Below are 275,980 nucleotides of genomic sequence, written 5' to 3' on the forward strand. Positions count from 1 at the left end.
CACGGAACCGCAAGCGCTCCGGGGGCCTGGACTCCCCTCCCCCGCCCGCCGCTCTGGTGCGCATCCGGCACCTGCGCGCACGTGTCCTCGCGCCCCGCAGCCCCGCACACCTGCGGCCCGGGAGCCGCGCACCCCAGCCAACCGGCCGCGCGCATGGCCGAGCGCAGCCCGTCGCGCCGGGGCGGGCGGCGGCGGGCACGCGCCGCCGGGGGCGCGCACGGCGGACCCGGGAGGCGGCGGCGGAGGTGGTTCGTGTTGGCTCCGGGCGGCCCCCGCGCCGCAGCCCGCGCCGTGTCCGCGGCGGAGCCGCCCAGGTGAGTGGCCGCGCCGGGCCTGGCTACCCCTTTCCGCCTGCGCCCCGCAGCCTGCGCTCGCGGCCTCCCCCTTCCTCGCCCGGGGGGCACTCTTCCTGCGCGCCCCTTCTGGGGGCATTGCTTCTCGCCAGGCCCCCAGAGCTCCCCCTGGAAACTTTGGGGGGCTGCTGCCCATGATGTGGTCCCCCTGTCCCTCCCCTGGAGCGCCGAGGAGAGGGGAGCCAGGTGGGCGTCTCTCTGGGGCAATGAGGACGCCTGGGGGAGATGCGTCCCTCCTCCGTGGGGAGGAAGAAGGGGGTATTGGCTGGGTCTAGTGATGGGGGACGGTGGGGATGGAAGCGTCAACCCTGAGCCTTTCTCTTCTACCCGCCACCGGGGTCTGGTCCAGCCTTGGGGGTGCCGAGCTGTCAGTGAGGTGAAGGAAGCGTTTGGGGTCCACACCTGGACCTGCTGCATCCCTGGGGCCGGGGACAGCCGAGTGAGAGAGATTGGGGGTGCAGCGCTGAGCCCCCTGCACCGTGGGCCCGAGTCCAAGCAGCAACAAGGATGGCGGGGCTTCTCCCCATCCTCTGAGTCTGGGCCTGAGTGCCCCCAGGGACTTTAGGGCCTGGCCTGGGAGGCCACTGAGCCCCATTCAACAAGTTGAAGTGGGGGAGACAGCACCTTGTGCCTTGATCTGGGTGCAGGAAATGACCAGTTCCTTAATTTTAAGACTGCCTTACAACTGATTTTTTTCAGCATGTGCCCTAGGCACTAACAGCACAGGTACCCCAGCCCCCCAGCTCTGAGGAATCAGGACTTCTGGGGTTTGTGCCCGTGAGCCCACATTCTAAACAAGCAGCAGCCCCTGGGGAATCCATGTTTGTGCAGAGATGGTTGAGAACCTCTTGTTTCTGGTGGGGGCGTGGGGAGGGGGGGTGTCTGCGGCACCATGGCAGCAGACAGAGGGACCATCTGGGGCTTGATATGTGTGTGCAGCGGGGGATACTTTCAGGGAAGGCAGGGCTATGAAACCTGGAGCAACCCAGGAGGGCTCCCTGGAGGGGGTATGGAGGCTGGGAAAGGGCTTGGGGTACGAGTGCCTGAAGGTGGAGGAAAAAGAGTCTCTGGATGAGGCCGATGGAGACCCGGTGCGCGCAGGCGGGGAGAGGTCTGGGGCCGTTGGGCTGCCATGCTCCATTTCCCTCTGAGCCATCTGAGACAGGATCCAAGCTGGAGGACCCATGGGCCTACCCCGTAACCCCACCCCCACCCCCAGTGCCGCCCCTCCACTGTCCCCAGATGGCCTGGGGTGATGGGAAGAGGCCACCCAACCATGGAGTGAGGGCTCAGAAGGGCTAAAGCCAGCCTTCCTCTGTTCTCTGCTTCTCCATTCTCTGTCCCAGCTAGTGACTTCCGGCAAAGGACAGCCCCCTCTGAGCTCCAAATTGGAAAGGGACATCAACATGGGATGTCATCACTCGAGGAGCATTCGCCCCAGGCCTGGTGCTGCTTGAGATGGATGCTGGGTTGGTGTGGGGCAGGCATCAGCATCCTCACCGTTGTGACAGCAGCTTGGCCTTGCACCCCTCAGCCTCAGTGTTCATCTGTAGAATGGAGGGGGCTGCTCCCAGCCACCCCCACATTACGCCCAGGATCTGCAGGTACCTTGCTGAGTGGGAATATAAAGCCGATCTGAGGCATCAGCTTGACTTCTCTTCCCACAATGCTGTCATTCTTGGGCACCCCTGAGTCACCACCTAGTCAGCAGGTAGAGCGCCTCTCGGAAGAACTCACCAAGCAAAGCTTGCCCCAGGTGGGCTCACCCGGGCAAGCTGCCCACCACCACATGTCAATCCCAGGCCTCTGAAGAGGGCTCTCCAGCTGCCCTCCCTAGTCGGGGGCTCTGGAATTCAGCAGAAGGGAGCTGGCATTGGACCCCGGTTCAGATGTTGACTCTTAAGCTGAGTGATGCAAGGTGAGCCAGGGACCACTCTTAGACTCTTTCTCTTCAAGGGGGCTTCATTATTCCCACCCTCAGGGCTGGGCCAGGCTAGCGCCTGAGCAGCCATGGGCATTCGGAACATGGCTCTGGACCTAGAGGCCTCTCCTGCAAAGAGGACAGTCAAGGCTCCCCTGCTCAGGCTGGCAAGGAAAGTGGGTCAGGAGGCCCCCAGCCCCCAAAGGATTAAGAGGGCTAACGGCAGACGGAGGCTAATTAGGACTTAATGAATTGTCACGGATGAAAGTCCCTGGAGGGCCCAGATCTAGGACGCAGGACACACCAGTCTTGAAGGGGTCACAGTGTGTCCTCAAAAGCAGGTTCTTGTGGCTGGGCCCCACCTCAAAAGTCCGTTTAGAAGCTCGAATGGGGAGCGTTTGGGGTCCGGCCAAACCACGCTACCTGGCTCCTTCCAGACCAGCTGTGGTGGGGGATGTGGGCCCAGCTGCCAGCATCTGTTCCCCACCCTACAGCCTCCTTGTGGGTTCAGCTGCTGCACCCCCGGGGGGCCTGGCTCAGCCTTGCCCAAAGTCCCCCTGCCCTGGGAGGGGACGGGAGGCAGAGTCCCATGCGGCCTGTGAGGAAGAAAGTGTGCTCAGAATAGATGGGGGAATGGGGGGGTAGGGTTGGGGCCTGGCCAGGAGGGAAAGAGGGCCTTGCTAGCAGGCCAGGAGCCCTGGGGCTAGACCGCCTCTGCTCCAGCAAGGCGTTCCCCTCCCCCCAGCAGCCCCAGCCCCTCGGGTGAAGAACTTTATGCAAATTAGTCCAGAGCTGCCTGGGGAGAAGGGGAAGAGAGGTTTCCTTTCCCAGGTCCTGCCTGGATGGTCAGATGTTGGGCCCCTGCCCTGCATAGGTGGGTCCCTGCTCTCAGCTGATGCTGAATACAAACCCTACAGGGCGCTTGGCCCCTCTGCCTTCCAGCTCCCAGAGCAGGCAAACAGCTCTATGGAGGCCTCCGCCCACTGCTGCTTCAAGACTGCAAAGACCCTGCATGAGTCTCCACCAATGGCCACAAACCTAGTGCTTCACACCACACACCCTGATGATCTCACAGCCCTGAGGTCAGAGGCCGAATGGGGCCTCTGGGCTAAAATCCAGGTGTGGGCGGGGCTGGTCCTTCCGGAGTCAGTTCCTGCCTTTTCCAGCTTCTGGAGGCACCGCATCCCTGGCTCGCGGCCCCGTCCTCCATCCTCACAGCCAGCAGCGAGGCATCTCCCCTCTCTCTGCCTCTGACCCTCCTGCCTCCCTGTTATGAGGACCTGGTGATAACACTGGGCTCCCCGGCGAATCCAGAGTCACCTGTATCTCAGGGAGAACTGAACAACATCCTTAATTTCATCCTCCTTTGCTACATAAATTAGGTTCCAGGGATCAGGACGTGAGTATCTTTGGAGGGGCCATTGTTCTGTGGACCCCAGACCCCACCTCCCCTGTTCTTTTTCCCTTAGCATTGCCCACATACAGCCTCTGTTTTGCCTCTTTCTTCTGTTTATCATCTATAGATGAGTGGCAGAGATTCTGTCTGTATTGTTCAAAGCTATTTCTCTCAAGAACTAGAATAGCGCCTGGCACACAGAAGATGCCTGTTAAATGCTTGTTGAACGAATGAATAAATGAATGAATGGAGTTCCCATTGTGGCACAGCAGAAACAAATCCCACTAGCATCCATGCAGATGCAGGTTCGATCCCTGGCCTCCCTCAGTGGGTTAAGGACCCAGTGTTGCTGTGAGCTGTGGTGTAAGTCGCAGACGCAGCTCAGATCCCAAGTTGCTGTGGCTGTGATGTGAGCCAGCAACTGCAGCCTTATTCTACCCCTAGCCTGGGAACTTCCATATGCCACAGGTGCAGCCCTAAAAATAATAGATAATAAGTAATAAATAAATAAATAGATGAGGTGACAGCTTGGCTGAGAGCAAAATGAGGCCTGGGACTCAGGGTGCCTGACCCTAGCCAGCACCCAGTGGAGACTTTTCTGGAAGGATCCCAGCTTATAAAGTACCATTCTGCTGACTTCTCACCTGCCCCTTCGTCAGCTGGGGCTGGTTGTTAGTCATGTCAGTCTCTTTTGCAGATGAGGAAACTGAGGCTCAGGGGGTTAAAAGTCTCTTCCAAGGCAGTCGGGTGGGTTTTAATGAGGACCAGGGAGTCCTTGTCCTGGCACTGAAGTTTCCCAGATTCTCTGCCTCATTCACTGTTTTGGTTTCTTTCTTTCTTTCTTTTTTTTCTTTTTTTTTTTTTTTTTTGGCTTCACCTGCAACATGTGGAAGTTCTCAGGCCAGAGATCAAACCTGTGCCATAGCAGTGACCTGAGCCACACAGCAGTGACAATGCCAAGTCCTTAACTTCTAGGCCACCAGGGAACTCCCTCACTGGATATTCTTGGGCCCCCAGAGCACCCAGATCTGTGCTTGTTGGTGGCTGGGGGTAGAGAAAGGACTAATGTGGTCCCCGCCCTCACAACATCACTGTCCAGGCAGGAGACCCAAGTTTGCAGGCTCAGATGATGTAGGGTGACGGGGCCAGACCACACAAAACCAGACTCAGCTTCAAACTCCAACTCTGGTTCGTCATGCTCATACTCAGAATCCCCCCATGGCTCCCCATCACTCTCAGAATCAACACCCTGCTTGGTTCTGCCCTCGCCAATCCAACTCCCAGCCCCAAATGCAGGTGCACCCTGAACCCCCAGCCACTCCTCTGCCTTCCCTCCAAGCACCAGCCTACTTGCACCCCAAGGCCTTTGCCCTGGTGGGTCCTTCCACCCAAAGCACCATTTCCAGGACTTTCCCCTGGCTCGCTCCTGCCCACCTATCAGGTCTCAGCTCAGACAGGCCTTCCCACCCACGCTGGACACAGCATCAGACCACAGCAGACCCCCGCTTTCCCCAAATGATCTATTTCCTAGCTGTGTCTTGCCTGCTCACCAACCCAACTCAATGCTCAGTGAGAGAAGCAGACACAGAAGGACATACAACATGTGACTCCATGGGTGGGAAACATTCAGCACAGGCACATCCGCCGACACAGAGACACAGCCACAGATGCAGAGAGTGGGTTCCTGGTTGTCACGGGTTGGGGAGGGGATGCGAGCGGCTGCTGATGGGAATGGGACTTCTTTTTAGGGTGATGGAATGTTCTAGAATTAGATAGAAGTGATGGTTGCCCATATCTGTGGAAGTAGTAAAAAGCACTGGACATTTGAAATGGGATAGCAGTGCGCTGAGGAAGGCTGGGTGCCACTGCACCCCCAGGTCCTGAGCAGGGCCTGGCCCCCTCGAATGTAGCCGGGGAGCAGGATTCCACACACAGGTCAGCCCCCACCTCCCACCCACAGTGACCATGGCCACCCTGCTGAAGCTGCTGTGGCTGCCACTGTGGCTGTTGAGACTCTGTCTGTGGGGGTTGACACCTATTCTCCCAGACTGAGCTGGGGCAGCCCTGCCCCTGTGGGATTTGCCCCTCACAGGGAGAAGAAACAGGAAGGTTCTCAGCCACTAGCTCCCCCATCTGAAAAACGGGGGCAGGCAGCCCTGGTGCTGTAGGGGGTCTGGGGACTCTGGGGTCTGGTCTGCCCTATGCTCAGCATGGGAAAGGCTCAGTCCACGTGGGGAGGGAGTTTTCCGGCATCAGCAGCCACAGTGGGGACCCACCCCCAACATGGCTATACCTATAGCCCAGGAAGCGCCAAGCCCCCAGGCCTCGTCCATAAGCCACCTGCCTGCTAACCCTGAGGCTCTGTCAAGGGCAGATCCAGGGTCTCACAGTTCAGCCCCACTGGCCCAGGGCAGGCTCCTGGATCTGCAGAGCTGGCAGAAGCTGGGGTTCCATGAAGGACAGGCTCTCCCAACCCAACCCTGGGAGAGCCATGGAGAATAGGGGATGAGTCCTATGTTTGAGCCTTACATCTGCTTATCTCTTGCTGTGTGGCCCTGGGCAAGCCGCTTCCCTCTCTGGGCCTCTCCTGCCCCGTCCATAACACAAGCTGATAACCAGCCTGTTTCCTCCTGCTCTGTGCCCAACAACCTCAACAACAGGGCTCTTACCCAGTGATCCTGCCCCCAGAGGATTTGGGCAATGTCTGGGGACATCTGTGGTTGTCATGATGGCGCAGGGGCGGGGAGAACTTCTGGCATCAAGTGGGCGGGGCCAGGGAGGCTACTCCACCCCCCATAGCACCCAGGATAGATAGCCCTTCCCTGCCGAGAGTGCTCCAGCCCCAAAGATCAGTGGTGACAAGGGACCCTCCTACATCTCCAGATCCATTCTGCAGGTGGGAACACTGAGGCCAGCGGGATGAGGGGTGTCTGTTGAATGCCAGGGTGTGAGCAGGAGTCTGTGCTGGTGGGGGGTTGGCAGGGTTGGTGCTGGCCTGGCAGTGGCACAGATGCAGAGCGAGGTGGATCTGGGATATATTTGGAGGTGGAGCTGACAGCACCTGTGACGGATTGGCTGGGGGTGTAAGTGAGGCACTGCCAGGGGAGCGGTGAGGCTGGGACACTGCAGGGCCTCCTGCAGATGTCGGGAGATGGCTGGGCCCCCAGGGCTGGTGCTCAGGAGAGGCACAAGATCAGCAGCCAGCAGCAAACAGATGGTTTTTAGTCCTGGGCGGAGAGGACGCGAGGCCCCAGGAGGATGGCAGGTTCCTGCAGGGTGAAGAAAGGCAGGTAGGGACTTTGATGTCCCTGTGGGTGTCATCTCCCCCAAGGCCATGACCTCAAGGAAGAGGGAAGGGGCAGAGAAAGAAAGGTATAGAACCAATATCAGCCTGTCCACTGGGCCTCATTTTTTTTCTTTTTTCTTTTTGCTTTTTAGGACAGCACCGCGGCATATGGAGGTTCCCAGGCTAGGGGTTGAATCAGAGCTGCCAGCTTACACCATAGCAAGGGCCACACAGGATCCAAGCTGTGTCTGTGACCCACACCACAGCTCACAGCAATGCCAGATCCTTAACTCACTGAGTGAGGCCAGGGATCAAACCTACATCCTCATGGATACTAGTCAGATTCATTTCTGCTGAACCACAACGGGAACTCCCATTCAGCCTCATTTGATCATCCAGCCCAGCCCCAGTGCACGGCCATTGCCATGGGCCTGCCCCACGCACCACTGAGCATGACTGGTGTTCTCACTGCCTCTTGGGAAATGGACCCAATGCCCTAAAAACTTCACGACAGAAGCAGGACCAGAATCCAGACCCCTACCTTAGTCCAGACCTGGGATCCTAGCTCTAACCCCATTGCAAGGCCCAGGCCTCCAGGCCAGGAGATAGTCCCAGAGAGGGTGACCAGCTTGCTCGAGGTGCCCAGCCCACGATCATACAAGAGTGACAGAGATGGAGGGGTACTCGGGCATCTCGGCTCAGTACTGCCCCCACCCCCCAGCCCTCTACCAAGACCACCCTCCTGCAAGCTCTCCGGCTTCCCAGCCCAGCGCAGAAGAATGAGTTGAGTGATGCTTCTAGAAGCAGAGACAATTCCCCCTCTGCCCCCTCACCTGCCTGGAACCAGACCTTCCCGCCTGGGAAGCCGGAACCCTAAGCGGGAGGCTTCAGAAGCTCCAGCTGCCAGTGTGCCCAGCTGCCTCCCCACCACACAACTGCCCCCCGCAGAGGAGATGACAGGGCTGTGCTGGGAGGAGAGGTTAGAGGTCACGATCTGGGTCACAGCTGGAGCGCCCCTGCTGGGCTCCAAGGACCAGCCATACTCTCATCCCAGGAGCAATTACAGTGTGAGAGCTCCCAGGATGCCCCAGGTCTCACTCTCTTTGACAGGCAAGGTCCAGAGAGGGCGTGTCTCTCCTCCGAGGTCACACAGTGCCTCAGAGCAGAGGACTGTGCCAGTCTTTCTGTGACTGTATCACAAGTAGCTATGCCCTGGCTGTCCTGACCTCTTGTCACCTGAGTACTTTGTTCTTTTCCACCTTCTGTGACAGTTGTTTTTAAAAAATTCTTCCAGCTTATCAAGTTCCCGTTGTGGCTCAGCAGAAATGAATCTGACTAGCATCCATTAGGATGCAGGTTCGATCCCTGGCCTCGCTCAGTGGGTTAAGGATCCGGCATTGCTGTGAACTGTGGTGTGTAGGTCGCAGACGCAGCTCAGATCTGAACTGCTGTGGTGTAGGCCTGCGGCTGTAGCTCTGATTGGACCCTTAGCCTGGGAACCTCCATATGCTGTGAGTGCAGCCCTAAAAAAGCAAAAACAAAAACAAAAACAAACACCTTCCAGCTTAAAAGAAACAGTTTAAGCTTTGAAAACATCCTCTTTCCTCTGCAGTGCATACCCCGGCCTCCTTGCCTGGACTGCTCAGTCCCGCTGCCCCATCTGCTAGGCTCCCTTTCTCCCTAAGTCTCCATCCCTTCTCATTAACTAGATCATTGCAATCCTCTTGACACCTTCATCATCCTTTTCATGGATTTATTTTTCCCTGATTGTGGCCACCCGAGCTGGAAGAGAGTGTATTTACTCACCTTCTTTGTTATCTGTTGGCTCTGAGAAAGCTGACCTCTTTGTCTTGTGCACTCTGTGTCTGAAGCACATGGAAAATGCCTGGCCTCGTGTTTGTTGACTGACTGATGGAGGGAATAAACCAGTGAGGGGAAACCAGAGTTACAGGGTCTCCACATGTGATGATAAAGACAGGTCCAGCAAAAATAGCAGAATTTTGTTTTAAATTCTAGCTGGAGGAACCGCCAGAACCATCTCTGGGCTCTGTTTGAAAAAACAATAATAAAAAATGAAAGGAGATGAGCAAGTGTTACAGGGTTGTCACCCAACTTCACCCTGAGACTGTCCCCTGCTACCTCTGACGCGTCGTGTGAGCCTGAGCTTTGAGCCTCAGTGTTTCCCTCTGTAAAGTAGGGGTGACTTGGGGACACCCCCCCCCGCCATGAGGTTATGGTGGGAATTAAATGGAACTATCCAGGTGGAGCCTTAGCACAGGGCTGGCCCAGATTTGCTTGATGAGGGTGTTGTTTCCAGTCCAGGAAGAGAAACAGCTTTGAACAGGGGTTTAAATGGCCTTTCAGAGAGACTGGAGTGGGGGGACTTTAGGGAAGAGAGCCACCAGGGAAGTGACATTGGGGGTGAGACCCCCATAAAGTCGAGGAGTGAGCCATGGGGAACTAGTGGTCTGGGTGTTGCCCAGCACATGCAAAGGCCCTGGGGCAGGACCACACCTGGTGTGTTAGAGGAATGAGGAGGAAGCTGGAGGGGCTAGAGCAGAGTGGTGGGGGGAGGAGGGGATGGGGGCCTGAAGTTCTCTACCATAGGAAAAACAATTCAGGCAGCTCCCCCAACAAGGAGTCTGTCTGGGGACCTGAATGGTACCATCCATTTCCTTCTTGGGGCAGCACCAGGGAGGGCCCAGCTCCACCACAGCAGGCTGCTGAGGAGCTGTCCCCCAGCCCTGGTTATGAACAGTTACCCCTGGACCACCAGGAGCAGCCCTGGCTGGACAATGACCTGGGAGTGACTCCAAGCCAGTTTAAGGGAGAAAGTTGCTAAGGCCCAAGAGGCAGCTGGACAGGGGACTGTCGGTCTGGCTCTTCCATGGCTCCTGGGACACAGCCTCCCTGCATGTTGTCCAGGGCAACCATATGGGAGAGAATGACCTAGAAAAAGAGCCTGGAAAGGGAGTTTGCCTCAGGGAAAGATTATGTTCCCTGCTATGCCCAGGTCTGGATTAAGGACAGCTGCAGTGGGAGGGCAAAGCCAGATGCCTCTCGCTTCTGCTCTCTGCCTCCCCGATGGCCTCCCCAGCGGGGGGCAGGGAGCTAAGACATTGACCTCCTAGAGACCCAAGGTGCCTCGGCCACTCCTTTCCCACCACTCACAGTGCTGTGCCACAGGGCGTGGGAGTTCCCAGGTGTTTCTGTTTTATTTATTTGCTTTATTTGTTTTCCCCCACGAATAGGATTGTGTTGTCTGTGATTGTATGGCAAACTTGATTCCCCCTAGCCCGGCCCCCAGTCTCCCATGAAACTCAGCCATCTTTCCTTGTGGGTATACTGAAATCTCCCAGCATTCCATGATAACCAGGGATTATGGCTTCTTTGATCCCCTATTGATGGGCATTTAGGTTAGCTCCACTTTGTCCTCTGTATAACTATACCTCAGCTTTCTTTCTCTATTAAGTACCTATGAGCCTTCTTAATCCCATAACAGGCACAATGCAATTTATTTAACCAATCCCTGTTGATGGATACTTAGATTAGTTCTGGGTTTTTTCCCCCTCATATAATGGCATCTCCACTGTCTTTCTTCCTTGGTACATACAAGGTTCTCCCTGTATTCTACTATTCCACAGCAGACAAAGACCACAGTTTATTCAACTCATCCCCTCTTGATGGATATCTAGGTTAGTTCCAGTTTTTTGCTGTTCCAAACAACACTGCAGCAAACCTCCTTGTTCAGGCTGCTCTGCTCCCCTGTGTGAATTTTCCTCACAGATCTATGGATACTCATTTAGGTTTTTGTTTTTGTTTTTTTTTGGCCAGGCCCGTGGCATGCAAAATTTCCTGGGCCAGGGATGGAAACTGTATCACAGCAGTGATGCTGGATCTTTAACCCACTGAGCCACCAGGGAACTCACCATTTAGGTCTTGTATTAGTGTGTGAAGCTGCCATAACAAAATACCACAGAGTTGCTCAAAACAACAGAATTTTGGAGTTTCCTGGTGGGTCAGTAGTTAAGGATCTGTTGTTGTCACTTCTGTGGCTCTGGTTACAGCTGTGGCGTGGGTTTGAGCTCTGGTCCAGGAACATCCATGTGCCTTCGGCACAGGCAAGAAGAAAAAAAATATGTATGGATATATATAACAATAGAAATGTATTCTCTCTGTTCTGGTGGCCAGACATCTGAAATCAAGGTGTCATCAGGGCTGTGCTCCCTCCAGAGATTCAAGGGGTGGGTCCTTCTGTGCTTCCTCCAGCTCTTGGCTGTTACCGGCCGTCTTTGGCGTCCCTTAGCTCATAAACCTGTTGTCAAATGGCCACCTTCCCTGAGTATCTGCATCTGAATGTGCCCTTTTATAAGGATACCCACACTACTCCCCTGTGAACTCATCTTAACCTGATGACACCAGTAAAGTACAGATTCACCCCTCAGTTACACAGGATTCATCTCTAGCATTAAGCCGGCCTTTACTCAGGGCTCTGTGTGTGTTTGCTCTCACCTAAAACTCCCAAAAGGGCCCAGGAAGGCAGGAGCTGGGCCCACAGATGTTTAGCAAATAAAGATCTACAGTCTGGGTCCCCGCTAACCCAGACCTACGGGAACAGGGAGGAAAAAGACAGCAGGGATGTGTCCAGGGGAGTCGGGGGTTGCCTGGGGGCTTCGGCTGCTAAGATGCTGAGAATAGCTTCCTGGCCAAGGGAGCAGCACCTCCAGCTGCCATCTAGCTATTCCCTCCCCACCTCCACCCACCTCAACCCAGGATCTAGGCTGCAGCCCAGCAGAGTGTAGGGATGGAGGATGGAGAGCCAGCTGACTGCCAGGAGAAATGGAACAACTCAGAAGGCGCAGGTGCACAGGCCCAGGCATTCGGGCATCTGCTCCTCCCCGGCCACACCATCCAGCTTCTGTGACCTTCCAGTGCATCTCCCACTCCCCACCCCTACTCATTCCTCTCCCAGCCTTGCCAGCCACTCTGCCTCAGGGCCTTTGCATTGGCTCTTGCCCCTGCTTGAAACCTCTTTCACCGATATCCAATGATCAGGGAAGAGCCCTTCCCTGATCATTCTTTGGGTCTATATTAGCTTCCCATGTCCAGAAACAAAGAACCACAAACTGAGTGGCTTAAAGCAACAGAAATCTATGTTCTCACAGTTCCAGAGGCCAGAAGTCTGAAATCTAGGAGTCTCAGGGCCATGTTCCTTCTGAAGGCTTCAAGAGAGGGTCTTTCCTGACTCTCCCTCAGCTTCTGGGGTCCCCTGGGCTTGTAGACACATCATTCTACCTCTGTCTTCACATGCCTATTCCTTCTGTGTGCATCTACTTGTGAATCCAAATGTCCCTTTTGTTATAAACCCATTGGTCATTGGATTTAGGACCACTCTGATCCAATATAACTTCATCTCAACCCATCACATCTGCAAAGATGCTATTTCCAAATGAGGCCCCCTTCCCACATACTGGGGTTAGGACTTGGACATATCTTTTGGGGGAACACAATTCAACCCAGTGCAGTGTCTCAGCTCAAATGTCACCTGTCCCGGTATGAAGTCGTTTCCTCCATGGACCTGATCACCTGATCATCCATTCATGCTGCTTCCCTTCACCGTCCTTGGGCAGAGGCCCCCAGGAGAGAGATCACAGGTCCCAAGGTGGATAAACGCTTCTTGAGCACACTGCTAGAATGGGATGTGGGGGTGGGGTGGCAGGATGACGGGATGTAGTTGCTAACGCTGCCCCCTCCCCCAGGTGCCCACAAGGATGGTGGTGTGGCCCTAGGCCCAGGCTCCGCACCATGACCTGCTGGCTGTGTGTCCTGAGCCTGCAGCTCCTGCTCCTGCCTGCAGCCCCGCCCCCGGCCGGGGGCTGCCCGGCCCGCTGTGAGTGCACAGCGCAGACGCGTGCGGTGGCCTGTCCCCGGCGCCGACTGACCGCTGTGCCTGACGGCATCCCGGCCGAGACACGCCTACTGGAGCTCAGCCGCAACCGCATCCGCTGCCTGAACCCGGGCGACCTGGCCGCCCTGCCGCTGCTGGAGGAGCTGGACCTGAGCGACAACGTGATCGCGCACGTGGAACCCGGCGCCTTCGCCAACCTGCCCCGCCTGCGCGAGCTGCGCCTCCGCGGCAACCTGCTCAAGCTCATCCCGCCTGGCGTCTTCACGCGCCTGGATAACCTTACGCTGCTGGACCTGAGTGAGAACAAATTGGTCATCCTCCTGGACTACACCTTCCAGGACCTGCGCAGCCTCCGCCGGCTGGAGGTGGGCGACAACGACCTGGTGTTCATCTCGCGCCGGGCCTTCGCGGGGCTGCTGGCCCTCGAGGAGCTGACCCTGGAGCGCTGCAACCTGACTGCGCTGTCGGGCGAGTCGCTGGGCCACCTGCGGGGCTTGGGCGCCCTGCGGCTGCGGCACCTGGCTATCGCCGCCCTGGAGGACCAAAACTTCCAGAGGCTCCCAGGGCTACTGCACCTGGAGATCGACAACTGGCCACTGCTGGAGGAGGTGGCCGCCGGCAGCCTGCGGGGTCTCAACCTGACCTCGCTATCGGTCACTCACACCAACATCACCGCCGTGCCAGCTGCCGCCCTGCGCCACCAGGCCCACCTCACCTGCCTCAATCTGTCGCACAACCCCATCAGCACGGTGCCGCGCGGATCCTTCCGTGACCTGGTGCGCCTGCGCGAGCTGCACCTGGCCGGAGCTCTACTGGCGGTGGTGGAGCCGCAGGCCTTCCTGGGGCTTCGGCAGATACGCCTGCTCAACCTCTCCAACAACCTGCTGTCCACGCTAGAGGAGAGCACCTTCCACTCTGTCAACACGCTGGAGACGCTGCGTGTGGACGGGAACCCGCTGGCCTGCGACTGCCGCCTGCTCTGGATCGTACAGCGCCGCAAGACCCTCAACTTTGACGGCCGCCTGCCCGCCTGCGCCACCCCAGCCGAGGTCCGTGGCGATGCGCTGCGCAACCTGCCAGACTCAGTGCTCTTCGAGTACTTCGTGTGCCGAAAGCCCAAGATCCGCGAGCGGCGGCTGCAGCACGTCACGGCGGCCGCGGGCGACGACGTACGCTTCCAGTGCCGCGCCGAAGGCGAGCCAGCTCCCACCGTGGCCTGGGTGACGCCACGGCACCGCGCGGTGACCGCCACCAGTGCCGGCCGGGCGCGCGTGCTGCCGGGCGGCACGCTGCAGATCCGGGATGCGCAGCCCGGGGACAGCGGCACTTACACGTGTGTGGCCAGCAACGCGGGTGGCAACGACACCTACTTCGCTACGCTGAGCGTGCAACCTGAGCCGGCCACCAACCGGACCCTGGGTGAGGGCCGCAACGACACGCAGGCGGCTATGCGCTTCCCGCTGGACCTCACCACCATTCTGGTGTCCACCGCCATGGGCTGCATCACCTTCCTGGGCGTCGTCCTCTTCTGCTTCCTGCTGCTCTTCGTGTGGAGCCGTGGCCGCGGGCAGCACAAGAACAACTTCTCCGTGGAGTACTCCTTCCGTAAGGTGGACGGGCCGGCCGCGGCCGCGGGCCAGAGCGGCGCCCGCAAGTTCAACATGAAGATGATCTGAGCGGCCCCCGGACGGCTTCCCGGACCCGGGCTGCTGGGCCTGGGCTGGAGGCTGCGTCTCTGTCCACGTCCATGCCAGCCCATTGCTGGCCCGTGTGCCGACCATGACCACCTATGCATTTCCCATAGGGGGCGGCCACAAGCCGGCTCCTAGCAGAACTTCCCCTTTTTTGTAGAGACCCAACCACAGGACTGTTTTTTCATCAGGATGCATCTTTTGCAGAGTTTCTCAAGTATTTTGTAAGGGTTTCACCCTGTCTTCCTGCCCTTGGTGTGGTCTCTGAGCAGAGTGGTGGTGGGTGGGTCTCAGAGACTCAGGGGCCTCACCATAAACAGCTCACACCTGGTGGAGATGGTCTACACCTGGGATTCCAAGGAAGGCTGCCTGCCCCCAGGCCAGGGCTCGTGAAAACCTGCACCATTCACACCTGGATGCCCCCCCCCCACACACACACAGCACACACTTATGCAACTCTGGGACATACCACCAGACACACAGCCCCAGAGTGGAACACACACACACACCTCACACCCAGCTGACACTAGGAAGGTGCCCTGAGCTCCAGAGTTCACTGCAAGCACGCAAGGCTCACGGGAGAGCACAACCCACCCCTGGGATAGGCAGCTCACACCTGTGACACACCCAGCTCACACCACACAGTCAGCTCACACCAGGCCCCGCTCAGCTGGCCATCTTGGGACAGATCTCAGGGGCTGGGCTAGGGTCTCACCGAGCAGATCAGGCCCACCCTGAAGGGGTCCAGCACACAGGATGGTCCCTGACCCGCTGACCCAGGCCCCTGCTTCCAGACTCCCTCTCCCCAGGACCTGCTGGCTCACTAGGAGAAGCCATTTCCCCAGCTCCTCCCACCAGCCCTTCCAGCTGCCACTTGCTCCCCAAGCCCTCACCACACAGGAGGGACAGCTGTCCTGGCCCCTGGCCCAGGAGCATAACTTCCATGGTGTCCCTCTTCAGCAGGCAGTTGGAGTGATCTTCAGTCCTGAGTCTGACCCATCCCTGCCCAGCCCTGTGGCCCACTGCTCACCTCCAGAAGGAGACCAGAGCATGGATGGTTCTCCAGGTCCCTGTATTGTGCATGGCAGGGGCAGTGATGGGGAGCAAGGGCAGGACAGGAGGTCAAGGTACAGAGAGGCCTGGACCTGGGTCGTTGGGAGAAGGTGACAGAGACAGCTTGGTCTCTGCACCTTTGAGGCCGATCTAGGGCCAGAGAGTAGGGGATCACAGACAGATTTTACCTCAGGTGAAAGAGCTTCCACAAGATCATGGCCCTGTTGCCCTATAGATAGTGAGTACCCTGTCACTGAGGGTAGGCAAGCAGGAGCTGAGGTTTTGCAGAAGTATTCAGACACCAGATGGGACCATCCATGACCCTGCCTCCCCCAGCCTGGTCTTTGCCCCGACTCTCTACCTCGGCCAGACCACAGTTAGGGCATCACCAGGGGGGAAGGACACAAAAAATATTGTGGTGCCAGAGCTGGGCTGGAAGGGAGCTTGGTTCTGACCAGGAGATTAGACAGGATTCTCAAGGACCTCATATCATAGGAAGGCTCAAAGCCAGCTCCGCTCCTGCCCAGTCGTGTAATTTTAGTTGGCGACTAAGGATCACCTGGACCATTGATATCCATGTCTATAAAATGGGTCTGAGGGTAAAGCTTGGTGATTGACTGGGAGTCTGGGTCCCTTGAGAATTTTCTGAGATGAGCCAGAGGGAAAGCTGTCAACCCTGGAGGTTTTGAGCAAAGGAATCATACAAAATTGGAAAGGGGACACTGGCTATTCTCCCTGAGCTGGAAACATCAAGAGCCTTGGTCCTGTCCCCACAATGGGCACATGGGCCAACGGGGCTGACCGCAGTCAGCCAGGGGTGGGGACTCCCCAGCCCCATTCACAGCAGGATGTGAGTGAGGACCAAAGGGGGTGTCCAGCAGTCCTGTACTCTACCTACATCGAACAGAATGGACTAGTTTTTTCCCCTTAACATCCTCCTGACCTTGGTTGCCCTGACAACCCAGAGGGCCCCTCAAAACGACATCCAAGTGCCTTTAGCATCATCCAGATGGGAGAGAGGTCTTAGCAGTGTTAGGACTTAGAGAACATCATGAATTGGGATCTCCCAGCCCCTTCTGCTGCCCCGTCCCAAAACAAACCAAGACCCCCAAGCCCCTACCCTGCTGTGTTTGATTTGAATCCAATAAAAATGAAACCAATTTAATAACAAATGTCAGCGTTTAAAACAAAAATTCCCCTGGGAGAAGTGGGGGGAGAAGTAGGGGCTGCTGGGCTCCCTGGGGGAGCTACTTGGCTTCAGCCTCAAAGCTGAATGCCCCAAGTCATGGAGAATGACCCATGTGATAACATTAGAGGCCACACTTCAGGTACCCATGCTGTTCCCAGCGCTGTTCCCATGCTGCCTATCTTAACTCCTTTTATGCAGATGATGACACTGTGAGCTGGGTTCTGTTAGGATCCCATTTTACATATAGGCAAAGGGAGGGTTAGCGGCTGCCCAGAGTGCCCAACCAAGGAGAGGCAGGGTGTGAACTGGGCTGTCAGGGAAACTCTGGCCCCAGGCTCTTTCCAGGGACAGAGCCAGCAGCATCGAAGAAAGGAGAAACAAGGTGCAGAACCACGCTTTCCCACTGCCTCTGAAGGCCTGTGCTCTTTCTGGAAGGAGGTGGACCAAGGCAAAGCCACCAGCCATGGCCAAGGGGCAGTCCCAGGGTCACTCTCCACGCCTTGGTTTCCCTATTGAAACATGAGAGGAAGCTTCCTTCCTGCCCCACAGGAGACAGATGCAGGGTAGGGACATGTTGAGGGCTGTGGGCAACCCTTTGGAGCCTCCTTTCCCCTATTCCTCTTGCAGCAAAAGCAGGTGAAAGATTGTCTCATGTGGCTTGGTTTCGCCATCCACAGGGCTGCCTGAATCCCTGGTTCAGATCAGGTACAAGATCCAGGATTCTCTGAACCCTGTCTTATTCTTGGGATGCAGCTGAGAGGTCCTCTTTCCTCGGGTGGCCAAGGGCAGCTGAAGGGGGACCTGTCCTGTTGGTGGCCAGAAGCCCCCAAGGCGGGGCCCCTCAGAAGGGTCTGTGTCCTCCATGCTATGGGGCCTGGGGGAAGTCACTGCCCCTCTCTGTGCCCTGTGTTCATCTATAATTAGAGGATTATGGTCCTCTTTTATGCAGGGAACAACTTATGAGCTTCCTATGGCTGCTGTAACAAACTTAGTGGCTTACAACAACTGAGATTGTGGATTGTTCAGCAACTCTGGAGCTCAAAAGTCTAAAACACATCAGCAGCCAGCTCCTCTGGAGGCTCCAGGGAAGTCACTTCCTCCTTTCCCAGTTTCTGGAGGCGCTGCATCCCTGGCTCACAGCCCCTTCCTCCATCCTCACAGCTAGCAGTGAGGCATCTCCCATCTCTCTCTGCCTCTGACCCCCGCCTTCCTCTTACGAGGACCTTGTGACACCACTGGGCCCCTGGGGAATCCAGGGTCCTCCCCATCCTCATCTAATCAATCAGCACCTTACTTCCCCCCTTCCCCTGCCCCGCCGTGTAACACTCACAGGTTCTGGATGAACGTCTTTAGGTGCTGGAACTCCACGTGCCCCCCTAAGGTGGTGGGTGGCCAGGCGGGGACGATACAGGGGCCACTTTTTGGGGTGAGATGAGGTGAGCGGTCCCCATTTTGTGGCCTCAGAGAAGGGCTGTCCACTGGGGCTCTGGGGGTCGCGGAGGAGATGTCAGCTGGTAACTCTGCTCTCCTCCCCCATAGAGGGCCCCCCACCTCTCCAGGAGGGCCGTCTTGAGGCAGGCAGGAGGTCCCCACCACCGGCTGCCCCCGACCCTACCCGTCCTGGGTGGAGAAGTCCCCTGGGATGTCATCACTTGTCCCTGCCTGGCCCCTCTCCCTAGCCCCCATTCCAGCCCAGGGTGAGGTGAGTAGGCACTGACCTGGGGCACAAAATGTAAAGGGGTGCCCAGAACGCAGTCATCGAGATCAGGATTCTAGGGAGTTAACGTTTTGGCTCAGCAGTAACCTGGCTAGTAACCATGAGGTCTCCGGTTCAATCTCTGGCCTTGTTGACTGGGTTAAGGATCCAGGGTTGCCATGAGCTGTGGTGTAGGTTTCAGATGCAGCTTGGATCTGGTGTTGCTGTGGCTGTGGCATAGGTGGGCAACTGCAGCTACAGTTTGATCTCTAGCCTGGAAACTTCCATATGCCTTGAGTGTGGCCCTAAAAAAAAGGAAGGAATAAAAAGACCAATATTCTATAAATGATATCAATTCATGCTCCAAGTTCACAATGGATAAAATATCAACCTTTTTAAAATTTTTTTGGCCTCACCCATGGTATGCAGAAGCCAGGGATAGAGCCCACAGCACAGCAGTGACCCAAGCCACAGCAGTGACAACTGCTGGATCCTTAACCCAATGAGACACTAGAGAAGTCCCAAAGCCTTTTGAATAAAGACAGGATCCACCTTGCCCTGGCATGACCCTTCCTCACTCTCAACACCCTAATCCTGGCCCTGGTTCCAATAAAACTTTATTTACAAAAACAGCCAGTCAGCCCAGGGGCCATAGTTTGCAAATAAGATTTTTAAAAAACATAAAGAGTTCCCACTGTGGCTCAGCAGCTAGTGAACTTGACTAGCATTCATGAAGACGCGGGTTCAGTCGATCCCTGGCTTTGCTCAGTGGGTTAAGGATCCGGCATTGCCGTGAGCTGTGGTATAGGCCAGCGGCTTCAGCTCTGATTGGACCCCCTAGCCTGGGAACCTCCATATGCCTCGGGGTTGTGGCCCTAAGAAGACGAAATACAAAAGAAAAATATATATATATATATATATTACATTAAGGAGTTCCTTTTGTGGCTCAGTGATTAATGAACCTGGCTAGGATCCATGAGGATGAGGGTTCGATCCCTGGCCTTGCTCAGTGGGTTAAGGATCCAGCCTTGCCGTGAGCTGTGGTGTAGATGGCAGACGCGGCTGGAATCTGGCATTGTTGTGGCTGTGGTGTAGGCCAGCAGCTGCAGCTCTAATTTGACCCCTAGCCTGGAACCTCCATATGCCTCAGGTGTGGCCTTAAAGAGAAAAAATTAAAAAGAATTCATAGTTGGCAAGAGTTTGAGCAGAGGCCACTTCCTTAGCACCTCTGGTCCCTTCTCTTCCACACAGAACAGCCCAGGAATTGTGGAATCCTTGTCCGGTATAATTTGCAGACTCTTTCTCAAGCCCACCATCCTCCCATTGCATGATTTTGAAATCCACCAAAATCATAGGCAGCCTCATGGACTAAGGACAGAGAGTATAAATTCTGTGAATTACAGAAGCCAAGTGCTGGGAAAGAAAAAATATTGAATCAAGTTATGGACCCTCATTCTGGAAACGCTGGGAGTCAGCAGGTCAGTGTTGCCCAAAACGCAGGAGGACACCCACTTGGAGGACTCCATGAGGCAAGTCTGTCTCCTTTCCCACACCCAGGGTCATCCAGCAACAGCCCATGAATGCCCCCCAGCCCAGCCTGGACCTGCTGTGTGACCCTGTGTGGACTACAGCCCTCTCTGGGCTCACTGCCCTTGAGGGAAATGAGAGGGGGCCAGGGAAGAACCTGAGCGTGAAAGATCTCAAACTACAAAGCAAAAATGTCTGCATCTGCAGTGATTTCTTGGGTCGTCATTACAGTGGGGGAGGGGCTGTGTTTGCAGCTAGGTTGTCTTTCCTGACAGCAGCCCAACAGGGTGAGCCTTAGGCCCCCAAACAGTGGTTTTTTTGTTTTTTTGTTTTTGCTTTTTAGGGCCACACCTGCTACATATGGAGGTTCCCAGGCTGGGGGTCTAATCGGAGCTACAGCTGCCGGCCTATGCCACAGCCATAGCCACAGACACAGCAATGCCAGATCCGAGCCACGTCTGCAACCTACATTTCATCTCATAGCAATGCCAGATCCTTAACTTACTGAGCGAGGCCAGGGATCGAACCCACAACCTCATGTTCCTAGTCGGATTCGTTTCTGCTGTGCCACAAATGGAACTCCCCAAACAGTTTGGACACTGTGTGCTTAAGCTAGAATTTCACACTGCCTGGTTTTCCCAGGTTTTTACCATTCTTGATTTTCCATGTATGGTAATTCTTTTTGGTCACACCTGCTAACATGTGGAAGTTCCCAGGGCAGGGATCAAACCCGTGCCACTGCAGCCACCTGATCTGCTGCAGTGACAACGATGGATCCTTAACCTGCTGATCCACCAGGGAATTCTCCAGTATGGTAAATCTATCTCAAATGTTTTTTTCTTTTTTTTTTTTTTTTGGTTTTTAGGGCTCCACCTGTGGCATATGGAAGTTCCCAGGCGAGGGATCAAATTGGAGCTGCAGTTGCTGGCCTACACCACAGCCACAGCAACGGGGATCTGAGCCACATCTGCACCACAGCTCATGGCAAAGCTGGATACTTAACACACTGAGTGAGACCAGGGACCGAACCCACATCGTTATGAATGCCAGTTGGGTTCATTTCCACTGAGCCACAGCAGGAACTCCTCAAATGTCTTTCTTTCTTTTCTTTTCTTTCTTTCTTTTTCTTTTTTTTTTTTGTCTTTTTAGGGCCATTCCCGTAGCATATGGAGGTTCCCAGTCTAGGGGTCGAATTGGAGCTATAGCTGCCAGTTTACTCCAGAACCACAGCAACGTGGGATCTGAGCCTTGTCTGGGACCTACACCACAGCTCACAGCAACACCAGATCCTTAACCCACTGAATGAGGCCAGGGATCAAACCTGCATCCTCATGGATGCCAGTCGAGTTCGTTAACCCCTGAGCCACAATGGGAGCTCCTCGAATGTCTTTTTCTAAATAAATGCATTAAGGCAGTGGGGACAGGGAAGTGAGATGATTACACGTTAATGAAAAATCCAGCTAGTGTGGCTGTCAAGAGGCAGCAAGCAGGGACCACTTTTCTTTATTTGCTGGAACACAGAGAGGGGTGGTGTTTGCCCAGCGTCACACAGCAAGTCAGAGCTGAGCTGGAGCTGAGCTGGTGCTTAGGCAGCAAACTGCTCCCAGTCCAAGGGTCCTAGGATTGGCAGGAAGTGGGGTGCTTGCACTGGGGGCTTCTCAGACAGTCCTGCAGGGAGACGTGGCTCTGGAGGGGTGAAAACCTCAGAGAGAAGGGTCACCCAGTCAAACTTCTCCTTAAACAGTTGCTGCTGGAATTCCCTGCCCTCCCCAAAGGTACAGGGGTCTAAAATGTCTTGCTTCCCTCTGTCTCTCTGAGTTCCCCCCTACTGCCCACCTTGTGTAAACTTTAGGACTTCTCCCAGTCTTCTCATCTCCCCCCATCCCTTGTAGCCCTGGAACCAAGGCCAGCAGTCATGGGGAAGTAATGCATAAAGCACCCCCCCCTGCCCCAGCCTGCGGTCTAACAGTTGTCTGGGCATTTCCGGTTCACTGCCAGCAACCGGTCAGACAGTCCGGCAGGCCAGGGGCTGCAGCTATTGGGAGTTTGCACCCAAGGCCCCCCCTCCCTGCCCCAAGGTCACACCAGTCCTGAAGGTAGGCCATTCCTGGAGGGGGTGGGGTGGGGTGGAGGGGGTGGGGTGGGGAGGGGGTGGGGTGGGGCAGAAATGGCCAGTTTTCAAGGTTGGGGTGACCTGGAATCTGGGTGGGGCAGGGCTGGGGGCCGGGCTGCTGTTGGCAACTGCACAGCTGAAGGGGGCTGAGCTCTGGGGAAAAGGCCTAAGCTTGGGTCCCTGAATACTGTCACCAGCCTCAAGCTGTCCCCTCCCCCCCCACACCTCTTGCCCTCACAGCTGGATGTCCTGCCCATGTCACAAAGAGTCAGGGCACTTTCCATTGCCCTGAAAAGTTGATGGGTGACATTTGCCCAGAGAAGTCAAGCAACCCTCCCAGGGCCACACAGCAGGTGCAGGACCCCACCCACACATGCCCTGTACTCTGACCTTCCCCCAGCAGCATGAGTGACCCGGAGCCACCCACTAAGACCACCGGGGTCAACACCCCCACCTGGCCTACTCAGCCCACGTACAGCAACCTTGGTGAGCGCTGGGGTGGGGCCCTGGGTGGGATATGGGACAAGTGGCTGTCCCAGGCAGCCAGAGCATAGAGGTAAAGTCTCTCGTTACCTTCTAAAGAATGCTCTGCCCAATGATGGTTTAACTTGATTATAGCAGCTTTTAAATTATCTTTAATAAGCTCTTTGTTTAAAGAAAAAAAAAATAGCTGGCTTTCACTAGCTTGTAAAAATGAGGAAACGAGTTCAAAAAGGCTCAGTCACCTGGCCAGAGCCACACAGGGAAGTGGGGGTCGCCCATGCTGGGCCGGATGTTTCTCTGCCTCTGACCTGTCCCTCCTCTGAACCTTCGTTTCCTCATGTGTAAACTGGAGAGGGCATTCTTAACCCACAGGGTCGTTGGGCTGGCTGGTATTTTTTCCATTTTAGACATGAGGGAATCAAAGCTGAGGCTGGAGTCGTGGGCCCAGGACCACACACTCTGGGCATCCTCAAGCCCCTCCCCACTCCCCCAATAGGTGAGGTCCGTGCCCACCTGCTGCCTTCCAAGCCCTGCCGCCCCAGAACACCGGAGCCTCCCTTGGCTGACCCGCAGCCCCTGCCTCCACCCCTGCCCAAGAAGACCTTGACCAGGACCCAGTCACTGCCCACCCACAAGGCCCCCAGTCCCAGCCCTGTTCAATCAGGGCAGCATCGGAAGCCGCTTCTGGGATCCCTCAGTGTGGACGAGAGCAGGGCAGGCGACCAGAGGGTGGAGCCAGCCCGTCCGCCTGCAGAGCTGCCCTTCTGCTCGCTGGACGCAGAGCTGGGCCTCTCCCTCCACGACCTGCACCGCCCGGAGGCTGTGCACGCAGCGCTGGAGGCCAGGCAGCTGGAAGGCCTGCGTGTCGTGCACGCCCGGCTGCACGCCCGGCTCCTGGGGGGCCGCCCCGGCCCCTGCCGCCCCGGCCACGACTTCCGCCTCTTGGACAGCTCGCCCTGCTTGGAGAGCGGGGACGCCCTGTACTACCGCCTGGTGCGCGCGGATGAGGAGGCGTGGCACCTCCTGGCTGCCAAGGTGAGCCCCGCCCCGCCCCGCCTCCGCCCCAGCTCCTGGGAGGTTTCCCCAATTTCCAAGACATAACCCAGGGCACTTTCGGCCTAACAGCTTATTTTGCAAATAACACATAAATGAACACCGTCTGCCCGTGGAACCACGTTTCTAAAGTGTGGGCCACCTACATTCGAATCTCCTGGGAGTCTTGTTAAACTCTCCCCACGCCTCCCAGGGTCCTCTCCAGTGAGTTCCTGCACCAGAAAGCCACAGTCGGCTGATACTTACCACTTTCACCACCATCACCTTTGTCGACATTGTCATCATTGTCGTTTTCAACAATCACCAAAATGTACTACTGAGCACTGTTCACGTCTTGCCCTGTTGTAAGGACTTTTAGGCACTTTCATTCAGCTAATCCTCATGTGAGCACTGCCATGTTTTGTTACAAAATGCTTCCGTTTCGTGCACCTCTAAGAGAAAAGATGAGTCCCATCAAATACACCAGACCACCAAGTGTCAGATGCAGGACCATTTTGGAGGAACTTCACCAACTGGGCAGGATGTGTTACTATGGACCCATTTTATAGACAGGAGCATGGAGGATTAAGCTGTTGCTGCTGTGAGTTATTTAGCTGACAGCTCTATCACGTTCCCATCTCAGAGGCCCCTAGCAAGGTTGTTTTTTTTGTTGTTTTTTTTTTTTTGCCTTTTCTTGAGCCACTCCCACGGCATATGGAGGTTCCCAGGCTAGGGGTCTAATCGGAGCTATAGCCACTGGCCAACACCAGAGCCACAGCAATGCAGGATCCGAGCCGTGTCTGCAACCTACACCACAGCTCATGGCGACACTGGATCCTTAACCCACTGAGCAAGGCCAGGGATCGAACCCTCAACCTCATAGTTCCTAGTCGGATTCGTTAACCACTGCACCACGACGGGAACTCCTGGCAAGGTTGTTTTTGAGATACCCACACTCAGTGCCCTGCCTCAGAACCTGTAAATTTTAACACCTGCCCCAAGGTGATTCAAATATAATCCCCAGAGGTGATGTTCCTACTTCCTAGAAAGAGCTTTGCTGTCCAGTACTCCAGCTGTTAGCCACGCATGACTTCTGAGCACTTGAAATAGGGCTGGTCTCAACTGAGAAGTGCTCTGAATGTCAAATATACACCAGGCCTCCAAGACTTAGTATTATTATTATTAATAATAATAATGTAAAACATCTAATACTTTTGTCATTAATAACCTGTTGAATGATAACATTTTGGATACACTGAATTAAATAAAATAGATTATGAAAATTACTTTCAAGCTCATACAACTCAATATAAAAAAAAAAAAAAACAAAAAAAAAAACCCAGGGAGTTCCTATTGTGGGGCAGTGGAAACAAATCTGACTAGTATCCATGAGGATGCGGGTTTGATCCCTGGCCTCACTCAGTGAGTGAAGGATCCAGCATTGCCATGAGCTGTGGTATAGTTTGCAGATTCGGCTCAGATCTGGCATTGCTGTGGCTGTGGAGTAGGTTGGCAGCTACAGCACCTATTCGGCCCCTAGCCTGAGAACCTCCATATGCCGTGGGTACAGCCTCAAGAAAAGACAAAAAATAAAAAAAGAAGAAAGTTTCTTTCATCTGCTTCTTTTCACTTTTTCAAATGTGGCTACTGGAAATTTTTGTTTTTTTTTTTTTTTTTTTTGGTCTTTTTGCTATTTCTTGGGCTGCTCCCGCGGCATATGGAGATTCCCAGGCTAGGGGTCCAATTGGAGCTGTAGCCACCGGCCTACGCCAGAGCCACAGCAACGCGGGATCCGAGCCGCGTCTGCAACCTACACCACAGCTCACGGCAACGCCGGATCCTTAACCCACTGAGCAAGGGCAGGGATCGAACCCGCAACTTCATGGTTCCTAGTCGGATTCGTTAACCACTGCACCACGACGGGAACTCCGAAAATTTGAATTAGAGCATGGCCTGAACTGTATTTCTACTGGATGGACAGCCCAGCTCTGGTAACTTAGTTCTCACCTCCCTCTTTACCAAAGCACCAGCCCCTTTGGCAGGCTGGAAAGTTTGACCCCTAAACACCATCCTCCTCCCTGATGCAGTTTTCCTTAAGATCATGCTGGCAACTAACATCTGAATTGACATGCACCCCTGCTTCTGGAGGGGTGCAGCGATGGTGCAGCAGGTTGGAGTGGGTGTGAAAGCTTCAGGAAAGGTAGAGCTGCTAGGCATCCTGTGCTGGCTTGCGGAGGGCGGGGGGTACACTATGGTCAGGTTCTTAAGGTCCCCTCTACTCTGCAGGTGCCCAAGCCGGGAGCAGAGGAGCCCCACCCATGGGGCCTGGAGCTGCAGGCCTTGCTGGCCCCACATTTCAACCTCCAGGGGCTGTGTGGGCTGGTGCCTGAGGGTACACTGCCCGAGATGCCCTGGAGGGGCCCCGTGGCCCTGGCGACGGAGGTGCCAGAGCTCACGGTGGCCCAGTGGCTGGTGGAGGCGGGCACACAGCCGCCCATGAAGTTCACAAGGGCCGTGGCTCTGCTGCTGCTGCAGCTGAGCATGGCCCTGGAGCACCTGGAGGCGCAGGGTGCAGCCCTGGCTGAACTTCGGCCTGAGAACCTGCTGCTAATGTCCCCACGGGGCTGTGGGGCCACTGGACCCCCACGCCTGCTGCTGGCAGACTTTGGCCGCGTCCACCCGTGTCCCCAGGGCCCACTGGGCGCCCATGCGCGGCAGCTGAGCAGCCTGCTCCAAAAGCTGCTTGGTCCCCGAAAACCCTTGGCCACGCCCTTGGCTGTCGGCCTCGAGCACCTGGCGGTTCAGCTGGCCCGCGTGAGGCCCTCTGCAGCCCGGACGCGCTGTGCACTGCAGGTGCTGCTCTGGGGACCTGAACAGGAGCTGCGTGGCCGCAGAGCCCAGCTGGGGCCCTGGCTGCTGGTGCGGCGTGCGCTGCTGGTCCTGCACCTGGCAGAGCGGGCTGTGGGTGGGGAGGTGCCCCACCTGGAGGACTGGCTGTGCTGTGAATATCTGGCCCAGGCCACTGAGGCCTCACTAGACCTTGCCCTAGAGCTGCTGTGGGACTGACCTTTCCTATGAGTGATACACCAGTTCCAAGCCTCTCCAAGAGGCAGGCTCCCCTTCCCAGGGTGGGGTGGTGGCCCGTGTCTCCACCATAGTGAGGACACCCCCTTCCAGAAGGGGCCAGAAGGCCAGCAGAGAAACTGAGGGCCCAAGTCCTCCGCAGGAATGCAGGTCCCCTGCTTCCAGGGCTAAGGGCTATTGGCTGGTGCCTGCAGAGGCATTCTGATGTCAGTGCTGCCCACCCCACTTCAGGTGGGGAACCCCCTGCCAATCAATGTCTCTCAGTGTGTGGAACCCTCCCCCCACCGCCCCCCACTCTCCAGCAGAAGCCAGAGTGCCCTCCTGGTACCGGAGTCTGATGGTCACCGTCTCCATGACAGTGTGGACACTCCTCCATATGGAGGCACTGGAGGGATTTCCAGTCCTGGAGCAAACCCTTGTGCTGAGGACATCAAGTGTGAACATCCTTGTCAAGAGCTGCTTGGGGCCTCCAGGGAAGGGATGCTCCCCAGAACCTGAGCCAGCCAGCCCACCCCAGCACAGCCCACCCAAGTGGAGTCTCTCCAAAGGTTCCCATGGTTTCCATGCCTGCCCCCACAGCAGCTGCCTAGCTGCTCCTCTGTGAACTAAATTCTGTCCAGCCACCAAGTCTTTGCATGAGCTGTTCTCTCTGCCAAGCTCTGAATCCTACCTATTCTAAGCAAATAAAGTTGTACCTCCTGGGCCCTTTTTAGCTCCTCATCCTGCTTCTCTCCACAGCACACTTGTCACCATCTAGAACTACTTATTCATCTCTTTGCCTGCCACCCATTCACCTCACCCACCAGGCTTTGGGTTCCCTGAGGGCAGGGCCCAGGCTAACACACAGTTGTAGTTTAGGAGAATGGAATAAACAAACGACTCATCAGGGGCCCTGAGGGAGAGAATGAGGTCTGCTTACTCACTTGAAAAGTAGACAGGGTCCCCGATGGTCCCACCGCCCTTGCCTGCACACTTCACTTACTCACTTACCCCACCATGGCAATTCTGGGGAGGACTTTTTTCCTTTTTTTTTTTTTTTTTTTTCTATTTTTAGGGCCACACCTGTGGCATGTGGAAGTTCCCAGGCTAGGGGTGGAACCAGAGCTACAGCTGCTGCCCTAAGCCACAGCAACCCAACATCCAAGCTGCGTCTGCCACCTACACCACGGCTCATGGCAATGCTAGATCTTAATGTACTGAGCAAGGCCAGAGATTGAACTCACGTCCTCATGGGTCCCTAGTCAAGTTCGTTACTATTGAGCCACAACAGGAACTTCCCCACTTGAAGAACTTTCTAACCCCAGACGTGACCAGGTCTTTCTCCTACTCAGACATCTCTGTGGTTCCCTAGTACCTTCAGAACACAATGGGACACCTCTACAGGCTCTGCACACTCTCTGGCCAAGCCCTCCAGATACATGGCCAACCCTTGGAGGTGTTTTCTGGCCTTCAAGCCTTACCCATTGTTCCTCTCACCGGAAACACACTTCCCTCTAGTCTCTGCTTCACTACCATTCCTCCTCCAACACTCCAACTCCAATGCCCTTTCTCTGCCCTTGCCCTACCCACATGGACTAGGAGCGTCTAGCTGTCTTCTCAGACCTTTGAGGACCAACTGTGTCATTACAAGTAGCTGAATATCCCACCCAACCCCAGCTTTGCTCAAATTCTTCCAAGCTCCTTTCCCCTCAGCAATGATGGCCCCTTTACAGCTAATTTGTCAACCACCGGGTGATGCACCCAGAAGCTGGCAGATGGCGCTGCAGCCCTGTTGCTCTTCAGTCCCCACCTCGCCTGCTGCAGCACTATCTCTGGCTGCCTCAGACCACCCCACCTCTGCTCTGGGGCAACACGTGCCAGCAGTACTCCTGCCCAGCACAACGCCATACAAGGGCTAGAGGAGTGCCCAGGACACAGACATATACACTCTACCACCCAGCTGGGAAAGTCCCGCCAGCCCCTGCCCTGCCCCTGGCCACTTCCCAGAGCCCAGTTAACTGCAGCAGGTGTGGGGTTCCCACTATTGGCTCAGCTGAAATGAATCTTAACACCTATGAGGACACAGGTTCAATCCTCGGGTCTTGCTCAGTGGGTTAAGGATCTGGCATTTCCATGAACTGTGATGTAGGCCAGCGGCTACAGCTGATTTGACCCCTAGCCTGGGAACCTCCATATACGATGGGTGTAAAAAAAACCAGCAGCAGCAGGTGAGGCCAGCAAGAGAAGCAGACACCCTCTGACCTTGGCCACCCCAGGATATGGTCCTGGGAAAGGCAGCAGTAGGCCCAAGGGGTGGGGCAGGGCACCCGTGGAGGGGCCAGAAAGGTGACGGTTGGAAGCAGACAGGGTGGAAGCCCAGGGCTGAGCCCCTCAAAGGAACTCAAAGGCTGGCTGGGGCCAGAGGTGAGACCAGGCCCTTGGCTTCCCCACCCTGCGGCAGAAGGCTCAGGAGGCTGGCACAGCCCCCGCTCCCCTTGGCCCACCACGACCTGCCCTTCAGTCTCTCGGGGAGACAGCCACCGGCTGAAAGTCAAAACCACTGAGCCCACACAGGTCTTGGAGGAATAATCACTTTTATTCAGATTTTTGAGAGCAATAGAAGAGTAGATTATTATCTTTCCAAGTTAAGAGACCTAAGACTGTTTCCAAAAAACTTCAAAATAAGAAACTCCTCCTCCAAGAACAAGGATAATCTGAATCATCTTAAACCAGCAATAAAAAAGTAAAATATAAATTTTTATTTAGAATTAAAGCAAATACTTCAGTATCACAAACACAATATTAAACTTCCAAGAAATACACGGCTAATTTGGAGTGAGCGTTTATTTGCACAATTACAACATGCGGACAAACCCAGCAGGTGAAGCAGGCTGACATGGGTCAGCACGCAGTTAATCACACCACCCGCAGAGGCGCAGCACAAAGCGCACACAAGGGACTGCGATCGAGGCCAAGGGCCCAGGCATCACACTACTCCTCCTCACCAGAGGACTCTCTCTCAAACGTGTAGGCCATGAAGCAAGCGTCGGGTCTCTTGGGGACAAGGGGATGCCCCGGTCTCACAATCTCAAAGCCCAAAAAGCTGAAGGTACGGAGCAAGGCGGCTGCGGAGAGAGGAAAAGCCAATAGATGAGAACCACCTGTTCCCCAGAGTGGGGCCCCACTCCCCTCACCCCTGCAGAGGATGGTGATGGTGCCACCTACCTCTGTCCTCGCGGTTCTTGTGGAAGCAAATGAAGACATGGTCAGCGTGGAGCTGCTCCTCAGCAAATTCGAGAAGAACTGCAAAGCTGAAGTTCCAGCATGAGGACCCACCCACCTGCAACCCCTCAGGGACCCCAGGCCGAGACCTCCAAGTATCTTTGGGGCCTGATCTACATGGAGCGCCAGTTCCTTCTGGGTCCAGGGTCGCCCTCAGCACTGCTGACACTGGAGCCAGGTGCTCCTGAGGGGCCATTCTGGACACTGTAGGGTGCTGGAGCAGTGTTCTCGGCCCCACCTACTAGATGCCCTCAAACATGAAAACACCAAGGTCCCTGGATGTCCCCCTGAATCCCTTGGGTGATAACTGCTGAGACAGCTTTAAAGGGGAATCCCAAAATAATCATGGCTTGACTGATTCCTGACTTTGGTTTCCCTCCTCTGCCCTCCAGGCACACAGAGGCAGCTCCCTGCCCTCACCTGTCCTTGCTCCCCTCGGGCAGAGCGCCGCCTGGGATCTCGATGTAGAGGCAGCTATTGCTCAGCACCGCTCTCCAGTTAATGTGTTTGGCATCTGTGAGCCTGGATTGGACGTTTAAAATTCTCGTCTTGTTATTAGACGTTAGTTCCTCTGTTACATTCAGCCGATTATCCTGTGGAAGAAAAAAAGCCAACCTTGGACACCAACCTTCACAGGGTGGAAATCTTCACCCTTCCTACTGATGACAATTTAAAAACGCAGAAAAGCACTAGTCCCTTGCAATACTAATGTTTGGCTGTGGGGTGGTGGCTTGGCCCGGGGCCAGAGCAGGTGCCCCAGGGTGAGGGGCAAAGGCTACATAAGGCAAGGCCCAGGCTGTTGTTTGCACCTTTGTTCCTTGAACCCTGGATTTAGAGAATTTGATAAAGTGGTGTACAGTTCCTGGCACACGACAGGTGCACGAAACATTTCTGCCTGCTAAGTAACAGATGCTGTGGGTCTGGCTGCTCTCCCCCCACCTCAGGTACCCAGGAAATCCAAGGAACCAGAATACTTACAGAGTAAAATAAATTAGCTGAAAGATTGTGATCCCTCTGACTATTCCCTCGCCCACCTGGGATCTTCAGGGGTGGGTGAGGGACATCAGGAGCACCACCGAGGCCCTGGACCCAGGTTACTACAGCAGTTGATGGAGACCCTGGAACTGAAGGAAATGGGCTGGTGAGCAGCACTGGCAATAGACCCACTGGCCTTTGGTGAGGGACTCAAGTCCCAGCAAGGCTAGATTGATAGCCAAATCCACCTAGGACCCTGCCCCTTACCCCTCCAAGTGCAAAAATCAACACCTGCTGGCCACCAGTTAAGATAGTTATGCAATCACAGAACAAGCAGCCTCTCAAATCCAACTTCTGGAGTGGCGGTGGGGGGTAATGCTGGCTAAGGGCCCAATTCATCCCCTGGGTGGCTGTCTCACCCTTTATCTTAAGACCACCACAAACTGTCTCAAGCCAAGCCTGCATCAGGTTCTACTTCCCACTTCTAAGTCGAGCGGCTTCAGCTTCCCCTTTTCCACTTTTCAGGCTGCAGTGGAGACCTCGAAATCCAGCAGCCTTTTCCTAGTGATCCAGGAACCTGTCTTTTCACAGAAGCAGCCCAGGCCTCGACCCTTTCATCGTCCACACCTGCTGGGAAGCGAGGGGCCCGTTCGGACCCACGCGAGCGCTGCGGGGACAGGCCCGCAGAGACGCCCTCCCGCGCACTCCCAGCGGCCTCGGGTTGCGTCATCTCAGCAGAGAGGCCCTCGGCCCCGGGGGAGATTTTCACAATCGCGCAACCGGCAGCGCCAGCAGCCATTTGCTGCGCAGTGTAAACAGGGCCCAAAGTCGCCTCCATTTTGCTCAGCTCCCATCCGGGGCGCCCCGACACGCCGACGTCTGCATCACGGCTCGGGGTCTGGCCGCGGAAATCTCCCGGGGCAGTCGTCAAGTAGCTCGCGAACCGCAGCTCACCTGGACCCCCGCCCTCCACCGCCCAACGGGGGAGGGGGCGGTCCGGCCACCACCCTGAGAAGGGCCCCGGGCGCCGTCTACGTGGCGCCCAGGACCGCCGCGTCCCGGGGCCACGTCCGGGGGCGGGGGTGGCTCGGCCGAATTCGTCCAGCCGCAGAACGATCAAACCCTCCGCATCGGCAAATCACAGATTCTCGGGACCCGACTCCACTTCGGGTCCCGCTGCCCCAAACCTGGCCACGGAATCTCACGTCCCCAGCCCGTGACCTCCCGTGCCCCCCCGCAACCCGAGCAGATACCTGAAGCCCCCAACCCAGAGACTCCCGTGCTCCCCTAAACCCGACCAGGTACCTGAAGTCCCCAATCCAAAGACTCCAGTGTCCCTCAAACTCAACGGGATACACCATCCGTCGGGCAACCGAACCTGAGACACAACCCACGCTCCCAGTCCCGCCCCCGGGCCCCGCCCCCATCCCGCCAAGAACCCGCCCCCCGCGCGACTGTGGCATCGACAAAGGGGCGGACCTCGCGCTCCCGGGACTTCCGTGGCGCCCCGCCGCCTGCCCCCTGCGGGCCTGCGCGGAGCCGCTTCTGGAAGCTTCGGGCGGGGGCGGGGCGCTCACCTCTCGCTGCTGCGGCCTCCGCGGCTGTGCAGGCTGAGGAGCGGCATGGTGCGGGTGGCGTGGACGGTGGCGCTGGGTTTATCCCCCTCCTTCTCTCTGGCGAAGCAGTGGCTGTTGAGGATCCGCTGCAGGGAGGATTTCACCATCCGGCCGCTGGGGTCCGAAACCAGGAAAACCTCCGCTGCGCCTCTCCGCGCCGCCGCCGCTGCTCGCCGTTCGCAAAATGGCGCCGCCACCGCCGCCCGCTTTTATAGGCATCACGCGTAGGCCACGCCCACGCTCCGCGGGAACGCGGCCGCACGAGGGGGCGGTGCCGCCAGGAAATCCAGGTGTGCCCGCCCCTCTCGGCATCTGATTGGTGAAACGCGACGGACTCGCGTGGAGCCGCCCCTTGGATTGGGCAAAAGGCTTCGGGCCCCGCCCCCCCGCCGCTGTCGTAATTCTGCGGGCGCGCGGAAAGGGCGGGGCTCCCGTCGTGACGGGAGTGCGCGGCGCGCGCCCCGCCCCGGCCTCCCCCCCACAGCCGGGCCTGGGGCGGGGGCGCCTGGTTGGGCCTGCTTGAGGGGTGTCTCGTTGTGGCCACGTCTCCACCATGGTCCCCGGCTCCCTCGCTGGGGTCCCTTCCCCCTGAGGGACTCCCTCCCCCAGGCGGCTCTGACGACAAAGGTCCTGGGTATTTGGAGGAAAGGGTCCCAGCCCTCTCATCGCAGCATAAGACAGAATTATTTTCTGTAGTAACCTAGTAATGATCTTTCCCAAAGATGATTTTCTGGATTTGCTCCTTCACATATTGAAACAATTTACAGTTTAAAAAGAGAAGTTTCAGTGTTAAAGGTATTACTCAAATTTAGTAAAATATTTCTTGTCACATTTGGACTGAAGCAGAAATGCTTCTCCTTGAAGATGAACTCACAAAGCTATTCCATGGGTGAACTAAATTTTGCCCCAAGCAAAAAAAATATTCTTTGCAGGTCTCTTTTCTTTCACGCTTTTAGGGTTTAGGCACAGAGTCTGCAAAGTGTTACAAGGAACTGAAGCTACTCCTACTTTTTTCTTTGTCTTTTCAGTCCCTGCCTCTCACTTTCGTCTCTTTTATTTCCAATCTACTGTGCCCATTGGGGTTGGAGACACAAACTTTCCACAAAAGGACCTTGAATTATTACAAAACTTATAGAAATATACTCTCCAAAACATGTGGCTGAATCCGCATGTGTCCCCAAATTCCCTTCCATGTGGAATGCAAAATTCATTGTTTACTTACATGGTATTTATAAGTAATGTAAGTGTCTAATTTAGTACTTCCCTATAAACATTATTAAAACTCAACAGAGGCAGAGGGAAGGATTGGGAGTTTGGGAGTGCAAACTAGTGTGTATAGGATGGATAAACAACAGAGACCTACTGTATAGCACAGGTAACGCTATTCAATATCCTGTGATAAACCAGAATATAAAAAGGAATGTGGGAATTCCTGCTATGGCACAGTGGGTTAAGAATCAGACTGCAGGAGTTCCTGTCATGGCTCAGTGGTTAAGGAACCTAACCAATATTCATGAGGACGAGGGTTCTGGCCTTGCTCAGTGGGTTAAGGATCAGGCATTGCTGTGACCTGTGGTGTAGGTCGCAGACATGGCTCGGATCCCATGCTGCTGTGCTTGTGGTGTAGGCCAGCAGCTACAGCTCAGATTCAACCCTTAGCCTGGGAAACTCCATATGCCGCAGGTGTGGCCCTAAAAAGAAAAAAGCCAAAAAAAAAGACTGCAATGGCTCAGGTTGCTGGCGAGGCTCAGGTTTGCTCCCTGCCCAGGAACTTCCATGTGCTGCAGGTGTGGCCATAAAAAAAAAAATAACAATATATATGAATAACTGAATCACTTTGTTGTACAGCAGAAATTAACACCGGTATACTTCAACTAAAAAGACAGGGAGTTCCCATCTTGGCTCAGCAGTTAGCAAACTTGACTAGTATCCATGAGGACACAGGTTTGATCCCTGGCATCCTTCAGTGAGTTAAGGATCTCGTGTTACTGTGAGCTGTGGTGTAGGTCATAGACGAGACTCAAATCTGGCATTGCTATGGCTGTGGTGCAGGCCAGCAGCTGCAACTCTGATTCAACCCCTAGCCTGGAAACTTCCATATGCCGCAGGTGTGGCCCTAAAAAGACAAGACAAAAAAAAAAAAGACAAAAAAGTCTCAGCAGAGACTGGAATAACTGCAAATTTGAAGCCAACCAAAGAAATTTCCCAGGGAAAGAATATTTAATCAATGACCGAAAAGAATGAAAGCAAAAAATAAATAAATAAAAATAAAAAATAAAATTTGGAGTTCCCTGGTGGCCTAGCAGTTAAGAATCCAGCGTTGTCACTGTGGTGGCTTGGGTCACTGCTGTGGTGTGGATTCGATCTCTGGCCTGGGAACCTCCACATGCAAAAAAAAAAAAAAAAAGTTATATATATATATATATGACATTGCTTAGAATTCCTGCTCATGGTGAAAACAAAAAGCAGGTGAGGAGTTCCCATTGTGGCTCAGCAGTAACAAACCTGACTAGGATCCATGAGGATGTGGGTTTGGTCCCTGACCTCCCTCAGTGGCTTAAGGATCCGGCATTGCAGACACAGCTCGGATCCCATGTTGCTGTGTCTGTGGTGTAGTCAGGTAGCTATAGCTCTGATTTGACCCCTAGCCTGGGAACTTCCATATGCCATGGGTGCAGCCCTAAAAAGTCCAAAAAAAAAAAAAAAAAAGCAATTGAATTTTTGGTTAACGTTATAATTGTTTTCAATGTTCCTCTTATTTTGAGAATTCACTCCCCTCCCCCACCTGAAGGGGCTACTTAAGTGTCCTTACTATTTGTACGCCGTTGTTTAAGCTCTGTTTTCTTTAGGCTGGAAGAGGATTTCGAAATCTGGGTCTTTGCCTCATGGCTGCCCTTCAGTATCTTACACAGATGGGCAATTCTGGAATGTCTCCAATATCTGGAACTGCCCATGGACGGCCACTGGTTGCTGGGTCACACCATGTGTACCCTCCACAGCTTCGGCCAGGCCATGATCAGGCCCCCCAGTGATGCCTGGCAGGGCAGCTCAAGCCTTTGTCCTTGTGGCCACGCAGAACCTCTGATCAGCCCCGATCAGTCTCTGGGGGGCTGATATTTAGGCCACATCCAGGCCTCTTTAGTCCACAGGGAGCCAGCAGGAGCCTCTGGACCCAAGACTCAGGGTAGGAGGTCCCTTCCTCATCAGCAGGCCCTGCAACTTTGCTGGCCAAATTATGCTTCAATTTGGAATCCCCATGGGTGGAAAGGAGAAAAAAGTGTAGCCTCTTGGTTAAAAAAAATTCAGCAGCTTGGGAAAAAGCACAGGTGAAGGAGAAAATGGGTGCAAGTGGGGTCAGGAGTCAGGGGTCAGGGTGGGTTGTATTTGGGAAGGGTGCAAGTAGGGGCTCAGAGCATCTCGGGGGCGGGGTGAGGGGCCAGCTCCCAGCAGGGATGTGGGGAGCTGTGGGCTCTGGTTCTGGGGAGTGACCCCAGAGAGGATGTACAGGATGGGGACCTTCCTCCTCTGCTTTACTCCCGCATGTGCATGCCGGGGGCACCAAGGCACCTGCCTCTGAGATTTTAAACACTGATCAAGACAAAGTCTCCTTCCACATTTCGTCCCACAGCAGGGTCTTGCTCACTGTCAGGTCTCAGTTATGAGCTGGCAGTAAGGGTTGGGTTCCTGAGGCAGAAGCGAGTTCCCCCAGGGAGTTGCCTGCATGGGTCAGAGTTAATCAACCTGACCAGGATCCATGAGGATGCGGGTTGGACCCCTGGCCTCCTGGCCTCATTGGGTCTGGGATAGGGGATCCGGTGTTGCCATGAGCTGTGGTGTAGGTGCAAACATGGCTCGGATTTCGAGTTGCTATGGCTGTGGCGTAGGCCAGCAGCTACACCTCCAATTGGACTCCTAGCCTGGGAACTTCTACATGCCTCAGGGGCAGCCCTAAAAAAAGAAAAAGAAAAAAGAAAAGAAGAAGAAGTGAATTCCCCCATCCACACTCAGCGCACCCAGGGGAACTGTGGGGGATGGAGCAGCCCTCCTGGCCCCACCCACTGGGTGTCAAGAGCGCCCTCACCTCCCACAGTGTAATGACCACAGCCATCCCCAGGCATAATCCAGTCTCCCCTCAGCATCACTGTCTCCTTCTTTCTCCATCTAATCTACGGTCACTATGTGCTGACAAGGAGGAACCAGTGGGGAAGGCTCAGGATGTGCACATGGCAACCCACCCTGGCTGGGCTGGCTGGGGACAGAGGGAGAAATCAAATGAAGGGGAGGGGCCTTGCTGGGAGCAGCAAGTCCGAGAGGTGAGGGTGCCTGGCCTGCATGGAGGGAGAGAGAGGCATCAAGGAGGGCTTCCTGGAGGTGGTGAGAGCTGAGCTGCTGCGAACGGATAGTAGAAGACATTGGACAGGATGTCAAGGATGGAGGGTCCATACCTGGTATCCTGCTAAATTCAGTATGGCGAGGCAGGGTTTGCACAAGATCTCACTCTGATTTTTAAAAAGATTCATGGGGTACGATTCATTGAGTAACAGCTCCAGAGACATCCCTGTCCTGGTCTGGGACCTGTAGGCATGTCACCTCACGTGACAAAAGGGACTTTGCAGGCATTGGTTGCTAAGTGAAGGCCCCTAAGATGAAGATGATCCTGGATTAGGGAGGCAGGCAGTGTTTTTACAGCATCCTCATAAAAGGAAAGCAGGAGAGTCAGAATAGAGAGAACAGATGATGTTGTACTGCTGGCTACGAGGATGGAGGAAGGGGCCGTGAGCCAGGGATGTGGTGCCTCCAGAAACTGGAAAAGGAGGAACTAACTCTCCTCTGGAGCCTCCAGAAGAACCAGCCCTGCCTGCATGTGGGTGATGCCTGAGTCAGACTTCCTACCTCCAGGGCTTTGAGTGGATGAAACTGTGTTTTTGTTTTTTGTTTTTTGGCCGCACCTGTGGTGTGCAGATGTTCGCAGACCAGAGATTGAATCTCGCACCACCACAGTCACAAAACTGCATCCTTAACCCGTTGAGCCGGCTGGGAACCCCAAATCTGTGTTGTTTTAAGACGCTATGTTGATGATTTTCTGCAGCTGCCCGAGGGAACTCATCCATGGCTGAGGGGAATGTTTAGGATCTCGAGGGGCTGTGGGTGACATTAAGTGAGTTTGGCAGAGCCCATCAGTCAGTGCAGTGGGGACATGTACATTTCACTCAAACGAATTTCATCCAAATATCAAAGACACTTTTATTGATGATCCTCAGTAAACAGTGTGCCTAAGGAAGGGATTCAATGTCTACAGTAGACTTTGAAATGAAGTTTTCAAAGTGGTAGACAGAGATGGGACCGAGCAGACATAGCAAAATATAACTTGCAGGAAATTCTCTTGTGGCTCATTGGATTAAGGATCCAGTCTTGTCACTGCTGTGGCTTGGGTCAAGGTTGTGGCTCACATTTGATCCCTGGCTTGGGAACTTCTGCTTGCTAAGGGCATGGGGGTGGGGAAAAGTGCTATCAAGTAAACATAAAAGGGGCTCAGTCTCCTTTCAGCGTGGTCAGCATCGTTTGTTTTCAAGCCCAGCTCTTTTTTTGAACATTGCTCGCCAAGTAGAAAGTCAGAAGGCCTCCGGACCCTTGAATAGATAGCAAGAAAAGGGAAGTAAACCCAAAACGATCACTTGGTGAGAAAGAGGCCTGAGGATGGCCTCAGAAGTCTGGATTGGGCCACAAATCCCCACACAGGTCTGCTGCCGCGCGATAAACTCTTGGTGTTGTGACAGCTTTGCAAAAACACCCTCACCAAGGACTGGGGGTGGTGATGGCAGAAATGGGCAGGCTTATCTCAAACTGTGGTCTGCTTTTTGTCTTGTTTATATATATATATATATATATATATATATATATATTTATTTTGTCTTTTTGCCTTTTCTAGGGCCGCTCCCGCGGCATATGGAGGTTCCCAGGCTAGGGGTCTAATCGGAGCCATAGCCACCGGCCTACGCCAGAGCCACAGCAACACGGGATCCGAACTGCGTCTGTGACCTACACCACAGCTCACGGCAATGCCAGATCCTTAACCCACTGAGCAAGGCCAGGGATCAAACCTGCAACCTCATGGTTCCTAGTCGGACTTAACCACTGCACCATAACGGGAACTCCTATATATATTTTTTTAATTGAAGTATACTTAATTTCCAATGTTGTGTTAGTTTCAGGTGTACAGCAAAGTGATTCAGTTATACACGTATGTATATTATGACATATTCTTTTTCAAATTCTCTTCCCTTATAGGTTATTACAAGATATTTAGCATAGTTCTTCCCTGTGTTATACAGTAGGTCCTTGTTGTTTATCTTTTTTTTTATTTTTTATTTTTTTTTGTCTTTTCGCTATTTCTTTGGGCCACTCCCGTGGCATATGGAGGTTCCCAGGCTAGGGGTCCAATCGGAGCTGTAGCTGCTGGCCTACGCCAGAGCCACAGCAACGCGGGATCCGAGCCGCGTCTGCAACCTACACCACAGCTCACGGCAACGCCGGATCGTTAACCCACTGAGCAAGGGCAGGGACCGAACCCGCAACCTCATGGTTACTAGTCGGATTTGTTAACCACTGCACCACGACGGGAACTCCTATCTATTTTATTTTATTTTATTTTATTTTATTATTACTCTTTTATGGCCACACCTGCAGCATATGGAAGTTCTTGGGCCAGGGATTGAATCCGAGCCACGGCTGTCACTGCTGCTAGATCCTTTAATCCACTTCACCAGGCCAGTGGTTGAACCCAAACCTTTGCATTATCCCAAGCTGCTGTAGTTGGATTCTCAACCCACTGTGCTACAGTGAGGACTCCATTTACCTATTTTATATATAGTAATTTGTATCTGCTATTCCCAAACCCCTAAATTTTTTCTTTTTAATCTTTCTAGAGCCACACTTGTGGCTTAAGGAGGTTCCCAGGCTAGGGGTGCAATCGGAGCTATAGCCACTGGCCTATACAACAGCCATAGCAACGCAGGATCTGAGCCACACCTGCGACCTACACCGCAGCTCACTGCAATGCCGGATCCTTAACCCACTGAGCGAGGCCAGGGATCAAACCCGCATCCTCATGGATACTAGTCAGATTCAGTTCCACAGATCCACAACGGAAACTCCCTCAAACTCCTAATTTATCTCTCCTGTGTCCTCCCCACTATTCCAGTTGGTAACCATATGTTTTTCTCCTTCTGTGAGTCTACTTCTGTTTTGTGAATAAGCTCATTTGCATCATTTGTTTAGATTCCATATATAAGTGATATCATCTGAAATTTGTCTTTCTTTGTCTGACTTCACTTAGTATGATCATCTGTAGGTCTATCCATATTGCTGCAAATGGCATTATTTCATTCTTTTTTAAGGCTGAATATTATTCCACTGTGTATATGTACCACATCTTCTTTATCCATTTCTCTGTATTTAAAATTTAATTTAATTATTTATTTATTTATTTTAGGGCCACACCCGTGGCATATGGAAGCACTCAGGCCAGGGGTCGAATGGGAACCGCAGCTTCTGACCTACACCACAGCCACAGCAATGTCAAATCCTTAAGCCAGTGAGCAAGGCCAGGGATTGAACTCACATCCCCACAGATGCTAGTCAGGTTCATTTCTGCCAAGGCACAACAGGAACTCCAATCCATTTCTCAGTTGATGGACACTTAGGCTGTTTACATGTCTTGACTATTGTAAATTGTGCTGCTATGAACACTGGGGTACACATATCTTGTTTATACATTTTTACATTTTTTTATATTTATATTTATATTTGTTACTTTCTTTAATATGCTTTTTAGTATTTTACTTTGTGATATTGCTAATGTTTTTACAAAGGTGTTGTTATGTGGAAAACAGAAGAATGATTCACAGGTGACAGCCGAACACAAGTGCTCTGTACTCTTGGTCCTACCCTCCCTTACCCACCCCTCTCTCCCCATCACATTTTTCCTTTGCTTTTACAGAGTGTTTGTGGCTAAATTATAAGAGCAACAATGCTCATTCAAGGAAGCTAAATGCATGCTGGCATATTTCTTACTGAATCTTTTTCTCTGTATTATATATTTTTAAACAATACATTATAAATTACATTATATATTTTAAACACATAAATATTATATTATGGACAATATAATTTATTTTTATATCATATTAATAGAATATAAAATTTAAAGTAACACAAATCAATTTTATAATATAAAATATGTATTGTAAATTTACATTAATATAATGTAGACCTTTGTATTAGTCTATATTACATGATATACAAATATACATTATATTCTATAATATTTTATATATAATATATTATATATATATATATATATATATTTTTTTTTTTTGGCCGCACTCACGGTCTAAGGAAGTTCCTAGGCCAGGGATCAAACCTGTTCCACAGCAGTGACGCAATCCACAACAGTAAGGAAACAGATCCTTAAACCGCTAAGCTACCAGGCAACTCTGTATATCACAACATTTATTCTGTATACCTGCATCTTTTTTTTTTTTTGGAACTCCAAATATATTTGAACAGCTTTATTCAGATAAATTCACATACTATATACCTCACCCATTTAAATGGTACCATTTGGAGTTCTCTTATGGTGCAGCAGGTTAAGAATCCAGCATTAGGAGTTCCCATCACAGCTCAGTGCAAACAGATATATACAACCATCACCATGGCCAATTTTAGAACATTCCATCACCCCCCTTCCCTCCCCAGTCCCTGACAACCAGAAGCCCACTCTCTGTGTCTGTGGATGTGCCTGTTCTGGACGTTTCCCATCCATGGAGTCACACACACACTGTGTCCTGTGTCTGCTTCTCTGACTGAGGATCATGGTCTCAAGGTCCGTCCATGTGAGAGGGGTGTCGGTGCTTCTCTCCTTTGCAGGATGAGTGATGCTCCCGTGTGTGGAGGGATCACATTTTTTATCCATCATCTGTGGTCGGAGGTTTGGATTGCTTCTGCTTTTCGTCGGTTAGGTACAGTGCATCTTAACAGTCACTTATACTGCCTATAGAATATTCCCCTTTCCACTCTATTTATTTAGAATACCGGAGTTTCCGCCATAGCTCAGCAGAAACGAATCCAACTAGGAACCATGAAGTTATGGGTTCAATCCCTGGCCTCGCTCAGTGGGTTAAGCTTCTGGCTTTGCCGTGAGCTGTGGTGTAGGTCACAAACACTGCTCGGATCTGGAGTTTCTGTGGCTGTGGCTGTGGCTGGCTGCTACAGCTCCAATTAGACCCCTAGCCTGGGAACCTCCTTATGCCGCAAGTACGGCCCTCGAAAGACAAAAAATTAAAAAATGAAAATTTTAAAAATACCTAGAATACCTTAATTTACCACAGCGGGAGGCAATCCCCACTGTGGGACATTTCAAAGTTTCCAATTTTGTAGTTATTACCCAGAGGATGTGTTGGCTCTCTTGGTGTATTCTAGATAATTTTCTTAAAATCAGTTCCTAGAAGTGGAATTTCTAGGTCAAAGAAATAGCTATTACTTAAGACCTTCTGGAAATGTAAGAATTTACTCTCCCACAAGGAGTAGAGGTGAAAGCTGGTTTTGCCCCGGCCTCTGGAAGTTTCTTTATGAAAAAAACTCTTTGGGAACTCTTTGTCTTGATCTGCATGTGAATGGTCGCTTGTTAGAGTTTCCACTTGCTGAGGTGGCTTCAGCAGTGTTTATATTAGTCAGAGAAGCTGGGATCTGCTGCAGGAAAAAAAGCCTCCGACTCACTGGCTTAAAACAGGAGAGGTTAACTACAGTGAGAGGCCAATTCACACCCGCTTAGATGGCTAACAGCAAAAAGAAGGAGGAGTTCTCACTGTGGCATAGCAGGTTAAGGATACCACCTTTGTGTCTGCGTTGGCTCAGGTTCAATCCCTGCCCCTGGAACTTTCAAATGCCATGTGCCACAGGTTGGAGTTCCATTGTGGTTCAGTGGTAATGAACCCAGCTAGTATCCCATGAGGACGAGGGTTTGATCCCTGGTGTTGCCTCAGTGGGTTAAGGATCTGGTGTTGCCATGAGCTGTGGTGTAGGTCGCAGACGCAGCTTGGATCTGGAGTTGCTGTGGCGTAGGCCAGCGGCTACAGCTCTGATTTCGACCCTAGCCTGGGAACTTCCCCATGGCACTGATGTGCCCCCACCCCCAAAAGCCACGAGTGTGGTCAAAAAAAAAAGATGGAAAATGACAAGTGTTGGTAAGGATATGGAGAAATTGTTGGAACCCTTGCTGCTCCCAAAGGATGTGAAATGGTGCAGCTGCTGTGGGGAAGTCTGGTAGTTCCTTAAAAGGTAAAACATAGACTCACAGTATGATCCCACAATTCCACTCCTGGGTGCATCCCCAGAAGAACAGAAAGCAAGGTCTTGAAGACATATTTGCACAGCTATGTTCACAGGAGCATGATTCACAGTAGCCAAAAGATACAAGAAACCCAAGTGTCCATGGACAGATGACAGATAGACACAATGTGGCCCATCCATACAGAGGAATATGACTCAGCCTTACAAAGGAAGGAGGCTCCAACACCTGCTCCAGCGTGGATGAACCTTGGGGACAAGATGCTCAGTGAGAGAAGCCAGACACAGAAGGACATGACTGTCTGATTCCACTCCCAGGAGGTCCCTAGAGGAGTCAGATCCACAGAGACAGGAAGTAGATGGTGGGGCAGGGGCTGGAGGAGGGGAGGGGGAGTCACTGTTTCATGGGGACAGGGTTTCAGTTTGGAAAGAAGGGAAAGTTCTGGAGATGATGGTGGAGATGGTTGTACAACAGTGTGAATGTGCTTAATGCCACTGAGCTGTGCTCTTAAAAACAGTTAAGAAGGGGAGTTCCCAATGCGGCTCAGTGGTAATGAACCCGACTAGTATCCATGAGGATGCAGGTTGGATCCCCAGCCTCTCTCAGTGGGTTAAGGATCCCAAGTTGCTATGGCTGTGAAGTAGGCCGGCAGCTGCAGCTCCAATTTGACCCCTAGTCTGGGAACTTACATATGCCGCAAGTGTGGCCCTAAAAAGCAAGGAAAAAAAAAGAGGAGTTCCTGGTATGGCTCAGCAGGTGTGAATCCAACTGGTATCCATAAGGATTCGGGTTCAATCTCTGGCTTTCCTCAGTGGGTCGGGGATCCTGCGTTGCTGTGAGCTCTGATGTGGGTCACACACAGGGCTCAGATCCTGTGTTGCTGTGGCTGTAGCAAATGCCAGCTGCAGCTGTGGCTCTGATTTGACCCCTAGCCTGGGAACCTCCCTATGCCAAGAGCATGCCCCGCCCCCCCAAAAAGAAAAAAAGAGGTAAGATGGTAATTTTTATGTCGTATGTATTTTTTACCACAAAAACCAGGTAAACAGCACCCTACCCCTACAAGCCAGGTTTATTTCTTCCTCTTGCCCAATGACCCCACTGTCCTGAATTTCACTGTGGCCTTGGAAGGAATCACACCAGCAGTTCTATGCTCCAGCTTGGACATGACCACAGGAATGGGCACAATGGTAAATTTCACGAGGTCCTCATGGATGCTAGTTGGGTTCTTTAACCACTGAGCCACAATGGGAACTCTGATTTTTCCACAATAAAATGTTTCAAAGGAATGTTTGGGAACTCACAGTGAAGGTATATAGCAATGCTGGGAACTATTTTTGCATTCTTTTGCAAGCCTCAAATTATTTAAAAATAAAAAGTTAAAAAAATCAGAGTTCCCATTGTGGCTCAGTGGTTAAAGAACCCAACTAGCATCCATGAGGACGCCGGTTGGATCTCTGGCCTCGCTCAGTGGGTTAAGAGTTCGGCGTTGCTATAAACTGTGGTATAGGTCGCAGACACAGCTCGGATCCTGCGTTGCTGGGGCTGTGGTGTAGGCTGGCAGTTGTAGCTTTGTTTCAACCCCTAGCTTGGGAACCTCCATATGCCGCAGGTGTGGCCCTCAAAAAACCAAAAAAAAAAAAAAAAAAAAAAAAAAGATGTCAACCTCACCCAAAGGCTCTCCTGGGGCTGAAAGATTCACTCACAAAGTTGTTATGGTAAAATGCATATAACATAAAAATTGCCAGTTTTAGGAATTCGCTTGTGGCTCAGCAGGTTAAGGATCTGGGTTGTCTCTGCAGTGGATCAAGGCACTGCTGCTGAGGTGTGGGTTCAATCCCTGGCCCAGGAACTTTCATATGGCTCGGAGGCAGACAAAAGAAAAAATTTTTTTAATTGGAATATAGTTGGCTTTACAGTGTTGTTAGTTTCAGGAGTACAGTAAAGCTATTCAGTTATACATATACATATATTCATTCTTTTTCAGATTCTTTTCCCATATAGGTTATTATAGAACCTTGAGTAGAAAAGAAAACACGCTTTTTTTTTTTTTTTTTGGCTTTATCATGATGATTGTTGTGTAGTCATCACTATTTCCAGAATTTTGTCCTATCACAAACAGAATTGCCTTTCCATTAAACAATAACTGTTTGTTGACCCTCCCATTGGCAGCCCTTAACAACCAGGAACCCACCTCTGTCTGTGGATGTGCATCTGTTCTGGACTTTTCCCATCCATGGAGTCCCACACTGTGTGTCCTTCTGTGTCTGCTTCTCTCACTGAGCCTCGTGGTCGCCAGGTCCATCCACGTGGTAGGAGTGTTGGTGCTTCTCCTTTGCAGGATGAGTGATGCTCCCACATGCGGACAGTCACGTGTGTTAATCCCTTCAGAGGATATTTGGGTTGTTTGCACCCTTTGGCTTTTGTGAGTCACGCTGCTTTGTATGTGTGTGTACAAATATCTATTCTTTTTGTTTGTTTGTTTGTTTGTTTGGTCTTTTTAGGGCTGCACCCGTAGCATATGGAGGTTCCCAGGCTAGGGGTCTAATCGGAGCTGTTACCACCAGCCTACGCCAGAGCCACAGCAACGAGGCATCCGAACCACATCTGCGACCTACACCACAGCTCATGGCCACGCCGGATCCTTAACCCACTGAGCGAGGCCAGGAATCAAACCCAAAACCTCACGGTTTCTAGTCAGATTTGCTTCTGCTGCACCACGATGGGAACTCTGACAAATATCTATTCTTGTACCCACTTTCATCTCCTTTGGATGCATTCATAGGAGTTCTGTCATGTGGTGATTCCATGTTTAGCTTTTTGAGCAACTGCCAAACCATAATACACCCTTAAGAGAAAAAAAATGCAGGTTACAAAACAAGATGTTCAGACGTTCACTAATGATTCCAGTCCTGTAAAAATAAATATGTAAATACTATTGAAATACAAGGTTACAAAAACATCCAAGCAAAGAACCCTCAAATATTAAACAGCATCTGTTTTTGGATGGGAGCTGGTGGGTGTTTTGAAAACTGTCCTCTTTGAGCTTGTCTACATTTCTAAATGTGCCTGTTTCTCCTGCGTCACAGGGAAGGGCGGGAGAGTTGTTTTTGAGTGCGGCTGGGAGAGAGCAGGAAGCTGCCATTTGTTTGTCAGGCCTCCTAGTGCCTCCAGGGGGAACTTGTGTGTTCAGGGTTTTTACTGGTGATAAGTCACCGAAAAAATCCACTTCCCTCTTCTCCTCTGGGGTCCCAAAGTGGCCTACAATTTCTAGCTGCAAACACGTGGTTGCAGGTCTTAGAATGTCCCTTTGAAGGTTGAGCCCCTTCTGAGCTGTGTCTCTCGGTACCACCACATGGGGCGGGATGAAGATTCAGGGTGTATGTGTTTCCTGCAGCTGCTGTAACAGGTGACTGCAAACTAGGGGGCTTAAATCAACAGGAATTCCTTCTCACACATTCTGAGGCCAGAGTCTGAATCTTGAAATTGCAGGGTGGGAGTCCCCTGGTAGCTCAGAAGGTTAAGGACCCAGTGTTATCACTGCTGTGGCTCAGGTCACTGCTGTGAGGCTCAATTCCTGGCCCTAGAGCTTCCGCATGTTGCCACTTGGTCAAGGAAGAAAGAAGGAAGGAAGGAAGGAAGGAAGGAAGGAAGGAAGGAAGGAAGGAAGGAAGGAAAAGAGAAATTGCCACAGCAGTGACAAGGCTGGATCCTTAAGCTGCTGTACAAGGAAACTCCAATACTGTGACTTTTAGCTCAGCCAGTTCAGGATAGCTTCTTTGTCAGCTGAGGTTTGTACAGGCACCTCCTGTAGAAGGGGGTTAAATTATTTTCGGTCACTTTGTACACCATTTTGGTAATGACCAATGGATATTTTAGTAATTACCAGGTGAAGTGTTATTTTAAGATTCTAAATAAGCTCACAAGGGCTATTCGTTCAACATTACTAAATCAAATCCATCCAGAGTTACCTGGTGGCTCAGCGGGTTAAGGATCCAGCTTTGTCACTGCCATATCATGGGTTCGATCCCCGGCCTGGGAACTTCTGCGTGCTGTGGGCACAGCCAAGAAAAAAATGTAATCGGAGTTGCCATCATGGCTCAATGGTTAAGGAATCCAACTAGGAACCATGAGGTTGCGGGTTCAATCCCTGGCCTTGCTCAGTGGGTTAAGGATCTGGCATTGCCGTGAGCTGTGGTGTAGGTCACAGAAGCAGCTTGGATCCCGAGTTGCTGTGGCTCTGGCATAGGCCGGCAGCTACAGCTCCGATTAGACCCCTAGCCTGAGAACCTCCATATGCCGTGGGAGCAGCCCAAGAAAAGGCAAAAAGACAAAAAAAAAAAAAAAATGTAATCCATCGATATGTAACCCTTGTGGGTTGTCTTTATATATTTCAATACTACTAACCATATACTTTTTATGGGTGAATAGTAAAGTATGTAAATTATATCTCATAAAGCTGGTATAAAAAAAAGAAAGCAGGGGGAGTTCCTGTCATGGCTCAGTGGTTAACGAGCCCAACTAGTATTCATGGGGGCACAGGTTCAATCCCTGGCTTTGCTCAGTGGATTAAGGACTCCAGCATTGTGAGGCTTGGATCCAGTGTTGCTGTGGTGTAGGCAAGCGGACACAGCTTGGATTCAACCCCTACCCTGGGAACCTCCATATGCCATGGGTATGGCCCTAAAAAAAAAAGACCAAAAAAAAAAAAAAAAAAAGAAAGAAAGGAGGATCTCAATCAAATATTTGCACACCCATGTCCGCAGCAGCATATTCACAATGAACAAAGGTAGAAGCAGCCCAAGTGTCCATTGAGGGATGATGCGTAAATGTAATGTGTTCCATCCCTATAATGAGGAGAGAGAGCCCTAAGGAGGAGAGAGACTCTGACACCTGTTCCAACATAGATGAACCTTGGGGACATGATGCTCAGTGAGAGAAGCCAGACACAGAAGGATGTGACTGTCTGGTTCCACCTCTTGGAGGTCCCTAGAGGAGTCACATCTAAAGAGACAGGAAGTAGATGGGGGGTTGGGGAGGCGGAAGGGAATGGGGGCTCAGTGTTTCATGGGGACAGTTTCCATTTGGGAAGGTAAAAAAGTTCTGGAGATCATGGTGGGGATGGTTGTACAACAGTGTGAATGTGCTTAATGCCACCGAGATATGTGCTTAGAAATAGTTGAAATGATAGGTTTAATGTTAGGTATATTTTACTACAATAAAAAATTGGATATGGTGGCTAGTGAATGCTGTGTTGGAGAGCACAGATTTAGAGAATGGTGAAATGAGGAGGAGTGAGGTGGAGTGAGGGGTCTGCAGACCTCGGGTATGCCCCCAATTCTGTTGGGTACTCAGGCAGGTCATTATTGGAGCCTCAGTTTTCTCATCTGTTTTGGGATCACAGTTAAACCAAAGTCCTTGTTCATTGTGCTTAAGGAGGATCAACCCAGCATTTCTCACGTGGGGGTGACCCTGGCCCCCAGGAGACACTGGGCCATGCCTGGGATGTCTGTGGTTGTCATAGCTGGGAGGCTTCTGGTATTAAGGGGGCCAGGCAGGCTGCTCCACACCTGAAGTGCCCAGGACACCCCCTTCAGAGTGTCACTCAGTCCCAAATGTCTCATTTGGAACTTAGGAGCTGCGGGAGTGACTGTCCCCTTCTCAGGATCTGGTTTCTTTTCTTTTCTTTTTTTTTTTTTTTGGCTTTTTGCTATTTCTTTGGGCCGCTCCCTCGGCATATGGAGGTTCCTAGGATAGGGGTCTAATTGGAGCTATAGCTGCCAGCCTACACCAGAGCCACAGCAACGCGGGATCCGAGCCGCATCTGCAACCTACACCACAGCTCACGGCAACGCCAGATCCTTAACCCACTGAGCAAGGGCAGGGACTGAACCCGCAACCTCATGGTTCCTAGTTGGATTCGTTAACCACTGTGCCACGACGGGAACTCCAGGATCTGGTTTCTTAAATTGGATTCACCTTTTCAGCCCCAATGTCTGCAGGGCTAAGATGGAGAAATTCTGCCCTCTGGGAGTTCCCTGGTGGCCTAGAGGGTTAAAGATCTGGCATTGTCACTGAAGCAGCCCAGGTTGCTGCTGTGGTACAGGTTCAACCCTGGCCTGGGAATTTCCACATGCCATGGGTACGGCCAAAACAACAACAAAAACGTTTATCAGATTCTGCAATTTAAGTATGTGCATTTTAATGTTTGTCAGCTATGCCTAAATAAAGCTGGTTTTTAACAAAATGAAGCCCACGTGATATCTCCTCCCTTGCCAGCTGAATTTTTCTCCGTAAAATGTTTCTTCTCCCAACACCAAGTTTTTGACCTAATCTCTCTGTTCATGATCAGTATCCACCAGCTTTCTCATCCTGAACTCAAATTCTATGATGCAGGGGTCTTTGTCTTTTTGTTTTATGTATGGATATGTGCTTAATACGTGTTCGTTAAGTTGATGAAGACTAAAGAATGATTTTGGGGAGTTCCCGTGGTGGCTCAGTGGTTAATGAATCCGACTAGGAACCATGAGGTTGTGGGTTCGATCCCTGGCCTTGCTCGGTGGGTTAAGGATCCGGCGTTGCCATGAGCTGTGGTGTAGGTTGCAGACAAGGCTCAGATCCTGTGTTGCTGTGGCTGTGGCGTAGGCCGGCAGCTACAACTCCGATTAGACCCCTATCCTAGGAACCTCCATATGCCGTGGGAACGGCCCTAGAAAAGGCAGAAAGACCAAAAAAAGAGAATGATTTTGACAAGAGCCTATTTCTATATTACTGGGAGCTGGCGGGCTACCTGCAAATTCCAGAACAGCCAGCAGAGAGCAGTGCTAGTCAGGCCCAGAGAAGGTACAGCTCTTCCTGAAATGATCTTGGCTTGGAGCCTGGTGCACAGGGACCTAGCCAGAGGTTTGGACATCTGTAATCAGTCTCAATTCCAGATCTGAATCAGTTCCTCATCCACAAATTACCCATCCATGCATCCATCTACCCACCCAGCCACCATCCATCAATTTGTCTATCCATATCTCCATCAGCCATCAACTATTCATCCATCCATCCACCCTTCCATTCATCCATCCTCCCATCCATACATTCATCTCCATCTGTCCATATTCATCTCTCCATCCTTATCTATCCATTTCCCTTCTGTCCGCCCATATAGGCCAATCATCCATCCACCCTACCATTCATTCATCCACCCATCCACCCACCAATTTATTCATTCATTCATTTGATAACAATATATTAAGTGTCTATTTTGTGGTGACTTTGGCAATGAGCAGAGGCGAAAGACACATTCATAGCCAAGAGCAGTTTTTGGGTAAATGGTCCAAGAAGACGACAGGACAAAGGGAAGAGTTAGAATGAACTTATGGTTCTTGTATGGTGGAGGAACATAGAGGAGACTAGTGTGGTGGGAACAGAGTGAGCAAGAAGGGGAGTGAAGGAAGGTGACCTTGGCAAGGTCATCTGGGACCAGATCAGCCATCACCTTATGGAAGAATTCATTGAGTGCCTAGGGTATACCCCTGTGTTCTTTTTTTTTTTTTTTTTTTTTTTTTTTAGCCAAACCCATAGCATGTGGAAGATTCTGGACCATGGGTTGAACCCATGCCACAGAAGCAACAATACCAGATCTTTAACTTGCTGAACCACCAGGGAACTCCTGTGTTCTACTTTGATCTTCAAGTCAATGAATGAATGGGGTCATTTCCATTTGCCCTTGACAGTAAGATGCTCAGAGAAGTGAGGTCAATTAACTAAAACCCCACAGCTATTAACCTGCCAGATTCAAACCCAGGTCCCATGTTTGCTTGTGTTCCCAGCTACCTTTGGGATCCAACATGCTATCCTTAACATATTCTCACATCTACACTGCGCTTCACTGCTCTGGCACTCTCTTGGTCCAATATGATGGACACTTGGTATATCAGCAAGTGTGATAAAGTCATGTAACAAAATATATAAAAGCTCAATGGCTTAGGCCATCATCATTCCTTCTTATCTGCTCATCAGCTAGGCTCAGCTGATCTTGGTTCCAAAGTTTGAATTGGCCCAATGTTCCATGCAATGTGTGTTAGTAAATGTTTAACCACTGGCTCCTTCCTGGGAGTGGGGGTTGGAGGGACATTTATTTGTTAGCTTTGCCAATTTCTGTGTTGTAAATATTCCCACTGATTTCAAGTTACTATTGTGCCATCACTGAGTGCAAAGTTGGGAAGAGATATACAGTGGCAGGCTGTAACACACTGTTTGAGCTGTTGTGACAGAATACCACAGCAGATATTTATTTCTCAGTTACGGAGGCCAGGAAGTCCAAGGTCAAGGTGTCGGCAGATTTGGTGTCTGCTGAGGCTGATTCCTGGTTCGTAGGTGACCATCTCCTCACTGTGTCTTCACATGGTGTGAGGGGTAAGGGAACTCACTGGGGTCTCTCTCTCTCTTTCTCTCTCTCTCTCCCTTTTTGTTTTTTTTGGTTCTTTTTGTTTTATTTGGCCATGCCTGCAGCATGTACCCAGGCTAGGGACTGAACCTGTGCCACAGCTGTAACCAAAGCCTTAGCAGTGACAACACTGGATCTTTAACCCACTGAGCCACAGGGAACTCCACTGGGGTCTCTTACAAGGAATTCATCCCATTCATGCAGACTCCACCTTTATGACCTAATCATCTTCCAAAGGCCCACCTCCTAATATCACCATTTTTGGGAGTTAGGTTACAGGATATGAAGGCTAGAGTTGGCCTTTAGCAGATAGGATTTCCGCAATACTCACACAATAGGCATAACTAACGATGGTAAAACAGTGAAACAAAGGAACAGAGTTTTTTAGTATGGATTACCTTTGCTTCAAATCCAATTTATTTAATTGAATGTTGCCATAGCTTAATGTTATAGAAACTTAATGTTTGATACTGACTATATTTAAAACTCCAGCAACAAAATTCCCAAATATTCAACAATCAGCCCTTATGAGCCAGTGTGAGCCGGCTTCAGCACAACTCTAGTTCCATGAGTTTGTGCTTACCCTCCAGGGCCAGCCAGCTGCCAGGGGCCCTGAGCCTCACAGGGTAAGTTGTTTTGTTTTTTTGTTTTTGTTTTTTGCTTTTTTTAGGGCTGCACTAGAGGTGTATAGAGGTTCCCAGGCTAGGGGTCGAGTTGGAGCTGCAGCTGCCAGCCTACACCACAGCCACAGCAATGCAGGATCTAAGCTGCATCTGAAACCTACACAACAGCTCATGGCAATGCCAGACCCTTGACCCACTGAGTGAGGCTAGGGATTGGTCCTGCATCCTCATGCATACTAGTCAGATTTGTTTCCACTGAGCCATTATGGGAACTCCCTCATGGGGTTAGTTTTAAGTACCTGCTGTCGTCCTATTGCACAGAACGAGCCAGAGCCATGCCCACTGCTGTGAGGCAGAGACAGACCCTTCCTAGAATAGGAAGAACTTTATCCTCGCCTAACAAGTATGACACAGGGAGGGCTTATGAATATGGAAGAATAAAAAAAGAAGCCATATCTATACATAGACACATGCCTACACATGCAAAATGGAATACTACTCAGCCATAAAAAAGAATGGAATAATGCCATTTGCAGCAAGATGGATGGACATAGGTATTATCATACTAAGTTGTCAGACAGAGAAAGATAAATATCATATGCTGTCACTTATATCTGGAATCTAAACTATGACACATGGAGTTCCCTGGTGGTGCAGTGGGTTAAGCAACTGGTGTTGTCGCTGCTGTGGCTCAGGTTTGATCCCTGGTCTGGGAACTCCTCTATGCCATGGTCTCAGCCAAAAAAATTAAAAATTTTTAAATGAAATAAAATACAACATAAATGAACTTATCTATGGAAAAAATACAGACTCAAAGACATAGAGAAAAGACTGTGGGAGTTCTCGGCGTGGCTCAGCGGAAACACATCTGACTAGGAACCATGAAGATGCAAGTTTGATCCCCGACCTGGCTCAGTGGGTTAAGGATCTGGCATTGCCGTGAGCTGTGGTGTAGGTCGAAGACACGGCTCAGATCTGGTGTTGCTGTGGCTGTGGAGTAGGCCAGTGGCTGCAGCTCCGATTTGACCCCTAGCCTGGGAACCTCCATATGCCACAGGTGGGGCTCTAAAAACAAAGAAAATAAAGCAACCATGAGAAAAGACTGTGGTTGCCAAGCGGGAGGGTGTTGGAGGTGGGAAGGATTGGGAGTTTGGGATTAGCAGAGACAAATTATTATATATAGAATGGATAAACAGCAAGGTCCTAATGCATAGTACAGAGAACTATATTTACTATCGTGTGATAAATCATACTGGAAAAGAATATAAACAATATATATGTATAACTGAATCACTGCTGTACAGCAGAAATTAACACATTGTAAATCAACTATATTTCAATATAATATTTTTTAAAAATTTAAAAATAAAATAAAATAGGAAACCAGATCTGCTATTGCTTCTGCCCCCCTTTTTTTATAATAACTACTGAGATACTTTTAGAAAAAAGTCCTAGCATTGTAATTCAACTATACTTTAATAAAAAAAAATTTTTAGGAGTTCCCGTCATGGCTCAGCAGTAACAAACCTGACTAGTGTCCATGAGGATTTGGGTTTGATCCCTGGCCTCACCCACTGGGTTAAGGATCCAGCATTGCCATGAGCTGTGGTGTAGCTTGCAGACGTAGCTCGGATCTAGCGTTGCTGTGGCTATAGCATAGCTCTGATTCCACCCCTAGTCTGGGAACAGCTCTGATTCCACCCTAGTCTGGGAACTTCCATATGCCACAGGTGCAGCCCTAAAAAGACAAAAAAAAATTTTTAGGAGTTCCTGTTGCGGCTCAGTGGTAACAAACCCGACGAGTATCCATGAAGATGCAGATTCTATCCCTGGCCTCGCTCAGTGGGTTAAGGATCCCTAATTGCTGCCAGCTGTGGCACAGGTCCTCTGCTGCAGCTCCATTTGACCCCTAGCCTGGGAATTTCCATATGCCGCACCTGTGGCCCTAAAAAAAAAATTTTTTTTAAAGTCCTTTCTACTCCTGAGTTTCTCCTTTATTCTCACGTTAATGCACACTCACAATTCTGACACCAGATATGTGGGGTTTTCCTGCCACAGCAAGCAGTTCTCTGGGACTTCAGCTGGGAGATATACAACTCAATTCTGACCCTGTCTACCTGGAGATGGCGTCCAACCCCACAGGTAAGGGCTCAGTCCCACAAGACAACCCCTGCCCCCCCCCACATAAACACACACACACACACACACACACACACACACACATGCACACGCGTGCCAGATGCTGATTGCAAGTCCAGGTTGTCACCTGTGCTTCTGACCAACTGGCTAGATATTGGAGGGTCCTATGACCCCCTCTGGATAATTTGCTAGAACAAATCACAGAACTCAGGGAAACAGTGTCCTTACTGTTTATTGGTTTATTCTAAAAGGATGCAATAAAGGATACAAATGAACATCCAGGTGGAAGAGATGCTGAGGATGAGGTGTGCGGGAGGGCACACAAAGCTTCCACGCTCTTTCTTCAGAATACCCAAGTCTTCACCAACCAAGAACTTCCCTGAGCCCCACGGTTTAGGGATTTTTAATGGTACCTTCATTACATAGACACGATCCATTCTCACCTCTGTCTCCAGCCCTCTCCCTCCCTGGAGAATGGTGTTGAAGCTGAGAGTTCCAAGTATCTAATCCTGGCTTGGTCTTCTTGGTCGCAGCCAGGAGCCCAGGCAGACCTATCTCATTAGAACAAAAGACGCTCTGCTCAACAAGGAAATGAAGAGGGATTTAGGAGCTCTGGCCAGGGAATGGGGGTCAGAGACCAATGTGTGTATTTTTTTTTCTACTATTTCACAAATTATTTATTCTTTTATTTTATTTTATTTTGGTCTTTTCCTAAGGGCCGCTTCCTGCAGGGTAGGTTCCCAGGCTAGGGGTCTAATCAGAGCTGTAGCCAATGGCCTACGCCAGAGCCACAGCAACGCGGGATCTGAGCCGCGTCTGGGACCTACACCACAGCTCATGGCAATGCCGGATCCTTAACCCATGAGAAAGGCCAGGAATCGAATCTGCAACCTCATGGTTCCTAGTCGGATTCGTTAACCACTGCGCCATGACGGGAACTCCTTTATTTATTCTTTTTAGGGCCACACCCTCGACATATGGAAGTTTTCAGGCTAGAGGTTGAATTAGAGCTGCAGTTGCCAGCTTACAGGGGATCCGAGCCGTGTCTACAACCTACACCACAGCTCACAGCAATGCCAGATCCTTAACCCACTGAGCAGGGCCAGGGATCAAACCCGAATCCTAGATACTAGGATACTAGATGGGTTGATTTCCACTGAGCCACAATTGGAACTCCGATATTACCTGTCTTTGTGATTCTAGCCTTCCTAGTGAGTATAGAGCCATATCTCATGATTTTGATTTGCATTTCCCTGATGGGTAATGACATTGACCATCTTTTTATGAGGTCATTGACTGTATATATATTTTAGAGAATTATCTATTCAGAAACTTTGCCTATTTATTTATTTGTTTTTTGTTTGCACCCATGGCGTATGGAAGTTCCTGGGCCAGTGATTTAATTCAAGCCACAGCTGTGAACTGCTTCGCAGCTATGGTAATGCAAGATCATTAACCCACTGCTGCCAGATTGAACCTACAACTCAGCAGCAACCCAAGCTACTGCAGAGACAACACTGGAGCCTTAACTCACTGCACCACAGCAGGAACCCCTAACTCTTTTTTAACTGAGTTTTTTTTTCCTGGCTGTGCCCATGGCATGTAGAAGTTCCTAGGCCAGAGACTGAACCCATGCCACAACAGTGACTACACTGGGCCCTTAATCCACTGATCCACCAGGGAACTCCCACTGATACTTGGTTTTGTCAACAATGTTTGCTCAATAATACATGCACATAAAGTGATACAATGCCCACTTGGCAGGTGAGGAAGCTTGGATCCGAAAGATGGAGGTAGCTTGCCCTGGTCACTCAGAAGGTCAGTGGCAGAGCACCAGCCATTTGACTCAGAGTCAGAAATCACTTCTGCTTCTGCCTTTGAAGGGTGGAGTCTGTAGAAGCTATGTCTAGCTGGTGTCTGGGTGAGCAGCTAGGCACCTCCATCCCCCAGAGACACCAGTTAGGCTGCCTTAGGCCTCTGGTGGCTGGGAGGAGATCTCAACAAAGAATCCATCATCTTACATCACCTATAGTACTGGTAACCACAGGCACCAGGTCTGCTGGGAGGGTATGGAGTAGCTGGCAACTGCTGTCACAGCTGCAGTGTGAGTTGGGCCACCAGGAAGGTGGCTAAGGTGTCTGGAGGGGCTTCCTCATAGCCAAGACTCCACCAGGAACTCAGCAATGTGGTCCTGGGCCATGGCTTCACCAATTGTAAAGTGGGATTATTGTTTTCCCTGTTGGCCTAATCTCCTGGGAAGAAGGAAGGGCAGCACTGACATGAAAAAGAAAGAAGGGCAGAGTTCCCATTGTGGCTCAGAGGGTTAAGAACCCAACTAGTATCCATCAGGATGAAGGTTTGATCCTCAGCCTTGTTCAGCTGGTCAAGGATCTGGCATTGCCATGAGCTGTAGATCGCAGAGCTGTAGATGGTGTTGCCGTGAGTGTGGCATAAGCTCAGATTCAACTCCTAGCCTGGGAACTTCCACAGGCTGCACCTGTAGCCCTAAAAAAAAAAGAAAGAAAAAAAGAAGGGCAAAGGTGTTAATAATGATAACAACAGGCAGATTTATTGAGTACTTAGTATAGGCTTTGCTTATGGTGCTTTCACTTAATGCCAGTGTGAGGTTCATACAGAAAATCTGATGCTGAGGACTCTCCAAAGCACAAACTAAGGGGCAGAAGTAGGATTTGAACACACTTCTCTTTCTACCTGGGAAACCCACCTTCTGTTCTCCTATAGAGGAAGGCTCTAATTGGGTCAATAAGTCATCGCCCATATCCCTATTGGCTGGAGCTCCAAGCCACCTCATAGGCTGGCTGCTTTGGGAGAGACCCAATCCCTGCCAAGGAACTATGGTCACATGACAGGATCTCATTATAACAAACATGGCTTGTTACACAAACAGAGGTACTTGGAGCCATTTTTCTAAAAAGGCTGCGTGTTTCTGAGTTGGAATGCCATGTAGAATACAGGACCGCCCAATTACATTTGAATTTCACATAAATAGTGAGTTTTGTTTAGTACACCATGTCCTCTTCGATATTTGGGACATACAACAAAAATTATTGTTTATCTGAAACTCAACTTTGACTAGAAATCCTGTATATTTATTTGCTAAATCTGCAATCCTAATTCCGGGAAGCCCTGACTGCAAATGATTCACAGGGAGGAAAGTGGAAAAGGGATTAAATCTCTGGATTGTTAATTCTGGCCCTCTCTGCGCCCACCCACTTTGCAGCCACCCCCTCCCCCAAACCTTTACCTTCTTTCCTCCCGTGAAGTGGACATTTGAAATGTGTCTCATTTCTTTTTTTTTTTTTTTTTTTTTTTTTTTGTCTTTTGTCTCTCTCTTTTTTGTTGTTGTTGTTGTTGTTGCTATTTCTTGGGCCGCTCCCGCGGCATATGGAGGTTCCCAGGCTAGGGGCTGAATCGGAGCTGTAGCCACCGGCCTACACCAGAGCCACAGCAACGCGGGATCCGAGCCGAGTCTGCAACCTACACCACAGCTCACGCCAACGCCGGATCGTTAACCCACTGAGCAAGGGCAGGGACCGAACCCGCAACCTCATGGTTCCTAGTCGGATTCGTTAACCACTGCGCCACGACGGGAACTCCATGAAATGTGTCTCATTTCTTTCTCTTCTTTGATTCTCACAACATCCATGGAAGTTCTTTGGAACAAATTTACTGACCCCATTACGCTAATGAAGAGACTGGCTGAGAGCAACTGAGTGTCCTTTTTTTTTTTTCCTGTTTTTTCAGGGTCAAACCTGCAGCACATAGAAGTTCCCACGCTAGGGGTCAAATTAGACCTACAGCTGCTGGCCTACACCACAGCCACAGCAACTCGGGATCCAAGCCACATCTGCACCCTACACCACAGCTCATGGCAATGCCAGATCCTTAACCCACTGAGCAAGGCCAGGAATTGAACCCAAATCCTTATGGTACTAGTTGGGTTATTTCCACTGAGCCACAGTGGGAACTCTGCAACTGAATGTCTTGTCCAAAATTACACAGAAAATATGAGCCTAAAGACCTGGGATTAGCAACGGTGCTAATCTCCACTTCTTTCTCTGAGTTTTAGTAATAGCCCTTCCCCCACCCCGGACCCACTTCACTGGTGAAGGCCATCTGATAAAGACCTCCAGGAACACAACAGTGGTTTCAGAAAGTTAGGCCTAGTAAGTCCCCAAAATATCAGACACCTCCTAGCAGAGAAAGCGTGGAGCATCTCACAAACAAACAAACAAAAAAATAGACTTATTATAGGATTTGGGAGAAATGTAGAGTTTTGGTTATACTTACATGAAGTTCAGTTTGCTAGGCTAAATTTTTTTTTTTTTGTCTTTTTAGGGCCACACCTGCAGCATATGGAGGTTCCCAGGCTAGGGGTGGAATTGGAGCTATAGCTGTTGGCCTATGCCACAGCCACAGCAACCCAGGATCTGAGCTGCGTCTGCGACCTACACCACAGCTCATGGTAACGCCAGATCCTTAACCCATTGAGCAAGGCCAGGGATCGAACCTGCGTCTTCATGGATGCTAGTCAGGTTTGTTAACCACTAAGCCACGACAGGAACTCCTGTTTGGCTCAAATTTACGCAGAGCCATGAGTAAACAGATTGCCATTAAACTTGGGCTAAAATGAGGATGCAGGGTCCTGTTTCCTTGGAAACTACCAAGTGTAATGTTGTGTCTAGACATCCTTTGCTTGAAGCTTCCCACCTGAGCTGGAAATCCAGGCCACTTCTCCCAGTCAAAGTCACCTACAGGGTTCACACCCTTCAGGCAAGAGGAAGATGTTGCTTTCTCACCAGTGGTACTGAAAACAGCAAGAACAGCCTATGATTTTATAGAACAATGTTGTCTAGCACTATCCTTAAAGTGATTATCAAAAGCCATTTATACGGACTCATATCACATAGGAACATTTAATAGTCCATGACACCCAGCACCCAGATCTTGGTTTCTAATGCCATTCTCCAACGAATGGAACCAGAGCTTTTTGGAGAAGTGGATGATTCTAGATTGGGCAGGAAATACACATGATAAGCCTGGAACATCTTATGGTACAGAAACTAATTGTTAAAAAATCTACCAGAGTGATGGGAAGACATTGTAGAAACACAGAAACCAAATGAAGGATTTCCTAATGCCCAAACCTGGAACCACAAGATAAAGCAATAGCAATAGCATAAATATCAATATTTATGCTATATTTTTGGATTATAACCAAAAAATATAGCATAAATATCATGACTCCATACTGATATAAATAAATTATTAAATAAATAAATGGGAGCCTGGACAGAACTCCCAGGCAGAAGAATTCAACATAGTTTACAGAAATAGTCAGTTATCAGAGAGGGAACATAATTCCCCACCTCTTGTGTGCATTGTGACTTCCTTCAAGAGTACAAGTAGAAAGAGTGGAGAAGAGTAAATTTACAGTAGAGAAACCTGACAAACACACCTCAGCCAGGTGATCAGGACCAAAATTCACAGTGATAAGTCATGTTGATAGCACAGACCCTTGATAATATGATAATATACCTCTTCAACCTTCCTTCCTAAAACCCACCACTCGAGCCTAATCATAAGAAAAACACCAGAAAAGGAGTTCCACTGTGGCTCAGTGGTAATGAACCTGACTACTATCCTTGAGGATGAGGGTTCAATCCCTGGCCTCGCTCAGTGGGTTAAGGATCTGTAATTGTCATGAGCTGTGGTATATGTTGAAGATGTGGGTGGAATCTGGGGTGGCTATGGCTGCGACATGGCTGTTGCTGTGGCTGCAGCTCTGATTCAACCCCTCGCCTGGGAACTTCCATGTGTCACATGTGTGGCTCTAAAAAGCAAAAGAAAAAAAAAAAAAGAAAAACACCAGACAAGTCACAATTGAGGGTTATTTTAGAAAATTTCCAACCAGTGCTCCTCAAAACCATAAAGGTCATCAAAAATAAGAATTTATGGGAGTTCCCATTGTGGCTTAGCAGAAATGAAACTGACTAACATCCGTGAGGACACAGGTTTGATCCCTGGCCTTTCTCAGTGGGTTAAGGATCTGGTGTTGCCATGAGCTGTGGTGTAGGTTGCAGATGCAGCTTGGATCCAGCGTTGCTGTGGCTCTGGCATATGCCAGCCTAGCCTGGGAAGCTCCATATGCTGTGGGTGCAGCCCTAAAAGACAAAAAAAAAAAATTGTGACACTGTGTGTCACCCAAAAGGCACTTGAGAGGGTGTATGTGACATCTGAGTTTCATGTGTACCCTGGAAAAGATCCTGGAACAGAAAAAAAGACAGAATTGGCAAATCCATACAGACAGAGACTAGAACATAGAATGGGGGTACCAAGGGCTGGGGGAGTGACAGTTTAGTGAGGATAGGATTTTAATCTGGGAAGATGAGAAAATTCAGGAGATGATGGTGGGATGGTTGCATAACATTGTGAATGTACTTAAATGCCACTGAATTGTCATTATAAAAATGGTTAAAATGGGGAGTTCCCTCCTGGTGCAGAAGGTTTAGGATCCAACATTGTCACTGCTATGGCTCAGATCACTGCCATGGTGAAGGTTTGATCCCTGACTCAGGAACTTCCATATGGTGTGGGTGTAGCAAAAAAGAAATGGTTAAAATGGTACATTTTATGTTATGTGTATTTTACCACATTTTAAAAAAGCATATCTGGAGATTCTAGGAATCCTATGTGGTTGACCAGATGGCTTCTGGAGGCTGCTATGAGGTCAAAATAGCAGAATAGAATTTGGTTTTGTTTATTTTTACTTCGTTTTTATTTTTTATTTTTTTGTCTTTTTGCCTTTTTCTAGAGCTGCTTCCCTCAGCATATGGAAGTTCCCCGGCTAGGGATCTCATCGGAACTGTAGCCGGTGGCCTATGCCAGAGAGGCAGCAACACAGGATCCAAGCTGCCTCTGCAACCTACACCACAGCTCACGGCAACACCAGATCCTTAACCCACTAAGCAAGGCCAGGGATCGAACCCACAACCTCATAGTTCCTAGTCAGGTTAGTTAACCACTGCGCCATGACGGAAACTCCTATTTTTCCTTTGTTTTTATTTATTTTTATTTTTATTTTTTGTCTTTTTGCCATTTCTTGGGCTGCTCCTGCAGCATGTGGAGGTTCCTAGGCTAGGGGTGGAATTGGAGCCATAGCCGCCGGCCTACGCCAGAGCCACAGCAACACAGGATCTGAGCTGCGTCTGCAACCTACACCACAGCTCATAGTAACGCCAGATCCTTAACCCATTGATCGAGGCCAGGGATCGAACCTGCAGTCTTCATGGATGCTAGTCAGGTTTGTTAACCACTGAGCCACGACGGGAACTCCTTTTTTTTTCATCAGCATGCTCAAACTGGTATAACTTAAAGCCAAAACTTGGACATTTTGAGTTCCAGTGTGTTAATGATCTAGTGTTATCAGTGCTGTGGCAGGGGTTTGATCCCTGGCCTGAGAACCTCCCCAAGCTCTGGGCATGGCCAAAAAAACCCAACAAAAAAACAAACAAACAAACAAACATTGGACACTTGACCTTGACTAATTCCTAAGAGACATGGCAGTTAAGGGAGGGCTTTCTTCAATCACGGACTCACTACTGCACATCCACTGAGAGTCTCTAAGTGTGAAAATGTTCAGAGGTTGTAAAACTGAAACACCTCTAACTTGAACCCAATAGAAATGCAGATTGGAACTTGAACCCACAGGGGTTTTGCTTTTTGTCTCTTTTAGGGGCACACCCGCGGCTTATGGGGGTTCCCAAGCTAGAGGTGGAATCAGGGTTACAGCTGCTGGCCTACGCCACAGCCACAGCAACACCAGATCCGAGCTGATTCTGCGAAATATACCGCATCTCACGGCAATGCCAGATCCTTAACCCACTGCGCGAGTCCAGGGATGGAACCTGTGTCCTCATGGATACTAGTCACATTTGTTTCCTCTGAGCCATGGGGAATTCCAACCCACAGTTTTTAATTAGAATAACTCACCTGTATCTGGACTTATTGAGGCTCAGGTTCTTTGTGTCTCAGCACAGAAGGAATTCAGAAAGAGAAAAAGTGACAGGCAAGAAATAGGTTTATTAAGATAGGATGCTTGAGGAGTTCCTATCGCGGCTCAGCAGAAATGAACCTGACTAGTATCCATGAGGAGGCAGGTTTGATCCCTGGTCCAGCTCAGTGGGTTAAGGATCTGGCATTTCCGAGAGCTCTGGCATAGGTTGCAAACGAAACTTGGACCTAGCGTTGTTGTGGCTGTGGCATAGGCCAGCAGCTGTAGCTCTGGTTTGACCCCTAGCCTGGGAACTTCCATATGCAGAACTGGTGGCCCTTTAAAAAAAAAAAAAAAAAAACATAGGATGCTTGTGAGGGATACTGGTGGGCAGGCGAGAAAGCTCTTCCCCAAGGATCAGGTGGGCTACATTTTAATAACCCAAGGAAAGTGGAGAGGTGTGTGGGAAGTTGCCTCCTTCATTCTTTGAATAGACATCAGGTTTACATCACTAGCTCCTCATTCGTATCAGATAAGAGATTACTTGACCCTATGAGGTCAAATTAGGGCTGTCATGGTGCTCTTATTTATGGTTTTATAGTTAAGTGAGCCTGCTTCATTCCACAGCATTGCAATAGCTTTCTTGAGCGATTATAAACTTACAGTGGTCTCTCAAAGTTCCCTAGGTTTCCCTCTCTATTTACGGTCCCCTACTGGGATTTCTCCAACTATCTGTGTAACTATCCTACTCTATCCCTATCAGTTTTGGGAAAGATCCAAGTTCTTGGGCTGCCCTAGAATTCAAGGATGACCCCCATCTTGAGAGCAAGTAAGGGCCTAGAAATAAGGAGGCCTCGGATATAGTTAGCAAGATGAAGCAGGAGCTAGAACCTCAGAGACCCATACCTCTGGCCAAGAGACAAGGTGGGGAGGCATTTCAGGACCACGGAGAGCGCTGAGCTGCCCAGAAAGACACAGGAGGCCAGATCCTGGTGAGGTGGGGAGAACGCAGCAGCCCAGACTAAGGGGTAGAGGAAGTGCAACTTCAGACCCCAGGGGCTTTATGTGGGGTGTGGAGGGCTCTAAAATAACTTCCCTTAAGAGTTCCCTGGTGGCCTAACGGTGAAGAATCCGGCATTGTCACTGCTGTGGCGGAGATTTCCATCTCTGGGCCAGGAACTTCTGCTACGAGGGTGTGGCAAAACAAAACAAAACAAAACTCCACCTCCTGTATTTCATGAGAGACCCAGTTTCCTCTTTTCCTAACCCCACATTCAGCCTTCCTCCTACCCACAAGTGTTTGGGGCCCTGCCCATCACAGCCCTGGTGAATAGCTTGGACTTTGACCAACCCAGTGCAACCACTGACAATCCCTTGTGACTCAAGTGAGTCACCAAACCCAGAAAGTCTCCATTTTCTAATCTGCAAAATGGGATGTTTATAAAGTATGGAAGGCAGGTGTATGTCCCTCCTCCACATCCCAGTCCTCGAAATCTGTGGACGTGTTAGCCTAAAAGGGAATTCAGGTTATAGATGGAATTGCAGTTGTGATTTAGCTAACCTAATTGGGAGACCAATTGGGGATTTTACCCTAAACGAGGAGTTTATACTGGATTATCCTTTTGGTAGACTCAAGGGAATCACAAGGCTATTTATTTATTTATTTATTTATTTATTTTTTTTGTCTTTGTCTTTTTGTTGTTGTTGTTGCTATCTCTCGGGCCGCTTCCGCGGCATATGGAGGTTCCCAGACTAGGGGTTGAATCGGAGCTGTAGCCACTGGCCTACGCCAGAGCCACTGCAACGCGGGATCCGAGCCAAGTCTGCAACCTACACCACAGCTCACGGCAACGCCGGATCGTTAACCCACTAAGCAAGGGCAGGAACCGAACCCGCGACCTCATGGTTCCTAGTCGGATTCGTTAACCACTGTGCCACGACGGGAACTCCTATTTATTTATTTATTTGGCTGTACCTGCAGCACGCAGAAGTTCCCAGGCCCGGGATGGAACACCAGCCACAGCAGTGACTTGAGCTACAGCAGTGACAACACCGGATCCTTAACTGCTAGGCCACCAGGGAACTCCTCACGAGGCTTTAGAAGTGAGGAGTTTAGAAGGGGAGTTCCCATTGCAGCACAGAGGAAACTAATCCGACAAGAAACCATGAGGTTGCAGGTTCAATCCCTGGCCTCGCCCAGTGGGTTAAGGATCTGGCATTGCCGTGAGCTGTGGTATAGGTCGAAGACACGGCTCAGATCTGGCATTGCTGTGGCTCTGACGTAAGCCAACTGCTGTAGCTCTGATTCAGCCCCTAGCCTGGGAACCTCCACCTGCTGTGGGTGTGGCCCTAAAAAGACAAAAATAAATAAATAAATAAATAAATAAATAAATAAATAAATAAATAAAAATGAGGAAAGGTCAGAGAGATGGCAGCATGCCAAGGATTCAGCCCAGTGCTGCTGGCCTTGAAGGTGCAGAAAATGGCCACAGGCCAAGGAATGTAGGCAACCCCCAGAAGCTGAAAAGGGGAAGGGAATGGCTCCTTCCTAACCCTTTAGAAAGGAATTCAGCCCTGCTGACACCTTGATTTTATTTTTAAAAATTTTCCTTTTGGAGTTCCCGTCGTGGTGCAGCAGAAACGAATCCGACTAGGAACCGTGAGGTTGCTGGTTCGATCCCTGCCCCCCCCCCAGTGGGTTAAGCATCCAGCGCTGGCATGAGCTGTGGTGTAGGTCACAGACTCAGCTCAGATCTGGCGTTGCTGTGGCTGTGGCTGTGGCATAGGCCGGCAGCTGTAGCTCTGATTCAACCCCTAGCCTGGGAACCTCCATATGCTGCAGGTGAGGCCCTAAAAAGACAAAAAAGACCCCCCAAAATTTTTCTTTCCTTCTTTTTTCATTTGTTAAAGTTTTGTTGAAGTATAGTTGATTCACAATGTTGTGATAATCCTGCTGTACAATAAAGTGAATGCTATACATATATACATACCCATTCTTTTTCATATTCTTTTGTCATATAGGTTATCACTGCATTGAGTAGAGTTCCCTGTGCTATACAGCACGTTGACACTTTGATTTTTTTTTTTTTCTTTCTTTTTAGGCCACTCCCGAGGCATATAGAAGTTCCCAAGCTAGGGGTGAACTCTGTCTGGTCACTTGTGATGGAGCATGATAATGTGAGAAAAAAGAATGTATACACGTATGTGTGACTGGGTCACCTTGCTGTGCAGTAGAAAATTGAAAGAACACTGTAAATCAGCTATAATGGAAAAAACAAAAATCATTATTAAAGAAATCAGGAGTTCCCGTCGTGGCGCAGTGGTTAATGAATCCGACTAGGAACCATGAGGTTGCGGGTTCGGTTCCTGCCCTTGCTCAGTGGGTTAACGATCCGGCGTTGCCGTGAGCTGTGGTGTAGGTTGCAGACGCGGCTCGGATCCCGTGTTGCTGTGGCTCTGGTGTAGGCCAGTGGCTACAGCTCCGATTCAACCCCTAGTCTGGGAACCTCCATATGCCGCGGGAGCGGCCCAAGAAATAGCAACAACAACAACAACAAAAGACAGAAAAGACAAAAAGACAAAAAAAAAAAAAAAAAAAAAAGAAATCAGCCATTTGAAAAAAAAAAAAAGAAATTCCCAGGCTAGGGGTCCAATTGGAGCTTCAGCTGCTGCCTGCACCACAGCCACAGCAATGCCAGATTCGCGCTTTGTCTGCAACCAACACCACAGCTCATGGCAACACTGGATCCTTAACCTACTGAGCGAGGCCAGGGATCAAACCCGTGACCTCATGGATACTAGCCGCATTCGTTACCACTGAGCCACAACCAGAACTCCCAATACTTTGATTTCAGCCCAGTGTTCTAGTCAGAGTTCTCCAGGGGAACAATATACACATGATAATGATTTTTTTTTTTTTTATCTTATGGCTGTACCCTCAGCATATGGAAGTTTCTGAGCCAGGGATTGAATCTTTGTCACAGCTGCAACCTACACCACCACTGTGGCAACGCCATATCCTTTAACCAGGGATCAAATGGCACCACTGCTGCGACTCCAGCCACTGTAGTCGGATTCTTAACCCTCTGTGAAATAGCAGAAACTCCCATGATAATGAATTTGTGTTGTTTTAGGCCACTAACTTTGTGGTGCTTTGCTACAGCAGAAGTAAGAACTAGATGCAAAAAGAATGTCTTCCATGGGGGTCTTTGAAGAATGGAGTAAGATTGTGGGTAGTCCAGCCCAGGCATGGAATGGGTGCTCAAGTCAGAGGTGGGTTAATTGCCAAAGCTGCCATTGACAGGGAACTCAGAGGCCCTGGGCTCCGGAGGTGGTTAGCAGGCTGGACGTTGGCAGTAGCAGGAGTTTTCAGTGAGTTTTCTGTTCTCTGCAGTCCTTGCCACCCCTCTAGAGATTTTAAAAGGGGGCCTTGAAAAGCTGTTAGCTCCTCCATTTCCCTGTGAGGGAATGTGGTGAATTCACTGAAATTTCTCAGAGCACCTTGTGACAAGACTGCATCCTCTGCCTAGGGGTCTTCACCATGAAAAAAAAATGCAGTTTGTGGGCCTTGTCAGGGGACATTGTAAATGCCATCAGTACAGTCAAAGTGTTTACAGGCTACATTTCTACTGGAAGAAAGTGCCTGTGTAATGGAGGTGTTAGGCCAGGGAGCTAAACTAGTGGGGATTCTGTAAGGTATGAAAGAGGACAGATAAATAACCCACTGCTGCTTGTGCCTTGAGCCCCAGTAATCAGGGCTCAGCAAACGACAGCCCCTGGGGGCCAAATCCAGCAAGAAAGCCCAGGTTTAAGCCATGACTGGGACACAGGGAGGCTTTCTCCCAGCCAACCCCCAGCCCCCCACCCCTCACAATCTTGGCAGGCACAGCTCAGCAACTGATTTCAAAAGGGGAGAGTTCTGAGGCCTTATGGCAGGGCTGGCAAACTGCCTGCAAAGGACCAGGGAGTAAATATTATTGACTTTCCAGCCCAGTGGTCTCTGTTTCCATGGCTCAACTGTGCTGTTGTAGTGGGAATGCAGTCCTAGATGATGTGTAAACAAATGTGTGTGTGTTTCAATAAAACTTTATTTACAAAAACAAGAGGTGAGCAGGATGAGGAGCCTGTCTTTATTTTTTTATTTTTTATTTTTTAGGCCTGCACCTGCAGCATATGGAAGTTCCCAGGCTAGGGGTCAAATCAGAGCTGCAACTTCAGGCATACACAACAGCCACAGCAACGCCAGATCCGAGCAAGCCTGTGACCTACATCACAGCTCATGACAACACCAGATCCTTAACCCACTGAGTGAGGCCAAGGATTGAACCTGCATCCTCATGGATACTAGTTAGGTTCTTAGCCTGATGAGCCACAATGGGAAATCCTATGAAGAGCCTGTCTTTAAATCACTCCTTCTTAGTGGAGAAAGCTTGGCCCTTAAATGCCCTCAAGAGGTTTGGAAGCTTCCATTCTCATCCTCTTAGAGCCATTGGAACATCAGGATGTACTGAAGTCTGGTTCGCCTACTGGAGGACAGAGATCAGAGAGGAGCCAGCCCACCTGAAGCCCTCTAGAGCAACCAGCCTGCCTTCCACCTGCTAAATGGGCACTAGAAGTGAGTGACCCTGCTAAGACCAGCAGAGGGGTGTTCCTCTTGTGGCTCATTGGATTAAGAACCCAACTAGTATCCATGAGGATGCAAGTTTCTTCCCTGGCCTCACTCAGTGGGTTAAGGATCCAGCATTGCTGCAGATTTGGCTTGGATCTGGTGTTGCTGTGGCTGTGGCGTAGGCTGGAAGCTGTAGCTCCAATTTGCCCCCTAGCCTGGGAACCTCCATGTGCAGCGGGTGCAGCCCAAAAAGAAAAAAAAAAAAACCAAAAAAACCAAAACCCTGTATGGATTGGATGTTGAAGCCATGATAAAAGGAAATTCAAGTTCTTCTCTATGTCTTTCTATAATAGAATGGGGTAAGGGAGTTCCCTTCGTGGCGCAGTGGTTAACAAATCTGACTAGGAACCATGAGGTTGCGGGTTCGATCCCTGGCCTTGCTCAGTGGGTTAAAGGATCCGGCGTTGCCCTGAGCTGTGGTGTAGGCTGCAGACATGGCTCAGATCCTACGTTGCTGTGGCTCTGGTGTAGGCCGGTGGCTACAGCTCCGATTCGACCTCTAGCCTGGGAACCTCCACATGCCGTGGGAATGGCCCTAGATAAAGCAAAGCAAAACAAAACAAAACAAAAAACAAACAAACAAAAAAAATAAAGTCTCCAAAAAAAAAAAAATAGAATGGGGTAGGGCCTGCCATAAGAAATTCTGAGAGCTGCGGTGTAGTTCGCAGATGCAGCTCAGATCTGGTATTGCTGTGGCTCTGGCATAGGCCGGCAGCTATAGCTCTGATTAGACCCCTAGACTGGGAACCTCCATACACCGCGAGTGTGGCCCTAAAAAGACAAAAGACAAAACAAAATTCTGAAAAAATCCCTCATTACTAGGATTGTATTTGCTACCACTGTTTTCCTTCCTTTTTAAATTTAATTTAATTTTATTTTATTTTTGCTTTTTAGGGTGCACCTGTGGCATGTGGAGGTTTCCCGGCTAAGGGCTAAATAGGAGCTGTAGCCTCCAGCCACAGCCACAGCAACACCAGATCTGAGCTGCGTCTGCAACCTATACCACAGCTCATGGCAACACTGGATCCTTAACCCACCAAGCGAGGCCAGGGATCAAACCTGCATCCTCATGGATACTAGTCAGATTCATCTGCTGAGCCATGACGGGAACTCCCCCACTGTTTTTCTTTTAATTGCGGTAAGATACACATAATATTACACTTTACCATCTCCACCATTTCTAAGTGCACAGCTCAGTGGCATTAAACACATTCACATTATTGTGCAACCAACCCCACCATCATTTCTAGGACTTTCTCATCTTCCCAAATTTAAACTCTGGCCCCATGAAACACTGACTCCCTATCCCTTCTCCCAGCTCTTGCCCTACCACCCACTTCCTGTCTCTGTGGATCTGACTCCTCTAGGGACCTTCTGGGAGTGGAATCAGACTGTATTCGTCCTCCTATATTCAAATTCTGTCACTAAGCATCATGTTCTCAAGGTTCATCCATGGTGTAGCAGATGTCAGACTCTCCTTCCTTTTTAAGGCTGAGTAATATCCATTGTAAGGAGGAACCACATTTTATTTGCCCACTCATCTACTGATGGAAATTTGAAGTGTTTCTGCCTTTTAAAAATTGTAAATAGTGCTGCTACAAACATGGGTGTGCAAATATCCGTTTGAGTTTGTTTTTTATTCTTTTCGCTCTCTACCTAAGAGTAGAATTAGTGGATCACATAGCGATTCTATGTTTAACTTTTTAGGAACCACCAAACTGTTTTCCACAGTGTTAGCACCATTTTACATTCCCATCATCCCAAATCTGGTTTTATTTTATTCTCTCTCTCTTTTTTTTTTTTTTTTTTTTTTGACCATGCCCATGGCATGCAGAAGTTCCCGGCCAGCCTGAGCTGTAGCAGCGATCTGAGCCATGGTAGTGACAACGTCAGATCCCTAACGCTCTGTGCCACCAGAGAACTCCCATCTTTTGTTTTATTTGAGGTATAACATACAACCAAAAAGCACACAGATTAGTTACCAAGTGACTAGTTTAATAGACTTCTTTCTAAACAAACAAAACAAATTGAAGGACAAAATACCTGACCAGTTCCTCCTCAAAACTTTCAAGGTATTAAAACCCAGGAAAGTCTGAGAAATTGTCACTGCCCAGAGGAGACTGGAACAGAAAAAGGATGCTAGGGAATTCTAATAAAGAATGGACTTCAGTTGATAATACTGTATCCATCTTGGTTTCTTAGCTGGGGCAAACATATCACAGTAATGTAACGTGCTGAAAATAGGGGCACCAGGCACAGGGTCTGCAGGGTCTCTGTACATTCTGTACCAACCTTTGCAACTTTTTTTTGTAAATCTAAGCTGTTCTAAAATTAAACCTGTAGTTAATGGAGATAAGAAGGTATTTCTTTGATTTGAGCATGCCTGAGTTTCTTTTCATGGTCACATTTTTTTGGTGGCGGGGGCCTTGCCTGCCGCACACAGAAGATTGAACACCTGCCAGGGACTGAACACCTGCTACAGTGGTGACAATGCCGAATCCTTAACTGCTAGGGAAATTCCAGTCATGGCTACATTTTTGATATCTGAATGTCTTGCGATCAGCAGCAAGGGAGAACTGCCAGCCTTGGGAAGGTGTGGCTGGTCTGCAGGTGGCTTGCTCTGGAGTTGAAGACCATGGTTACAGCAGGAAGTTTGTGGCCTAGGGCAACACAATAGGGGTGGATGGACCAGGTCAGTTATGGATTGAATCTGCCTCTGCCGGTATTGCGGTCTTTTCTACCAGACATGACCATTTCGAGATTCCAACAGCCAGTGTCTGCATGTTGTCCCTGAGCACTAGTCCAGGGCGGTGGCAGGCTAGATGCCTAGAAAGTCATAGCTGCAGTGCCCACCACACTCCTAACTCATGATGGGGCTGGTGTGTGAGTACTCCAGCTCCTTCGCCCTCAGTGGGCCAATTCCAGCGTGTGCGTGTGCCGGTGGCCCAGAGTCTCTCTGACAGAGAAGCTCTAGTCACCCTCTGGGCACCTGCTCTTCCCTGCTTTACTGACCCCCCAGCCACCCGTGCTGTTCTCTGCACCTTTCCAACCAACAGCCTGCGCTCCAGTCCTTGCTCTCAGTGTCACCTCCAGGGAACCCACCCTGCAACAGGGACCTTGATGGTAATGAGAGGAAATGACTCAAGGAAGCGCTCACTTGCACAGGGACACATCACTCCTGGGGTGCTGGGGGGAGGGTGGGCGTCCACATCCCGATGCTCCACTCTAGGCCACCTCAGGCTGTAGAGGTGACCCAGGATGAGTCCCTGCCTGTGAGGGATTCTGGTGGCACAAACAGATCAGAATGATGTTAGTGCAGGGTCTCCCCCAGCACTGCAGGCATTGGGAGGTGGGGTGGGGAACATCCTCTGGGGCATCCTGGGCACTGTGGGGGTTGAGCAGCATCCCTGGCTCCACCCATTTGATTCTAGGAGAACTTCCCTTCCAATTGTGACAACTACAGATTTTCCCTAGAAGTCACCAAAGTCCTGGGGGTGGGATGGTGGCAGGATGACCCGGTGAGAACAGCTATGTTGCAGCAGCCAGCCTGGCCCTGGGTGAGGTCTGGCCCTATCCTTTCGGCACCTGCATTTGGAGCTGCCCCTTCCCTCCAGGGCCTCCCTTCCTTCAACGGTCCCTGAGATATTACATCCCCAAATAATAAATCACACCTTTTCAATTTATTGTTTGCTGCTCTGTGAGGACAGGGGCCCTGTCCCATTCCCAGCACCTGGAAGAGTGTCTGTTATGTAGTAGGATGCTTCACTTGCTGAATGGAGTTTCCTCGTGGCTCAGTGGGGTGAGGATCCGGTGTTGTCACTGCAGTGGCTCTGGTTATTGCAGTGACCAGGGTTCAATTCCTGGACCAGAAACTTCTGCATGTGGCCAAACAATAACAACAAAAATCTGCAGAATAGGATTTCCCCTCATGATGCAGTGGAAACAAATCTGACTAGGAAGCATGAGGTTGCGGGTTTGATCCCTGGTCTTACTTAGTGGGTTAAGGATCTGGCGTTGCCGTTAGCTGTAGCGTAGGTCGCAGACGCAGCTCGGATCTGGGTGTTGCTGTGACTCTGGCGTAGGCCAGCGGCTACAGCTCTGGTTGAACCTCTAGCCTGGGAACCTCCATATGCCACAGGTGCAGCTCTAAAAAAATCAAAAAAACAAAAAAAACAAAAAAATTTTTTAAAAATCTGCAGAATAAAGGAGTTGAACAAAAGGAGTGTGAATGGATGGAATGAAGGCTATAATGAAGGAAGGAAGGGGGAGGTTCCCTTTCTTTCGCAAACCACTAGGGTTGGGAGATTAAGTGAAAGGTCCATCCTAAATAGGCTGATTGGCCCTTCCAGGTTCCCCAGTACTGAGGTTTCCCTCAGATTTCCAGCCCTAAAAACCTGGGCAGTCCTGAACAAACTGGGAAGGGGGTGTTGGTAACCTATCTAACCTAAGTAACAATTCCAACAGCAATAGTGATGGCCCATGACCTCTAAGGTCCTAGAGACCAGGCAGAGTTCTCCCGGTGGGGAGGGCTAGGTCAGGACTGGAATTCCTGTGAGTCAGGGCGGGGTGAAGGCACACCCTGGGCCTGGCCTTGTCTGGGGGAGTCTGGGAAGGTTCTGGAGGAAATGAGAGACAGTGACACCAGAGGGAGGGAGGAGTCTAAGGAAGCAGGTGCCCTTGGCCTTGGGCCCAGGGTACCACCTGACCAGGGCTTACTCTGACATCCCTCCAATGTGGGGGGGTGGGCACAGGGAGAAGTGGGATAGGGAGCAGCTGTCTGTGAATCTGTCTCTGGTTGGCTGCCTGAGTCAGGGTTGGAGAATACCCTGGGGGTCTCTGCAGAAAGGGGGAGGTGAACAGAGAGAGAAAAAGGGAGAGAATGAGGGGAGGGGACAAGGTGGTAGAGGCAGGGAGGGAGGGAGGGGGAGAGACAGGCAGAGCATTTCCTGAGACAATAGCTCTGGCTGCGCCCTATGGGATGAAAGCTTAAAATAGCTTAAAATAGCTCCTAGTGCTGGATCCTGGGAGCTGAGGCCATTGGCTCTCCTCCCTGGTTGGGGACGGGGGAGGGGCTCTGGACTTCACAGGCTGGGAAGGGTCGCTGAGCACTGAGCAGGGAGGAGCAGGGACCCTTCTCTCTGAGACCTTGAAGGCTGTGCTTAGCTGAGTCCCTCCTGGCCCTGTGAGTTGGGGCTTATCTTCTGAGCCCCCTGCCCTCCCCGCTAGACCAGAACCCCTGCAACTCCCCAACATGTTCTCCCCACAACCAGGGGTATCTGTTTTTAAAAGCTTTGTGGGGCAAACATGCACATAAGTGCAGCATGGATGCTTTTTCAGAAAGAGATCGGCTCTGAGGAAGCCCCGCACCCAGGGTAAGCATAGTCCTGCCTTCAGCACCCTTAGGGAGCCAGCCTAGGTTGGGACTTCAGACCTATGAGTGCTACCCCATCTCCTCTTTCAGCTCTGGTCCCTCCCTGCTCAGTCCTTGTGAGCAGCCACCAGGAGGACTTGGGGACTGCTAGGCTGTACAGCTGTTAAAACTCCACCTGGGCTCCAAATAGCCTCCTGCCCCTTAGGTCTGCTCCTCTCTGACCTAGAGGCACTCACCTGGGAAGAGTGGCATCACCCACCCCTCTCCCCAAGAGGTTGTGACACTTAAGTGAGACACTGAAAGGACAAGCCTTTGGCTTTCTGGCTGGCACAGAGCAGGGGCTCAACTGTCATTAGTGTCTGCATCAGTGAGGGTGCTCCAGACAAACAGAATCCATAGCATGTGTGTATACATTACACAATGCACATGCATAAATGTACACGTATACACACATAGAAAAATATACAAGTTTTGGAGTTCTCTTGTGGTGCTGTGGGTTAAGGATCCGGTGTTGTCACCGTTGTAGCTCAGGTTTGATCCCTGGCCCAGGAACTTCTGCATGGCTCAGGCTGGCCAAAAAAATCAAAACCAAAACAAAACAAAATACAGGTGTGTATATATAGAGTATATATACAATACACACACACAAATATACATTATATATACACATACAAAACTAGTTTGTATCTATACATATACACATATAAACATATATAATATATACAACATACACAATACATACATATATAGACACATACACACACAAAAACGGTACCTAGGTATATATACATAGTATATATAATATACATATTTACATATATAATATACATATTTACATATATAATATACACATACATATATACACAGATATACACCTACATATAGAAATCTATACACATTTTATGTACTGTATATATATATACAGTCTATATTTCTATTATATATAATATATACACACATACATATGTACAATGTATATACACAATACACACCTGGGTGTAAATATATGTATTTGTATATATCTATAAATACTTATACAGGTGTCTCTATATATAGCATATACACATATATACATATAATACCTATGCAACATATATAATACAGGTATACAACAATATATACATCTATGTATAAATTATACTGTATATATACACACCTATATTAAATGTATAAATATATAGGTATGTATATATACAGTATATTAAATTTATAATATATACTATAAATACACATACATAAAATTTAGAATGTATACACCCACAGCATGTGAAAGTTCCCAGGCCAGGGACTGAACACATGCTGCAGCAGTGACCCAAGCTGCTTAGTGACAACGCTGAGTCTTTAACCTACTGTGCCACAAGGGAACTCTCTATTCAGTATTTATACATAAAATAAAAGACAGGAGGTTTTTGTTTGCTTGTTTTCTTTTCAGAGCCACTCCAGTGGCATATGGAAATTCCTGGGCTAGGGGTCAAATGGTAGCTACAGCTGCTGGCGTATGCCATAGCCAGGTGTGAGCTACATCGGTGACCTACACCTAAGCTTGTCTCAAGGCCAAATCCTTAACTCACTGAGTGAGGCCAGGGATCAAACTGCATCCTTGTGGATACTAATATGGGTTTTAACCCACTTAGCCACAACAGGAATTCCAAAAAACTGTTGACTCATGTGACTCTGAGGCAGGCAAGTCAGAAATCTCCAGGGCAGGACTCCAGGCTGGAGACAAAGGAAGAGCTGGTGTTGCAGCTAGAGTCCAAAGGCCTTTGGAGGAAGAGTTCCCTCTTTCTAGGGGACCCTATTTTTTCCCCTTTGAATCCTTCAACTGATTACACGAGACCCACCGACACCATGAGGTTGGCAGTCTCCTTCACACAAAAAAGACTGATTTAAATACTGATCTCTTCTGAAAAATACGTCCCTCGTCACACTTGGAATAACGTGTTTGCCGAGTCCCAGAGGAGCCACACATAATATTAACTATCCCAGTGGCACTGACAATACTTCACTTTCATACTTTACTTTCCCCCTTGACTGTCGTCACTGCTATTCCAATTAAAATGGCAGCTTCATGCGGGCAGGGCATTTACTTATTGCCAGTACTGCGTGCCCAGGGTCTGGCGCCTAGTACAGACTCAACAAATGGCATCCTTGTGAGCAGAACTCAAGACTCTGGCTGTACCATTTAATGAGGAATTATAGTTTAATCACTGCGGGGAGGGGGCTGGTTCCCCACCCCTCCACCCTCAGGCCCCACAGGGTCTCCCCCCCGCCCCACTTCGGGCTGGTGGGGGCGACCGAGGGCAGCCGAGGACGTGCGTGCGTGCGTGCGTGCGAGCGGGCGAGCCCAAGGGGCGGGGCGGCGGGGGGGGCGCGCGGCGTTGCGGGCGGGGCAGCGGGCGCGCGCCGCCGTCTCGCGCAGGGACCCCCCCCGCGCGCGCTCGGCGAGTGGTTCAGTCCTGCCCCCGGCTCATTGTGCTCGCTTCACGCCGGCCCAAGATGGCGGCGGCGCTGGAGGCCCCGGGCCTGTGATCACAAAGAGGGAGCCGGGGGCCGGACGGGAGCGCGGCGGCGGCGGCGGCTGAGGCCCAGGCCAGGCCCCCTCCCCTCAGCCTCCCGCCAGCCCGCCCTCCTCCGCCCGTCCGCCCCGCCCCCGCCGGCGGCGCCCCGCCCCTCCCCCAACCGCCCGACTAGCATGGTGCGGCGGCCGCGCGCGCCGACATGGGGGAGAAGCTGGAGCTGAGGCTCAAGTCGCCCGTGGGGGCCGAGCCCGCCGTCTACCCGTGGCCGCTGCCGGTCTACGTGAGTGCCGCCCCTCCCCTCCCCTGCCGCCCCTCCCCCTGGACCCTCGGACCCCCGCCCCCCGCGGTGCTCACTGGGCCCACCGAGAAACTGAGCGACTCTAGTCCCCATACCCTCTTTGGGACCCCTCTTCCCGCCCCGCCGGGGTCCCCGCGGCCGTTTCCAGCCCTCGCGCGCAGGGCGGGCAGCGGGGAGCCCGGGCCAGCCGGGGGCGCAGACGCAGCCGCGGGAACCCCGCGCCTCCCAGGAGCGCCCGAGCCGGGCTGCCGTTGCCTCTGTAGGGCCGGGCACCCCCGTCGCTCTCGGGGCCTGGACCGCCAGCCCGCTTGCCTTCTCGTACTTTAGGATTTGACATGTAGGGTTTCTCTTTTCTGGTAGTTTATTTTTGGCGCTGTCATCGTGCTCATCTTTTTTATTTTTGAGGACACCCTTTTTTCTTTCCTCTCTCCAGGTTTGTTTGTTTGTTTGTTTTAATTAGACATTTTGTTTCTCTAATCTTGAGTGGCAGGACTGGCCGGCTGGACCTTTGGAAAGGAGGCATTCTGTTCCCCGATCTTGAGTGGGTGGGCTGGCCAGACCCCTGGAGAAGAGGCATTTTGTCCCATAATTTGAGTGGGAGGGTTGGCCAGACCCTTGGAAAGGAGGCATTCTGTCGCCTGTTCTTGAGTGGGCTTTGGAAAATGACAGGCTGAGCGGAAATTTACAAAGGCGTCCCCCGGTGATTCCGGAGATGCAGGGCGCGGGGTGGGTGCTTGGGCCTCTCGTCCCTAGTGGCGGCGTGTTGTGCGTGTCCGTGGCCCAGGGTCCACGCTTGGGCTGGGCAGCGCGCCTTCGGGAGGGAAAAGCGCAGGAGGCGCCGTGGGCGGGCGCCTTTGGGGCGCCCTTTCGCGCGCGCGGCTTGCGGGGAAACCGGCCTCCAGGGGACCCAGCGGGGAAGCCCGCGCGCCCCGCCCCCCGCGCGCGCTCTGAGTGTGTCAGTTTTTGGAAACGTCGCGGCGAGGGGCGGGTTCGAGACGCTGGGACCGCCCGGGAGCCGATGTTGGCTGCTGGCCCCGGTTCTCCGCGGTTCTCCGAGGTCGGAGGTTTCCAGCCTGCTGCGCGCACCGGCGCATTCTATTTTTGTGCTTCCTGCGCCCGGAGGCGCGGCTGTGCCCGGGCTCTGGCTTTTCCGGTTGGGCAGCTCCCAGTCGCCCAGGCGGGTGGCCTGAGCGATGGGCAGGGCAGGGAGGTGTCCCAGGGAACGGAAACTGAAAGTGGGGGAGAGCCTTCAAAACTCCAGCTGATCCACCTGCCTGCCCTGTTCCTGCACAAGTCGGGTGCTGGTTGGCTGGCCGGTGCGTTTTTCAAAATATAATTGTTTCTTTATCCTCAGTAGACATGAAGTAGAGTTCACATAGCACACAGTTCTAGGAGTTTTGACAGATCATCACCATCAGACAGCAGAACAATTCCATTATCCCACCTGCTACTGGCCACTAGCCTCCTAGCCACTCATCTCTCTTTTTGGCATTTCCAGAAAGCCAGGTAAATAGAAGTAACAGCATGTAGCTTTTTGATTCTGGCTGCTTTTACTCAGCAAAACGTATCTCAGATTCAACTGTATTGTTGCTAATATCAGAAGTCACTTCTTTATCTTGCTGTGTTTCCATTTTTCATTTGTCCATTCATTCATCTGTGGGTAGCAGGACTTGTGGGGTGATTGCAGTTTTGAAGGGATGGGGGAAAGCTGCTATAAATATCCTGGGGCAGGTTTCCATGTGAACTTGGATATTCACCTCACTTGGGAAAACACTCGGGAGTGGGACTGGGGTCTTGGCTCTTCGTATGTTTAATAAAAACACTTGGGCATCTTAGAAATTGCTATGTTTGGGAGTTCCCGTCGTGGCTCAGTGGTTAATGAATCCGACTAGGAACCAAGAGGTTGTGGGTTCGATCCCTGGCCTTGCTCAGTGGGTTAAGGATCTGACGTTGCCGTGAGCTGTGGCGTAGGTTGCAGACGCAGCTCAGATCCTGCATTGCTGTGGCTCTGGTGTAGGCTGGTGGCTACAGCTCTGGTTCAACCCCTAGCCTGGGAACCTCCATATGCCGCGGGACCGGCCCAAGAAATGGCAAAAAGACAAAAAAAAAAAAAAAATTGCTACATTGAGTATTGGAAGCGTTTAGAAAGCCACAATGGCGCAGCACTCAGGCACTTGAAACTAAGATGAAGTTCATCTGGAGGTGGTCGTGTTGTCCCCATCACCAACTTTTATTTGGGGCAGAGCAAAGCCACAGAGATTTGTAACTCTTGTAAATAAGGCCTCGTGTATCCAGGCCCTGGTTGGGACCTGGCTTTCTGGTGGCAGGTGGTTCTGAAGTGGAGAGTGTCTTTCCACTGTTGGCCGGGGCCTTTCTTGGCAGGGTGTGGGTGTGCGCTGCTTGCCTGATGCTCCACCTGATGTCAGCAGCCATTCCTGCTGTGGCTGTTTCACTACCAGGCCGGTGGTCACAAGGACCCCGTGAAGTGCTTAGTGAGCCACAACCTTCCTCAGGCTTTATGGTGACATCTGCTACCCTTCTATGTCCCCCCTGAGGAATCTTGCTTTCTCACGGGAAATGAGATGGCAGTGCTTTTTAAGAGTTCCTATTTTATGATGACTTGGTGATGAATACGTTAAGAAAATGGGCTACTTTCAGAAGCTCGACTTTTCAGAAGGTCAGATTACTCATGTGACCACACTTTTGAAATGACTGAGCTTGTTTGTTCATTGATTCATTCATTCTCCAAGTACCTCCCGAATAATTCACTGTGTTCCAGGGGACACAGAGGGTAGTAGACAATATTCTTAATCTCAAGAAACACAAACAAAGGATGGCTGGGAGGTAATCTATAAACATAGACGTCCAGTAGAGGTGTATTGTCAGGCATATATCTGCTGAGGTCCCAGAGGGAGGGGCTGGAGGAGGTGTGGGTGGCTTCTCTGAGGAGGGGACATCCACAGGGGGAAGTACAAGCAACCACAACCGTCCACACATGGAAATGTCCAGCCTTGAAAACGGGCTTAAGCTCAGTTGACAAATAGGAGGGCGGGGGTATAGAGCGGGACTTGTTCCATCTGTGGCCGCGGGTTCCCTAATATCGACTTATAGCTCATGGTGGCATTTCTAAAGCAGGACGGCCCTTCTTTTGGTGCAAAAACGGAGTCTCAGCTCAGAGGGAGCAGGTGGTCTGGGCGAGAGCCTGCTAGGGTGTGCAGTGGTCCTTCCCTCTGTGACTCACCCAGGCTGTGGGTGTGGAACAGCCCAGGGTGACTGTCCCCGCCCCCGGCTTCCTCCTGAGAGCCCACGAGTCTCTGATGAATGCCCGCTGAGCAGTCATGCCCTTAACTCGGCTGTGAGTAGTAGCTGAAGTGGGCGGCTGGCCGAGTGAGCCATCCCTCCCTGTGACTCACGGAGTATTTTCTGATCTTACCTCTGCTGTGAGTCCTGCCTAATCCATCTAAGGTACAAGGCAGATTAACCCTTTGATGGCTTTCTTTGGGTGAAGTAGCCACCTTAAAAGAGGAAAGGATAGTCAGAAAAGTCCGGTGTGTGTGGCTCTTAGCTTTGGTCCCCCAAGAGCCAACTGCCAGTACTCAGGAACTGTGTACTGTTCCTGGTGGGGGGAGCCTGAGGCAGCCAGAACTTTGGATGTGTATTAGGGGAGGAGGTGACAGAGCTACAGGGGGCCTGCCCCCACCAGTCTCTCTTTTTTTTTCTTTCTTTTCTTTTTTTGTCTTTTTCTCTTTTTAGGGTCGCATCCACAGCACATGGAGGTTCCCAAGCTAGGGGTCTAATCAGAGCTACAGCTGCCAACCTACACCACAGCCACAGCAACGACAGATCCTTAACCCACTGAGCAAGGTCAGGGATCGAACCCACAACCTTATGGTTCCTAGTCGGATTTGTTTCCACTATGCCATGATGGGAACTCCTCTTTTATTTCTTAATTAAACTTTTAATTTTGAGGTAATCATAGATTCTTGCTCAGCTATAAGAAATAACAGAGACATCCTGTGTTCTCTTTACTCAGCTTCTCCCAGTGGTGGTACCTTACAAAACTACATGATGATATAATTGGTTTTGGCATAGTCGAGATAGAGTGTTTTGGGGTCCACTTTTTGTGTGCGTGTGTGCCCTTGGCATGCGGAAGTTCCTGAGCCAAGGATTGAACCTGCACCACAGCAGTGACCCATGCTGCTGCAGTGACAATGCCAGATCCTTAACCACTGAGCCACCAGGGAACTCCAGGGGTCCATCTTTGGATGCAGGGACCCACATGAGACACCAGCACGGCCTCAATGAACACTCGGGGTATTGCTCAATGCCACAGGCCTGAGAGACCTGGCTGGTGGGAACAGGAGGAACAGCTTGGAGAGACAGAGACGGTGCCAAAGAGGCTTCCAGGCATCACCCTGAGGTGGAAAAAGGAACATGACTGTCATCCTATAGCCAAGGAGACAAGGCACAGGCACTGGGGAATACCGAGCAACAGGACCCCTAGGAGACAGAAAACAAGAAGGGGGGAGAGGGGTTTCCTGTGTGGCCCCTCAGTGCCTCCCTCATCACCCGCCTTTGCTCCATCCTATAAACCCGTGAGAGGGAAACTTCTGGATGAAATATAAGGTTGTTATTAAAATAGCAAACTGGGGAGTTCCCGCCGTGGCTCAGCGGTTTATGAATCTGACTAGCATCCATGAGGATGAGGGTTCGATCCCTGGCCTCGCTCAGTGGGTTAAGGATCCGGCGTTGCTGTGAACTGTGATGTAGGTCGCAGATGCAGCTCAGATCTGGCACACTGGCAGCTACAGCTCCACCTGGACCCCTAGCCTAGGAACCTCCATATGCTGCGTGTGTGGCACTAAAAAGACAAAAAAAAATTTAGCAAACTGGGAGTTTCCTGGTGGTGCAGCAGCTTAAGGATCCAGTGTTGTCGCTGCTGTGGCAAGGGTTCAATATGTGGCCTGGGAACTTCCACATGCCACAAGTACGGCCAAAAAAAAAGCAAACTTACTCTACTGAGTTTTGAGATGTTTAAGTAGATTCAGACTGTGATGTTACATCCCTTAATGGAGGTTCACGTTACACATTTCCTCTCCTCAGAGCTGAGGCATGTGTGATCGTGGGGGAAAGGCGCTGTGTATTGAGCAGCCCTGAGCAGCTGTGTTGGTCTTCGGAGTGTGCCTCAGGCAGCAGGAAAGCTTTCCATCCAGGTCTGGGGGTGGGCACGGGGCTGGCAGGGCAGGGCTGTATGAGGGATACCAACCCTGCCAGAGCTGTTCTGTGTCTGAACTTGCAAGTCAGCATTTAAAACTTTAAGAGGATTTTAGACTTTCTGCAAAAACAGCGTGGTGTCCCTCCACACCCTCTGTCAGCCTCCAAGGGTGCCCTAATCAAAGCTGGGCAGTCACCCTGGAATAGTATCAGGGATTCAGCCACTCCATGTCCCTGTCTGCTCTGGGACCCAGTCTGGGGTCCCCCATGGGCTCCCCTCATCTGCACAGTCCCTCTGTCTCTCAGGCAGCAGGCGTCTTTCATGACCTGGATGCTCTGAAGGGAACTGTCCAGTCATCTGTAGAGGCCCTAGTGTGGGTTTGTCCAGGCCCCAGGTTGAGATGTGTTTGCGTTCTCGACCAGAGTCCCCCAGACATGGGGCCGTGTCCATGGCATGTCGTCTCTGGGGCCCTAGTGCTGGTGGGCCTCATTGTTGATGGGGTTGATCTTGGCCCCTGGGAGGATTATGTCCCTCTACTGTGAAATCCCTACTCATCCCTCTTACCTGGGAGAGGTAGGTGGAGGCCCACAGGTGACCTGTCCTTGGATGTTGGCCTGCTGACCTCCACATCCCTCAGCAGATTCCCCACCTCACAGCACTTTCTTCATCCTCCGCCTCACTCCGCTTGTATTTGCTAGAGCACTTCTGGGAAAGACCTGCCCCTTCTCTCCATTTACTTACATGTTTACAGGGTCAGTAGGGACCCACAGGTTGCAGTTCAGCCTGATGTGACTGTCAGCCTCGGAGAGTGCCTTAAGGGTGTTCCTGGGTCCCGGGCATGCCTGTGTCCGTCTGTGGGGCCCCTCCTTCCTTTCAGTACCTGGGGTGTTCCAGGCCCGTCTGGGATCTCTGGCCCAGCCCTGGGGTCAGCGTTTCTTCAAGGAGCCTGGATCCTTTCAAAGCATTGTAGAGGAGAAATGAGTGCTGGCTCGAAGTTTCTGGAACCAGGATTTGAAACAAACATACTGTAAATCATAATTAAAAAATAAAAAAGTGACTCAAAAAAAAATAAAAATAAAAATAAAAAATAAATAAAACAGACATGCACGGGAGGTCCTTCTGCCCAGCCCTTCCAGCACACCAGGACCAGTGGCCACCCTGGGGTCCGCTTGGGGGTGTTCTGGCACCTGAGTTCAGAGCCTGCGGGTCCCGCCCTGGGTTCCTGGGCCAGCCTGGGAAAGTGCATTTTGTAACTGTTGAGCCATGGCTTGCTGGCACTGGGTAAAACTCCACATTCCTAGCTGCCACCTTTGGTTGGACTTTGTTTTTCCACCTGTGCCTTCCTCCCTCCTCTCAGCAGGATCATGTCACCTGCCTCCCCTCTTAGTCACTGTATGAACCCAGGCTCCTGCCTGCATCCTGGGGGTCTTTGTCTTATTCTGCTTGGACTGCAGCGTGTGTGGCTTAAACTGCAGACTTTGCTTTCCCACCATCCTACAAGCTGGAGTCTGAGGTCAGGGTCCTGGTGGCATGGTAAGTTCCTGGTGAGGCCGCCTTCCTGCTGCGTCACTTTCTCTCTTTACCAGGACACTAATCCCAGCAGGGGGCCTACCCTCATGATCTCATCTAACCTTAATCCCTCTCAAAGTTCCCTCCCCCTGGGGTTAGGGCTTCCTTGGATTTTGGGGACAAACATTCTGCCTCCTTGTCTTACCATCTGGCCCTCCAGCAGCATGGGGTGCTTCTGTGTTGCATCTTTGATCAGTTTCCTTTTTCTCCAAGTTTTTGCCTGAGACCTGGCTCTCTTGGCCTCCTGCTCCCCACTGGTAGCGCCCCAGTGTAGGCGCTGATTTAGTGTTCTCTTCTTTGCATCACCCTACAAGGCCGGTTCCCATCCCACAGACTTGGGCCGTGGTCTGGCCTGTCCTCAGGTGCAGCCTATGGGGCTGGCTTCTACCACCTTCCTGGGGCTTGCAGGGGCCTGCAGACATCTTGGGCTGACCGTGGATGTGGCTCATGTGCTGCTTTCTGACACTCTGGGCCCCCACCCCATGCCCCGCCCATGTTTCTATTTTTCTATGAAAACCTCTCCCCTCCATCTTCAGCTCCTGCTCATTCTCCCTAGTGAGTGGGTGCTCCCCAGTGGGGCCCAGGCCGCGGGACCCTCCGCTGATCGATCACCCACTAGGCTTCTCAGCCGCAGACCGGGAGCTCTCTGCACCATATCCCTTTACACTCCTCCAGCCAAACCTCTGCTCTCTAAGCCTTGCCAATGAGGCAGGCAGACAGACAGACCTCCTGCCACGTTGCCTCTCCCCCTGCCTTTGCCTTTTCCCATGTGCTTCTCCATCTTGCAAAACCTGGTTCCTGTGTCAGTTTGCTGTGGGCCCAGCGCAGTGCTGCTGGAGGGGCCATGGAGGCTGCCCTGGGTCTGCACTCGGCCCCAGGAGCCCTTTGTCCTACTTGCTGTGGCCTTCAGGACCATGTGAGGAGCGCTGGGGACCCCACCCCAGGGCCTCCAGGGAAGAGGCCAGCACCCCCACTGCAGGGAGTACCCTCTGCAGCTGCTTGGGAGTGGGGATGGCAGACAAGGGTCCCTTTGCCCCCCTTGCACCTCCTGGGTGCTTCCCCCCTCCCCTCCACCACCCCCTCCAGCAGGCAGTGATAAGAGTGTGGTCCCTGCTTTCTTCAGGCCGTGGTTCTCAGAGCAGGACCCTGGGCCAGCAGCCTCCACAGCAGCTAGGACTTAGGAATGCAGGTTCCTGGGGCCCAGACCTGCCAACTCTGAACCTTTGTGTTTTGGCGGCCCAGGACTCTCATGGGCCTCCAGGGGTTCTGATGCTTGTCCCACTGTGAAGACCCTGCCTCAGAGGAACCCTGGGTTCTGTGGTTTTCCTCAGTGACTGTGGGAAAAGGAGGATGGAGTGGGTGGGTCTGAGAGTGCCTGCCTACCCAGCCCACCTCCTCCTTCCTGGTCTCTGTCCTCTGCTTCTCATTGTGCCCTCTGGGGACAGAGATCTCTAGACAGCCTGCAACTCTTAGCATGAACTGGTGGGGATTGGTACCTGGCAGAGGGTACTAGGAGGCCATCCGGTCCAGACTCCTCACGTGAGACTAGGGCCCATAGGCATGAGCCAGGACAGAGCCAGACTGCGTCCCGATCTGCAGGCATCTGGGTGGAGTCCTATTCCCAAGTCTGTCCTCATGGTGAGGGACGAAGCTGGGCAGATGCTTAGAGGGACACCTGGACCCCCACCCCCATCCCTCCCCTCTGCATGGAAGTCTGTGCTGGGCGGACTTGAACTGGGGAGGGGATGGATTTAGTGTCATCTCTCAGGCCTGATAACAGTCTCTGTACAGGATTATTTTTTGGTAGGATTGGTTGTGTTTATTACAGTCGTTTTCCCATCACCCCAGCTCTCCTGGTTAGCAGCTTTCTGCTAAACAGAGTTCTGTGTGAAAGAACCCCTGAGCTGCTTTTTGTGGATGCTATGATGTGGTCAGTAGAAGAGCATGGTTATTCATTGACTCAGCGAGCAGCCAGTACTGGCTGGGAATGTGGGCCGTGAAGGGGGAGGCGTGGAGTATCCTCTGTAAGGAGACGAGGGCTGGGCCTTAAACCTGGGTTCCAGGGCTCCCCCAGGGAGAAGCCCTGGGGTGCTCATAAATTCAGGCTTCCTTGTGCTGTTCTCCATCAGATCTTCCTGGGTCTGCTTCTGGCATCTCTGTTCCAAAGGTCTGTGAAACAGTAAGAAGAGGCCCAGCCAAGAAGTTGTGAGAGCTTCTGAATCATTGATGGTGATGGAGCATCTTAAATTATACATCTCAGGACAGTTGATGGAAGCATTGTAAACTTTCTTCTCACTTTCTGGTTCTAAAGCCGGGAAGACTGGGGTTCATCTCATAGCTGAGACCAAATTCCAGGCTTCACTCTTCCCCGGTCTGCATGATTTAGTCTAAGATGCAGTAACTCAGCAAGGCTTCGACCTGCCGGCTATGGGACCCCTTCAGCCCGAGCAAGAGGAATGTGGCTTCCCATAGGGACCGAATGAGGACTGTGGCCTGGAGCGGGCACAGGCCTGCCAGGCAGCGACTGCTCCAGCTGACTGGGCTTGTGCCTGCACCCAGTGTATGCACATGGGCCTTTTTACGGAGCCTGTGCCATTTGTGACTTCATGGTGCTGACTGGAATCAGACTTCTTGAATCCAACTTTTCTGGTTACTGTCACGTCTTCCTGCTACTCTAAAACTTGTTCTTATGGGGAGTTCCCATGTGGCTCAGTGGTAACAACCTGGACTGGTATCCTGAGGATGTGGGTTCAATCCCTGGTCTCACTCAGTGGGTTAAGGATCCGACATTGCCATGAGCTATGGTGTAGGTCGCAGACATGGCTCAGATCCCAAGTTGCTGTGACTGTGGCTTGGGGCTGCAGCTATAGGTCTGTTTCAACCCCTAGCCTGGGAACTTCATATGCCACAGGTGCGGCCCTAAAAAACAAGCAAAAAACAAAAAAAGCTTGTTCTTGTGGGCTCTGCTCTTGGAGTAGTTTATTAGCCTTAACACAGAGCATGTATTGTTTTTTCTATTGCTGCATAACAAACTAACCCCAGATTTAGCAACTTAAAGCAACACACATTTATTGTCTCTCCCAGTTAAGAACAGATGAGCGGTGGTTCTGGCTCGGACTTGATCATGAGGTTGCAGTAGAGGCACTAGCCTCATCTGAAGGCCGGGCAGGGCTGGCGTTGCCTCTTCCAGGACGGCCCCTCACGCGGCCGCTCTCCCTGCACACCTCCCATGGCACTGCATGAGCCTCCTCACTCCATGGCAGCCGGCTTCCCTCGGAATGAGTGTGATTCAGAGTTCCTGTCGTGGTTCAGAGGTGGAAACAAACCCAGCTAGTATCCATGAGGACTCAGGATCAATCCCTGGCCTCGCTCAGTGGGTTAAGGATCCGGCGTTGCCGTGAGCTGTGGTGTAGGTCGCAATTGAGCCTTTGATCCTGAATTGCTGTGGTGTAGGCCAGCAGCTGCAGCTCTCATTTGACCCCTAGCCTGGGAACTTCCATATGCTGCAGGTGCAGCCCTTTAAAAAAAAAAAAAAAAGTGTGATTTGAGAGCGAGTCGGTGGACAGTTCTAGACTGACTATCCTCGTCACCCTGTAACCACTTCATCACGTAGTTATGCTTTGCTGTGTGAGTTTGTCTCCTCAATAGACCTTGCAACATGGCATCTTCTCTGCTTTGTTGGGTCAGTGGTATGGGAACCATACCAAATTTCTTCTAGGACTGTGCATCTAGACTCACTAAATGTTTCTTTTTCTGCCTTGCCTTTTTTTTGTTGTTGTTGTTGTTCCTTTTTTTTCAATAACCCCAAAACTTTTTTATTTTATATCTGAGTTCATGATATCACAGTCTAATTACAGAAATATAGACTTCTGCTTCCTCAAACACCACATCTAGTCAGCATTCATTACAACTAACTTTTTTTTTATTGCTAAGTGAATTTTATTACTAGAGTCACTGAATGTTTCTGACCAGCGACACAGTAGATTAGCCATGGGAGTGTCTTATATACTCAGTATTTTTTTACTGGGGGGGGTGTGCTTTTAATGATAGTTGACATTTAATCCGATAGACTTTATTGGTGTTGTGAATAGCTTTTTTTTTTTTTTTTTTTTTTTTTTTTTTGTCTTTTGTCTTTTGTCTTGTTGTTCTTGTTGTTCTTGTTGTTGTTGTTGCTATTTCTTGGGCCGCTCCCGCGGCATATGGAGGTTCCCAGGCTAGGGGTCGAATCGGAGCTGTAGCCACCGGCCTACGCCAGAGCCACAGCAACGCGGGATCCGAGCCGCGTCTGCAACCTACACCACAGCTCACGGCAACGCCGGATCGTTAACCCACTGAGCAAGGGCAGGGATCGAACCCGCAACCTCATGGTTCCTAGTCGGATTCGTTAACCACTGCGCCACGACGGGAACTCCGTTAATAGCTTTTTTGAGGTTCAGTAACCATACCGTACAACTCATTCACCTGAGTGTGCAGTTCACTGACTTGTGGTGTATTCACTGGGTCAATCATCACTGCTACCAAATTTAGAACATTCCATCATCCCAAGAGGAAACCTCTTCCCTATCAGCAGTCACCCCATCCTCTCCGCAGCCCCTGACACCCAGGAGTCCATTCTGTCTCTGTGGATGTGCCTGTTCTGGACGTTTCCCATCCATGGAGTCACACACTGTGTGTCCTTCTGTGTCTGCTTCTCTCAGCATCATGGTCTCAAAAGTCCATCCATGTGGTAGGCTTGTCAATTCTTCTCTCCTTTTCAGACTGAATGATCCTCCCATTTGAGGAGGGACCACATTTGTTTATTCTTTCATATGTTGATGAGTATGGGTGGTTTCCACCTTTTGGCTGTTAAGATCCAAAGCCAACACATTAGTCTTCGGGGTTTTGTATGGATGTATATTCTTAATTCTCTTGGGCAGACATCTGGGAGAGGAGTTGCTCAGTCATATGGTAACTCTCTTTTCAACCTTTGAGGAGCTCCCAGACTGTTTTCCAAACCCAGCTGGGCCCAGTGTCTTCTGACATCTGCCACAAGGTGTCAGGGCTGATTGTGTCCCTCAGTGATTTCTGGGTCAGCAGTGGTGCTGATGCTGTGGGTTGGGTGGCCTACCTTGGGAACCTCTGGTCTATATGGCTCCATCTCCCACACTGGACTTGTCTGAGTAATAAGAGTTCAATTAATATTTACTGCTCGATCCTTAGTAAGTTGGAGGATATTATTAAGAACAATAGAAGATTAGTTTTTTTCTTTGTCCTAAAAAAAAAAAAATAAGATTTTTGGGGAGTTACTGCTGTGGCACAATGGGCTAAAAATCTGACTGCAGGAGTTCGGTTGTGGCTCAGTGGGTTAAGAACCCAACGAGTATATATGAGGATATGGGTTTGATCCCTGGCCCCACTCTGGGTTAAGGATCCGGCATTGCCATGTGCTGTGGTGTAGGTTTCAGATGCAGCTTGGATCTGGCATTGCTGTAACTGTGGCATAGTCCAGCAACTGCAGCTCAAATTGGACCCCTAGCCTGGCAATTTCCATGTGCCGCAGGTGTGGCCCTAAAGAAAAAAAGAATCTGACTGCAGTGTCTTGGATCGCTATAGAGGTTCATGTTTAATCCCTGGCCTGTCACAGTGGTTTAAAGGATTGGTGTTGCTGCAGCTGCAATGTAGGTCGCAGGTGTGGCTCAGATTCAATTCCTGGCCCAGGAACTTCCATATGCTAAGGATATAGCCATAAAATTAAAAAAATAAAAAGATTTTGGGCAAAAGGTCACATATTGTAATTCTACTTATGTGAAACATCCAGAACAGACAATTCCGCAGAGACAGAGAGTGGGTTAGTGTTGTCAGAGTCTGGGGAGAGGATTGGAGCATGTCTGCTAAAGGAGATGGGGCTTCTTTTGGGGTGATGGAATGTTCCAGAATTAGATAGAGGTATAATTATACAACCCTGAATGTATTAAAAAAAAAAAAAAAAAACCCACCGAATTGTAGACTTCTTTTGTGGCACAGCAGGTTAAGGATCTGGCATTGTCACTGGCACAGCCGGGATCACTGCTATGGTGCGGGTTTGATTCCTGGCCAGGGAACTTCCACATGCCATGGGTGTGGCAAAAAAAAACAAAAGCAAAAAAACAAAACTGAATTGTATACCTGAAACAAGGGCGTCCGTTCTGTGTGAATTATATCTCACTAGACCTGTTGAGGCTTAGGATGCAAAAGGTGTTTCATGATTGTTTTGACCTTAGGAAACGCTGGACTATGTGGGGCACTGTCCTAGGCCCTTCCTGGCACCTGTGCAATGGCCCCAGGGGGTCTCTGCCTGAGTTGCTGTTCCTCTGTTGTGAAGCGTGGAGATGGCCTGGGCTGAGAGGTGTAGGTCACTGTCCTGGTGCAGAGCTGGTAGCTCTGGGCTTATCAGCTCACTTCCAGCCACTGCTCATCTTCACGGCCCCCTCCTCTCACTGTAGGAGGAACCTTCACTTTACCAAGTGGAGGGAAGGTGCAGTCTAGAGTTAGGCACCTCCAAGCCAAGCATCCTAACCTAGTTTCTGCAAGGTCTTGGGTGAAGTGGCTGAGGAGACCCCAGTGAAAGGCCAGAATGACCTCTAGGCATCCTCCTTGGGGAAAGAGGCCAGGCCAGCCCCCTCACCATGGAGCCCAGTGAGGCCTGGCAAGGGCAGCCTTGTAGCTGGGTGGCAGGACTGCCAGAGGCACACTCCTAGTGGTTGCAGTTGGTGTTTCTCCACTTTACAGATGCGAAACTGAGGCCTCAGAGCCACTCCTGGAGCCTCGGAGCTGCAGAAGTGCCCAGAAGTCCTAGCAGGCACTCGGGAGGCAATAGGGCACAGGATGGGGAAGGAGACTCGGCTTAGACTGCATCCTGGCCCTTTCCGCACTGCCTGCTGGGTGGCAGTGTGCCACAGGAATAGGCGCTCCCAAGTCTAGAGTATCCCATGTAGCAGGGGTCCCAGGACAGCACCCCAGTGCTGTGGGTAGGGGCTGTAGCGCCCACCTCCTCTGGTCACCACCATCACCGGAGGGTGGAGGGACGGCTCTCAACCCTGTCCCATTGTCTTTCAGGATAAACACCACGATGCTGCTCACGAAATCATCGAGACTATCCGGTGAGTGTGGCACCTTCTGGGGTGGGGCCCTGGAGGGCGGGGCCTGGGGAGGGCGGGCCCTAGGGGCTGCTGGCCCTGAGTTTCCAGCAGAACCCCCCAACCCGCACTCTCTAACACCATCTCAGGCTTATGGCTCTTGCTTTCAACCCGCTTAGCCCTCTGTCCTGACACACATCAGCATCCTCAAGATGACTTGGGAGGCAGGTGACTGTGGTCAGAGGGATCGGGTCATCAGGATATAGTCCTGGACTCAGGCCTTGGTGCTTCAAGAGCTGGCTTCCTGTGGAAAGGAATGGAAATCCTGAGCAGCCAGGTTCCCAAGGGACCCTCCCCTCTTCCCTCATCACCTTGTTCTACTCTCCTCCCCAAGGGATTTGGGCTGCTCTTCCTTCTGCCAGCCCACCCCGAGGGCGAGGCATGCAGAGAGGAGTGTGGGTACCCAGGAGGCTAACCCAGGCAGGAGCTGGGAAGAAGGCCTCCTGCCGCATTTCTAGTGGGCTTTCTCCCTGTGCTGAATCCGAGGTCTGCGGTGGCCTCCACATTGCCCACAGTGGCACATGCATGAAATTCTGTGACCACTCCTGTGTGTGTGATTGTAACTCTGGAGTCTTGCTGCCTTGTTCCTTAAAATCCTTAACCATGTAGCCACCACCTGGGCCACACACCATTAAGTCCACATGAACCTGCAGTAACCAGGCTGGCAGTACCCTGAGCTGTGATGCGAGGCCTTGTCCTGCCACCAGGTAGCTGGGCAGCTTCAGCCTCCCTGAGCTTGTTTGCTTTGTTCTCAGGGCCAAGCAGGGCCTCTATGCAGGATTGTGTGGAAGACTAAGTGAAATGGTTTTTATGAATCTCACAGGATGATTGTTGTTGAGAATTTGAGATCACATTTTCCCTTTATGGTGTAATCCATAGGTCGGTGGAATAGTGTTAGGATTGGCTTAGTTTGGGTCACTTAAAGAAGGCTGCGGGTTAGGAAGTAGAGCTGTGTGGTTAGGTGACGGGCTTAGTTGGCCAGCCTGGTTCTCACCTGCTCTCTGGAGCAGAGCAGGCTCCAGGGTGGGCCAGTCTCCCCACTTGCTTCCCTTCTGCAGGGAGGGGTTGTCCCTGCCATTCGGGACATCGGGACTGGGTTGGCAGCTGTCCAGCCAGGCCTGGTTCTCTCCCAGGCTGCCAGTGCCTGCCAGTCCCAGGCCTGCTCTGCATCCTCTGGGTCTCATGGTGACTTCACCTTCTTCCCTTTTGTCCCTGCAGACAGCTTTTGTTCATTGACAAAGATGGTAGTTACCTTATCTTGTTCTTCTCTTACTTTACCTTTGATCCTGGAGGATTTTTTTTGCCCTCCTCTGGCATGTGGAGTTCCCGGGCCAGGGCTCACATCTGAGCCACAGTTGTGACCTACACCACAGCTGTGGCAATGCTGGATCTTTAACCCACTTTGTTGGGCCATGGATCAAACCTGTGTCCTGGTGCTGCTGATCCTATTGCGCCACAGTGGAAACTCCAATCCTGAAGAATTTCTGACATGCCACAGAGGTGGACAGTGAGTGTGATGAGCCCAGTCTAATGCTTGGCAGCTCTCAGCTGCTTTTGTTTCTTCGTCTCCATCCACTTTCCTCTTCTCCATGTTCACATTTGTTAAGACACAGCTGAGGTGGGATTTTTTTTTTTTTTTTTGTCTTTTAGGGCCACACCTGCAGCATATGGAGGTTCCCAGGCTAGGGGTCCAATTAGAGATGTAGCTGCCAGCCTACACCATAGCCACAGCAAAGCAGGATCTGAGGCGTGCCTGCAACCTACACCACAGCTCACGGCAGTGCTGGATCCTCAACCCACTGAGTGAGGCCAGGGAATGAACTCGCATCCTCATGGGTGCTGGTCAGGTTTGCTAACCACAGAGCCACAGCGGGAGCTCCTGAGGTGGGATTTAAGTGCAGGAAGCTCTGTGTGTGTGTGTGTGTGTGCAGGAAGCTCTGTGTGTGTGTGTGTGTGTGTGTGTGTGTGTGTGTGTGTGTGTAGAGCTTGCAGTCTGGCCCTGTGGCTGTGACTGTGTCTCCCCGCGCCTTCTGTCGGCCACCTCTCTCTCCATTCCTGTCCTTGGGTAGCCTGGCCAGCTTTCTGCCACTGTGGATCACTTTGCATTTTTCTAGAATTTTACACACATGGAATGGTACTGTGTACTCCTTTTTTTTTGCCTGTCAGCAGGTGATTTTGAGATTCTTCCTGTTTGTATCAGTAGTTTTTCCTTTTCATTCCTGGGGAGCCCACCATTGCAGGAAGGACTACATTTCATTTCTCAGGTCACCAGATGACTGATATGTTTGGGTGGTTTTTGATTTTTGGCAAGTACTTAAAAAGCTGTTGTAAGAGTTCCCATTGTAGCTCAGTGGTAACAAACCTAACTAGTATCCATGAGGATGCGGGTTCGGTCCCTGGCCTTGCTCAGTGGGTTAAGGATCGGTGTTGCTGTGACCTGTGATGTAGGTTGCTGATGCAGGTTGAATCCAGCATTGCTGTGGCTGTGGCATAGGCTGGAAACTGCAGCTCCAGTTTTACCTCTAGCATGGGAACTTCAATATGCTGCAGGTGCAGCCCTAAAAATAAATAAATAAATGAACGAATAAATAAACAAAAATTAAAAAATTAGAAAATGTTGTAAACATTCCTGTGGAGGTATTTGTGTAGCCACTTCTTCCTTTCTTCTGGGTAAATACCCAGGAGTGGGATTGGTATGAAGAGAGGTGGCCAAGGTGTTTTCTGAAGGAGGGGCCCGTCCTACCTTGGTGCAGGAAAGCTTCCCTGGCTCTCGTTGCAGACTGCTGATGTGAATGGGGTTTTGCTGGACTAGTTTTGAGTCGTGTGGAGCTATTGCGGTATTAATGAGAATTTTCCTAGTAACTGATGACATTAATCATCTTTTGCCTGTTTTAAAAAACTGGTTGTTTCTTTCTTTTCTTTTTTTTTTTTTTTTGTCTTTTTTAGGGCCACACCCATAGCATATGGAAATTCCCAGGCTAGGGGTCTAATCGGAGCTATAGCTGCTGGCCTACACCACAGCCACAGCAACGTGGGATCCAAGCCACGTCTGCAGCCTACACCACAGCTCATGGCAACACCAGATCTTTAACCCACTGAGAGAGGCCAGGGATCGAACCCACAACCTCATGGTTCCTAGTCAGATTTATTAACCACTGAGCCACAATGGGAACTCCAAAACTGCCTGTTTCTTAATTATTAAATTTTGAGCATTCTTTATTTTTCTGGTTTATTCTTTATCAGGTATGTGTTTTGCTGATATTTTCTTCCAGTCTTTGGCTTGTCTCTTAATGTACCTAACAGTGTCTTTTAAAGAGCAGCTGTCTTAAATTTTGATAGGAGTTCCCGTCATGGCTTAATGGTAACAAACCCAGCTAGTATCCATGAGGACTTGGGTTCGATCCCTGGCCTAGCTCAATGGGTTAAGGACCCAGTGCTGGTGTGAGCTATGGTGTAGGTCATAGTCGAGGCTTAGATCCCGAGTTGCTGTGGCTGAGGTGTAGGCCAGCAGCTACAGCTCCTATTCGATCCCTAGCCTGGGAACGTCTATAAGCCACTGGTGCGGTCCTAAAAAGACAAATAATGATGATAATAATTTTTTTAAAAATTAAATTTTGAAAACAGTTCAATTTATCAACTCTTTTCTATTTTATACTTTATAGGGTTTTTATTGCATGGTTAGTAATGTTTGCCTAACCCAGGGTCACGAAAATTTTCTCCTATGTTTTCTGGAAGTTTTATGGTTTAGGTTTTACATTTACATCTTTTCATCCATTTTGAATAAATTTTTAACATGCGGTTGCAAAGTATGGGTTGAAGTTTTATTTTTTTTTTAATTTTATTTTTTTTTGTCTTTTTGCCTTTTCTTGGGCCGCTCCTGTGGCATATGGAGGTTCCCAGGCTAGGGGTCGAATCGGAGCTGTAGCCACCAGCCTACGCCAGAGCCACAGCAATGCAGGATCCGAGCCATGTCTGCGACCTACACCACAGCTCATGGCAACACCGGATCGTTAACCCACTGAGCAAGGGCAGGGATCGAACCCGCAACCTCATGGTTCCTAGTCGGATTCGTTAACCACTGCACCACGATGGGAACTCCTGAAGTTTTATTTTTTTCAGGGCTGCACCCACAGCACATGGAAGCTCCTGGGCTTGGGGTCCAATCAGAGCCACAGCAACACCAGATCCTTAACCCACTGATTGGGGCCAGGGATTGAACCCGAGTCCTCATGGATACTAGTTACCACTGAGCCACAATGGAAATTCCAGGGGTAAAATTTATTGTTTTGCATATGGATGTTCTAGCACCGCTTGATAAAACTGTCCTTTCTTTGTGGAATTTCCTTGTCACTTTTGTGAAAAATCAATTGACAGTGTATGAGTTGGTTTATTTCTTTTTTTTTTCAGGGCCGTGCCTGCAGCATATGGAAGTTCTCAGGCTAGGGGTCCAATTGGAGCTGTAGTCTACACCACAGCCACAGTCCACATCAGATCCAAGCTGCATCAGTGATCTGCACCAGTTTCCATCATTGTGGGATCTTTAATCCACTGAGTGAGGCCAGGGATCGAACCCACATCCTCATGGATACTAGTCGGGTTCTTAACCCACTGAGACACAATGGGAACTCCTGAGTTGGTTTATTTCTAGACTCTGTTTTGTGCCGCTGGTCCATGGCTCAGTCCTTCGGGAGATACAGAAGCTTGGTTAGCGTAGCTTTGTGGTAAGCTTTGGAATCAGAGGATCAGAGTAATCCCTACATCTTTGTTCTTCTTTTTAAATATCACTTTGGTTATTCCACATCCTTTGCATTTCCATGTAAATTTTAGAATCAGCTTTTTTTTTTCCTTAGGAATTGCATTGAATCTGTAGGTCATTTTGGAAAGCTTTGCTGTCACTGTTGAGTCTTCCAATCCATGAACATGGTTTATCTTTCTACCTACCTAGGCCTTTCAGCATTTCTCTTGGCATTGCTCTGGTGTTGTAGTGTGGAGGTCTTGGATAACCTTTTGTTAAGATTTATTCCTATCTCATTTGTGCTGTTGGATTGTGTGTTAAATTGTATATTCTGTTTGCCTGCTCCTCAGGAGTAAAAACAATTGATTTTTGTTTATTAACCATGACCTTGTACTCAGTTCATCGGTCTTAGGTTTCCTGGGATTTTCTGGGGAAATAATTATGTCACTTGCAAGTGGGGAGAGTGTTACTTCTTCCTTTCTAGGCTTCATGATTTTACTTCTTTCTTTTTTTTAACCTTACTGAATTAGGTGGGACCTTCAAGATAATTTTACAGGGAAATGGTGAAAGCTGGAATTCTTGCCTTTTTTTTCCATCTCAGGGGGAAAATTTAGTCTTTTACCATTGAGATGATGTTAGCTGTAGGTTCTTCACAGATGCCCAGTGTGAGTTTGAGGAAATTCACTACTGTTCCTTGTGTTATTTTCCCTAGGTATGACAGTGGCATTATAGTTATGTTTGGGGGCGGAAAAAAGGCCATAACTTTTACTGGGAAAGGTGTTCCTGTCGTGGCACAGCGGAATCAAATCTGACTAGAAACCATGAGGTCTCGGGTTTGATCCCTGGCCTCGCTCAGTGGGTAAAGGAACTGGCGTTGCTGTGAGCTGTGGTGTAGGCCACAGACTCGGCTTGGATCTGATATTCCTGTGGCTCTTGCGTAGGCTGGCAGCTGTAGTTCCGATTAGTCCCCTAGCCTGGGAACCTCCTTGTGCCATGGGTGCAGCCTTAAAAAGACAAAAGACAAACAAACAAAAGAAACCAAAAAACTTTTACCGGAAATACTGAAATATTTATGAATGAAAATGTAATGTCTGTGGTCTGCTTTCAAATGGTATAGAATGGATGCAGAAGAAACATTTGTCAGAGTTTCTACTGTGGCTCAATGGGATTAGCAGTGTCTTGGAAGGCCCAGGACACAGATTCGATTCCTGGCCTGGCACAGTGGGTTAAGGACCTGGTGTTGCCATACCGTAGGTCGCAATTGTGACTCGGATCTGATCCCTGGCCTGGGAACTTTAAGTCCCAGGTCACCATGGGTGTGACCAAAAAAGAAAAAAAAAAAAATCTTGGGGGGAATACTTGGAGACTATGCAACTATCCTGTTTCTTCTTGGACTTTTGCCACTGATTTTGGCATCCAGAGGTGGGTCTCACCTACAAACTAGTTTCCGAAGCATTCGAAAGGGGGCTTTCCCTGCCCCTTGCTTTCCCCCGACTTTCTAATTGGAACTCTTCTGTGAGGAAGATCTGTTCCCTTGTAGGCATTTACTTCATTTTGTGGGTCACAGCCCACTCCTGCTGAGATTGTTCCCATACTGGCCTTGAAGGTCTTTTCCGTTTGTCCCCAGTCCCTTCAACTTGGGCCTGTCTGTTCTGAGCACATTCTCACTTTCTGGAACCACAAGATGCTCCAGTCATCTTGAATCCTCCCTGTCCCAGCCCGAGAGTTGGCCACTTGTCTGGGGAGCTCTGACTTCTTACATTGGAGAAGAGTTTTCGCTGGGTTTTGAGATTGGATTGTTTGTCTTCTCCCGAGTTATAGGAATCTTAACATATTTTGGCTGTGAGCACCTAGTGAGTGCGCTGTGCTAGCACAGCTGATGGCAGCTTTAATGGCGTCTTGATGAGGGCAGGTGTTTCACTTACCCGGTTCATTCTTTTTTTTTCTTTAATTACTTAATGAATTTTATTACATTTATAGGTGTACAACAATCATCATAACCAAATTTTATAGCATTTCCATCCCAAACCCTCAGTGCATCCCCCCACCCCCGATCTGTCTCATTTGGAAACCATAAGTTTTTCAAAGTCTGTGAGTCAGTATCTGTTCTGCAAAGAAGTTCACTGTGTCCTGTTTTATTTTTTATTTTTTATTTTTTTTTGTCTTTTTGCCATTTCTTGGGCCACTCCCTCGGCATATGGAGGTTCCCAGGCTAGGGGTCTAATCAGAGCTGTAGTCGCTGGCCTACGCCACAGCCACAGCAATGTCGGATCCCAGCCGTGTCTGCAGCCTACACCACAGCTCACGGCAGGACCGGATCCTTAACCCACTGAGCAAGGGCAGGGATTGAACCTGCAACCTCATGGTTCCTAGTTGGATTTGTTAACCACTGAGCCACGACAGGAACTCCCACTGTGTCCTTTTTTAGATTCCGCATGTAAGTGATATCATTTGATGTTAGTGTCTCATTGTCTGACTGACTTCACATAGCATGATAATGTCTAGGTCCATCCATGTTGCTGCAAATGCCGTTATTTCTTTTCTTTTAATGGCTGAGTAATATTCCATTATGTATATGTACCACATCTTCCTTATCCACTCTTCTGTCGATGGACATTCAGGTTGTTTCCATGTCTTGGTATTGTATAGAGTGCAATGAACATTGGAGTACATGTGTCTGACCAGTTCATTCTTTGATGGCTAATCAGGTCAGGTCCAGGAAAACTTTGCCTGTAGGACTCATTCAGTTTTTCTCATGTTTTCTTCAAGAAACTTTGTGGTTTTAGCTTTTGCGTCCTGATTTAAGATCGCTTGTGAATTAATCTTTGTGTCTGATGTGGGTTTATGTTTATGGGCAGTTAGAATCCTACCCCCCGTTCAGTAGTCAGTTGTTCCAGCTTCATTTGTTGAAAAGACATTCCTTTCCCTATCAAATTGCCTTGGTGTATTTGTGAAAAATCAGTTGTTAAAGTGTAGTCTTTCTTTGGATTTCCATGTCCTGTACCATTGATCTATTCATTTATCTCTCTGCCAATACTCACACTTTCAAATTAAGGTAGCCTGAGTCTTGCAACATTGATGTTATTTTTAAAGACTATTTTGTCAATTCTTTTTTTTTTTTTCCTTTTTATGGCCACACACGAGGCATATGAAGTTCTTGGGCTAGGGGTCTGCAGCTGCCAGCCCACGCTACAGCCACGGCAACACCGGATATGAGCCATGTCTTCAGCCTACACCACAGCTTATGGCAATGCCGTATCCTTAATCCGCTGAGCGAGGCCAGGTATCACACCTGCATTTTTATGGATACTGGTTGGCTTCTTAACCTGCTGAGCCACAGTGGGAACTCCTATTTTGTCAATTCTAGATTCTCTACCTCTGTCAATTTGAGAATCAGCCTGTTTCTCAAAAAAAGCCCACTGGGCTCTTTTTTTTTTTCTTTTCTTTGTCTTTTGAAGGCCGTACCCGCAGCATATGGAGGTTCCCAGGCCAGAGGTCCAATCGGAGCTGCAGCCACTTGCCTACACCACAGCCGCAGCAACGCCAGATCTGAGCTGCGTCTGTGACCTACACCACAGCTCATGGCAATGCCAGATCCTTAACCTACTGAGCGAGGTCAGGGATGGAACTAGTTAGATTTGTTAACTGCTGAGCCATAATGAGAACTCCCCCACTGGGCTTTTTATAGGAATTATTTTGCAGTTCAACTTGAGGAGGAGGTTTAACCATATTTAGCCTTGTATTCCATGAGCATTGTTTGTTTATATATTTATTTATGTTGCCTTTAATTTTTATCAGCAATGTTTTATAGTTTTCAATGTAGAAGCCTTGCAAATCTTTTATTAAAATTTCCCTAAGAATTTACAGCTTTTAAATTTATATTTGCTTTATTTTGAAATTTTTTCTGTTGAAGTATAGTTGATTTATGGAGTTCCCGTCGTAGCACAGTGGTTAACAATCCAACTAGGAACCATGAGGTTGTGGGTTCGATCCCTGGCCTTACTCAGTGGGTTAACGATCCGGCGTTGCCATGAGCTGTGGCGTGGGTCGCAGACATGGCTCGGATCCTGCATTGCTGTGGCTCTGGCATAGGCCGGCGGCTATAGCTCCGATTAGACCCCCAGACTGGGAACCTCCATATGCTGTGGGAGGGGCTCAAGAAAAGGCAAAAAGACAAAGTAAATAAATAAAATATAGTTGATTTACAATGTTATGTCAATTTCTGCTGTACAACAAAGTGACCCAGTCGTACATATATATATATATATATATATATATATATATATACATTCTGTTTCTCATGTTATCTTCCATCATGTTCTGTCACAAGAGATTGGATATAGTTTTCTGTGCTGTACAGTAAGAAGGATTTATGGTTTTGGTTTTTTTTTTGTCTTTTTTTGTTGTTGTTGTTGTTGTTGTTGCTATTTCTTGGCCCGCTCCTGCGGCATATGGAGGTTCCCAGGCTAGGGGTCAAATCAGAGCTGTAGCCACCGGCCTACGCCAGAGCCACAGCAACGCAGGATCCGAGCCGCGTCTGCAACCTACACCACAGCTCACGGCAACGCTGGATCATTAACCCACTGAGCAAGGGCAGGGACCGCACCCGCAACCTCATGGTTCCTAGTCGGATTCGTTAACCACTGCGCCACGACGGGAACTCCAGATTTATGTTTTAATGTTATTTTCAGTAACATAACATTTTCCTTCCTTCCTTCCCTTCCTTTCCTTCCTTCCTTCTTTGTTTGGCCATGCCTGTGGCATGTGGAAGTTTCCCAGCCAGGAATCGAACCCACACCGCAGCAGTGACAACACCAGATCCTTAACAACCAGGCAACCAGGGAACTCCAACATTTTTCTTTTTTTAAAAGTCTTTGTTGCTGGTATTTATAAACACAGTTGACCTCGTGTCCTGTGACCTTGCTAAAGTCCACATGAGTTCTGGTAGCTTTTCTGTAAATTCCTTAGGACAGTCTGTGTGTTGAATCATGTGTCTGTGCGTAGAGACAGTTTTGCTTCTTCCTTCCCGGTCTTCATTGCTGTCTGTTCATTTTCCATGTGCGGTGCTATACAGGACCTGTGATAGAATGCCGAAGGCCCCTTCCCGTCCCAACCTTGGCCTGCCAGGGCTCACACAGCCACTTTGGTGTGGGCCACCGGGCCTCCTGGCAGAAAGCATGTGTGCTAGACAGAGACTTCACCAGGAGAAGTGATCAGCAGCAGTAAAGCCTCACTCTGCTGCATCATGGGGACAGTGACAACAGGGGTCTGAGGGAGCAAAGGGGGTGATGGGAGGTAGGCACTGTGACTGTGAGTTTGGGAGTTCCCGAAGGGAGGGGAGCCAGACCCCTGAGGTGGAAATGCCAGCCGATCAGTGGCTAGGCCAGTGCATGTTTTTGGCAGGGCAGGGGTGGGCAGAAGGGGGAAAGCTGCCCTCTGCTTTCTACATTCTACAACTAATCATAGTAATTCACCTCACTAAGAAATAAAGGAGGAAAAAAAATCATACAGTCGATAGTCTCCACAGATGTAGAAAGTGCATGTGACAAGATTCAACTCCTATTCATGATAAACTCTCAGGAAACTAGAAGTGTCAGGAGCCGCCCTCCACTTGATGAAAGGCCTGGGCTCAGTGGCTGAGCTACTGCCTCAGCAGCAAGCTTTCCTCCCTCTGCTCTGCCTGCTGCTGCCTGGGCTGTGCAGGGAGCGGGCACAGAGAGGAAGGAGGAGGTGGCACTCTGCTGCCCTCTTTGTCCCCAGGTCCCCATGTCATCAAGTGACACTGCCTCACCCAACAGAAGGCTGCTTTCATTCCTAGGATAAACTCCACTCGAGTAAGATGTTTACTAATAAGTCACTAATATTTCTAATGGATTTACTAATGTTTCTAATATATCTAAAGGATTTTAGTATTTGTGTTTCTGAGGGATACCTGTCTCTAGATTTCCGTCGTTGTAATGACTTTATGAGTCTTATCTTCCTCTGATTTTGGTACCACAGTAACATTGGCCTCATAAAGTTGAAAAGGATTAGTGTTATCTCTTCTCCACTGATTGATAAAATTTACCAGTGAAGGGAGTTCCCTGGTGGCTCAGGGGGTTAAGGGTCTAGTGTTGTCCCTGCTGTGACACAGGTTCAGTCCCTGGCCTGAGAACTTCTGCCTGCTGTGGGTGTGGCCAAAAAAGAATTCACCAGTAAAGCCATCTGGGCTTAAAGTCCTTGTGGAGGGCATTTGGTTAGGAAGCCAAATTCTGTAATAGGTATAGGACTAATCAGATATCTGTTTCTTCTGGTGTCAATTTTGGTAATGTGTCTTTCAGGGAGTTTGTTCTTTTTTTTTTTTTTTTTACACAGTATCCCTTATTTTCCTTTTATTCTCCGTGAGTGATGATTCCTCTTTCACGATTTTTCTCAAGATTGTATGGGCATCCAGTCATGGTTACACCTTGGGATTGGTGGACACAGTTTTTTGTCTTATAATCTTCAGATTCCTCCTCCGTCTTTTTTTTTTTTTTTCTCCTTGCAGCGTGTTTGTTGAAGCCCCATTGTCTGTCACAGGATTAGTTAATTCTTAATTCTTCAAATAGTAGTTCACTTTTGGTTTCTGGTCAGTGTGTTGTTTCTCAAACTCTCTGATTTGAGCTCATTGGTTTCCTAGACCCTGTAATACGTAAGTTCATTTAACTCCTAATAGCCAACATTGTTTGAACTTGAAGCTTCATAAAAACTTGTGTAATTCATAACAGCATTGGAAACTTTTTTTTTAAGGGCCGCACCTGCAGCATGTGGAAGTTTCCAGGCTAGAAAGTACGGCTCACATTGCCACAGCAGCAATGCAGGATCTGAGCCACGTCTATGACCTACACCGCAGCTCACAGCAACGCCGGATCCTCAACCCACTGAGCAAGGCCAGGCACCAAACCTCCAACCTTGTGGTTACTGGTCAAGTTCATTACTGCTGAGCCACAGTGGGAACTCCAGCATCAGAAACTTTACAGCACTTGTTTCAAAGTAACGCTTCCCCTCTCTCTTTCACATTTGGAGCTAAGTGATGAGGATGTTTTGTTTTTATATTTTGGGAGTAAATTGTGTTTAAGAACAGTGTTAAGAATAAACAAAAATAGAGCACTAATAGTAATTTTCTTTGTATTTCAGATGGGTCTGTGAAGAAATCCCAGATCTCAAGCTTGCTATGGAGAATTATGTTTTAATCGACTACGATACCAAAAGGTAAGCAGGGTTCTGCCTGATCTGCTTCTGTACTGGGGACAAGCTCAGCACATGTGGGGACACAGCCTATAATTAGATCTTCTTCGATGGTGCAGCCTGATGGGAAATTTCCTTTTAGAGTTGGCTGTGGCCTGTGTGGAGTTATTTTAGTAGGAAATGTTTATCAAATATTGGCAGAGGCTGTCAGAGTGAGGACATAATTGGAAAGAGCACACTGCCGAAACTGGGATTGGTATGTGTGAAATTACCCCGAGTTAGGAGTCACTGTTTTCATAGCCGGCAGCTGCCAACACCCAGCATTCCTGCCGGGGAGCACCGCCCCCCTGGCCCAGCCTGTGAGTCTTGGTCCTGCCCAGCTCTAGTCTGGGTCTCACTTGGGTTTGGCCACTTCTGGCCATTTCCTGCAGGCGCATCCTGGATCTCTGCTGAAAGTCCTGTGGGTGGGGAAGGGTGAGGCGTGACTGGAATGCCTGCCTGGAATTTTTTTGTTTTTCTTTGAGAAAGAAGGATGACATTCCAGCTCCCGCCTATTTTAGCCCTTGGCAGGCTTACAGTTGCAGGCAGGCTGTGGGCTTAGGTAGCTGCCTGAGGCACCCTCGGGCCCTGCACAGACTCCGAAGCCAGGCCTGCTCCCTTGGTCTCACTTCTGCTTGTGGAGCATTTGCCAGGTCCCCTGGTCCTGTTCTCCTCGCCTCCCCTCCCCATCCATCCTGTGGACCAGAGTAAGTGTGAACAGGCTCAGGGCCAGGTGCATCTGTGGCTCTGACGCCTACTGAGGATGCCTGCCTCCAGCCTCAGGGCTCTGTGGGTGCTGACATTGCTTGTCAGTCTCTTGCTCAGTGCAGTGCACCTCCTGCCTCCTGATGGTTGAGTGCTGTGTGCTCGGGCGAAAGCAGCCAGGGTCTTTAAAGGCACTTTTGCTTGCAGGTGGTTGTTTAATGTTGTTCCCTCTGTGCTCAGTCAGCTGAGGAAGGACTGGAAGGACGCGGGGCTTGGGGAGGGCAGGGGTGGTCTGATGGTGTCCACCCAAGGGACCCCTGCATCAGAGCAAGGTCCGTGATGCAGGGCCAGACTAAAGAGCCGAGCTCAGCTGGTCAGGTAGACCCCATTGGGGCCAGGATGCCCAGGTTCCTCTGAGCTTCACATTTGCTCATCCTCCCAGGAAAATGTCCCTTCCAGGTGTGTCAGAAGTTTTGAGGGCCTAGCTATAAGGTTTGAGGGAGATGGGCGGTAGCACATTGTGTTCTCCCTGAGGACTGCAGGACACTGGAGCTGGGGCTCTGGGCTCCATCACTGAGTCCATCCTTATGCTTTGCAGAGAGGGCAGCTGGGAGTGTCACTCGCAGACCCTGGGCTGGGGAGGTGGGGACCCCCCCCGCCTGGCCGCTGACAGCCGGCTGTACTCCTTGGGATCCTGCCTGGCCTGGCTCAGCGGTGGCCGTGGGCTGGACCCTGCTGCCTCCTCACCATCTCCTCCTGTGCACATGGTCAGTGCCCCTCGAACCTGGGTTTCCAGTTCATGGTGTCTGCCTCCTCTGAGCTGGTCGGGCTGCGCGTGTCTGCCTGGCATCTGTCTTTGTGAGGATTCCTAGGCTCTGACCAGGCCTGCTCTTTCCTGCTCTCCCATTCCTTTGTTTTTCAGCTGCAGCTGCCGTCCTAGGAAACTGGACTGGCCGTGTGGGTATGGGTCCCAGTGTTGCATGTTGCAAAGGAACACGCACTTAAATTGTCAGAGTCCATCCAGGCCAAGATGAAGGGGTGGGGGTCGCAAAGATGAAGGTGGGGAGGGGCATCAGGTTGGGTGCTCCCCGTGTCACCACGTACAGGAGATTCCATTTCTTGTCAGCATCCCCAGGCTCCTAGTGTTTCACTGGGAGGCTGCCATCTGGCTGCTCTGTGTCCGTGGCCTTGGACAGCATCCCCCACCACCACCCTGAGTGACAGCCTCTTCCATGCAGCACAGCACCTGATGCAGGGCCATCCTGGGCAAGGTGGTTGGAGCAGCCTCACCCTCCTACCACTCAGTGCATCGTGACGACCACAAGTGCCCCAGATGTCGCTCTCTGGGGCCCTCTGGGTTAGGGGATTACACGGAATACCTGCTCCATTGGTGTTTGGGAGAACCCAGTCTCATTAAATGCTCCTGACAACTCCCTCATTCCATACCTAACATGTGCTACTTCTGTCTGAAAGTGCCAGAAACTTAGAAAGTCTCAGTAAACAGAAGTGATGCCAGCATGAAGTGGGAGGTGCTCACCCCCTTTCTGCAGAGTCAGGGTGTCGGCCATCGTCCCCTTCTGCCTGTTCATTGGAGCCAGGAGCCTTTGTGCCTGCGGGTGACCCTTGGCGCCCTGGCTATGCCCCCACCCATGGGAGTTTGTGAAGGGCTGTGCAAAGCCTGACCCTCTGAGATGCTCTCAAGGCTGCACAGTGCCCCTGTGGCCTGTGCCCCACACCTTGTCCTCCTGCAGACCCTCCTGCCAGGCCTGTGGCTGGTTCAGAGCTTGGTGGTAACCACCACCTTTCCCCTGCCTTTTTCAGCTTTGAAAGCATGCAGAGGCTCTGTGACAAGTACAACCGGGCCATCGACAGCATCCACCAGCTGGTAGGTGGCCTTTGCCCTCCCCGAGGCTGTCTCGTATGGGATCCCTGCACTGTAGTTCAGGATACCATTGCCCGTCATGTCACCCGGGTGGTTTAGCAATGGTCCTGGACCCTGACCACCTGGGAGCATAGGCCCATAGTGCCCCCAGGGCACTGGAGTGTGTGTGGGGAGGGGTGAGGACCCCTGCTGAATGAGCTGGCCTGCTTTACCTCCAAAGTGGTCCCTTTGGGCCTTCCCAGCGCCCCTCCTGTCCTTTCCCCAGCACTGCAGGTGCCTGTAACAAGAGTGCCCGCCAGGATGCCCAGCTGAGAAAGCTGTGCCAGAGCTCGCACCTCCCTGTCCCATGGGGGCACACCCACCCTGCCCACACCACGCATGTGTGCATGCTTACAGGTCCACACACACTTGCACACATGCACATGGTCACTGCTTTGGGCGGGCAGCAATGGGGTGAGGGCCCCAGGTGGACTGTCTTGCACCTCCTGTGTTGCAGTGGAAGGGCACCACGCAGCCCATGAAGCTGAACACGCGGCCATCCACTGGACTCCTGCGCCACATCCTGCAGCAGGTCTACAACCACTCGGTGACTGACCCCGAGAAGCTTAACAACTATGAGCCCTTCTCCCCGGAGGTGTATGGGGAGACCTCCTTCGACCTGGTCGCCCAGATGATCGATGAAATCAAGATGACCGAGGATGACCTGTTTGTGGACCTGGGCAGCGGTGAGTGTGGAGCCTGTGCACTGGGCAGGTGCCCCCAGACCTCCTGTCAGCCCTGCTCCTTTCCCCGCCCATCTTGCCTATGCCTGAAACCTGCCTCTTCTGTCCTGCTTAGCTGGCCATCAGGGGTGCCATGGGCTCCACCTGGAGCTCATTCCCAGTACCTGCCACCAGCGCTGAGCCACGGGCCTGCCTCCCCTGCCACAAGAGGAGCTGCCCAGCCTCTTTGCCCCCCCCCCCGACTCCCCCCGCCTTGCCGCACCCCTTCTGGGCCCATAGGTGGCCCCAGGGACCACTGCAGACCAGCCCCACATCTTGCTGGTACTCCCTTGCCCCTGTTTGCTCACGGGACATTCTCCTGCACAGAGTAGGGGTTCAGGGGCCTGCCCTTAGCTGACACTAGGGCCGGGCAGGTGCACCATGGTTCCCTCCATGTGTGAGTCCTGCTGGGACCTGTGAAAGTGACAGGGCTGAGAGTGGGCTGTCTGGCATGTCTTGAGACTGCTTCATTAGGAACCCCAAGCACAGCCCTTGGGGGCATCACTGACACCCCACTGTGACCTTGTGTTCCATGAGAGAACCTTACAGACTTGAAAGTCCCATCTCACACAGGCACGGCCTTGACGCTCAGCCTGGGCCCTCTGCATATGGGGTCAAAGGTGGCTTCTTTGGCAGTGTCTTCATTGATTTAAGCTGGCTTTTTTTGTTTGGTTTGATTTGGTTTGGTCTTTTTTGTCTTTTCCAAGGCCATACCCGTGGCATGTGGAGGTTCCCAGGCTAGGGATCCAATCGGAGCTGTTGTTGCTGGCCTACACTACAGCCACAGCAACACCAGATCTGAGCCGCGTCTGCAACCCACATCACAGCACATGGCAATGCCAGATCCTCAACCCACTGAGTAAGGCCAGGGATCGAACCCGCAACCTCATGGTTCCCAGTCAGATTCATTAATCACTGAGCCACAAAGGGAACTCCTTTCTTTAAGCCGTTTTTAAAAAGCGTATATAGGTCGTGGGGAGTTCCCATCATGGTGCAGTGGAAATGAATCCAACTAGGAACCATGAGATTGCAGGTTCGATCCCTATTGAGGGCTCAGCCACAGCCTGGGCACATGGACATATTCTGTGACCCTTGGGCTCCCAGCTGAGAGGCGTCCTATGTCTGGTGACCTTGCAGCCACCTCCAGGCAGCTTGGGTGTGGCCTCTCCTCCACACCTGTCACAGTACACGACTGACACTTGCCTTCCTCTCTCTTAGGAGTGGGCCAGGTCGTGCTGCAGGTCGCCGCAGCCACCAACTGCAAACATCACTATGGTGTCGAGAAAGCCGACATCCCAGCCAAGTACGCGGAGGTGAGCCGTTCTGGCACTCGGGTGTGGTTGCATCTGTGTCCTGTGACCTGCGGGGCTCAGGGGGAGGGCGGCTCCCCCCTTGCCTGTGTCCAGAAGACCTGGTTGTGTCCCCTTGCTGCCCCACCAAAGGCTCCAGCCATTACCCCCGCATACCACCAGGTCAGCTGGCTCCATTTGGGGGCCAGCATCTGCCTAGGGGGTGCAGGGTCTGAGGAGGGCATGAGTCCAAGTGCATTACCCCACAGAAACACACTGGGTCCCAGGAACCCTGGGGTCACGTGAGGCTGCTGCTTCAAGAGCACCCTGAGCACGGTGGGGGCAGTCAGGGAGGGAACACAGGGAGCCACAGGCACCTTCCTGGTTGCCCAAGGTTGTGACTGTCTGGTTTTCTTCCCTGGCAGACCATGGACCGAGAGTTCAGGAAGTGGATGAAATGGTATGGAAAAAAGCATGCAGAATACACAGTGAGTGCATCGCTCCGTGCCCCCTTGCCCCCATGCCCCCATGGCTAATGGCACAGCCCCGCCAGTCCTCTGTGCCTTCCCCTGACCCGCCACCACTCTCCTCGTGCCACCCGGAGCTCCCCCTGTCCCTTCCCAGCTCTCTGTACACTTTCTCAGCCAGACTTGGCGTCCTTTCTCTGGGGGCCCTTTGCAGGGCATCCAGCTCCTGCCCTCTTCCTGTGCTCATGGCCCCGCCCATCCTGTGTTCCCCGCACCTCACAAGGCCTTGGGAGCTCCAGCTTGTGGGCCGTGGGGTGTGGGTGAAGCAGCATCTGCCCTGGCTGAGGGCCACTGAGTGACATGTTTCTCCTGCTGCCCTCCTGGCAGCATGGGGCCCTCCTTATGCTGCTGCCTCTCTGCTCCTTTTCCCCTCACTCTCCATCGCTCAGCCTGGCCTTTGGACACCCAAGCTCCTCGGGGCTCATGTCTGGACCCCTGATGCTCCGGCCTTCTCACTCTGCTCCCCTGCCCAGGGCATCCACATCTGCATCACAGCTCCCATGTGACTCTGTGCTCAAGGCTCCATCAGTCTCTCTCCCAGGGTTTCTGTGGCCTGTGGACTGCCGTGCAGTCATCCCCTTGGTCACCACTGGGGCATCGTGGGCGGAGGTCCGAAACGGACCTTTAACATGCCCTCTCTTCTCACGCCACATCCCCCAGGTTGTGAGACCCAGCTGTCCCATTGCTGCCCCCTCCCTCTGGAAGCTTCCCTACAACACTTCTCTCCCTCTCTGCCATCCTGTGCAACAGTGGCTGTGGGCCATTCAGGGTTCCTTGTTGCCTTAGGAAAATCAAACAAATCAGATGGATGGGGTGGCAGGAACAGGAGGTTCCATATTCTTAGAACAGCTTCACCGTTTCTCCTCTGGTGGACTGTGTGTTTTTTTTTTGTTTTTTTTTTGGTGTTGTATAAAAGTCAAGCCTGGAGTTTCCTGGTGGCCTAGCAGTTAAGGACTCAGGGTTGTCACTGCCATGGGACTGATTCAGTCCCTGGCCCGGGAACTTTCATATGCTATAGGCGGGGACCAAAAAAAAAAGTAGCCTAAGCTCACCTAGATTGCTCTTAAAAATTTTTTTTGTAGGAGTTGCCCGGTTTTGCATTTTTACGTTCAGGTCGGTGGCCTGGTTTGAATTAATTCTTGTGAAGGTTTGAGGTCTGGGTCTAAAGTCATCCATCCGTGTGTGGATGTCACTTGTCCCTTACCCGCCTGCTGCAAAGACTGCCTTTCTCCACTGGCCTCCTTGGTCAGAGGCCAGTGCTGCATTTGGGTGGGTGCTGTGCCCTGCCAGCCGCATCCTACCCTGATGGTGGAGCCTCAAGCCTCCAGCTTCATTCTTCCCTGCAGTGACGGTGATGCACTGGCCACACCAGGACATCTGCCCCTCCGCTAACCTTCAGCATCAGTCTGTCATTGCCCATAAACTGCCTTGCTGGGATTTCAGTTGGGTTTGCATTGGCTCTGTTTGTCCAACTGGGAGGGGCTGACCTCTCAACAGTGTTGAGTCTTCCTCTTCATGAACATGGAATAACTGTCCATTGATTTAGTTCTTTTCCGTGTTTGCATGTGTCTGTGTGTATATATATACTTTTTTTTTTTTTTTTTTTTTTTTTGCCTTGCCACAGTATATAGAAGCTGCCAGGCCAGGGATTGAACTGGCCTCACAGTAGTAACAACCCAAATTCTTTTTTTTTTTTTTTTAAGGGCCAAAGCTGCAGCATATGGAGGTTCCCAGGCTAGGGGTCTAATCAAAGCTGCAGCTGCTGGTCTGCGCCACAGCCACAGCAATGCAGGATCTGAGCCGCATCTGTGACCTACACCACAGCTCACAACAATGCTGGATGCCTAACCCACTGAGTGAAGCCAGGGATCGAACCCAGAACCTCATGGTTCCTAGTTGGATTTGCCTCCGCTGCGCCACAACGGGAACTCCAACCCCAAATTCTTAATCACTAGACCATCAGGACACTCCCATTTGTCTAGTTCTTCTTTGATTTCATTCGTCTGAGTTTTGTAGTTTTCCTTATGTATGTTTTCTACATATTTTGTACCTATTTCTTTCTTTCTTTCTTTCTTTCTTTTTTTTTTTTTTTTTTTTTGGTGCTGATAAAAATGGTATTATCTTCTTAATGTCAAATTCCACTTGTTTATTGCTGATTTGTAGGAAAGCAGTTGACCTCTGTATCCGGTATAGTAACTTACAGTGATACCTTTATCCTGCAACCTTGCTATAGTTGTTATATTAGTTCCAGGGGTTTTTTTGTTGTTGTTGTTGATTCTTTGGATTCTCTTCATAGACAATCCTGTCACTCACCCTTTCTTTCTTTCTCTCTCCCTCCCTTTCTTTCTTTTTCTTTCTTTCTTTCCCTTTTTATGGCCACACCTGTGACATATGGAAGTTCCTAGGCTAGGGGTTGAATCAGAGCTGTAGCTGCTGGCCTTTAGCATAGCCACAGCAATGCAGGATCCAAGCCACATCTGTGACCTATGCTGCAGCTTGTGCTAATACCGGATCCTTAGCCACTGAGAGAGGCCATGGATTGAACCCACATCCTAATGGATTCTAGTCAGGTTCTTAGCCTCCTGAGCCACATCAGAAACTCTGATCCTGTTGCCTTTGAACATGTCTTCCCATTCTCCACCCTTTCCTTTCTTGTCTTACTGTGTTAGCTGGAGTGTGGACAAGCGTGGCAAGAGGGCAAGGCCTAGAGTTTCTTGCCATGAATGTGATGTTAGCTTTGGGTATTTTTGTGGATGTTCTCTTTCACATTGACAGAGTGCTTCTCTATTCTTGTTTTTCTGGAAATTTTTATCTTGTGTTCATGCTGTTTGTGTATTTGTCAACATGATGGTGCAATTTTATTCTTTGGCCTTTTGATGTGAGGAGCACGGAGGTTGAGCCAGCCCTCTGCTTCTGGGATCAATCCTACTTAGTCCTATGGTATATAGTTCCTTCATGCATTGTCGAGTTTGGGGTTTGATCCTATTTTGTCGAGGGGATTTGCACCCCTGAGGGGACCAGTTTTTGGTTTTCCTTTCTTTCGATGTCTCGATCTTGTGCCAGGGTGGTGCTGGTGCATAACTTCTCCTCTGCTTTTTTTGCAGCAGGACTTGCACATCCACAGCACAAACCCAGAACCCCTTCCTTGCTGCTCGTGGAATTTCTTGAAGATTCTCTACCCTCCATGGAAAGTGAAGGGGTGTATCCTCTGGCCCCCACATGTCCCTCCCACATCTGAAGACCTCTGGCATTCCTTGTTCAGGCTGAGGGCAGTCAGTCCCATTGGTTTGTTTCCAGGAACCTTCCTTCTTGCACCAGATCCACCAGTATGCTGCTGAGAGTTCCTGGGCAGCATACCATATTCCTGAGACCTCATGACCTAAGACATAGGCTTTTTTTTTTTTTTTCTTTTTTCCTTTTTAGTGTCACACCTGTGGCATATGAAAGTTCCCAGGCTAGGGGTCAAATTGGAGCTGCAGCTGCCAGCCTACACCACAGCCACAGCAATGCCAGATCCAAGTTGCATCTGTGACCTTTGCCACAGCTTGTGGCAACCCTGGGTCCTTAACCCACTGAGCGAGGCCAGAGATCAAACTCTTGTCCTCATGGATACTAGTCAGGTTCATTACTGCTGAGCCACAATGGGAATTCCAGACATGGGCTTTTACATTGAGAAAGTACCCCTGCCTCTGGTGAGAGGGCCAAGGGTTCGAGCATGTATTGCAAAGTCTGCGTTGGTGCAGGCCCCAGGGATGCCCCCGTCCACCTGCTGCAGCCTCTGCCACTTTCCTTGGAGTGTGTTTTCGGCTGCTGGTGCCTACCCCATGGCTGGAGGGAGAGGTGGCTGCTTGCCCTGGAAGGTTGCCTCTCACTTCTTCCTCCCCTTGGCACTGCCAGGCAGCAACGCCTGGCCCGGTGGTGTCTCCAGGGGTCAGTGGCACATCAGTTGGAGCACTGGCAGGGCTCCCTGCATGGAAACCTTGCTCATCAGCTGCACCGTGGCCCCTACAAAGTGGCTGGAGCAGAGCTCAGCTCAGAGGACACTTGGTTGCGGCCTTGGTGGCCATGTCTGGAGCAGCTGGCTCCAGGCGGCCCTGCTCCAGGCGGGCATAGTGACAGTCCCTGCCGAACACTCAGATTTGGCAGGAGCTTGTGTGCTGGGTCTGGAGGGCCCTCCCTGCGGCTCTGTGTGGCTTGGATCAGGCGCCTGGGCTGGCAGGCGGAGTCCTGTCTCCGTCACTGAGTAACTGAAAAGGGAACGAGGCCAATGGAGCCTAAGAATAGCCCAGCATGCTTTTCCCAGTATCAGAGCTTGTCCCCTCCCTACGCTGGCTTCTGCCGGCATCTGTCACACCTCGGGGCACCCCCTCTGGCTGGAAATACCCGGGTAACCATGTGCTGCTGGCACTTGGTGGTGACCCTGGCACAACAGCAGGTGCCTGTGTCCAGGAAATGCCTCAGGGGAAGGGCCCCGGCCAGGCATCTGGCCAGGGGGTGGCGTGGGCTCCCTCTGGGTGAGGCTGCCCCTCCCAGGAGGCTCGTCCATGGTCGGGTGGTCTGGTACTGCACTGTGTCTGTGTCCCTGAGCTGCTCCTGGGTCAGTAGCACAGTTACAGCCCAGGGCCACCCGTCAGCAGCTCTGGCCCCCCCGTCTCTGGGGTAAGCCACCCTGGTCTCCCTGTAGGAATGGGTGCTTCCTGGAGGCCATGCTCTTTCCCTTGAGATTGGAGTATGTGTTCCGTACAGTGGTGGGTGGTGGCTCAGGAGGACGTCTGTGGTGATGCTGAATGTCCTGGGTGGGGATGTCCCTGTCCTGCTTGTGTCTCCCCGTGGCAAGGACGGCCATGCAGATAGCAGCCCTCTTGCCTGTGCAGGCTGGGGGCGCTCCTTGTCTGTGCTCCCATAGCATTCCTCCTTAGCTGGGGGTCTTGGTTACCTTGAGGTCGGTCACGAGCCCCTGCTGAGGGTTATAGGAAAGCCATGCACATTTTTCTGCTGCTGCTGACTCGGGCACTTTGGCCTCAGTGACTCGGAGCCATCTCAGCCAGTCACCATCATCAGCCAGTACAGGGCTGGCAGGTGAGGATGGGACAGTGGCTGTGTTCTTGCCTTGCTGAACAGTAGCTCTGTGGCTTGACATGGTGTGGCTTGAATGGGGAGCAATAGCAGGCCCAGGAGGGGAGGATCCAGAGACCCTGGAGAGAGAAGTCCCAGGGGAAGAGCCTGACAGGCCCAGGACGCAGCAGGGACAGGACAGCAGAATCAGCAGAGGGAGGAGGCATGGGGTGGGTCCACGGCACCAGACACAGCTTTCAGAGTCCACGGGTGCGCCTAATCTCCCTCAAACGTGACACCACAGCAGAGGTGCAGCCCCCAGGGGGCTCACAGAACCCAGCCCGGGTTCTCACTGGGGCTGGTCATGAAGAGACCCCAGATACTGAGAGGACAGCAGGAGCCTATGTTTGCCAGACGCCCAGGGGCCTTCCAGGGATGCAGCCTCAGGCCTGCAGTGCAAGCTTTTCCCCGTGCAGCGCCTTAAGGATTTGGGACTTGGGTCTGCACCCCAAGCCTGGCTGGGCCATGTACAGGGAGCGATGGCAGGCCCAGGAGGGCAGGATCCAAGAACCCCAGGATGGACCCCGACCAGGGCAGCTCCTGCACACCTTAGGATAGGGTGGTTTCCCTATGCTCTGGAGGGTGACCAACCTGTAGCCATTCCTCCCGGGTGAGGCCTGCTGGGCAGTGCCACCCCATCTTACAGAGGAGGGCCTCTCGGGCACCTCGCAGCACTAGTGGTGGTGTGCAGATGGGGGCAGGTTAAAAGCTGTCTCCAGCGCTCACCCAGAGACGTTCTGTGTCTGGATATGCCTGTTCTGGACGTTTCCCATCCATGGCATCCCACACTGTGTGTCCTTCTGTGTCTGCTTCTCTCACTGAGCATCGTGTCTCAGGGTCCATCCAGGTGGTAGCCGGTGTTTGTCTCCTTTTGATGGCTGAGTGATGTTCCCATGTGTGGAGCACATGGTTCATCCACTGATGGACACGGGAATTGTTCCCACCTTTTGCTGCTGTGGACCAGGGGGTACATTACAGGCTTTCCTATGGAGGTCTGTTTTCACTTCTTCTGGGAGGGCACCCAGGAGTTCGATGATAGTCTCTTCTAAAGCATTATAAAACCACATTTCTTAGAGTTCCCCTCATGGTGCAGCAGAAGTGAATCCGACTCGGAACCATGAGATTGCAGTTTCGATCCTTGGCCTCGCTCGGTGGGTTAAGGATCTGGTGTGGCTGTGGTTGTGGCATAGGCCGGCAGCTGCAGCTCTGATTTGACCCCTAGCCTGGGAACCTCCATATGCCACGGGTGCGGCCCTAAAAAGCAAACAAACAAAAAAATCAAGATTTCTTCGTTTACTAAATGTTACAGCTCTGGACAATTAGGTTAACGAGACCTGTTCTCTTGGACAGACTATGGCCTTGAGGCACAAGGAGATTAGTCTGCTAGCAAAAATAGTGATGGGAGCAGGTATTGAAGGGGTGAGGATGGCCCTGCTCTCAGACAGACAGGTCAGCAGCCACAACAAAGGTGTGGCTTCCCTTTCCCCCAAGCAGCCAGCACTGCACTGCCAGTGCTGGGCTGCAACTCTGTCCCCAACAGCTGCCTGGGGTGCCCCCTGTTGGCCTTGTGTGGACATTGCAGGGGGACTTTACCCAGTGCCCTGGGAGCCAGGACCTCCTGTGTGGCTAGCCTGCAGATGTGATCTCGGTTCTTCCCCAGCACCCCCTCCCGGGAGCCCCACACTGCCATGTCCTTCTCACTTCAGGGCCTCTGCTCATACCATTTCTTTTGGGGGGGCAGGTGGGGTGGGGCACAGAGGGGAGCATGACCCCTGAGTAATAGGCTGTTCCTGTTTTCTCCTTTCAGCTGGAAAGGGGAGATTTCCTCTCGGAGGAGTGGAGGGAGCGGATTGCCAACACGAGGTACGGCCGGGGCCTAGAGGTGAGGCCACAGGGACCAGCTGGCAGGGTCGAGATGGGTGGCAGGGGCAGCTTAGCTCCCTAGAACCCTGGGGGTCACACCAGCAGAGCGGGGCTGACAAGCATGGCCCTTGGGCTCTGCTCCCCAGGAGTAGCCAGCAGCACTGTGGCATGCAGAAGCCTGAGCGTGCCAGCATCTCTGCTTCCGTACCCCTCGTGCAGGGACCTGACAGGCATCCTTGCTGCCCGCCGCTCCTTTCCCCCGCTCTGCCTCATCAGCTTCCCTTGTCTTTCCCTGGCCTTGGGTCTGGAGAGCAAGACAGGACTGCTGTGCTTTCGCATCTGGCGATGGCTGTGCCCTGAAGTGCCAGGTGCTTGTATAGATCAGCAGAGTTGGCCTGGCCCTCCCTCAATGACCTTGAGGTGGCATGTCACACTTTTTCAGCACTCCGTGAACTGAAGTCTTCCTCCCCGCTCCTCCCATGTGTGCCGCACTTGGCCCCATGGCCTCCACTATCTGATTCTTGGGACAAGTAGAAGACAGGCATTCCCCTTTCAGAAAGCCTGTCCTTTTGTGCTCTCCAGCCAGGCACAGCCCCTTTCCTGAGAGAACCACACCGACCCTGTTGGTGTCCCCATGGCAAGGGGTCTGGGGACTCTGTTGAGGTTGTCTTGGGCCAAGCTGGACTAAAGGTGCCATGGGGACCCCTCCTGTGGGGAGTGCAGACAGGCAGCATCTGGAGCATTGTACTGTTCAAGGGTGGAAGAGCTCCCTGAGAGCCCCCCTGCCTGGTGCCCGCCTGCTTCCTGTGCAGGGTGTCCCCTCGCTGCCAGCTCCTTTGTCGTCAGGGGCCTTCATCTTGGCTCTGGGGCCTCCTCATTTCCTCACAGAGGAATCCCGCCAGAGCAACCCCAGGGCTTTTCTACTCACACCCTGTCCCCACTTAGTCACCTTGAGACTCCGGCGTCCAGCCTTCCAGTGCTCTATCCTCAAGTGAGGACCTGGCCAGGCCAGTCCTGCTCCCTGTGGGACCCCCCCGGCCTGTCAGCCCCAGGGACGCCTCCATCTTTTCGAGTGATTCGGCAGGGAGAAAGCCTTCATTACACCTCAGTGTTTCTCCTGCTGCTCTACTCCTCAGTCTGTCCCTACCCTGGTCTTCTTGTCCTCGTACAAAGATTCAAAACGCATAGCGCGGGGCTGGTAGGCAGCTTACTGTTCTCTGCCACACACAGATGAGGAAGGAAACCTTGTCTGCAGTGCTGCTGCTGCGGCCCAGCCTTAGGCAAGGCTGTTTTAATCAGAACGGTCTGCCTTCCCTGGGAGTCTTCAAATGTACCAATGGTATGGCTGTTCCTTGAGTCCAGCCATTCAGAGAGTTCCTCTCCGTGGGCCAGAGCGAGTGGGGACAGGGTGGGGGGGTGTGTATGTCTTCAGGCCAGCTGGTGCCAGGAACCCTTGAGAAGTGGGAAGGGCTGGGCCATGCCCTCCCCTGGGAGAACTTCGCTCTGGTCCCTTGGGCCTTTGGGTGGGTGCAGCTTGCCCGGCCTGTGCTGCATTACTGCCCAGGTATCCTCACAACTGTGTGCCCAGGTGATGTTTGTGCTGGCCACGTTCCAACCTCGGGTGTATGGGGGGCAGGGGGGCAGGGGGGCAGGTTGCCCTGGGCTTGTGTCCACGTCTGCTTGTCATTGGACCTTTCTAAGCATCCGTCCCACCTGTGGGCCCAGGAGCCCGTCCCCAGCCCGAGTGGAGGCAGTGCAGCAGGGCCAGGGTGGCCCCAAGTGAGCTGCAGTGGAGGCACTAGGCATAGGCTCTGCAGCTCTGTACACGTGTGCAAGTAGAACCTGCGTTTCACTCAACTGGAATATTATTTTGCAGTGTTATATTTGTGAATAACTTTGCCTTTGGTCCTGAGGTGGATCACCAGCTGAAGGAGCGGTTTGCAAACATGAAGGAAGGTAACGTACTCCCCTCCCTCACCCTGTCCGCCATGCGTGTGCTTGACCGACCTACTCATAACCATGAGGTGTGGCCCTGATCATGAGCTTGGGGTCCTTACTGGTATCATTCCATTTGGGCCCAGTGGAAAGGCTGTGGGTGGGGCACCTCCCAGCTCAGCCAAAGTAGTGAAATAGACCTGATCCCGTCCCAGGCAAGCTGGGCTGGCAGCGGCCCAGTGGCCAGATTAGCAGGCGGGCCGTGGGCAGCCTGTAGCCAGCAAGTAACTTCCTAGCACAAGGACATACATCCTGGCTTCTCCTAAAAGAGAATTAATCATATGTGTGGAATTGATTTGACTGGGTGTCCCGTGTGATCTGGCAGCCCCAGCAGGGGGCACTGAGGGCACGGCCCAGGTAGCCCCTTTGGCTTGCTTGCTGGGCCTTTCCTGTATTTGGACCATCCTGCCCCTACAGACTCCCACTTCTCCCTTGCCTGCTGCCCACAGGCCAGACCCGGGTGCAGGAGGGGAGGTCACTGCTTGTCTGAATCTCCGAATTGCTGCCCAGACAGCAGCACAGCTGCAGTGAGGTCACAGCATGAAGCTTGAAAGTCAAATTTTTACTCTCGGATTACAATATCTTCCTAAGAATCCGTTTCACAGTTAGGTAGGGTATGTTTTCCCTGTGCTTGTGATAGCTTTTAGATTTGGGATTATGTTGGTGGTTTTATGGAGTGAGTTCTCTGGGTATCTGGCCAGAACCTTCTGGGGGAAGCGTTCCGTTCTTCAAGTTTTGACCATCCATGGACAGGCTGGGTGGAAGGTGCTGAGACCAGTTGTTCAGGATGGAGCTCCTGGCGCCCGACCTCCCCATCCTTGCCTGGCTCACTTCTCGGAAATGTGGGGGGCTTCTGTCTTGTGTTCTGATCTCCTACCCCAGCCCAGAGGTGAAGCTGAGAAGGGCTGTCTCCAAGTGGGTGGTCTCTGAAGGGACCAGGATAGGGAGCTGCTCTGAGGTCTTTTTTTGGCTGCCTACAGTGAAGCGGCGCCCTGCCCAGGTACAGGCAGCAGGTGTCAGGGGTCCCTCTGCTGGGCCTGAGGTGGCCTCGTGTGGGTGGAGTGGCAATAGGTAATGCCCAGTCGGTGGAGTGGCTAATAGGTAATGCCCAGTCAGGAGCCTTCTAAACGGGTAGGAGCTGGCTGGTTTTGTCTGAACGACAGTTCATGTTCTTGTGACTGCTGCTGGGTCTCCCAGATCATGAGACTCTTAACACCGAGAAGGGAGCAGGTTCAGCCTGTTCAGGAAGGGGGCACAGGACACCCGGCCTCCCCAGCCCCTCTCTCCAGACCACATCATTTAGTCACAGCACTGTCAGTGGTCCCAACAAGCAGTGCAGGGTTCCCAGCCTGTGCATTGTCTGTCCCCAGGGAGAGCTGTGTGCCTTCCCCATCCTTTGCTCTCACGCCTGCTTCTCATAGCCTCACTGAGAGGAGAGCCGAGGCCTTGCTGCTTTTTTTCTCCCTGCAGGGAAGTCGGTGGCTTCCTGGGTGCAGGAGGCCAAGGTCTGGGGCCCTCTCTGTTTCAGGAGCGAGAACTGACTCCACTGCTGTGGGTTCAAGTACTCAGACCTGTGGCCCACAGGCTCCTTTCCCCTGGCGCCCAGGTGCACACCAGCTAGGATATATTCTCCTTGGAGCTCTGACCTCCCTCGGGGTGCCGGTCCTTGAGTCCTCCTGGCAGGACATGACAGTATCCCGGGTGCCCCAGGGGGCTGTGACCTGGCGTGAGGTTGGATATGCAGCTTGCATGCCAACAGCCCAGCAGGCTCTGCAGTCAGCAGCTCCCCTTCGGGGCCCAGGCCCTGGCTATCGTAGGGTGGAGCTGTGTGGCCCTGATGAGGTGCCCCTCTCCCAGCACTGGGCCCCCAGCCCTGTATCCCCCTCCTGCCCCCGCCCCAGGGGAGGAGCAGTGACGCCCAGGGCACCAGCTTTGCACCATCCCCCACTCTCCAGCAGCCTGAGGGCACCACTTGGGGCTCTGTTGTTCTGATGCTCTGGACTCGGGCTGTGGGCCATGGCCCCTCCATCTTTTTGCACATGCCCATGGGCATGTGGGCTCATTGTCTCATGGGACATTGCCCATTCTGCACTCACCCCATGGCTGGCTTGGGACACCTGGTGGGCCTAGACTGCCTGCCACCCCCTTCTGTCCCTTGGGGTCTGTCACCCTGCAGTGACTTGCCCATCGAAGTCCCCTGGAGTACCCATGGTCCTGTAGGCCCTGAAGGGGGAAGATTCCTAATTAGAGCCTCTGGGCTCTTGGGCTGTTTCTTTGCAGTCCACACTTTGGGCACTCTGTGATGCCCAGCACCCCTGAGAGCACTTCGGTCTCTGGCTGTGTCTCTGGTGGACCCCAGGGCTGCTGAGCTTTCTTTCACTTGTTTCCTGGCACAGCCAGCCCGCTGCCTAAGCTGGCATCCAGGCAGCAAGGGGCCTGTCACAGCCTCCTTCAAGGTGGGGGCTCCAGAGACCAGGCTGAACTGGGGTGCTGCCTTTGCCTCGGGCCCTGTGGGTGTGGGTGTAGATCCTGAATGCTCCAGTTTTTGATGTTTTTCTTTTTAAGGGTCCACCCTGCAGCGTATGGAAGTTCCCAGGCTAGGGATCAAATCAGAGCTGCAGCTGCCAGCCTACACTACAGCTATAGCAATGCTGGATCTGAGCCCCATCTGTGATCTACTCCATAGTTCACAGCAATGCCAGATCCTCAACCGACTGAGCAAGGCCAGGGATCGAAACCTCATCTTCATGGATACTAGTCCGGTTCTTAACCCTCTGAGCCACAACAGGAATTCCCCTGTTAGAGTTTTGGGGGTTTTTTTGGCCGCACCTGAGGTATGTGGATGTTCCTGGGCCAGAGATTGAACCTGTAGCACAGCAGTGGCCTGAGCCGCTGCTGTGGCAGTGCTGGATCCACTGCTACAGTTGATATGTAACAAATGTGTTTTCTTTTCTTTGACTTTTCTCTTTGGCCCTGTTTGTTATATTGGGATGTCTTGGGAGCAGCAGCGTATCTCTGACAGTGTCTGTTACAGTGCATGCAGCGCTCTGTGCTGGGACAAGATACCACACGGTGATTCTGCCCAGATGCTCTTCCCGAGACGGAGCACACAGGACTGAGCACTTAACCAGAAAACTGTTTTCATGCGGCCACTGCCGCCTGAGCCAATAGCTTATGTGTGTCTGTCCATGTGGGCTCTGGGCCCAGTTCCAGTTCAGATCTACTGGGAGTGTGGAGGCATCTGCACAGGCCAGAGATGGCGCAGGGGGTGCCCGGCCAGCTACACCCGAGAGCCCGTCTTGCAGGAAAGGATTCAGGGGATGGGTTGGGGCTTGGACGATGCTGCTTGGTTTGCTTTGACCTTAAGATTAGGACAGGCCACAGCCCCTGTGCTGCCGCGTCAGAGCTCCTGTCTGTCCTGAAGCTGCTGTGCTGCTGCTCTCCCCTTCATCAGGCTGTTTGTCCCTGATGGTCCCCTGCCTGGCAGTGACCACTCTCTGTGTTTCAGGTGGCAGAATCGTGTCCTCAAAGCCCTTCGCACCTCTCAACTTCAGGATAAACAGTCGAAACTTGAGTGGTAAGAGCTCCTCTATTGTTGAATCATTGACATGTACGATTTAAGCAGTTTGACTGCATTCAGGCAACCTCACCACTCCTGCACTGTGACAAGGGGGCATCCTGGGCACTATGGGGAGTGGAGCAGCCTCCCTGCCCCTCCCTACCAGTGTAGGAGCCCCACAGTTGTGATGAGCACAGACTTCTGATGTGGCCCCATGGCCCTTGAGCAGCCATGCCCTGTGAGACCCACAGGCTGAGCAGAGGCTGAGGGATGGTGCATAGCTGACAGGGCCACAGTTGGGCCCTGTGTGCACAGCCTCTGCCTTTGGGCCATGGATGCTGGATTCTGGGCACTGGGTATCCTTGCATCTGTGTGGTTTCTAAATCGCCCTCTGAGTGCTTCATGCCCACCCTGTGGGTTTGTCACCCTCATCCTTGGCTGCACACCTTAGATGGGACAGCGCTGTGGACACCGCCCTGATGGGCTTGGGTCCTTCCTCCCTGGTTGGGCTGGGCTACAGAGTGAGGGGCATGCAGAGCCCTGCGGCGTCGTTTCCCGAGCACTTCACAGACTCTCACATGTGGCCTGCCGTGTGCAGACATTGGTACCATCATGCGTGTGGTGGAGCTCTCGCCGCTGAAGGGCTCAGTGTCATGGACGGGGAAGCCAGTCTCCTACTACCTGCATACCATCGACCGCACCATAGTGAGTGTCCCACAGCCCCACCCGCAACGCCCCTTCCTGCCCTGGGACACTGGAGGGTGACTGGGGTAGACACTGTCCCAAGTGACACCCTGTAGTAGTGGCCTTGGCCTGGACTCAGCCCACAGTGCTGCTTGCCTACAGAGATGGCACCCAAGGGCTACAGGGCAGGCCTGGGGCAGAGATGCTCCCCTGACACTTCTGCCCCTGAACCCTCTATTGCTTTCGTCCTGGCAGGGTTTTGGACTAACTGCTAATGAGACCTTTTCTTTTTCCGTTTCTAGCTTGAAAACTATTTTTCTAGTCTGAAAAACCCAAAACTCAGGGTAAGTTTGTGTATCTATCCTGGACCTAACACTGGGCTTGCTGCCGAGCAGAACCTGTGGCTTCCAAAGGGCCAGCTGGAGGCGAGGGCCTGGGTGCTGGGGCCTCTCCCTTCTGTGTGTGCCTCATCACGAGCAGCTTCAGCAGGGCCACATTTTGAGAACAGCGGGTTACATCAAATGAGCTAAGGCCTGTGAAGAGCATCTTGGTGATCTGGTGGCTTCTGCCGCCCCACCCTCCCTAGTGCTGCTTGTAGGCTCGTGCTCGCCGGTCATTTGGCATATGAACCTCATAGGATGTGTGTCCACATCTTTTTCTTTGGAGATTCAAACAGGCACATGGGTCTGAATGGGCCCATTGATAGCAGTTGGCAGCAACTGCCCCAGGGTCCCAGGTCCTTCCTTCCTGCCCTGTTAGGGTCCCCGGGGTTTATGTACTTGCCATGGCTTGGGGCAGAAGGTGCTGTGACAGTGTTATGGGCCGCAGGGCCCGTGTCAATGCCTGAGAGCCTTGTTCGGCCCCCTGGGGGCGTTCTCCAGGCATGGCCTCGCTTTCCTCCATGTGCACGGGCAGGGGCTTGAGATGGGCAGAGCAAGGGTTCCAGATGCCCACTGGTGCCAGGCCAGCTTCAAGGGCCATGGGCCACGCTTGCTCCCCAGGAGGAACAGGAGGCAGCTCGGCGCCGGCAGCAGCGAGAAAATAAGAGCAACACGACCACCCCGACCAAGGTGCCCGAGAGCAAGGCGGCCGTTCCCGCAGACACCCCCGTGGTGAGCTTCTGCCTGACCCTGGGCCCTCAAGGGGGTGGGTGCCCCTGGTCCATGCAGCTTCCTCACCTGGGCCTCTGCTAGGACTCTGGTGCTGAGGAAGAGAAAGCTGGGGCGACCACCATCAAGAAGCCATCTCCCTCCAAAGCCCGGAAGAAGAAGCTGAACAAGAAGGGCCGGAAGATGGCCGGCCGGAAGCGCGGGCGCCCCAAGAAGATGAGCTCCACGAACCCCGAGCGCAAGCCCAAGAAGACCCAGAGCGCACTGGACCTGCTGCATGCCCAGACCGTGTCGCGGGCGGCATCACCCTCGCCGCAGGGTGAGCTGCCCCAGGAGCGCCCCCATGCTGTGCCGTGCCATGGGGGTCCTTGCCCACTAGACACAGCCCCTGTCCTGCTACCACAGCCTGCTGGGCTTGGGCCAGAAGGTGTTGTGTGGTGCCAACGCCCTAGACCCCCGTGAGAGCTCCTGGGGGCTTTCTTGGGAGAGTGTGTCCTCAAGTGATGCCGGCCTAGGCAGAAGCCTGGCTTGGGGAGCTTCCAAAGCCATGCGGGCGTGGGCTGACTGCCAGGAGTGCTGAGACTTAGGGGCTGGTGCTGTCTGGACTTTGTTAGAAAGCTGTAGAGTCCTGTAGTGGCGTCCAGGACCCCGGATGTGCCGTTTATAGAAATGTGACCACGGCTGTCTCCCTGCAGATGCGCACAGGCCACCTCACAGCCCATTCTACCAGCTACCTCCCAGCGTGCAGCGGCACCCCCCTGAGCAGCTGCTGCTGGCACCTACCCCGCCCGCACTGCAGAAGCTGCTAGGTGAGCCACCCAAATGAGGGTCCTGATGCTGGGGGTTGAGAGGGTGGGGACGAGAGCTGAGGTCTGCCCCAGGGGATATGGAGCATGTCTAGGGGCATCTGTGGTCGTCACCATGTGGGGCTCCTGGAGTCGAGTGGGGCTGAGGGTGCTGCTCCCCCCACCACACAAACACACAGGGTGCTGGCCCCTGTGTCTGCACTGGGGGATCTATCCTTGCAGGAACAGGGCCCTGACCGCTTTAGTTGAGCACATGCTCACATTATTGGGCTAGTTTGAGATGCTTCTTGTCTCTTTAGAAACTAGATGAAGGAAACCCCTGTGAAATTTTGGAAGTTATCAGTTTCCTCAGTTCCACATCAGTAGCATGTGTTTACCAAGAAAATTGCCAGATAAGGGAACTGAAACCCACATGTTCTTGGGAGAAAGGAAAGGTGGGCTGGTGACAGCAGAAGCTGTAAGGGACACACAGGAAGTCTTCCTACTGAGGGACCCCAGGTAGGGCCAAGGCACAGGTGTGGCTATCAGATAGATGCCCATGGGACAAAGGCCTGGATGGCGGCCATATTGTGTGAGCTCCGTGGAGCCTGCACATCGCTCCTGAACCCCCGCGTTGAACCTCAGCCTGGCTGTTTCTGTGTCAAAAGCATGTCACTTGGCTCTCCTAGAATCCTTCAAGATTCAGTACTTACAGTTCCTGGCGTACACAAAGACTCCTCAGTACAAAGCCAACCTGCAGCAGCTGCTGGACCAGGAGAAGGTGAGCCTGCCTGTGGCCTTGGCCGGGCTGGGATCTGTCCGTGCCTGAGCGACCGCACCCCCAGTGCTTCCAGGGTGAGCACTCTGGACAGGTGAGAGGGTGGGCCTGAGGGGCCCTGGTCCCCTCACCTACAGGGCCCAATGGCCCCTGGCAGAGCTGGCCCTGGCCTGCTATGACAGCATTCCCGTGCTGAGAAGCGTCCCCAGGTGACACGGAGAGTATCCCCTACAGCCTGGGTGGTAGTGCTGGGGGCCGCAGGGTAGGCACCCAGGCTTTTTTGAGGGAGGGAAGCATAGGTTCTGTGGCTCCTCATAGACTGATAACTCAAGACAGCCACCGTGTGACACCATGTGCCCTCTGCAGGCTGGCTCTGTGCCTTGTGCATGTTTGTCCACCACCCTGGCTGTGTTGTTCTGAATCAGCCAGGTGGGCCTGCTGGGGGGAGGGGACAGGGCATGTGCAGGGCGCCCTTCACTCGGGGCCTCATGCCCATGGCCCTCCACCCCTGCAGGAGAAGAACGCCCGGTTGCTGGGCGTCGCACAGCAACTGTTCGGCCACTGCCAAGCTCAGAAAGAGGAGATCAAGAGGCTCTTCCAGCAGAAACTGGACGAGGTAGAGATGCGCCACCCTGGTTCACGGCAAGCCAAGCATGTGACCTCAAGTGCAGACTAGGGACATGTGGGATCGGGGGCCGAGGTCCAGAAGGACCATTGCCTTTCTGGTGCCTTTGACTCTGGCAGTATGGAGGGTGGGCGAGGGCCACTCCCCAGCAGCTCCATGGGCCTGGGAGGGTGAGCCAGCACTGTGCCTTCCCGCCACCTCTGCTGTTTGTGTCCTCAGCTGGGCGTGAAGGCGCTGACCTACAATGACCTGATCCAAGCACAGAAGGAGATCTCGGCTCATAACCAGCAGCTGCGGGAGCAGACAGAGCAGCTGGAGAAGGGCAACAGGGAGCTGCGAAGCCGGAGCCTGCAGCTGGTATGTTGTGGGGGTGGCAGGTGGGGCGCCCTTGGGCAGGCCGCTTCTCAAACTTCTGTCAGGTGGCACAGGCTCTCAGGACATCCAGGCCTCACTGTTCCTCTGCCTCCTCTGGACTGGGCACCTCCACGAGCCCACTCTCCGGGGACCCTAGGCTCACGCCAGTAGACATGCAGGAGGCTGGCTTGTCACGGGCATCCCGTCCCACCCTTTGGTGCCCTTCCCTTGCTCCCTGCTGGGGAACTGTCTGCCCTGGGCTGCCCCTCAGCCCGGCCTTCCAGAGCAGGCCCTATGCTTCAAGCACACAGGCCCTCAGGGACACCTGCCCAGATGCCCGCCCACCTCCCCCCAGAGCCCAATGAGCAGGAAGCAGACCTCTCTGCCGGGAAGGCAGGCAGTCAGTGCAGGCTCCTCCCATCTCCCTACGGCTGCACAGCCTTGGGGTGGGGGCCGGTCTGGCTGGGGCTCATGGCCGTGATGCCCTGTCCCCGCAGCTCAAGGCTCGCTGCGAGGAACTGAAGTTGGACTGGTCCACACTGTCCCTAGAGAACCTGCTGAAAGAGAAGCAGGCCCTGAAGAGCCAGATCTCGGAGAAGCAGAGGCACTGCCTGGAGTTGCAGGTAGGAGGCTTGTCAAGGGGTCTCTGGGCTCCAGCTGCCCTGGGGAACGCTGGCGCCCTGGAGCCGCCTCCTCCTGGACTTCTGTCCTCATCAGCTCCTGGGTGGGCAGTCAGGGCACCTAGATGGGAGGCCTGTGCTTGTGTCTCAGGTTAGTGAGGAGAAGTGCGGGAGGGACAAAGCACACTGTGTAGGTTCCCTTCATCCTGCTGCCTCAGTGCCTGCGTAACTTGACCAGAGAGCACAGCAAGACACGGCCTTGGCTCTGGTTCTCGGGAGCCCGTGTGCGGGCCGAGGCCTTGTGTCTTGTTCCGTGTCTCCCCACTGAGCTCTGACGGTTCACGTGAGCTCTCCCTGTCGCTGGACCCTCAGGGTTCTTTCAGAGGATTTATCACTGCGAGATTGTACCATGGTGAATTTCTGTGCCCCGGAGCCTCCTCATGGGGACATTTCCTTAGACTGCCCTCCCGAAGCAGGTGTGGGAGCAGGGGGAGGTCCTGTCACGGTTCCTGCCCAGCTGCTTCCTGAGGGTCCCAGCCCTGTGTGTCGCAGGAGAGCTTTGCTGCCCTTTCCCCACAGTAGGTCCTCTCTCGGGCTGTGCCCACGGGAGCAATCTCCTTGTGTATAATCAAGAGGAGCCAGTTTGTTGTAGGGAAAAGCTAAAGAGGAGTTCCTCTCTGGTGCGTTGTCACTACAGCAGATTGGGTTGGGTTGCTGCTGTGGTGCAGGTTCAGTCCCTAGCCCGGGAATTTCCACATGCCACAGGTGTTGCCAAAAACAAAAAAACACCTCCTGCCACATAGCGTCCCGATCTCTCCTACTCACAGCCGCCAGCCACCATAGCAGACACTGTGCCCGGTGCTTCGCTTTCTCACACCCACCTGGACACTCAGCGCATTAGAACACACTGCTGGGCTTCGTCAGGCGCCAGCCTGCTCCAGCCTCTCGCTGTCCCAGGGCTGTCCCTGCCGGCCTCCCTGACATGTGTGCCTCTTCACAGATCAGCATCGTGGAGCTGGAGAAGAGCCAGCGGCAGCAGGAGCTCCTGCAGCTCAAGTCCTGTGTGCCACCCGATGACACCCTGTCTGCGCACCTGCGGGGGAGGGGTGGCCTGGCCCGGGAGCCAGAGGCTGAGCCTGGCCGGCTGCGCCTGGAGCTGGACTGTGCCAAGTTCTCCCTGCCCCACTTCAGCAGCACAAGCCCGGAACTCTCCATGAATGGCCATGCGGCCAGCTACGAGCTCTGCAGCGCGCTCAGCCGACCCTCGCCCAAGCAGAACACTCCCCAGTACCTGACCTCCCCCCTGGACCAGGAGGTCGTGCCCTGCACCCCCAGCCATGGCGGCCGGCCAAGGCTCGAGAAGTTGTCTGGCCTGGCCCTGCCTGACTACACTAGGCTCTCCCCTGCCAAGCTGGTGCTGAGGCGTCACCTGAGCCAGGATCACGTGGCTGGCAACAAGGCAGCCACCAGCGATCTGCACCCACGGTGAGTTTGGCCCAGCTGGACTGGTGCCCTTGGGCCCTGTGGGGGTCTTTTGAGAGGGACGAGATTCAGAGATTTGTTGGGCCTGGGCCACCATCTCTGAATGCAAAGCCATGGCTGTGGGGCTCCCCAGAAAATGAGCAAAGACGGTCTTGTTGCAGAGTGGAGCCCACCAAGGAGAATGGCCTCCCATACCACAGCCCCGGCATCACCAACGGCATCAAGCTGAGCCCCCAAGATCCTCGGCCCTCGTCCCCCACAGGCTTACAGATGACGGGAGAGAAGGGCAGCGAGAAGGTAAGGCCTCTCTTCTCCCACACAGCACCCTGCAGGGCCAGGCTGGGCTGGTGGAGACGTCATTGGGCTAGAGGCCAGGCCTGGCCAGCAGAGAGCCAGTGGATGAGGGCAGGTGTGGTGACCATGGAACGAGGCTAGGGGAGCAGACGGGAGAGGGCGAGTATGGGTGTATGGGGAAGGTAAAGGCCTGAGGGCCCAATGAGTGGATGGACATTGGGGTGACCAGTGGGGCCCTGGAAGGGCAGGAGCGGGAGCAATGCCAAGGGCCCTAGCCCTGTGGTTGGAGGGCTTCCGTGTTCCTTGGGGGGTGCTGGTGGCCTGGGCTTCCTGGGCCCAGAAGCAGGCGGTCTGGCGGTGTGTCCGCAGGGTGTGAGGGAGCGCGCCTACGCCAGCAGTGGGGAGGCCATCACCAGCCTGCCTGTCAGCATCCCGCTCAGCACCGTGCAGCCCAGCAAGCTGCCTGTCAGCATCCCTCTGGCCAGCGTGGTGCTGCCCAGCCGCGCTGAAAAAGTGGTGAGTGCAGGCCCTGGGCCGGAAGCAGGGTGCCCAGAGGGCACCACATGTGGAAACAGGGAGAGGCCTTTGTTTATGTTATTTCTCCTCGTGGCCTCGAGGCTTAGTCCCTTTCTGTTAAATTTTGTGTGGTTAAAAATCAGTCTGACTGCGATGCTCAAGAGAAATAGGACCTGCGATTTCCAGATTCGGTTACAATAATATTTTCTGTCTTTGTTGTAGACCTTTTTTAGTAAAAGGTGGTGTGTTCTGGTGGAGAGAGAGTAAAATTTCCAGATTCTATAGAAACTTCTCCTTTCCTTCTGGTCCTCATTTGCATTCTGCCTCATACCTGTGGACTTGGAGATGGCACTGCTGAATAGCCTGGGCTGTTTTTTGTGTTTATAGAGACATCATTCACATACCGCTCACCCCTCTGAAGTATACGGTGCAGTGCAGTTCTTTTTAGAATGTTCAACAGAGTTGTGGAGCCAACTCTAATTCCAGAATGTTCTATCACCCCAGAAAAAGCCCCTTTTCCGTGAGGAGTCACCCCCACCTTCCCCAGCCCCTGACAACCAGGACCCCTTCTCTGTGTCTGGGGATTTGCCTGTTCTGGACGTTTCCCATCCAGGGAATCCCACACTATATGTCCTTCTGTGTCTGCTTCTCTCACTGAGCATCATGGTCTCCAGGTCCGTCCACGTGGTAGCAAGTGTTCGGTGCTTCTCTCCTTTTCAGTATGTGACACTCTGTATGCGGAGGACATGGTGTGTGTGTGTCCCTTCACCTTTTGCTCCCACATTGGGCTGTTGTGAATCATGCTGCTGTGGACATGCATGTGCAGGCTTTGTGTGGCTGCTTGTTTTCATCTGGCTCCATGCAGGAGTGGAATTGCAGGCACTGGTCATCGCTGCAGCCCCTCATGTCCCCCTGCCTGTTCCTCCCTGGCCTGCCCCCAGTCAGCTTACTAGCCTGAGTGAGCCTTTAGAACTGAAGTCAGATAGCTATCCCTCATCTGGTCAGAACCTTCTGGTGGCTGCCACCGTGCTCGCTCCCTGAACAGTCACTTCCCCAACTCTTCTTGCTGAGGCGTGTGCCCAGGCCTGCTCCCAACCTGCTCTGCTGCTCCGACCCCGCTGACAGCCTGCACTTTCTGTCCACAGAGAAGCACCCCCAGCCCAGGCCCACAGGCCCGAGAGACCTCCACCACTCTTGAGAAGCAGATGGGTGCTAATGCCCATGGCGCCGGGGGCAGTGCTGCCGGGGGCAAAGGTCTTGCCCTGCCTCCCACAGGTGAGAAGCTCTTGGCCCAGCCGCGTGAGGCGTGGTCTCAGAGTGAGAGCTCAGCCAGCCTGATTCCCCCTGCCCCAGGTCTGAGCTGCACCAGGGCCTTGGTGGTCAGCAGCCACATGGCATGCCTTGGGGTCAGGAAGTGGGAAGCAACACACAAGTGACAGCCCAGGGCCCCTACCTGTCCTCACCTGGACCAGGGAAGGGGGGGTCTGTCGTGCCATGATGCAAAGAGCCTAGCTTCCTCACGCTCCCCCAGAGCATCCCCTGAGAAACTGTGTCCTTCTCACAGGCTTCACCTACGCTGGCTCAATGGCCATCAGTGGGACCCTGGCTGGCAGCCCGGTGCCACTTGCCCCTGGAGCTGAGCCCCCCGCCTTGGATGAGTCCTCCAGCTCCGGAAGTCTCTTTGCCACCATGGGGTCCCGCAGCTCCACCCCGCAGCACCCGCCCCTGCTGACACAGCCTCGCAGTTGTGGCTCTGCCTCACCCGCCCCTCAGCTCTGCACCAGCCCCCGGCTGGCCACCCAGGGCCCGCTCCCTGACGCCAGCAAAGGGGACCTCCCCGCTGAGGCTGGCTTCTCAGACCCAGAGAGCGAAGCCAAGAGGAGGGTCGTGTTCACCATCGCAGCCGGTGCTGGCAGTGCCAAGCAGTCGCCATCCAGCAAGCACAGCCCCCTGCCATCGGGCACTCGCGGGGACAGTGGCCAGAGCCATGGACAGGACAGCCGCAAGCGGGGCAGAAGAAAGCGGGCATCGGCAGGGACCCCCAGCCTGAGCTCGGGCGTGTCCCCCAAGCGCCGGGCCCTACCATCTGTCGCTGGCCTCTTCACTCAGTCTTCAGGGTCCCCCCTGAATCTCAACTCCATGGTGAGGCCCTGAGTGGCGTGGGGAAGGGCAAGGGGTGCTGAGGGGCCCACTGACGGTCTCCTGTGTCTGACTGACCCCTCAGGTTAACAACATCAACCAGCCTTTGGAGATCACGGCCATCTCATCCCCTGAGAGCTCTCTGAAGAGTTCCCCTGTCCCCTACCAGGACAATGACCAGCCCCCCGTGCTCAAGAAGGAAAAGCCCCTGAGCCAGACCAACGGGGCCCACTACTCCCCACTGACCTCGGACGAGGAGCAGGGCTCGGAGGATGAGCCCGGCAGTGCCAGGCAAGGGTGGGGGCAGGGCATGGTCAGGATGCAAGGCAGGCAGCTTCCACCTGCCGCTGGGTGGGGGGCCAGGGGTCACGACCTTGGGTGCTTCACACCGACCCATGGGCCATGGTCCCTCATGTGGGGCATGTCCTGGAGCAGACAGGCTACTTCCTGGATTGTTTCCCTTTAAGAAACGGGACCTCCCAGAGCCTCTTGCCACCTGGTGCTTAGTGTCTCCCTATGCCCAGAGTAGGGCTGACCTGCTGAGCCTGTAGGTCCTGGGTCAGTGGCCCATCATGGGGTGGCCCAGGGGTGCAGATGTCACTTGTTGGCAGAGAGGAGGGGAGGCCAGCTGACCACAGTGGGGAAAGAACCGAGAAGCGTGCCCTGAGGCTCTCAGAAACACTTTGTGTCTCTTCATCTGATGGTGGAGGGTCTTCTTCCTTCTTTTTCTTTGACCCCAGCTTTATTAGGTATAATTCACATATTCTACTACTCATTTAGAATGAGCAATCCAGTGATTTCTGATTTATTTATGGGGTTGTGCAGATATCACCACTATGGATTTTAGTACCTTTTTATCACCTTAGAAAGAAACCCCATACCCCTTAATAATCACTCTCCAACCCCTCCCCAGCCCCTGCCACACCATCTCCTTCCTGTCTCTATGAATCTGACTCCTAGGGATCTCCTGGGAGTGGACTCAGATAGTCTTTGTCCTTCTATGTCTGCTTCTCTCACTGAGCATCACGTCCTCAAGGTCCATCCATGTTGCAGCAGGTGTCAGAATATCCTTCCGGGGAGTTCCCGTCGTGGCGCAGTGGTTAACGAGTCCGACTAGGAACCATGAGGTTGCGGGTTCGATCCCTGCCCTTGCTCAGTGGGTTAACGATCCGGTGTTGCCGTGAGCTGTGGTATAGGTTGCAGACACGGCTCGGATCCAGCGTTGCTGTGGCTCTGGCGTAGGCCGGTGGCTACAGCTCCGATTCAACCCCTAGCCTGGGAACCTCCATATGCTGCGGGAGCGGCCCAAGAAATAGCAACAATAACAACAACAACAACAACAAAAAGAAAAGACAAAAGACAAAAAAAAAAAAAAAAAAAAAATCTCCTTCCTTTTTAAGGCTGAGTCGTATTTCACTGTGTGGATGGACAACCTTGTACATAATTATCCATCTTCCGTGCATGGACACTTGGCTTGCTTCCAGTTTTAAGCTCTTGTGAATCCTGCTGCTGCCATTTGTATATGTGTTTTTGTTTGAAAACCTGTTTTCAGTTTGCTCAGTACCTAGGAGTGGAATTGCTAGATTATGTGATACATCCATGTTTTAACTTTCTGAGGAACCAGCAGACTGCTGTGCACAGTTGCCCAGTCTTATATTCCTGCCAGCCATGCATGAGGGGGCCAGTCTTCCCACGCTGTCGCCAGCATTTGTTATTTTCTGTGTTTTTGTTTTTGCTTTCTAGATCCACACCCACAGCATATGGAGGTTCCCAAACTAGGTGTCATATCAGAGGTGTAGCTGCTGTCCTACACCACAGCCACAGCAACCCAGGATCCGAGCTGCGTCTGTGACCTACACCACAGCTCACAGCAATGCCAGATCCTTAACCTCCTGAGCAAGGCCAGGGATCCAACCTGCGTCCTCATGGATGCTAGTCAGATTTGTTAACTGCTGAGCCACGGCAGGAACTCCTCTGGGTTTGTTTTTGATATAGTAGCTATTCCCCTGGGTGTGGGGTATCTCCTGGTTCTGACAGTGTCTCCCTAACAGCTGTTGACACTCAGTATCTTCTCTTTCTCAGAGAGATGTCTCTTTAGGTCCTGGGCCCACACTTGAGGTGGGTTGTCTTGTGTTGTTAAATCTTAAGAGTTCTTGTGTGTTCTGGTCCATGACCCCCCTCCAGGTACACCATCCGCACTGTGCACTCTGCCCTCTGGTCATGTTCTCAGTTTGCTGCCCGTGTCCTGTGTCCTTCTCTCCTACAAGGCGCAGAAGTGTTACATCTCCTCGGGACTGGTTTCTATGTTGTCTTTGCTTGCCTGAGTTTCCAGGGTCTTGTTTGGGTTATTTTACCACAGATAGAAATTATGTTCTCAAAGCTCTGGATTTTTTTTAGGAGTTCTGTGTCCCTGGAGGTCAGGGTTCTTTTAGATGGTCCATAAAAATCCCGACACGTGAAACACACACCGTTTTGTAATTTGGTTCACCTACGGACACATACTAGATGGCAGTGTCCACTGTCTGTGGGTGACACGGTTCATAGAGCTGGGAGAACACTGAACATGGAGACAGCTCTTTCTGGCATTGGGGTTTGTCTCTGTGTATTGGGAAACAGCCTCCCTCCTCCTATGCTGGGGCTCAGCTCTCAGCCAAGCCACCATAGGCAGCATCTCGCCAGCATGGGGGCCGTTGCACAAGCTCGTGGGTGCCTGGCCTCCTTTAGGCAGGGCTCGCCTCCTTGGCAGTTTAGTGTAAATCTGCAGCTCTCTGACATGCACAAGGATGACAAACATTCATATCTCTTTTTTTTTGTTGTTCTTGATAGAATCGAGAGAAAAATTGCAACAATCTCCTTAGAAAGCAAATCTCCTCCGAAAACCTTGGAAAATGGTGAGTATCAGTGCTCACTGAAGCCTGAGTCCCTGGCACCATGATGTGACCCAGGCTGTGTCCCTGCTGCTCGGGCTGGACCTGCCTGGCCTGTGAGGAGCCCCACCGGGCATCCAGAGCTGTGCCTGCGTGGTGTCAGTTGTCACCTGGCCCCCTCAGTCCTTTCTCTGCAGGCAGCCACACCTACAACAGGTGCCCTCAGTGCTGGCTGGGCTAAATTGGGCCCATCTGGTCCTCTGAGCCACACACCTGCCCTCCTGCAGGGGCTGGCCTGTGCCTCCACCGAACCCAGGGCCTGTCCTGTCTTCCCAAAAGAGGCTTCTCTTGGGTGGAAGTCCTTCTGAGCTGGGAGTGGTCTGGTCCCCCACAACCTCCGCTTGGGCCTCATGGCCACTGCCTCTTCCATCAGGTGGCGGCCTGGCGGGAAGGAAGGTGCCGCCGGCCAGCGAGCCAGTCAACAGCAGCAAGTGGAAGTCCACGTTCTCGCCCATCTCCGACCTTGGCCTGTCCAGGGCGGCTGATAGCCCGTTGCAGGCCAGCTCCACTCTGAGCCACAGCTCCCTGTTTGCTTTCCGGCCCAGCCTGGAGGAGCCCAGCTCAGCCGACACCAAGCTGGCCGCCCACTCCAGGAAGAGCTTCTCGGGCACCCTGCCAGCGGCAGGCGGGTTGAGTCCCAGCAGCCACCCTGCCAGCGGCTTTGCCCTTGGCGGGGGCCTGGCAACCGACCTCAGTTTACACAGCTTCAGTGATGGTGCTTCTCTCTCCCACAAGGCCCCCGAGGCGGCTGGCTTGGGTGCGCCCTTGAGCTTCCCTGCCCCACGGGGCAAGGAGGGCGGCGCCTCAGAACCTGGCCCCTTCTCGAACAAGAGGCAGCTGGATGGACTGGGCCCAAAGGGCGAGGGGGGCCTGCCCACCTGCGGGCCCACGGACAAGGCCTCTCTGGTGCACAGCAAGGCGGGCAAGGGCCGTGACCGTGAGCCCGACGTGAAGAATGGCCACAACCTCTTCATGGCCGCCGCCACCGCACCCCCTGGGGGCCTCCTCAGTGGCCCAGGCCTCACCCCGGCAGTGTCCTCAGCAGGCAGCACGGCCCCGGCCACCCAGACACACCGGCCCTTCCTGGGCGCCTTTGCCCCCAGCCCGCAGTTCACACTGGGCCCCATGTCCCTGCAGGCCAACCTGGGCCCATCCGTGCTGCAGTCCCTGTTCAGTTCCGTGCCCGCCGCCGGCCTGGTGCATGGCTCGTCCGCCGCCACCAGACTGACCAACTCGCACGCCATGGGCAGCTTCTCCTCCGGGGTCGCTGGCGGCGCAGTTGGAGGTAGGCAGCGCCGTCCTGTCTGGTTAGGTCCCATGGGACCCACTTGGGGACGAGATGCGGGCCGCAGGATTTAACCACCACTGTTTGCAGGTTCCCTTCCAGGGCCCCCTAAAGGGGGAGAGGCTGTGTCCACGTCTCCCTCCCGGTCCACTTTGCGCCCGCCACCTCGTTTCCTTTCAGGAAGCGCAGACGTGACTGTCGTGTGGGCAGAGCACTCACGCGTGAGTCGGCCTGTGCCAGGCTCTCTGGTTTGACGGCATCCCTCTTACTCTCAGAGGAGCCGGCGCCACGACTCAGCTCTCCTCCTCCCTGTGGAGGGGGAGGACACCGGCAAGCCTGATGCCGTGGGGGCTCCAGGCGGCCTTGGGGGCTGGCGCTCGCTGTGCATACCAGGCTCATGCAGGGTGGAGAGGAGCCCCGAGCTCACAGCTGGGGCCCCGGGGTGGGGAGAGGGGTGGCCTGGAGCTGTCCTGCAGGTAAGCCCCACTTGCCCGCGCTTTGCACCCGCACCTGTGATGCACGCGGAGCCGCAGCTGCCGTTTGCTCCCCCCTTTCCGCGTGCTTCTCTTGGCTTAACGAGATGCCCGCCTGTTGAAGCTGAGTTTTTCTCTCCTGTTTGCAGGTGTCTTTAACCACGCGGTGCCTCCCGCCTCCGCTCATCCGTTTGGAGCCAGTTTCGGCAGTGGGGCTGCATGTCGCAGCGCCACGCTGAGCTTAACCCCGCTGCAGGCGGTGGCCAGCACCCCGGCCTCTTCCTTTCAGGCCCCGTCCTCTGCGGAGCCGAGGCCGCCCCCACCCCCTCCCCACCTGGGCCGGCCCCCTCCAGGGCAGCCCGCCCTTCACGCACCGCCCCCCCCTAACGCTGCCTTGCCTCCTCCCCCCGCGCTGCTCCCGGCTAACTCTGAGCCCGTGCTTCTGCAGAACCTTGCGTCCCTCCCGGCTAACCAAGCTTTCTTACCTGCCTCCTCTGCCGCCTCTCTGCCGCCTGCTAACGCCTCTGTGTCCATCAAGCTGGCCTCCCTCCCGCACAAGGTGTCCCGCCCCTCCTTCACGGTGCACCACCAGCCCCTGCCTGGGCTGGCCCTGGCCCAGGCCACACCCATGATCCCGCAGGCCAGCTCCACGGGGCCGCCCGCCGTGTGGGTTTCCCTTGGCATGCCGCCTCCATATGCCGCGCGCCTTGCGGGGGTTAAGCCGCGATAAAGACCTTGCTTAGCTAGCAGTCCGTATTCTGTAAGGTAAGGCGAGAGCCTGAGCAGGCGGCCCATACCAGACACTGAACTGTCCTTCCTTTTGCAGAGAGCAGGCGGGCCCGCACGGCTCCGCAGAGGGGCCAGGGAGGCAAGGGACCTGGGGTGGCCTGAGCTTGCCACCGAGAGCAAGGGAGGGCGTGGCTAGCCCCGCCGCTGACTGGACCCTCTCACCAGGTCCCCCACGGAGGGGCCCAGAGGAGCTGGACAAGGCTGGAGTTCTGGCTTATCAGGCCCAGCTCAAGCTTGCTGCCACCCCAGGCTTGCTGTCTGCCGGCCAGGGTCCCAGCCAGCTCAGGATCCAGCTTTGCCTTCTGTGCGCTCTTGGGCCTTAGCCCATTTCCTTAAAGTAGGATTTAAGGCCCCTGGTACAGAGCAGACCTTCAGAGAACAGTGGTCACTGTTGGGTCATGTGTTGGGCTTAATTAGCTAAAGGCCTCTGCCTCTAGGGGCTGGTAGGTAAGGGTGGGCATGGCCCTGGCCACACAGGAAGGCAGGCCAGGCCGGTGGGCAGTGCCTTGTAGTCAGGACCACAGCACAGCTCCTCCTCTCAGCCTGTGAGTCTCAGACTGGCTGTGTGGGGTCTGCAAGGGACAGCATAGGAAGGGCCCGCCTTTGGGAGCTGGACAGGGCAGGTGTCTGTTAGGAGGGGCAGGCAGTTAGCTGGGCACGGTGCTCCTGGCCCGGCCACAGCTGGTGCTACATCCACTTCCCCTGGGACAGGGGCCTTCCTGGGCGAGCCCACAGCCCAGGGGGCAAGTACTCAAATGGAAACTGGGCACCAGGGCCAAGCTCAGGGCCTGCCTGCTGTCCTTGGCTGGCTGTCTTGTGTTTAAATGGAAACAGATGGGAGGCCGCTGGAGTCTGGTTAGGGTGCAGGTCAGCAGACAGCCTTGTCCGAGGCCTGGCGATGGACTATGCCTCAGTCCTGTTGCAGAAGCCTAGGAGGTAGGACAGCTTAGTGCACAGTGGCCTCGCTCCGTCATAGAAGATGTTGACTTGGAGAGGATAGATGTGCACATGGAGGTCGGGTGTCAGGCCCACGGTGGACACTGCCTTCCGTCCCCTGCCCCAGGCCCATCACAGGCAGCCCCAGCTGAACAGTACCCACCTCACACCCAGAGTGGTGACCAGGGAGGGACTCAGTTCCAAGGTTTCGGGGGGGAGGTGGGGAGAGGAGGCCAGAACCCAGGCAGCACCCCACGCACACTGCAAAGGCTTGGGATGGGGACATCCCGCCTCTGACGGGCCAGGGGCGCAGCACAGGGGTCCTTGAAGCCACCACCTTGGTCCGTCTGTTGGTCTGTCTGTAGGCGGCTTTGGTCCCCTGGCCCAGAGGAGCGCCTAGGCTCGTGGAAGACACTAACACTGTGCTGCCTTTCCTCCCGTGCCGTCTCCGCAGGTAACTAGGATTTCTACCTCAACCGCGAGACTATGCAAGGACAGGGCGGGCCGGCGGTGCCGCGCCCACCACAGGACGGCAAGGACGGACAGAAGCCAGAGGACAGGCTCTACTGTGAATCAGCGCTGCGCAGAACTGCGGAGACGGCTCCTGGGGCCTGGCTCCAGCCTGTACTGTCGATAGTTTTAGATAAAGTATTTATCGTTTTTTAAAAAGTATAAACAATTTTGACTTATTTTATTCCACTGAAGTCGTAAAGGCAACCTATTGAGAAGTGTAAATACTATATATGAGAGGATCTATATAAAGACATCTACCGAAGGACTGGCCCGCCCGGAGACGCCGCCAGCCGGGCCGGTGCTATCTTGTCGCCAGGCTCGCGCCTCCATGTCCTCTTGGTGCTGACTCTCGAGGTTGACCAACGCCAAACCAGTCCTTTGAAGCGCCTGCCCAGTGTGTCCCCACCACTCTTCCTATACCAAAGGCAGCGTCTCCAGGTGGAGGCGGTTCCTCAGAGAAGGCCCGCCCACTCAGCACTGTGAACGGACGCAGCCCGGTCCGGGATCCGCCTTTGGCATAGGAAGGGCCGGGTCCACCAGCGGCAAGGCTGCAGTGGCGGAGCCTCAAGGAGGGGACCCGCTCTGAGTGGTGCTGTGAGGAGGGTCTGGTACCCGACTCTTGCCTGGCTGGCTCGTGTGACAAGTGCATTTACTTTTGTACGTCTCTGCTCATCCTGCTCGCGCCGCAGGCCACCCATGCAGGGTTGGCTCCCATAGTGGTGGTTGGAAATGCGGGCAGGTTAGTTGTGGGTGCCTGGTGTGTCTACAGGAGAGTCACGCTGACGGGTGACAGTATTTTATAGAGATGTGATGAAAATTTATAAATTTCATAGACTTGACTTCATTTATTTTTAGATTTTATGACGAATGCACAGTAAACTAAAGAGAAAAGTGAGGGGAAACCTTCCTATTAAAGTGCACGGTGGCGCTGGCCCAGGGTCTGCCCACCAACCCCACAGCTGGGGATGACACCTGCCCCATGTGGAGGGGCCATGGTGGTGCTTGGGAACAGGAGCATTGGGGGTGGCCGGGCAGCAGGCATCCCCTGAGGCCCCCAGGTAGCCGGAAGGGCTCTCACCCCTCTTGCATAGTTTTTGTGACCGGTCCTGGGTTCCTGGTGGGGCAGTGTTGTCTGTGCCTCCTGAGCACTTCTCAGTCCCCTGAAAGGGCGGACATTGGCCAAAGGTGCTGGCAGGGAGCCCAGACTCTTGAGATGGGTGCCCTGGCCAAGGCTGGGTGCAAGGGGTCAGAGCCCCGTCCTTAGGTGCTTGCTCCAGAGATGGCACTAGCCAAGGAGTGTGGGAGGTGGGCCTTCCATGGGGATCTGATTTGAGCCTCCCCCAGTCTGGCCCACACAACCCCACCCCTGAGGTGGATGCCCAGAGCCCTCTGCTTGCCCGAAAGGGTCTGTCTGGTGGCCAGAGCCTGGGCCTGCTTCCTGATCTCTGGGGAGGTCTAGAGCCAGCCTTGCGGGCAGGTGGGCGGAGGCCCTGTGGGACAGGACACAGGCCATGAGGGCAGAGCAGGACAGCCCTGTGCAGGCAGCAGTTGGGGCTGGAGATAGTGCCCCTCCTGTGACCAGCCACCCTGCCCCTGCCCTCCAGGGCAGCGCTTCCCAGGCACGATGGTGCTGGCCTGGCCCTGACCCCCAGGCCCCTCTCCAAAAGGCCCCTCCCTGTGTCAGGAGTACAAGGCTCCCTGAAAAGCTGCAGGGCCAACAGGAGTGCCCGTCTGGAACAAAGCAACACTGTACACAAACACTGCGTCACTCGTTGGGGGGGTGGGCTTGAGACCGCCACACCTAGTTGTCCTCTGCACACCCTCATGGGCCCAGGGCCTGCCGCACAGGGTGCCCAGCTCAGCCTCTTCTCCAGTCCCAGACCCTCGGCCTGAGCTCAGCCACTGACCACAGGAAGGACCTGCCGCTGCTGTTGACGCGGGCACTTCAGGTCTGATGGCTACAGTTTTTGCTCAGGAAAACCTAACAACTAAGGCGACCCTCCCTTCCTCTAGGAATCGTGACCTATTTAAAAACTCACCGCTGTTATTTATCCTGCTCGAGGTCCGACCGTTGGTTCTCTTTCGCTCGTCCAACCACGCTTTCTCACATCTCCACCTCAGTTTGTAAGGCTTTGCTTTGTTGTTCTGGTAGCCTGTGTTTCAGATGGGGCGCTGGCTCCCCTCTTCCCAAGGGAACCCCACTACACTCTGCGTTTCCACTTCTAGACGCTGTAATAAAATACCTGTTTTCACTTGAACCTGGTCTGGTGGCAGTGTTTCTTCCTAGTTGTGACATGTCAAATCCTAGAAAGCGGAGGGGGTCCGGGGCTGCTCTCCCATCCACCAAGCAGGGAACACCACCAGCTCCTGAAGGTGGACAGCAGGGCCCACCTCTGGGAGGCCCAGCCCCTCAAGAGCGTACACCTGATTAGGTCAGGCCCACCCAGGGCAACCTCCTTTTTGATGAACTAAATAAAATCAACTGCTTGGGGACCTGAACACCGGCAAAACCCGTCACAAGATCCTGCTCACACACAGAAGGCCTGTGAGCACCAGGGTCCCAGCCTCCCTGGCTTTACTAGCTCTGGGTTCTGGACCTCCTCTCCTCTTGTTCAGGTGGCCTAGCCCCTTCCTCCCAGGCACATGAACTTTGAACCTGGACAGGGCCTCACTTCCCTCAGGAGCCAGCTTTGACAGAGTGGGACCACTAGCCTACAAAAGACACATTGTTCTCCACATTCACTGTACCACTGCCCCATGTGGAAAAGAGGTACCTTTATTTAAACAGAACAAACTGGCCATCCCAAGGGCAAATCTTCCAGCTCTGCCCACAGGCGTCCGGCTAAGGCCTGCCTTTTCAGCAAGAGAATTCACAGTGGCCCCAATGCAGCCCCATGCCCTTCACAGCACAATCTAATTTTATACATTCAGCCTGCATAGCGCAGGAGAGCACGCCAGCCTTGGGTGCCCAGGCACAGCTCCTGGGAGTGGACACTCGTCCCCTGGAAGCAGCACGTGGCACTAGGGTGCCAAATCAGTCCAGTAGGTCCCAGTGCACCCCAAGGAGGCTTGCTGGATTGTTTCTCCAAAAAGGCAGCCCCTACCTGCCCTGACCAGCTTTGGGCTTTTGAAGTCTTTAAGTCAAGACACCTCCCACAGCAAACTGGAGCCTGGCTAGGAAACCCATGGCCCAGCAGGGTGGGGGCACTTGTTCAGGCCCCAGGAGAAAAGGTGACGATCCCCAGCCGGGACTCAAGCCTTCAGGCCGCTCAACTGGAACCTGGCCTCCTCCGATATGCCGAACTGCTCCAGGGGGTCCTGTGGGGGAATGATGGGTGGTAGGGGGTGGTGGGAGGGGTTTGGGAGCCTGGGCCCAGGAGGCCCACCGCTCCTGCCCATCCCCACGCGCACCTTGCCAGTCACCTTCTGGATCTCGTTCCTGTAGAAGACGAGGCTCCTTCGCATGAATTCGTAACTGAGGAAGACAGTGGTGTGAGCCCACAGCAACCTGCTCTGCCCCAAACCCCCAGGACCAGCCCACATCCCACCTGGCTCGGCGCAGGGCGGCCATCCACTCCTGACACTGCTCCTCGCTGCAGCACTCAAAGTGGTACTTCCTCTCTGGGTCCTCTAGAAAGCCTGCAAAGGGAGCAGCCCCCTTCTGCCCCAACTTACTCCCACCTCTGCCCAACCCAGAACTGTCCTCTCCTCCAGCCCCAGCCTGGGCTCACTGCCTCCCACTAGCTGGCTTTGAGTTGAACTGTATCCCCCTCAAAATATATGTTCAAGTCTTAAAACGTTTAAGACGTTCTCTGGGACCGTGACTCTGTCTGGTTGTGGGGTCGCTGCGGTCCTAAGTAGCTAAGGTGAGGTCACACTGCAGAAGGGTGAGCCTCTAACCCACAGGTCTAGTGTTGTTATGGAAAGTGAAATCTGGACACAACCACCCTGAGAACAGTATCCTGTGAAAACGGAGACGAAGATGGGGTGACGCTTCTACAAGATAAGAAATGCCAAGGGTTGGAGTTTCCGTCACGACCCAGTGGAAAGGAATCCGACTAGGAACCATGAGGTTGTGGGTTCAATTCCTGGCCTCGCTCAGCAGGTTAAGGACCCGGCATTGCGGTGAATTGTGGTGTAGGTCACAGAGGCTTCTCAGATCTGTGGCGTAACCCAGCAGCTGTAGCTCCCATTCGATCCCTAGCCTGGGAACCTCCACATACCTGAGGTGCGGCCCTAAAAAGACAAAAAAAAAAAAAAAAAAAAAAACCAAAGCCAAAGACGCCCCAGAAGCTGAGAGAAGAGGCGTGAGACAGAGATGATTCTTCAGAAATACACAACTCTGCGCCCACTCTGATGTCAGACTTCTTGCCTCCCGCCCTCCTCGCTGCAAGCTCTGCCTGGGCCCCACGGGGAGGAGCCAGGGCGAGTGGGGCTGCTCGGGACAATGGACTTTGTCGGTAGAGATGCAAGAGGGGCCGGGGCGGGGCCGGGCAGCTTGGCCGCAGTTCGCACTCACTGATGGAGAAGCCGCTGGGCTCTTCCTGGGTGACTCTGCAGTGTTCCAGCAGCAGGGCTCCGACGGGCTGAGGGCAGATGGACGCGTAAGGGGCGGTGCGGGGAACCCTCCAGCCACCCAAGCCCGTCCCACCCCTCAGACCCCGGCCCCGCCCCCTGGCTCCGGTCCCCCCCCACGCCCTCGCCCCGACCCCCTACCCCCAACCCCGCCCTCCCCAGCGCCTAACCTCTGCCTCGTCCGTCCGGAAGTAGAAGAGGAAGTTGACCACCAGCTTCACCAGTCTCCGCTTCACCACTACGGGAACAAGGAAGGCTCGCGCGAGTTCGGTGGCTGCCCAGCCCCGCCTGCCGCCCGCTTGGGCGCCCCGGGCCGCTCACCGCTTCCTTTTTTCGGGCCCCTCATGCCCAGCTCAGCCGCCATCTCGGCCGGCTGCCGGGAGAGCGCCTGCAGCTCCTTCTCGTTAAAGCGCATGGCGCCGCCGGGACCCGGAACGCGGAACGAAAACCGCGCCTTACCGGCCGCCGTCCCCACTCGCGCCGTTGCCGGCGCCAAAAGAGTCCCACCGCACCGTTCCGGAAGCGCAGCCCGGGCAACTACGCCTGCGCGTTCTGCGGCCGCTCAGCCTGTCAATCACTGGTGCGTGTCAGTACAGTGCTGGGAGCCGCCTGGATAGAACGTGAACCCTCACGGGGCGCACGGGATAGTGAGCAAGGTGGACGGTTGCCATATACAACCATGCAATAAGGTGGCCCGCCACGACCCATGGCGCCCTTAACTGAAGCGACCTGGAGCATGCGAAGTGGAGGTGGGGCGAGACGCAACTCGCTATCCCGCGAGAGGTGGCCCCGCGAATTAGGCCCACCGAGAGAGGGTGGGGGCCGACGCGCACGCGCACTTCGGCTTCCGGCCCACACTCCCGGCTCGCCACTCACCTCCAGCATCCGGAACGTCTGCCCCGCGCCGCTAGGCGGGCTGGGCATGCGCACACGGAAGGCCCCGCCTCGCCTGCCCTCGGAAGTGCTTCCTTAGCCCTTGGCGCGCGTGCGCCTGTCGAAATTGTCGCGGCGGCTGTGGCGGCAGAATAGGCGGTTACGGTGGAGTCTGAATAGACTACGGCAGTGAGGCCGCGCAGGCGAGTCAGGAGCGGCGAGGGGCTAGGGCGGAGACCCCCGGGAGTTCCCTGGAGGGGAGAGGGCGAGGGGCGGTCGGCGGGGGCGCAGGCTGAGGGTGGGTGCCCGCTCCCCGCCCTCTCGGAGCTCGGGCCATAAATGCCGGTCCGGTAGGGCGGCAGCTCCCGAGGCGCTTTCCGTGTGCCCCGGCAGTCGCCCGTTGGTATGCTGGCCATGTGGTCTGGGAGTCACCTGGTTTCTGTAACGGGTGGGGGTGACGGCGAAACTCCTGGCACCGCACCCGAGGCCACCAGGGCCCGTTAGCCAGGCCCGTTTGGCAAGCGGTGCCACAAAGTTAAATGATTTCCCCACCTGTCACACTAGGTGCCCGATCGCTTCTTTTTTCTGTTCTTTTGTCAGCTCAGAACTACCAAGAGCAGCTTTGTAAATAACGTTATTCTTTTTGGCTGCGCCGGGTTTGAGGTTTCATTTCTATCTGCCACCCACCCTCTCCAACCTCGCCCTCCATATTCTGAATGTGGATATCGTGAGTTTTGTCAGATCGTGTTTTATTTTTTAGGGCTGAAAATAGTATTCGCTGTTCAGGCAAGCAATGTATTCAGCTGTATTGTTTTTCTTACGCTGTTTTTCCTATCGTCCTCCAAAGCTAATTAATTTCTTCTTTTCCTGTTAGCCTGATTTTCTTTGCCTGTTTTTTTTGTTTGTTTGTTTTGTTTTGCTTGTTTCTTTCTCAACGTGTCATTACTTCACACACTGATTAGTTGTGTTTTCCCACAGATTTAAACAAATGGATGGCTTTTTCTTTCTTTTTTTCTTTTTTTTTATGGCCGCACCTGCAGCACGTGGAAATTCCTGGGCCGGGGTCGAGTGGCAGCTGCAGCTGCAGCCTGTATGGCAGCTTGATGCAATGCCGGATCCTTAACCCATTGATTGAGGCCAGGGAGTGAACACAACCATCTTCACAGAGACAATGTTGGTCCTTAACACAATGGGAACTCCCACAGATGGATTTCTTTTTTCCTTTCTCCCATGGAAATTTCCCTCTTAAAGCTGGCCTAATCCTGCTTTTGGGACTGGAGCCCCCACTTTGCTTCTGAGTGGTTGTCCTAGAACCTTCTGTCCAGGTTACCCTGGTCTGGCTTTAGTTTTCAGTCTGACCATCTTTTTCGTTCCTTTTATCAGAGCATAAGGAGTAGTTTTTGAAGAGGTCAGCTCATTTATTTATTGTGAGTTCTCAGTTAACTGAAAATGGCTTTAATTTACCCCCACAGTCAGAAGTTTGGAAGTAGGAGTTCCCATCATGTCTCAGCTGAAACAAACCTGACTAGCATCCATGAGGATGCAGGTTCGATCCCTGGCCTCGCTCAGTGGGTTAAGTGTCTGGTGCTGTTGTGAGCTGTGGCATAGGTAGCAGATGTAGCTCAGATCTGGTGGTGCCCTGGCTGTGGTGTAGGCCAGCGGCCTCAGCTCCAATTCAACCCCTAGCCTGGGACCCTCCATATGCTGTAGGTTCGACCCTTAAAAAACAAAAATAAAAAAGTTGGGAGTAAAATTCTGGATTAAAAATCCACAGTAGGGAAGTCCCCATTGTGGCACAGAGGGTTAACCCGCCTAATATCTATGAAGTGGGTTAATGATCTAGCAATGCCGCTAGCTACTGCGTAGGTCAGAGATGCAGCTCAGATCCCCCTTTGCTGTGATGTAGGCTGGCAGCTGCAGTTCCACCTCGACTCCTTGGCCTCTGAACTTCCATATGCAGGTGCAGCCCCACCCCCCCCAAAAAAAGAAACCCTCAGTGGGAACTGTGGAATTATAGCATGTTTTCTACATTAAGTGCTGTTCTGAGGGATCTGATCCTGTCCTGATTTCTCATTTCAGTTCTCATTTTTTTCCTGTCTAGTAGAAATTTAAAGTTTTTTTTAGTGTTGTAAAATTTCGTGATCTTGAGAGTCTTTTTGTTTGTGTCTGTGTTAGGACCTTTTTTAACTTTGGAGTTCTTATGTCATTCCTTTGATAATATTCTCCACATTTGGTTCTGTTTTTGGTCCAGGGTTTCTTGCTTTGCCTCCTTTTGTTTTGTTGTTGGTTGTTTTTCATTTTTCTGTTTTGTGTGAAAGCTTTATTTGGCTGACCTTAGAGCACTTGTGTTCAATTTTTTGTTTGGATTATCATGTCTTTTCTTTTAAAGGGTCTGCGTGGTTTTGATTCACCAAACTCACTCTTGGCATGCTATTCAGGTTTCATGGTGCAGTAACATCTCCCATGATCTTGAAGAATATTATTCTCCTCCATTGAGGTTCCACTGGTTTTTGTTGTTGTTTTCTGATACTTGCAATTCCTTGAGTCTCTTTATATTGTTAGCAGTTCTGCATCAAGAGTAGTGCTTTTCGGGAGTTCCCGTCATGGCGCAGTGGTTAACGGATCCGACTAGGAACCATGAGGTTGTGGGTTCGATCCCTGCTCTTGCTCAGCAGGTTAACAATCCGGCGTTGCCATGAGCTGTGGTGTAGGTCGCAGATGCGGCTCGGATCTGCGTTGCTGTGGCTCTGGCGTAGGCTGGCAGCTACAGCTCTGATTAGACCCCTAACCTGGGAACCTCCATATGCCATGGGAGCGGCCCAAGAAATGGCAAAAAGACAAAAAAAAAAAAAGAAGTAGTGCTTTTCAACTAGTGAACTCAGTGGGCCTGGCAAGGTGCTAGGTTTTGGAGCTGGTGCAGGCCCCCAACCGTCAGTCTAAGAATACTTTCTCTGGCACTCTTTTCCCAGAAAAGACTCCTGATCTCCTCTGGACCAGGGGCTCCTGCCTTCTGGTCACAGTGGGGTGGGGGCTGCCTGTTGTTCAGTAGGTAGGTTTGAATGGACTTGCCATCTGTTCAGCCTGGCTTCACCGCAGCTTCCCTAGGGCCACTGTACCTGCCTCATTGCCAAGAGGCCCTTCATCCCAGTTTCTGAGAGAGTGAAGCGCTGACTTGCCAGGGAGTTGGTGCTGAAGCTGGGCCCAGGGCCACTCGGATGCAGGGCCTCCCCTCGGGTGTGATCAGTCCCTGGCTGGAGGCCGCCTGGGTGTGCTCTTCCCTGAGTGTCGCCCTGAGCGTGGTGGGCAGTACAGGCTTGTGGTCACTGTTTTATGAGATGATGGTGATGGTTGATGGCTGTTGTCTTTCATACCTTGCTTTACAGGATTCACAAGTTAGAGGCCCTGGCTGGACTTGTATGAATAAAAAGTCTAGCCCTGTTAATTCTGCAGCCAACTGAAAGATCACCCCACTGGTCACCAGATGTGAGGTTTCTGTTAATTCATCAGTTGCACTGCAGGGAGATGGTACAGCTGGCCTGTGCCCGGAGCACTAGTCTCCTGTGGCCGATGCAGTGAGCCACCACAGACTTGGTGGCTTAAACGACAGGACTTAAAAATGTAGCTCTGGAGACCACAAGTTTAGCAGAAGTCGCACTGAGCTTTATGCCTTCCAGAGGCTCCAGGAGAGAGTTGGTTCCTCCTTTTCCAGCTTCCAGAAGCACTGCATCCCTGCCCCTTCCTCCATCCTCAGTCATCAGCATGGCATCTCCCATCTTTCTCTGCCTCTGACCCTCCCACCTCCCTCTTATGAAGACCCTGTAACAACACTGGGTCCCCCGGGGAATCCAAGATCACCACCAAATCAGGGGCCTTAACCCCATCTGCACTGTCTCCCTTGCCACATGAGGTGGCTCATCCAGGCACCCTGGGGTTGGGATGGGGATGTCTCTGGAGGGTTTTATTCACTCCTGGGCCTCATCCCTGGGAACCTACCCCAACAGAGACATGATAGCACCAGTTTAAATCAGGGGGCCCTGGAGTTCCCGTCGTGGCTCAGTGGTTAACGAATCCGACTAGGAACCATGAGGTTGCGGGTTCGGTCCCTGCCCTGCCCAGGGGGTTAACGATCCGGTGTTGCCATGAGCTGTGGTGTAGGTTGCAGACTCGGCTCGGATCCCGCGTTGCTGTGGCTCTGGCGTAGGCCGGTGGCTACAGCTCCAATTCAGCCCCTAGCCTGGGAACCTCCATATGCCGTGGGAGCGGCCCAAGAAATAACAAAAAGACAAAAAAAATAAAAAATAAAAAAATTTAAAAAAATAAATAAATCAGGGGGCCCTGAGGCCAGCACTGGCCAGCGAAGGACAGTGTAAGATGAGAGAAAGAGAGGTTGGGTCTGAGCCTGAAAGTGTGGAAAATGGGCAGTGGGCCTGGCTGACGAGGATGTGGAGGAGAAACTCAGTATTTTTCTCCAGAAAGCCCTCCTCAGGTGCGAACAAATCTTAAACATCTCTTGTGCATTAGGCAGTGGGGGGAGGGGGCAGGTAAGTAGACTTGTTCCTTCTCTCCAACAAATGCACAGCTGAGCCAGAGAAGTAGAATTTAGGGAGTTTCCATCGTGGCTCAGTGGAAACAAATCTGACTAGTATCCACGAGGACACAGGTTCGATCCAGGCCTCACTCAGTGGGTTAAGGATCCAGCATTGCTGTGAGCTGTGGTGTAGGTAACAGACATGGCTCAGAGCCCATGTTGCTGTGGCTATGGCCTAGGCCGGCAGCTACAACTCCCAGTTCATCCCCTAGCCTGAGAACCTCCACATGCCACAGATGCGGCCCTAAAGAAAATAAAATAAGAATTTAGGTTGTGGAAATTGAGTGTAGCCGTTCCCACTGTGTTTCAGCAGGTTAAGGACTTGACTAGTATCCATGAGGATGTCGGTGTGAGCTGTGGTGTGGGTCGCAGATGCAGCTTGGATCCTGTGTTGCTCTGGCTGTGGCGTCATAGGCTGGCAGCTGGCAGCTCTGATTTGACCCCTTGGCCTGGGAATCTCCATATGCTGCAGGTGTGGCCCTGAGAAGCAAAAAGCCAAAAAAAAAAAAAAAAAAAGTGTAGATAAGCAGAAAGGGAGCCACGAGGAGGGAGTGAACACTATGGGCTAGGGCAGTCTGGGAAGGCTTCTTGGAAAAGGTGAGACCAGTAAGAACTTGGCTTCACCTTCCCCGTTAACACTTCGGGTCTCTGGGCCTTTGCATTCCTCAGGCATCCTTATTCCTCATTTCTGTGCACATGGCTCATCGTGGGCCCTCAGCCCAGTCTTCTGGTGGCCCAGGGGCTGGCAGGGCAGAGAGAGTGCAGAGTGGGGGTGAGTCTGAACCCAGGAGGGCGAGGTCTCACATGCAGCAGCCTCATGGCTGCCTTGGCCTTGGCCTCGGCAGGTTTCTCCCCTGGTCTGGTAAACCCCCAGGGCCCTCGCCATGGACTTCCAACATCGCCCCGGCGGCAAGACCGGGAGCGGGGGTGTGGCCTCCTCCTCTGAGAGCAACCGGGATCGCAGGGAGCGCCTGCGGCAGCTGGCCCTGGAAACCATCGACATCAACAAGGTACTCCCTGGCCCCGTAGCCCTGCCCACCATTTTCTCTGGCCTCAAGGTCCTGCTCTGAACCAGGGCACTTGACCTAGAACAGCAGCTCTCGCTATCCCCCATAGACCATTTTCTGTTGGTAGCCCCATGTTTGAAGGGTTTTTACCACAGGAAGCTTTACTTAGGCAGAGGCCTGTGGGATTGCCAGTGGTGAAGCCTCAGAGGCCCAATGTGAGTTAATAACGTTGCAACCACAGGCAGCGAAGACCAACAGTTATCTGTTGGTGGACAGGTCCCCCCCACACACAGCACTGTGGACATGTAGGGCCAACCTAGGCACCACGGCATTTAGAGTAGCCCAGGAGCCCCCAACACTGGATGCCCGGAGCTGGCCCAGTGTCCCCTAAGAGCGGAACCACCCAAGTGAGACCCCAAGGTGAGGGATTCCGTGGACCCCAGGAGGCTGTGCTCCACAACCATCTGACCCCTGAGGTCCTGAGATGCTGCAGCACGTTTAAATACACACCTGAGTGGGAGGGAGGGGGTTGCTCACAGGTGCTGGCGGCCACCCAGGTCTATACCATCTCACCATTGGGAGTTTATTCTGCTGTGCAAGCCAGGGATCAAACTCAGGATTTTCTGAGATAATCAACTAAGGGTTCTTCAGGCTCAGCGTTGAGACATTCCTGAAAGGGTTCAGTGCCCTCTCAGTGCCAACCGCAGGAGAGCCAGGATTCAGGAACAGAGGCAGGCCTTGTACCTCAGCCCAGCCACTGGCAGCATGCTGCCCACCATCTGACAACTGTGCTTCCCCCTCAGGACCCTTACTTCATGAAGAACCACCTGGGCTCCTACGAGTGCAAGCTGTGCCTGACACTGCACAACAATGAGGTGCGGCCCATCCCGCCCCAACCCCCATCCTGCCCCAACCCCCATCCTGCCCCACTAGGCACCACAGCCTTGAGTGGATCTCCATGAGGAGATCCCAAGGGGTGTTGGGTTGTGAGGTCTGGCTAGTGTGGCTCTAGTTTGCTGCTCACGCTGGGCTCCTTCCCTCCATGACGAGGAGGTTCCCTCTGTCCTTCACCATCTAGCACTGGGTTTGTTTCCAGTTGGTTCACAGCTCCAGGCTTCAGTGCAGCACTGAACAGTCTCATATGAGAGGGTCTCCCCCACGGCCTTGGGGCTGGTTTTCTGTGGGGGACCATCGTGGGCATGGTGTCCTGGGGTGGGGGGTCAGAAAGCCCCCAATGGAGACCACCTGACATGTGGGGGTCATCAAGGTAGAATCTCGGGGCCCCATAGCACATCCATGCCAGGATTTACCCACAGGCCACCAGGCCTCACCTGCACCCTGGCCTGCCAGTGCCAGCCTGGAGATAGAGGCTGGCCTGGGCCGGTCAGAGGCACCCGGGCACTTCCCACTCAGAGTCCTGAACTGTGTGACCCTCTCACATTTTAGGGGAGCTACCTTGCGCACACCCAAGGGAAGAAGCATCAGACCAACCTGTGAGTGCCTCACCCCGCCCCTCCTGCACTCACCCTACTTGACCCCACCCCCTCACCTCCAAGACCAGCCTCAAGGTCGGGCAGGGGGTGGGGTGCTCCCGGCACCTGGGTCCATGGCCTTGGCGGCCTGTGTAGAGGGGCCACAGCACTGCATCTCTCCTCCCGGCAGGGCCCGGCGAGCAGCCAAGGAGGCCAAGGAGGCCCCCGCCCAGCCGGCGCCAGAGAAGGTCAAGGTGGAGGTGAAGAAGTTTGTGAAGATTGGCCGCCCAGGCTACAAAGGTAAGGGGGCCCCAGCCCCGAGTCATGCAGACTACTGTTCCCCACAGTCCTCACTTGCCCACACCCACAGCAGCACCCTTCTGGGGCGGCTCTGTTCCCTTCCCATCAGAAAGGTTCCCCTGGGGACCAGAGGAGCAGCAGACCCTGGTGAGGCCCTCATCTCTAACCTCGGAGCTGCAATTCCTCCACCTGAGGAAAAGGGGGGGCGGGAAGGGTGAGGGTCTGCATGGGCAGCAGCGTCTGGACCACCTGCTCCAGGAAGCCAGTTAAGGGGCTGCTGGAGCCTCAGGGATCATGTTTCTGGGAGTGACAAGGAAGGCAGGACATGATGGCAGAGGTTCTGGGGCAGGCCTACTTCGTGAACCCAGGCTAGGCTGGCAGGCAGAGGCCCTAAAGAGGCCACCAAAGGCCTTTCAGCTGAGCTGGCCCTTCAGGCCCCTTCCTAGATGTGGGGGAAGTGGTGGAGAGCCTGGGAGCTGTGTGGAGAGCAACCCAAAGCTCTAAAGTGAGGCTTCTCCACCCACAAGGTGCTCCCCAGGTCTTGTGGGAGCAGTGGGGAACCAACTCCAGCCCCTGGCCCTGGGCGGTGCCCATCTGGCTACAGGCGACTCCACTGTTCACCAGCCAGGCAACCACCCTGCAGACCACTCTCCTGGTGGTGGGTGGTATGAGGCCAGCCCCGGGGCCCCTTAGCTTCAGGCCAGCCTGGCCCTGAGACCCTCCTCTGTTTCAGTGACCAAGCAGAGGGACACAGAGATGGGCCAGCAGAGCCTCCTGTTCCAGGTGAGCAAAGCCCTGGGGTCCCTGTCCTGAGGGGAAGGTCTCCTCGTTCCTCTCCGGCCCCATGGGGGCCCCCAAAAGATGGTGCTGCCACCTGGTCATGTCCCCACAGATTGATTACCCTGAGGTCGCTGAGGGCATCACACCCCGCCACCGCTTCATGTCAGCCTACGAGCAGCGGATTGAACCCCCAGACCGGCGCTGGCAGTACTTGCTCATGGCCGCTGAGCCCTATGAGACCATTGCCTTCAAGGTAGCATGCCAGCCCCTGTGGGGTGGGGGACTGGGTGTCCTGATGTGGGTGTCTGCCAGGAAGCAGAGACCCTTATGTGTCCCCAGCAGTGATATGTCCCCTTGCCGGGCTGTTGAGGGGTTCCTTGATCACATCCGGTTTCCAGGTTCATGATGTTAATGAGATGGCGTAAGACCTGACTTATAGGGTTGTTGGGCTGCTAAGCAGTGGAGCAAGAATGTCAGCCAGCCCTACTGCCCCAGAACCGAACTCTGCTCCCACCCCCCGCCCCATGCAGGTTCCCAGCAGGGAGATCGACAAGGCTGAAGGCAAGTTTTGGACTCACTGGAACCGGGAAACCAAGCAGGTGAGTCACTCCAGGCCAGGGTAGTTCCAGAAGGAGTTCAAGGTCCCAAGGGGCCCCACTCAGCTTCTCCTTTCTCTCCAGTTTTTCCTCCAGTTCCACTTTAAGATGGAAAAGCCACCAGCCCCACCAAGCCTCCCTGCCGGGCCTCCCGGGGTGAAGCGGCCCCCACCCCCGCTGATGAATGGTTTGCCTCCTAGGCCTCCACTGCCAGAGTCTTTGCCCCCGCCTCCACCTGGAGGCCTGCCTCTGCCACCTATGCCGCCCAGTGGGCCTGCACCCTCGGGGCCCCCCGGCCCTCCTCAGCTACCCCCACCAGCTCCTGGTGTCCACCCCCCAGCCCCAGTGGTCCATCCTCCAGCATCTGGAGTGCACCCTCCTGCTCCTGGGGTGCATCCCCCAGCTCCTGGGGTCCACCCCCCAGCACCAGTGGTCCACCCCCCAACATCTGGGGTCCATCCCCCTGCTCCTGGGGTCCACCCTCCAGCCCCAGGGGTCCATCCTCCCCCATCTGCTGGGGTTCACCCCCAGGCCCCAGGGGTGCACCCACCAGCTCCAGCAGTTCACCCCCAGGCCCCAGGGGTGCACCCACCAGCTCCAGCAGTTCACCCCCAGGCCCCAGGAGTCCATCCACCAGCTCCTGGGGTCCATCCACCAGCCCCAGGGATCCACCCCCAGCCTCCTGGGGTTCACCCTCCACCTCCTGGGGTCCATCCTCCAGCTCCTGGAGTCCACCCCCAGCCTCCTGGAGTTCACCCCTCAAATCCCGGGGTGCATCCCCCAACTCCCATGCCTCCGATGTTGAGGCCCCCACTGCCCTCCGAAGGCCCTGGGAACATGCCTCCCCCTCCCCCCACCAACTGAAAAGCTACCCCTGTGCCAGCAAGTATGCTTTTGTTTTCCTGTGTTCCACCCTTGGAATAAAATGGGGTGTTTTTATACAGGGCTGGGCCGTGTGCCCAGAGCCTATTAAAAAGCCTCTGCTAAACTTGGAGTGGACTGCTATGTGGACTTGGGTGGGCAGCACCCACTCCCTGAAGGTGGACATGCATGGCTGCCCCCTACCACTTTCAGGGGTGGCTCAGGGATGGGGTACCACCAGGACCCCAAGTGGTGGCTCTTGGTGACACTGTGCTCTGGAGTTCACTGGGTAAGGAGAGATCCTGCCAGCCAGCCGCAGGTCTGCGTTCATCTTCTGGGAGGAGAGCAGAGCCAAGGCTGCTGACTCTCCTTGGGGAGTCCCAGGCGAGGTGTCAGGCCTGTGGGGTTGGGAGCAACCAGCAGTCTGAACACTGCAACACATCCCTTTGGGGCAGGGACTCCACCTCTGCCTTCCTCCAGCCACCCCTACCCCCACCACAAGCTGTTGACAGTCTGGCCATTCACTCCCTGCTCACATTCCCACTCCCGGCTCTAAAAGGGGAAAACTTGTCAAGGACAGTCTTGACAAATGGGTCACAGGCCACCCTTCTATCACTAGTAAGGAGATAGGCAGTCAGGTTGGAACAGAAGAGGTTTTGAGAAGCCTGCTGGCTTGCCCAGGCTCACAGCAGGCACCGGCCTCCAAGGTCACATCCCAGAAGGAGATAGGGGCTGGCCTCCCACACCCACATTCCTGCTCCCCCATATAAGCCAGGGCAGCCCAGCCCCTCAAAGTGCCAGGATGCAGGGTCCTTCTCTCTCTCAGCTGGTCCTGGTGCTGGCAGCAATGGGGGCCCTGCTGGAGGCTGGGACCCCCAGAGAAGAGGTCTCCAGCACCCCAGCTTTGCCCAGGGAGCCAGCCACAGGCACCGAGGGGCTCATCTTCCACTGGGACTGGAACTGGCCGCCCCCTGGTGCCTGGCCCCTGGGTGGCCCTCAGGACCCCCTGTGCCTAGTGACCCTGAATGGAGACCCTGGCAATGGGAGCAGTCCTTTTCTGTGGGTGGTGGGGACTCTAAGCAGCTATGAGCAGGCCTTCCTGGAGGCTGTGCGGCATGCCCGCTGGGGTCCCCAAGACCTGGCCAACTTTGGGCTCTGCCCTCCCAGCCTCAGGCAGGCTGCCCTGCCCCTTTTGCAGCAGCTGCAGGCATGGCTGGGGGAGCCCAGGGGGCAGCGACTGGTGGTCCTGCACCTGGAGGAAGGTACGTGGGGGCTGCAGCGGGACCTGGTGGGTGGGCAGAGGACTGGGCTCTAGTCTCAGGATGGGAGACGACTGTTTCTTGCCTAGAGCCGCACCCAGCCTCCTCAGGAAGTTGAGGCTGATGGCCAGACAGGTGGGTGACCTTATTTTGCCCTGTCTGGGAGTGCCTCCTCCAGTACCTGGGAAGGTCCAGCAACAGACAAATACACACGGCCATGGACCTCAGGGACCCACTGCAGGGAATGGCTTCCCTCCAGGAGAGCTTCAGACCAAGAGACCCCAAGGGCTTGGGTAACCCACAGCAGTGGGGGCAGTGCTCCACCACCCACCCTATGCATCCCTCCTCCCAGGTTGCCTGTCCCAGGCAGGTTTGGCACCTGGAGCCCAAGGGTATCAAGTGTCTCCAGCCAGAGCCGTCCCCCCACTGAGGCTCCCCCTCCTGCACAGGCGACAGGCTTTGGGGGAGGGTCTTGGGCTTCTGTGGTTCAGGCAACTCTGTCCACTTCCCCCTTTGTCCTGGCCACAGTGTCGTGGGAGCCAACACCCTTGCTGAAGTTCCAGGAGCCCCTACCTGGAGAAGCCAGCCCCCTGGAGCTGGCGCTGTTGGTGTTGTATCCAGGGCCCGGCCCAGAGGTCACTGTCACCGGGGCTGGGCTGCCCGGCGCCCAGGTACCAGAGAGGTGAATGAGGCTGTCCCTGGGCCACCAGGAGCCCTCATTCAAGGCAAGGGCGGGATTATTGAGGGGGGGGGTTAACTGCACCTAACAGAAAGGCTGTGACTGTCCAAGTTGGAATTTTGCAGGGATGTTTAGGGCAGCAGGCAAGCAGGGCTGGTGTCCCAAGGCCCCAGCAAGCCTGGCTGAGTCCCCATCTCCACAGAGCCTCTGCCCGACTAGGGACTCTGGCTTCCTGGCGTTGGCGGTCGACCACCCAGAGAGGGCCTGGCGTGGCTCTGGGCTTGCTCTGACCCTGCGACGCCGCGGAAATGGTAGCCCCCTCCCCCAGACTGGAGCCGGGCTGGGGCGGCTGCCCTCGGAAACACCCCCCCCCCTTCCAGTCGCTGAGCCAGCTCCTGCCTCCATCCTCAGGTGCCTCCCTGAGCACCGCCCAGCTGCAGGCGCTGCTGTTTGGCGCCGACTCTCGCTGCTTCACACGGATGACCCCGGCCCTGCTCCTGTTGCCGCCGCAGGGGCCGGTGCCGATGCCCGCACACGGCCGGGTGGACTCAATGCCATTCCCGCAGCCCAGGTGCGCATGAGTCAGAACTTGGGGGCGCAGGGACGTGGGGGCAGCGCAGGCTTGTGCCCTCACGTCCCCGCGCTCCGCCGTCCAGGCTGTCCCCAGAGCCCGAGGAGCCTCTGCCCAGCACCGACCCCTTCCTGGAAACGCTCACGCGCCTTGTGCGTGCGCTGCGGGGACCCCCAGCCAGAATCCCGCCGCCGAGTCTGGCCCTGGACCCGGGCGCGCTGGCCGGGTTGCCGCAGGGCCAGGTCAACTTGTCGGACCCTGCGGCGCTGGAGCGCCTGCTCGACGGCGAGGAGCCACTGCTGCTGCTGCTGCCGCCGCCCACCGCGGCCACCGCTGGCGTCCCCGCGCCGCTGCAGGGTCCGGTAACCGCGATGTGGGCCTCAAGCCTAGCGCGCCGAGTGGCCACCGAACTTCAGTCGGCAGCAGCCGAGCTGCGCGGCCTCCCCGGGCTGCCGCCCACCGCCACCCCGTTGCTGGCACGCCTATTGGCACTGTGCCCAGGGGACAGAGGGGACCCCGGCGGCCCGCTGCGCGCAGTGTTGCTGCTCAAGGCGCTTCAGGGCCTGCGCACCGAGTGGCGCTGGAGGGAACGGAGCGGGCCGGCACGGGCGCAGCGCAGCGCTGGGACCGCGGTCTCCAATGGGCCCTGTGCGCTGCGCGAGCTTAGCGTGGACCTGCGCGCCGAGCGCTCGGTGCTCATCCCCGAGACATATCAAGCCAACAACTGCCAAGGCACCTGCGGCTGGCCGCAATCGGACCGCAACCCGCGGTATGGCAACCACGTGGTGCTTCTGCTTAAGATGCAGGCCCGCGGCGCCGCCCTGGCCCGCCCGCCCTGCTGCGTGCCCACAGCCTACGCAGGCAAGCTCCTCATCAGCCTGTCTGAGGAGCGCATCAGTGCCCACCACGTGCCCAACATGGTGGCCACCGAGTGCGGCTGCCGGTGACCCCGCGCCATGCCCCGAGTGGCTCCCCGGCCCATATTTATTCAAACCCGATCGCCCCAATAAAGACCAGAAAGCACGTGGCTGGAGTGTCCATGCGTGTTTGGGGATAGGCGAGGGCCTCCTTCTGTGGGCACTTTACTGGTGAGCAGGGCCGGGTCATCCCTGTCCTGTCGGCATCTATTGCCTCCCTGCCCCCAATCCACCTGAAGCTCCCCACTCCTGCCACTCAGGCCTGGGCAGGTCCTGGGGTCTGAGCAAAAAGGAGCAGGCGATGAAGGGGGCCGCAGCACTCGCTTTATTTCTCTGAAACCATGGAACCCTCCAGCAGAGGTCCAGAGATTCCCGCACTGGACCAGGTCTTGTTCAGTCCCGTCCTTTGCCTGTGCGTTGCTTCTGGCGGCCTCGGCCTCGAGGCCGGTCTTCCTCGGCCCGGTGCAGCAGGGAGGCCCACGCTTGCCTCTTCCTGTACTCGGAGTCACCGGGATCTTGTGCCCACGGTCGATGGCCCCCTTCACGTGCCTCCCAGCGCCGTAGTAGGGCTTCCCGGGTCTCCCTGGCAGCCCGAGGCCTCTCCTCTTTCTGTGACTTCTTCTTCCGGGGCCTCTCCTTTCTGGGCCTCTCCTCTTTCCGCAGCTGCTCCTTCCTAAGCCTCTCCTCCTTCTTTGGCCTCTCCTTGGGCTCTTCGCCAGCGGCCTCCTCAGACTCCCCTTCGTCCTTCCCTGCAGCCTCCCTGCTCCCAGGAACCTCGGGGACCTTGGCCCTTTCCTCTTCCTTCGCCTGAGGCTGGGGCTGTCCCAATGGGGGGGCCCAGGCCACAGACTTTGGCTGCAACGCGGACAGTGTGGGGTGGTGGGTCTGCTGAGAATTCCTCCACAACCCAGGCCCCTTCCCCTAATGGGGTCACTTGAAGGAAGCCCTTACCAGGGGCGAAGCTGACTCCTTTGGGGCCGAGCTTGGTGTGACCCACGGCACAGGGACAGGTACACGGGCTTCCGCCTCCCCAGCCACGGCCTCTGAGCAGGATCAGGAGGGAATGCCTGTCAGCCTGGCCAAGGGACCAACCACACCACACTGTCCTGCCCAGCCTCTAGAGCCCCTCTCCTAGAGATAGGCAAACCAGCCCAGCTGGACTCCTGCAAGTACACTGAGGCTGGGCTGGGTCCCTCCGTGCTCTGGGAAAGGTTCCTGGGTCTCTCCTGCAGTGGTGAACTTCCCTTCAAACCTACCTCTTTCAGGTGACAAAAGGATGCTGCCAGAGCACCCTTGGGCCCAGGTAAAGCAGCACACTACCAAAAAAGAACCGGGCATGCAAAGCATGTCCTGGGCCCATAGTGGGGGCTCTGCGGGGCCTATTTACAGGGTGGAGGGAGTTGCACCATGGGCCTTCCCCCAGGGGAAGTTCGGGGAGGTGGGGAATGGCTCAAAGCAGGTCCAGGATAGAAGGGAGGCGTGGCCATGGGGCACACAAGGTCTGTCCCAGAGCAGGAAGTGCAAAGGGCAGTGAGGACCCCTTCACACTCAGAGGAAGGGGGCGTGCCCCACCCTGGAGGGGAGGAGCACAGACTCCCTGCCTGGGGCCGACGCTCTTCCGGGAAGAGCTGCCACGTTTGGGGGGCAAGCTCACCACGGCACAGTTGGCAGGCGGAGCCCAGCAGCGCCACAAGTGAGGCGAGCACCAGGCACTTGTTGAGCGTCAGATCTCCCCAGGGCAGCTCCTCGCTCAGGGCTGGGGGTGTTGGCGGCGGCCTTGGGGGCGGTGAGGCCTGTGCTTTCTTCCGTGCTGGGCTCCGAGGGGCTGTGGGAACAAGGACCGGCTGGGCGCTGGCAGCCCCGAGGGACAGACCTGCAACTAAACTCAGCTCTGCCCTGCCGGGCTGCACGGCCCTAGAAGGAGGAACTTAGCCCTGTGAGCTTAGTAGCAGCTAAGATATTGTCATGAATTAGCAGAGGCTCGTAGCCCATTTAGTTACTGCCTATACCCCACCTGGACACCAGTCAGGCCCAGGCACCCTCTTGCCCCTTCCCCCCAGCCAGGACTCTCCCGCCTCATGCTGATCCAAACCCACCCCCCACCTCACCGCTGCCTCCTGGAAACCCACTTGCTCCTGCTTTCAGCTTCTCCTTCCCGGGGCCTGAGGCCACTTTTGCCACAGGCTCCTTTTCTGTCTTCTTGGGTCTGGCATCCAGGTCCACACTGCCTATGGGGCCGCCTTCAGGAGCCCGTTCCTGAGAATCCTGTGGGGAGTCACTTGTCGACCTGGGTGTTTCTTTCTCCTTTTCCTCTAAGGGAGACCAAGCCCTTTCTCATGGGCTGCAGAAGCCCCCCCTCTTGACCAGTATGTCCCCCTTACCAGGCACACAATAGGCTGAAACCCCAGGGCCCTGGCTACTCACATGGGGCCAGCTGCTGGAGTCAGCCAGCCTGGATGTTGCTGTTGGTGGGGAAAGAAGGAGAGTCACGGTCGTGGAGACCCCCAGGCTAGTCCCACCCTCCGCTGGATTGTGCTGGGTGAAGGGTGGTTGGCTGCTCTCATTTCACAGAATAGAAAGCAAACACACTCAGTGGCAGCCTTGCACAGAGGCACACAACACTTCCTTGGCGAGCTGGAATTCGAACCCTCACCCATGTGGTCTAACACCTGCATTCTTTAGGCTCCTTACAATCCTCCCGAGAGATAGTAATGGGTACAGAGCTTGGGAAGGGGGGGGGCACTGTTTAAGCCAGTCAAAGCTGGGAGTCCTAGTCCTGGTCTCTGAGGGTGAGCCATCCAGCTCAGCAGGAGGGTGGGGCATGGGCTTCATTGGGGGGGCTCTCTACCTCGGGCCCTGTCCTCCCGGGGCTGGCCTGGGCAGGGGTCAGCCAGTGCAGAGAGGTCCTCATCCACTGGGCAGCTGCCCAGGCCTCCATCCAGCTCTTCCAAGGCCCTGGTTGTCATGGAGACGTCTGAGAAGCAGCAGGTCCAGGGTAGGGCTGGGGAGAGTGGGGAAGAAGCAGCCTACACTTGCTGAGCCCCTGCTAGGGGTCTGGGCCTGACCTGAAGAGAAAAGGGGTCCCTCCTCTCCCATCCCCACAACAAGCCCTGGCTTTTCTCTCTGCCTGGAGCCCTCTTCACTTGGTAAATTCACACTCAGCAGGATATGGCCCAGCAGCCAGGAACTCTTCCTGACCCCTTAGGCCGGCATTGGGACCCCTCCCGATAGGCCAGCATCTCTGAGGCCCCAGCATTGCTGAGTACAGGGGCTCCTGGGCCCCCAGAGTGGGCTGAGTCCTGCCCTTGGTCACACAGAGGTGAGCAAGGAGCCCAAACCGGAACCCTTGGCCCCAGGGTCGGCTCATGTTCTCTGAGACCAGGGACTATTTTTATCCGGTGGCCAAGGCCAGTGGGACCAGTCAACATGCGGCCCATCCCCTCCCAGGCCTTTGCCCCCCTGGGGTCTTCCTTTGGACCATCCTCACCCACAATTCCTGGCACCCAGCCTCCCCTGGACCCTCTAAGTCTGGGAGCTGAAGGCCCAGCAGCAAGGACTAGCCTTGCTCTGGCCATGACAGGAAGGCCAGGGGCGGGAGGTCCCAGGGCTCCTGACCTCAACGCTGGGGGTCCCACCTCCTCTGGCTGCCTTTGCTCCCGTAGGGCAGGTGAAGAAACTGAGGCTGGAGACAGAGGCATGGGCCTGAGGTTGTGCAGAGCTGGAGTCAAACTTGCCTGTTGGCCTCCCATCCCTGCTTTTTGGGGTTCCCAGTGCCTCTGGCTTAAGCATTAATGTGACTCATATCTGGACTGAGAGGGAACCCCTCCCTGGGGCAAGAGCAGATGGTGGGGGAGGGGCCTGATGGGGGAGGGGAGTGTGCCCCTAGGCGGTATGAGGGCAGCCACAGGATTTGGGGACCCCTATGGACCTTGGATGCCTTCCTAGATCCTGGGGTGGAGGGCCCACCTCTGCCCAGGCCTCCCTCTGCCCCTCTTACCCCACAGCCGCCACGCTGGGCCTGGTGGTCAGGATGGAACACAGGCAGGGTGGCCGGAGACAGGCAGTAACAGGTGGTTGGAGGCCATGGGGTGGGCCAATCAGCTCTCGGCCACAGTGGGAGGGGGAGGAAGTCTGGCTTGAGGTCCCTGCTGGGGTGCACCCCCTCCTTGGAGCAGGACCAGGCATTTGCCAAGGGGTGGCCCCGCCCCCACTGGCACAGAGCCACAGCCAGGCTGGCCCCAGTGACCCTGGGAGCACTGCTTCCTGTCTAGCAGCCTCAGAAAAGAGGGTCCCAAAGGTAAGACCACCCACAAAGTGTGGTCATCTTGCTTTTATGATCACCGACTGTGTCTCAGGAGCCCAAGGGCCATCAGGGGAGGGCTTCCTGGAGGAGGACAACACCACTGAGGGGAATCCGGGCTCTGCTGGCTGAACTTGGCTAGGCACAGCTCAGAGGCCTTGGTTTCCTCATCTGGAAAGTGGAGTCACTTCCTCCCAGGGGACAGTGAGGTCAAAATGAGTTAATTTGGGTTAAACAACCACTGGATGACTCTGGGCTGTTTTTGTATCATCCCACCAAGTCATACACACATCCACACCTTGGTTCAGTCAATCATCAAACACACAGCACTCAGCGCTTTTGTTTGGTTTGGTTTGGTTTGGCCATGTACTGGGCATGCAAAGGTTTCCACCCAGGGTTCAAACTCATGCCACAGCAGTGACCAGAGCCACAGCAGTGACAATGCCATGTCCCTAACCTAGTAGGCCAACAAGGAACTCCCCATTTTTCTTTTTTATTAAACACTCTCTCTTGCCCACCACTTTGTCATTTTCTTAAAATAACAGTCTTTTTTTTTTTTTTTTCTTTTTTTTGTCTTTTTGCCTTTTCTAGGGCCGATCCTACAGCACATGGAGGTTCCCAGGCTAGGGGTCTAATCGGAGCTGTAGCCGCCGGCCTACACCACAGCAACGTGGGATCCGAACCGCATCTGCGACCTACACCACAGCTCACGGCAATGCCAGATTCTTAACCCACTCAGCAAGGCCAGGGATCAAACCCACAACCTCATGGGTCCTAATCAGATTGTTAACCACTGAGCCACAACGGGAACTCCCTACAATAGCAGTCTTATCGGAACACAGTTCATTACCATACAGTTCACTCTGTAAAGTATACAATTCAGTGGTATTTAGTACCTTCCCACGGTTGTACCATTATCATCTCTATCCAATTCCATAACATTCCATCACCCAAAAAAGAAGCCCCATCCCCATCAGCAGTCACCTTCATCCACATCCCAGCCCTTGACAGCACTAACCCACTCTCTGCGTCTGTGGATGTGCCTGTTCTGGACATTTCCCATCCATGGAATCACACACTGCGTCCTTCTGTATCTGCTTCTCTCACTGAGCATCCTGATCTCCAGGTCCATCCACGTGGTAGGCAGTGAGTGTCAGGGCTTCTCTCCTTTTCAGGATGAGTGATGCTCCCACGTGTGGAGGGCACATGGTATGTGTCCTTTCACCAGGATCTGACAGGGTTGAGATTGGGGGAGGAGGTAGGTGATTTGGTCAAGTGCAGGATCAGATCCTCTCTTCATGTAAAATGCTGATATTTTCTTCATTGTGGGTTTTTATGCTTTTTTTTTTTTTTTTTTTTGGCTGTGCCCACAGCATACAGAATTTCCAGGCCAGGGGGTGGAACACTTTCCCCAGCTGCTACCCAAGCCACAGCAGTGACAACACCAGATTCTTAACCCACTACGCTAAAAGAGAACTCCCCAAAATATTTTTCTTTTTTGGTATTTTTTTTTTCTTTTTTGCTACACAGGTAGTATGTAGGAATTCCTGGGCCAGGGATTGAACCTACACTGCACAGCAGCAACCAGAGCCATGGCTATGAGAATACAACTAGGCCATCAGAGAACTCCCCCTTTTTTTTTTCCCTTGCTTTTCAGGACTGCAGGTGCGGCATATGGATGTTCCCAGGCTAGTGGTTGAATCAGAACTACAATTGTTGGTCTACACCCCAGCCACAGCAATGCAGGATCCAAGCTAGGTCTGCAAACTACACCACAGGTCCAGGCAATGCTGAATCCCTAATCCATTGAGTGAGGCCAGGGATCAAACCCACATCCTCATGGATCCTAGTCAGGTTCATTACTGCTGAGTCACAATGGGAACTCCCCAAAACATTTCTTTTATTGTAGGTCTACTGGCCACAAAATCACTCAGCATTAATTTGTCTGAAAACACATATTGGTTCCACATTTGACAGATATTGTTGCCAGGTTCTTGTTATTTTTTTCACCCTTTTTTTAGGGCTACACCCAAGGCATATGGAAGTTTCCAGGCTAGGAGTCAAAAATAAATAAATAAATAAATAAATAATGAAATAAAGAACATCCATAAATATATATACATTCTCTTTTTTTCTTTCTTTTTTTTTTCTTTTTTTGACAACTTCCACTTGCAGCATGTGGAAGTTCCCAGGCTAGGGGTCAAATCAGAACTACAACTGCTGGCCTACGCCACAGCCTCAGCAATGCCACACCTGAGTGGCATCTGTGACCTACACCACAGCTCACGGCAACACTGGATCCTTAACTCACTGAGCAAGGCCAGGGATCAAACCAGCATCCTCATGGATACTAGTCAGATTATTAACCCACTGAGCTACAATGGGATCTCCAAACTTCCCTTTCTTTTATTTTTTTATAACGATTTTTATTTTTTCCTTTATAGCTTGTTGTACAGTGTCCTGTCAATTTTCTACTGTAAGCAAGGTGACCCAGTCACACATACGTGTATACATTCTTTTTTCTCACATTATCATGTTCCATCATAAGTGATTAGATACAGTTCCCAGAAATCTTCCCTTTCTTATATTATCTTCCATCATGGTCTTTTTTTTTTCCTTATCTCTGGTTTCCGTACTTTAATTTATAATGTGCCTGGTTGTGCTTTCTCTGTGTTTATCTCCCCTGGAGTCTACTGAGCTTTCTTTTTCTTTTTTTTTTTTACAGTAATACCGGAAATATATATCACTACTACGATGTAAATATTTTTCCATATAAACAAAATTTGTGTGAAACAGATATTTTCTCTACAAAAGAACCTGATTCTCAGAAGTGCATAAATATACCTCTGATATCATTTTTTTAATTACTCAATGAATTTTACTACATTTATAATTGTACTGAGCTTTTTTTTTCCCCCTGATTTTTTAGGGCCTCACCTGTGGCATGTGGAAGTTTCCAGGCTAGGGGTCAAATCAGAGCTATAGCTGCCGGCCTACGCCATAGCCACAGCAACCTGGGATCCGAGCCATGTCTGTGACCTACATCACAGCTCATGGCAATGCTGGATCCTTAACCCACTGAGCAAGGCTAGGAATTGAACCTGTATTCTCATGGATACTAGTTGGGCTTGTTATTGCTGAGCCACAATAGGAATTCCTCCACTGAGGTTTTTAGATAGTTTTGAAATATATATATATATATTTCAAATATTATATATATATATATATAATTTGGAAAATTTTTGGCCATTAATTCATTTGTTTCCACAGAACCACACCAGGAGCTCATCATTTTAGATACTTTTCATTTTAGGGCCGCACCTAAGGCATATTGAAGTTCCCAAACTAGGTGTTGACCTTGCACCACAGCAGTAATCAGAACCACAGCAGTGACCATGCCAAATCCTTAACCCACTGAGTCACCAGGGAACTCCCTGTGTATATTCTTTTGTGTTTGGCTTATTATGTTCATATTGTATCTGTGTAATTCATCTATTTTGTTCTGTGTATTAGTAATTTTTCATTTTCATTGTTGCACAGTATTCCACAGTTTGACTATACCACAAGTTATATATCCATTTTTTCTTTTTTTTTTTTTTTTTTTTTTTTTTTTTTTGTTTTGTTTTGTTTTGTTTTTTGTCTTTTTGCCATTTCTTGGGCCGCTCCTACGGCATATGGAGGTTCCCAGGCTAGGGGTCGAATCGCAGCTATAGCCGCTGGCCTACGCCAGAGCCACAGCAGCGCGGGATCCAAGCCGAGTCTGCGACCTACACCACAGCTCATGGCAACGCTGGATCGTTAACCCACTGAGCAAGGGCAGGGATCGAACCCGCAACCTCATGGTTCCTAGTCGGATTCGTTAACCACTGCGCCACCACAGGAACTCCTCCATTTTTTCTTGATGGACATTTGGATCATTTTGAGTTTTTGGCTAATATAAATACAGTTACTTTGACTATCCTTGATCAGGTCCTTTGGTGGATGTGTTTATGCATTCTTTTGGGAACAGTAGTAGAATTTCTGTGTCAGAGGGAACAGGTATATTAGCTTTAAAAGATACAGCCAGACAGGCTTCTGTTGTAACTGTATAGTTTTACATTTCTACCTCAAGTGTAAGACAGGAGAGTTCCAGTAGCTCCACTTCCCTGCAACACTTAATATCCTCAGTCTTTTTTGTTTTGTTTTGTTTTGTTTTTTTTGTATTTTGTCTTTTTAGGGCGGTACCTGCGGCATAGGGAGGTTCCCAGGCTAGGTAGGGGTTGAATCGGAGTTGTACCTGCCCACCTATACCACAGCCAAAGCAATGCAGGATCCAAGCCTCATCTCTGACCTACGCCACAGCTCACGGCAACACTGGATCCTTAACCTACTGAGTGAGGCCAGGGATCGAACCTGCGTCCTCATGGATACTAGTTAGTTTCCTTAACCACTGAGCCACTACTGGAACTCTTCAGTCTTTCTAAATTTAGCTATTCTTCCAGAGTCCAGAACTATATCAGTGTGGTTTAAATTTACACTTTCTTGATGATTGAGGTAGATGGCCACTTGGATGTCTTCTTTTGCGATATGCTTTATTCATAAATTTTTGCTGTGTGTGCCATATTTTTATTTATTTATTTATTTACTTATTTATTTATTTTATTTTTTTGTCTTTTTGTTGTTGTTGTTGTTGCTATTTCTTGGGCCTCTCCCACGGCATATAGAGGTTCCCAGGCTAGGGGTTGAATCGGAGCTGTAGCCACCGGCCTACGCCAGAGCCACAGCAACGCGGGATCTGAGCCGCGTCTGCAACCTACACACAGCTCACGGCAACGCCGGATCGTTAACCCACTGAGCAAGGGCAGGGACTGAACCCGTAACCTCATGGTTCCTAGTCGGATTCGTTAACCACTGCGCCACGACGGGAACTCCCCATATTTTAACTGAATTGTCTTTTTATTTTTGGTGTTTTTTTTGTTTTGTTTTTTGTTTTTGCTTTTTAGGGCTGCACCCATGGCATATGGAAGTTCCCAGGCTATGGGTTAAATCAGAGCTCTGTCTGCCCACCTATACCACAGCCACAACAATGTGGGATCTGAGCTGTGTCTGTGATCTTCACTGCATCTCATGGCAGTGCCAGGTCCTTAAGCCACTGACCAAGGCCAGGGATTGAACCTACATCCTCATGATTACTAATCAGATTCGTTTCCACTGTGCCACAATGAGAACACCTCTTTTCGTTTTGTAGGAATTTTTTGTTTGGTTCTGCTTTATTTTCTGTTCAGGTATATTGTGGATATAAATCCTTTGGCAGATACATGTGTTGCTAATATCTCATTACAGTTTGTGGCTCGCTTTTACTCTCTTAGTGGTGGATCCTGGTGGGCAGGAACCACTTGTATCTCATTCACTTGGGAGGGAGGCCTGGCATAAAGTAGGTGCTCAATAAGTTTTCCTTGAATGGGGGAGTTCTCCCTGTGGTGCAGTGGGTTAAAAATCCCCCATTGTCTGAGGCAGCGCGGGTTAGATCCCTGCCCGTAGCAGTAGGTTAAGAATTCAGTGTTTATCACAAGGCTGTAAATCAACTATATTTCAATAAAACTTTTTAAAATGAAGGAAAACAAAAAAACCGAGTTGTTGCAGCTGCAGCTCAGATTGGATTCCTGGCCAGGGAACTTCCATATGCCCTTGGTGCTGCGGGAAAAAGAAAAAAAACTTCTTGAGTGAATAACTGGATTGAAGTCCTAGCTCTGGTCCTCAGCTTCTCCAGGTGGGCATGTTAATCCCTGTCTGCCCATATGATAGGATTTTGTGAGACGTTCTGGAGACAGAGTCGAATTTGGAGGTTCTCAGTGTCAGCTTTTACAATCAGAAAGGGCGGAGCTGGATCCTTCTCCAGGAACCTGCCTGGGAAACTCCACGTGGGCGCCCCGCCCATAGCAGGCTCCACCCACAGCTGGGCTCTCTTACGCCTGTCACTTAGCTGAGGGGCGGGGCAGAGAGGGCACGCCAAGGGGGCGTGGTTACAACCTTGAACGGGGAAGTAGGTGGAGCTAATGATGTCACTGACCAATGAGAGGGAAGAGTCTTGAGCCGTAGAGAGCAAGGCCGAAGGGCCCTGTGATCGTTGTCTGCGTTTCCATTGGGCGGCTTGGCGTTGTTATGGAAACGCAGTAAGTTGAAGGGGAGGGGTTTCTAGGGAGGCAGGGCTCCCGGGGGCGGGCCGCCGGGACTCTGCTAGGGCCGTCAGCTGACCGGCCGCCATCTTGTCCGCCATTTGCAAGCGGCTCGGCGCGGAGCCGGAGGGAAAGGGAGCGCGGCCTGCCCAGCGGGTCGTCGCCGCCGCCGCCCCCGCCTCCGCCCCCGCCCCCGCCACCCCGCCGACCGCCGCCGACCTGGCCTGGGAACCCGCCCCACCGCGGCGGCCGGCAGCGCAGCGCTCCACGGGCGGCAGGCGAGGCCCCCTTGCCCCCTCAGGGCACCCGGCCGCGCGTCTCCCAAGTCTCGAGCCCGGCGGTGGCCGCCGCCGCGATGGCTCTCAAGATGGTCAAGGGCAGCATCGACCGTATGTTCGACAAGAATCTGCAGGACCTGGTGCGCGGCATCCGGAACCATAAGGAGGACGAGGTGAGCCCGGCGCGCTGAACCTGGCCGGGCTTCTTGCCCTGACCCCAACCCCGTTCGATCCCGAATCGGTCCTACCCGGCAGGACCCAGACAGAGGCCCCGCTCCTGGCTTGAGCCCCGCCTGCCTATCCGCCCTGGATTTACGCACGCTCCGTCCGCGAGCCTCAGTTTACCCGCTCGGCGGTGGGGGCCCGCCTCCTCCTCCCCGAGGGTAGCCCCGGAAGAGGCTTGGCAGTGTCGTCACACACACCCAGTGCCACTGGCCCAGCGGCGGCTCTCCCGTCTTGAGCATGTTTCTGGATTTCTTGTTCAAAGTGCAGGACCCCCACCCCACCCCAGGTCTTGGGCTCCTGTTTAGGGGACCTTGTCCGTAGGTCGCCCCCAGAGGGAACCCCTTATGGGATTAACGCAAGTCCAGATCCTCCCTGGTGCCCGGCTTGGAACTGGGCCTAGCCTCCTGGGCCGGTATTCCCACCCCGCCCCTGGAAGATGGCCAGGCCGCCACTCTTGGGGGCAACGATGGGGGGACAGCGGAAGCCCTAGGCCAAAATAAGGAAACCCCTCAGGGGTCCTGCAAGGGAGAAGCCGACTTCAAGTAGAAACTCCACAGCCAGGAAGGAAAACGCTTTCCAGAAATCATAGTACAATCGTGGGCACCATTTTCATCTCTCCCCCATCCCCCCAACCTGTGACCTAGATTTAGGAGGAATTGGGCGAGTTAGTGACCACCGGGCTGCTGGCTTCCAAGGAAGAAGGCCCAAGCCTACAGTTACGCAGTGGGACAGGGAAGAAAGTCCCCCTTTCCCCGCTGGAGGGAGAGGCTGCCCTAAGGAGAGCAGCTGTTTGATCTTGTGCCGATCCTAGTGCCAGAGGCCGCCTAGCCCTCCTCACAATGGCGCCGGGCAAGCCCAGCATTACAGAGAGGAAGGTGCAGAGAAGTTAAGGAATTTGCCAGGAGGCACCAAGGGCCCTAGGCTCCAGCTCTGTTCTTCTGCTAGGAGCCTGAGTTCCTGCCTCTTTGTTACACTTTTTCAGAACGGGTGTGACCTCGCTGACATGTAACTAGGTTTTTTTAGCTCATTTCCGGCACCCCTTCTCTTCTCTGGGTTCGTTTGGGATTAGCAGCATGTTGGAAGCTGTGGTCAGCTGTGCTGGTAACAAGTGTATTTGACCCTGGTCTGATTTCAGTTTCGTTGTGAGTTGAGAGAGTGGCTGGTTGGGCTGCATTTCAGGTGCTGAGCATGGCTAAGCTAATTTGGAAGGTGCTTGTACCCCTAGGTTCCTTTCCGCACTGAGTGCCCTCCAGCCTCTCCCCTCCTTTGGTGGAGATTTTGAAGCAGTCGTTTCCCTGGGTTCTGAGGCTCAGGGGCCTTTCTGATGGAGGAGTTCACACTCCAGTTAGGATGTCTGGATTTAGGGGTGTGTGCCCATCATCAGTGGCAGCATCCTCGCTATGCTTTCTTCATTTGGAACTGATGAAAATTGATGACTGTTGGCCTGTTAGTGATTCCCAGCAGGATGTGGTTTCAGGGACCAAGGTTTCCTTATTAGAAGGAAGTTGGTATGGATTCCAGGTATTAGGAAGGACTCTTCTAGCTGCCCAATCTCTTTAAGATGGATGCTTCCCTTTGGCCCTGCTATGCCCCCCCAGGGAAGACTTCTGGTAGTAGTACAGTTTTCTCTCAAAGTTAATTGTATTTATTTTTTTGGCCATACCCACGGCATGCACAGGTTCCTGGGCCAGGGATCAAACCCATGCCACAGCTATAGCATGGCCTGATCCTTAACCTGCTGCACAGGGAACTTCCCAGGGGTTTTGTGGTTTTCTTTTTTTTTCTTTATTTTATTTTTAGCACTACGCTGTGGCATATGGAAGTTCCCAGGATAGGGGTCTAATTGGAGCTGCAGCTGCTGGCCTACACCACAGCCACAGCCACGCCAGATCCGAGCTGCAGCTGCTACCTACACTACAGCTCATGGCAATGCCAATCCTTAACCCACTGATCAAGGCCAGGGATCAAACCTGCATCCTTATGGATCCTAGTCAGGATCCTTAACAGCTGAGCCACGAAGGGAACTCCCCCAGAGGTTTTTGTTGTTGGTGTTGTCTTTTTAGGGCCACACCCGCAGCATATGGAGGTTCCCAGGCTAGGGGTCCAATCAGAGCTGTTACTGCCGGCCTACACCAGAGCCACAGCAACGCCAGATCTGAGCTCTGTCTGCAACCTACACCACAGCTCATGGCAACACCATGTCCTTAACCCACTGAGTGCTGCCAGGGATCGAGCCTGCAACCTCATGGTTCCTAGTCGGATTCCTTTCTGCTGTGCCACAATGGGAACTACCCCCAGAGTTTATTTTTATGATAGATTTTAGCTTTAAATTTAAAAGCCACGTGGAAAGGCAATGTGGTGTAGTGCATGACATTTGAGAGACCTAAGTCCGGGTTCTTGGGCCTATTTGGGTCACCTGAGGAGAGCCCCTTGATGTAAAGTGGGGGCAGTGGCCACTTTCCCACCTTGCTGAGTGCTTATGGGAGTGCAGGGAGAGATGTAATGCTGGCCCAAAAGAAGAAACTAGAAAATCTGGGATTACAGACAGCGTAATTGTTTTTTGAAAACTGTTTCAGTTTCTGATACTGAGTGTGTGTGTGTGTGTGTGTGATGTGTGCATGTGCCCTGGTGTGAGTTGGGCTACCATGGAAAATGTACTTTTTACAATGAGTCAAAGAAGTTTGAAAAATTGTGGGCTAATTTAAATGTTTCTGGGTGCTTGATTTTAATCCTTAAGATATAGCACAGATAATGTTGGCAAGTGGGGGGGAATTTCACTTGTGAATGTCTTTGCTCCTAAAACTTGGATATGGCTGGGAAAAAAAATAAGTGAGTTTTGGAGTTCCCGTCGCGGCGCAGTGGTTAATGAATCCGACTAGGAACCATGAGGTTGCGGGTTCGGTCCCTGCCCTTGCTCAGTGGGTTAACGATCTGGAGTTGCTGTGAGCTGTGGTGTAGGTCGCAGACACGGCTTGGATCCTGCTTTGCTGTGGCTCTGGCTGGTGGCTACAGCTCCAATTAGACCCCTAGCCTGGGAACCTCCATATGCCGCTGGAGCGGCCCAAGAAATGGCAAAAAAACCAAAAAAAAAAAAAATGAGTTTCAACATTTTATTCTTATGAGTACTCTTCATATTTGAAGGGAAGCTTTTTCTTTTTTTTTTTTTTGTTCTTTGTCTTTTTGCAATTTCTTGGGCTGCTCCTGCGACATGTGGAGGTTCCCATTCCCAGGCTAGGGGTCAAATCAGAGCTGTAGCCGCCAGCCTATGCCAGAGCCACAGTAACACGGGATCTGAGCCTGTCTGCAACCTACACCACAGCTCACGGCAACACCGGATCTTTAACCCACTGAGCAAGGCCAGGGATTGAACCTTCAACCTCATGGTTCCTAGTCGGATTCATTAACCACTGAGCCATGACGGGAACTCCAGGGAAGCTTTTCCCCTCAGTCTTTTTTTTTTTTTTTTTTGGTCTTTTCTAGGGCCACACCTGCAGCATATGGAGGTTCCCAGGCTAGGGGTCTAATCAGAGTGGTGTCTGCGACTTACACCACAGCTCACAGCAATGCCAGACCCTTAACCCACTGAGTGAGGCCAGGGATCGAACCCGCAACCTCATGGTTCCTGGTTGGATTTGTTAACCACTGAGCCACAACGAGAACTCCTCTTTCAGTCTTTTTTTTTTTTTTTTACTTTTTTTCTTTTTGACTGCAACTTGCAGAAGTTCCAGGGCCTGGGATCAAACCCACGCCACAGCAGTGACAACACCATCTCCTTAACCTGCTGAGCTACCAGGGAATTCCTTGATATTTTTATTTATTTGTTTTTGTGTTTATTATTATAGTTTGTTTTTTTGTTTTTTGTTTTTTGGTTTTTTTTGCTTTTGCTTTTTAGGGTTGCAGGTGCAGCATATGGATGTTCCCAAGCTAGGGGCAGAATTGGAGCTATACCTGCTGGCCTGCACCACAGCCACAGCAAGATGGGATCTGAGCCGTGTCTGCACCACAGCTCATGGCAATTCTGGATCCTTAACCCACTGAGTAAGGCCAGGGATCAAACCCGAATCCTCTTGGATACTACTCGGGTTTGTTTCCACTGAGCCACAACAGGAACTCCCTCTCAATCTTTTTATTTTTTATTATTGATTTATTTATTTTTGTCTTTTTGCCATTTCTTAGGCCGCTCCGGCTGCATATGGAGGTTCCCAGGCTAGGGGTAGAATTGGAGCCATAGCCACTGGCCTACGCCAGAGCCACAGCAACACGGGATCCGAGCTGCTTTTGTAACCTACACCACAGCTCACGGCAATGTCGGATCCTTAACTCACTGAGCAAGGCCAGGGATCGAACCCGCAACCTCATGGTTCCTAGTCGGATTCATTAACCACAAACCACGTTGGGAACTCCCCCCTCAATCTTTTTAAATTATAAAATTATACCCATAACATACCTCTCTCCAGAAGTTAATTTGAGAATTTTTTCTGCACATAGAAATCCAGGGTTATAAGATTCTGTTGTGCGTTTTGCCTGTTATCGAAGAAGCAGCCCTTCGTGGGCGTGGAATGCTGTCCATGCCCATGGAGTGCTGTCCATGCCCACGAAGTGCTCCTGAGGCCTCAGCCCTCCTGGGTGTGAATGCACGTGGGACCTCCTACCCCAGGGGCATTGAAGCGGCTCCCAGTTTTTCTGTCCCAAGCTCAAGGCATTGGGCACTCTTCTGCATCCAAGTGTTTTTGCTTGGGTCTAAGAATTTCCAATCCATTTAACCAGTGTCTGAACTGTGAAAAAATGCAGTTTTAGTCATGTACAATCAGCTTTGGGGATCCATTGGTTCTTCATTTGCCAGCCATGGATTGAAAGTACTTTAAAAAAAAAAATCCCAGAATATTCCAATAGTCAGGACTTGAATTTACCGCACACAGGCAGCCATTGACACAGCGCTGACTTACCTTGTGTCTAGAGATGATCTAGATGTATCTAGACACTAATCTAGAGATTATTTCAAGTATGAGGGAGGATGTGTGTGCATTGTATGGAAATCTGTGCCGTTTTATTTAATTTTATTTATTTTTTGCTTTTTAGGACTACGTCTATGGCATATGAAAATTCCCAGGCTAAGAGTCAAATCAGAGCTGTAGCTGCTGATGCCGCAGCAACTCAGGATGCAAGCAGCATCTGTGACCTACACCACAGCTCATGGCAACGCCAGATCCCCAACCCACTGATCGAGGCCAGGGATTGAACTTGCATCCTCATGGATACTAGTCAGATTTGTTTCTGTTGTGCTCCAAAGGGGACTCATTTTATTCAAAGTGCTTGAGTGTCTGAAGATTACAGTATCTTTGGGGTCTTGGAACATCCCTTGGGAATACCAAGAGAAGGAATAATATTTTGAAATTGAGCATAATCTGGGACTAAGATTGAACTATCTGAAATGCTAATATTGTAAAGCTTCTGACCTCAAAAATGGTATTTTCCTGGAGTTCAACCCAGTGCTGAGGTGTGTTGGGCCCCTGGGGCTGTGAGGTGTGTGGGATAGGCATCTGCTCTGGGGATGGTTACTGAAGCACGTGTTACATCTTCATGGGTAAGCACTTGGTACTTTTTGGCTATTTGTGTAAGATCCATTTTATTTAATTTTGGGGGGGAGGGTTTTGTTTTTGTTTTTGTTTTTTTTTGCCTTTCTAGGGCCTCACGGCATATGAGGGTTCCCAGGCTAGGGGTCCAATTGGAGCTATAACTGCTGACCTACGCCACAGCAACACCAGTTCTGAACCACCTCTTCGACCTACGCCACAGCTCACAGCAATGCCTGGTCCTTAACCCACTGAGTGAGGCCAGGAATTGAACCCACAACCTCATGGTTCCTAGTCAGATTCGTTTCCGCTGTGCCACGACGGGAACTCCTGGCTTTTTTTTTTTTTTTCTTTTCTATTTTTTAGGGCCCCATCTGCGGCATATGAAGTTCCCAGACTAGGGGTCGAATCAGAGCTATAGCTGCTGGCCTACACCACAGCCACAGCAGCATGGAATCCGAGCCACATCTGTGAGCTACACCACAGATCATGGCAACACCAGGTCCTTAACCCATAATCAAGGCCAAGGATCAAACCCGAGTCCTTGTGGATACTAGCAGGTTCTTTTTTGTTGTTGTTGTTGTTGTTGTTGTTGTTGTTGTTGCTATTTCTTGGGCCGCTCCCGCGGCATATGGAGGTTCCCAGGCTAGGGGTCTAATCGGAGCTGTAGCCACCGGCCTACGCCAGAGCCACAGCAACGCGGGATCCGAGCCGCGTCTGCGACCTACACCACAGCTCACGGCAACGCCGGATCGTTAACCCACTGAGCAAGGGCAGGGACCGAACCCGCAACCTCATGGTTCCTAGTCGGATTCGTTAACCACTGCGCCACGACGGGAACCCCACTAGCAGGTTCTTAATCCACTGAATCACAGTGGGAACTCCCTGTTTTATTTTTATTTATTTTTTTACTTTTTGTTTACGTATTTATTTATTTTTTGCTTTTTAGGGCCACACCTGCAGCATATGGAGGTTCCCAGGCTAGGGGTCTAATGGGAGCTGTTGCTGCCAGCCTATGCCAGAGCCACAACAACGCTGGATCCGACCGGCATCTGCAACCTACACCACAGTGAACAGCAACGCCAGATCCTTAACCCACTGAGCAAGGCCAGGGATCAAACCTGCAACCTCATGGTTCCTAATCGGATTTGTTTCCATTGTGCCACCATGGGGACTCCTACCTATTTTATTTAAAAAAATTTTTCTTTTTTGGCTGCCCAGCAGGATTTGGGTTCCCTGGGCCAGGGATCAAATCCAAGCTGCATTTGCAGCCTGTACCACAGCTGCAGCAACACTGGATCCTTTAACCCACTGTGCTGGTCCAGGAATCAAACCTGTGTCCTGGTGCTCCAGACACACCACTCTCCTGTTGCGTCACAGTGGGAACACCAGACTCCTTTTATTTTAACAACTTCTGAGGAGACTAAAGATAGGAGGAAGTTAAACAGATTGTTTCTCTGAGTCAGGTCTCTCTTCCTCCTTTGGCACTGCTGACATCAGGGCTGGGCCATTCTCTGTGGGGCCGTCCTGGACACCCCGTGGGAGTTAGGGTGTGGAGTGGCATCTCTGGCCCCACCCATTTGATGCTGGGTCTCCCCCTGTGTGACACCCAGACATCAGGATGGGCCAGGTGAGAACCCTGACCTAAATTGATAAGAAAAATTTCCCAGAATTCCCTAATGCTTTCCTCTACATCTGGGCAGCCCTTGTTCCCTAGGTTGTCTCTGTATTGTTGGATGTTACAATACTGTGAAATAAGGTTTCTGTCCTGGCTTCTGTCACAGAGCTCCTGGAACCTCTGTGGTTTCAACAAAAGTAGTCAGAGCATCTTGTTGGGATATTTGGTCCCTGCTCCCTGGGTTCCTGACACTCAGTTTCTAAATCCCTTGGGGTTTCCTGGGTGATTGGAGCGTCTTTTGTTCTAATGCGATAACTTTTTGTGGGCTTCTGGATGGGGCTGGTCACCAGAAAGACCGGGTCCCTATTTGAAGCTTGGAACTTTTGGTCTGTCCCTGCTACTTTGCAGAGGGGTGAGTTATGATCCATTGTGCCTATGTGGTGTTGCCTCTGTGAGAATCTCCATACACTGTGGGCTTCAGGGAGATTCTTGGTGAAAGCATCCGTGTGCCACAGGGACAAATGCGGTGCCTCTGGACCCACCCTTTTCCCTCTCCATCCACTATTCATCTGTGTCCTGTGTCCTGTTGTGTATTGCACTGGAAAACAGGAGTAAGAGCTGCCCTGAGGAGAAAGGGAGTCCTGGGAATTCTGATGTGTAGCTGGTCAGTCAGAAGCTCTGGGGTTGACCTGGACCTGTGATTGGCATGTGAGGTGGGGGCAGTCCTGTGGGGCGAGCCCTTAACCTCCTAGCAGAGGCTCAGAATTGAGCTGAGTTGTAGCACAAGCCCCAAGCTGGTTGTGAATGTGAAAGAGAGCAGTGAGGCTTTCCTAAAAAGCCCCAAGGGTGTGTTTTCTAGATTTGGGTTTTTTTTTTCTAATTCTTACTGGTTGCAAAGCATACCTGCACATGTACTGAGTTAAATGTTGTACAGTTACAGCGTCATAGTATTTAATATCCTGAGTTCTCCGAATGTAATTTCCTAGCTTTGCTTGTGGTTAAACATGTGTCCCTAAACTGTCTAGCTGGCTTTGCTGATGGTGTGGTTCTCTGTTGCCTGCTGCTTTCACTCACTGCTGTGGGGAGGGGTCCTGTGGCTTGTAGTCTGCTGTCTATACCATACTGCCTTTGTCTTTTGGGCTGTGGCCGGACGTCTGGGTTGATTCCCCTCTGGGCCATTCGATGCACCACTCCGTGCAGCCTCAGCCCTTCACAGCAGTGTTGCAGCTGTCAGAAAGGCTTCTGTGGCTCCTGTCCCCACAGCAGGCTGTGAGGGCCCCGCCCACATTCACTCCTTTCTTGATCTGGCGCAGTCTTGGTGAAACTGTCTCTTTCTCTGTCTGCTTCACTGACATGTCAGAGCTTTTCAGAGGGCACGCTCCAGGCCCCAGTCAGCATGTGACCAAGCTTTGGGGGGTGGCAGCCATGGGGACCAGTCTGGGGTGGGGTCCCTGTGATGAGCTGTGCCTGTGCTGGTCACCAGCTCCAGGGATGCCCTGTTGCTTGGCAGTTCCAGGAGGTTGGAAGAAAGGAAGGAATGGTGACCTGGGTGAGCTCAAGGCTGGGGCCCCCCTGGGCGCTGTGGACACTGGCGGCTGGTCATCCTCTGTGTGGGCACTGTAGGGGGGAAGCAGTGTCTCTGGCCCTCATTGCCAGGTGCACTGTCAGTGGTGACCACAGGTGTCCCAAGCATGGCCCCGTGTGTTGTATGTTCCCACCACACAGTTGCCCCACTGAGGATCTCCTCTGGGGAAGCCGTGAAGGTGGGGAAGTCTTAGGCTTGGCTGTGGCCCTTTCACTGCTTCATGACCAAGTCTTCCCCCACCCTTGTCCCCAGGGCTTGCAGTGGGCACAGACCTCACAGAGCTCCCTCCCCACTGTCCCCCTCAAGCTGCTGCCATGGGCCACTGTCAGGCCATGAATTGTTGGTTCTGTTCTTGTTGGGTGGCCAGTATCACCGTCCACTACCAGGGGCCCTGGCACTCAGGGTCGCCTCCTTCCTCCACTGCCAGGCAGGGTTTCCAGGTGGCTGTTGTCCAGGGGAAGGGGCCATCACCCCAATGTAGACCAAAGTGCAAGCGTTTGCAGAACCAGAGACTGCAGCCCGTCTGGGTCACCTGTTGGATAACATAACATCTTGGGGTTCTGGTTGTACTCAGGTGGTTTTTTTCTTTACGTGATTTTATTGAGAAATAATTTAATATGTTTTAGTATCTATCTGCTTTAAGCTTAAAATTTAATTTTTTTATAATGTATTTCCAAATTGTGCAGCCAGTAGCACAGTCTAACTCGAGAATATTTTTGTCACCCCACCAAAAGAAACCCACTTTACCGTCGATCCCTCCCTCCCCTGGCCCGCACTGACCCAATTCTGGATTGTCTCTGGATTCAAGGCAAAGTGCGCTCATTTCAACCCTGACTTGCCTGTGTCTTTGGGTTAAAGTGTATTTTCTTGTTGAGTGATGGTCATAGATCGCAGCTGGGTTGTTCCTGGCAAGGTGGATGGAGTAACTGTGCCTGCCACCTACCCCCACCTCCACCCCCCAGCTCCCTTCTGAAATTTCTCTGCTTTGAGAGATTGAAGTGCCTTGAAAGTGCTGCTTTAGTTAGAGCTTGTTCCTGGTGGTGGAGGTGGTCTTAACCACGTCCATGCCCCTAAAGGTCTGAGGACTGCTGGGCTCTGGGTTCCCGGCAGCTGTGACCATTGGCAGGCCTTGCATGTTTGAGACAATTTGGAGAGGATCTCTTGGAAATATCAAGGGGTGAAGCACCCCAGGTGATGTCCTCCAATAGGTGGGTGGGTGTTACTCATTGCCGAGAAGAAAGAAACCATCAGGCTGCGGAAAGAAGGAAGAGCCTTAGATGCGCATTGACTGAGGGAAAGAAGCTGGTCCGAAACAGCCACCATACACTACGGCCTGGCTGCAGGGCGCCCTGGAAAAGGCAGAGCTCTGGAGAATCGGAAGGATTGGTGGTGTGGGGCTCAGGGGAGGCGGATAAAGAGGCAGAGCACAGAGGGTTTAGGGCAGTGAAACAGTGGGCATGTGGCAGTGTACTTTTGTTCAAACCCACTAGTGAACCCTAGTGTCAACTGTGGATCCTGGGTGGTAATGTTGTGTCACTGTAGATTCATCGATTGTAGCACATCCCACTGGTGGGTGACATTGATGGTGGGGAGGTTGTGCATGGCAGGCGGGCAGGGATAGATTGGAAATCTTTTCCTCTCAGGTTTGCTGTGAACCTAAAACTGCTCTTAAAAAGAAGTCCAGGGCCTAGTTCCATGGTTTTTAAGCTTGCCAGCACCTCAGAATCAACTTCAGAATTTCTGGGCCTCACCCCTAGAGATCTGACTCCCCTCGTCAGGGCAGGGCTCTGGGACCTTGGGGTCTAAAGTGTCCCAGGGAACTCTGCTGAGCAGACAGAATTGAAATGATGATTTTATGATTGCCTGCAAGGTGCATACATGAAGGAAATTTGTCTCCTTTGTTCTCAGTTACATTCTGAATCACACGTCCATTTCACTGTTGTTTGCTCTGTGGTGCCATGTGCATCTGCCTGGAACAGGCTAAGGTGTTTGAAATTTCATCATGCTTGCATCTCTAACTTCTTTTTTTGAAAAAGGTGAGTTTAAGTGTTGAACCCAGACAGACCTCACTGTGCTGTGTTCCCCTTTATCGTGCTTCACAGACACTGCATCTCACAAAGGGAAGGCCTGTGGCACCCCATATGGAGCATGTGCTCACTTCGTGTCTCTGTGTCACATTTTGGTAATTCTCACATTTTCAAACTTTTTCATTATTAATATATCTGTTATGGTGATCTGTGGTCAGTGATCTCTTTGTAGTTTTTTTTGGCTGCAACATGTGTAAGTTCCCAAGCCACAGAAGGATAACACCAGATCCTTAACCTGATAGGCTACCAGGGAACTCCTGTCTTGTTTTATTTTCTTTTTAGGGCCGCACCTGCGGCATACAGGAGTTCCCAGGCTAGGGGTTGAATTGGAGCTGCAGTTGCCAGCCTACACCACAGCCACACCAGATCTTTAACCCACTTAGTGAGGCCAGGGATCAAACCCACATACTCATGGATACTGGTCAGGTTCTTAACCTGCTGAACCGCGATGGGAACTCTCATCGTTTTTTTTTGTTGTTGTTTTTTTTGTTTTTGTTTTTGTCTTTTTGCTATTTCTTGGGCCGCTCCCACGGCATATGAAGGTTCCCAGGCTAGGGGTCGAATCGGAGCTGTAGCCACCGGCTTATGCCAGAGCCACAGCAACGTGGGATCCGAGCTGCGTCTGCAACCTACACCACAGCTCACGGCAACGCCGAATCGTCAACCCACCGAGCAAGGGCAGGGACTGAACCCGCAACCTCATGGTTCCTAGTTGGATTCGTTAACCACTGCGCCGCGACGGTAACTCCCATTTTTGTCTTTTTAGGGCCATACCCATGGCATATGGAGGTTCCCAGGCTAGGGGTCAAATCAGAGCTGTAGCTGCAAGCCTGTGCCACAGCCACAACAACACAGGATCTGATCCTCATCTGCGACCTACACCATACATAGCTCACAGCAATGCCACATTCTTAACCCACTGAGTGATGCCAGGAATCAAACCTGTGTCCTCATGAATACTCATTGGATTTGTTACTGCTTAGCCACGATCAGGACTCCTCATTCTTTTTTATGGCTGAGTAGTATCCTATGTATGTGCGCGCACGCATGTTCACACGCATGCTCGCCCCAACATGTGTTCAGTGATCTTTGATTTTTTTTTTTTTAGTTCACTGAATTTTATTTATTGTTATACAGCCATCATCACAACCTAATTTTAGAACATCTCCTGGGTCACCATGCTGTACAGTAGAAAAATATATATATATAAATAAATGATAAAAAAGAACACCTCCATCCCAGAGTTCCCATCGTGGCTCAGCAGTTAACGAAGCTGACTAGTATCCAGAGGACTCGGGTTTGATCCCTGGCTTTGCTCAGTGGGTTAAGGATCCAGCGTTGCAGTGAGCTGTGGTGTCGGTCCCAGACGAGGATCAGATCCTGCATTGTTGTGGCTGTGGCATAGGCTGGCAGCTACAGCTCCGATTTGACCCCTAGCCTGGGAAGCTCCTTATGCTGCGAGTGCAGCCCTAAGAAAAGAAGAAGAAGAAACTGCCACGGGCTCCCCATTAACAACATCGAGGCAGCACCCTCCACGAGCAAAAAGATTACAACTCGCCGAAGGCTCAGATATTGGTGGTTAGTGTTTTTTAGGCAGTAAAGTCTTTTTAATTAAGGTGTCTGCCTTATTTTTATGGCCATAGTGCTATTGCACACTTAACAGACTCCAGTGTAGTATATGCACGATTCATGTGACTTGCTTTATTGCCATATATGTTGTGTTGTAGCAGTCTGGAAACTATCCTGCAAAATTTCAGAGATCTACCTGTATCATTTTCTAGATCTAGAGCGTGGTCTATACCCTGACCATTTTTTTTCTCTTTGTAAAGAAGAATAAATACTTCTTCATTAGTGATGCTGTGTGTAAATAAGTCTACAAAGGCTAATATAATCATGTCTCCAACATTCCTTACTTTAACTTCATATGTATGACTTTTTGACTGGTTGTTTTCTTTCATTTTTGGCTCCCCCAAGGCATATGGAGATTCCAGGCCAGGGATCAGATCTCAGCTGCAGTTGTGACCTACGCCTCAGCTGAGACCACACTGGGCCAAGGATAGAACCCAGCTGCAAGCTGATCCTCTTGCGCCACAGTGGGAGCTCCATGATTCTGTTTTTAAGCACTCCCAAGCGAGTATGAAACAGATCATCTCACTGTTTTAGGGCCCTTCCCTCCCTTTTCCTGTCTGTAGGAATCGAGAGTCTGCACACCTGTTTTGAAGCTGAAGAGTAATGTTGACGCAGGGTCTTCCTGCAGGTCAGCCGCATCCTGTGGGCTCATTTGTCCCCCAGTGAATGCCCTGAGGTACAGGGACCGTGTCCTGCAGCTGTTCCTCTGCCTGCCTTCCTGCGGGCTGTGTTCTGGCTACAGAGCCTGAGACCCACGGTTCTTCCCACTCCTTTGGCCTCCATGTTTTCTCATGACAAGGCATGTCCTTTTCCTCTGGCTTCTGTTAAAGTTTCTCCTTATTTTCACTTTTCAGCAGTGTGTTTATGATATATCTGAGTGTGATTTTCTTTTATATTTGGGGGAGTGCTAGGCGGCTTGAACTTGTAAATTTATGTCTCTCACCAAATTTTGGTAAGTGTCAGCCGGTGGTTTTTCAAACATTCTGTCCACCCCTTCCTCTTCTGGGCCTGCAGTGGTGCACCGCAGTCCCGAGGTCTGGTCCTCCTTTTTCACACTTCTCCCCTTTAGACTGCCTGCTTTCTGTTGCACCTTCACACTGGCTGACTTCTCAGCTCCGATTTCCTGTATAGTCCATGCAGTGTCTATTCATGTCTAGAATTTCCATTGTGTTGTTTCATGTCACTTTGCTTTCTCTGCTGGAATTTCCTCTTTTTATTCATTAAGAGCATGTTTTCTTCTGGGTCAAGAGAGCTCTGTTACAGTTGCTGAATTGATATCTTCATGTGTTAATTCGTTAGCCAGGGGTACCTTGGGGGCTCATCTTCATTGGCTTCTTCTTGGGTATAGGTTATGTTGTCTTGTTTCTTGTTTGAATAACTTGGGATTGTATCCTGGGCTTTGGGGTTAGTATGGCATAGAGACTCTGGATTCACTTGTGTTCTCTCCGGGTGTTGATTTTTTCAGGGGGCAGCTGTTTTAGGGGTGGTGAGCTTGTCTGGGCTGGAGCCCCGGGCCAGGGCCTGCAGAGTCCTGGGGTCAGTGGTGTGGAATAGATGGGAGAAAGCACCCACCACCCCAGCTCCCCTCACTCCCCAGCAGCTGTGTTCACCAGGCCCAGCTCTCTGCCCTGCATGGCACTCAGGACCAAAACCAGGATAGGACCCAGCAGTCTTCATTTGTTGTGTGCTGCCTCTGAGAGTTGGCCTTTGTGGGTTTTTTTGTTTGTTTGTTTGTTTGTTTGTTTGTTTTTGTCTTTTTGCTATTTCTTTGGGCCGCTCCTGCGGCATATGGAGGTTCCCAGGCTAGGGGTCGAATCGGAGCTGTAGCTGCCAGCCAATCGGAGCTGTAGCTGCCAGCCTACGCCGGAGCCACAGCAACGCGGGATCCGAGTCACATCTGCAACCTACACCACAGCTCACGGCAACGCTGAATCGTTAACCCACTGAGCAAGGGCAGGGATCGAACCCACAACCTCATGGTTCCTAGTCGGACTCTTTAACCACTGCGCCACGACGGGAACTCATGAGAGTTGCCTTTGGACAGTGATGGCAGCAGCACAGACTTTACTGAAAGTGGGCTCTCCTCAGCTTCCCAAAAGCCAAGGGGTCTCTGGGCCACCTGTAAACTGGTGCACAGGAGCACGTCGTATTGGCCCTTGGCTAACCGACAGGCGTCTCTCTGCCAAGGTGCCGGTGTCTCTGTGTGAGCCCTATGCACCGAGGAGCTGCCAGACTGGCTCCCACCATGGCTGTGTCTTGCACTTGCAACTGTCTCTCTCTTCCTTCCTCTTAAATCATTAACTGCCAATCTAGGGTGCACAAAGGGGTCATCGTGCACAGGGACTGGAACTTAGAAACCCAGGGGTCAGTAATTGAAAGCCGGTTGGAAGGATCTGGTGACAGGTGTTCCATTGTAGCCTTCTGGTCATAGAATATTCATCAGATGCTTCTTTGGTGGCACCCGCCCTGAGAGCCTCTGCTGGGGCAATGGGGGTCTCCAGGGTGATGTGTGCAAGGGGTGTGGGCACTTGGGCAGAGGTCCCTGCTCGCCACCCTGCGCAGCACCGGGGTGGGGGTGGGGAACCATTCGATCCTGCAGCTGCTCCTGGTCAGATGGTGGCAGCTGGGCTCCTTGTGCTCTGTGGATGGGATGGGGGTGCCGCTAGGTGGCGCCCCACCCGCTCCCACCGTGGTGGTGGCGACTTGCTTGGGGGGCAGGTTGTCTTCTCTCAGGGCTGCCATGGCAACGTCTGTGCCATCTCAGGTTGCGGTGGGAGCCTTGCACCACATGGGGTCATGTTAGTCAGTACTGGCCTTTTGTTTGGCATTTTGGTGGAAGTGCTGAATTAATAAGGAAACCCAAGAGACTTGAAAACATAAGTCCACACAAATGTCCATAGCCGCGTGGGTCATCGGAGCAAAAAAGTGGAAAGGGTCCAGGCCTGTCTGCTGTTGGGTGTGTGAACACAGCGGTGGCCGCAGTGGCTGTGCCTTGCAGTCTGTTACTGAGCGGCAGGTTCGGAGCCCGCCCTAGCGCCTGCCGTCTGCCCTGCCTGACGAAGTTGTTGGATGGCCCCAGAGCCAGGGAGAAACATGAGTGGGGCCCTCCTAGGGGACCCTTGGGTACTCCTGACCATGGTAGGCAGTGTTGCATGTGGGCAGTGAGCACAACTCCATGTGCGTTTTAGTACTCTGTGTTGAAATAATTATTCTTTTTAACTTTTAGAACTTTTCAGTAAAGAAAAAATCAGATATCTGTGCAAGCAGAAAAAGTTCACACAGCCCTTACTGCTCCTATTCTCCCGTGGCCCCCTGCCCCTCAGGAGGGAGACTGGAGGGATCCCACGCAGCTTGTCCCATTGGCAGGGTTTTTCAAGATAACAGCCTTGTTAGGTGTAATTCACATACCATGCAGCTCTCCCTTTTGATGTGTGTAATTCGGTGCTTTTTAGAACATTCACAGAGGAGTTCCTATCATGGCGCATCAGAAATGAATCCGACTAGGAACCATGAGGTGGCAGGTTCCGATTCCTGGCCTAGCTCAGTGGGTTAAGGATCTGGTGTTGCCATGAGCTGTGATGTAGGTCGCAGAGGAGGCTTGGATCTGGCGTTGCTGTGTATGGCATAGGCCAGCAGCTGTAGCTCCGATTAGACCCCTAGCCTGGGAACCTCCATGTGCTGTGATGTGGCCCTAAAAAGGAAAAAAAGAAAAAATAGAACACTTACAGAAGTTGTTCCACCTAGTTCCAGAACATTTCATCACCCCCCAAAAAAGCCCTACACCAGTCACCCCTACACCCTACCCTCCCCAGCCCCCGATAGCCAGGAACCCACTCTCTCACCTTGAATGTGCCTGTTCTGGAGAGTTCATGTAAATGGAATTGCACGCTGTGGGTCCTTCTGTGTCTGCTTCTTTAGGTTTTAGCTGTCTCTTTTCCTTTTAGGCAAAATATATCTCTCAGTGCATTGATGAAATCAAGCAAGAACTGAAGCAGGACAACATTGCGGTGAAAGCAAATGCGGTCTGCAAGCTGACCTACGTGAGTGCCTGGTCTGATGCCACCATCTCTACCTCGGTCTGTCCATCTGTTCTACCACCATAGATGGGCTCTGTCTACTTCAGGCACTGGGCTGAGGAGAGGCTGGTGCAGGGAGAGGCATGCCGTGATGATCACGTGACACAGGGCACCTCAGAGCCCCGAGCCAGTGGCCCTTTCCAGTGGTGCAGAGGCAGGAGTGCCCCCTGTAGTCATAACTCCCCTGCGGGCAGCACCCCGAAGCCTGGTGCTGGAGCTCTGCAGTCCCTGGTCAGAGTGTGGGCTTGGGCTGTGTACTGGTCAGAGGAGGGAGAAGAATGGGTAACCTGATAATACATCCTTTGGGGATTTTAACCAGTGCATGTAACTCTGGTATTTCAACCGCAGATCTTTATTCATCAGACGTTATTTAATATCTGCTACTAACCTCTCCATGTGTTTTTTTTTTTTTTTTTTTGGTCTTTGTTCTTTTTAGGGCTGCACCCACAGCACATGGAGGTTCCCAGGCTAGGGGTCTAATCGGAACTGTAGTCACTGGCCTACGCCAGATCAGAGCTGTGTCTGCAACCTACACCACAGCTCACCGCAATGCCGGATCCTTAACCTGCTGAGCGAGGCCAGGGATCGAACCCGCCACCTCATGGTTCCTAGTCGGATTTGTTTCCACTGTACCACAATGGAATCTCCTCCCTGTGTTTTTAAACATGAGGACTCACTTAGCAGAAGAAATGACCTCCTCCTCCCCTGTGTGTGTGTGTGTGTGTGTGTGTGTGTGTGTGTGTGTATCTGTTTGTATAGCCCATGTCTACCGCCTCCTGAGGGCTGGGAGCTAGATGCAGCTGAGCTGGGCAGGTGCGTGAGAACCCACCTCTGCCTCTTTCCTCCACAGCTGCAGATGTTAGGGTATGACATCAGCTGGGCTGCCTTCAACATCATAGAAGTGATGAGTGCCTCCAAGTTCACATTCAAGGTGAGGGGAACATGCTGCTTTGGAGCTTGAGCCCTGTGTGGTGGGGATCCTGGGGGAGGAGGGCATCCTTCTTATGGCACATGGCACGCTGGGAGGGGATACAGTGACAGAAATACCAGCAACCCATTGTCGTCAGACTGAGCCATACAGTATCACCTCTTTTGTCACATTAGGTGTTACCGCCACTTGCATCATGTTTTTCTTTCCATTGTAAGTAATACCAGTGAGATTAGGGTTCATAGGGTTGGCTTGTTTCCCTCTCCCCCAGCTACACGTGGCATTTGCAAGTTCCTGAGCCAGGGATTGAACTCATGCCATAGCAGATCCTTAGTGCCAAATCCTTAACTCACTGAGCCACCAGGGAGCTCTGGATATGTGTTTCTTAATACAAATTAAAATTTGTAACTCCGCAGAACAAAACAAAAACAACCAGCAGACACTGATCATCTGCCCCAGAGGCCACCACTTACTACCTTGCCCAGTGCCTCATAGTACCTGCTGAGCATTTTTTCTCAGGGTTGCAGGGCTCCTAGCCATGAACAGTTTTAGTACTCTTGGCAGAGAAACACAGTGCTGTATTTGCCAAAATTGGGCCTGTGCACTGCACGCGTGTTAACATGTCATAGACACATACAAGCGTGGCTTTGGGAGCCTACATTTAACTGGCACTCGTGAAGACTTGCTCCATTGGGTCCTAAAAGCAGGCCTGGCTGCCAAGAAGGCAGTGAGGACGTGCATGTTGGTCACACAGACGTGTTGCAGAGACCACAGGCTGGGACCAGGGCTGCCCTCCTCCCGGTTCCCTATGGGCGCTCCCCTGAGGGCCTCTGACACTTCTGTTTGTCCCTTCACAGCGAATCGGCTACCTTGCTGCCTCCCAGTGCTTTCATGAGGGGACCGACGTCATCATGCTGACCACCAACCAGATCCGCAAGGTGGGCCTCCCACAGGGATGTGGCGGGCTGCCTACAGCACTTCTCCTTTCAACTCCTCCTCTCTCAGTCCCGTGCAGTTTTTCAAGCTCTGTAGTGGCTTTGGAGGGTCACTGAGGGACCTGCTCCTCCTCTGGCCCCAGTACCTGGCGCACATCTTTTGTTTCCTGCTTCCTTGTCAGTGGTCATGGGGTCAGAGATTCCCATCCCAGCCCAGGCTACACACAGCAGGGGACCATGGTGTGGGCACTGCAAAGTGGGTGGGCTGCCTGGCGGCCATCTGGGTGTTCCTCCACACCTCTGTTTCTTTTTTTTTTTTTTTTTTTTTTTGTCTTTTTAGGACCTTACCCATGGCATATGAGGTTCCCAGGCTAGGGGTCCACTTGGAGCTGTAGCTACCAGCCACAGCAACACAGAATCTGAGCATCTGTGACCTCTACCACAGCTCACGGCAATGCTGGATCCTCAACCCGCTGAGTGAGGCCAGGGATCGAACCCAAGTCCCCATGGATGTCATTCGGATTTGTTAACCGCTGAGCCACATGGGGAACTCCTCCACACCTCTGTTTTTGAAAGCCCTGTGGCAGCTCCCAGGGCATCCGCTGCTCTTCTCTGGCTTTTTGTGAATCACATCGAACTGGAGGGACTGTTCTGTGCCTCAGCTCTACTAGAATGAGTCTTAAAAGTCTGTGTTTTTGGAGTTCCTGTCGTGGCACAGTGGTTAACGAATCTGACTGGGAACCGTGAGGTTACAGGTTCGATCCCTGGCCTTGCTCAATGGGTTAAGGATCTGGCGTTGCCGTGAGCTGTGGTGTAGGCTGCAGACACGGCTTGGATCCTGAATTGCTGTGGCTCTGGTGTAGGCCGGTGGCTACAGCTCCGATTAGACCCATAGCCTGGGAACCTCCATATGCCGCGGGAACAGCCCTAGAAAAGGCAAAAAGACAAAAAAAAAAAAAAAAAAAAAAAAAAAACGTGTTTTCCTGGGAGGTTAACTCTTAAATAGGCCACTTGGTGTGTTTTACCACATGTAAAGGAGGGATTGCTTGAGGCGATTCCTTAGTGTGGGGTCCATAGGGCTCCTCTCAGTGCCAAGATGGGGTTAGTGGGAGCACAGGTAAGTGCTGTCAGAGGTCAGGGCAGGTGGGCACTTCTCGTCTGCTTTTCCTGCTCCCTTGAGAGGTAGAGCTCAAGGTGAAGCTTCTTCCGCTTTGGGGAGGGGCCCAGAGCAGTTGTCTCTGGCTGCCCTAGGGAAGCCCCTCAGTGGAACAGAGGTTCTGGGGGTCCTGTCCTGCTGCCTGCAGTTGGGTGGTCGTGACTGGCTGCACCTTGGGCCCGGGGCCCTCCGGCATGGGTGGTCCTTGATCTGCTCTGTCCCAACCCTGGGATGCTGGGCTATGCGTGGAGCAAGGGGCAGTCCTCAGCTCCCTGTGTCTCCTGCAAAACTGAGACAAACCTTCCCCACAGTTGTCCCAGCTCCTCCTCAGTGAAAGAGCGAGAGACTGGCTGTTCCCCTTGAGTTCTTGTTCAAGCTCGTCTCCAGACCCCGGAATGGGGCTGGTGGGCACTCCTGGGACCCAGTGAGGCACAGTCAGCACCTATCTCTAATCCCTCTCTCTCCCTTTCCAGGACCTGAGCAGCCCCAGCCAGTACGACACTGGCGTTGCACTGACTGGCCTGTCCTGTTTTGTTACCCCAGATCTTGCCAGAGATTTGGCCAATGACATCATGACACTGGTGAGTCTGTGAGCATGGCTGCCTCTTTGCTCCCTGCCGTGATTGGGACCACATAGGTGACTGGGAAACGGAGGTTATAACGAACGTCACACCAAGAACACTCAGGCATGCGGAAATGGCCTGGGTCCCTGGGATGGGCTGGGATACCGAGTCACTGTTTCCCCCTCGATCAGTGGGGGCCTGGGACACTTCGCTCCCCTGAAGTCCTACAGGGAAGGGGCAGGGTCTGGCTGGGGGCGATGGCAGTGGTGATCCTGTAACCCGCCAGCTGGGTTCCTACTGAAGCCTGGGTGGCTGTAAGCAGTGGTCTCAGCAGGCAGTGCCCGTGAGGTGGTCCTGGCTGCCCTCTTTGGCCAGGAAGCCTTTTATTTTCTGGACACAATTTTTTTTTTTTTTTTTTTTTTTTGTCTTTTTACCGTTTCTTGGGCCGATCCCTCGGCACATGGAGGTTCCCAGGCTAGGGGTCCAATCGGAGCCGTAGCCGCCAGCCTATGCCAGAGCCACAGCAACACAAGATCCAAGCCGAGTCTGCAACCTACACCACAGCTCACAGCAACGCCGGATTCTTAACCCACTGAGCGAGGCCAGGGATCGAACCCGCAACCTCATGGTTCCTAGTCAGATTCATTAACCACTGAGCCACGACGGGAACTCCTTCTGGGCACAATTTGACTTCTCGTGGCTCAGTCCATCCAAAAGGCAGAAACCCCAGCCAACCCTGGCCCTGAAAGGGCCGCCCACACAAAGCCCAATTCTCCTGGTGATGGTGGTCTTCCCCATCCGGCCACGCAGGGCAGCGTGGAACGGTACATTCCTCCCAGAGGGTTCTCTCCAGACATGACTTGTTCACTGTGTGGATGGCCAGGCTTGCTCTTGGTCTCAGAGGCTCTCAGTACATTTGGCTTCTCGATCCGGGGTCAGCACGATGCAGCCCGGGCTGCATCCATTCACCACCTGTTGTAAATGGTTTGTCCAGACACGGCCCCATCCCTTTGTCCATGCTGTTTCCCTGGGCTTCCCAGCAGCAAAGGTAGAGTCAGACAGACTGGCCAGCAGAGCTGACTGTGCTGGCCATCAAGCCCTCCTCAGGGAGTGTGTGGACCCCGTCTGGTAGAAGCGGTCCTAAACATACTAGGGGCGGGCGTTAGTGCATTGTTCACCATGAGTGTTGCCTGGTCATGGGGTGGGGGTGGCTTTTTCAGGGCAAGGCTCCCTGGGGCCTTGACAGGTGAGGAGTGTGCCCATCTAGGTACAGAGGCCCTCCTGGCCAGAGCACAGTCCTGAGGAAGGACAGGAGCTCCAGCGATCTGGTGTGGAGATGCAGACAGGCAGGGGGTTCTGAGGCCAATGTTGACAAGTGGAGGTTCTATGCAGTGCGACTTTATATCTGGGGCCTCCCTCCCTCCTCCTGTCCCTCAGCGGGTCCCATTGAATCCAGGAGATGGATTTCAGCCTCTCAAGGGCAGGCTGTAGTCATGGACAGAAGGAGGGGTTTCAATTCTGTCTAAGACACTGTTGCGTGGTCCCTGGGCTTGGTGGGGCAGTGGCGTAAGTGTGCAGGCCAGGCTCAGAGGCCAGAAGCCAGATGAGCTGGAGAGAGGGTTTCCTCTGGGTGATGGAGGTGAGATGGTGGGCAGTGTGGGAAGTGAGCAGGGCAGGTGGGGGGAGGTGAGTGGAGCAGAGTGTGGGGCACAAAGGCATCAGCAGGGAGACTGACACCCTCTGCCCCTGCAGATGTCGCACACCAAGCCATACATCCGGAAGAAGGCCGTGCTGATTATGTACAAGGTGTTCCTGAAGTACCCTGAGTCTCTGCGCCCTGCCTTCCCCCGCCTGAAGGAGAAGCTGGAGGACCCTGATCCTGGTTTGTTGATTTAAGAAGGGGACCAGGCGGAGCTGTGGCATTCTACCAGCGTCAGTGAGGGCCTGGGGGAGGGACACTAGGTCTGGGACCCTGTCCTAGGCCTTCCCCCCCCATAGGGTACCTCCTTACTTTCTGTCATCGTGAGATGCCAAGCTCGCCCTTGCCTTTCCTGACAGCCCTGGAATCTGCCAATTCTCTGAGCAGCCCTGGTTTGGTTAGTTGGTGTAGGATTTAGAAACCAAGACCTGGGCACTGGGTGTGCTCGTCTCTGTGACTGGGTGTCATTGCTTCTAGGCCCTGAGCAGACCCCACCCTCCATCCTATGGAGGTCTGTCTTTCTCTCTGTCTGTCAGCTGCCTCACATTTATCCCAATGCCTTGACTGCAGTCCCACACCACAGGGCTGGTTTCTTCCTTCCGCCTCTCCTTTTCTATACCTCCCTCTGGTGGGGAGACCCTGGGCTGCACAGATGTAGATAGCTTCTCCAAACCCACGCTTGTCCTGGGACAGCCTGCTGTGCATCACGGTGGATCAGGGGTGTTCAGTGTGGTCGGGAAGCAGGAGCTGAGGCGGCAGAAGCAGTGGGCAGGGGCATGATGGTGGCAGCCACTGGTGGAGGTGGACTCAGCTGTTTTGCAGGGTGGGTGTCCAGCACCTGGAGTCACTTTGATCTTGCTGGGGACATACCCTGAGGTGCTCCGTCATGGGCTGACAGAGGCCCTGCATATGAGGGCCAGCTGAGGAGGATGCCCACTTAATGATAGGGGCCTTACTTCACAGGTGTCCAGTCGGCAGCTGTCAATGTCATCTGCGAGTTGGCCAGGCGCAACCCCAAGAACTACCTTTCCCTCGCCCCACTCTTCTTCAAGCTCATGACCTCCTCCACCAACAACTGGGTCCTCATCAAGATTATCAAACTGGCAAGTGTCCCTTCCGGTCTGTGCTCTTCTGTCACCTGGAGAGGCACACTTGGGCGCCCAGAACACTGGGCTGCTGTCCTGTCCCTGCTGCGGGTGACCAGTGGCCTCTCTCCCCTAGTTTGGTGCTCTGACCCCCTTGGAACCAAGGCTGGGCAAGAAGCTGATTGAGCCTCTCACCAACCTCATCCACAGGTAGGCCTCAGGCAGGCATTGGGGGTGGGGGGACATGGAGGGTGCACAGGCCTGGGTTTTGGCCAGGTCTCTGGGCTCTTTCTGCAGCATCAAAGTTAAAACAAGATGGAGAAAGCTGCCCCACTCAGCCCCCGATTCATAGGTAGACCTCTGTGGTGTAATTGAAGAGCTGTAGGTGACAGTGGCACCACCCGGTTCTGGAATGTTCTAGAACCTTCCATGCTGTTTTGGGTGCCTTCAGTTGAATTGTGGGGGCCAAGTGTTAAGTACCAGGAGATCCTGCTCCTGGGGTCCCCAGGGATGTGGCCAGGTGTGGCAGGAGGAACTGAGGGCCTCTAGCCCAAGTCAGACATCAGAGCTGCCATGTGCCAGTCCTGGGCTGCCGGCAGGTCACCTCCATTTCTGGGGTTCAGTTCCCAGGTTCATGTGCCAGTCATGTGTTAAAAGGTGATTAGGGAATTCCTTCTGTGGCACAGAGGGTTAAGAATCCGACTGCAGTTGCTTAGCTCAGGTCATGTGAAGGCTCAGCTTTGACCCTTGGCCTGGGAACTTTCATGTGCCTCAGGTGTGTGGGAATTCCCTTTGTAGCTCAGTGGTAGCAAACCCGACTAGGATCCATAAAGATTTGGGTTTGATCCCTGGCCTTGCTCAGTGGAATAAGGATCCAGCATGGCCATGAGCTGTGGTATAGGTTGCAGACGTGGCTCCAATCTGGCATTGTTGTGACTATGATGCAGGCTGGCAGCTGTAGCTCTTATTTGAGCCCTGGCCTGGGAACTTCCATGTGTCGTGGGTGTGGACCTGAAAAAGAAAAAAAAAAGGCATGTGCCTCAGATGTGGACATTAAAAAAAAGATGATTAGGTGCAGCAGGTGTTGGGGCTAAGGATGTTGTTGGTTTTATTTTATTTATTTATTTATTTATTTATTTTTGTCTTTTTGCTATTTCTTGGGCCGCTCCAGCGGCATATGGAGGTTCCCAGGCTAGGGGTCGAATCGGAGCTGCAGCCACCAGCCTACGCCAGAGCACAGCAACGCAGGATCCAAGCCGCGTCTGCAACCTACACCACAGCTCACGGCAATGCCAGATCTGAGCTGCATTTGCAATCTACACCACAGCTCACGGCAATGCCAGATCTGAGCTGCATTTGCAATCTACACCACAGCTCACGGCAACGCCGGATCGTTAACCCACTGAGCAAGGGCAGGGACCGAACCCGCAACCTCATGGTTCCTAGTCGGATTCGTTAACCACCATGGGAACTCCATGTTATTGGTTTTAAATAAGTAACTGGTCACCATGTTTATGGTGAAGCCATGGAATCAGTGACAGTTCACATGGGCTGGCTTTAGTGGCTCTGCTCTTGGATTTGGGGTATTTGGGCTCCAGGGCATCATGGTGAGGGTGTCAGAGTGGTTGCTGCTCCTCGTGCCCACCTTCGCTCGTCCTGGGCTGCGTTCACCCCGGTCTCTAGGTGCCCCTGGCGGGGTGGCACCGAGCATGAGCTCTGTGTTCTTCCTGCCTACGCATGGTGCCCAAGGGTCTTCCCATGTCCTCTTTCCTCCGCCAGCACGTCCGCCATGTCCCTCCTCTACGAGTGTGTGAACACCGTCATTGCAGGTGAGCTCCTGGTGATCTTGCTGCAGCAGGGGCTGTCATCAGCTGCTGAGGTGAGCGTGCTCACTCCCAGCTGGCTGATCGCGGGCTCCAGTGTAAACCCAGTGCCCTGGCGTCTGCCAGGCTTCCAGCAAGACCAACTTTCCTGAGCATTTTAAAGCATGTCTCACACATCACGCCACTTCCCTGGGGTGGGGGTGGGGTCTTCAGCGTAGCACCTACAACCAGCAGAATTAGTGAGAACAAACACACACTCCCAGTTCACTATCTGGAGTGGTGTGTCCCTGTGGCCAGGTTTCCTATAGACATCAGTGGGAGTTGGTCTGAGGGGTTTAGCTTCTCACTGCCTGCCTGTCCCTTCCCGGAACTGTTGGGACACTCCTCGCAGACCCATGGGCGGTCTTAAGTTCAGTAAAGCAGAGGAAGCTGGTCCAGGATGCACGCTGGTGACTGCTGTGTGAGCCGTGAGGGTCAGTGACATTGACAGGGAGGGGAAGGGTGGACATGGGATTTGGGAGCAGGGCAGGCTGGCCTGGAGAGCAGCCCTAGCGTCTGGAGAAACCTGGGTAAGGACAGGGTTGAAGCAGGATCACACATGGCCCTGGTGATGGGCAAAGTGAGTGGGCTCAGAGAGGCTGCAGGCCTGGTCCATCGCACATGGCAGGGCGGTGGCTGTCAGGTGGGGTGCACCCCTGGACTAGGACCTCTGGTGCCCAGCCTGGCTTCTCTCTAGGGCCAGTCATGCAGGTGCCTCTGCCCAGCATGGCCAAGACCCCAGACCCCAGGAGAAGAGCAGGTGCCTGTGGAGATCCTGTGTTTGCACAGTGTAGGGGCAGGGGGACCCCAGAGTCCAGTTCCAGACATCCTTGTCAGAGACCGGCCTTTCCAGGAGCACAGTTGGGCCTGCCATATTAACCTGTCCTCGCCAAGCAGCTCCTGATACGGTGGTGTCTGTCTCATGTCCCTCCTCACCCCATCGCCCTGGGCAGAGGCGATGCTCCTGGTGGGCACTGGAGCCAAGCTGCCCTCTGCACACATGCTCTTCACCCAGGTTTGTCTCTTGCAGTGCTCATCTCCTTGTCCTCCGGCATGCCCAACCACAGCGCCAGCATCCAGGTAGGCCCCAGGAGCTGGGCAGCATAGGCAGACTGGGTGTGGGCCCCCCCCAGAGCCTCTGCTTCCCTCTGCCCCACACTCCGACCAGTTTAAGCTGCTCCAGGGGCGCCTCCCTCTGAGCTGAATGCTGGGCCCTTGGGACCCAGGGTGGGTGGGGGCGTGAGGTAGGCCCAGGGTGGCCGACCCCACTGTTGGTTTAGAAGATATGTCTGGTTTGATCTCCCCCTTTGCAGCTCTGTGTTCAGAAACTAAGGATATTGATAGAAGACTCTGACCAGAACTGTGAGTTGCCCCTCCCTCCAGGTTCTGTAGGCTCTGTTCTTCTCTTCACGGGAGGAGAGCAGGTGCTGGGCTATGGAAGCCATTCCCTGTGTCTGCACAGTGGGCTCCTTTGACCGGTGTCTCAACGTGTGGTTTGGCTGTGTCTACCAGGAAGGTCTTTAAACCCTGGGCTCCGTGCCCACATGGACAAGGAGGTGGGACCCCCATGAGGTCCTTGAAAAGACCTGGTAGCAGGGAGCAGCCAGGGGAGGAGCCATGGAAGCACAGTGGGGAGTTGGTCATACCTCCCTGGGGGCAGGACTGCAGTGGCAAGGGCTCCTGAGCGCCCAGGTGTGCTGACTGCTTATGTTCAATCTAGATCTGCTTGTTTGGAGCAGGGTTCGCAGAAAGGGCCACAGAGGTATCCTCATCCTTGCAGCCTGTGCAGCCTCTGCCATTTGTAGTGCAGAAGCTGCCTGGCAGGTGCAGGTGACAAGCCTGTCCCATGCCAATAACACTCTGTTACGGAGATGGACTGCAGCTGGACCTGGCCTGCCACCCAGTTGGCTGCCTCTGGTTTAGATGACCCTGTGTTTGGGCTGGTTGAGGTGAGCCGTGGTGCCTTGTATTCATGAGACACCAGCCGATGGTACCCAGGTGGTTAGGGCTGAGCAGCGGGCTGGGGCTGTGGGCCGGCCACATCCTTTCTGTACTACAGCCATGTTCGATGGTACCTCGCTGTCTCTGCAGTAAAGTATCTGGGGCTCCTGGCCATGTCCAAGATCCTGAGGACGCACCCCAAGTCTGTGCAAGCACACAAGGACCTCGTCCTGCAGTGCCTGGACGACAAGGATGAGTCCATCCGGCTACGGGCCCTTGATCTCCTGTATGGAATGGTGTGTGCCCTTGCCCCCAGCCACCCCACCCCTCCCTCACTGGCCCTGCCCCAGCTATCCCCCCTTCCCTCACTGGCCCTGCCCCCAGGTGTCTAAGAAGAACCTGATGGAGATTGTTAAGAAACTGATGACCCATGTGGACAAGGCCGAGGGTACCACCTACCGCGACGAGCTGCTCACAAAGATCATTGACATCTGCAGCCAGTCCAACTATCAGCACATCACCAACTTTGAGTGGTGAGTGCCCATGACTAGTAGTGTGGGCAGGGTAGGGCAGCCAGGTAGGTTCCCTCACAGGCTCTGTCCCGCAGGTACATCAGCATCCTTGTGGAGCTGACCCGGCTGGAAGGTACCCGCCATGGCCACCTCATCGCCGCACAGATGCTAGATGTGGCCATCCGCGTGAAGGCCATCCGCAGGTTTGCCGTGTCACAGATGTCTGCGCTGCTTGACAGTGCCCACCTAGTGGCCAGTAGCACCCAGCGCAACGGCATCTGCGAGGTGCTCTACGCGGCTGCCTGGATTTGCGGAGAGTTTTCTGAGTGAGTGAGCACGAGGGGTCCTCCTGGTCCCAAAGGGAAGGGTGCGCCTGGCAGACCCATCCCCTGGAGCCTTGTGGCTCCTCTGCTTCCCCAGCCTCTGCCACACCCACCTGTCCATCTGCTGCACTCTGCACAGGGACAGAAGGAAAGTCAGTAAGTGGTGCTACTCAGACACTTGCCCTTGCCCATTGTAGTCACAGATCATAGCCAGATTGACACTGTGGATACAGTGTTCTTTCCCTTTTCTCAGCTTTTTTTGTCCAGTTACCCTGTAACTACTACGTTGTTGCTGAGGTGGTTTCCTCCAAATTCCCTTCTTCCACCCCTGGTGCTGGGCAGGGACTTACCAGCCCTCCTTGTCCACAGGCACCTGCAGGATCCCCAGCAGACCCTGGAGGCCATGCTGCGGCCCAAAGTCACCACCCTGCCGGGCCACATCCAGGCAGTGTATGTGCAGAATGTGGTCAAGTTGTATGCGGCCATCCTGCAGCAGAAGGAGCAGGCTGCGGACGCGCAGGCAGCCCAGGAGGTCACCCAGCTCCTGGTGGAACGGCTGCCCCAGTTTGTGCAGAGCGCAGACCTGGAGGTCCAGGAGCGGGTGGGTGGTGGCTCTTCCTTTCCCAGAAAACAACTCCACCTTGGCCAGGCGATGCGCAGTTGTGGGACCACCCTGTGGGAGTCCTGGACGGTCACCCACAGGGGGACTCTAGTGAGAGCTGGGGTGGCAGGAGATGGTGAGAGATGACGTCAGAGTATGTGGTCGGCTAGAGTCGGTGGTCCATTGGCCCCAGAGGGAAGTGTCAGAGGCAACAATGGATTTCTGGTGGCTGGTGGCCAGGTGGGTAGAAGAAGCTGGTCTGTAGAGAACTTTAGGTGGTGACGTGGTCATCAGCGACCTGGTAGTCTCCTCCTCGCACCCTGGTGACACAGGCTTCTCAGTTACCGAGAGCCCCTGGGTCAAGTGCATCTTGGTACCTCCTGGAGGCGAGTCTTCAGGCTGATGGCCGTGTGTGGCAGACCTTTCTCCACCCCTGGACCCTCGGCTTGCTTGTTTTATGCCTCCTAAAGAAGACAGTAGCCAAGCTGGCCTCTCCTGGTGGGGCCCCATGGCCAGTGGCTTCTCACAGAGACTTCAGGACCTTGGTGGGGCTCCAGCAACAGCTGGGCGTCTGTGTGGTCTGAGTGATGCCCCATGGCAGCTGAGTCAGGCCTCCCTGACTCCTGTCTTCTCTCCGTGGCCCCCACAGGCATCCTGCATCTTGCAGCTGGTCAAGCACGTGCAGAAGCTTCAGGCCAAGGACATGCCGGTGGCAGAAGAAGTGAGTGCTCTCTTTGCTGGGGAGCTGAACCCAGTGGCTCCGAAGGCACAGAAGAAGGTCCCGGTCCCCGAAGGGTGAGCCATGTGGCCCGTCAGGGGACACAGAGCGGGCAGCAAGAGGGCCAATGGAACCAGAACTACACCCTGGACCTGCTCTCCAGCCAGGAGAGGTGCGGGAGGGTTGAGGACGGCCCCAGAGGCCTGAGCCCCTGTGGGCAGGACACAGGCCGTGTGGGGTCCTCGCCAGCTCCCCTGGAACCTGTTGTCCCCATCTCTGGTGTCATCCCTAGGAAGCAGGTCTGCTGGCGACCCTCAGGGGGTGCAGGGTCTCTGATTGGCTTGGCCTACTCTGGTCTTGGGCAGCTGCCCAGCCTCCCTGTCCTTTCTCCAAGGGGACGGCAGTATCCGGGGCCAGGCGTGCAGGCCGGAGCCACCGTGTGACCTCACTGTGTCCTGCAGCCTGGACCTGGATGCCTGGATCAACGAGCCACTCTCGGACAGTGAGTCTGAGGATGAGAAGCCCAAGGCCATCTTTCAGGACGAGGAGCAGCGGCATGCGAAGCAGCGGCCGCCTGAGGCAGATGAGCAGGAACTGGCCCGGGTGAGCGCCCAGTCACGTCTGGGCTATGTCCCGCTGTCCTGTGCCAGCACTGAGCCCACCTTTGACATGGGACTGGATTTTGTTGAAGTGAGGGTGGTTTCTCAAGCCAGGCCTTCCCCAGGGAGAGTTGTGGGGCCTGACCTCACTCAGGACCTGTGGTGCCCAGGGATGCTGCCCCACCAGGCCTCCTCCCTGCTCCTGCCCCTACCCCAGGCTCTGTCCCTGAGTGGGTAGCCTCAGGCAGCTCTGCCAGCCTCTCTGACCCCAGTCTTGAACCCTCTGGGTTGTTGTGCTTTCCACCCGTCTCCATACCTGCTCCTGCCCACCGCCGGCCTCGGTCTCCTCTGGGTCAAAGGCCAACAGTGAAAGGAACTGGGGATCCTGGGTCTGGTGTGAGGAGGTGGCCTGCGCCTGGGAGGACACGAGGGCTTCACACACCCACTGATGTACATGCTGGACCCTGTCCCCACAGCGCCGGGAGGCCCGGAAGCAGGAGCAGGCCAACAACCCCTTTTACATCAAGAGCTCCCCGTCCCCCCAAAAGGTGAGGCATGCCTGTCCTTAAGGGATGGTCCCCTGGTGTGCTGGGCTGTTGGCAGGTCCCCAGACAGGACTGGAAGGGGCTCTTGATCCCGAGCCCCACAAGTGGATCTTTGGCTAGGCTTCTCAGCTGGGTGTGCAGGGCTGCAGATGTGGTGCCTCAGCGGGAGGGAGTGGACACCAGAGGACATGGGTCCTGCCTGGTGCCTCTGTCTTCATTCATACCCCACCTAGCAGAGCCCCAGGGAGACAGGCTCCACATGGCGGCTGCTGGGCTGTTTCCCTGCTTTTGGGATTTTGGGATCACTGGATGACTCTGCTCACTTCTCTGAGGGGCTCCAGCCTGTCCCCCCCGAACCTGCCTGTGGGCCCTGCTGATTCCAGCCATCCTGGGGGCAGGAGGTACCACATTATCCTGGTTCCAAGCCTGCACTACTTTGCTTTTCTCTTCTCTTCTCTCCTCTCCTCTCCTCTCCACTCCCTCTCCTCTCCCTCTCCTCTCCCTCTCCTCTCCCTCTCCTCGTCATTTCTTGGGCCGCTCCAGCGGCATATGGAGGTTTCCAGTCTAGGGGTCGAATCGGAGCTGTAGCTGCCAGCCTACGCCGGAGCCACAGCAACGCGGGATCCGAGCCACGTCTGCAACCTACACCACAGCTCACGGCAACGCTGAATCGTTAAGCCACTGAGCAAGGGCAGGGATCGAACCCGCAACCTCATGGTGCCTAGTCGGATTCGTTAACCACTGCGCCGTGACGGGAACTCCTGCACTACTTTTCTAATTTGGGAGGAAAAGATTCTAATGAACAAAATTACTGAGTGTTGGATTCTACGCTGTACATTATGTTTATGCCAACTCCCCACCCCCATCTCTGTGACTCTGTTGCTTTGGGCCGCTGCCCTGCCCAGTGACGGGTGCCTTGCTATCTCCTCTCCAGCGATACCAGGATGCACCGGGTGTGGACCACATTCCTGTGGTGCAAATTGACCTCTCAGTGCCCTTGAAAGTGCCAGGCAAGTATCTATAGGGACCTGCACTCCCACTGTCTCAGCACCTGGCCTCCACCTTATCCCAATAGAGAGAGGCCATGTGCCGTGCTAACCTCTGTTCATGTCCCAGCAGCTAGAGGGCAGTGCCCATGCATCCTCTTGCAACCCTAGGCATGGTGCTCAGGGTGGCCGTGGCCTGGGCCCAGGACCGAGCACTGAGTATGCACTGTTTGCAGGGATGCCCATGTCGGACCAGTACGTGAAGCTGGAGGAGGAGCGGCGCCATCAGCAGCGGCTGGAGAAGGACAAGAGGAAGAAGAAGAGGAGGGAGCGGGAGAGGCGGGGCACACGGCGCCATAGCTCATTGCACACAGAGAGCGATGAGGACATCGCACCTGCCCAGCGCGTGGACATCGTCACTGAGGAGATGCCTGAGGTCAGTGGCCCTCCCCGTGGGGGCCCACCCGTTGCTGTTGTCCCTGTCGTGGGGAGGGCCTCAACCAGCTCTGTCCAGTGAGCTCTGAGCAGGCGGCCCCCAGGCTTCTGCTTAATGACAGGTTTCTCGGCCTGAGTGCCAGGCCCAGGTCAGACGCCCTTGCGAGTGTGGACCTGGTGGTCTCTTTCCTAGAAGAGTGTGGGGGTGCTTCCTTAGACCCTTAAGGCTCGGCAGGGTCGGGGGGATAGGGCGAGGCAAACCTGACCCAGCATTCCCGTCCTCCCTCAGAACGCCCTGCCCAGCGACGAGGATGACAAAGACCCAAACGACCCCTACAGGGCCCTAGACATCGACTTGGACAAGTGAGTGCTGGACATAACTCAGACTCTCCTTGTCCCATGGGAGCAGAGGGGTGGCTAGGGTACCCCTCCCCCAGCCTCATCCCAGGCCAAGTCTCCTGTGACCATCCAGGCCCCTAGCTGACAGCGAGAAGCTGCCTGTGCAGAAACACAGAAATGCTGAGACCCCCAAGTCCCCTGAGAAAGAGGACATCCCCGTCATAGAAAAAAAGAGCAAGAAACCCAAAAAGAAGGAGAAGAAGCACAAGGAGAAGGAGCGAGAGAAGAAGAAGAAGAGAAAGGAAGCAGAGAAGGTGAGGCCCTGGTGCAATGGGCAGTCCCAAGGACCCAGCTCCCTCCCATCAGTGGGCCGTGGGGTCGGGTGCTTTCATAGAAGCATCAAATGTAGGTCATGTTGCTTGGCTCCAGGCCTGACCGGGTTGTCCTGTGCTCTGGCCAAAGGCCACCTTCCTTTGGTTTCAGGGTGAGGACTTGGACTTCTGGTTGTCCACCACTCCACCTGTTGCAGCCCCAGCCCCGGTAAGAGCCTGATGGCGACCTGTACCAAGGTGCTCCTTGGCCAGACACGTGTGCTCTTCGGCCTTGGAGGCTGCCTCTTAGAAACATTGGGGTGCTCCCTGCTCCCTTGGTGCCCTGCCTGGCCCTTCCCCTTCATCACCCACAGCCCTTCTGGCCTCTTGCACCCCGGCTACAAAGGGATACGTGGGGACCCTAAGGCACACAGACAACTTTGGGCCAGCTCGGTCCTGTTCCCGGCGTCTTACCCTGACAGTGGCTGTGTGACACTGCTCGGTGTAGAGCCCGGACCCCCAGAGCCAGGCAGCAGCTCTGAACAGCTGCATTATGTTGCCGGCTGGAGCCTGGTGCCTCTGGGGTCTCATGCAGGGTTGCTGGCCAGTGCCAGCGAGCCTCAAGCCAGGCGTCCTCTCCCCTCAGCTGGCCACTGGCTCAGATCAAGGCCCCACACCTGCGTCCTTACAACACACCTAGCCTGCCAAGGGAGGCTCCTCATGGCCGGGTGTCCCTGGAAGGCGGGTGGGTCAGGGCAGAGGGAGCTGCCTTTTGAGCCTCTCACTTGGCTTCCTACAGGAAGAGCCCAGGGTGAATGCTGCAGCCACTGCCCCTGAGGAGGGGCTTGAGGAGCCCAGGGAAGAGGTGCAGGATGCTGACGAGGACGAGCACCAGGAGCCTGAAAAGGTACGAGAGCCAGGCAAGAGGTGCTCACTGCTGCCCACATCCCACCAGTGGTTTCTCATTGCCGTGGCTATGGGGCTCTGACCCACAACAGCACTATTGAGCTGTAACTCGTCCACAGTGAACTATTCATGGTTCTGCTGCCACCGCCTCTAATTCCAGAACGTCCCATCACTGCTAAAGGGAATCCATTTCTGTCATCAGCCCTACCCCCATTCCTCTTTTCTGACAACCACTAACCCCCCCTTTGTCTCTGTGGATGTGCCTGTTCTGGATGTTTCACATCTATGGAATCCCACACTGTGTGTCCTTCTGTGTCTGCTGCTCTGACTGAGCATCGTGGTCTCTGGGTCCGTCCATGTGGTAGCAAGTATCGGGGCTTCTTTCCTTTTCATGGCTGAGTGATGCTCCATGTGTGGAGGGACTGCACGGTGTTTGTCACCTTTTGGTGGACACTGGGTGGTGCCCAGCTTTTGGCTGCTGTGAGTCATGCTGATGTGAGTGTCTGAGTGTGTGTGGGGGGGGGGGTGGTGGGGGAGACACTGAGGAGTTCTGTGGTTGCTGGGCCATCACGTCTGCACTCTCCCTGGTTTTCCTCATGCATTTTACCCAGCAGCAACGACTATCCAGCCCAGCAGTGAGTTCCCGGGTCCTCGTGGTGGCCCTTCCCTGCAGCCCTGGGGATTGCTGGCCTGCTCACCCTGATGTGTGGGCCCTTTACCTTAGCATGCTTGGTCCCCACAATATGAGATTCGATCACCACTGTGGTACCCACGTGAGTGTGGGATTGACCTGAACTATTTCTGTTTAGAAAACTTCCAAGGAGAAGAAGAAGAAACACAAGAAGGACAAGGAGGAGAGGCCCAAAGACAAGAAGAAATCCAAAAAGAAGACACCTCCAAGGGAAGGAGTGGCTGAGCCCGTGGAGAACGGCGCACTAGATGAGGAGCCCCTCCCGGTGAGGGTGCCACCGGCGCCTGCCTGGTCCTCCCCAGACAGCCCTGACAGTGTCAGGAGCCCCAAGGTGTGGGCTCATGCTGTCCAGGACCCGCTCCATTGGGCCTAGCATTTCCTGCGGGAGCACCTGGAAGCTTACACCTGGCCCCACCCTCAGCAGACATCACGCTCAGGTTCTTGGCACCCAAAGCTGACACGTTTTTCTCTTATTCCCAGCCCATGTCTAGCTACTGCCTCTTGGCTGAAAATTCGTACATCAAAATGGTGAGTGAGAAGTGTGTTTCAGAGAGCATGGTCCACGGAAGGCTCGGGGGGGTCCTTTCTCTGTGAGGGTGTGTGGAGGCAGAGCCGTGCATCGGGAATAGCTAAAATCTGTGTACATATCTGAAACTCAGTGTCCTTGAGTGAGGGTCCAGAACGTTCCTTCCTTTGCATACTTGTGCTCACACTTTTGGGCCTTCATCCAGGCCCGGAGGGGCCCCTGGTGGGCTCCCTGCACTGCTGACCTTGCCTTGCTCTGTGCAGACATACGATGTGCAGGGCAGCCTGCAGAAGGACAGCCAGGTCACCGTGTCCGTGGTCCTGGAGAACCAGAGCAGCAGCTTCCTCAAGAGTATGGAACTCAACGTGCTGGACTCACTCAACGCCCGGCTGGCCCGGCCAGAGGGCTCCTCAGTCCATGATGGTGTCCCTGTGCCTTTCCAGCTGCCCCCTGGTGAGTGGCCCCAGGACTGGCCATCACTGAGGGCAGACCCTGGGTTGTGGGGTACCTGCCACCTGCTGGGATAGCCACACACACGCTCCCAGGCTGCACCCTGCGCTGCTTTTCAGGCCCCTCTCACCCTCACTAGGCATCTCCAACGAAGCCCAGTTTGTGTTCACCATTCAGAGCATCGTCATGGCGCAGAAGCTCAAGGGGACACTATCCTTCATTGCCAAGGTACGGGGAAGCAAGGCAGCAGTGGGGCCGCCAGCTGAGAGAACCCCTACTCTGGAGCCATGCCCACACTCACCCTGCATCCCTACTCCAACAGAATGACGAAGGCTCCACCCATGAGAAGCTCGACTTCAAGCTGCACTTCACCTGCACCTCCTACTTGGTCACCACACCTTGCTACAGGTATGCCCCCTTCCATGCTGTGCCAGGCTCTGGGTGCAATCACCTCAGCCATGCTCTCTGATTTAAGGTGTGAGAGTGCACGGACTGTCGGGTGACCGGTTTATGGTGAGCACAAAAAGCCCAGCATATCTGCTGTGCCGGCCAGCTCAGCTGCATAACACTGAGCGCAGGTCCTGTGGTCCAAGCACAGGTATTGGTTTCCTCCCAGTGCTGCAGGCTGAGACCAGTGATGGCAGAAGTGGGTCATCCTGAGGCCATCCTGTTTGGAGTGCAGACGGTCACGTGTCTTGTTCTCACAGGGACCCCAGTCTCAAATGCAGTTGCATTCTGACGTCCTGGGGGTCTGGGCTTCAACATAGGAGTTTCGGGGACATAGTCCAGCTCTTGATTTCTCACAGCACCCTTGGAGACCCTAAGCCACAGGCACACACCAAGGCCCCCTGTTTTTACTGTCCCGTTCCGTCCCTTTCCCACAGTGATGCCTTTGCCAAGTTGTTGGAGTCTGGGGACCTGAGCATGAGCTCAATCAAGGTTGATGGCATTAGTATGTCCTTCCAGAACCTTCTGGCAAAGATCTGTTTTCATCACCGTTTTTCCGGTAAGGGATTGGACATGGCTGATAGATGGCTCTGCTTTTCTACACATGTGACTCCTCCCCACCCCAGGGCTGGCCCAGCCTCACCCCTTGCCCTCTGTTGTAGTTGTGGAACGAGTGGATTCCTGCGCCTCCATGTACAGCCGCTCCATCCAGGGACACCACGTCTGCCTCCTGGTGAAGAAGGTGAGCCCTCAGGAAGGTCCCACCCAGCCTTTCCACTCCTCAGCACTGTGCCTTTGCAGCTTTGAGCCCTGTTCAGGAGGATGTTGGCCTATCCTGCGCTCCTCTGGCCTTGGCACTGGGACCTCACCAACTAAGTGGGGAGGCATTCCTTCCTCTAGCCTTTTGTAGAAGAGGTGGCGTGTAGTCAGTGTACATCTTCTTGCATGTTATGTAGAATTCACCAAGGAAATCAGGTCAGGGGCCTTCTTTTTTGAAAGGTTTTTATCTACAACTTCAACTTCTTAAAACTGCAGGAATTCTTTTTTTTTTTTTCTTTTGTCCTTTTGTCTTTTTGCCACTTCTTGGGCCACTCCTGCCGCATATGGAGGTTCCCAGGCTAGGGGTCGAATTGGAGCTGCAGCCACCAACCTATACCAGAGCCACAGCAATGCAGGATCCAAGCTGCGTCTGCAACTTATACCACAGCTCACGGCAACGCCAGATCCTTAACCCACTGAGCAAGGCCAGGGATCGAACCCGCAACCTCATGGTTCCTAGTCAGATTCATTAACCACTGAGCCACGACGGGAACTCCAAAATTGTAGGAATTCTTAATTTATCTGTTTTTTCTTGTATGAGTCGTGGTAGTTTGTGGTTTTCAAGATGTGGTCCATTTCATCCTAGTTACAGAGTTGATCATGGGTTGAGTGTTCTTGTCCTTTTAGTCTCTGAGGGATCAGTGAAAACCTTCCCTCATTGCTGATGTTGGTAATTTGTGTCTTCTCCCATTTTTCTTGGCTAGAAGACTTACCCATTTTGTCGATCCTTTTTTTTTGTGACCCTGCCAGCGCCATGCAGAAGTTCATGGGCCAGGGATCAAACCAGAAACATAGCTTTAACGCCAACTCCTTAACCCACTGAGCCACCAGGAAATTTCTTGTTGCTCTTTTGAAAAATCAACTTCAGAAATAACTTTTTTAGGGCGACACCTACAGCATACAGAAGTTCCCAGTCTTGGGCTCGAATCAGCTGCAGCTGCCAGCCTGCACCACAGCCACAGCAGGGCCAGATCTGAGTTGCATCTGCGACCTATACCACAGCTTACAGCAACACTGGATACTTAACCCACTAAGTGAGGCCAGGAATCGAACCCGCATTCTCATACTAGTTGGGTTCATTACTGCTGAGTCACAGTGGGAACTCCCAGAACCAACTTTTAAAATAAAGTTACTGTGTGAGGTTTTTTTGTGGCCCAGTGGGTTAAGGATCCACCATTGTCAAGCTTGCGTTGCTACTATGGTATAGGTTTAATCCCTGGCCCAGGAATTTCCACATGTAGTGGGTAGGCGCCAAAAAAAAAAAAGTTACCATGTTTTTAAACAGTAAGTAAATTTTATGGAGTTATGCTGCCTAGCTCCTTACTTCTATTTGGGGTTTATTTTGCTCCTTTGTGAGGTTGTTAAGGTGGAAACTTGGACCTTTCCAAAAGACCTGTTTATTCTAAGAAAATGTTTAGTGCCATAAATTTTTCTCTAAGCATTGCCCTTTAGCTGAACCCTGCAAATTTTAATGATTTATTTTCATTTCTGTACAGTTTAAAACATTTTCTAATTTCTATCAAGACTTCCTCTATGTCCCATGGATCAGAGTTTCCTGTTGCTTTTGTGTTACTGACAAGCCATTGAACTGTGGTCTTTGTGGACAGGAGTTCCGTAGGTGCCTGGAATTGTTCAGTACTTGTCACCTAGGTCCCCTTGGTTGATGGTGCTTTTGATTCTTCTGGGTCCTTGAAGATTTCCTCTCTGCTGGCCCTTGATGATATGAGCAAGGAATGTGAGACCAGTGTCTCCAGCTGGTCCGTTCCTCCATTTGGTCAGGCTTTGCTCCTTGTGTGGGCGCTCTATTGTTGGCATATGGTATAGACTGTTAGAATCGTGGGATCTTGGCAAATGGACCCTCTCATCAGTAGGTGTGTTCCTCCATCCTGGGCAACATTCTTTGCTCCAAAGGCCGCTGTGTTTGATAGCAGTGCGGCCATTCCTGCTTTCATTTGATTGGTGTTTAGGTGTTATGTCTTTTACTGTGAACCTGCCTTTATCCTTACATTAGAAAGAATTCCTAGAATTTCTGTCGTGGCTCAGTGGTTAACAAATCCAACTAGGAACCATGAGGTTGCGGGTTCAATGGGCCTTGCTCAGTGGGTTAAGGATCCGGTGTTGCTGTGAGCTGTGGTATAAGTTGCAGACGCAGCTTGGATCCTGCATTGCTGTGGCTCTGGTGTAGGCTGGTAGCTGCAGCTCCAATTCGACCCCTAGCCTGGGAACCTCCATATGCTGTGGGAGCAGCCCAATAAATGATAAAAAGACAAAAAAAGAAAAAAAAAAGGAAGAATTTCTTCTGGACACCATAGAGCTTGGATTATCCTGTCACTATCTGTTTTTCAATTGTGTTCGGATCGTTTGTGCTTAAAGTACAGTTGGTTTACAGAGTTGTGCCAATTTATGCTATGCAGCAAAGTATCCAGTTATACATATATACACATCCCCTTTCTCAAATTATCTTCTATCATGGTCTGTCCCAGGAGACTGGATATAGTTCCCTGTGCTGTACAGTAGGACCTCATTGCTTATACATTCTAAATGTAATAGTTTGTATCTACTAACCCCAAATTCCCTGTCCATCCCACTTCTTCCCCCTCCCCCTTGGCAGCCAAGTCTGTTTTCCATGTCTGTCAGTCTGTTTCTGTTCTATAGATTGGTTCATTTGTGTTATATTTTAGATTCCCCATCTAAGTGTTACCATATGGTATTTGTCTTTTTTTTTTTTTCCAACTTTGCTTAGTATGAACATCTCTAGTTGCAGCCATGTTGCTGCAAATGGCATTCTTTCCCCCCACAACCCCTTTTTTGGCTTCCCCATGGCGTGTGGCATTCCTAGGCCAGAGATCAGATCTGAGCCACAGTTGCAACCTATACCTCGTCTGTGACAACACGTGATTCTTTAGCCAACTGTGCCAGGAGTTGTAGAGATGCCATGGATCCTGTTGTGCCACACAGTGGGAACTCCTATTTCATTATTTTTTTACTGCTGAGTAGTATTCCATTGCATACATGTACCACATCTTCTTAATCCATTCACCTGTCAACAGACATTTAGGTTGTTTCCATGTCTTGGCTGTTGTGAATAGTGATGCAGTAAACATAGAGGTGCATGTATCTCTTTGTGGTTTTGTCTGGACAGATGCCCAGGAGTGGGATTGCTGGATCATATGGTAGTTCTTTAGTTTTCTGAGGAACCTCCATACTGTTTTCCATAGTGGCTGCACCAGTATACATTTCCACCAACAGTGTAGGGGAGGGTTCCCTTTTCTCTACACCCTCTCCAGCATTTGTTCTTTGTAGACTTATTAATGATGGCCATTCTGACTGGTAAGGTTGTACCTCATTGCAGTTTTGAGTTGCATTTCTCTAGTAATTAGTGATGTGGAGTATTTTCTCATATGCACTCTTGGCATGTGGAAGTTCCTGGGCCAGAGACTGAATCCAAGCCACAACCACAGCAACGCCAGATCCTTTAACACACTGCGCCAGGCTGGATATCAAACCCATGCCTCCACAGTCACCCAAGCTGCTGCAGTCCATGTAATTATTCTATATTTCACTTTCCCTCAAGGCTGCTTTTGCTGGGTATAGAATTCTGGTTTTGCAAGTCTTTTCACTCAATTCTTCAAAAATAAGCTGTTTTCTTTTGGTGTCTGTGCTTTCTGACAAGGAACCATTTTCCTTTTTGAGGGAGTGCATTGTTTTTCTCGGGCTGTTTCAGATTTTTCTTTGTTTTTTTCAGCAGTTTGTGAACTGTCTGTGCTTGGAGTTACTTAAGCTCATCCTAACTCTTGGGAGTCTGCTGAACTTAGGTTTATGTTTTTTGCAAAACTTGAAAGTTTTCAACTATTAAATACCTTTTCAGGGAGTTACCGTTGTGGCTCAGTGGAAACGAATCTGACTAGCCTCCATGAGGATGTAGGTTCAATCCGTGGCCTCGCTCAGTGGGTTAAGGATCTAGCATTGCCATGAGCTGTGATATAGGTTGCAGGCGTGGCTCTGATCTGGCTTTGCTATGGCTGTGACATAGGCCAGCAGCTACAGCTCTGATTTAACCCCTAGCCTGGGAACTTCCATATGCTATGAGTGCGGCCCTAAAGAGACCAAATAAATAAATAAATAAATACCTTTTCAGCACTGCTTTTATTTATTTATTTATTTTGTTGTTCCCAAAATGTGAAAGTTCTCAGTGCAGGGATCACATCCTTGCCACAGTTGCAACCTCTGCCACACTGGATCCTTAACCTATGGTGCCACTCAGGAACTTCCAGCGCTGCATTCTTTATCTTCTCCTTCTGGGGTCCCAGTGATGCGAATCTCAGACTTTTCATTTCTGGGTCTCTGAGGCTCGGCCCACCCCCACCACCTCCAACTCCTTTTTTGCTGTCTGTTCCAGTTGGATTCATTCCATTGACTTCTTATCAGGGTCCATGACCTTCCATTATGTCTTTTCTGCTGGTGGGCACATCTTTTATTTTTATTTATTTATTTTAAGCTGATAAATACAAGGATCATGAAATCCAAAAATATATCTTTACTAAATAACTGTCTGACCCACATTGTTAGAATCTTTCTTATTAGGACCTTGCAAAGGACTTGGGTAAGGGAAGAACCCTGAGACTTCACTGAGGCCAGTTTCCCAGCAAATCTACCCCAGGATGTGGTGTTTTCCACTGTAGGGAAAGGCTGCAGTTTGTCTCTGTCCTACTTGGATTCCTGGACCAGGGATCAGATCTGAGCCATAGCTGCTGGTCCAGGGATTGAATCCACATCCCAGTGCTCATAAGACACCACTGATCCCCTTGCGCCTCAACAGGAAACCCCTCCCTCCAGATGTTTTGAATAGGATTAGACCCTAGGCCTTCTTTAAACCCCATGGGGAATGTCAGTTCCCAGGTTCTGGCTGCAAGACCTCTGCTCAAGTGTCTGTCGGTTTCACAGCCTTTGTCTCTGTCCTCAGAGCTGCCTCCCACTGTGTGTTCCTGAATGTTTGGTGCCTATTCAGGGGGCACGCCTTGCAGGCTTAGCTCCAGGTGAGCCCAGCAGTCCCCAGGCTTCCCTTTGGCACGCAGAGCCTGGGCCACAGGCCACAGCCCTCTGCCCAGTTCTTCCAGAGTGCCTCTCCAGGGTCTCTCCAGTTCTGGCCTTTGTCCAGGCCCTGTAGTTCCTCCCATAGGAGACATGGGCCACAGTGCACCTGCTCCATCTCCCCAGAAGTGCGTGGGAAGGGGCCAGCCTCCTCCGCAGCCTCTCACGGCGCCGTCTTCCCTGCAGGGTGAAAAGTCGGTGTCGGTGGATGGGAAGTGCAGTGATCCAACGCTGCTGAGCAACTTGCTGGAGGAGATGAAGGAGACCCTGGCCAAGTGCTGAACGCACCTCAGGCCACTGTGGAGGGGACTTGCAGGGAGGGCAGCCCCAAGGGCTGGGGCTCTCCTCTCGCTGGCTTTGGGTCTAGCCCAGGAGATAACATAAGGCCACTGTCGTCCACTGTGTAGACAGAGAGGTTTATGTTGCGTTCATTTATCCGTCATTTTTGACTCTCCACGGTCTTTGGTGAGAAGCCCCGCTTCAGTGCCCAGACCAGAAGGGGCTCCTATAGCTGGAGCGGACTGTCCACATGGCTGCAGGGGCTGCCCAAGGATGATCGGGACCTGGCAAGATTTGGACAGGCCAGTGCATCCACGTCTGTTCAGTCATCTGAGTCCTTGAGTCCCCAGGTACCCTGCCCAGTGGCAGCTGGGGATGAAGAAAGAGCCTGCCAGCTGTTCAGCCAGGATACACTCCTCTTCATCCTCATGCCGAGGGGCACGTTATCCCCCAGGACACGGTGGGGGAGGGTCTTGCAGGCTGTTGCCTGTCCAATTCCATTGATGTCTTCATGACACCTGGTGGGCATCCCAGTTGCAGCAGAGACTAGGCTGTGTTGGCTTCCATGCCCTGGTCGGGGTATTGTGAGTTGGGGGTGCTGCAGTTCCAGTCCCCTCCTCATCATTGGACACCTGCAGGCTTTCCCCAGTCCTGGAGGGCCCAATTCTGGGCCCCTCGGCTGTCCTAGGGCAGCTAGGCCCTTGAGTTGTGCATCACGCACAGAGAGGGGGTCCTGGCCCACCCCCATGAGACTCAACTTTCCTCAGAGATGATGGTCCTCAATGACGTTGAACTTTCCTTTTGATGAAAACTGTCACTTTAGCATGTAGAGTAATCTATTACAGAATCCTGTGCAGTGATTCTAGAACCTCGAAATTGTATGATGTGTTATATAAGAACTTCTTTGCTATTGACATTCCCGTATAAAGGACAGAGAGACATATCACGCTGCTGTAATGATTGTGTCAAGATGATCAATAAACTTGCAAAACAGACGTTTACTTGCTGGGTCTCTCACCTGTGGCCATGTGTGCCCCTGACCAGGGGTTCTCAGTTTGGGGCTTCTGGGGTTGTCAGTTTGGGGCTTCTCGTCAGGGCGGAGCTGCAGGGCACCCTCTCAGGGGCCACAGCATGCTGGGCTCTGGTGAAAACACCAAGGAACCACCTGACCCTCCACAGGGCTGTGCAGGAACCCCGCTGGCCATGGGGTGTGTGGGCTGAGTGACAGGAAGATGTGCTGGAAGACAGGCCTGCTGCTCTTTTTCTTCTTCACATTGCCAATGGCCTCACTGACACACATGGACAGAGGGATGTGTCAGCAGACAGGGCCCATTATCAACTCCAACCTGAATCCCAAGACATGGGCAGGTAGGGAGAGAGGCCTCGGACCACCCCTGCCTGGTTACCAACCAACCCTCTCTAGCTCATGGGCTGCAGCAGGGGCCTGGGGTGTCCATCTCCCACTCATTGTTGTGCTTCCACCAAGCCATCACCCAGACCCAAATTGGCAAGCAGAGGGCAGTGTTCCTGGAGTTGGGAGGTGGTTGGCAGCCACCCAGAAGGGAAGCCCAGAGCCAGAGAACCGCCGGGTTTGTGAAGCTATTTTCAGGCAGGAGGGCACTTCTGGCAGCACTTTTCCCCCTAGCCTTCCAACTACTCACTGTTCAGTCCTGGGCAGAGGCAGATTGAGTTCATCTCCCTCACGGCCCCCATAGTGAGCTTCAGAAAGAGGCTCAGCCATGTGGATAGCAGTTCCTGTGCCTGGGCTGGGGCAGCCTGATGTAACAGGAACCCCAGGGTGCACCCAAGCTGGCCTCCCTTTGAGTCATCGCTCTAAAGGCTGGTTTCCCTGTGCACCTGCCTGTTACTAACGCAAATCTGTGCAGGGGGAATCCCTGCCCGGCACCCAGAACACACTTTACCTGAGACCCCAGCCCATCTTGCTAACAAGGACTGTTCCACGATGAGAAAATGTCAGGGATATTTAATCATTCCATCAGATTGCTGTGATTCCCCACGTCAACACTATACTCTGTACAAACCCACGTTATCTCCCTTACCCTCCTCCCGCCCCAGCCCGGCCTGGGCTCCAAGGAGGGTGGGGCACCCAGGCAGCAGCAGGCCTGCTCCATCAGTCAGGCCCAAACGGTCCAACGGAGTCCTGGCCCCACACCATGGCCTCAGACAGGTCTGGCCAGCCGGCTCCCCTCAGTGCTGCATCAGGCACTCAGAAGCGTTTTCCAGAGTCAGGTTGGCCAGATGTGGGGGCTCCAGACAGGTGAAGCTTGGTGATATCAGGCTGCAGGGAGATAGGGGTGCCCTGCCCTGTGGGCCTTTGCTGGGAGCTAGGCCCCTCCTCCCAGGTGGGGCACCTGAGAGAGCTGCAGGCAGACTCCCAAAGCTCAACTCAGACAGCCCTGGGGTCATGCCCAACACCCCCACAACCAGGGCTCCAAAGAAGTGGGGGAGCCCCTGCCCCTGGAGTCCGCCCAGTCCCTGCAGCCTCCCTCCTCTGGGTCACTCACAAGGCTGGAGTGGTTCTGTGAGTCCAGACCAGGAGGAGGAGGAGCTCATGTTTATTCATGAAGTGTTGCACTTGCGTGGTTGCGGAGGTGACTTCCACATGTCCCAGATGCAGAGAGAGCTGCCCAGCTATGCCTACTGCACTTAACACCCCTGTCCACCCCCAATGACCTGGACAACCCCACCCCTCCCGTCCCCTCCTTGCCCAGAGGATGGACCTTGGAGACCTCACCTCGTGCTGGTGCTCTGTCTGAAAGAAATGACGCAGCCTCAGTTAGCTCTAAGCATTGGGGATAAGGCTGTGCCTGTGGTCCTTAGGCTCTTCACTAGGGCCCACATCCACCATGGGGGGCCCTCCCTGCCTCTGACCACAGCATTCCCACTTCTTGGGGCATGGGTGGGACCAGATTCTGTGGAGACTCTAACCAGGATATACCGCTTGTGCCAGCTGAGCTCCAAGACCCTGGGAGAAAGAATCTGGGTCCCTGGCATCAGGTGTGGCCTCAGCCAGGCACATACTCACCGGAGAGGGCACACGTGCCCCACTGCCTGTGATCAAACTCAGGTTTGGAAAGGGGAAACTTACTTGTGCCACTTATTTCTGCAACAACAGCAGGTTTGGAGTCAGGGGCCAAGTGGCCTTGACTGGGGTCCCCACCCTAAGCCCAGCTCCCCTGACTCACATGTACTGGAGGAGGCCCTGCACTGCTGTCTCCCACTGCACCGACGACCTGCCGGCACATAGGACATGGAGGGGCCAGCTGGGGGGAGCTTCCATTCCCCCCACCCAGGTGATGGAGGGGCCCACTCCAGGGAGACCCTTGGACCCTGTGGCTGGGGCGGGGGCGGTGGGCACACAGGCAGGTGTGTGATTCTGAGCCTTACTCGCAGTTGTAGCCAAAGCAGACAACATGTGAGTCTGTGCAGTTGGTGCAGGAGATGGTCTCGTACTGGAAGATGCCTGCAATAGACCAGAGGCAGCCGAAGGTCCCCTCACCCTCAGCCTCTGGGGCCCCATGCTGCTGCTGCTGCACCCCACAACCTGGACAGAGGCTCACCACAGTGACGCTGACAGTCGATGCGGCCTGTGAAAGGGTGAGAGCACAGATGGTATCTTCTTAGCAGGCCTAGACTGTCCTCCCCATCCAGCCCACCTTCCCAGGCTGCCCAAGGCTCAGGAGTGTCCATGGCCCCAGCCTGGGGTGAAGCAAACCATGGGGAAGGGCAGTAGCAATACTCAGGCCTCCAGGGACTGGCTGGGGGAGATGATAGGGACAGGTCAAAATTTATCCTTCCAGGTGTCCTATTGGTGTCCACTAGATGAGAGTGTCCCCCCTCAGAGAGGAAACTTTTTTGGTTTTTGGTTTTTGTGTTTTTGGGGGGTTTTTTTAGGGCAGCATATGGAGGTTCCCAGGCCAGGGGTCGAATTGGAGCTGTAGCCACTGGCCTAAGCCACAGCAATGCAGGATCCTAGCCGAGTCTGCAACCTACGTCACAGCTCACAGCAACGCCGGATCCTTAACCCACTGAGCGAGGCCAGGGATCAAACCCGCAACCTCATGGTTCCTAGTCGGGTTCCTTTCCGCTGCACCACGACGGGAACTCCCAGGGAGCAGACTTTCTCCCCACTTTCTGTCCTTTCTGAGTTCCAACACCCAGCTGCATCATGCCAGATCCCTATTCACATGGCTCTAGTCTCAGCCAGGCCCTGGCTGGAACCTGGGCCTAGGCCTAGAAAGAGGCAAACACTCCTGTGGTCCTGGGTCCTCAGGCTCTGGGCAGCATCCTCCATCCCCGAAGCCCTTATTTGCTCACTTTCGATGATGGCATTCTGGATGAGGTGCACCTGCTCCCGGAAGATAGCTCGCAGCTCGTTGGGGAAATACCCTAATGGGGGGAGGCAGGAGGGAGAAGGTCAGGGGCAGGTGGATGGGTCAGCGTGAGATGCCCTGGGGCCGCGGGGTTGTTCCTCGGTTTCCCACTGTGGCGGCCGCCCCCTTACCCGGGAAATACATCTTTCCCTGGTACAGTTGATCCATTCTCTTGTACACGGCGTTTGCCACTTGGTTCAGTTTCTCCCGGGCTGGGGGTGAGAGGAGAGTTGTGAGAGAGGCCTGGCCCAGGGTCTGGTTGGGCGTGGAGCGCGTGCAGGCAGGGCCGGGGTACTCACTGATTTCCGCGGGGATGGCCAGATGCAGCTCCTTCATCGTGTCCTGGCTCCAGTCGGTGAGCAGCGAACCCGACACAGGGATGTCGCCCACCCACCAGGACTTGAGGTTCACGTGATGGCGGTAGAAGGAGAACTTCTCTGAGAAGTTGCCGTGGCAGTGCAAGCAGCCTCGGGCCAGCGCAGCTGTCAGGCCCAGGCACAGCAGCAGGGCCATGGCCCGCCCCCACCGCCCACCGCCCACCACCCGCCGCCCGCCGCCGGCCAACCGACGGCGCCCCTCGAGCCACGCCCCTCTGCCGCGCACCAACAAACGGCGCCCTCGTGCCCCGCCCCCATCGCTCACCAACCAACCGCTCTCTTGTGACATAGCCTCGCCCTCTCCCGCCCCCTCGGCGTAGGCCCGCCCTCGCAACTGACTAGCGACTTCCCACCGCCTACTCCTCTTTCAAGCCACGCCCACCAACCTCAGCTCCCAAAGAGGGCTCCACCCCTCTATTGGCCCCGCCCCTGACCGCGCTCCACGCAGGCGTTCTCGGCCCGCTCAAGCTCCTCCTTCCACGGCGGCCCCACCTCGAGGCCCGGTCCAGCGCTCCGGGCACTCAGCTGCTCCGCCCGCGGGCAGTCTCCGCTCCACTTCCGGGAAGGCCTTGGACAGGAGCGGAAGTATATCCGGGGCGGGGCAGTGGTGCGCGGAGTTTTTCCGCGGCGGACGGCGAGGCAAGGCTGATTGGAGCCCCGGGGGCGGAGTCTGGCGACGAGAGTGGCCAGATCCTTCGGACAGCAGGCGGCAGGTGGGTCCTCGGAGGTATGACCGCGGGCGGTGTGAAGGCTGGGTCCCTCAGAGGGGTGAACGGTGGTAGAGGCGAGGGAGGCCGGGTCCTTCAGAGAGGGCGACCGCGGGCAGGGCGACCTCAGGAGGTACGACCGCGGGCGGCGGGGAGGCCGGGCCCTTAGGGGCGGGGGGACAACCGCGGAGGACCAGACAACCGGGCCCCTCAGGGGGGTGAACAGTGGTGGAGGGGCAGGAGCCGTGGCGGCCCTTGGTCCAATTAGCGGTTACAAATGTTACTTTAGGTCACCCCTGGTTGTATCGCTGATCAGGACCCCACCTCCTGATGGATGGAAAGCCCACAGAATTTTAGGGCCCCCAGCCCACTGGGACACCTGCCCTCTGCAAGCAGGCTTCCTTGTCCCAAGAGTCCCTGAGCAGCGGGCAAGGGCTGGTCGGCAGGTGTCGGCACTGACTACCTGGTGACTCCACAGCTCTGTCTCTGAACTGGCTATAGGGCTTGTATTTGCTTTCAATGGCCGAGTATTTTACAAAACGTCGCTGAAAAGGGAAGGAGAGGTGATTGAAAGATACGCAGAGTCACAGGCTCTTTGTAAATAAATGACCAGTGATGCTCCCACTGAGAGAGCCACTGCTCATTTGGGGGTAAGAGTCTCCCAGAATTTATTCACAGGAGCTTTCTGCCCCTTGGATTTCTTTCTTTTTTTTTTTTTTAAACCTTTTTATAGAGGCTCAGTAGACTTGCAGTGAACTGCACACATTCAAAGCATACAGTTGGATAAATTGTGGCATGGGATTTGTATCTCATACCCCACTGCCTGCCTGCACTTTGTGATTTTGGATTTGCTTCTGTTACACTTGGCCTCTGTCAGCCGCTTCTTCATCCCACTCTCCACCCAGCATAAAGTTCAGGGGCTCTTTTTAGCCCATTTCACGGACTCAGCACTGACTGATGCCATGGATGGACAATGTCAGAACAGAGCACTGCCGCCTCCGGAAGCCCTGAGTGCCTGGGGGCATACTCCCCCACCCCAAGTTATGGTAGCCTGTCGGTGTCTGTGGTACTGATCATGAAGTGAAGCAAGGGGAAGTCTTTGCTGCCCCACCCCTGCCCACACCCTAGGGCACCCAGTTTCTCACCAGAGTCTGAATTTGGTGCCTGCCTCAAACAGCACCTGCCCTGTTGCTCCTGTCCTCCAGCAGATGGGTTCCACCCCACCTTTTTTTTTCTTTTTAGGGCCACACTCGCGGCATATGGAGGTTCCCAGGCTAGGGGTCCAAATGGAGCTGCAGCTGTTGGCCTACACCACAGCCACAGCAACACAAAATCTGAGCTGCGTCTGTGACTTACACCACAGCTCACAGCAATGCTGGATCCTTAACCACCTGGGCAAGGCCAGGGATCGAACCTGCGTCTTCATGAATACTAGTTGAGTTCCTTAACCTCTGAGCCATGACGGGAACTCCGGGTTTTCCCCTTTTAAGACCCTCTGGAGCTGAGCTCTCCAGTGTTGCATGACTGGTGAGTCCCCAGAATGTGCCAAAATGAGATGTGCCATCCATGTAGAGTACACACCAGATTTCTGAGACCCAGTGTGTTAAGATGGCGTGTGTGTGTGCAAAATATTTCCTTAGTGTTTTCTCTATTTGTTAGATGTTGGAATGCTATTTTGGTGTCCTAGGTTTAAATAGTATATCTTATCAATGTTAAAAGTCACTTGTTTATTTTTTACTTTTCATTATGGCTACCCAGAAGTTAGAAATTACACATGAGGCATATATCATATTTTGGTGCCTTCCACAGTGCTTATTCTTTGTGCAAATATATGTCCAACTCCTGCTTTCATAGAATTTGTCATTATCTGCTTCCTATTTGTGGCTGTAGTTATTTCTTAAATGGGATGAGCAACTCAAAAGATTTGGCCAAGTGCTTGGTGTGTGGTAATTGGTGAATGTGTTAAATATATGTATGTGTGTGTATATATACATATATATATATTTAATAGACTTCTTTTTTTAGAGAAGTTTTAAGCTCACAGCATAATTGAGTGGAAGTTTCAGGGAATTCCCAGGTACTCCCTGCCCCCATATATGCACCTCCTTCCCCATTGTCAACTCCCCCCACCAGAGCAGAACCCACACTGAGACATCATTGTCAGCCAGCATCTGTAGTACACTAGGGTTTATTCTTAGTGGTATATGTTCTCTGGGTTTAAGCAAATGTAAACTGACAGGAATCTATCATTTTAGCACACAGAGTAGTTTCATATCCCTAAAAATCACCTGTGCTCCACCTGTTTGTTCAATCCTCCTCACCCCTCCACCCTCACCACCCCTGGCGACCACAGATCCTTTTGCTGTCCCCATAGTTTTGCTCTGCCTTTCCCAGACCATCATAGAGTTGGAATCACAGCATCACCTTCTCCAATGGACTTCTTTGACTTAGTGATGTGCGTTTAGGGTCCCTCACATCTTTCCATGGCCTGAGAGTTTACTTTTTATTTGAACCTCCCTGTAGGAGTGTCTCTATCATCTTTAAAATCTTGAGCATGGTGTTCACATACCAAGCGCCACAGATGCTGTGATAAGCTGAGTTCTAAGTCGCCTCTCTCAGAAAAAGCAGAAGTGGTCATTTTGGTCCCTGTGGGGTTTCGTGGAAGTGCTGTTTCAGTTCCAGGACCCTTCAGATGATGTCTTCCTAACATGGTTAAGGCAGTCTTTTGCACATGCCACGACCCTCCCAAGCCAGCCAGGTTCAGGAAAAAGCCACTAACCATCATTCCGGGAGCTGCTCTCTCATCTCCAGGGCTTCTTTTTTTTTTTGGTCTTTTTGCCTTTTCTAGGGCCACTTCCCACAGCGTATGGAGGTTCCCAGGCTAGGGGTCAAATCGGAGCTGTAGTCACCAGCCTACACCAGAGCCACAGCAATGTGGGATCTGAGCTGCATCTGCAACCTACACCACAGCTCACGGCAACGCCAGATCGTTAACCCACTGAGCAAGGGCAGGGATCGAACCCCCAACCTCATGGTTCCTAGTCAGATTCGTTAACCACTGTGCCACGACGGGAACTCTTCCAGGGCTTCTTAAAATGGAGACTTAACAAAAATTCCCCAGGCAGCATGCTTGGAACTTGGGTTTTTACTCTGGGAAATTTTGGACATGCCCCAGCTGGTGAGCTCTGTTCCTGACTTCCTAGAATTTCGAGGTTCAGATTGCTTAAGCCAAAAAGGCAAATCTGACTTTAGAAACTGGATTCTGGGAAGGAGATGGTCATTCCTGTAGCTCCCAAGTCCCAGATAAGACATGTGGGGCTGGGTCCTTCTCCATGGAGGTGTCCTGGGCATGGGACATCCTGGAGCAGCCTCGTGGCCCCACCTATTCAGTGCCAGGAACTCCCTAGTCATGACAGCCATGAACATCTGGGGCAGAGTCACCATCCCTGGAAAGAGTGCGCCACTTGATGGATGGCCCTCCTCACAGACTGGAGGTGGTCACAGGCGAGTTTCGATCCCGAGGACCTTGGTGTGGAAAGGAGGCTTGGATAGCCAGCAGAGGGGAGTTGGTGTTTGGACAAGAGTTTGTGGGTGCTGTTTCCTGTGTGTTACCCTTTCTGACATGCAGGTCTGGGATCAGTTAAACATGCCATGGCAGCTCTTGCGTCCTTGGTCTGAGGTCCTCAGAAGGAAGAGGTGTGGCTTCTAAGCGGACACACCATCCACAACTCTCCTTTCTGTCCCCCCACCCCCACCCCTCATTATACCATTTTGTTGAACATTCAGTCTGTCTGCCCCTGTGGGGAGCTAAGACAGGAACGAGGTTTGGAGGAGTTGTGTGTTCAGCTGTGTACATGCAGAACCCCTTCTTTTTTTTATTTTTGGCCACACCCATGTCATGTGGAAGTTCCCGGGCCAGGGATTGAACCTGCGCCACAGCAGCAATCTGAGCCACTATAATGACAACACCTGATCCTTAACCCACTGAGCCACCAGGTAGCTCCCCAGCACCCTCTCTTCATCTTGGTGGAGTGAAGGCTGTAGACATGGGGAGAGCCAGCTTGAGATCGCCAGCCACCTCTTATCTGCTGTGGGTTCAGGACTCTCAGAGGCCCTGAGAGGGTCTTTCCTGCCTCTCCCAGCTTCTGGTGTGCCTGGCAATCCTGGTCTGCCCTTGGGTCACAGACGGATCCCTATCTCTCCGCCTCCATCACATGGCTGTCTCCTTTCATCTGTGTCCAGGTCTCCCTCTTCTTAGAAGGATGGCAGTCAATGGCTGAGGGCCCAGCCTCTTCCAGCGTGACCTCATCCTAATTATATCAGCAAGGACCCCATTTCCCAGCACGGTCCATTCACAGGTGTCAGGGGTGAAGACTTGAACATGTCTTTTTAGGGAATGTGAAGTGGCCCTTTTATAAAAGGGGGATAGGAAATAACTGCTTCTGGGCACAGGGTTTCTTTGTGCAGTGCTGAGGTTGTTCTGGACTTAGTGGTGACGGCTGCATGCTCTATGAGTTTACTGAAAACCATTGAATTGTATACTTTAAAAGGGTGGACTTTGGAGTTCCCGCTGTGTCAAGCAGGGTAATGATCCAGCTTGTCTTTCTGGAAGTGCTGATTCAATCCCCAGCCCAGCGCATCATAGTGGGTTAGGGAGCCAACATGGTTGCAGCTGTGTCGCAGGTCACAGCTCTGGCTTGAATTTAGTTCCTGGCCCGAGAACTCCCATATGCCATGGGTGTGGCAAAAAGAAGGAAAAAAGTATGTTATTATATCTGAATTGACTTTTATTTATAAAAAAAAAAAAAAAAAAAAAAAAAACCACAGGAGTTCTTATAATGGCACAGTGGAAATGAATCCGACCAGGAACCATGAGGTTGTGGGTTCGATCCCTGGCCTCACTTAGTGGTTTAAGGATCCAGCGTTGCCGTAGGTCGCAGATGTGGCTCAGATCCCACGTTGCTGTGGCTGTGGTGGAGGCCGGCAGCTACAGCTCAGAGTAGTTCCCTAGCCTGAGAATCTCCATATGCCGTGAGTGCGGCCCTAAAAAGACAAAAAAAAAAACCCAAAACATGTAGATGGTGGAAGATAGCTCGGGGCGCAAAGGGCTTTGACAGGACAGATCCAGGGCTCCGAGCTTCCCACAGCCAGACACTCTGGCTGCCAGGCCAGGGGCCAGGGTTCACTCGGCCATCCAGAGCATGCGGGACTGACGTCTGGGGTTGGGGCCCATCCCTGCAGCAGCAATGGCAATGTCAGTGGCCCAGGCAGGATGTGGAGGCACCGGAAGGAAGTGGCAACTGGGCTGAGGTGCAGCAGCTCACTCAAGGCGGTTGCTCACAGGAACTGTGTTTTGTTATGTTTTCAGCAAAATGCAGGGGCGGGGTGGGGGGTGGCAGTGAGTGCATGCTGAGGCAGGGGAATTTTGTCATCTTAACTTTTGTCACTCTAGGAGTTTCTCAGTACTACACGCATCTCTCTTCAGGAAGAAGCAGGGGAGCCCTTAGTGCTGAATTCCGAGAAGCCTGTCCTGGTTTTCCCCACGCGGTCCTTAGAGGTGTTCTAAGAAGGGCAGAGAAAAAGGTACCTGGGACGGCGGTGGGGTGTGTGTGTGTGTGTGTGCACGCGAGTGTATCCCAGGGGCCCTGGCCTCCTGTAGCGCTTCTCAAGGAAGAGGCACCTTCCGGTAGCTGTGGGAGTCTGTGTTTCTGCTAGAAAGCTGTTTGCTTTTGGCGGGAACTCTGCCCACCCAGGAAGTTTTTCAGAAAATCATTGCTCCTACTTAAAAAAAAAAATTCTGGGAGTTCCCGTCGTGGCGCAGTGGTTAATGAATCCGACTAGGAACTATGAGGTTGTGGGTTCGGTCCCTGCCCCTGCTCAGTGGGTTAATGATCCGGTGTTGCCGTGAGCTGTGGTGTAGGTTGCAGATGCGGCTTGGATCCCGCGTTGCTGTGGCTCTGGCGTAGGCCAGTGGCTACAGCTCCAATTTGACCCCTAGCCTGGGTCCATATGCCGCGGGAGCGGCCCAAAGAAATAGCAAAAAGACAAAAAAAAAAAATTTCTCCCACTTTCTGAGGAGACAGAAAGGCAGGCAGGAACCTTACACACTCCTTCCACAGTCCCACCCTATCTTCCAGAACTGTCCAGGCCTGGGTCTGCTCCATGGCAGGAAGGGCTGGAGACAGACACGGGGTCAGCCGGGCCAGTGGGCCTTGTGTCCTCTCCCTGAGGCCCTCCCCGCCACTCCGCTCCTGTCTGGCAGGTCTCAGGTCCCCAGGTGACATCGTCAGCTATTAGAGTCCCACCCCTGGGGAAGACTCAAATAAGTAGAAGGCAGTGTTTTCTTGGTGTTGTGATTCCCCTGAGGTTAGGAGACTGGCTGCAGGGTGGACAAGGAACTTGGATGGGCGGGATACGCAGAAGCAGCTTTGGGGGCTCCATGGCCGGCCCTGCCCCACGTTGGCTGGACAGGAGTGTGACACCCACTTCGTCATCTCCTTGCCAGAGTATGGTTGTGCCGCCAGGTGGTGGGCGCAGGAGAGGTTGGCTGGCTTCTCCAACTGGTCCCCACAGGGTGACTGTCCCCTGATCTGCACCTGGAGTGGCCTGAGAGCCACTATGTCTGCAGATTCATCACATGGGCAGGTCACGACCCCTTGGGCATTTGGCAGCCATGGGCGGGGCCACAGGGTTCCCACCTGGCGTGAGAAGCACACATGCCCTGGTACAAGGGTCCTGGCTGCCTAGCCCAGGGGACACGGCTGGTCCCTTCTGAGAGAGGGGTGGGGCAGGTGGTCTCTTTTAACCAGTGTCTCCTGGGGGTTCCGAGGCTGAGCTCACCTGGTCTTCCACGTCAGGGCCTTGGTGGCTGCATCCTGTACTCTGCTGCTTTCCCTTCTCGGAGGTACCAGCTTCCTGCCCCCCAGGACTTGGGCACCCAGAGCCATGTCTGCGCCCCCCTAAAACCAGGGAGGGTCTGAACCGGAAGCACCTGTACTGGCTCCATAGGCATCTGGTTCTGGCTTTGGGATCAGACTCATGGAAGCCCAAAGAACAGAGAGGTGGGGCTGTGGAGGCTGGTGACACAGCAGAAATAACCAAGGCTTTGCCCCCATAGTCTGGGTGTAAACTCTTGCTATTCCTGTGGCCACATGCGAGGCTGAACAGTGACTTACTAATCACTAGCTAGTTAGTAGTGAGTCATGCATGATCTTATAACCCAATGGTTCTTCCCTGGGGAAGTCCTGCCCCTAGGGGATGCTGGAAAATATCTGGGGATATCTGTGCTTGTCATCACCACTGGGGGTGCCAGTGGCATCAAGGGGGTGGGGGTTGGGGCTGCTGCTCCACACTCGACAGCACCCCAGACAACCCCCATGTCAGCAGTGCTGGGTCTGGGCCTCAGTCTTCCCATCTGTGAAGTGGGGGTTCCGTTTTTCCTCAAGGGTTACTAAGTGCCGTGCTGGGTATTAACTACCGTGGCAGGAAGTGATGACGGGGCTGGGGCTCCAGGGCCGGCTTTGGGGAAGGAAGAGAAGGCACTCCTGGTCTGTGGACAGAGCACAGATTGCCTCAAGCTGCATCACCAAGCAGTCCTTACGTCGCCAAGCCTTCACTGGGATGTCAATGACTGCACATTTCCTTCGGTGCAGTTTTTGGTGCTAATGTTACCATTTATAGTGATCAGGTTTACAGGCAGTACTGGCCTCATTTTGAACTGAGAGAGAAATGTCTTTAGTTCTTTGAGTGCCTGGGGCAGAGGCCCAGCCTTGACTGGCTCTCGTCCCCTGCACCCCACGTTACAAAGTAACTGCTTTGGGGTTTCCACTGTGGCTCAATGGGTTAAGGACCTGACAGTGTCCATAAGGGTGCAGGTTCGATCCCTGGCTTCTCTAAGTGGGTTAAGGATCCAGTGTTGCCACAGGCTGTGGCATAGGTCACAGATGTGTCTCGGATCCCATATAACTGTGGCTGTGGTGTAGGCTGGCAGCTGCAGCTCCAATTGGACCCCGAGCCTGGGAATCTCCATATGCCACAGGTGTGGCCCTAAAAAGAAAACAAACAAACAAAAAAACCCTGACTGGGTCACTTTGCTGTACAGCGGAAATTGACAGAATGTGTAAATCAACAATAATGGAAAAAATTAAAATCTTAAAAAATAAACAAAAAACGCTGTCGTAATTGGATGTCATACACATATTGTACTCTTCCCTCTACTTAACGTGTATATTCCGTTGTTTTCAGTATATTCGCTATTTGCAACCATCACTTCTATCCATTCCAGAACATTCTAACTCCAGGAAAGAAATCCCATTCCCATGAGCAGTCACCCTACCCTCTCCCCAGGCCCTGATAACCAGGAACCCAACCTATCTATCTGTGGCTGTGCTTGTTCTGGACATTTCTTTTTTTTTTTTTTTTTTTTGTCTTTTGTCTTTGTTGTTGTTGTTGTTATTGTTGCTATTTCTTGGGCCGCTCCCGCGGCATATGGAGGTTCCCAGGCTAGGGGTTGAATCGGAGCTGTAGCCACTGGCCTACACCAGAGCCACAGCAACGCGGGATCCGAGCCGCGTCTGCAGCCTACACCACAGCTCACGGCAATGCCGGATCGTTAACCCACTGAGCAAGGGCAGGGATCGAACCTGCAACCTCATGGTTCCTAGTCGGATTCGTTAACCACTGCGCCACGACGGGAACTCCTGGACATTTCTCATCCATGGAATCCCACACCATGTGTCCTTCTGCATCTGCTTCTCTCACTGAGCATCACGGTCTCAGGGTCCGGTCCGTCCACATGGTAGTGAGTGTCAGTGCTTCTCTCCTTTTCATGGCTGAGTGATGCTCCCATGTGTAGTTGAGTTCACCTGTTACTGGGTATTTGGGTGACCCCACCTCTTGGATGCTGTGAACCATGCTGCCAGGCATGCACACTTACAGATGTTTGTGTGGATGTGTGTTGTCACTTCTTTTGGGTGGGCGCCAGGAGTGCATTGCTGTGTGAGATGGTAATGCTGTGTTTTTGTAACCACCAGACGGTCTTCCACAGTGGCTGCCCCATTTGACATTCCTACTGGCAGTGCTGGAGGAGGGTTCCAACTGCTCCCCATCATCTGCAGCCCTAGTGATTGTCCTTTTTGATCAGAGCCATCCTCTGGGGGCGGAGGTGGGTCCCTCTCCTCCTCACTGGGGCTCTTCCCATCCCTCTGGCTCTGACCCCAGATGCCCAGCTTCCAGCAACCCACAGTGTCCAGTGGGGAGGACAGAAGGTCCAGGCCCAGATGTAACTAGGGCTTGAGCGACCCAGTGATGTCAACTGTAGGTTATTCTGCCCGGCGCTCTAGGATTATCTGTGTAGCCTCTCTCTGGGTTTCCCGGGGGTGCTGTAACAAGTCCCTATAGACTTTGTAGCTGAAAACCACACACATTGACTGTCTCATGGTTCTAGAGGTCGGGGTCTGACTTGGGCCTCACAGGGTTAAACCCAGGTCTGGGCAGGGCTAGTCCTTCCAGAGGCTCCAGGAGAGAATCCATTTCTCCTTTTCCAGCTTCTAGAGGCACCGTATCCCTGGCTCGCAGCCCCTTCCTCCATCCTCACAGCTAATAGCGCGGCATCTCCCATCTCTGCCTCTGACCCTTCCGCCTCCCTCTTATGAGGCCCTGTGATGACACTGGGCCCCCGGGGAATCCAGGACCACCTCCATCTCAGGGCCTTCATTTAACCCCGCCTGCAAAGTCCCCTCTGCCACATGAGGGGACACGTCCACAGGCCCCAGTACCAGGACAGGGCATCTCTGGGGCCGCCATTCTGCCAACCACGCTCTCCCCGCTCACCAGGACAGGAAGGGCTCTTCCCTGCTCTCACATCAGAGGCTTCTGAGCCCTTTGTGAGCAGGCCCTGTGTGCACGCTAAGGACGCAGAAGGAGGATGGAGTTAGGGTCACCCTCTCCCTGAGGGGAGAAACATTGCCCCCCAACACACACACATTCCATCTCTTGGCTGGATGGAGCTCCATCTCCCTTTAGGCCAGGCAGCCTTTTCTTGAATTCTTAGATCAGAGTCTGCATCACTTGCCAGGCTCCCTGCCCCGGGGCAGGACCACTGGAACACTGGCATAAGCGCTTTACCATCTGTCCAGCCTCTGGAATTAACCCCAAGGCTTATGGAAGGTGGCCCCAAAGGTTCCAGTTCTACAGCCTGGACACTTTGCTTTCCAGACCCACCAGGGTGGAAGGGCTGTGAGCCTGGAGGCTCCAGGATGTGGTGGTGGTGGTGACTCTACTCTTACAAAATGTCTACTGAGGTCCTTCCCTCTCCTGGTCACTCCCACCTGATCCTGCAGACAAGGGTGTGCTGGGGACACCAGACTTGCCGGCCTGGGCCCTGCCCTCCAGGAACTGCTTCTCTGTCACTGAGGTCAGCCTGGTGGCACTGACATCCATTCTCTGCATGGCCGCCTCGGGTCTGGGGGGGTGAGGGGACCCCTGAGAAGGACACACAAGGCCCATTTCAGACATGGGATATCCAGAACTTTCTGGTAACAAAGGTGAGTGGTTCAAAGCCCCTTGGTGTGTGGCAGCTTGCTACACAGCATGCTGGTCTGGAGGGGCTGCCGGACAAGGCTGCTGGTCCCAGGGCAAAGGAAGGGGGGTGTATGATAACATTACTCACAAGTGATTATGTATTGTACAGGCGGTGCGTGTGGCACAGCCAGATGAGTTCCAGAGACACAGACCCAACCCCACCCTTGCCCCCAGAGACACAGACCCAACCCCACCCCAGCCAGGCCCACACAGACAGAGAGCTGTAACCACAGCAGTGATGGCAGTGGAGCTGGTACATGATGTCCCAAGTATGAGCCTCTCCCACCCTCTGAGGGGTTTGTCACTCTCCCCATGCAACAGATGACGGTGCAGAAAGAAGGCTCAGGAGGAGCTGGAGGGACACTGGGTTTCCGTCATCCTATAGCCCCTTCCCGGTTATCTGTCTTGTGTTACAAGGACCCCCGTCATCAGATGAGGGCCACCAGGGTGATCTAGGAAGAGCGCCTGCTAGGACCCTCAACTCAATCATATCTGCAGACTTTTTCCAAATAAGGGCCTAGCCCGGGAACAAGTGCCCACACTTCCCCTTTGTGTGTTCCAGGTCTGGGGAAAACCCGGGGCCCAGTGACCGCCCTGTCTCGAGTATCCTGCCCGCCCTGCCCTGTGGAGGCCCCGCCAAGATGTCCAACCCCTTCCTGCTGAAACAGGTCTTCAACAAGGACAAGACCTTCCGGCCCAAGCGCAAGTTTGAGCCGGGCACCCAGCGCTTTGAGCTGCACAAGAAGGCACAGGCATCGCTGAACGCAGGGCTAGACCTGAAGCTGGCCGTGCAGCTGCCTGCTGGCGAGGAGCTCAACGACTGGGTGGCCGTGCACGTGGTGGACTTCTTCAACCGCATCAACCTCATCTACGGCACCATCAGTGACGGCTGCACCGAGCGCTCCTGCCCCATCATGTCAGGCGGCCCCAAGTACGAGTACCGCTGGCAGGATGAGAACAAGTTCCGGCGGCCCACGGCGCTCTCAGCCCCCCGCTACATGGACCTGCTCATGGACTGGGTTGAGGTACAGATCAACAACGAGGACGTCTTCCCCACCAACGTCGGTGAGTCTCTGCTGCTCTCGTGTTCTTGTTTTTTTTTGTTTGTTTGTTTGTTTTTTGCTTTTTGCTTTTTGGTACCGCACCTGCGGCATATGGAGGTTCCCAGGCTAGGGGTCCAATTGGAGCTACAGCTGCCAACCTACACTGCAGCCACAGCAACACCAGATCCGAGCCACGTCTGTGACCTACACCACACCACAGCTCACAGCAACGCTGGATCCATAACCCACTGAGCGAGGCCAGGGATCGAATTCGCAACCTCATGGTTCCTAGTCAGATTCGTTTCCACTGTGCCACGATGGGAATGCCTCTTGTGTTCTTTTAGTAACAGTTTTACTGCATGGAGTCCCCGTGCCCTCAGTACCACCTCCCAAAGCTCACGGTTCAGGGGCCTTGAAGTACATGCACAGCGGTGTGCAGCCCTCAGCTTTGATCCCACCACCCCCGGCCCATCCCTATCAGTCTTCTTCTCCCCTTGGTCTGGTTCGACCCCCCAAGCTAGGCAGGCCGACTGAAATGCTGTTCTTTGCTTGTTTGTGGTTCTGCTCAGAACCAGAGCTTGCCACGCCTCTCGGGGTTAGATTTGTGGCTGAGTCAAGGAAAGACCTGTCCAAATTTCACTTTCGTATGCTGGCACCACACATGCCTCTGCATCCATTTAGGCACCAAAGCCACCTGCCCACACTCTCCAGGTTAGACCCAGGGTCCACAGACTCTCCCAGAAAGGGCTGGATAGTAACTCTTCCTGGTTTTGTGGTGTATATGGTCTGTCTAGGCTCCTTGGACCTGCCATGTAGCCTGAAAGCTATCATGGACGATACGTAAACAGACACACGTGCATAAAGAGTGGGCCTGTGTTCTAATAAAACTATTTACAGAACCAGGCGGTGCACCACATTTGCAACCCCCATGCGAGAGCATCGTTGCAAGCATAGGCAATGTAGTCCTGAAAGATGGCATTTCTAGGCCCTTCTCCTGCAGGGCTGCCTCTCCTTCTCCACCCAGGATGACCTCAGTGACTCCCAGCAACACTCCTCAGGAGGGGGGCAGAGCAGGCCGGGACCCATGTAGCTGGTGCCAGGCCATGCTCCCGTCTTTCCTCCTTCTCACTTGGTAACACATCTGCCGCACACTTTCTAGGCCACTTCCCACCTAGGTCTTTGCGGAGGACATGTGCACCTTAGATGCCCCATGGACGTGGTCATCTCACGAGCATTCCTTCTGTTCAGCCTTTTTCTCCCCTCAGGGAGAACACCCAGAAGCCAAATGAACAGTCCCCAGAATTCGGCCCCCAGCTGCTGAGGCCTGTCCACCTGTAACAGACGTTCACAAACGCGTCGGGCCAGCAGAATATGGGTCCCATCAGTTCCGTGGGCCCCCAGACATGCAGGAGGGGAGCTGGGGAGGCGCAGGTCGTCAGGGCGGGGGGGTCTCTTTCCCATCTGCCTTCCTTCTCCACATGCCTGGGGCCTTTCCCACTGTGAGCAGCCTCAGGGCTGGTCTTCCGCCCCCAACTCGGTCTGGCTGCTCTCGGTCTGGCTGCGCCATGAACCTCCCTGCACACGCGTCTCTCCGGAAGTTACTTGCGTGTCCTTAGGGCCTTTCCTCGCCCTGAGGGAAGCACAGCGCCATTTGGCCATTTGGTGCTGCTGTTGATTCCATCCTCAGGAACTGTGGACCTGGCACACCTTGGTTTCCCACGCTTGGTGGCACCTCTCTACTCCTTCCCCTACGTGTTAGCTTGGGAGCCCCCTCTTGAAGGTCAGGGGCTGGTCCCCTTTGTTGCCCCTCTCCCCAGCACTGGTTGGATGGAATGACCACTAGGATTCTGTCCTGGAGGAGGAAGAGGACATGAGGTCAGGGAGGGGGAGGAGCACATAGGGGCGCTTAGCCCCCTGAAGGAGCCTGTTGGCAGAGGATGGCTGGTCAGCGATTCTCAGAGCAGGTGTGTTTTACCACAATTTAAAAATGCTGGAAGGGTAGTTCCCATATTCGTGGCTCAGTGGAAATGAACCTGACTAGTATCCATGAGGACGCAGGTTTGATCCTTGGCCTCACTCAGTGGGTTAAGGATCCAGTGTTGCCATGAGCTGTGGTATAGATCACAGACATGGCTTGGATTTGGCATTGCTGTGGCTGCAGCTCCCATTCAACCCCTAGCCTGGGAACCTCCATATGCCATGGATGCGGCCCTAAAAAAAAATACTGTTGTGGCTCAGCAGTAACAAACCCAACTAGGATCCCTGAGGACACGGGTTTGATCCCTGGCCCCATTCAGTGAGTTAAAAGATCCAGCATTGCTGTGAGCTATGGTATAGGTCACAGACTCGGCTCAGATCCCAAATTGCTGTGTGTAGTGTGGGCTGCTAGCTACAGCTCCGATTTGACCCCAAGCCTGGTAACCTCCATATGCCATGGGTGCAGCCCTAAAAAGACAAAAGATAAAAAAATAAAAATAAAGGAGTTCCTGTCATGGTGAAGTGGAATCAAATCCGACTAGGAGCCATGAATTTGTGGGTTTGATCCCTGGCCTCTCTCAGTGGGTTAAGGATCTGGCATTGCCATGAGCTGTGGTGTAGGTCGCAGACACGGCTCGGATCTGGCATTGCTATGGCTGTGGCTGTGGCTGTGGCCAGCAGCTGTAGCTCCAATTAGACCCCTAGCCTGGGAACTTCCATATGCTGCAGGTGCAGCCCCAAAAAGCAAAAAAAAAATAAAAATAAAAATACTGGAGTTTCCCAGTGGCCTAGTGGTTAAGGACTTGGCCTTGTCACTATTGTGGTTGGGTTGCTGCTGTGGCACGGGTTCAGTCCCTGATCTGGGAACATTTGCATGCTGTGGGCACAGACAAAAAAAAATTTTTTTTAAATAAAAATAGAGGAGTTACCGTTGTGAATCAGTGGTAACAAACCTAACTAGTATCCATGAGGAAGCAGGTTGGATCCCTGCCCTCACTTAGTGGGTCAAGTATCCAGCATTGCCATGAGCTGTAGTGTAGGTTGCAGACACGGCTCGGATCTGGCATTGCTGTGGCTGTGGTTTAGCCGGGCAGCTACAGCTCTGATTCTACACCTGGCTTGGGAGCTTCCATATGCCTCTGGTGCGGACCTAAAAAAGGGGGGGAAATAGCAATAAAAATAGAAATAAAGAAGTCCCTGTGTGGAGCAGCAGAAGGGAATCTAACTAGGAACCATAAGGTTACAGGTTCGATCCCTGGCCTCACTCAGTTGGTTAAGGATCTGGCATAACTGTGAGCTGTGGTGTAGGTCGCAGATGCGGCTCAGATCCTGCGTTGCTGTGGCTGTGGTGTAGGCCTGCAGCTGTAGCTCCGATTTGACCCCTAGCCTAGGAACTTCCATATGCTGCAGTGTGGCCCTACAAAGCAAAAACAAAAAACAAACCAAAAAAAATAGAAATAAAATGTATTAAATTCAGTAATAGAAGAAGGAGCGATAAAGTGTGTGTGCAATTAAGGCATGTACATTCCAGTGTAAAGTAGTATCATGAAATTTGCTTAGGATGGCGAGAGAGAAATATATTAAGTGCAAAAGGTGAAAGGCCAAAACGTGGTTTTCTGATTTGTCTTGTGCTCTTTCGAAAAAGAGAACTAGAAACCGTCAAGGAAGCCGGTGCACCTCCCCTCCGCCAGGAGGGCAGGGAGCTCTGGCTCTGGGGTGTGAGAAGGCGCAGCGAGGGCAGAGGCAACAGGCGGGAGTGGTGGGGGGCATGCCTGCCACATGGGCAGAGGGAGAGGCCAGGATGGGTCTGGGAGGAAGGCGCTCGCCCATGACCCAGCCACGCTGCGCCCTGTCGCCCGTGCAGGCACGCCGTTCCCCAAGAACTTCCTGCAGGTGGTGAAGAAGATCCTGTCGCGGCTCTTCCGCGTTTTCGTGCACGTCTACATCCACCACTTTGACCGCATCGCGCAGCTGGGCTCCGAGGCGCACGTCAACACCTGCTACAAGCACTTCTACTACTTCGTCACGGAATTCGGCCTCATCGACACCAAGGAGCTGGAGCCGCTGGTGAGTGGCCGGGAGCCAGCAGGCCTTGGTGGGGGCTGCGGGTGCGAGGGCTGCGCCCGTGGAGAGCGAGGAAGACTGCTTGTTGGTTTTCATTGAGGTTAAGTTTACACATCGTACAATTGGCCCTTGTGAAGTGAACACCTCAGTATTTAGTACATGCACAGAGTTGTGCAGTCACCACCTCTCTCCAGTTCTAGAACCTTCCAGCACCCCTGAAGAAGCCTTATCCCCATCAGCATCATCTCCATTCCCCTCCGCAGTCCCTGCAACCATTCACTCTCTCCCTCCAGGGATTGGCCACATGGGTCAGTAATGACCCCACCCTAGAGTTGGGACTCTTTGGGTGGCCAGATCCAGGTCACCCCATTGGGCACAGCATTAACCAAATGTCTTTGAGCAGGACCTGTGAGGTCAAAGGGCACAGGTGGCTGCTCTCCCAGTGCCCATCAGTTGCTGCCACTCTTCCAGGGTGAACATCCCCAGGGTCATTACAGAGTGGGATGCACCTCCGTTCCCCTCTCTGGGTTTCTCCCCAAGCTCGGAAATGCTGGGATGATCCAGGGCTAGGCGGGATCTGGGTGTATGGCTCTACCCCTGGGGAGACTAGGTCATCACTTTCAGTCCCCATTCACAGTTTCCTCCTGGGTCCCCAGGTGAGCCTGCTTTTTGGTATTTGTTTTAAATGAAGTATAGTTGATTTATAGTCTTGTATTAGTTTCAGACATGCAAAAAAGTGATTCAGTTATACACTCATATATGTCTCTTTTTCATAATCTTTTTCACTTATAGGTTATTACAAAATATTGATATAGTTCCCTGTGCTATACAGATCCTTGTTGTTTATTTTATACATAGTAGTGTGTTTCTGTTAATCCTCCACTCCCTTTTTTTTTTTTTTTGTCTTTTTTAGGGCCACACCCTTGGCATATGGAGGTTCCTAGGCTAGGAGTTGAATCGGAGCCGTAGCTGCCAGCCTACACCACAGCCACAGCAGCATAGGATCCAAGATGCATCTGCAACCTACACTACAGCTCACGGCAAGGCCAGATCATTAACCCACTGAGCGGGGCCAGGGATCAAACCTGTGTCCTCATACATACTAGTTGGGTGTGTTAACCACTGAGCCACAATGGAAATTCCTAATCCTACACTCCTAATTTATCCCTCCATCCCCTTTCCCCCTTAATAATCATAAGTTTGCTTTCTATGTCTGCGGATCTGTTTTATAAATACATTCTTTTGTTTCATTTTTTTATTTTTTATTTTTTATTTTATTTTTGTCTTTTTTAGGGCCACAGCCACAGCACATGGAAGTTCCCAGGCTAGGGGTCAAATCGGAGCTGCACCTGCTGGCTTGTGCCACAACCACAGCAACACTGGAACTTAAACACATCTAAGACCTATACCACAGCTCACAGCCACACTAGATCCCCTGCCCACTGAGAGAGGCCAGGAATCAAACCCTCATCCTCATGGATACTAGTCAGATTCATTTCCACTGCACCACAACAGGAACTCCCAGTTTCATTTTTTTTAGATTCCGCATATAAGTGGTATCATATGGCATTTATCTTTCTCTTTCTGACTTACTTCAGTTAGTATGATAATCTTTAGTTGCATCCATATTGCTTCAGATGGCATTATTTCGTTATTTTTTATGGCTGAGTAATATTCCATTACACACACACACACACACACACACACTCACCCCACATCTTTATCCATTCATCCGTCAATGGACATTTAAGTTGCTTCCATGTCTTGGCTGTTGTGAATAGTGCTGCTGTGAACATTGGGGTGCATGTACCTTTTTGAATTAGACTTTTCTACCACTCCAGGAGTGGGATTGTAGGATCACGTGGTAACTCTGTTTTTGGTTTTTTAAGGAACTGCCAGACTGTTCTCCATAGTGACTGCACCAGGTTACATTCCATGTGGGGCTGTTTTTCCTGGATTTGTCTGTTACTTTGGGTCCTTGCAAAAGTCTATTCTTTTCCAACTTCGAAAAATCTCTAAAAAATGTCTTCACATAACTGTCATATTCCCTTGCAGGCTCTGCCTGTCAGCAAAGGTTTTTGCAGAGTTAAAGTCATGGTACACATGCTTCGTGGTGCAGTGGGGTGTTTTGGAGCCAGGGGCAGGGTGACACCGTGGTGGAGGTGGATGCTGCTCTACCACGGTTCATTTTATGTGAATCTCACCAACTACTAGAGACCATGGTGTACAGTTTTGTGATGGGTTCACTGTTTTTGAGCTTAGTGTCATATCCCATGGCCATTTCTCCCACAACGATGCTCAGAGTTCATTCTAAAGACAGACTGGTCTTTAACAGGAAGGGTCTGTGTTGCTGTCTGTTTGTATTTTGTAAGGTTTGCCCCTTGAGCCTGCGCCCCCGCAATTTCCCTTGCATGCAATTTCCTGATGTCCATACCTGATGTTCTGCTTCTTCCTAACAGAAAGAAATGACTGCACGGATGTGCCACTGAGAGGCCCTCAGCCCCATGTCACTGAGGCCACTACTGGAGAGCCACGTCTCCAGAACAGGGACCAGTGTCTCCTAGCCCAGAGCTCTATGCCACAGGGTGGCTTCCTCTGTTTGATCGAGAGGTACAGCAACTGTGGGCCTGCACAGACCCCAGTCTCCTGGCCCTGCTGGGGAGATTGAACTTGAATTCCATAGTTCTGTGTGCTGTGAGCAGCCAGGAAAACCCACTTTGTTTGTAAACCACTTGCATTTTCCAGGACACGACCCCACCCAGCCCTGTCTCCTTTGGGCTGGGCCTGGGGGATGCTTGGCCTAGGGGGTTGCTCGACCTAAGCCGGTGCTCAGCCTGTGGGGTGCTGGGCCCAGTGAGGCCAAGGCTGGAATCTGATCCCGCAGTGAGCACCCTACCCGCTTGCATCCTCCCCAGACCACTTCTGTCCCTAGTTCCTCCGGGATTCGTCCCAAGCCCACGCACACATCCCAGGTTTCCTGTGGCCCCTTTGCATTGCATAAAAGATTGAGTTCTTACACTTTCATTTACCACTGCCATGAGATGTTATGGGAAGAAAGTTTCTTACATACAGATAAGTGAGCTCCCCACCCCCTGCCCCCAAGAGAAACATCCCCTGTCAAGAATAACAGGCTGCTGCTCTCTGGGTTTGGGGCCTTTGAATTTCCCTGAATGTTTGGAGTCACCTCTCGTCAGACACCTGCCAGCATCCCATCAAAACCCTGTGCGTGTGACCCTCTGTAGCTCCGGAACCAAACCTCCCCATTGCACCTGAGGGCGTGGGGCCGCATCTGGTATCCGGGCACTTGCAGGGGAGAAGGGCGCCAACGCCAATACCGCACAAGTGCAATTACCACGACCTGGCCTTGGTCCTTCCAGAAGCCACCAGGTCCGACTCCTCAGGAGACAGCCTGAATGTAGCTCCTTTTCAGTGCAGAACTGCGACCAAATGCCATAACCACTGTGCCCCCCAGGCCACTGGCCAGGTCGGAAAGGCGGCGGGGCTGTGGGCAGGGGTCCCATGTACCCGCCCCCACGCCCGTGGATGTTCCCACACGAACATCGGAATAAATCATACCGTCTCCTCCCCTGCGGCTGCTGGGTGTCATTTCTGTTTTCCTGGCAGGGGGGCCCGGCTTAGGGGCATGTCACCATCTTTGTCACCAGGAGTCCTCGCAAGGGTTTGTGACCCGTCAAAGTGCCCCAGATAGGGGAGCAGACGCGGACAGGATATTGGTACGATTAGACCTCACGGGTGCAGGGCAGGCATGGAGCACAAGTGTCTGGAAGGCAGGTTGAGAAGGTGCCCACTTCCCTCTCATTTCTGCTTTGTCTGCGATGCTTTCAGCACTTACCAAGCATGATATTAACCACCGCCTCTTTGCTACACAGAGATTCCAAAAAACTTTGAACAGAGTGCAGAAAAATAGATTTGAGAGAAAATAGACAGAGGGGTGTTTTCTGTCTCTGCCAAGTCCTAGGGAACCTGTGACCTTGGACACAGGGCGAGTGTGAAAACTTACTCTCAGGAGTCCCTTGGAGGCAGCTTAGGGCCTGTGCTCGCTCGAGGCGGGTATGGAGCTTCCCGCCCCTAGAGGGCGCGCCGTCTCTGTTGGAGGGAAAGAGAGTCTTGGAGCGAAGATCCTTGGAGACAACCTTCTAAACTAACCGCTGTTTCCTGACCCCTTGATTTTGCAAACACACCGCAGAGACTTCCAGGACCAGATTAAAGTTTGGAGAGATGTTGTTATTTGAAACAACAGCCTTAAAGATGTCCCAGTTCTGGACCTGGGACCTCTGGTTGTGTCGCCTCACATAGCAGAAGGGACTTTGCAGGTGGGGTTAAGTGAAGGCCCCTGAGATGGCGATGACCTTGAATTCCCTGGGGGCCCAGTGTCATCACAAGGTCCTCATAAAGAGGGAGGCGGGAGATGCCACCTGCTGTCTGTAAGGATGGAGGAAGGGGCCAGGGATGTGGTGCCTCCAGAAGCTGGAAAAGGAGGAACTGATTCTCCCCTAGAGCCTCTGGAAGGACCAGACCTGCCTGCACCTAGTTTTAGCCCCACAGGCCTATTTTGGACTTATCTCCAGAACTTAGAATAAATTTGTATTATTTAATTACTTGAGTTTGTGGTGACCTGTTAGAGCTGCCACAGGGAATTCATACACCGTGTATAAGGAAATAACTCGCACACAGAACGCCTAGGCCCACTAGCGGGCTGCCCAGAAGGCAAGAATTTGGGGACGGCCTCCAGGCATCTCCTCCTGCCACGGGCCTGAGAACCACTTGTCCCAACAGGACAGTTCACCATAAAAGTTGTTCGACCAGGAGAGGTAGCCAGGGGCAAGCGCTTGTGTTGGGAAGTCTGGTCAGACAGGCAGAGGTGGAAGGAACCCACTTGGCCCTGTTCCCTCCTGGCCAACACAGGAGGGGCTGCTGTTGAGAAACAGCTGTGGATTCCATCATTCCAGTGGATGCGACAAAGATGGCAGCCACTGGTGAACTGGGACGTTCCCAAGAAGTCAGGACCTGCTCAGGAGGGCTGTCTTGGAAGGTCAGGAGCCCCTGTTACTGGAAGTTTCCAATGTCCTAGACTCACGCTGTTCAGTGTGGCAGCCACCAACCAGCTGTGGCTGTTTAAATTCTAATTAAAGATAAGGATCCAGCATTGCCGTGAGCTGTGGTGTAGGTCGCAGACAAGGCTCGGATCCCATGGTGCTGTGGCTCTGGTGTAGGCTGGTGGCTGCAGCTCCGCTTAGACCCCTAGCCTGGGAACCTCCATATGCTGCAGGTGCGGCCCTAGAAAAGGCAAAAAGACAAAAAATAAAAATAAATTCTAATTGAAGATTAAAATGATAAAGTCCTCATTCCCTGGGTCGCACTAGCACTTGTCAGTGGTGTCTCTACAGCCACCCATTTCTACCATGTCAGTCAGCACTGCTGCTTCTAGAAGCAGTTTGTAAGTTGGCACGAAGATCACGGTGAAGATGAATTTGAATCCTTTCCAGTTCATAAAAATAGTGGAATCTGGAAATTGATAACTGGTTCTCATCTTGACCCCCAAAAGTAGAGGCCATGTGGGGGTCACAGAAAGGGGGAGTTGGCCCTGGGGAAAAATGGGGGATTTGAAAAAGCCCAAAGAGACCTGTCTCTGTGTTGAGAAGCATGCATTTTATGATTGCCCCCTAACTTAATGAAGCCCCTCTTTGTTGCCATTATTTTATAGCCACGACACCCTGTTTGCATGAGCAGTCTTCCCCATCTCCCCTCAGCCCCTGACAACCACGAACCGCCTCTGTCTCTGGATATATCTGTTTTGGATGATTCCTATCTGCACATTTCAAGTTAATCTTCATTATTTTTGGTCGTTCCCATGAGGGAGATGATTTTCCTTTTTTTTTTTCTTTTTTTGTCTTTTGTCTTTTTGGGGCCACACCTATGGTACACAGAGGTTCCCAGGCTAGGGGTCTAATCGGAGCTACAGCTACCAGCCTACACCAGAGCCACAGCAACACCAGATCCGAGCCATGTCTGCGACATACACCACAGCTCGTGGCAACGCCAGATCCTTAACCCACTGAAAGAGACCAGGGATCAAACCCACAACCTCATGGTTCCTGGTCGTATTCGTGTCCACTGCACCACAACGGGAACTCCTCCATTGTACTTTCTTTTTGTTTGTTTGTTTTTATAATGGGACATATGAAAATTTCCAGGCGAGGAGTCAAATCAGAGCTACAGCTGCCAGCCTACACCACAGCCACAGCAACACCAGATCCGAGCCACATCTGTGACCAACACCACAGCTCACAGCAATGCCAGATCCTTAACCCACTGAGCAAGCCCAGGGATTGAACCCACATCCTCATGGATATGAGTTGGGTTCTTAACCTGCTGAGTCACAACAAGAACTCCTCTGTTCTACTTTCTTAATGGTTGTGTCTGAAACATATAGGAAATCTCTTCATTTTGGAGCTGATTTCATAACTGGTTGCTTTCAGAATGGGAAGTTGATTCTCCTGCATTTTCTAGGCCAAGAGTCACATTTGCTGGAGATGTTAAATGAATATATTCATCTCTTTCTTTGATCAAAAGCAAGATACTGTTTCATAGATGTTGATAAAATTAAGTTCACTATGTTTATATATATAGTTAACCACTAGTAAAATGTAAAACAATAGGCATCCTTTTACCTTGACTGGTGGGACAAAGATCAGACAAACAGAAGTTACAAAAGATAGAAAATAGAGAAAACAGCAAGGATGATTTTATTTATTTATTTATTTATTTTTGGCAGCATCTGCAGCATATGGAAGTTCCCAGGCTAGGGACTGAAACTGAGCCACAGCAGTGACCCGAGCCACAGTAGTGACAAGGTGGATCCTTAACCCATTGAGCCACAAGAGAACTCTTGAATTTTTTTTTAATTGAAGTATAGTGGTTTATAATGTTGTGAATTTTTGCTGTACAGAAAAGCGATTCAGTTATATAAATACATACATTCTTTTTAAAAATATTGTTTGGGAGTTCCCGTCGTGGCTCAGTGGTTAACGAATCCAACTAGGAACCATGAGGTTTCAGGTTTGATCCCTGGCCTTGCTCAGTGGGTTAAGGATCCGGCGTTGCCATGAGCTGTGGCGTAGGTTGCAGACGCGGCTCGGATCCCGAGTTGCTGTGGCTCTGGTGTAGGCTGGCAGCTACAGCTCCGATTCAACCCCTAGCCTGGGAACCTCCATATGCCACAGAAGCAGCCCTAGCAAAGGCAAAAAGACAAAAAAAAAAAAAATTGTTTTCCCTTATGGTTTATTACAGGATGTTGAGTATAGTTCCCTGTGCTAAACAGTAAGACCTTGTTATTGGTCCATCCTATACAGAATAACTTACAAGGAAGAGTTCCTGGTGGTTTAATGGTTAGGCCCAGATTCAATCCCTGGTCTGGGAACTGAGATCTCACATCAAGCTGCTGTATGCCTCAGCCAAAAAAAAAAAGGTATTCCTGCTGTGGCGCAGTGGGTTAAAAATCTGACTACAGTGGCTCAGGTCACTGTGGAGGCACAGGTTCAATCTGTGCAGTGGGTTAAAGGACCCGGTGTTTCTGCAGCTGCAGTGTAGGTCATAGCTATGGCTTGTATTCAGTCCCTGGCCCTGAGAACTTCCACATGCTGGAGGTTCAGCCATAAAATTTATAAAAAGAGACAGAGAGAGGAAGGAAGGAGGGTGGGAAGGAAGGAAGGGGAGAGGAAGGAGGGAGGGAAGGAAGGAGATCCTATCATGGCGCAGTGGTCACGAACCCGACTAGTATCCATGAAGACATGGGTTCGATTCCTGGTCTCACTCAGCAGGTTAAGGATCTGGTGTTGCCTTGAGCTGTGGTGTAGGCCAAAGACGAGGCTCAGATCCTGCGTTGCTGTAGCTGTGGCTGTCATGTAGGCTGTAGGCTACGGCTCTCATTCGATCCCTAGCATGGGAACTTCCATATGCTGCTGGTGCAGCTGTAAAAGGCAAAAAAAAAAAAAAAAAAAAATGGGGATTGCAATATTTATTGCAGGAAAGACAATACTTATTTTGATCAACTTTTCTGATGAATATATAAGGAAAATAGTCAGAAAAATTTGCATACTGAAATACAGTAAATGAAATCGAAATTCAAAGAAAACATGTCAAAATCATTTTTTTTTCAGCTGTGCCTGAAACATGCAGAAAATCCAAGGCCAGGGATTGAACCCACCCCACACCAGTGAAAATGCTGGATCCTTAACTGCTAGGCCACAAGGGAACTCCTCAAAATCATTTAATAAACATTTCAAGTTACTTCTCTTGGAGTTCCCATTGTGGCTCAGTGGAAAGGAATCTGACTAGTCTCCATGAGGATGCAGATTCGATCCCTGTCCTTGCTCAGTAGGTTAAGGATCTGACGTTGCGGTGAGCTGTGATGTAGGTCACAGAAACAGCTCAGATCCCTTGCTGTGGCTGTGGTATAGGCCAGCAGCTGCAGCTCCGATTCAACCCCTAGCCTGGGAACCTCCATATGCATCAGGTGGGGCCCTAAAAAGACAAAAAACAAATAAAAAATAAAGTTCCTGGAGTTCTCGTCGTGGCGCAGTGGTTAACGAATCCGACTAAGAACCATGAGGTTGCGGGTTCGGTCCCTGCCCTTGCTCAGTGGCTTAACGATTCAGCGTTGCCGTGAGCTGTGGTGTAGGTTGCAGACGCGGCTCGGATCCCGCGTTGCTGTGGCTCTGGCGTAGGCCGGTGGCTGCGGCTCCGATTCGACCCCTAGCCTGGGAACCTCCATATGCCGCGGGAGTGGCCCAAGAAATAGCAACAATAACAACAACAACAACAACAAGACAAAAAAGACAAAAAAAATAAATAAATAAATAAAAAAATAAAGTTCCTTCTCTTGCCAGCTAAGAAAATGAATTAATATACTGATATATATCAATTTATAAATTTATTCATAGGTTAATTATAAAATGATATAAAATTTTATTAACATATGACTTTATATCATATAATTCCTTTACAAATTAATATTTAATTTAGTATAATTAAAAGTAGGAGTTCCCATCTCAGGTCAGCGGAAACGAATCTGACTATATCCATGAGAACATAGGTTTGATCCCTGGTCTCATTCAGTGGATTAAGGATCTGGCATTGCCATGAGCTGTGGTATAAGCCAGCAACTACAGCAAGGATTTGACCCCTAGCCCAGGAACCTCCATATGCCATGGGTGCAGTCCTAAAAAATAAATAAATAAATAAATAAATATATATAGTTAAAAGTAAAATAATTTGAAGTTCCCAGGTGGCAGAAAGGGATTGGTGGCATTTCTACAGCACTAGGACATAAATTTGATCCCTGGCCCAGCACATTGGGTCAAGTATTCAGTGTTGCCACACCTGTGGTATAGGTCACAATTGTGGCTTGGATCTGATCCTCCACCTGGGAACTTCCATATGCTGCAGGGTGGCCAAAAATAAAGGAAACCCTAGCTCTCGCCCTGCCATCCCCGCCACCCTCGATGACCACATATGCACTCTCCGTGGATTTGCCTCTTCTCAATAATTCATCCTTCCCACTGTGGTCCTCGCATCCTTGAATGATAATTCTGCTACCGAAGGCCACCCGGGATACAGATGAGGGGAGGCTGGTCCACACACTTGAGGCCATCAGGGTCCCCCTCACTGCCCAGCACTGGGGGTCCGCCTGAGTGTCTAGCTAATGTCGGGGTTGACCTCAATTATCCAGTAGGGACACTTGGCCCACTCACCACTCTGCTGGAAAGTGGAGATGGAGTCAGCCCAGCCCAGGACCCCCAGCCTTGACTTACCAAATTTCTGGCAACTTCTCTCTCAGGTTGGGCACTGCGCCCTGGTCCTCAGCAAGCAAGGTCCCTGGTTGGTCATGACGCAGGGAGGCAGCCTTGAGACGCCTCGCATCTGCTGGCCGGCCATCTACTGCCATCCGGACCGTTTCCTCGCTTTGTGTGAGCCAATTCCTCCCACTCAGCTCGAAGGCCACCATGAGTTCCTCCAGGAAAGACCCAGAATGGGGGGACTCTCCCACCCTCTCTGTCAAGTGAATATACTTGTCCAGGCTCCCAGAGCACCCAGAAGCCCTGCCCATCTGTCAGAGCAGCAGTAGACAGCCTGCACTCTCAGACCTTAGGATGAGCCTGGGATGAGGGCATGTTGGTTTCACCAACACTTGGTGGCTTAAAACCACACATACTTAGGGAGTTCCTGTTGTGGCCCAGCAGAAATGAATCTGACTAGGATCCAGGAGGATGTGGGTTCAACCCCTGGTCTCACTCAGTGGGTTAAGGATCTGGCATTGCCGAAAGCTGTGGTGTAGTTTGCAGACATGGCTTGGATCCTGCGTTGCTGTGGCTGTGGCATAGTCCGGCAGCTGTAGCTCTGATTCAACCCCTAGCCTGGGAACTTCCTTATGCCACAAGTGTGGCCCTAAAAAAAAAAAAAAGAAAGAAAAACCCACACATATTTATCATCACACAGTCCTGGGGGTCAGGAGTCCTATATGGTCCCATGGGGCTAAACCCAGATGTGGGCAGCACTGATCCTTCTGGAGATTTCAGGGGAGAATTGGTTCCCGCCTTTCCCAGCCTCTGGAAACACCTGCATCTTGGGCTAGAGGCCTCTTCCTCCATTCTCAGAACCAGTAGCACAGTATGCTGGCCCACAGGAGACAGATAGCTCACCCCAGTGGTACCCCCATAAGCCCCAAAGAATCCTGGACCTGTGGCCAAGCCTCCCACTGGCTGGAGACCATGGACAGCCAAATGGGAGGGCCTCAGGGGCTGAGTGCCCTTGGCCCCCCCAGACCAAAGCTGGCCATCTGAAAGTATAATCCCCTTGGAAGCAGGAAAGTCTGCCTTTTTTTTTTTTTTTGGTCTTTTCTAGGGCCGCACCTGTGGCATATGGAGGTTCCCAGGCTAGGGGTCTAATCAGAGCTGTAGCCGCCAGCCTGGATCCAAGCTGCCTCTGCAACCTTCACCACAGCTCACGGCAACGCCAGATCCTTAACCCACTGAGCGAGGCCAGGAATCAAACCCGCAACCTCATGGTTACTAATTGGATTCGTTAACCACTGAGCTATGATGGGAAATCCAAGGCTGCTTATTTTAACAGCTGGAGGCTGTGACACTTCTGGGATATCTCCAGCTTCACACCTTAGAGGGCCATGCTGCACCCACAGGTCATTCTTTTACAGAGGAGACAATAATGTTCTTGTCATGGCTCAGTGGTTAGTGAACCTGACCAGTATCCATGAGGACGCAGGTTCAATCCCTGGCCTTGATCAGTGGGTTAAGGATCCAGCATTGCCATGAGCTGTGGTGTAGGTCTCAGACACGGCTCAGATCTAGCATTGCTGTGGCTGTGGTGTAGGCCAGCGGCTACCACTCCAATTGGACCCCTAGCCTGGGAATCTCCATATGTCACGGGTGCAGCCCTGAAAAGACAAAAAAAAAAAAAAAAAAAAAAAAAAAAAAAAAATGCTTAATACTAGTGGTGTGCTTTATCATTTTACTTTATTTTGAACTAGTTTTGGACTTACAGAAAAGTTGCACAAATTGTACTGTGAGGTCCTGGATGCCCTCCGCCCAGTTTCCCCTAAAGCTAACATCTTAAGTCGCCCCAGGAAACAAGGGTCAAACAGGACACCCCAAGTTAGTGGTGTCTCTGCGTGCTGGGGCTGGAAGTGATGGAGGAACAGGAAAGAGGGACACCAGGAAGTAGCTGGGTCCATATCACAAAGCCTAACATGGACTAGGGACCCCACCTAGCTAATTGTCCCCCTCCTCCCCAGATCTCTGGGCCCAGCCTCCCCTCCAGATGCCAGCCTATTGTTTGACACCAACTGTGGCAGAGACTGGGCAGGACCCCAGGCATCTCCACACCTCATAGACCACCCCTGGGGGCACTCCAGGCTTGAGACCCGCAGGGTGCAAGTCAGTAGTTTGGGCAGGGGCTTGCCTGTGTGTGTGTCTGTGTGTGTATTTGTGTGACTTTTGCTGCTGTCTACTCCCAGGATCAGCCACTGTGACTTCTTACCCCTGATTACTGTTTCATTGACCTGGGCCACCTGATAGCAGAGAAGAGGGCCCATTTAGAGTGGGTACATTACGGCTGTGGCCATTGCCGCCCAGAGTCCACAGGAAACAGTCCCTCACCACCAATCGCCTTTGCTTTCTGCTATCGGAACCGAGGGCTATTGGGGACAGTGCCAGGACACTGGGACTTGAGGACAGGAACCAACCTCCTGGACCTACAGACGGAGATAGAGTCCTCCTAAGGGATGTTCCCTGGACCCTGGGGAGTAGTGATTCCAGGGGCCCAGGCCTGGGGACAAATCCGGCCCCCCGGTGCCTAACGGTCTTTTGAGGGGCGCGCTCGCCCTAAAGCTGCAGGGTGTGGGTCATCCTCAGAGGTGGGGCGAGGGGGTGGCTGCGGGGCCCTTTCCTAAGAACTGAGAGCTCTGAATGCGACGCCCCCGTGCCCCTGGGTAAACTGAGGCTCAGGGAGACCTGCGGACCCCTTACCGCTTGGTTGTGCGCCAATACGGTGAGACGCTCGTGGTTCCTTTAAAGGGGCGTGATCCTCCTAGTGTGGCCTCGACTACAACAACCTCATTGGCAGGAGAGCAGCCCCCCCCCCAGGTCACGCCCCACACATTCAGTCTCTGGAATTCTATTGGCCCAGGGCCAAGGCCCCACCTCCCACTCCCTGAGAGCCGGGGCGCTGTGCCTAGTTCGGCGACGCAAACGCGTTGCTCTGGTAACTCTTCCCGCCTCGGGGCCTAGGGGCCCAGCGCGTGAACCAGGGCGCAGGCGCGGCCACCCGGATACCCAGGGCACCCGGCCCAGGACCTGCAGTCCACCGTGTCCCCGCCACCGACCCCCGCCGACCGCCAGCACAGAGCAATGGGCGAAAGTCTCCCTGGGCAGCCCCGCTACGCGGTTGAGGAAGAAGCACCCAGGGAAGGCATGCCTGGCGGGGGTCACGGCGTGGGAACTGGGCTGGGCGCCTCTGGCGTCCCGCTGCAGAGGGCGGGGAGGGTTCAAAGGCGCCAGGTCACACGCCCGGCAGCAGATCGGCTGGAGCGTTTAGCAGCACAAGCAAATCCAACCCCGGGGGAGGACATTCCTGGAGCCTGGTCCCTGCGCCAGCCCCGTAGTCAGACAGAACACCGCCGCCCCCTTCCCGCCTCCCGCCGCAGTGGCCTCTGGGGCCTCCAGCAGGTCAGCAGAACTGGGCCCAGGAGTCCAGGCTGCGAGGTCTATGGGCCCCCTGAACACATCGATCCTGACCCCAGACCCATCAGAATCCCTGGTCAGGAAGCAGGAGTCAGTTGGCCTCCCCCCCGCCCCGCCCTGATTGGACTTGCCTCATTTTGCTCATCTGCTAAATGGGAACTCTAGGTTACTGCGGATATTAGTGCCTGTAATGAGCCTCCTAGGGACACCATAAAAAGTTACCATAGATTTAGGTGTTCAAAATGATAGAACTTTATTCTCTGACAGTCCTAGAGGTCAAAAGTTTCAGAGGGCAAACCCAGATGTGGTCAGGGCTGGTCCTTCTGTAGACTCCAGGGGAGAGTCAGTTCCTACATCTTCTGCTTCTAGAGGCACTTCATCCCTGGCCTGAGGCCCCTTCCTCCATCCTCACAGTCAGCAGCCTGGCATTTCCCTTCTTTGCCTTTGACACCCCACCCCCCGCCTTCCTCTTATAAGGACCCTGTGGTGACACTGCCCACCTCCCTAATCCAGATCATCCCCATCTCACAGCCCTTAATCTCATTTGCAAAGAAGGCTGCCTCATAAGATTTTATATCCACAGTTTCTGGGGAAAGCCCTTCCAACTCTCCTCAAAACTAAGGGCTCACGTTTGTGATGCCTGGGTCACTGCTGGGGAGTAGGTCAGCTGGGAGTGGGCGACCTGGCTCCCCAGAGAGCCACCTTGGTGTCCACTGCCTTGGACCACGGGGCAGAAAGAAAATGGGACAAAAAGCAAGTGCCCTGTCCCCGATCACTGGGGCAGAGTGGTGGCCTTTGGCCATCTGTTGGGCCAGCACTGCTCAGCCTGCAACCACGCCCCCAACCCTCCCTTGGGGACTTTCACTGATTGACCCCTGGGAGGCTCCACAGCACCCCCACTCCCCTCCAGGCTGCCATCACAGCAGGACGGGCCCCACAGCTGCCAAAACACCCACATCCAGGAAGGCAGGCCAGCTCTCAGAGCTGCTGGCCACACCCGCCCCTGCTTTCCTTTCTCCCTGCCCTCTCCCCACCCCCAAAGAGGACAGCGGGCCTGGCTCTGTCCCCAGGACTGCTGAGCCATTGGAATGGAGCAGGCTGTGAGTCAGCCAGTAGGAAGGGACACTTACAGCCACTTGCATCAGATGTTCCTGCTGCCGGGCCCCACGTCCAGAGGCCCCAGCCCAGCAGTGATGATCCTGCCTGTCACCCTCCCTTATCTGGGGGATGGATAAGACCTGGGGCTTGTGGTTCCTGTCCCTGGGGATCCAGACAGGTGGGAACATGCAGAGGGGGTATAGGCCAGGCTGTGTGCCAGCCCAGGAGTCTAAATCCACCTGCTTATGCCCAGAGTCACCCCAACCCCAAGTGCCTGATCCCAGCACCAGCTCCACAGGGCCAGCCCCAAGCATGGGATTTCAGATAAACAACAGAATTTCAGATAAGCAATGAATAATTGTTTGGCATATGTTTGTGCCTGAGATATGCTTATACATGGGAATTATACTGAAAAGTTTTTTATTCCTTAGCTGAAATTCAAATTTGACTTCGAGAATTCCTGTTGTTGTTCAACGGTTAACAAATTTGACTTGGCATCCTATATTTGTATTCGCTAAATCTGGGGGCTCTACCTGTGGGGTTTGGAGGCCCTGGGCTGTCCTGGGGTCCCCTGGATGCTGTCAAGGAGATAAACTGCACAACTGAGCCCTCCAGGATCTCAGGGCTCCAACAGCCTGGTCAAGCCCAGGAGGAGGTGGTCAGAGTGGACACCACACAGCCAGCCAACCTGCCACCTCCTGGCTCATAAGAGGCAGGGGGAAGCAGAGGCCTAGGGCTCAGGGGCAGGACACACTTCATCTCCCCTGGGGTACCCATGTACCCCAAACACAACATCAGCAGGGCATCCCTGTAGGAGGGAGGGGCTTCTCAGAGCTGGTGGTGCTGCACTGAGAGAGCTGGCTCCCCGCCTCTTTAGCCTCAAGCTTGCCAAACCCTCTCCATGATGGGTGGGAGAGGGGTCCAACACCCCTGTCCTCCTGGCCCCCTAAGGTGCCACAGGGGAAGCTGGGTCAGAACTGCTGCAGGGGAGAGGAGGGGAAGGGAATTGGTCCAACTGATACAGGAAGCTGGCCAGTGCCTTCGGATATCAGGCCCACCAAGGCAATCCTGAGGCCTCTTCCCCAGCTGGCTGCCTCCCCTGGCATCCTTGGGTGGGGAAAGTACCCTGGTCCTGGACCCTGCCTGTCCTGGCTCTGTGTTGTCTTTTGCCTTCCTGGACCTGCCCCCGACTGAGTGTCACTGCCCCAGCCCCAACTGTGTTCCTGGGGGATGGAGGAAACAGGCCAGCTTTTTCCTGGCGGTGTTTCTCTTCCACTCCTGGGGGCACAGGGTCAAGTGAGAAGGGTGGCCAGGCCCCCAGGCACCTCCCAGCACCTGGGCGCCCAGTACCTCTGAGAGCTCAGCCTTTAAATAGGGCCGTCCTCGAGGAAGATGTCAGGAATTGGCAGTCTGGGGCTGGCAGCCGGCCTGTGGCAGGACAGGGCTGTGTCCTGAGAGCCAGCAGGCAAGGCACAGGGGCCCCTTCCCATCACCCATTCTCACTGGCAACAGCCCTGTGACCCTCAGCGCAGGTGGGGCACACCCAGGGGCCTGCACCCAGGCCAATCACATTCCTCAGCCCTGGGGGCTCAGAGGCATCTGGGGAGTCTCCAGCCTGTCCTGATGCAGGGATGGCAGTGACTGTGTGTGCGCGCGCGCGCAGACACACACACACACACACACACACGTGCAAAGGAATGGCAGCAAATGTGTGTACATGACTGTATGCACGCATGGACACACACACAGACACACACATGCAAGCACTCACTTTTCCAGCACTGAAGTCCACATGTGTGTGCACACATGTATGTCCCTTACCCATGTTAGAGGGCCTCTGTGTGCACAGGGAGCCCCTCCCAGCACTCATACCACTGCTCCCTTGGCAGCCGCCCTCATGTACCCAGCAGGCAGAAGCAGTGGTTCTCATACAGGAGTTGAGAAGCTTCTCCCTACAGACACTGGGTGGTTGCTGAAGGCATATGTGGTCCTCATGACTGGGGGGCTCCTGGCATGAAGAGGGTGGGGACAAGGGATGCTGCTTAACAGCCCATAGTGCCCAGGATGCCTCCCCACACCATGATCTGGCCCCGAAGTCAGCAGGGCTGAAAGGCAGACCTCAGTGGAAGGACCCCAGAGGCAGGAGCCATTTTTCCATCTCTGAGCTTCCTGTTTCCTCACCCTGGGGGTACTGGACCCATGAAGGGACCACTTGTCGCAGGTGGGCAAGGGTAAGACAGCTCCTCTGAGCATTGCCCAGTGGAGGACCTGGCTTTTGGCTTTGAGAACAAACCCGCCTCCACCAGCTGGGATCCCAAAGAAGGCTGCCCAGGACCTGAGCTTGGCTGGACCTAGGAGGATGGCCCTGGGCAAGACTCCACTGCCTTTCTGCTCCCTGAGGTCACTGTGACTAGCAACTCCACTCAGATCCACACACAGGGACAGATACAGCTAACTACCTGCCACAGGAGACAGAAGCATCACAGCCACATGCCCGGAAAAGGTTCCTGCCCCTTACAGTCTGGGTTGAATTGTGTCCCTTAGAAAGATAGGTCTGTGTTCCAACTCCTGGAACCTGTGAACGTGACCTTAGGAAACGGGGTCTTTGCAGGTGTGATCCAATTAAGATGAAGTGATAGTGGAATAGGGTGACCTTAAGGCAATGACTGATGTCTTTCCAAGAGAGGAGAGTCACAGAGATGGCACCACATGAAAATGAGGCAGAGACAGGGTGATGCAGCTCTAAGCCAAGGAGCCCAGGCGTGGCTGGCACCCACTAAAGCTGGAAGAGGCAGGAAGGATATTCCCCTAGAGCCTTTGCGGAGGGTGTGGCCTTGCCGACAATGCCTTGATTTCAGTCTTTGGGCTCTGGAAGCAGCCTCTGGAAGCTCACACACTGACACAACCCCTGTATGCGTGCATGCAGACACGCAGGCACGCCTGGCTAACTATGGCCTTTCTCTTCAGCAGCACTGAGTGAGCACTTCCTGTGTGGGTGCTGGGCCCTGTGCTGGGTGCTGGACCAGCAGTGAGAGGATCGGGGCTCTGACAGAGCTGGTCTTCTGGGGAGGGGTAGGGACCCAGCTGTACCCACCAGCCATCCCAAAGCACAGGTGACTGTACACACAGAGAGGATCCTGGCTCCCGGGCATGAGTGGGAAGGGACAGCCAGGTGAGGAGAGGGGTGGGATGGTGTGGGGGGAGACTGAGGCCTCCTGGGCAGGCCGGTCTAGCAGCCCCACCCCAAACACCTGGAGCCAAGGTCACACACACACACACACACACACACACACAACACCCATGCGTGCATGGGTCAGGTGAGGGCTGGGGGCTGGCTGGGGAGTTCCCTGCAGGTCCCACCAAACATTCCAGAGGACTGAGGTCAGCCCTCACAGCTCCTGTGCCTTGAGCTGTAGCCTTGGGGGGCAGCATGTAACTTGAGGCAGCCTCAAAGGGAAGGTGATCACCCAGTTCAGGCCTGGTTGGGGGATAGCTGGGGCAGGGTGAGAAGCCCCTGGAAGGATAGACTGGGGCCTGGAGGAGAGGGAGGACAGTCCAGACCTGTGCCCCCACGTGGCCAGGCCCAGGTCTAAGGACCATGCACCACAGGGCTGTGGGGACAGAGACAGGGAGCTGGCCCGGCTCAGGATGAACTGAAGCTCTCAGATCTGGGTCAGGGCCTCAGCTGAAACGGGGTTGTGTTTTGCTTTTTGTTCTGTGGCCCCCACCCCTTGGCCTTTTTCTCCATCAGTCAGGGGAAACACTTCTTTGCAGGACTGAAGGACAGTCCTTCATAGAGCTCAGTCCCCATGCCTGACTGCAGTCCCCTATTCTTTACTTCTTCTTTTATTTTGGCTGCGAATGGTCCAGGGATCAAACCCACGCCACAGCAGCGACCAAAGCCAGAGCAGGACAACGCCCTATCTTTAATCTGCTGTGCCACAAGGGAACTCCAGTGGTCCCCTTTTCAAGCCAATAATAGGGTGAACTTTGGGGGAGCAATCTGGGGAGGCGGCTAAGCCTCTAAGCCAGTTGGGGTGCTCCTGCACGATAGCTGGGGCCAGGATCAAGAAGCTGAAAAGGAGACACACCAGGTTCTCAAGCAAAGATGCAAGAGGGAGCCATGGCAGGTTCTGGAGCAGGAGAGTGGCTAAAAGGAGTCAGTGTATCTTAGCCCCGGCCAATAGACTAATGTTGTTGCCAGAGGGCAGGGCCGGGCTTTGGCTCAGTGCCAGGGTCCCGCGGGCTTCCTCGAGTCTCCGGCTGCGTCAGGATCTTGCCCGGTCCCGCGCCAGAAACCCGGAGCACTGCAAGGCGCACGCGCGCAGACACGCCCCACGGCTAGAGCGGCCTTTCAGCCCCGCCCCCGTCGTGCGCACAAGGGCGGGTCATGAGGGGCGGGGTCTGCGTCGGGGCGGGGCCGAACTTGGCTATAAAGGTGGTGGCGACGCGGCGCGCCCGGCTCCTCTCGGCGGTGGCGGCCCTGACGGAGGAGTCCGCGGTGGCGGCAGCGGCGGTGGCGGCGCTGTTCCCCGCGCGGTCCGCGCAGCGGGGTCCGGGCTGCGGCGCGTCTCGGGCGGCGGCATTGCGGCCCCGGCCCGAGCCCGACCCCGGTGAGTGCGGCCCGGTGACCCCAGCCTGGCTCCAACCCAGGCGCGGGGATCGGGCCCCACGGAGCCTCGCCGCCCTGGCCTGGGCTCCCGGCGCGCTGGCCGCGGCCACTCAACGCCCTCCTTTGTCTGCTCCCGCCCACAGGGTCCCCTTCTCGGCCGCCCCCCCGCCCACGGGCCGCCCCCCGGGCCCCTCGTCCCCTCCCCCGCTGGCGGGGCCCGGACAGAAGATGGTGCAGAAGAAAACAGCCGAACTTCAGGGCTTCCACCGTTCGTTCAAGGTGAGGGCCGGATCGGTTTGGGGGCGCCTCGGCCGTACCACTGGAGTGGCCGGTGGCAGGGCGCGGGAGCCCGACCCCAGGATCCCTCGGGAGCTCGGGGCAGCACCCCACCCCGCTCCTGGGGCTGCTTCAGCTGTGCACTGGTAGGGGTGTTCAATTGGCCGCAGTCCCGTCTCTGATATCCTGGGGCCTGTGGGTCTTTCTTCTAGGAGTCTGGCCTATGGGGATCCTTCCTATGTGTTCCCCGCAAACCCCAGCCAGGGGTATACTGGGGGGGAGGGCGTTCAGTAGGCCACACAGTTCAGTCCCTAGCGCCCTGGGGCCAGTAAGGTCTTTCCTCTGCTGCCCCCCCTCCCCCGCCTGTGGGGGCCCCTGGATTTGTGTCTCCTGAAGACCCCTGCTGAGTGTGCACTGGGGCATCTGCAGGCCACAGTCCTGACCCCAGCGTCATGGGGCCTGTGGGGTCTGTGGAGTCCTTCCTCCAGAAACCCCAGGCAGGGCTGCAGGCACCCCCACGCCCTCCTAGGTGGTCTGCAGAATGGGGCAGTGGATTGAATGCTCTCCCAGTCCTCCACCTTCCAGACACCCTAGGCCAGAGTGCTATTTCCTGTCAGAGCGGGAAGTTTCTGCTGGGGCCCCCTGGCTGTGGCCGCCAAGTCCTGGTCTCAGATGAACGAGTCTGGGGCAGGGGGAAGGGGGGCACAGGCAGGTGCTAGGCAGTGGCCCATAGGGCCCGGCCCAGGGGACGCAGTGATGTCAGCGCAGCGGCCACCCCACCTTGCTAGCTGTGTTACGTAATGGCTTCCCTGGGCAGGGACCTGTTGCCCTGTAGAGAAGGCAGGACCTAGGTGTGTGTGTTCACGCGTGCATGCATGTCCATTTGTGTGTATGTGTGCACGCGCGAATATACCTACAGGCAAACTGCACACCACGGTGGGAGGAGCAAGCCGAGACTGGGTTAAAATTCCCAGGCCTGTCCAGCCAGCGTCCTGGGCCAGCGCCCCACCCCTGCCCACACTCCTGTCATCCTCGCTTCTACCCCCGGGGCAGACACAGCCTTGGCATGTCCAAATGTTCAGGGCTGGGCAAGAGGAGCAGGATGGACTTGAGATGTCACTGGCGGTGGTCTGAGCCCTCCCAGGGCTGGGCTTGAGCCTAGATGGGGTCAGCGTGTGGGGCCAGCACAGTGGCCAAAGCAAAGTCGAACTCTCTGGATGGTTCCAGCCACCTCCTGCCAAGGCCTGCTGACTAGAAACCCGCAGCCAGCTCTAGGCCTGGCCTGTCCACACTGCCTTGTACTACAGCTGGCTGGCATCTGCAGGGTGCCAGATAGCCCTGCTTTGAGGTGGCACTGTGGGAGTCCTGAGGGAGTTGGGGGGATACTGGATAGGAGCCCTGGCTCTGAGGTGGCCCTCTGAGTGGCCATGCTAGGAGGCTTCTTCTATTGCACTAGACTGTTTCCTTGGGCTGGGGCACCTCCCTCAGCCTGGCAGCAGGGCAGCAGATAGACAAATCTGCTAGGTGTCTCTGACACATTTTCCCCATTTTAAGATGAGGAAGTGGGAGTTCCCTGGTGGTTCAGCAGGTTAAGGATCCGGCATTGTCACTGCTGTAGTGTAGGTTCAGTCCCTGGCCCGGGAACTTCCACCTGCTGAGGGTGCCCCCCTCCCCCGCAAAAAATGGGAAAGTGGAGGCTTAGAAATAGTGGGGATTTGTCTTTGGTTCCCCTTGCACTTGGTGACAGGGACACAGGAACTGGCCATGCCTGGTGTCTCTTCACCTTGGTGGCTCAGCCACGCTTCCTCTCCAGGGTCCAGCTCTTTGAGTTGGAGGCAGTGACAGGACCTGGAGCCCCTGTTAGGCCCTTGTGCTCGTACATGGTCCCACAAGTTGGGGGTGGCTTCCTCCCGAGTCACCTGTGGGTGCTTCAGGCCCAGGCTGATGTCACTAGGCTGAGGTGAGAAGCTGGTGAGTGCTACCGCTTGCCTGAGCAGCACGTCCAGCCTCCCTCCTAGTCACCCCCATGTTGGCTTCCTGTGGCTGCACCTCTCAGTGGAAGGACCTGTGTGCCTGACTCCCTGTGGGTGCCAACCCCTGGGTGCCGACCCCCTTGCAGTCAGGCAGGGCCAGCTGCTGGAGCCCTTGCAGGGACTGGCTGGAGCCCCTCCTCCCTCCCCTCCCCTCCAGCCAGGCCTCCTAGCAACTATCTGCAGGGCGGGTGGGGAGGCTGGAGGGCCCACGCCTGTTTTCCAGCCGCTCCCTCTGACCTCTGCCTGCCCCTCTGCTGCTGGACTGGCTTCCGGGCCTCCCATCTACAGGAATTTGGCCAGGCCCCTTCTGCCGGTGGGCCCCTGGGTGTCTCTTGTGGCTCTCCTGGAACTCCTTTTCTGCCAGATGACTCCCCTGCCAGAGCCCTGGTTCCAGTTGTCCCAAGGCACAGAGAGGGTCAGGGGCTGGGTCCACATCATCCAGCATCAGCACTGGCACCACTTGCTACATGGAGAGGCCCCGCACACACGCTTGAAGCCCTGGCACCTGGTCTGCCAGAATGGGGGAACCTGGTAGGGTCTCAGAGTTCCAGCCTTAAGGCCTCATTCTCATGCCCTGCTGGGGCTGCCAGTCCTCATGTGTTTATCAGGTTGTGTTATGTTCAGAGGAACCCCGGCTGCCTTTATTCACTCCCCCGGGCACTCCCCCAGTCTTGGGGCCCCTCCCCAACATTGCTCTTTTCTTAGCTGGGCACTGGGGCCTGTGAGGGGCTCCCTCCTGGGGTGTGTGGGGTGGATGGGGCAGGGCAGGGAGTGGCCCAGTGTGGGCCAGGAGAGGAGGCAGTTGCTTCAGGATGCACAGAGCTGGGGGGCTGGGGCCATCGCAGGCAGTGTCAGGAGCAGAGGTGGGGTGGTGAGAATCGTCCCGTGCAAAAGGTGCAGTGGGGACAAGGGAACAACGTGAAGTAAAGAGGGCAGTGGTGCCCCCTTTCACAGAGGGGAAACTGAGGCCAGGGGCTGTGGGAGAGCAGGCAGGGCTGCCTAGTTGGGAGCCCTGCCTGGGTAGCTAGTGACTCACTCGCTCGCCCTAACTCCCTGATGCCTTTGATCCCTGCGCCCGCACAGGATCGCCAGGCTGTGGGGCTGGCCCCATCCTGCAGGTGAGCAAACTGAGCTTCAAGGCATGGCTTGGGCCCCACGGTGACTCAGCCCTGTTCTAGGAGGCAAGCATCCCCTGGCCGCCTGCATCTGGCTTCTTCCCACCCCACATCCACTCTCAGAGGCCCCAAGGGCCCTGGGCTGAAGGTGAAAGGTCCATTTCCTTGTGGTCACGCTGAGCCAGGCTTTCTGGCCTGCAGCATGTGGACATGGGGTCGGGTCAGGGGCATGCTTGGGCCAGGGCCGGGGCCTGAGCTCTCTCTGGTCCTCTTCTGTAGGGGCAGAATCCTTTCGAGCTGGCTTTCTCCCTAGACCAGGCCCACCACGGGGAGACGGACTTGAGCCTGGAGTGCCCAGCCCGCCCTGGTAAGGGGTTGGAAGGGAGGGTGCGCCTCCTGCAGTAAGTGGGGGCAGGGGCCACCTCCTGTGCCAGGTCAGCCTCACCCCCAGGTCTCCCTACACAGATATGCCCTCGAGCCAGCCCATCGACATCCCTGATGCCAAGAAGAGGGGCAAGAAGAAGAAGAGGTGCCGAGCCACTGACAGTTTTTCTGGCAGGTTTGAAGGTGAGTGTGGCCAATGGGGGCAAGGTGTGGGGCAGATGGTGGCCAGGACGGCTCTCACTGCCCCCTGCCCCTGCTTTGGCAGATGTCTACCAGCTGCAGGAGGACGTTCTTGGGGAGGGTGCCCACGCCCGCGTGCAGACCTGTGTCAACCTCATCACCAATCAGGAGTATGCCGTCAAGGTGAGCTGGCCCCCGGCATGTGGGCAGCTCCCCCGCCTCTCCCTGGCAGTGGCTGGGATCTGGCGCAGGCCACCCATGGCGGGAGGAGGGGAGCTGGCATTTGAGCTGGGGGACTGGCAGCTGGGGAAAACCAGTGTCTAAAAATGGCCCCAAGGCCGGTGACTCAGGCCACCCCTGGGAATCCAGGTCAGCCTGGGCTGAGCCCCCAAGTCCAAGTGGGAAGTGACCACAAGGGGCGGGGCGGGGGGCTGTGCATGTGGCCAAAGATCTGGTGTCAGAGAGGCCTCCAGGAACTGGGGGCTTCAGGCAGAGCCAGTGCTCACTTGCTGGGTCACACAGGCCAGGCCTTATGTTGGTTACAGAGATGGAAAGGCAGTGCCATACTTAAGCCCAGGGGAGCTGGGCATAAGGGAGATGGGGTCAGGCCCAGGAGAACCTCCTGCACACCTGTGCTGCCCCTGACCCAGGGTGTGGCTGCGAAGTCTGTGTTGCCTGGCCAAGCGTCAGACTCCACGTTCTGAGATGCCTTCCAGGCCTCCCTCGTGACCGTGTCTCAGGGCTGGGTGGGGTCCCAGGAGGCTGGACGTCCAGGAAGGAGGGCCAGGTACTCCCTGGCAAGCAGGCCTGGCTGGATGCCTCGGGTCCTGGAGGAAGTGTAATGACTGGGGTGGCTGTGGTTCCTGTGCCCTGGGAGTTCCTGGGTAGGGTGGGCAGTGAAGAACTGGACATCTGGCATCGAGCAGGTACCACAATAGGTGTTCTCCTGGGCCCCTTCCATCCAAAGGGTCCTACTGGGCAGCCTGGCCTCTGTCACTCTGAGGCTCGGTGGGGTTGGGTTTTACTGTGTGTGACCTCCCAGAAGGCTGTGTGCCTCCAAAGAGGCACCACTGTCTCCTCTGTGAAGTGGCCACATTCCCACGGAACGGGATGAGGGTCAGTTAACACCAGAAGGGTGCACTGGTGGCACTGTCTCAAGGAGCCCCAGAATCTGGTGGCTCTGCTCCTCTGTGGGACAGGTGTATTTGTCACTAGACAGGCAGGACAGTGCTTAGAGTGGCCCAGCCCTGGTGGCCAGTGGACATACCTGCCTGCCTGCTGCTGGAGCCTAGCTTGAGGAACACCCCACATCCCTTCCCCCAAGCTGCTGGTGGGCAGGGACCTCTGGGCCTGATGGTGACCTAGCCTACCCCCAACTCAGTGAGAGAGGCCCAGGCTCCAACCTGGGAGGAGCTCCCCATGGGTGTCGGGGCCCCGACACTGGGAGAGCGCTGGCAGCACCTTCCGACCTCACCTCTCTGTGAGTGGAGTGTCTGGGGGAGCCCCAGGGGCGGGCCCAGAACCCTCTGGTCCTTAGAGCTCCTGGGTGTCAGGGAAAAGTGAAGGCAGAGGCGTGGGCTGGTTTCTTGATGCTCTGGGATCCCAGGAGGCTGAGCCTGCCCATGGGCAGTAGGGCCAGGCTGAGCCGACCTGAAACAAACTTGGGCTCACAGGACCAGGGCCATCTGCCCAGACTAGCGTGGGACCTGGGGGCAAGATTGGTGCCCAGGCAAGTGGGCTGGTAGCCAAGTGCCCCCAGGCCCCTCCAGTTCCTTGGGTGGTGTGTGAACCAACCTGCCTGGTGGTCACCACCCTCCTAGACAGGGAGGAACCTGCTGCCCTGAAGGGATAGTTTTTGTTTGTTTGTTTTGTTTTGTTTTGGTTTGGTTTTTTTATCTTTTTGCCTTTTCTAGGGCCACTCCTGCGGCATATGGAGGTTACTAGGCTAGAGGTCTAATCGGAGCTGTAGCCACCGGCCTACACCAGACAGCAACACCAGATCTGAGCCGTGTCTGCAGCCTCCACCACAGCTCACAGCAACGCTGGATCCTTAACCCACTGAGCAGGACCAGGGAACGAACCTGCGACCTCATGGTTCCTAGTCAGATTCGTTAACCACTGCGCCACCACGGGAACTCCAAGGGGTATTTTTGCAGGGGTTCCAGGTCCCAAATGTGCCCCAAGGCTTGTCCGGGTCAGGGGGTAGTAAGCTGGCCGGCTCCACCTCCCTGCTTTCCCTATCCCCTCACCCCTCCTCAGATGCCTCTGGGAAACACATTGCCCCCAGTTGGTGCTGACACCACAGTTTTGACTTCCAGTAAATTCTGGGCCCCCATAGGCACGCTCTGCTTTCAGAGTCTAATGAGTGTCAGGCATGGCACAGGAGAAGTTTCTGGCGGGGCCCTCGGGCTGTGGGGGGCCCTGATGATCCAGTTGGTGAATCTCTCCCTCCCCCCACGCCATTTCAGATCATTGAGAAGCAGCCGGGCCACATTCGGAGTAGGGTTTTCCGGGAGGTGGAGATGTTGTATCAGTGCCAGGGACACAGGTAATGTGACCTCCCCTCGCCACAGCACTGGTCCCCAAGCCATCTCTCAGTGGCCTGAACACCTCATCACCCCCACTGTGTGCCAGGCCCAGTGCCAGGTGCTGTGGGTGGGCCTAGCGGCAGGCAGGCTGACAGTCCAAGGTGGGCAGGGTGGAAGCAGGCCCATGGCCCCAGGCTCAGGCTTCCTGAGTGGGGTGGGGTGGGGTGGGTTTCAGGGGGTAGAGAAGGAGGGCCCCTCCTGGGCTGGGCTGTGGGTGACAGGGGCCTGGGGAAGACTCACTCTTCCTCTGCCTCTCTGCCCCCCACACCAGGAACGTTCTGGAGCTGATTGAGTTCTTTGAGGAGGAGGACCGCTTCTACCTGGTGTTTGAGAAGATGCGGGGCGGTATGTGGGGCCTATGGGACATTTCAGTTGGGTCCTAATGGGCTGGAGGCTCAGTGCCACCAGGGAGAGCCTTTTGGGGGAGAGGGGGAGCTGCACAGCACAGGGGCTTTGTGGAGTCCACACGCCAGCTCACGCTGGAGGACTTGGGGCCCAAGGAGGCCAGAGTAGTGGCTTCTCTGCCAGGGTGGGGTGGGTGCTGGGCATTGGGCAGTGGAGGTGATCCCTCTGTGTTCTGCTCTGTGGCTTGGCCCCAGGCTCCATCCTGAGCCACATCCACAAGCGGCGGCACTTCAATGAGCTGGAAGCCAGTGTGGTGGTGCAGGATGTGGCCAGCGCCCTGGACTTTCTACACAACAAAGGTGAGCGGCCTGCCCCAGGGGTCCCTGAGTGTCCAGCCTTGCTCCCAGTCCACCTGTGCAGGACTCCTGGAAGGCATGCCCACTTGCCCCTGACATTCCCTCGTGGTTCCTGGTTCTCCTTGCAGGGATCGCCCACAGGGATCTAAAGCCGGAAAACATCCTCTGTGAGCACCCCAACCAGGTGAGTGGCGCCTGGGGGTGGGGATGGCTTTCCTTTCCCCAGAGGGTGGGGCCGCTACCCACACTGCCCCGTGCCACCCTTCCCAGGTCTCCCCTGTGAAGATCTGCGACTTTGACCTGGGCAGTGGCATCAAACTCAACGGGGACTGCTCCCCCATTTCCACCCCGGAGCTGCTCACACCGGTAAGGGCCTGCGGAGTCAGGGTGCTCCGAGTGGGGCTGGGAGGAGTAGGTGTTGACAGGGGCCAAACGACTGAAATGGCCCCAGATCTAGTCCCAGGCTGTGATTGCGTAACCTGAAGGTGTGGAGCCTGTTTGGCTGCTTGGGCCTTGGAGCTGGGCTTCCGCTTAGCAACAGCGGCTGATTGGCCCAGGGGGTGCGGCTGGGCGGGGCCGCGGTCAGGCTCTTTGGGGCTGGGCGGGCTGCCATCACCTGTTGATTGGGCGGGGGCAGAGGGTTGGGGCGGGGCTGACCCAGCAGCAGCCTCTAATTGGCCGGTAGGCGGGCCCCCTCGGCAGCCTCTGATTGGTCTGGCGGGGCTGTCTGGCTGCGGTCTCAGGGAAGTCCCAGTTGTGGACGCTGCTTCCCGCCGCTTCCCACCCCCGCCGGGCCCTAATGCCCCACCCTGCCCCCCGCCCGCAGTGCGGTTCCGCTGAGTACATGGCCCCGGAGGTGGTGGAGGCCTTCAGCGAGGAAGCCAGCATCTACGACAAGCGCTGCGACCTCTGGAGCCTGGGCGTCATCCTCTACATACTGCTTAGCGGCTACCCGCCCTTCGTGGGCCACTGCGGCAGCGACTGCGGCTGGGACCGCGGAGAGGCCTGCCCTGCCTGCCAGGTGCGAGTAGGGGCCTCCCGTGCACCCCTCACCCGAGCACCCCACCAGGCCTGCCAAGGCAGGCACACGCGTGCACTCGCGCTCACACACTCTGGGACCTGGACTGTAAACTCCCACCTCTGCCTGCCCAGTGCACCCCAAAGGCCTCGTCCATGCAGAGAGCTACCCCTCACCTTGGTGGACCTAGACCGAGCATCCCCCAGGACTGTCCAGTGCACCCCAAGGCCGGCCTGTGGACGTCCACACTTACACCCACCCAAGGCCCTGCTGGGTGTACCCCTTGAGAGTCCTTTAGGGCTTGGCCTCTAACCACTGATGACATCCATAGGGCAGTGCCTGCCTGGCCTTCCTGGGTTCCCAGAGACTCTTTGGGTTCCCCACCCCCCTGGAGAAAGCAGTTGGGTCAGGGAGTTGAAGTAGGAGTGAGGCCTATGATTTGGGGTGATCAGGTTCTAGCCTCTATGCACTGTAGGCGGCTCAGGGTTCACGGCCCAGTGACCCCAAAATCTGGCTTGTAAATTGGTCTCCATTTGGGCAGAACCTACCGAGTTCCTCCCTGAAGCCACTCTGGTCCAGCCTACCAGCCATTTCCAGACCACTGGGTCCTTGCCTTCCTTGGCCCCCCAGAACTACTGGTCTTGCTGGCTGATCTCAGGGCACTTTTCAGCCCTCTGTCCATCCTGCTGTATTGGGGGGTTGCAGCCAGGGCCCTTTTCCCTGGGCCCAGGTCATACTCAATGTGGTGGATTGTGGGGGCCCTGATGGAAGTGTCACTCACTTCCTGTGTTCCCGTGCAGTGCTCCTCCGGGTCCAGGCTTGCCCATTAAGCAGTTCTGGCCTCCACCCTTGCTGGCTGAAATGACCCCTCTCTCCTGTGTCCTCTCCAGAACATGCTGTTTGAGAGCATTCAGGAGGGTAAGTACGAGTTTCCTGAGAAGGACTGGGCCCACATCTCCTTCGCTGCCAAAGACCTCATCTCGAAGCTCCTCGTCCGTGATGCCAAGCGGAGGCTGAGCGCTGCCCAAGTCCTGCAGCATCCCTGGGTGCAGGGGGTGAGTCTCCAGCTGCATCCCCTGGGAGGCGTGGGAGGCCACTCACCTCCATCCAGCCTCTGTGGATGGGCAAGGGTACTAGAACCTTCAGCAGCCCAGCATCAAGACCCCTGCCCTGACTGGGCCAGGGGACTGCAGGAGTTACTTCTTAGCTATTTGCCAGGCCCTGTGTCCTGGAGGCACTGGGGCCTCTTCAGGCCTCAAACAGCATGAAGCTGAGGTCAGCCAGGTAGCAGGGTGGGCAGCAAGCCAGGGTAGATCCATGCCCTGCTAACCCTGTCCAGAGATTTGTCCCCACCAATCCAAGAAAAGATGTTTCTTCTGCCCAGTGGGTGCCTCCCAGATGGGCTGCCATCCCAGGCAGGGAGGCCAGCAGGGCAGGGGCCTTACCCAAAAGTACAAGCTGGCACTAGGGCCCCACTGTCAAGGCGGATGGGCTGGTGGAAGGGGTTCCCAACCCCTTTCCGCAGCTGGGAACCATCTGGAGGGAGTGGCTTTGGTGAGACTCAGGCCCCGCCCACTAGGGCGGGGCTCCTGCTGCGCCTCCCTTCCCCCCAGCCTGGCTCAGTTCCGGGGCAGGTGCAGGGCTTTAACTCTTGCCCCTCTCACAGACCGCTGGGCGCCCCAGAGGGCGGGCCAGGCTCTGCTATTCAGACTGCCCTTTCTTTTCTCCTTGCAGTGCGCCCCAGAGAACACGCTGCCCACGCCCATGGTCCTGCAGAGGTAAGGCCCGTGTGGGAAACCCCGGGTCCAGGAGGGGGCGCCACATGTGAAGATGTTTAAAGAAGACAGAAAAAAAAAACTTAAGTCGTGTGGCGAGAAGCTCTTCAAGTGCTTGGGTGTCCTTGTACTGGGTGACGGATTTGGGACCTTAGCAGAGGTTCTAGACCCCTTCCCCCAGCGGCCAGGGTCTCTTGGGGCCCCGCTCCCAAGGAACTGCACAGACCCCAGGGCTCCCGAGGGAAGCAGGGGGACGGTGGCTACCTCCCTCTATTTGGTGACCCATCCCCACGCCCGCCCCCGCTGTCCCCAGGAACAGCTGTGCCAAAGACCTTACCTCGTTCGCAGCCGAGGCCATTGCCATGAACCGGCAGCTGGCCCAGCGAGAAGAGGACGCGGCCGAGGAGGCGGGGCAGGACCAGCCCGTGGTCATCCGAGCTACCTCACGCTGCCTGCAGCTCTCCCCGCCCTCCCAGTCCAAGTTGGCCCAGCGGCGGCAGCGTGCCAGCCTGTCCGCCGCTCCCGTGGTCCTGGTGGGAGAGCACGCGTGACCCCCTCCTTCCCTCTGTACATAGGCCGCCCCACCCCCTTCAGATCTAAAGATTTTTTTAAGCTATTGCCTGCGGGTGACCAGCGGGCTGCCCGCCCCCCATCTGGCTTCCTAGGCGCTAAGCTCAGCTCCGGGGGGTCTTTTTATATAAGGTTTCTGCTGTTGGGTTTTTTTTCTTTTTTTCTGTTCCCTTTCTTTAAAAAAAGATTTTTTCCCCCCTCTTAACGGTGTTAAAAGCAAAGCGGGCGCCGGGGAGGAGAACGGAGGGCGTGCGGCTGGGTGGGCCCCCTCCCGCCGCCCCGGCCCCAGATGCGCCCGGTACTGTGAAGGCCCCTCCCCGCCGCCCGCGTGACTCAGGAGAGGAGGGCGCGGCGTCTTCCCGGGCGGGCGAGCGGGAGCCGGACCGCGCGTCCCCCTCCCCACGCTCACAGTATTTTCAGGGACGGGTCGCCCCCCACCTCCCTTGACGAGACGGTAGCTTCTTCCCTCCCCACAGACACCCTGGGAGCGGGGCGGGGGCAGGGGCTTCTCAGGTCTCTGTCGTAAAAGGGGGACCTGGGGGCGGGCGGGGTGGCTCCGCCCACTGGACCCCCTGCTAACTGACAATCCGGGCTCCCTCGGATCCTGACCTTAAGCTGCAAATGACCGGGGCCCTTAGCCCCCCCGGGGACAGTCCACCCGGGAGAGTGGCGCTAGAGGAGGTGGGGGGGCCAGACAGGCGGCCGTCAGCCAACGGGGGGGTCCCGCGGACCCCCTCCACCCGGGCACCCGAGTGCCTTTTCTCAGGGCTCAGTCTGATCATGGCCACGTCACGCCCGGTCGCTCCCCGGCTCTGGCGTGGAAGCTCTGTCGGCCCCCTACTCCGGGCGTCTCAGAATCCCCCGACCCCCAAGGGCGGTGTCTCTGCCCCGCCCGCCTTCAGGAAAGGCCGCGGCCGCCACGCCCCCTCCGCCCGCGCCAGAGTCAGAAGTCGCGTGACCCGCGGGGCCGGGGAGACTCTGACGCCCTGCGCCCTCGGGTGGGACACTATGCAATCCAGGCTTTCTTTTTTACCGCACACGTGCTTCTGCCAGCGGGGCGCCCCGCGGCCGTCTGGCTTCTAGCTGTTCGCCCATTTCCTTAGTTTCTTAAGACAGCGGTTCGCTTCCCTTCCCTGTTGAAAAATACTTGAATGTGGGGGGGGAGGGGTGGCTCGGGTGCGGTCTCTGCGGCCCTCTCAGCCTCGTAGATTGTCGCAGTCCGTGGTGGCTGGTGGGGGGCCGCCGCCCCCGCCCGCCCGGATCTGTGGACTGGCCTTTCCAAAGACTGGGGGTGGGGAGGCCACCCCCCATCATTTCTCGCCCATCAGTGATTCCACGTTTTGCAATTTTGGGGATTCTGCCTTTTTGTAAAAAAAAAAACAAATGGATTCTCCCGCAGCCGGCGCCATGGCCATTTTACTAGGGAAAGCTGAGCTGTGAGCAGCTTTTTTTTTTTTTTTTTCCTTCAAAGGTGGGACAGCCACTTCCTCCCCCCTGTCATCGACAGCGCGGCCCGGAGGACTGGTCAGAACCGTTACTGTGAATGAGCAACCTGGTCCCAGGCTGCTCTGGCGCTGGGGGAAGGGGGAATAGCAGTGTTTCAATGTTAAGATGTGTAAAAAAGACAAAAAAAAAACAACTTTTTTTTAAAGTGGGGGAAAAAACATCCAAGCACTTTAACTCCACTGTACCAGGTGAACTGATACAGCTCAGAAGTTTTCCTTGACACCAACTGTCAATGCCGGAATTTTATATTCTGTTTTGTAAGGATTTAATAAAAGTCATAAAAACTAGTTTGCGCGCGCACCCCCTGGTTTTCTGTTGCCCTGTAACTGCTCGGCTCTGCTCCGGGACACCTGGGTCGGTCATCCACAGGTGGGGGCTGGTCCGAGGGCAAGGCTGGCACATGGTCCCCCGTGCGGTTTGGGCTTCCTCACAACAGAGGGTAGATCGAGAGGCCTGGCTGTGGGAGCTCTCCTGTGTCACCCCACAACCAAGGTTAGGTGGGGTAAAGCATGCTGTTGTTGCAGATCCAAGGGGAAGCAGGAAACCAGCTTTTGGTGGGGGAGGGGCACCCCTAGACAATGCAACTTAATTCAGTAAACCCCAGTAATTCAAACCTCCCCCTCCTGGCTGGCTCTCCTCCCTCTGTAGACTTAATCCCCTCAGCCATGATTACATTCTTACTGTATGCAGGTCTCTGCTGGGCAGCCCAGGGCCAACTTCTGATCCTGGGAGGTTGGGGGAAGGGAGAGGAAGTGGAACAGGGAAGACTTCCTGGAGGCAGGAGACAAAAGGGGGCAGTGAAGTTCAGTTGTTAAGGGCAGCAGCAGGGTCTGGAATCCCAGCCCCTTTCCAGACTGCCATGCTTGTCAGTTTCGTCTTCTGACAAGCAGGGATCTGAGAGAAACCAGGTGAGGCAAGAAAGTTGCATGGTGAGAAGATCAAGAGACAAATGATGTCACCCCTACAGGGCCTGGGGTGGGGAGCAGGCTGGTCAGGGGTGGGCCGGTCAAGGCTTGGTCCCTGGAATCTCTGTGTCTGTTTCTCTCAGTGAACATCAGGTCCTCAAGGCCCATCCACATTGCAGTGAACGTGGTGTCTCTCTCTTTTTCCTGACCGAGTGATGCTCCATTGTACGGACCACATTGTATTTATCCATCATCCACAGAGGGAGGCTGAGTTTCCCACTTTTGGGTGCTGTGAGTCGTGCTGCTGTGAATGTCTGTGTACCTTTGTCTGGATGTTTTACTACCCCTGGGTGGACACACGTAGAAGGAATGTGAGCAGGGCACAGACCCCCATTGGATGTCATTTTTGGTAGGACTTCTTGCCGCCACGTGGAGTGTGGGCTTGGGGCCCAGAGGACCAAGTGAGCCATTGTCACCCTTGCAGGCAGCCCAGTGAGGGTGATGGCTGGGAGGCCACAGAACAGACAGGTGCTGGCCAGTGAGGAGGTACCTTCCAGTGCCTGGAAACAGCCTGCACGTTGCCAAGGTGGGGCTTGGGGGGCAGGGGTGCTCTGGACTGTCAGGAAGGACTCCTGGCAAGACTTAGGCACCAGGATCCCCATCCAGGTTAGGACCCCAGGCTTGGCAGGTGGGACACCCTCCCCCTCCTAGCACTTCAGAAAGAATCTTCAGGGACACCAAGTAGCTGGGCCCTGCGCCCTAGTGCCCTCCTCTCAAAGCCTGCAGTGACCCCACCTGGTCCCCCCACATGCCCCATCTCAATGCCTCTGGGTGCCTCCCAGTCCCTTGCCTGACCTGGTATACGTGGTGGGGGGGGAATAGGGTGGGTACCACATGCCAAGCCACCGCCCTCTCAGGTGGCACCAAGCCCTGTCCAGCCCTGCCAGGCTGTGCCACTGACTTCTGCCTGCCCCCTGTTGCTGGCCAAGTTGCAGCCGCTGCCAGGCACAGCCTGTTCTCAGAGCTGCTCCTATACATTTGATGTTTGTGGTTTCCTCTCAGCTGGTCCCGCCCCTTCCACGTCCTCTGGAGAAGTGGCAGGAAAATCCCGGAGCTGGAGGTGCTAAAGCCATTCCGATGCTGTGACCTGTCTGCACCTCGGTAAATGGGGCTTGGAGCAGGTGTCCCAGCAAACTGGATCTGTTACCCGGAGAGCACAGAGGATCACACCTGGGGTTCAGGAGGTGCCCTCCATCTACCCTCATGGCCAACTGCTGTGGTGCGGTTCTAATAGGGGAAACCAGGCGGGGGTATGGAAAGTATTTGTGCTATCTGTAATTTTTCTGTAAACCTAAAACTGGTTTCTTTATAAATGAATTTTTTTTTTTTAATTTTTTAATTTTTTTTGTCTTTTGTCTTTTCAGGGTCGCACCCCGCATGGCATGTGGAGGTTCCCAGGCTACAGGTCTCATCAGAGCTGTAGCCGCCAGCCTATGCCACAGCCACAGCAATGCTAGATCTGAGCCACGTCTGCAAACTACACCACAGCTCGCGGCAACGCTGGATCCTTAACTCACTGATCCAGGCCAGGGATCGAACCCACAACCTCATGGTTCCTAGTCAGATTCGTTTCTGCTATACCACGTTGGGAACTCCCTCACCTAATTTTTAAAAAATAAAATTCAGGAGTTCCTGTCGTGGCGCAGTGGTTAACGAAACCATGAGGTTGCAGGTTCCATCCTAGGCCTCCCTCAGTGGGTTAAGGATCCTGCGTTGCTGTGAGCTGTGGTGTAGGTTGCAGACATGGCCTGAGTCTGGCATTACTATGGCTCTGGCATAGGCCTGTGGCTACAGCTCCAACTTGACCCCTAGCCTGGGAACCTCCATATGTTGCAGGTGCAGCCCTGAAAAGACAAAAAGACAAAAAAAAAAAAAAAAAAAAAAAATTAGGTGAAATAAGCCAGGCACCAAAGGCCATATAGTGTGTGACTCCATGGGTGGGAAACATCCCGAACAGGCAAACCCACAGAGGTAGAGAGTGGACTCATGCAGCTAGGGAGGGGGTGGGGTGACAGCTGATGGGCACTGGGTTTTTTTGGGGATGATGGAATGTTCTGGAATTAGGCATGATTGGTTACACAGCTCTGTGAATGTACTAAATGCCCTGAGGTATTCCCCCCCCCTTTTTTTTTTTCTTTTTAGGGCTGCACTTGCAACATATGGCGGTTCCCAGGCTAGGGGTCCAATTGGAGTTGTAGCTGCCGGCCTACGCCACAGCCACAGTAATGTGGGAACTGAACCACATCTGTGACCTACACCACAGCTCACAGGATTGCCGAAACCTTAACCTGCTGAGTAAGGCCAGGGATCAAATCTGCATTCTCATGGATACTAGCCGAGTTCGTAACCCACTGAGCCACAAGAGAAACTCCTTGAAGTGTTCCATTGTTTTGTTTTGTTTTGTTTTGTTTTTTGCTATTTTAGGGCCACATCTGCCGCATATGGAGGTTCCCAGGCTAGGGGTCGAATTGGGGCTGTAGCTGCCAGCCTACACTATAGCCACAACAACACGGAATCTGAGCCATGTCTTCAAATTACACCACAGCTCACAGCAACACCGGATCCTTAACCCACTGAGCGAGGCCAGGGATCAAACCTGCATCTTCATGGATCCTAGTCAGGTTTGTTAACTGTTGAACTACCAAGGGAACTCTCTGAAGTGTTCCGTTTTTGATGGGTGAATTTCATATGCTGTGAATTTCCCCTCAGTAAGAATGAAAAGCTGAGAGGACCATGTCTGGGTCAGGTCTGGTACACAGCAGGTGCTCCATAAGTGCACTGAGAAGTGATTTCTCATCAGCACAGGCGTCTCCTCCCCAAAGCTTAGGGATGTGTGCAGGCTTTATTCCCACCATTGTCCCTCCCCATGGATCACCCCGTCTGACAACCTCTCTAATTGTCTGGACTCAGAGGAAATTGTGGCCTGTCCTGGTCTTTGACTCACCCAGGAGGAGGAGAAACTGGTTTAGCATGATGAAATCAAGTCAGATGTGAGGAAGGATTTCCCTCGTTGGTGGAAGCTGTGATGGGGTGAGCTGGGGAGGGAGGGAGGGAGGGAGAGAGGCTGGACTCCAGGGTGGGACACCTGGGTGAGGACAGGATTCACCAATCTGCCTTGCGTGCCTCTGGGATTTGGACGGGCCTCTGGAGCCCAGCAGATTCACAGACAGTCGAGATCCTGTTGCCACCATTTTATGTGCACGTTCAAAGCAGGACCCGCCACCTCCCCACCCTGTCATCAGAAAGTGAGTCTGTCACCACCCCACCCCACTCCCAGCCTCTGGTCCTCTGACACCCAGCACGGTCGATCCTGGCTCCTGAACCATTTTATCCCTTCTCGGAGGCCTGGTGCCAGGCTGACCATGACGAGAAACCAGCTTCCCACCTGGGCCAGGGACAGGTGAGCCAGGCATGCCAAAATTGAGGGGGGGGGCGCCCCAAAATTCCATCATCCAGGTAATGTTTCCTGCTTAGATTGTTTACCATGACCCCCTGTAGAGTCACAGCAGTTGTTAAGAAATAACATTTCCCCAGTGGCAACATTTTGCAAAAGTCTATTACAATGTCACAAGTGGGATCCTGATATTGCTACAGTCAGTCTTATTTGGATGTTGCCACTTTGTCTCTTATTTACTTGTGTGTATGCAGTTCCTCCCACAACATGGCTCTGGTCTCAAAGCAAAATAGCCCCAGCTTTCAGGTGACAAAATGGCACTCATCCCCGGTTATCACTTAAAAGTAGAAGGCTTCAGACTGTGGCCTGGCGCCCTCTGACAGGAATGCCTGGAATGATGGATGTGTTCCCCATCTGGGCAGCCACCAGCCACATGTGACTAGGAGGCAGGGGAACTGTGGCCAATGCAGATGAGAAACACAACACTTTGTGGATTTCATTTTTGTTTCCCTCCGTTTATGTAGCTAGCTGGGGCTATGGGCTCCCCCATTGGAGAGCTCAGGTCAAAAGGCCCCATCTCTCCCTCATGGAGTTCCCATTGTGGCTCAGCGGTAATGAACCTAACTAATATGCATAAGGACTTGTGTTTGATCCCTGGCCTTGCTTAGTGGGTTAAGGATCCTGCATTGCCATGAGCTATAGTGTAGGTTGCAGACACAGACACGGCTCCCATCTGGCGTACCTGTGGCTGTGGCATAGGCTGGTAGCTGCAGCTCCAATTCAGCTCCTAGCTCAGGAACGTCCATATGCTGCAGGTTCCCCACCCGCAAAAAAAAGGCTCCATTTCTGCCTTATCTTGGGTTTCACCCTGAGTCCTTGATCTTTAGCCTGTTCCTCCGGAGTCCCGGGCATGCCATATTCGCTCAATAAATGTGTGTGGAGGGACAGGGTGACTGAGCTCTCTGGATGTCTGGATGGGTGGTCCCTCCTGGCCTTCTTTTTTTTGATGGCTACACCCACAGCATATGGAATTTCCCAGGCCAGGGATTGAACCTGAGCCTCTGCAGGAATCTGAGCCATTGCAGTGGGATTCTTTTTTTTTTTTTTTTTTTTTTTTGATTTTTCTTGCTATCTCTTGGGCTGCTCCCGCGGCATATGGAGGTTCCCAGGCTAGGGGTTGAATCGGAGCTGTAGCCACCAGCCTACGCCAGAGCCACAGCAACACGGGATCCGAGCCGCGTCTGCAACCTACACCACAGCTCACGGCAACGCCGGATCGTCAACCCACTGAGCAAGGGCAGGGATCGAACCCGCAACCTCATGGTTCCTAGTCGGATTCGTCAACCACTGCGCCACGACGGGAACTCCTGCAGTGGGATTCTTAACCCACTGCACCACAGTGGGAACTCCCCTCTTGGCCTTCTCACCCCCACTCTGGCCCCTCCATGTGAGCTTGGGTTTACCCTCACCTGGGCCTCAGTATATCCATCTGTAAAAAGGAGAGCCTCTAACTCCTGCATTTGGGGCTGGTATATTCTGTACACCCCAGCAGGGAAGAAGAGACAGTCTCAGATGGGAAATGGAGGCACAGCCATATCAGGTCACCTGCCCACAGGCAAAGGGCTGATGTGTCCTTGGCTGGAGGTGGGCCCTGTGCCTGCTGTTACTTCACACTCAGGCCTCCTCTGCCCACCTGCCTCCCTCACTGCCTTCTCTCTGCCCTCCTTCCCATCACAAAGGAAGTATCGTACGGTATTTGCTTTATGTCCAGAACTACTTTACGGCCCAGAATGAACATACATAAAATATATCAGTGCCATGGGCTTAGAAAACATCTTAAGCAAATAAGTGTTTTCATTTATGTTGTCCACACGGGAGGTCGGCAACCACAGTTTTCCCGATAATGAATGGGGGCGGGAGGGCAGAGGGGACCAGTTGGTTTCTGTGCCAGGTTTGTTAGCTGATATCACCTGGCGGCTCGCTCTTTGGGGTGCATGTCTGGTCTTCTTTGTTTTGCCTTCTTGGGAGGGCGGGCCTCCCCTCACTTGCAGGTAGGAGATGGGGAGGGCTGGACTTCTCCTTGTGAAGAATTTAGGGGAGTTCCCTGTGGCTCAGCAGGTTAAGGACCTGGCGTTGTCTCTGCTAAGGCTTGGGTCGCAGCCCTGGCTTGGGTTCACTCCCTGGCCCCAGGAACTTCCACACATTGTGGGGGTAGCCAAAAAAAATTATCCAGCTTGAAATGTCATCTGTGCTGAGGGGTGTCAGACAAGGTCCCTGGTAGGAAATCTGGAAACAGGGGGAGTCAGTTTCTCCTTCCTTCCCCTGTTCCAGTCACAGCCACAATTTATGAACCTACAAGAGCTGTGATGTTCCTGAGGGTGAATCTTCTGTTCTGGGTCCAGGCACACCCTGCAGTCTGACCGGGTATGAGACTTTAAATGGCCCAGAGGGGAGTTCCCATCGTGGTGCAGTGGTTAACGAATCCGACTAGGAACCATGAGGTTGCGGGTTCGGTCCCTGCCCTTGCTCAGTGGGTTAACTATCCGGCATTGCCGTGAGCTGTGGTGTAGGTTGCAGACGCGGCTCGGATCCCGCGTTGCTGTGGCTCTGGCGTAGGCCGGTGGCTACAGCTCCGATTCAACCCCTAGCCTGGGAACCTCCATATGCCGCGGGAGCGGGCCCAAAGAAATAGCAAAAAGACAAAAATAAATAAATAAAATAAATGGCCCAGAGGTTAAATCCAGGCCATGTGCCTGGGCTGGTTCCCACCTGTTTAGGGTCACTGACCTATTTGTAGGTGGTCCCCCCTGGACTAGGATGTCTTTTTTGGAAGTATTTCTACTTTAGAAGCTAATTTAGGCCAAGTAGAATCAAGAAGCCTCAACCCACCGCTGAGCTCATTGGCAACCTTCAGGTGCATGTGGGAGGAAAATCTTTTCCTCTACCCTCTTATGTTCATGAGTGGGGGCCTGCAAATTAAACTGACAATGATGTTTTCACAGAAGGAGCATAAAATGTATTAACATACTTGGGGCATCACAGAAAGAAGGTAATCCCAAAGGAGGAGTTCCCATAGGGGCTCAGCAGTAACGAACGTGACTGGGATCCATGAGGATGTGGGATTGATCCCTGGCCTCACTCAGTGGGTTAAGGATCCTGAGCTTCTGTGGCTGTGGTAAAGGGCAGCAGCTACAGCTCCAATTCGGCCCCTGGCCAGGAACTTCCATGTGCCATGGGTGCGGCCCTATGAAAAAACAAAAAATAAAAATAAAACCATGTGTTCTCCTTGTGGCGCGGCAGAAACAAATCTGACTAGGAAACATGCAGTTGCGGGTTCGATCCCTGGCCTCCCTCAGTGGGTTAAGGATCCAGTGTTTGCAGTGAGCTGTGGCATAGGTCACAGATGTGGCTCGGATCTGACATTGCTGTGGCTGTGGCATAGGCCAGCAGCTACAGCTCTGATTTGACCCCTAGCCTGGGAACCTCCATATGCTGCTAATGCGGCCTTTAAAAGCAAAATAAATAAATAAATAAATAAATATAATAAAACCAAAGGAATATTGAGATGTGAGAGCTCATATACCATCATAATGGGGGAAAGGGAGGTGAGAAAGGCCACTTACAGGAGCACAAATTAATGTTAGGAAAGACAAATGGCCTTTAGGACAAGAGGCTGGATATGTGACAGTTTGTGACAATGTCTCTGTGGGTGCTGTCTTGTCTTCTCCTAGAAGAGAAAATTAGAGTCAATCCCAGGCAGGGATTTATGACAATATGAGGTTCTGTTTTTAGGCAGATAAGGGATTTCAGGAACTCAAAAGCCTTCAGCTCAAAATAATTCTTACTCCAGGGTGGCATATTTTGGGGTGGCAAATCCTGGCCTCCTGTTGGCTCCTCTCCAATTTTTTGCTGCTTCCCCGTATTTTCTTCTTCAATGTCATGCATTTATGGTGAAATGAAGTCCTATCTTGCTTGCCAATGATTGTTTCATAACAGTTGCAGGGGAGGCTCCAGAGATGAATGAAAACTCCTGGGATTGGATATGGAAACAGCGCCGTCTAGAGGCCACCACCAGTTTAGACAGGGCTGGGGGTGGTTCAAGGACCCTAGGTGTGAGACTCAGGCACCATCCCTGAAGGATTCCCGTGATCCCCCTGGGTAGGTGTTTAATTAGCAAACAGGAAACATCAATGCGGTGAGGCAAAAGGCTTGGCGACCTTCCCTTGTCACCCCTGGGTCTGGATAGGCTCAACTTTCTGCATTCACAGCTAATTTCTGTGTGTTTGAAAAGATGCCACATCTAAAGGTAAAAATGTTCATATTTTTATGCCAACTGAACTTAACTGAGGTATAGTTTACTTACAGTGACCTGTACAGGTCCTGAGTGTAGTTTGATGAGTTTAGGGAAATGCGAGATGTCACCCATCCCCAACAAGACCCAGAACATTCCTGTATTCCAGAAAATTCCCTCCACTCCCCAGAAAACCATTTTCTTGATTTTCTCTCACCATAGCATTGCTCCTGTTCTGGAATGTCATCCAGTCGTCCAGAGAAATTTAAAACATTCTTTTTGGGGAATTCCTGTTGTGGCTCAGTGGGAACAAACCTGACAAGTATCCATAAGGATGCAGGTTCCATCCTCAGCCTCAATCAGCAGGTTAAGGATCCAGCGTTGCTGTGAGCTGTGGTGTAGGTCACAGATGCGGCTTGGTTCTGGCGTGGCTGTGGCTGTGGTGTAGGCTGGTAGCTGAAGCTCCAATTTGACCCCATCCTGAGAACCTCCACATGCCGCAGATGCCCTAAAAAGCAAAACAAACAAACAAAAACATTTTTTTTTTGTTTTTTTGTTTTTGTTTTTTGGCCACATACGTGGCATTTGGAAATTCCTGGGCCAGGGACTGAATCCATGCCACACCTGCAACCTATGCCACAGCTGCTGCAATGCTGGATTCTTAACCCACTGGGCCAGAGCTGTGCCCTACAACTTTTGTTTTATTGTTATTTGAAACATAAACACATTTATAGATAGATGTGTTGGCTTCTTCCCTGGCAGACTTCTGAAGGGTGAGATGTTTAAAAAAATAAAGACCTTGGAGTTCCCGTCGTGGCACAGTGGTTAATGAATCCGACTAGGAACCATGAGGTTGTGGGTTCGATCCCTGGCCTCGCTCAGTGGGTTAAGGATCTGTGAGTTGTGGTGTGGGTCACAGACGAGGCTCGGATCCTGTGTTGCTGTGGCTGTGGTGTGGGCCGGTGGCTACAGCTCCAATTAGACCCCTAGCCTGGGAACCTCCATATGCCATGGGAGTGGCCCTGGAAAAGGCAAAAAGACAAAAAAAAAAAAATCTTGTAAAATATTCCTCAAAAGCAATTTAACTGCCTTCATACCTGTGGGTCCTAAAATTGGTGATTTGAAATAGCATTATGGAAAACTCACCAGTTTTTGTGTTTTGCCCTGATTTATTTAGACAAGATAATCTTGCCAACGGGAAGGGAGAGGTTCTGATCAAAGTCATCCACTCAACCTGTTCCAGGCTCTGGCATTTCAAAGAGGGCAGGATGGTGATCCCCTTCTCTATCCAAAGGTGATTTTTTTTTTTAAGTGTGTATGTACAAGTTTAAAAGAGTTTCGGGGGTTCCTGTTGTGGCTTAGCAGGTTTAGAACCCAACTTAGTGTTTGTGAGGATGCAGGTTCGATCCCTGGCCTTGCACAGTGGGTATCTGGCACGGCCACAAGCTGCAACATGGGACACAAATTCAGCTCAGATCTGGTGTTGCTGTGGCTGTGGTATAGTCTGGCAGCTGCAGCTCCAATTTGACCCCTAGCCTGGGAACTTACATATACTCCAAGTGCAGCCCTAAAAAGAAAAAAATAAAATATTTTCAAATCTAGAGCCCTTTATAAAAGGCTCTCAGTTTAAAATATAATGAATACAGCATATTAAAATTGAACATTTGTTTCTCACATTTCAGAATATTTCCTTGTAATTTGCTAAAATAAATGTGTCTTGGGGCGTTCCCATTGTGGCTCAGTGGTAGAGAGAACTCAGGTTTGACCCCTGGCCTTGCTCACTGGGTTAAGGATCTGGCATTAATGTGAGCTGTGGTGTAGGTCTCAGGAGTGGCTTGGGTCTGGCTTTGCTGTGGCTGTGGTGTAGGCCCAGAGCTGCAGCTCCAGTTCAACCCTTGAGTGAGGAGGCCAGGAATGAGGCCATCGAACTGGCAACCTCATGGATACTAGTTGGATTCATTTCTGCTGCAACACAGTGGGAACTCCAGATTTTTTTTTAAGTTTCTTAGAATTTTGACTCATCTTTGTAGCAAGAGGGCAGTTACAAGCTGCAAGATTGGGGATCAAACATCATCTATTTTACTCCTTGCAGAGAGTCCCATTTTTGCATCCCTCTTGAAATGGCTAAAGCTTTCTGAATTCCCTATATTTGCTTTTTTCTTTTTTTTTTTTTTTGGTCTTTTTAGGGCTACACCTGTGGCATATATATGCCTCCATCTTGAAAGGATCAGCCCAAGCTTTTTTTTTTTGCTTTTTAGGGCCCCACCCGTGGCATGTAGAGCTTCTCAGGCTAGGGGTCTAATTGGAGCTGTTGCTGCTGGCCTATGCCAGAGCCACAGCAACATGGGATCCAAGCTGCATCTGCGACCTACACCAAAGCTCACGGCAACGCTGGATCCTTAACCCACTGAGCAAGGCCAGGGATCGAACCCGAAACCTCATGGTTCCTAGTCTGATTCGTTAACAACTAAGACGGGACAGGAAGTCTCCCCCTAATGTCTTTTAAAACATTATTTGTGAAAACCTTTTTTATTGTGACTTGTAGTGCATTTTCAGAAAGGTGCATGGAATGCAAATGGATAATTTAACAAGTTATTATTATAAAGCCAGCACATGACCACTGCCAGGACCTTAGAAACCCTCCCCACCCCCCAGTGCAACAGCAAGACTCATCTGGATCCAGTCCTCCCTTCCCCTAGTGTAGCCAGTAACTGGAAATTTATCTATTACTTTTTCACTTTGTTTATAGTTTGACCACATGAGTATGCAGTGGGAATTTAGTTTTTCCACTTTTTGAACTTTACATAAGTGGAATTATATTGCGTGTATTCTTTTGTGTCTGGTTTCTTTCAATTAACATTTGTCTAGATTATTCCATGTGGCAGAGTGTATTCATTGTCATGACTGCATATATTCCATTGTGTGAATATACCATCAAGTTATTTATTATTTGACTTGAGTTATTTTTGGATTTGGGCTATTACCAAAAAAAAAAAAAAAAAAAAAAAAAGCAACACGTCCATGGATATGTCTGGCTATCTATGTGCTTGCATTTCACTAGGGTATATACCTAGGATTGGAATGGCCAGCATGTAATGTTTGTGAATCTTCAAACTCCCTTGAAAATGGTAAACTTTTTTTTTTTTTTTTTTTTGGTGCAGCTCTTTTTGGGGTGGTACCTGTGGCATGGAGGTTCCCTTGCTAGGGGTCAAATTGGAGTTGCAGCTGCTGGCCCTATGCCACAGCCACAGCAATGAGGGATCCAAGCTGAGTCTGCAACCTACACCACAGCTCACAGTAACACCAGATCCTTGACCCACTGAGCAAGGCCAGTGATTGAACCCGCATCTTCATGGATACTAATTAGATTAGTTTCTGCTGTGTCACAACAGGAACTCCCAGTGAAGCTTTTAAATCTTTGACCTTGTTAGGTATTAATAGATAAGAAACTACACATCAAGCAACTGTTTTCACCATTAGCCCTTCTTGTCTGAAGTTCTGCATCCACAGATTCAACCAAATGCAGCTTGAAAACATTAAAAAAGGGTGTGGGGAGGTAGTTCCCTAGTGGTGAAGGATTCAGCATTGTCACTGTTTTGGTTTAGGTTCAGCCCCTGGCCTGGGAATTTCTGCACGCCACAGACAAGAACAACAACAAGAACAAAAAAGCAAAAGTTAAGTTTGCTGTACACAGGCAACTATTTACAGAATATTGCCATTATATCAGGTATTACAAGTAGTCTAGAAATGATATATGAATCATTTGTGCATGGGTTATATGCAAATTCTACATAATTTTCTTTTTTCTTCTTCTTCCAGTTTTGAGTTAGAACTGACATACAGCTCTGTATAAGTTTAAGGTATACAGCATATATGATTTGACTTACATACGTTATGAAATGATTATCACTAGTGAACATCCATCATCTCCTATAGATACAAAGTTAAAGAGAAAAAATTTTCCTTGTCATGAGAACTCTTGGCATTTTCTAACAACTTTCAGATATATCACATAGCATATATATGTACCGACAGCAGTGTTCATTATATTTATCATGTTGTACTATACATCCCTCATACTTGTTTCACTTATAATGCAAATACTACATAATTTTCTTATAAGGGACTTAAGCATCTTTAGAGTTTGGTGTCTGCAGGAGTTGTGGAAACTATCCCTACAGGACACCGGGAGAGGCCGTAAATAACCACACAGTGTTAGGGATTATTAAAACAGACATACACGAAGACAAAGTCACTTCCCTGTCCATCATTAGTGGGAGGTGTTCAGAGATGGCCACTGGGGCCAGTTGCACCAGTTACATGCCCGTGGCCACGAGTAATAGAGAACCTGACTCTGCTTGCTTAACTCCATAAAGACTTTATTAGTTTACAGAACAAAGAGCCCTAAGCTAGGTCAGCCTCCAGGCTCAGGATGATGGGGATAGATGTCCCTACCCATGCAGGCTATTTCTTTCATCTCATTGGCCAGGACTAGTCACATGCCCAGGTCCCTGAACCAATCAGTGGTTGAGTCATTCAGGCTTCTCCTGATAGCATCTGTGATTGTAGAGCTTAATTTCCAACCGCAGTTATTTTAGATACTGTTGATATTACTATCACAGCCTGGATTTATATTTTATATTGACAGATGAACAAGAAATTATGCAGGTTATAGTAGGATCTTTGGAGACATATATTGTTCACCAAATGATAAAAGGGTAAAATTATACTTTGGGTGAGGCACTTAAAGAGCAGAAATCAGCAAACGTTTTCTGTAAAGGGCCAAAGAGTAAATATTTTCATCTTGGCTGGCTATATACGGTCTCTGTGGCAACTACTCAGATCTGCCTCTAACATGTAAATAAATGGGAGTGGGTGTGTACCAATAAAACTTTATTTACAAGGGACAGGTGGTGGGCGGTTCTGGCTGGCAGGCAGGCTGCAGGGTTTTAATGGAGCATTGTTGGAGCTAAATTAGAAATAGCAACAGGAACTCCCAATCTTTGAAATTTCTTATTTCTACCTGACCACTGAAGTAGCCTGTAATCAGTTTCCCATCACAAATCTGCGTGCAGTAATTAGAGAGGTGACCCCATATCCAGAATGCAAGTCATCAGTATTTTTCCCCATTCCAAGAAATAGGGCTCTTTGGAGACTAACTAGTTTTATTATTTTTCAGAGCAGGAAAGGTGCAGTGTGGGCCTGGACTATTTTGTTGAGGGAAAGAAGGGCTGCTTCTCCGAGTTTTGGGGGTGTTGAAGGCACACAGGAGCCCACTTAACGGTATCTCTCATCAATAATGATTAATGAATGATGCGCTCATGAAACTAGTCAAGTTTGAGCACCATGAATTCATAATTATCCTCAAGACAAGACAGGATTTTCTTTATCAAGCCCCTAGTTCTACTTCTACAGCCTGATTTTCTTTGGATGAACCATTAAAAAATTTTTTTAATATATATATATATGATTTTTTTTAGGGCCACACCCGAGGCATGTGGAAGTTCCTGGGCTAGGGGTCGAATTGGAGATGCAGCTGCCAGCCTGCACCACAGCCACAGCAACACCAGATTCAAGACGCATCTGCAGCCTACACCACAGTTTATGGCAATGCCAAATCCTTAACCCACTGAGTGAGGCCAGGGCTCCAACTAGCATCCTTATGGATACTAGTTGGATTCATTTCCACTATGCTACAACAGGAAATCCTCTCTATTTTTTATATATTACTTTTATTTATTTAATTTTTATGGCCACACTCACAGCATGTCAAAGTTCTCGGGTCAGGGATTGAATTTGAGCTGCAGCTGCTGCAGCACCAGATCCTTTAACCCACTGTGCTGGGCTGCGGGGATCTGAGCTGCTGCAGTCGGATTCATAACCCACTGTGTCACAGTGGGAACTCCTATATATTACTTTTTTTTTTTTTTTTTTTTAGCTATTTCTTGAGCCGCTCCCGCAGCATATGGAGGTTCCCAGGCTAGGGGTCCAATCGGAGCTGTAGCCACCAGCCTACGCCAGAGCCACAGCAACGCAGGATCCGAGCCACGTCTGCGACCTACACCACAGCTCACGGCAACGCTGGATCGTTAACCCACTGAGCAAGGGCAGGGACCGAACCCGCAACCTCATGGTTCCTAGTCGGATTCGTTAACCACTGCGCCACAACGGGAACTCCCCCTATATATTACTTTTAAAGTGAAACAAAGATCTTTGAAAAAAAAATCAGGTTTGAGATGGCTTTGCGCATGGTTATAATGTTGTACGATTTGGCCTTCTGTTCATTTCTCACCCCAAAGGGCAGAGGCAGTGGGCTGGCAAGGTGGGAGTGTCTAAAATCCAGGGGCTAAGGCTGATAGTGGAAGTCTATCGTAGGGGTGGGGCTAATGCCAAGGAGCTAGGAGGGCTGATGACATCCACAGAGCTGAGTTCCCAGGTGAAGGGGTTTGGCTTTCATGGGGAGCACCTGGAGGGCTTTAAGCAGCGGCTCCCAAAGACCTGGTTTAAGTTGGGAGGAGGCTAGATTCTAAAAAGAGTAAGGAAGGTTGGGTTGTTGGGGCTGGTGGTTGTCAGGGAGCAAGCTGGGCAGTTTTAGACGACAGTGGTAGTGGAATGGGGCCTGGACTGCCACAGAATTCTCCGGAACAGTGCAAAATGAAAACATGGGGGCGCCCCCCACCCTGAAAAAAACCCCATGCAGCCCAGTGTTAAAAATTTACTTCCCTGAGGTGAGAGCAGAGCCGGTCCTCGAGGGGACCCAGGAAAAGGGAGACGATTCAAGGTCTGCTTTGGAGGTAAGAACCGGCCAGGATTCGGGCTGAAACTGGACACTGAGGAGGAATGTCTTGCCTGTGGCTTTGCGGGCGGTCCATGGGCCACCGCCCAAATGAAGAAATCCCTTCTCCACGGGAAGGACCAGGCTTTGAGAATCCTGAGGTCTCCCAACCCTTTTATTTTTTTTCTGCCCTGCCCGGCATGCAGATGTTTCCAGGCCAGGGATCGAACCTGTGCCACGGCAATGACCCGAGCCACAGCAATGACAACGCCAAATCCTTAACCTGCTGAGCCACCAGGGAACTCCATCCCAGTCACTTTTTAGACGCTTAATTTTCCCCTTCCTTCCCCTTCGCCCCCTCCCCCCCCCTTGCCCCTCCTCTCCGGTCTCTCCCCCTCCCCTCCCTTCCCCCCTTGCCCCCTCCTCCCCCCCCTTGCCCCACCCCCTCCGCTCTACCCCCCCTCCCCCGCCCCCTCCCTCCCCGCCCCGCCCCGCCCGGCGCCGCACCGACAAGATGGCGGCGGGTGGGAGCGGCGGGCGCGCGTCGTGCCCGCCGGGGGTCGGCCCGGGAGCGGGGGGCGGCCCGGGGCCCAGCGCCAACGCCGCCCCGGCTCCCGGCAACGCGGCGGCCGCCGCCGCCGCTCCGGCCCCCGCCGCCCCCGGGCCGCCGCCGCCGGTGTCGGGGCCGGGCGCGCAGGCCGCGGCGGGCGGGGAGCGGGCGGCCGAGGAGCCGGGGGCGGCCGCGCTGCTGCGCGAGCCCGTCTACAACTGGCAGGCCACCAAGCCCACGGTGAAGGAGCGCTTCGCCTTCCTCTTCAACAACGAGGTGCTCTGCGACGTGCACTTCCTGGTGGGCAAGGGGCTCGGCGCGCAGCGCATCCCGGCGCACAGGTGGGCCGCTGTCCCGGGACCGCCGTCCCGAACCCTCCGCCCCCGCCCCTGCCATCCCGAACCCCGCTACCCCTGGGATCCACCAACCCCCTGGACCTACCGTCCCCGAACCCTGCCACCCCTGGGACCTACCCCCGGCCCCCAACCCCGCCATCCCCAGGACCCATCTTCCCTGGATCGGGGACCCGCCATTCGCGGAACCCTGCTGGCTCAGGGACCTGCCCTCCCCGGACATCCAGTGTCTCTAGGACCCTTTCGTCCCCAGTACCCATCATCCTCAGGCCCCATCCTTCCTCGGCCCTACCAGGCGCCCATCCACCCCGTATTTCCAGATACTAGCCATATTCTGGTCCTGAGACCCTCTGCCTTTTCATTCTCATCAGTGACTCCTGGCTCTGCGACCCCTGACCCCACCACCTTGGCCAGGATCTCCCAGACCAAGGGACCTTTTCCACCCCTGGCGTTCCTGGGACCTTTCAACCCCTGCCAGGCTCTCCAGGCCCTGCTGTCCCAGCTTGGCCAGCCTGAGGACCCCAGACACAGCCACCTCCCTCCACATCCTCCATCATGACCTCCTCCCCCTGACTTCCCCATCCTTTTTGGGGCTAGACCCCAGAGCCTCATCAGACCTCCAGCTCATGAACCCAAGACCCCCAGACTCCTGAGCCACAGAACCTGCAGTGACCCCCCATCTCGGTGCTGCCCTCAGCTCC

General features: G+C 53.2%; 13 protein-coding genes and 1 long non-coding RNA gene across 69 annotated transcripts in view; 9 read left to right on the forward strand and 5 right to left on the reverse strand.

Moving 5' to 3' along the window:
- The first annotated feature begins 217 nt into the window (after positions 1-217).
- Positions 218-16,780, forward strand: LINGO3 (leucine rich repeat and Ig domain containing 3). The gene is made up of 2 exons (XM_005654705.4): positions 218-314; positions 12,716-16,780. The coding sequence occupies exon 2, from the start codon at positions 12,762-12,764 to the stop codon at positions 14,538-14,540; it is 1,779 nt and encodes a 592-aa protein (XP_005654762.1). The 5' UTR covers positions 218-314; positions 12,716-12,761; the 3' UTR covers positions 14,541-16,780.
- Positions 5,412-9,003, reverse strand: LOC146405543 (uncharacterized). The gene is made up of 2 exons (XR_014837932.1): positions 8,763-9,003; positions 5,412-6,939 (listed from the first exon to the last, which is right to left on the reverse strand). It is a non-coding gene; the product is annotated as an uncharacterized LOC146405543 (long non-coding RNA).
- A 5,230-nt stretch (positions 16,781-22,010) lies between the features above and the next one.
- Positions 22,011-27,435, forward strand: PEAK3 (PEAK family member 3). 2 transcript variants are annotated; one of them, XM_013987302.3, is made up of 4 exons: positions 22,011-22,116; positions 22,534-22,619; positions 23,113-23,651; positions 25,935-27,435. In XM_013987302.3, the coding sequence occupies exons 2-4, from the start codon at positions 22,538-22,540 to the stop codon at positions 26,712-26,714; spliced, it is 1,401 nt and encodes a 466-aa protein (XP_013842756.1). In that variant the 5' UTR covers positions 22,011-22,116; positions 22,534-22,537; the 3' UTR covers positions 26,715-27,435. The 2 variants fall into 2 exon arrangements, with proteins under 2 accessions (XP_013842756.1, XP_003123070.1); XM_003123022.5 differs by having other exon boundaries at positions 22,017-22,116; positions 22,374-22,619.
- Positions 27,436-29,286: 1,851 nt separating this feature from the next.
- On the reverse strand, positions 29,287-32,771 carry OAZ1 (ornithine decarboxylase antizyme 1). Of its 2 annotated transcripts, NR_125342.1 has the most exons (6): positions 32,546-32,771; positions 31,388-31,595; positions 30,972-31,117; positions 30,414-30,586; positions 29,937-30,022; positions 29,287-29,836 (listed from the first exon to the last, which is right to left on the reverse strand). NR_125342.1 is itself a non-coding variant. In NM_001122994.2 (5 exon segments), coding segments are annotated over 5 exon segments (684 nt in total). In that variant the 5' UTR covers positions 32,692-32,771; the 3' UTR covers positions 29,287-29,702.
- A 42,880-nt stretch (positions 32,772-75,651) lies between these two features.
- DOT1L (DOT1 like histone lysine methyltransferase) lies at positions 75,652-138,182 on the forward strand. Of its 26 annotated transcripts, none has more exons than XR_014837838.1 (30): positions 75,652-75,983; positions 89,860-89,903; positions 101,830-101,904; positions 104,446-104,509; positions 105,003-105,231; positions 106,486-106,580; positions 106,982-107,044; positions 114,006-114,061; positions 115,938-116,017; positions 119,565-119,633; positions 120,214-120,320; positions 120,602-120,643; positions 121,301-121,411; positions 121,493-121,727; positions 122,104-122,217; positions 122,883-122,974; positions 123,486-123,587; positions 123,816-123,953; positions 124,448-124,573; positions 125,571-126,055; positions 126,214-126,349; positions 126,716-126,862; positions 128,008-128,137; positions 128,427-129,004; positions 129,087-129,292; positions 131,828-131,892; positions 132,302-133,213; positions 133,304-133,434; positions 133,836-134,451; positions 135,866-138,182. XR_014837838.1 is itself a non-coding variant. In XM_021084186.2 (29 exons), the coding sequence occupies exons 1-28, from the start codon at positions 75,903-75,905 to the stop codon at positions 134,414-134,416; spliced, it is 5,145 nt and encodes a 1,714-aa protein (XP_020939845.2). In that variant the 5' UTR covers positions 75,652-75,902; the 3' UTR covers positions 134,417-134,451; positions 135,866-138,182. The 26 variants fall into 26 exon arrangements, 22 of the variants coding, with proteins under 22 accessions (XP_020939845.2, XP_020939844.2, XP_084869519.1 ...); XR_014837841.1 differs by having other exon boundaries at positions 75,851-75,983; positions 115,975-116,017; XR_014837840.1 differs by having other exon boundaries at positions 75,851-75,983; positions 106,982-107,016.
- Positions 138,183-138,662: 480 nt separating this feature from the next.
- PLEKHJ1 (pleckstrin homology domain containing J1) lies at positions 138,663-141,002 on the reverse strand. Of its 4 annotated transcripts, none has more exons than XM_005661355.4 (6): positions 140,821-141,002; positions 140,670-140,737; positions 140,444-140,510; positions 139,473-139,563; positions 139,348-139,399; positions 138,663-139,242 (listed from the first exon to the last, which is right to left on the reverse strand). In XM_005661355.4, the coding sequence occupies exons 1-6, from the start codon at positions 140,912-140,914 to the stop codon at positions 139,177-139,179; spliced, it is 438 nt and encodes a 145-aa protein (XP_005661412.1). In that variant the 5' UTR covers positions 140,915-141,002; the 3' UTR covers positions 138,663-139,176. The 4 variants fall into 4 exon arrangements, with proteins under 4 accessions (XP_005661412.1, XP_003123068.3, XP_084869678.1 ...); XM_003123020.7 differs by having other exon boundaries at positions 139,336-139,399; XM_085013552.1 differs by lacking the exon at positions 139,473-139,563.
- A 493-nt stretch (positions 141,003-141,495) lies between these two features.
- On the forward strand, positions 141,496-151,103 carry SF3A2 (splicing factor 3a subunit 2). 2 transcript variants are annotated; one of them, XM_021084194.2, is made up of 10 exons: positions 141,496-141,575; positions 146,274-146,432; positions 146,806-146,970; positions 147,771-147,842; positions 148,414-148,460; positions 148,630-148,739; positions 149,473-149,522; positions 149,632-149,772; positions 150,050-150,118; positions 150,200-151,103. In XM_021084194.2, exons 3-10 carry the CDS (start codon positions 146,845-146,847, stop codon positions 150,977-150,979), a joined length of 1,395 nt encoding a protein of 464 aa, XP_020939853.1. In that variant the 5' UTR covers positions 141,496-141,575; positions 146,274-146,432; positions 146,806-146,844; the 3' UTR covers positions 150,980-151,103. The 2 variants fall into 2 exon arrangements, with proteins under 2 accessions (XP_020939853.1, XP_020939852.1); XM_021084193.2 differs by lacking the exon at positions 146,274-146,432.
- Positions 151,104-151,767: 664 nt separating this feature from the next.
- AMH (anti-Mullerian hormone) lies at positions 151,768-154,512 on the forward strand. 2 transcript variants are annotated; one of them, NM_214310.3, is made up of 5 exons: positions 151,768-152,238; positions 152,764-152,906; positions 153,117-153,225; positions 153,326-153,485; positions 153,571-154,512. In NM_214310.3, the coding sequence occupies exons 1-5, from the start codon at positions 151,779-151,781 to the stop codon at positions 154,430-154,432; spliced, it is 1,734 nt and encodes a 577-aa protein (NP_999475.2). In that variant the 5' UTR covers positions 151,768-151,778; the 3' UTR covers positions 154,433-154,512. The 2 variants fall into 2 exon arrangements, with proteins under 2 accessions (NP_999475.2, XP_084865848.1); XM_085009722.1 differs by lacking the exons at positions 152,764-152,906; positions 153,117-153,225.
- A 192-nt stretch (positions 154,513-154,704) lies between these two features.
- Positions 154,705-158,454, reverse strand: JSRP1 (junctional sarcoplasmic reticulum protein 1). Of its 3 annotated transcripts, none has more exons than XM_085013525.1 (7): positions 158,400-158,454; positions 157,251-157,403; positions 156,827-156,864; positions 156,532-156,667; positions 156,057-156,227; positions 155,354-155,445; positions 154,705-155,257 (listed from the first exon to the last, which is right to left on the reverse strand). In XM_085013525.1, the coding sequence occupies exons 2-7, from the start codon at positions 157,366-157,368 to the stop codon at positions 154,796-154,798; spliced, it is 1,017 nt and encodes a 338-aa protein (XP_084869651.1). In that variant the 5' UTR covers positions 157,369-157,403; positions 158,400-158,454; the 3' UTR covers positions 154,705-154,795. The 3 variants fall into 3 exon arrangements, with proteins under 3 accessions (XP_084869651.1, XP_084869652.1, XP_084869653.1); XM_085013526.1 differs by having other exon boundaries at positions 157,251-157,428; XM_085013527.1 differs by lacking the exon at positions 156,057-156,227.
- Positions 158,455-164,955: 6,501 nt separating this feature from the next.
- On the forward strand, positions 164,956-207,670 carry AP3D1 (adaptor related protein complex 3 subunit delta 1). Of its 9 annotated transcripts, none has more exons than XM_085013418.1 (33): positions 164,956-165,013; positions 165,136-165,308; positions 181,797-181,892; positions 182,779-182,859; positions 183,714-183,794; positions 185,421-185,528; positions 187,263-187,392; positions 188,173-188,312; positions 188,431-188,504; positions 190,074-190,123; positions 191,187-191,236; positions 191,470-191,518; positions 192,248-192,393; positions 192,482-192,630; positions 192,705-192,935; positions 193,302-193,533; positions 194,183-194,328; positions 194,713-194,854; positions 195,327-195,398; positions 196,330-196,405; positions 196,618-196,817; positions 197,106-197,179; positions 197,289-197,469; positions 197,618-197,695; positions 198,266-198,373; positions 199,182-199,328; positions 199,544-199,591; positions 199,853-200,042; positions 200,179-200,267; positions 200,362-200,447; positions 200,924-201,045; positions 201,149-201,228; positions 206,583-207,670. In XM_085013418.1, the coding sequence occupies exons 2-33, from the start codon at positions 165,213-165,215 to the stop codon at positions 206,676-206,678; spliced, it is 3,648 nt and encodes a 1,215-aa protein (XP_084869544.1). In that variant the 5' UTR covers positions 164,956-165,013; positions 165,136-165,212; the 3' UTR covers positions 206,679-207,670. The 9 variants fall into 9 exon arrangements, 6 of the variants coding, with proteins under 6 accessions (XP_084869544.1, XP_084869545.1, XP_084869546.1 ...); XM_085013419.1 differs by having other exon boundaries at positions 197,639-197,695; XR_014837843.1 differs by having other exon boundaries at positions 164,956-165,308; positions 194,646-194,854.
- Positions 207,671-208,642: 972 nt separating this feature from the next.
- Positions 208,643-211,663, reverse strand: IZUMO4 (IZUMO family member 4). Of its 3 annotated transcripts, none has more exons than XM_085013547.1 (7): positions 211,369-211,663; positions 211,201-211,281; positions 211,014-211,085; positions 210,257-210,283; positions 210,084-210,159; positions 209,882-209,929; positions 208,643-209,013 (listed from the first exon to the last, which is right to left on the reverse strand). In XM_085013547.1, exons 1-7 carry the CDS (start codon positions 211,580-211,582, stop codon positions 208,884-208,886), a joined length of 648 nt encoding a protein of 215 aa, XP_084869673.1. In that variant the 5' UTR covers positions 211,583-211,663; the 3' UTR covers positions 208,643-208,883. The 3 variants fall into 3 exon arrangements, with proteins under 3 accessions (XP_084869673.1, XP_020939859.1, XP_084869674.1); XM_085013548.1 differs by lacking the exon at positions 208,643-209,013 and adding an exon at positions 209,236-209,799; XM_021084200.2 differs by lacking the exon at positions 209,882-209,929 and having other exon boundaries at positions 208,643-208,974.
- Positions 211,664-212,028: 365 nt separating this feature from the next.
- On the forward strand, positions 212,029-231,404 carry MOB3A (MOB kinase activator 3A). 7 transcript variants are annotated; one of them, XM_085013550.1, is made up of 6 exons: positions 212,029-212,159; positions 217,606-217,736; positions 221,186-221,316; positions 223,297-223,799; positions 227,619-227,821; positions 230,278-231,404. In XM_085013550.1, exons 4-6 carry the CDS (start codon positions 223,376-223,378, stop codon positions 230,305-230,307), a joined length of 657 nt encoding a protein of 218 aa, XP_084869676.1. In that variant the 5' UTR covers positions 212,029-212,159; positions 217,606-217,736; positions 221,186-221,316; positions 223,297-223,375; the 3' UTR covers positions 230,308-231,404. The 7 variants fall into 7 exon arrangements, 5 of the variants coding, with proteins under 5 accessions (XP_084869676.1, XP_084869675.1, XP_020939861.1 ...); XM_085013549.1 differs by having other exon boundaries at positions 217,639-217,736; XR_014837915.1 differs by lacking the exon at positions 221,186-221,316 and having other exon boundaries at positions 217,639-217,736; positions 227,619-228,762; positions 229,143-231,404.
- A 15,249-nt stretch (positions 231,405-246,653) lies between these two features.
- MKNK2 (MAPK interacting serine/threonine kinase 2) lies at positions 246,654-259,238 on the forward strand. Of its 6 annotated transcripts, none has more exons than XM_021084207.2 (15): positions 246,654-246,806; positions 246,949-247,084; positions 250,198-250,232; positions 250,509-250,596; positions 250,695-250,796; positions 250,879-250,976; positions 253,262-253,341; positions 253,653-253,726; positions 253,981-254,085; positions 254,211-254,266; positions 254,353-254,448; positions 254,909-255,103; positions 255,991-256,155; positions 256,835-256,878; positions 257,189-259,238. In XM_021084207.2, the coding sequence occupies exons 5-15, from the start codon at positions 250,697-250,699 to the stop codon at positions 257,424-257,426; spliced, it is 1,251 nt and encodes a 416-aa protein (XP_020939866.1). In that variant the 5' UTR covers positions 246,654-246,806; positions 246,949-247,084; positions 250,198-250,232; positions 250,509-250,596; positions 250,695-250,696; the 3' UTR covers positions 257,427-259,238. The 6 variants fall into 6 exon arrangements, with proteins under 6 accessions (XP_020939866.1, XP_020939864.2, XP_084869634.1 ...); XM_021084205.2 differs by having other exon boundaries at positions 257,224-259,238; XM_085013508.1 differs by having other exon boundaries at positions 258,917-259,238.
- Positions 259,239-274,879: 15,641 nt separating this feature from the next.
- The window catches only part of BTBD2 (BTB domain containing 2), a 21,386-nt gene continuing 20,285 nt past the window's right edge, over positions 274,880-275,980 (forward strand). Inside the window, exon 1 of the mRNA XM_021084208.2 lies at positions 274,880-275,267. Within this exon, the coding sequence (XP_020939867.1) occupies positions 274,891-275,267 (377 nt within the window). The 5' untranslated portion in view covers positions 274,880-274,890. The remainder of the gene's footprint in view (positions 275,268-275,980) is intronic.

The sequence above is a fragment of the Sus scrofa genome, chromosome 2 (genome assembly GCF_054392235.1).
Source record: "Sus scrofa isolate SSC_HxYL_T2T_F1_AM1 chromosome 2, Sscrofa_HxYL_maternal_Yorkshire_Landrace_v2.0, whole genome shotgun sequence".
Lineage (NCBI taxonomy): Eukaryota > Metazoa > Chordata > Mammalia > Artiodactyla > Suidae > Sus > Sus scrofa.

Bases quoted from the DNA above. Each gene is read 5' to 3' on its own strand.
- AMH (NM_214310.3), top strand. From the start codon at position 151,779: ATGCAGGGTCCTTCTCTCTCTCAGCTGGTCCTGGTGCTGGCAGCAATG. The intron at 152,239-152,763 runs GTACGTGGGGGC...TCCTGGCCACAG, and splicing joins GGTCCTGCACCTGGAGGAAG to TGTCGTGGGAGCCAACACCC. The intron at 153,226-153,325 runs GTAGCCCCCTCC...CTCCATCCTCAG, and splicing joins CCTGCGACGCCGCGGAAATG to GTGCCTCCCTGAGCACCGCC.
- LINGO3 (XM_005654705.4), top strand. From the start codon at position 12,762: ATGACCTGCTGGCTGTGTGTCCTGAGCCTGCAGCTCCTGCTCCTGCCT.
- IZUMO4 (XM_085013547.1), bottom strand. From the start codon at position 211,582: ATGGCCCTGCTGCTGTGCCTGGGCCTGACAGCTGCGCTGGCCCGAGGC. The intron at 211,282-211,368 runs GTGAGTACCCCG...TCTCACCCCCAG, and splicing joins GGCCATCCCCGCGGAAATCA to CCCGGGAGAAACTGAACCAA. The intron at 210,284-211,013 runs GTGAGCAAATAA...ACCCTTTCACAG, and splicing joins CCAGAATGCCATCATCGAAA to GCCGCATCGACTGTCAGCGT.
- SF3A2 (XM_021084194.2), top strand. From the start codon at position 146,845: ATGGACTTCCAACATCGCCCCGGCGGCAAGACCGGGAGCGGGGGTGTG. The intron at 148,461-148,629 runs GTGAGTGCCTCA...TCCTCCCGGCAG, and splicing joins AAGAAGCATCAGACCAACCT to GGCCCGGCGAGCAGCCAAGG. The intron at 150,119-150,199 runs GTGAGTCACTCC...CTTTCTCTCCAG, and splicing joins GGAACCGGGAAACCAAGCAG to TTTTTCCTCCAGTTCCACTT.
- PLEKHJ1 (XM_003123020.7), bottom strand. From the start codon at position 140,914: ATGCGCTTTAACGAGAAGGAGCTGCAGGCGCTCTCCCGGCAGCCGGCC. The intron at 139,564-140,443 runs GTGAGTGCGAAC...CTCCCTTTGCAG, and splicing joins GCCCAGCGGCTTCTCCATCA to GCTTTCTAGAGGACCCAGAG. The intron at 139,400-139,472 runs GTGGGATGTGGG...TGTCTTCCTCAG, and splicing joins GCCGCCCTGCGCCGAGCCAG to TTACGAATTCATGCGAAGGA.
- MOB3A (XM_085013550.1), top strand. From the start codon at position 223,376: ATGTCCAACCCCTTCCTGCTGAAACAGGTCTTCAACAAGGACAAGACC. The intron at 223,800-227,618 runs GTGAGTCTCTGC...TCGCCCGTGCAG, and splicing joins CGTCTTCCCCACCAACGTCG to GCACGCCGTTCCCCAAGAAC. The intron at 227,822-230,277 runs GTGAGTGGCCGG...TCTTCCTAACAG, and splicing joins CCAAGGAGCTGGAGCCGCTG to AAAGAAATGACTGCACGGAT.
- MKNK2 (XM_021084204.2), top strand. From the start codon at position 247,034: ATGGTGCAGAAGAAAACAGCCGAACTTCAGGGCTTCCACCGTTCGTTC. The intron at 253,727-253,980 runs GTATGTGGGGCC...GCTTGGCCCCAG, and splicing joins GTTTGAGAAGATGCGGGGCG to GCTCCATCCTGAGCCACATC. The intron at 254,449-254,908 runs GTAAGGGCCTGC...CCCCGCCCGCAG, and splicing joins CCCCGGAGCTGCTCACACCG to TGCGGTTCCGCTGAGTACAT.
- DOT1L (XM_021084185.2), top strand. From the start codon at position 75,903: ATGGGGGAGAAGCTGGAGCTGAGGCTCAAGTCGCCCGTGGGGGCCGAG. The intron at 106,581-106,981 runs GTGAGCCGTTCT...CTTCCCTGGCAG, and splicing joins TCCCAGCCAAGTACGCGGAG to ACCATGGACCGAGAGTTCAG. The intron at 131,893-132,301 runs GTGAGTATCAGT...CTCTTCCATCAG, and splicing joins TCCGAAAACCTTGGAAAATG to GTGGCGGCCTGGCGGGAAGG.
- JSRP1 (XM_085013525.1), bottom strand. From the start codon at position 157,368: ATGACAACCAGGGCCTTGGAAGAGCTGGATGGAGGCCTGGGCAGCTGC. The intron at 156,668-156,826 runs GTGAGTAGCCAG...GACTCCCCACAG, and splicing joins ACTCCAGCAGCTGGCCCCAT to GATTCTCAGGAACGGGCTCC. The intron at 156,228-156,531 runs GTGGGTTTCCAG...TTGTTCCCACAG, and splicing joins GAAGCTGAAAGCAGGAGCAA to CCCCTCGGAGCCCAGCACGG.
- PEAK3 (XM_013987302.3), top strand. From the start codon at position 22,538: ATGAGTGACCCGGAGCCACCCACTAAGACCACCGGGGTCAACACCCCC. The intron at 22,620-23,112 runs GTGAGCGCTGGG...CTCCCCCAATAG, and splicing joins GCCCACGTACAGCAACCTTG to GTGAGGTCCGTGCCCACCTG. The intron at 23,652-25,934 runs GTGAGCCCCGCC...TCTACTCTGCAG, and splicing joins GGCACCTCCTGGCTGCCAAG to GTGCCCAAGCCGGGAGCAGA.
- AP3D1 (XM_021084198.2), top strand. From the start codon at position 165,213: ATGGCTCTCAAGATGGTCAAGGGCAGCATCGACCGTATGTTCGACAAG. The intron at 196,818-197,105 runs GTCAGTGGCCCT...GTCCTCCCTCAG, and splicing joins TCACTGAGGAGATGCCTGAG to AACGCCCTGCCCAGCGACGA. The intron at 197,470-197,617 runs GTGAGGCCCTGG...CTCTGGCCAAAG, and splicing joins AGAGAAAGGAAGCAGAGAAG to GCCACCTTCCTTTGGTTTCA.